The 244611-nt window shown below is 34.4% G+C and overlaps 13 protein-coding genes and 1 non-coding gene across 18 annotated transcripts; 8 read left to right on the top strand and 6 right to left on the bottom strand.

Annotated features, from left to right (window-relative positions):
• Window positions 1–36296: 36296 nt before the first annotated feature.
• Window positions 36297–70861, bottom strand: LOC109613166 (uncharacterized). 3 transcript variants are annotated; one of them, XR_002194832.2, is made up of 4 exons: window positions 70709–70861; window positions 67569–67646; window positions 36503–36811; window positions 36297–36420 (listed from the first exon to the last, which is right to left on the bottom strand). XR_002194832.2 is itself a non-coding variant. In XM_059122195.1 (4 exons), the coding sequence occupies exons 3-4, from the start codon at window positions 48855–48857 to the stop codon at window positions 47962–47964; spliced, it is 825 nt and encodes a 274-aa protein (XP_058978178.1). In that variant the 5' UTR covers window positions 48858–49045; window positions 67569–67646; window positions 70709–70861; the 3' UTR covers window positions 47596–47961. The 3 variants fall into 3 exon arrangements, 2 of the variants coding, with proteins under 2 accessions (XP_058978178.1, XP_058978177.1); XM_059122195.1 differs by lacking the exons at window positions 36297–36420; window positions 36503–36811 and adding exons at window positions 47596–48501; window positions 48573–49045; XM_059122194.1 differs by lacking the exons at window positions 36297–36420; window positions 36503–36811; window positions 67569–67646; window positions 70709–70861 and adding exons at window positions 47596–48501; window positions 48573–49277.
• On the top strand, window positions 68633–73741 carry LOC101894276 (small ribosomal subunit protein mS25). Its single transcript, XM_020037718.2, has 3 exons — window positions 68633–68854; window positions 68917–69111; window positions 73541–73741. Exons 1-3 carry the CDS (start codon window positions 68718–68720, stop codon window positions 73710–73712), a joined length of 504 nt encoding a protein of 167 aa, XP_019893277.2. The 5' UTR covers window positions 68633–68717; the 3' UTR covers window positions 73713–73741.
• Window positions 73742–73790: 49 nt separating this feature from the next.
• On the bottom strand, window positions 73791–74926 carry LOC101894441 (probable RNA-binding protein 18). Of its 2 annotated transcripts, none has more exons than XM_005186173.4 (5): window positions 74833–74926; window positions 74696–74769; window positions 74489–74609; window positions 74313–74405; window positions 73791–74242 (listed from the first exon to the last, which is right to left on the bottom strand). In XM_005186173.4, the coding sequence occupies exons 1-5, from the start codon at window positions 74833–74835 to the stop codon at window positions 73940–73942; spliced, it is 594 nt and encodes a 197-aa protein (XP_005186230.2). In that variant the 5' UTR covers window positions 74836–74926; the 3' UTR covers window positions 73791–73939. The 2 variants fall into 2 exon arrangements, with proteins under 2 accessions (XP_005186230.2, XP_058978179.1); XM_059122196.1 differs by having other exon boundaries at window positions 74489–74592; window positions 74833–74903.
• Window positions 74927–76998: 2072 nt separating this feature from the next.
• LOC101894717 (nucleoside diphosphate kinase 6) lies at window positions 76999–77724 on the top strand. The gene is made up of 2 exons (XM_005186175.4): window positions 76999–77325; window positions 77402–77724. Exons 1-2 carry the CDS (start codon window positions 77126–77128, stop codon window positions 77652–77654), a joined length of 453 nt encoding a protein of 150 aa, XP_005186232.2. The 5' UTR covers window positions 76999–77125; the 3' UTR covers window positions 77655–77724.
• A 6931-nt stretch (window positions 77725–84655) lies between these two features.
• Window positions 84656–181835, bottom strand: LOC101894878 (b(0,+)-type amino acid transporter 1). 2 transcript variants are annotated; one of them, XM_011295349.3, is made up of 8 exons: window positions 181562–181835; window positions 102686–102907; window positions 98807–98908; window positions 89684–89926; window positions 88954–89452; window positions 88792–88888; window positions 88405–88723; window positions 84656–86583 (listed from the first exon to the last, which is right to left on the bottom strand). In XM_011295349.3, the coding sequence occupies exons 1-8, from the start codon at window positions 181605–181607 to the stop codon at window positions 86513–86515; spliced, it is 1599 nt and encodes a 532-aa protein (XP_011293651.1). In that variant the 5' UTR covers window positions 181608–181835; the 3' UTR covers window positions 84656–86512. The 2 variants fall into 2 exon arrangements, with proteins under 2 accessions (XP_011293651.1, XP_005186233.1); XM_005186176.4 differs by lacking the exon at window positions 181562–181835 and adding an exon at window positions 106954–108228.
• A 2861-nt stretch (window positions 181836–184696) lies between these two features.
• Window positions 184697–188692, top strand: LOC101895041 (vacuolar protein sorting-associated protein 18 homolog). Its single transcript, XM_005186177.4, has 6 exons — window positions 184697–185147; window positions 185207–185520; window positions 185755–186072; window positions 186133–187534; window positions 187605–187756; window positions 187819–188692. The coding sequence occupies exons 1-6, from the start codon at window positions 184820–184822 to the stop codon at window positions 188281–188283; spliced, it is 2979 nt and encodes a 992-aa protein (XP_005186234.2). The 5' UTR covers window positions 184697–184819; the 3' UTR covers window positions 188284–188692.
• A 388-nt stretch (window positions 188693–189080) lies between these two features.
• Window positions 189081–190124, bottom strand: LOC101895211 (protein C19orf12 homolog). Its single transcript, XM_005186178.4, has 2 exons — window positions 189583–190124; window positions 189081–189426 (listed from the first exon to the last, which is right to left on the bottom strand). Exons 1-2 carry the CDS (start codon window positions 189782–189784, stop codon window positions 189206–189208), a joined length of 423 nt encoding a protein of 140 aa, XP_005186235.2. The 5' UTR covers window positions 189785–190124; the 3' UTR covers window positions 189081–189205.
• Window positions 190125–191809: 1685 nt separating this feature from the next.
• On the top strand, window positions 191810–215322 carry LOC101890995 (protein halfway). Its single transcript, XM_059122192.1, has 7 exons — window positions 191810–192220; window positions 210970–211703; window positions 211775–212009; window positions 212066–212182; window positions 212242–212403; window positions 214774–214881; window positions 214948–215322. The coding sequence occupies exons 1-7, from the start codon at window positions 192209–192211 to the stop codon at window positions 215227–215229; spliced, it is 1650 nt and encodes a 549-aa protein (XP_058978175.1). The 5' UTR covers window positions 191810–192208; the 3' UTR covers window positions 215230–215322.
• On the top strand, window positions 208200–208321 carry LOC131802265 (U5 spliceosomal RNA). Its single transcript, XR_009342126.1, has one exon. It is a non-coding gene; the product is annotated as a U5 spliceosomal RNA (small nuclear RNA).
• Window positions 215323–215433: 111 nt separating the features above from the next.
• Window positions 215434–217636, bottom strand: LOC101892382 (DEAD box protein 52 homolog). The gene is made up of 3 exons (XM_020035458.2): window positions 217496–217636; window positions 216002–217425; window positions 215434–215936 (listed from the first exon to the last, which is right to left on the bottom strand). The coding sequence occupies exons 1-3, from the start codon at window positions 217571–217573 to the stop codon at window positions 215564–215566; spliced, it is 1875 nt and encodes a 624-aa protein (XP_019891017.2). The 5' UTR covers window positions 217574–217636; the 3' UTR covers window positions 215434–215563.
• A 151-nt stretch (window positions 217637–217787) lies between these two features.
• LOC101892554 (uncharacterized) lies at window positions 217788–219486 on the top strand. The gene is made up of 2 exons (XM_005179761.4): window positions 217788–218333; window positions 218399–219486. Exons 1-2 carry the CDS (start codon window positions 217875–217877, stop codon window positions 219290–219292), a joined length of 1353 nt encoding a protein of 450 aa, XP_005179818.2. The 5' UTR covers window positions 217788–217874; the 3' UTR covers window positions 219293–219486.
• Window positions 219487–219954: 468 nt separating this feature from the next.
• Window positions 219955–222679, top strand: LOC101891170 (negative elongation factor D). The gene is made up of 5 exons (XM_005179754.4): window positions 219955–220160; window positions 220223–220935; window positions 221001–221447; window positions 221940–222421; window positions 222493–222679. The coding sequence occupies exons 1-5, from the start codon at window positions 220101–220103 to the stop codon at window positions 222522–222524; spliced, it is 1734 nt and encodes a 577-aa protein (XP_005179811.1). The 5' UTR covers window positions 219955–220100; the 3' UTR covers window positions 222525–222679.
• A 709-nt stretch (window positions 222680–223388) lies between these two features.
• LOC131802224 (uncharacterized) lies at window positions 223389–232005 on the bottom strand. Its single transcript, XM_059122003.1, has 2 exons — window positions 225385–232005; window positions 223389–223406 (listed from the first exon to the last, which is right to left on the bottom strand). Exons 1-2 carry the CDS (start codon window positions 232003–232005, stop codon window positions 223389–223391), a joined length of 6639 nt encoding a protein of 2212 aa, XP_058977986.1.
• Window positions 232006–234216: 2211 nt separating this feature from the next.
• Window positions 234217–242765, top strand: LOC101892723 (phospholipid-transporting ATPase IF). Its single transcript, XM_059122191.1, has 8 exons — window positions 234217–234342; window positions 234403–234610; window positions 234682–235360; window positions 238326–238740; window positions 238795–239365; window positions 239430–240243; window positions 242119–242445; window positions 242524–242765. The coding sequence occupies exons 1-8, from the start codon at window positions 234340–234342 to the stop codon at window positions 242702–242704; spliced, it is 3198 nt and encodes a 1065-aa protein (XP_058978174.1). The 5' UTR covers window positions 234217–234339; the 3' UTR covers window positions 242705–242765.
• The last annotated feature ends 1846 nt before the right edge of the window (window positions 242766–244611 follow it).

Genomic DNA, 244611 nt, shown 5'->3' with positions numbered 1-244611 from the left:
ATTTAGAATGTTTATATCTCCAGAATGCCTGGAGCGATTTTGACAAATTTTGTCAATTTAGAATTCCCTCTTGGCATAAAAGTATAAACTCTAAAAAAAAATTCCATAAAAAGATGCTAAAAATGATGTTAATATAGATTTTGTAGTATTTTGTGACCTATTTTTTATTTTTTCATATTTTTATCGCATGGGATTTTTTCAATTTGACTTATAATATTGAAGTGTAAATTTTGTAATATTTTTCCACTTTACAACACAGGTTAGGGTTATTATATACAGATTGCAATTATCGTCCAATCTTCAGGAAAATTTTCACAAGGGTAGGGTTAGGCTCAGAAGGGCTAGGCCTATATTTTTCAAAGTTGAAGGGTTGAAATGGATCAACAACTAAACATGTTTCTGATTTTGCAGCCGTTATAAAGTCACAAATAGAAAACAAAGGACACGAAATCTCGCATGAAGTTAAAATTTAGGACAGAGCTTCAAAAGCGGATTTGGACATAAAGAGAATTCTAACATATTGTAGGGTTGTAGGGTATCACATGGTCGGCCCCGCACGGCTATAGCCTTTGCTTACTTTTTTATTTTTTGTGTATTTATAAAACTAACATTTAATCAATAATTGAAGCAAACAGATAGAGTTAAAATTCTCAAATTCGGAATGAAGGATTCTGATGGAGGATAGTAAAGATGTACAAATGGATTTTTGGCATTGAGATATGAAGTTGGACTTGGAAATGTGTACTTTATAGTGTACGAAAGATACTAAATAGTACGAATTTTGGAATATATGTAACGTGACAGAAACGATGGCGTACATAACAAGAAGAACCCAAACAATGTCAATAATAGCCACCCACCTCAAACACCTCATGATGATCCCTCGATAAGCAGGCCACTCATTTATCGTCATCATTAAAAGAACACATGTTAAATAATTCGCATTTACATGAGTATGGTGTTGACATAAAGAGAATTCGTTTTGGGGGACAGATCTGGTTAACAGGAGGCTTGCCTAAAGGCTACGTAGTGATTTTGAAATCCTCCTTTATAACCCTAGCGTCATTATCGTGTTCCCTGAGAATAATCCGTACAGCTAAATCGTCTACACCCTTGTAGGGTGTAGAATATATTTTCTGACTGCCTCTCATTAACTTGAGTGGCCAGTAATTCATTGACACAGCAGCTTCGGATTACTATCCCAACTGGAACTCCGGACTCGTATCTCCAACCATAATATAGTAAGTAGAGGTATTCGTAGATCGTAGAATGGCCGGATTAAAGTATCCTCCAAGCACCCACACGAGTTCCTGGCCGTCTACACCTCGTACATGACCCAAACACGTGTGAGCCGAACGCTTTGAACCTGTGAGCCCAACGCTTTTCATCTGAGCTCTTGATTACAATCCGAGCACAATCATCGTGGTTTCCGATCAGGGTTCCCAATTACGCTGTGCTACAAAATCCAAATTTTTCAATAATTACGGAAAAATCCAGCAAATTATTAAAGTGTTGAAATGTTGCTCTCCGGTATTTTGGCCCATTCATGCGCTTGCTTGAGGTGATCGACACTTTGGTTTTTCTTTAGTGCCAACCTTGCTTTCCAAAATACTCCAGACACAATAGTCCAACGGATTGGTATACGGAGATTTTGGTGGCCAAATGAAGCGAGGAACCCAATTTTGTAACCATTCTCGGGTGGCGCGTGCTGCGTGCGATGGTGCTAAATCCTGTTGGAATGTCCAAGGTCTGCGGCCAAAATGTTTGCGTGCCCAAGGCTTTAATTCACCCTCCAGAATATTTTCGCGACAATATTCGGCATTTATTCTATTTATTCTGATGCCACGGTCGATTAATACGAGAGGAGAGCAACCATCGGCTGTTATGGCGACCCACACCATCACCATGGCCGGCGCTTGAGTTCTGGTGGCCAACCGAAGATGCACATTTTCAGCTGTCCTCTTTGTCAAGTAAACACGATCATTTTGTTTGTTTACAAACTGCTAGATCACGAATATTTTCTCATCGGAGAAAACCAAATTCGGCAGTTCACCACTTTCAGCCAAGCGAAGCAACTCTTTAGCTGTTTTGAGTCTATTTTCTTTCTGTTGCGGTGTTAGTTCTGGAACTTTTTGGAATTTCAATGGCTTTACCCCGAGCTTATTTTTCAATATTTGCCGAATAGAATATTGCGACATGTTCAGCTCACGAGCAATTTTTCGGCCACTGAGAAGCGGGTTTCGGACAAGTTGCTTCTTTACTTTTCAAACCATTTCTGCTGATGTTGCTATTTTTTTCGTCCACTTCCTTGACGTCGAGCTACGCTACCAGTATCACGGTAACGAGCGATGGTACGAGACACAAAAGATTTTTTCACATTTAAATGCTGGAGTTCTCTAACGATAGCCACTCGTGATTTTCCAGCCAAATATAAAGAAATCACACTATCACGCTTGAATTCCATCACAAATAAGTTTTTTTCTGGAAAATTCTCACCAAAATGCTTTTGTACGCTTGTAAACAATATAATGAGCTATCACTGGAATAATTTTAACAGCTGTCGGACGAGTGGTTTAGAAATAACAGCAGTCTGAAGTTGGTTGCAATTTTTTGCACTCACCCTGTATATGATTAGAACATCCTACAGGATCCTTGACCTCGTTATTTCAACAAAAATAGTACCAGAGTAGTAACATAGAGGTAGTCGTAGGCATTAGCAAAGCACGACTTACTAAATTGCGAGCACCGATATGATCGATCACCTACTCTTCGTAAATGACCCGATTACCTGCGAGCTCAATGTTTTCCGTCACACTTTCCAATTATAACCCAAGCCCTGTTAGTCTCCCCTCTGAAAACTAATTTATCTACTCCTAGGAGACCTCGTGCTCTCCTAAGAAAAACACAAATGACTCATTCATTGAAGACATCTATGTTTTGCTGGTCTTCTTTCAGAAGACCTGTTGGTCTTCTCTTAGAAAACCTGTTGTTTTTTGTTAGAAAACCTGTTAGGCTTACCTCAATCTCTTAGTAGACTAGTTAAGTTTTTTCCCAGAGTTCCATATTATAGCCCGAGTGGCGAAATCATCCACAGCTTACTAAATCATAGGCTTAACTTAGTCTCTTAGAAGACTAGTTAGTCTATTTCCCAGAGTTCCCTATTATAGCCCGAGTAGCGAAATCATCTACAGCCCGAACAGCAAAATCACTTATAACCCAAAAGCCATCATCGTATTCCCAAGACACCCTACGTACGTTGATCAGAGTTTCCGATTATCTTCAAATCGCCTGCCGCCCGAAGATCATCATCATAATTCGCATTTACCCGACGTCCATTTAGCAGTGTTCCAGATAATCTTCAATGACTTAGAAGCCCTTAACAAAATGTAAGCTTCAAATGCCAGAAACTTTTAGCAAATATTGACCTTAGACACAAGGAAATTTTCTTCCTTAAAGAACTATAAAAATGTAAAAAATATATATATATTCCATACCACCCCAATACACACACTCTCCGCCATATGTGACGCCATGTCTTTATGAGTTACGGTATTTGTCGTTTAAAGGCAGAGACTTGCGATGAAAGTTGAAACATAAAAAAAAAACATAGTGTGACAAATTTACTAATTTCCGTTTTAACAAGTTGTTATCAGCAGCTAGAATAACAATGGCAACAACAAGAACAACCGCACCCTCAGAAAACCTCCCAACATAATAACGATAACAATAACAATGCGGTTACCGAAATTGTATTAAGAAAGTTATGAGAGAAACCAACCACTCACTAACCCCGAACTTTGTTAGGATGTTGTCGATGTTGTCGATGTCGTCGATGTGATGACAGCAAAGTCATAACATCATAAATATGTCAGTGTGTCTGTCTATCTGTCTGCCAGTAGAACAAATGAATGAACGTACCCTTTTTGAAGATTCTAGTGGAAAGATAGACACGTTAGGATACTTTATGGCTTATAAAATATAAGCGTAAAAGAACAACAACAAGGGTTGGGTAACAAGCTTCCGAAGTCTGGAGAGGAAAATATAGTGTACGTATTTGTAAATGGCGACATAGGATTTTTAACCCCGCAAAAAATGTGAGTATTGATAAAACTACTTTAATGTAAATTGAATTAATGTATTTAATTCCAATTATATATTTACTTTTTATACCCTCCACCATAGTATGGAGGGTATATTAAGTTTGTTATTCCGTTTGTAACACCTCGAAATATACATTTTAGACCCCACAAAGTATATATATTCTTGATCAGCATAAAATTCTATGTCGATTTATCAATGTGCGGACTTTTTTTTTTGACTTTTGGTATTGAAAATGGGCCATGTAGGTCCACGTCTTCGTATAGCCCCCATATAACGGTACGGTATTTTGATGATTCTAGCAACATTTTTACCGGAATTGTTTCAAAATAATATTTAAGGTTCGTAATAGATGCTACGGCTTATGACATATAACAGTACCTCCCGATATGCGGTATTTTGACGATTTTAGCGACATTATTTACCGGAATGGTTTTAAAACTGGTATTTGAAGTTCCACAGCCTGACACAGAAAATGAGCCATGTAGGTCCACGTCTTCGTATAGCCCCCATATACGTCCCGATATTGGGTACGTCCCACTGTACGTCCCGATTTAGGGTATTATGATGAATTTAGAGACTTTATTTGCCTGAACTATTTCAAATTTGGTATTTGAAATTCGTAATGAATACTACAGCCTATGATAGAAAATTGTCTGTGCAGGTACACGTCTTCGTATAGCCACCATATAACGGTACCCCCGATATTCGGTATTTTGATAATTTTAGCGACATTATCTACCGGAATTGTTTTAAATTTCGCATTTAAAGTTCGTAATGAATACTACAGCCTATGACAGAAAATTGTCTATCCAGGCCCAAGTCTTCGTATAGCCCACATATAACGGTACCCCCGATATTCGGTATTTTGATAATTTTAGAGACATTATTCACCGGAATTATTTCAAATGTTGCATCTGAAGTTCGTAATGGATACTACAGCATATGACAGCAAATTGTCTGTGCAGGTTCATGTCTTCGTATAGCCCCATATAACGGTACCCCCGATATTCGGCATTTGGATAATTTTAGCGACATTGTTTACCGGAATTACTTTAAATTTTGTATTTGAAGTTCGTAATGGATACTACATCCTATGCCAGAAAATTGTCTGTGCAGGTTTATGACAAAAGTTGCGTATGCAGGTCCACGTCGTCATATAGACCCTAATATACGGCTACATTCAGTATTTTTAAGATTTTAACAGAATTTTTAATGGATTTTAATTTTTTGAAAATTGTCAAATTTGTACCGAATTGTGGAGGGTATTCAAAGTTCAGCCTGGCCGAACATACAACTGTTTACTAGTTTTTTATTTATTTATTTATTTTTTTTTTTTTTGTAAACTGCGAATAACTCAAATTTCCAGATCGTAAAGTTTACAAGAAACATGAAAGTTATGCAAGAATTGAAAAACTAACACTCTGACCATCAAAAAAGGTCGACATATGTCCTATTTTCTCCATATTTTACCCATTGAATGAATCGAATTGAACCTCCACACTCAGGTTGAACATTTAAATAACTGACAACACCTCGTTCATATTGACCCATTTAACTTTTGCTCATTAACGCAATCCATACTAATTTTAACTATTACATTTAATTCAATGGAAAACAGGTAATAACATTTTTTTTTTCTCCAAACCAAGATAAGATGTTGGCCAAAAAAAGTAGTTAAAAATAAAAAAAGAGGAAATCAAATTAAACGAAGACTGGTTGCACTCACAAACCCCCAAAATTTATACAGGAAGCCAGCCGGAGCAGTGAGACGTACAAAAAGAAAAACAACATCGTACATTTTCACACATTTAACAAAGAATCGCAGTTAATTTCCGTTTTCAGCTCACGTAATTTAAGAGTAATTGAGAAATAGAAAACAAGATGCGATAATGACTATGCACACAGAGTGCAAACAGTGGTATCGAATCGAATATCGATTGGGATTTGGAAATAAAAAGCCGTAACAAATTAAGTAATTAAGTAAATTGTAATTCGAATTAAAAAAGTCGCATGCCATTAGAAAATATGACAGAAAAAAAAACTTAACAAAAAATATTCACTTTTTAACTATCATACTTTTATGCAATTTTCTTAGATTTTATCCTTTTCCGGCAAGAGAAAATTCCAAACTGATGAGACATTTTGAAAGTCAGCCCAGCGGTTCTTGGCTTATAAGCGAAATAATATAATATAATATATATATAATAAGATCAGTTTCTTTTACAAATAGAATGTACTTAATTTCCTATATATCCGATATCTTGACTATCAGTATCAATACAGGGTGAGAGAAAAAAACTGCAACCAACTTCAGACTGTTGTAATTTTTGAGCTACTCGTTCGACAGCTGTTAAAATTATTCCAATGACAACTCATTATATTGTTTACAAGCGTACAAAAGCATTTTGGTGAGAATTTTTCAGAAAAATGTTATTCGTGATGGAATTCAAGCGTGATAGTGCGTTTTCTTTCTATTTGGCTGGAAAACCACAAGTGGCTATCGTTAGAGCACTCCAGCATTTAAATGTGAATAAATCTTTTGTGTTTCGTACTATCGCTCGTTACCGTGATACTGGTAGCTAAGCCCGACGTCAAGGAAATGGACGGAAGAAAACAGCAACATCACCAGAATTGGTTCGAAAAGTAAAGAAGCGACTTGATCGAAACACGCGTCGCAGTTGCCGAAAGAATGGCTCCTGAGCTGAACATATCGCAATATTCCATTCGGCAAATATTGAAAAATGAGCTCGGGGTAAAGCCATTGAAATTCCAAAAAGTGCAAGAACTTACACCGCAAGAGAAAGAAAATAGACTCAAAAGAGAAGACCTTCGGGTCATCTATGAGAAGACCTTTGGGTCTTCTATGAGAAGACCTATTGGCCTTCTATGAGAAGATCTTCGGGTCTTCTATGACAAGACCTTTTGGTCTTCTATGAGAAGACCTTTTGGTCTTCTATGAGAAGACATTCGGGCCTTCTATGAGAAGACATTCGGGCCTTCTATGAGAAGATCTACTGGTCTTCTATGAGAAGATCTACTGGTCTTCTATGAGAAGATCTTCTGGTCTTCTATGAGAAGATCTTCTGGTCTTCTATGAGAAGATCTTCTGGTCTTCTATGAGAAGACCTTCTGGTCTTCTATGAGAAGATCTTCTGGTCTTCTATGAGAAGATCTTCTGGTCTTCTATGAGAAGATCTTCTGGTCTTCTATGAGAAGATCTTCTGGTCTTCTATGAGAAGATCTTCTGGTCTTCTATGAGAAGACCTTCGGGTCTTCTATGAAAAGACCTTCGGGTCTTCTATGAAAAGACCTTCGGGTCTTCTATGAGAAGACCTTCAAGTCTTCTATGAGAAGACCTTCGGGTCTTCTATGAGAAGACCTTCGGGTCTTCTATGAGAAGACCTTCGGGTTTCTATGACAAGCCCTTCGGGTCTTCTATGAGAAGACCTTCGCTTAGACGAAAGTGGTGAACTGCCGAATTTGGTTTTCTCCGAGAAGAAAACATTCGTGATGTTGTGGGCCGCCCTAACAGCCAATGGTCGCTCTCCGCTCGTATTAATTGACCGTGGCACCAGAATAAATGCCGATTTTTATCGCGAAATTATTCTGGATTTTGTATCAAAGCCTTGGGCACGCAATCATTTTAGCCGCAGACCTTGGACATTCCAACCGGACTCAGCACGCGCCACCCAAGAATGGTTACAAAATGAGGTTCCTCGCCTCATTTCCAGCGCACAATGGCCACCAAAATCTCATCAACCGAATTCCTGAACACCATCTCATCGTCGTTCCCGATCATCACCGTATCGTCGCTTCTCGCTTCATCAGCCGAATTCCCGAAACCATTCGTTTCCTGATCGTCGGCCGAGTTCGCCAATCATATCATCGTCGTCGTTCCGACCATCGCAGAACCCGAACCTCAACACACCCCTTTTACCGACTGCTGTCATTAGCAAATCAGAGAATACTGGGAAATCATTTAGATATCATTACGCTGACAACGAACAGAACGACTACAACAGCCCAAGTATGTTAAGCCTACCACTCCTTAGCGAAATCATCGATGGACATTTAGCGAACTACCTTAGCTCGAATATGTCGAGATAATACCAATCAGAATACATTGTCACATTGCTAATGGGTCCTTTTTTTGTTTTGTAACAGGTTCTTGTTTTCCTATAGCCCTTATACAACGGTAACTTCCGATATTCCGTTTAATTATAGCCTCAGCCATATGGCCTTAGAGGGTATATAACATTTGATATGCCAAAACGTGTCTAATTGAAATAACGGTTTTAAATCCTAGGTCTCTTTGAACTAAATCCGTTTCTGGACATTTGGAGTATATCCAGGAAATTAAATTTGTAGCGAAGGAATGGTTTTCGTATATCCCCAAATAACGACGATAGCTTTGTTTCAATGATCGTATTCTTTGTTTCAATGATCGCAGTTAGAGTTCTAAATAGAATTGCCTAATTTATGATATATGAGGTTAGCGATGGGTTCTAGTGTTTCTAAGTTGGTAGCTTATATTCCCCATATTTGCCATTTTGTTAATTTTAAGCAAACAAAAAAATCTGTCTTCCATAATGGATCTTCTGGAGACATATTTTCTAAATCTCGAGATTGAATAGTGTTTTACTCCTCAGAAACTGGAAACTTTTTATAATGGTGGAGATCATCAAAATTGGGCTACACTGAGTTCATACTGGTTTCTTTTATATATATAAATGTGCGGTTCGGAATTTTGATATACCCAGTTCTGCATCGAAACTATACTAATACATTTCGACCAATACTAATACATTTTTATGCCCAAAAGTTTTGATTGCTATGTGAAATTTTGATATTTTTAAAATTTCCTTTAGAGAGAACGTTATTCTCGATTCATAACAGTCTTATCTAGGGCTTTTATTTCTCAGTGATCATACCTTCAGCTGCATTTTTATATGAAGTATTATCCTTCCTACGACGAAGCCTTAAAATATATCCAAAATAACAAAATTATTTCCAAAATTGCTGCTTTCTCCTAACCACATTGCAATGCCAGTAATGAAGATGAAAAAACACGATGGTGCCAAAGACGAAATCAACCGAAAAAATTATAATGATGCAGTATTCTTATATAACTTCCACTGGCACTTCAAACAAAAACAACAGCCGGGCAAAGAAAAAAAAAACATGGCACACAAATCCTCTGGAGATGGTCAAAAACAACATGGACAACAACAACAACAACGAAAGGTGTCGAAAAAACATGTAACAGCACTCAAGCACGAAACTCCCACCTTCGAAGAAGCTCTACGGTGATTTTCAGCCATGAAGAAACAAAAAGTTTCACTGCAAAGGTGGCAGACAAAAAAAACAAAGTTTGATAGTTTGATTTGTTTTCGATTTGAAGCAACGCCATTCAACCAATGAACCACTTCCGTTGCAGGGAATTACAAACACCACAAACCTTCTTAGCATGGCATCCCATCCGCCTCACTGGTACCCCAAAACCTGTTTGTAACACCAATACCCTGACCTAACCTGTTAGCATTTTATGGCCCCTCCGCCCAACCACCTTGATAATGAAGAAGGGGAGATTTCCAATAATGTTGCTTGTCTTCCTGAACAAAAACTTCAATTACTCAAGCGTTAAGTCTCAATTGTTATGCTTTTGGCCTGTTTTTCATGTTCTGGGTCTTGTCAAGTGTTCCAACACTCAGCGACAGGAGCGGCAGCGGCAACAGCAGGTTGATGGCACCATTTTGGTCACTTTGGCCAAGTTAATAGAAGCGGGATTTGGCTATTTGGGTTAGGTTGCCACGCTTTCATGGTCTATATTTACTTATAATTGTAAGGATATCAAGTATGTCCTGCGTATAAATCTAGAATATAACCCCGAAAATATTCGCTTGAGGTTCGTCAAGGGAATAGACAAAGTTTGTTGATCTCCTTTTTTTGAGTTTAGCTGTTGTTGTTGTTTTTCTCTGTCTTCTGGTAGCCAGTATTCGTTGTCCTTGTTTTTCTGTTCATTTCTTTTCTAGCTCAGTTTCGTTTAAGTTTTTAGTTAAGTATTTGTTTTCCATATACCTTGAGGCAAAGCATTTTCAGTTGTTCGTTAACTTCCTCTGTGGGAGAGGAGTGGTGGGGGCATTGGCTGCATCGGCATTGGTACAGAGGCAGGAATTGCCTTCATTGCCTTTGCCGTCTTGGATTTTTATTATTTAAGTATTCACAGTTCGTAATAACGCCTGAGTGCTAAAATAACAAGAATATAGTATGGAATCAAGGGAAAAAACACGAGCCGAAGAAGAGCAACTTCAGAACTATTCATCAACAAAACTCAAAGATACAAGGTGAGACAAAATGTAATGAGCGATTCAATTGCCTAGATTTACTTAAAACGAGGAAAAATGTTTTAAGGGATAGTAAATAGGCAGGAAATATAAGAATTGAAAAACATTCAAAGGTTCGTCCTGGAGGTAAAAAAATATTTTTTTTACAGAAAATTTAAATTAGAAAAAAAGTTAAAAAGTATCCGTCTGTACTTTCAGCCTAAAATATATTTCGACTTATGGATGGTCCATCTTTAAAAAAATCAGACTTCATTACAAATTTTGTGGAAATAATTGTAAACCATAATTTGAACCTTTCGTGTGTGAGGTATAAGAAGGAATGAGCCAATAAATACCATATTCACATAAGATCTCTGGTTGATTGGAAAAAATATGTAAATATACCAAGTTTGAAAAAAATTGATGACTGAGATATAAGTATTGAAAATTGTGGTCCATTGTGGGAGAGGTACCAGATGTGGTGGTCCGACATATTCTATATTCATACCAGGTCTTGGGTTGATAGAAATATTGAGATGTACAAAATTTGAAAGATATCGGATGCTCATTTCACTTCTTACGAACCTAATGGCTATTCAATATTTCGACCCTTCGTGGGGGAGGTACAAGAGAGAGTGGTCAGATATATTTGGAATCTAATTTCGCATACCAAAGGAGGTACCAGAGAGAGTGGATATATTTGGACTCTAATTTCGCATTTTATCAGAGTTGTAATTATTATTATTGAGAGTTCCCAAAGGAGTGGAACGATGTATCCCATTTTCACACCAGATCTTGATTTTCACACCAGATCTTGTGTTGGTAGACTCTTACTTGACTTTTTATAAGAGGTATAATTATTCCAAATTTTGACCAATTGTGGGGAAGATACTTAATGGAGTTGGCCAATATTCTCCTTTTTGGCTGACAAAAATAGTCCATAAGATTGGATGCAAAGTTTGCATAAGATTGGATGATCCTTTCGTGTTCTATGAGGTAAATTATTTTCTGTGAAAAATATTGACTTTTTGTGGGGGAGGTACCAGAAGAAGTGAACCGGTATAATCCATTTCCGAACTCGAACACTCGTGTATTCCCTCCGAGAGTTATCGGGCGCACCAGCTAGACAGACAGACAGAAGGACGGGTGGACACCCCTAGATTGACAACAAATGTCCTGAAACGGATTTGGCCAAAGAAACCTAAGGATCTAAAACCGTTATTTCAATTATGCATATATACCCTCTGTAGCCATATGGCTAAGGTTATAAAAATATGTACCACAGCTTTAGTTATATAAGAACCAGATTCCCCAATGCTTGCAGAATGCGAAAAAAATCTACCAATTTGGTCTAATATTAACCATTTGGTAACCAATTGACATGAAATCGGCTGAAGACATATAAGTAAGACATATCCAAATCTGAACCTATCTCGATAAAAATCAAGCAGATGCATTTCTGAGCTTTATCTGCTTTATAATGACAAATATCGTTGCTGTGGAGTGCTTATTTCTAAAGTGCGGGACTTAAACATCAAATCGGATGAAATATATATGTATATATAGCTATATGCGCTATAGCTATATCTGCACCGATTTTCACTAAATTTAAAGTTCTTGCTTCTTGGCTAATTCTAGTTAGACATGCGGAAATCCATTCCATTTGAACGAAATTTACACACATGGCACGCAACAGAAATGAAATCGGACGAAGTTATATATGGACACTATATCTACATTTGGACCAATTTTCACCTATTTCATTAGGTTTATTCCTTGAGCCAAAGAAGTGATTTGTAGAAATTTCAACTCATGGGCAGACATATAGACAGGCATAAATCGACTCAGAATGTAATTCAATGAAGATTATCAAAAGGAACTATGGGTCTATCCCGCTTCCTTCTGCATGTTACAAACAAATGTACAAAGACATAATATCCTGTACCACAATGTGGGCCCGACACTATACAGGGAATATTAACTTTGTTCTTCTGTTTGTAACTCCTTAAATACTGTTGTTAGACCAAACATGTGTATTTTTTCAGCAGGCGGATTAAGTTCGTAAATGGGTCATGTCGGTCCACGTTCCGTATAGCTCCCTTTTATATTCGGTATTTTTAGTATAGAACACATTTTCTAACAGAATTGTTTAAAATGCGATATTTAGAGTTTGTAACGGAATCTAGCTCCAGTGGTAATACACTCTTTGTATAGGTTACTCTTTCTAATAGGCCCCATGTAACGGTATCTTCTGATATTCTGATAAATTTAAACTAATTTTCTAACAGAGTAGTTTAATATTCGGTACATAGGCTTCGTATTGTGTTCTAACTCTTATGGCAGATCATTCGCTATATAGGTTCGTTACTTCTCTATTGGTATCCTGAAGATTATAGCCACATTATTTTGAATGATCGTTTAAAATTCGGTATGTGGAGTTTGTAAAGGATCCTGTCTTCTACGACAGAGAACTTCTGGAATAGGCTCATTATTTCTTTTGTCACTCATAAGGCAGTTTGGTATTTTGGTGATTTTAGCTACGTATTTGAACAGATTTTTTATTTGGAATTTGAAATTCGCAATAAATTACAACAACTTAGTAGGAAAACGGTACCAACGATTTTACGGCATTTTCAAGACGTTTTACCAACCGATTTCGCCGGCAGAAATGGAAGTGGTTTCGATATACAATCCCGATTATTATCCACAATAATACGGAGGGTATATTAAGTTTGTCATTCCGTTTGTAACACCTCGAAATATACATTTTATAAGATTGCTACTACAAGATTTCGAAATCTCTAAATATTGTGTATCGCCATCTGAAGACTACTACACGCAATGAGATAACGGTCCATTATGTGGGAAGAGTTCTAGTCACCAAAAAATTGTCCACTTGAGGGATCGTCATCAGTTTTAATATTTTTACTAGTTTTTTGTTCCCTACATTCTTTTTACTTACCTCTTATTTTTCCAATGGCTTTAAATCTGCAAAAAAAAAAAAACAAAAGATGCGAAAGTTATCAACACTTTCAAAAAGAATATTAAAATAAGTAAGGCGAAATAAAAGCACATGCATATGGTCTCACCCTGTATTCCAAATGTGTGTATTAGAGAATATTTCTTTCAACTTTATTTATGCAGTCAGTTTGAAGAAAAACATTTTCAAAGTGAACAGTTTTTGTTTTTATTTTTCTATTTCTTCTTCTTCTTTCAAGAGTTCACTTTTCTATTCCCTTTGCGCTGACACCAACACCATGTAGATGTGGATGGGTGAGTGTTACATCCTCACATTGCCTCTCTAATAAATACTATGAGAAACTAAGACAAATACAAGTAAACATGTGAGAATCTAAAGAAATGCTAGTTCGTCTTTTATTCGTAAGTTTTTTTTGGGTGGGTTGGCTGTTCGTAAATTTTATTTGTAGTTCAAGTCAAAGTTTATTACCGTCATCATCAGTGTTGGCATTAACACCAGGTGAATTCTATCATTTACTATTGCTTCGTTGTTGGGGTTTAGTCTCCGTTTCTCCCACGCTGTATATATAGATGTTTCCGTATAGATCTGAATGTCTTCTCATTGAATCCGTGGAGACCTCCTCACATAAATCCGGAAATCTTCTCACAGAAGAGCTGTAGATTTTCTCACAAAGGATTTGAAGGTCTTCTCACAAAAGTTCTGGAAATCTTCCCACAAAAGTTTTGAAGTTTTTTTCACAAAAGATTTGGAGAATCACGAAGTTCTGGAAATCTATTCACAGATGTAGTGAAGATATTCTTTCAGAAAATCTTTAGATCTTCTCGTAAAAGATCTATAGATCAATTCTTAAGATCTAAAGATCAATTCTTAAGATCTATAGATCAATTCTTCTCATAGAAGATGTGGAGATCTTCTAATAGAAGATGTAGAGATCTTCTCATGGAAGATCTGAAGATCTTCTCATGGAAGATCTGGAGATATTTTCATAGAAGATTTGGAGATCTTTTCATAGAAGTTCTGGAGATCTTCTCATTAAAGATCTGGAGATCTTATCATTGAAGATCTGGAGATCTTTTCATTATAGATCTAGAGATCTTCTCCTAGAAGATCTAGATATCTTCTCATAAAAGATCTGGAGATCTTCTCATAGCAGATCTGGAGATCTTCTCATAGAAGATCTGGAGATTTTCTCATTGAAGATCTGGGGATCTTCCCATAGAGATCTTCTAGTAGAAGTTCTGGTGATATTCCCATAGAAGATCTAGTGATCTTCCCATAGAAGATCTGAAGATCTTCTCATAGAAAAACTGGAGATCTTCTCATAGAATATTTTCTCAAAAAATATCTGGAGATTTTCTCATAAAAGATTTGGAGATCTTCTCACAGTAGATCTGGAGATCTTCATATAGAAGATCTGGAAATCTTCTGATAGTAATTCTGGAGATCTTCTAATAGAAGCTCCGGAGATCTTCTCATAGAAGATCTGGAGATCGTTTGGTAGAAGATCTGGAGATCTTCTCATAGAAGTTCTGTAGATCTTCTCAAAGAAGATCTAGAGGCCTTCTCATAGAGAATCTAGAGATCTTCTCATAGAAGATCTGGAGATCTTCTCATAGAAGATCTGGATATCTTCTCATAGAAAATCTGAAGATCTTCTCATAGAAGAACTGGAGATCTTCTCATAGAAGATCTGTAGACATTCTCATATAATATCAGGAGATCTTCTAAAAGAAGGTGTTGAGATCTTCTCATAGAAGATCTAGAGGCTTGGAGATCTTCGGGTAGTCTAGCAGCAACTTCCTCAAAAATGACATGCTTTAAAGCCAAGTTGATTTTTTGTTGTTCATTCCCTAAACCACTGTCCCCATTCCACTGTCACAGCCTACCAATTATTCAGTTCATCATTGGCTCATCTCGGGCACATTGTCTAGGTCTCGACACGTTTTAATTTCGCCAACAAAAACTCTAACCTAAAGACGTTGAAGACGAACAAAAACATCAACTTTGCCATGAACAATAGGAAGAACTCTGGAAGACTTGAAGGCGTCATGATAGTTCACAGTTGTCTTCTCATTCCATCTGCCTCCCCGCCCCCACCTTCCATTCATGTAACTTAAGATGATAATTGTAACAGTTGCTATTCTTCTCTTCGTGTTGTGCAAACCCAAATGTATGGCGGTAGCTTGGTATGTGGGGAATCCTATATCGGCGTACATAGTCTTTACTTGCCCCGCGTGTAATTAGCAGCAATAGTAGAAGTCAGTCATAATGGTTGTGCCGACCTGCCACAGAATGCCTTGTCATGAGTTTTCAATAGTTTAGTTGGTAAAGTATATAAAGATGATGGTGCCGTTGATTACAATTGTTTGATGCAACATGTTAAGGTACCCGATACGACAAAGGGAGAGCAATAAGTTTCCCAACACACACACCCATGCACACACGCACCGGTTGCTAGCGAATAAGTTTCCAACATATACACTTACACAATTGTGAAGGTTTTCTTACTCTCCACGGGAAGTGTGAAATTTGTTGGCTCGCATGAGTCTTTTGTTAGTTATCATCATCGGCGTGTGTCAGTCAGTCAGTCAGTCAGTCAGTCGGTGTGGCTGCAGCCAACCGTTTTCCAACTTCCGCTTTTAGTTTAATTGCTTTTCATAGCATAAGTAGTTATGAGACTAAATGAACACGCCCTGCCACGTTCATTTTGTTCGATGTTCTAGGAATTATTTTCACAATTAGAGAGGGGAAAGGGGATCTAATTTTTTATATATTTTAAATTTATATATAATAATAATTATTTCCACAATTAAGAGGGAGCATATATTTTTATATTTCAATTAACAAGGAATTATTCACACAATTCAAGGGTCTGGGAACCAAAATAACCCAATCAAGTTCAAAGCTTTAATTCTAGAAGGCGAAGCTATCGGAATTCAACTAAATTATATGGAAAACCAGTTAAAAAGTATCAGTCGCTTTTGCCGACAGATGTATACCCTCGGCCAATGTTCAACTATATAAATATATTTTCTGTTATGATGATTCACATTTTGGACCCTCTATGGAGTAGGATAAAGGATGAACCTAAATAAATACGATATAAATAGTGCGACGTGCCAGGTCTGGACTATATCGGTTACTCCTCATGGACAGAATACTTTTTACAGCCCAAAGTCCTGCAAAGTCCTTTTGCAGGTCTTCTATAGCAAGAAGAACTTTTACAGGTCTTCTATGGCCAGAAGACCTCTTTAAGGTCTTCTTTAGCAAGAAGACTTTTAAAGGTCTTCTTTAGCAAGAAGATCATTTACAGGTCTTCTATAGCCAGAAGACCTTTCACAGGTCTTCTATGACCAGAAGTCTTTTTACAAATCTTCTATAGCCAGAAGACCTTTTAGAGCCTTCTATAGACAAAAGACCTTTAACAGCTCCATTCTCTCTATGTTTGATATGTGATACTTTTTAGAAAATATTAAACTATGCGTGAGGTACCAGATATAGTCGAGAGAAGAATTCCATTTTCATGCTTTCTCTAATACAGTAAAAATATTGGAATGGGAAAATTTACAAGAAAATAGAACAATTATATCCAATTGTATACGAATTCATAAATTCTATATTCCTCTCAAGTTTCTGGTTGAGAGAAATACTGAGATATTGCAGGACATAAAGAATCGCTGACATGTTTCGCAAGTTATGACAGATAAAAGTATTAAAAATTGCGACCCTTTGTGGGTAAGGTACCAGAAGGAGTGGACCGATACGTCTCATCTTCTCAACAGACCTAGGGTAAGCAAAAATGCTTGTATGTGTGAAATTTGAAGAGACTTGGATGCTTATTTCGGATTTTATGATCGTTTTGATTATTCAAAAATTTTACCCTTTGTGGAGGGAGAGGAACCAGAAGAAGGGGAAAGGGGATCCAGATTCATTCATTCAAAATTTTGTCCCTTTTTGGGGGAGGCACCATAAAGAATGGATCGATATATCTCATCTTCACACCAGATCGCAACCCTGCAGGATTTTTTGCGGCTCTGTAATCTCTTTATGAAATATCACAAAATATGCCTAGCCATGACTTCAAGCTTCTTATGTACTTGCACCCTTACCTCTTCGCACTAACTGTCACCTACATTCCCGATACTTGATAGAATATTTAGCAGGTTTCTATCGACCACATTAACATTACACAAAATTTAAGTTTTAGTTTCAGGGGTTTCACCTGTAGGTTACCGCTATGCTCTTTGATATACACACATATATTAATATGCATGGAATCTACAGATTTTTTATATCTTAAGCTTTGGAGGATATTGTAAGGTTTTCATTTTATTCGGCCAAAATGTACATCATCAAAATAACGGTTTCCGATCATATCTTTCTCTCCATCTTTTCATTTTGAGACGATATTCTGCCTGGCGCAAAAGCTAACGTAGTTTACTCTAAACTGGGATATCGTGAACTTTCTTTACCAAAGTTAGAAAAATTATACACAATCTATATCTCATACTTGCAAGTGCCCAATACTATATCAGCGAAAAGATCTCCTTAAAATTTTAGATTCGTTCCAGCTGCCCTTTTTATACCCTACACCACATAGTAGTAAGGGTATTGTGTCCTTGTGTATTTGCTTTTAACAGGGAGAAGGAAGCGAGTGACTTTTGATGATCTTAATAAAATCACTTTCTGAATCCATTTATGCAAGCCAGTCCGTCCATATTCTTATAAACAAAATGCAAGTCGCATGAAAATCGGTTCATATATAGGTATAGCTCTCATATATATGTTTCAACCGATTTGCACTCCACAAGAATGATATTTGATACCAGGTAACTAATCGAGCTCAAAATTATCTCTGTTAAATTTTATCGAGATCCCATTAATAGTTCTTTATCCAATTTCAGTTTTTTTGTGCACCAAATGTCCAATGTTAGCACAAATTGACTAAATTTTAGAAGTTCCGATAGAAATCAGCCTAAAAGCAAGTGCTTCATATTTTGTTGAAAATCGGTTCAGATAAAGCTATAGCTTCCATATATATGTTTCATCCGATTTGCTGTTTAAGTCCCTTACATTCGTAATATGCATTCGACAAAAATGATATTTGGTACCAGATATCTTATAGAGCTCGGAAATCCCTTTGCCAAATTTTATCGAGATCGGCTAAGACTTGTATATGGTCTCAAATATCCTTAATCCGATTTCATGTTTATTGTGCAAATAATAGCTAATATCAGCCCAAATGGAGTGAATTTAGGAACGTGCTCTTTCATTTTGTGCAACTCGGCTCCGATATATATTTTTTAATATAATCCTTCTCCAAGTGTAGCAAAATATAACTGCTCTAAAGCCAAATGCTGATAGGTGGGTGGTATGATCTACTTTAAATAAATTATTTTGTTACGGGAGTTCTACTAACTATGCATAGTGATGTAGGGTATCATATGGTCGGCCCCGACCGACTTTTAACATTTCCTTACTGGTTTTAATAATAAACAAGTAAAAAAGCTGTAAGTTCGACTGGGCCTAACTTTGGATACCCTCCACCATTTGGAACGAATTTGCCAAACAAAATAAAATCCGTTAAAAATTCTGTCAACTTTCAAAAAAATAAAATCCGTTAAAAATTCTGTAAAAGTCTTAAAAATACTGAATGTCGCCGTTATATTAGGGTCTATACGATGACGTGGACATGCATAGGCAACGTTTGTCATAAGCAACAATATTACAATATTCAAATGCGAAACTTGGAAAAAATCGGTGAATAAATAAATAAAATCATCAAAATACCGAATATAGGGAGGTACCATTATATGGGGGCTATACCAAGACGTGGATCTGCACAGAAAATTTTCCATAATAGGATGTAGTATCCATTGCGAACTTCAAATACCAAATTTGAAATAATTCCGGTGAATAATGTCGCTAAAATCATGAAAATACCGAATATCGGGAGGTGCTGTTGTATTGGGCCTATGCGAAGACGTGAACCTCCAGAGACAATTTTCAATCTTAGGCTATAGTATCCATTACGAACTTTAAATACCAAATATTCCGATGAATAAAGACGCTAAAATCACAAAATACCGAATATCGGGAGGTGCCGTTATATGGGGGCTATACGAAGGCGTGGACCTGTACAGACAATTTTCTATTATAGGCTGTAGTATCCATTTCGAACTTCAAATACCAAATTTGAAACATTTCCGGTGAATAATGTCGCTTAATTCACCAAAATACCAAAAATAGGTAGATACCATTATATGGGGGTATACCAAAACGTGACCTCCTACATGGCCCATTTTCAATACCAAAAGTCCTGCAGACATAATATACATTTAAGTAAAATGTTATCAACCTACTTCATTTCGTTCAGAAGACGGATAGTCCGTCTGTGGAAATCATTCTACGGACGGAAATCGCTAAATCGACATAGAATGTTATGCTGATCAAGAATATATATACTTTGTGGGGTCTAAAATGTATATTGTGAGGTGTTACCAACGAAATGACAAACTTAATATACCCTCCATACTATGGTGGAGAGTATAAAAAATATTCACGGCCGAACGGAATTATTGGTATTTTTCACTCACCATCCAAAATGGTGCAAAATTCCGCGTTGATTGGTCTATAACAGTTACCTGCAAAATCAGGAAAAATTTTCGTTTTTGGTACATTTCATCTGCTAAATATTTTTCCTAACCCTAACTTCATGCACAATTTCTTTAGGATCGGACTATAGCGGCCTCCGGTATAGTGATTATAAATTAAGATGAACAAACTATGTTGTGTGTTAAAGTGAATGTATAAAGCCATCGATTTTAAAAGAGTCTTTAACTTTTAAAAATATATATATAAAAATTTAAGAAGTAATCTTAAGCCTACAACAAATTATTCAATGTCATCTTTTTACTTTGTGCATATAGATTTAAATTTATTGTTGTTGTTTTTGTTCGTTTTTAACTTTCAAAAGAATTTTCCACGAAAATACAAAAAAAATCTCAAACAAATGAAAAGAGAAACAAGTAAGCAAAGGCTACAGTCGACCGGGGCCGACTGTTGAATACCCTACAACACTATAATAAACGATACAGTTTATATAGGCGAGATACTCGAAAGAATTCCACAAGATATTGTGACAAATAATAAAAGAAAACCATCAGGTTCCGGTCTCTAATTTTCGAATAATAGCAACATAAACTAATTTGCTCATTTCCAATTTATTGGAAGATGTTGCACTTAAATAGTCTTCCTAGATCTGGAACCAATATTTCCCAAAGACCTATAATCTCTCAGAAGTGGCAAAAGATTAACATTTATAATTGGTTTTGACTGAAACGCATCTATATGAGATACAGACATTTGACTATATTCTTCAACGAAATCAGCGTTAACGAAATAGTCAGAAGTGCGTCTTTCCTGTATTTGTGAATTCTCCAAAAAGTCACTGGAATGGACATTTTCGTATTTTGTCTACAAAAGTTGGCAAACTTTTTCCCACATTGAATATTTTTGGATAGCCATCCAAAACTTCTTGGCTTTTGTAATGTCCGGTAACCCCCATTCAAATGTGCGTGAGGATCGGGCGATAATTACGACCTGCTGACAATTTTGCAGTTTTTTGGTCCATTTCAACCCCTAAATATATGGCGATCATCTCCAAAAAGAGTATGCTTCTATTCTGACCCTCATCTTATCTCCATGCAAAATTTCGTAAGGATCGGGCCATAAATGCGATCTGTATATGATATCCTAACTACTTAGTTTTGTTAGCTGTAGAAATATTACCAAATGTTTAATTCAGAATGAAAATATGCCAAAAATATGACAAAATTGAAAAAAATATGAGAAAATTTTACAAAATCAATATTTTCATCTTTAGAGAGATATTTTTATGCCATTTTTTAGGCGTTTTTTCTTTCCTACGAAGAGGCCATTCTGAATTAATGAGAACTGTCGAAATCAGTTCAGCCGTTCTCGACATATAGAGATCTTTCAAGCATATCTTCTTTGATAGACATATATATCGCACATATTTTGCTATATATCCGTTTTGTTGGATGTTAACATCAATGTAAATATCAGAAGTAACCTTGTCATGGCTTTATGATTTCGCCGGAATTTAAAATATTCGCGGTTTAATGAAAAATTTTGAATTTTTTCAACACAAAAGATATGGTCTATTTTACCCGCTAAATATTATCCGATGACCACCCAAATTGGTAGGCTTCTTCCCCGTCCTAAACTCTAGCTACTTGCGAAATTCCGCGTCGATTGGTTTATAATTGCGACCTGTATAGCTACTTCAAAATCCGACATTTTTTCAGTATTTGGTCCATTTCGACCCCTAAACATTTGGCGATCATCTCCAAAAGAAATAGGCTTCTATTCTGACCTTAACCCCAACTTCATGCAAAATTTCGTGAGGATCGGGCCATAATTGCGACCTGTAGCGTGATTACAAATTAACATGGACAGACGGACAGACGGACAGACGGACGGACGGACATACATAGCTAGATCGACTCAGCTCGGCGAGCTAGGAAGATCCATATATACTTTCCTATATGGGAAACCAATATTTCGAGGTGTTACATAAATTCTGGCCCAATCAAACTTATAATACCCCCAACACATAGTGTTGTAGGGTATAAAAAAATCTCTTCAAATAAATAAAATACATTAATTAATGGAAGCCTCAGAAACCGCTCTTAATTTAAATACAAATGAATGTAAAGACCACGATGAAACTTTTCCTCCCGCAAGAAACTTTTTCATACCACCACCGACAGCGACCCATACCCGTGAAAATCAATTTGATTTGGTAATGAGACCACAGCTGTAATTACCATCAACAAATAAAGTAGGTGGATGGTAGGGTAGGTGGTTCGGGAAAGTAGCAAAACAACAAGGACGAATTTACCAATACACAACCGCATGTACACCTACTACCCCAGCCCTGAGCGCTTCATTGTGTAAATACTGGCGAATACCGGAAGCCAAGTGAAAAAAAAATTCCTCCTCCAAAAAATACAAAGAGCCATTTCAATATGCGGTCAGTTAAAAATACTCAGGGCAATGTTCACGATTTCACTAAAATTGCCTCAATGAGTGGAAATAAGTATTTTAAATCAACACCACCAACAACAGCAGGAATAACAACAAACCCTCGAAACGAAGTAATGAAAAGAAATGAATTTGATTAATATTTTATCGAGGAAGTAGGTTTTGTTTGCGTGTTTAAAGTCCCAGGCCCGGCAATACTCTTTTGAAGTCAGTATTTTGGCAACACTTTAATGTATTTTAATTTAATACTTTGTAGTTCGCCCCGGGACACGCCATGTGCTGTGAGATTGTGTTTGGAAATATTTTCCACATTAAATATTTATTTGTTTGGCATTATGTCCGAATAATGAAGTTATTATCGTTACTTTTGTTGAGAAAACACTTCTGGGGTTTGGGTGGTTATGGAAATCAATCAAATTAGCACGAAATATTGTTTGGACATTGGTAGCTGAAGGGTGATGGCTGACTTTGTTTAATTAACCCCTCCTTCAATTTTATGTCAACAGGGAAGTGGATGAGGAATAATTAAAAAATGGAAAAGTTATAGGCGAAATAAGAAATTTATTCTGCATTTCTTAAACAAAGAAGCAAATGGCACTAAAAATTCAAAAAGTCAATAACACAATACAAGCCAAGTCAATAATACAATACAAAATATATTTATACCCTACACCACATAGTGGAAAGGCTATTATGTCTTTGTGCATTTGTTTGTAACATGAAAAAGGAAGCGGCATAGACCCATAGTTAATTTTGAGGATCTTCATAGGACATCTTTCTGAGACGATTTATGCATGTCAGTCCGCCTGTCCGTACGTCCGTCCGTCCATGTATTCTTGTGACAAAAATGCAGGTCGCATTTATTATCCGATTGAGATGAAATGTTGCTAACAATATTTGTTTTTTCCAAGGACGAACCCTATTGAAATTGGAGATAATCGTATCAGATTTAGATTTAGCTCCCAAATATCTTCAACCGATGTCGGGTTAACTGTGGGCCAAATGGCTATTATCAGTCCAAATGTCCTGAATTTTCGCACATCCGACTGAAATCAGTCTAGAAGCAAGTACATCAAATTTAGTGAAAATCGGATCAGATATAACTATAGCTCCCATATATATGTTTCATCCGATTTGGGGTTTCAAGTCCCTCACATGCGTAATATGCACTCCACAAAAATGATTTTTGGTGCCAGATATGAGATAAAGCTCGAAAATGCCTCTGTCAAATTTTATCGAGATCGGTTCAGATTAGGATGTAGCTCCCATATATATCTTTATCCGATATCAGATTTATTGTGTATCAAATTTGGTTTAAATCGCCTTTATCCGATTTGGGATTTAAGGGCCCTCACATACGTAATATGCATTCCACAACAATGATCTTCGATACCAGATATCAGATACAGCTCTGAAATAATTGTATCAAATTTTATCAAGATCGGTTTAGATTTGGATACAGCTCACATATATATCCTCGACCGATTTCAGGTTAATTGTACACCAAATACCCAATATCAGTCCAAATGATTTAAATTTTGGCATATCCGAACAAATTCAGACCAGAAGCAAGTACTTTTAATTGGGGAAAATTAAATAGCACAGAAATGCGTCTGCCAAATTTTATCAAGATCGGATCAGATTTAGATATAGGTCCCATATATATTCAACCGATTTCGGGTTAATAGTGCACTAAATGGCCAATACCTATCAAAAACTTCTGAATTTTGGTACATCCGACCGAATTATGGCCTTCAAACGTCCAATGAAACCGTCACACGCTGTCCGAATGTTGTTCTGCGGTATTTTGGCCCATTCCCGGCGTAGCGCTTGCTTGAGGTGATCGACCCTTTGGTATTTTTAGTGCCAACCTTGCTTGTCAAAATACTCCAGACACAATAGTCCAACGGATAGGTATCCGGAGATTTTGGTGGCCATTGTGCGCTGGAAACGAAGCGAGGAACCTAGTTTTGTAACCATTCTTGGGTGGCGCTTTCAGAGTGCGATGGTACTGAGTCCTGTTGGAATGTCCAAAGTCTGCGGCCAAAATGTTTGCGTGCCCAAGGCTTTAATACACCCTCCACAATATATTCGCGATAATATTTGGCATTTATTCTGATGCCACGGTCGATTAATACGAGCGGAGAGCGACCATTGGCTGTTATGGCAGCCCACACCATCACCATGGCCGGCGCTTGGGTTCTGGTGGCCAACAGAAGGTGCACATTCTCAGCTGACCTCTTTGACAAGTAAACACGATCATTTTGTTTGTTTACAAACCGCTGGACAACGAATGTTTTCTCATCGGAGCGGAAAAAACAAATTCGGCAGTTCATCACTTTCACACATGCGAAGCAACTCTTTAGCTCTTTTGAGTCTATTTTCTTTCTGTTACGGTGTAAGTTCTTGCACTTTTTGAAATTTCAATGGCCTTACCCCGAGCTCATTTTTCAATATTTGCCGAATGGAATATTGCGATATGTTCAGCTCACGAGCCATTTTCGGCCACTGCGATGTGGATTTCGATCAAGTCACATCTTTACTTTTCGAACCATTTCTGTTGACGTTGCAGTTTTCTTCTGTCCACTTCCTTGACGTTGGGCTACGCTACTAGTATCACGGTAACGAGCGATGGTACGAGACACAAAAGATTTATTCACATTTAAATGCTGGAGTGTTCTAACGATAGCCACTTGTGGTTTTCCAGCCGAACATAAAGAAATCACACTATCATGCTTGAATTCCACCATGAATAACTTTTTTGTGGAAAATTCTCATCAAAATGCTTTTGTACGCTTGTAAACTTTATAATGAGCTGTCACTGGAATAATTTTAACAACTGTCGGACGAGTGCCTTAGAAATGACAGCAGTCTGAAGTTGGTTGCAGTTTTTATATCCTCCACCATACTATGGAGGGTATATTAACATTGTCATTCCGTTTGTAACTCCTCGAAATACTCTTGTCACACCCAACAAAGTATATATATTCTTCATCAGCGTAAAATTCTAATTCGATTTAGCGATGTCCGTCTGTCTATCCGTTTGCCTGTCTGTCTGTAGTAATCACGCTATCTTTCGAATGAATTGAGATAGATGCCTAAAATTTTGCACACATGTTTTTTTCCAGTAGGCAGGTTAAGTTCGTAAATGGGCCATGTAGGTCCACGTTTTCATATAGCCCCCATATAATGGTACCTCCCGATATTCGGTATTTTGATGATTTTAGCGACATTATTCACCGGAATTGTTTCAAATTTGGTATTTGAAGTTCGAAATGGATACTACACCCTAGGACAGAAAAATGTCTGTGCAGGTCCACGTCTTCGTATAGTCCCCATATAACCGTACCTCCCTATATTCGGTATTTTCATGACTTTAGCGACATTATTTAACGGTATTTTTTTCAAATTTGGTATTTGAAGTTCGAAATGAATGCTTCACCTTAAGACAGAAGATTGTTTGTGCAGGTCCACGTCTTCCTATAGCCCCCATATAAGGGTACCTCCCAATATTCGGTATTTTGAGGATTTTATCGGCATTATTCACCAGAGTTGTTTCAAATTACGTATTTGGAGTTCGTTATGAGAACTACAATCTGTGACAGAAAATTGTCTATGTAGGTCCAGGTCTTCTTATAGGCCCCATATATCAGTACCTCCCTATATTCGGTATTTTGACGATTTTAGGTACAATACCCATCGAAATTGTTTGAGATGTGGTATTTGAAGTTCGTAATGGATGCTACAGCCTGTGACAGATAATTGTCTATGCAGGTGCACAGCTCCAATATAACGGTACCTCACTATATACGATATTTTGATAATTTTAGCGACATAATCACCGTTTATTCAAGTTTCGAATTTTATTATGGTAATGGCTTATGACAAACAATGCCTATGTAGGTCCACGTCGTATAGACCCCAATATAACGGCTATATTCGGTACTTTTAAAATTTTAACAGAATTTTTTAGGATTTTATTTTTTTTTTAAATTTTCAAATTCGTTCCAAATGGTGGAGGGTATTCAAAGTTCGGTCCGGCCGAACTTACTGCTTTTTAACTTATTTTATCTTCCACTGTATGGCAGGCATATTCAATTCTGAATCGATTTTCACTAAATTTGACGGACAAATTTTAATTTTTAGCCGTTCTCGATAAAATTTGTCAAAGGTATTTCCGAGCTCTATAAGATATCTGGTACCAAGTACCGTTGTTATCGAATGCCAATTACGATTGTGAGAGACCTAAACAGGTCATTTGGACTTATATTGTCCATTTGGTGCCCAGTTAAGCCCAAATCGGTTGAAGAAATATATGGGAGCTATGTATATCTAAATTTGAACCGATTCTCACCAATTTCAATAGAATTCGTCCTTGGGGCAAACAATTGGATAATGAGTGTGACCTGCATTTTGTTCACAATAATACATGGCGGACGATAAAGTGATTCTATGAAGATCCTCAAAAGTAAATATCTCCCTTCCTTCTCATGTTACAAACAAATGCACAATGACATAATACCCTTACCATGAAGTGGTGTCGGGTATAAAAATCACATTTGCCCCGACCCCGTCCAATAAACATTCACAGCATGTGCTGGAATCGCCCAAAGTGAATTGCCCAAAATTTTCATTTCCTTCCTTGTTTGTCCAATTACAAACAAAAAATATAATTTACTGCAATTATAAACACCAAAAAATGATATGCATATTTATGCCAAATAAAACTTTGTCGGTATCAAATCAGGACATTTTGGCTGTTTTATTTTTCTGGGCTTTATTTTTGTAACTTTGCGGGTAATTGATGTTGCTGTTCGTGTTGTTGTCACTTGTATTTAGGCAAAGGACTCGTTAAATATTTCGCTTCGTTTCCAAAGCACAACAATACCAACAATGCCAACAACAATGAATCGCCAATGTTGTGGAGGTGGAAATTTTTGGTTTGCAGAAAGAAGCGAAACCAAAGGACTGGCGAATTTCGTTAGCATTGTTTAGAGGTACTTTAAGTTGTTCTTTTCCATGGAAAATGTTTCCATCATTTTCTCTCACGGAAAGTAAACATCAGCAGAGAGTAGTAATGTCAACAACAACAATTGTAACAACAAGAGCAGCAGCAACTGTATTTAGAGTAGCATCAACATCAGCGGCGAAGGCAAAGGCAAGGACGATGACGACGACGACAACAACACCATTGTCATCAAGAACTTCGGTAAACTTTTGTTTGATAAGCGCAATGACTGTCAGTGTTTTGTACAACGTCCTTGCCGTTTCACGCTCCGCTTCTTCTTCATTGCCATGTCGTCGTCATCATCATCGCTGGTGCCAGTTTTTAATTGTTTTCAGTTACAGTTCTGCTTAGATTCCCTGTTTTGCATCTTTGCCTAGCTTCAGCTGCCGCTGCTGCATGGAGAGTGTGCACGCTGCGCATTTTGGCCATAAAACGTGATCCTTTTCTACAATTTCGAACATTTTCTAAAATTATACAATACAAGGCTGCAAGCGGACAAACAGTAGCTGCATTTAGCCGCACCGCATTCACCATGGCTGTGGCTGTGGCCAGGCACCGAAGAAAGAACCTTCACGGCAAAGTTACTTTCACAATTGGGGAAATAAACAAAAACTTCAAATAATTGCATTACATCCCTGGGCGCATATAACTTGAATGCTTATTTACAGTAAAAGAAGCGAAATAAAGCAGAGTTAAACGTGCTGACAATGTTGACAATGTAAATCCCGCGGCGAAAAAATCTCCTTTGATGTCCTCCTATAATTAACATGTTTTTGAGTAAATTTGGAGTTTTGAAATAGTTTCATTTCCGTTGAAATGTTGTTTGAAAAGAAGTTTTGGGGGAGGAATAGTGTTGATACGAATGGAGACAGGAGACCAGTTTGTTGACATCGGAGTTTGTAAGGTATCCCGGCTGTGATTTGTTGACCACAGAAATTTCCTTAAGGGATCCATTCTTTGTACATTGTAACATTTACATCAAACTTAGATGAAGCTCGAGGATGACACCTTTTGTTATCTCCCACAAATAGCCAATTTTACCAAGAAGAAAGGTGGCAATTATCAGTTGCTTGGCCCACGGATATATACCGTTTTTGTATGAACGCATATATACCTAGCACCAATTTGGGAGCTACTTAAGTCGAATAACCAGTAAACAAGTTAATAAGCCAATGTTAGATTATTCAGAAATATATTTCGACTATACTTCTATGATTCACCCTCTATGGAGTAGGATTCCTTCGGAGCCAGTATTGTCCATTTCATATTGGACTTATAACAGATCATGATGGAAATATTGAGATGTACCAAGTCTGAATGGAATCGGATGTTAATTTAGCGTTTTTTGAGCTTCGTGGATATTGAAAAATTTGAAACTTTGTGGGGGAGGTACCGGAAGGAGTAAACTGTTGTATCCCATCTTCACAGCAGGTCTTGTGTTAGTAGAAATAATAGCATGTGTGAAATATGAAGACAACCGGATGGTTATTTCGTATTAATAACCGTTTTGGTTATTCAAAAATCTGACCTTTTGTAGGGGGCTACCAAAAGAAATGGTCCGATCTCTACCATCTTTATAACAGATCTTGTGTTGATAGAAATATTGAGATGTGCTATGTCTAAATGGAATAGGATGTTGATTTCTCGTTTTATGAGCTTCATGGTTATTGAAGTTGACCCTTTTGTTGGGGAGGTAGCAGAAAGAGTGGGCCGATCTTGGGTTAATAAAAATATTGTGATGTGTGTAATTTGAAGACATTTTAATCTTCTAATTATTCAAAATTGTTTACCCTTTGTGGGGAAGGTACTTGATGAAGTGGACCGATATTGTCCATTTTCGCACCGGACCTAGCACTGATGCAAATATTAAGATTTTCAAAGTTGGAGCAAAATCGGATTATTTTTCTTTCTCTGTGCAGAAAAATATTTTCTTTGAAGATGTCGACTTTTGTTGGAGAGGACCGATTTTGCCCATCTCCGAACTTGATCTAAGTTTGACAATAATATTACTATGTACCAAGTTTAGACCAAATCGGATCCTCCCTACGAGAGTTATCGTGCGCACCAGCCAGCCAGACAGACGGACGGACATCGGTAGATTGACTCCAACTGTCCTGAAACGGATTTGGTCTAAAGATATCTAGATCTAAAACCGTTATTTCGATGAGACACGTTTTGGCCGTATCAAATGATATATTCCCTCTGTAGCCATATGGCTGAGGACCGGGCCTATTTTTGAATACCACCACCAATTGGAACGAAATTGGAAATTTTCAAAAAATAAAATCGGTTAAAAATTCTGTCAAAATGTTAAAAAACACCGGATAAAGCAGTTAAATTGGGGTCTATACGAAGACGTGGGCCTGCATAGGCAACTTTTGTTATAAGCCATTACAATATACAAATACGAAGCTTGAAAAAAAATCCTGTGAATAATATAGCTAAAATCATTAAAATAGCGAATTTAGGAAGCTACCGTTATATCGGGGTTATGCGAAGACCTGGACCTGCACAGGCAAATTTCTGTCACAGGCTGTAGTACCTATTAGGAACTTCAAATGGGAAATTTAAAACAATTTCGGTGAATATTGTATCTAAAATCGTCAAATTAAAAATCGTGATATATGGTGCCTATTCGAAGATATGAACCATTTTCTGTCACACCATTTTCTGTCACAGGCTGTAGTACTCATTCTAAATACGAAATTTTAAAGAATGAATGATGTCCCTAAAATCGTCAAAATATCGAATATCGGTGGGTACCGTCATATGGGGGTTATACGATATCGTGGACTTATACAGACATTTCTCTTCCAGTGGTAAAGTGCTTTGAAAGAACTTCTAGTATGGATTTTTAGACAATTCTGTTAAAAAATGTAGCTAAAGTCATCAAAATGTCGAATATGGGGAGGTACCGTTATATGGGGATATACGATATCGTGGACCTGTTTGGACAATATTCGTCCAGAGGGTAAAGTACTCACCAGGAACTACTTTTGTGGGTTTTCAGACAATTTCATTGGAAAATTTGGCTACAGTTATCAAAATACCGAATGTCGTGGGACACCATTGTATGGGGGTAATACGATATCGTGTCTATATACATAACGAACTTCAAATACGAAATTTGACGCAATTCCGTTGAATAATGTCGTAAAAATCCTGGAAATACCGAATATTTGGGGGTAGGGTTATGCGGGTGCTATACTAAAACGTAGATCTATATAGACAATTCTCTTGCATGGGGTAAAATACTCAGAGGGAATACCTTGTGCGGATTTTCAGACTATTCCATTAAAAAATGTGGTTAAAATGGGGGCTATACGACATTGTGTGGTTAAAATGGGGGCTATACGGCCATCGTCGAACTTGACTTGCCTGCAGACAAAAGACAGATCGGTGCCAAATTTTATCTTCCTATCTTTATTCGTTTCGACACTAGCTTGAATATAACGGACAGGGCTGATCAAGAATATATATACTTTGTTGGGTCTAAAATTATTATTTCGATGAGTTACAAACGGAATGACGAATTTAATATACCCTCCACATACTATGTATGGTGGACGGTATAAAAACCAATAAAACATCTAATTAACACCCTACGGAAAGGGAGAAATCTACTATTCTTATTTCATAAGGTTTGGTGGGTCCTTATGAGCATCCCGGTTAAAGCCTAGCTTACCTTGGCTGACGAGAAAACCACATGTCCTCGACTTTATAGCTGCAGATTATATCAGTTGTTATTGGCAAAATGTTCCTGATCTAAATTAGGATTTTAGCCCATAGGGATCTTCAGGCAAAATCCATTTCAGGACATTTGGAGTCCTGTCTTTCTGGTTGGCTGGCACACCCGACAACGCTCGAAGGGGGTATTCGATTTCGTCCAAACTCTGGAACATCGCAATATTTAAAATGAAATCTAGTTCGAATATGGATGATATTGGTTCACTTTTTCTGCCAAAAATAATAGCTTATATTAAGCAAATGGAGCAATCGATATAGTTTGACGTTAGCAACTACTGAATCGAATTTTATAGTTTTGAATTAATAAAGAATTATCTGTTAAAAAGTTACAAATATTTTACCACAAAAACAATTTGTGCGTTCCCCAAAACCTTTTGGTGGTTAACTACTAAGGGTATATACTTTTATATCAGTCGGCAAACCAAATCTTACAGTATTTAAACTTCACCACTAAGATTGGGGATGACTTTTTTTCCAATAAAAAATTTTTGGAAACATTACATTTCACTGTACAAAATGTGTCACACAATATACACTGAGTGAAATTTTCTTCATTAATTTTGTTGATCACATTTTTCCCAAGAATTATCCAATAATCTCTTTCCAGGGAATTAAAACTATCTGCTTATTCCAAATTCAAAAATTAAACGATATAAACATTCCTTCTTTTCTTCTTCGTGATATATCTATGGAAGTTTCCGTTCCATTTTTAATTGCAATACTAAAGACTATTTACATAGATATCTATTAAAAGTTTCGAAAACAAAATAAAACTTTAGTCAAAATACTCCCAGAACTCTGTTGGTACGTTCGTTTTAATTACTTGGTCTTGGTCGGTAGCATTTGTATTCTTTAAGTCCAGTCTGGACTTCTGGAGGACGGACCATAACCCAGTTAGTATTATTTTCTTTGCACAAGAATAATTGTACGAACAGTTATGCATTACATTCTTATGCACTTGAGTGCATTTTATTTAATTACTTTCACTTCTGGTATTCTTGGCCAAATTACCAACTTAAATACAGGGTGTGGCCAAGTGATGGGTAATTTATTTATAAAGATAATAATTGAAAGAAAAATATATTATTCCTCAAGCTTTTTTATACCCTCCACCATGCCATAGTTCGTCATTCCGTTTGTAACTCATCGACATAATAACTTTAGGCCTAACAATGTATATTTATTCTTGATCAGCGTAAAATTCTAAGACGATCTAGCCATGTCAGTCTGTAATCATACTAGAGTCAAAACGAGTTAACCTAGGAAGTTAACATTTTGCAGAGATCAGTCTTTTGTGTGCAGGGAGGTCAAATTCGAAGATGGGCTAAACAGGTCCACTATATCGTATAGCCCGCATATAACGGTACCTCCGATATTCGGTGTTTTGATAATTTTAGAGACACTATTCACTAGAATTGCTTCAAATTTCGTATTTAAAGTTCGAAATAAGTACTTCAACCTATGACGGAAAATTGTCTATGCAGGTCCACGTCTTCGTATAACCCCCATATAACTGTAGCTCTAGATATTCAGTATTTTGATGATTTTAGCGACATTATTTGCCGGAAGGTTTCAAAATTCGTATTTTAGCTTCGTAATAAGTGCTACAGCCTGTGACAGAAAATTACATATCCAGACCCAGGTCTTCGGATGGCCCCCAATATTCGATATTTTTATGATTTTAGAGACATTATAGAACGGAATGTTTTTAATTCGGTATTTAAGATTTGTAGTAGGTGCTACAGCCTGTGACAGAAAATTACATATGCATGCCCATGTCTTCGGATGTCCCCCATATAACGCTACCCCCAATATTCGATATTTTTATAATTGTAGAGACGTTACAGACCGGAATGTTTTCAAATTTGGTACTTAAGATTTGTAGTGGGTGCTTCAGCCCGTCTTCGTTTAGCCCGCATATATCGATATCTTCCAATATTCGGTTTTTGATAATTGTAGTCAAATTTTTCGATAGAAATCCGCACAAGGATTTCCTGAAAATCCACACAAGCGGTTCTTTCTGAGTAGTTTGCCTCTTGGAAGAGAATTGTTTATATATGTCCACGATATCCTATATCCCCCATATAATGGTACTCCCCGATATTCGGTATTTTGATCATTGCAGCCAAATTTTTTAATGGAATTGTCTGAAAATCCACACCAGGAGTTCCTTCTGAGTATTTCACCCCCTGGAAGAATATTGTCTATATTGGTCCACGATATCGTATATTCCCCATATAAAGGTACCTTCCGATATTCGGTATTTTAATAAGTTAAGCCACATTTCTTAATGTAATTGTCCACACATGGATTTCCTTCAGCGTACTTTACGCCCTGGAAGAGAATTGTCAACACTGGTGCACGATATCGTATATCCCCCATATTACTCTACCTCCTGATATTCGGTATTTTGATGATTATACAGAAACTTGTAAATATAATTTTCTGAAAATCCACCAAGGAGTTCCTTCTGAGTAGTTTGGCCCATGGAAGAGAATTGTGAGATAAAAAAAACTGCAAAAAAGTCAAACACCATAATTTTTACATTTCTTTTAAATTTTATTGAATGAAAGCCAAAATGTCTGAAATAGCATCAAATTTTAGGATAAGTTTAGATTTGTTTGAATTGGTCACCTTTGGCACGAATTATGGCCTTCAAACGGCCAATGAAACTGTCACACGCTGGCCGAATGTTGCTCTGCGGTATTTTGGCCCATTCCCGGCGAAGCGCTTGCTTGAGGTGATCGACACTTTGGTATTTTTTAGTGTCAACATTGCTTTCCAAAATACTCCAGCACAATAGCCCAACGGATTGGTATCAGAGATTGGTATCCGGATATTTTGGTGGCCATTGTGTGCTGGAAATGAATCAAGGAACCTCATTTTGTAACCATTCTTGGGTGGTGCGTTCTGAGTGCGATGGTGCTGAGTCCTCTTGGAATGTCCAAGGTCTGCGTCCAAAATGTTTGCATGACCAAGGCTTTATTACACTCTCCAGAATATTTTCGCGATAATATTCGGCAATTATTCTGATGCCATGGTGGATCAATAAAAGCGGAGAGCGACCATCGGCTGTTATGGCGCCCCACATCATCACCATTGCCTGCGCTTGAGTTCTGGCGGCCAACCGAAGGTGCACATTTTCAGCTGACCTCTTTGGCAAGTAAACACGATCATTTTGTTTGTTTGCAAACTACTGGACAACGAATGTTTTCTCATCGGAGCGGAGAAACCCAAATTCGGCAGTTCACCACTTTCGGCCAAGCGAAGCAACTCTTTAACTCGTTTGAGTCTATTTTCTTTCGGTTGCGGTGGAAGTTCTTGCCCTATTTGGAATTTCGATGGCTTTACCCCGAGCTCATTTTTCAATATTTGCCGAGCCATTTTTCGATGTTGCAGTTTTCTTCCGTCCACTTCCTTGATGTCGGGCTACACTGCCAGTATCACGGTAACGAATGATGGTAGGAGACACAAAGGATTTAGTCACATTTAAATGATGGAGTGCTCTAACGATAGGCACTTTCGGTTTTCCGGCCAAATATAAAGAAATCACACTATCACGCTTGAATTCCATCACGAATAACTATTTTTTTTTTGGACATTTCTCACCAAAATGCTTTTGCACGCTTATAAACAATTTAATGAGCTGTCACTGGAATAATTTTAACAGCTGTCGTACGGGTGGCTTGGCAATGACAACCGTCTGAAGTTGATTGCAGTTTTTTCATCTCACCCTGTATAGACAATTCTCTTCCAGGGGTCCCCGATATCGTATATCCCCCGTATAACAGTACCCCACGATATTCGATATTTTTATGACAAACATATGACAGAAAAGAAGTAAGCAAAGGCTATAGTCGTGCGGGACCGACTATGTAATACCCTACAACACTACAATATGTTAGAAGCCCCCTTATGTCCAAACTTATTTTGGAAGATTTCGTTTTGAAATTATGTCATGGAGCACTGCCCAGATACTACCTTTAGCTTTTTGACCAGGGACATTTGCCCAATATTTACGCACTCCGTCGTGCTGCTAGTTGTTAGGTCCAATTTACAGCTAAATATAATCCGATGGTCATCCAAAATGATAGACTCCTTCCCTACCCTTTACTTTCTTCTCATGCTAAATTCCGTGTCGATTGGTTCCAATTGTGTGATCAGGAAATTTTTTCATTCTTGAGATATAAGCATTCTAACTAACATCATTGTATATATTTCGCTATATATATCCGGTTTATTTACCATCGTAACGGTCAGAATTTTCCTTTTCGTCCATTTGTGATTTCGCCGGGATTAAAAATATACGCGATTTAATGGAAATTTTAACTTTTATTTAACACAAATATTAGGGTCTATTTCACCCACTATATATTAGCCGATGTCAATCAAAATTGGACGGCTTCTGCCCAGCCTTAAGATCTAGTCCCATAGTAACTTAAGCGTCGATTGTTCTATAATTGCAACCTGTAGAGCAGGAAAATGTTCAGTTTTCGGCCCATTTCAACTAAACCTAAATATTATGCAATCATCTCCAAACCCACCATAATTGCGACCTGTAGAATGATTACAAATGAACATGGACAGACGGACATACAGAGATAGATCGACTCAGCTCGGCGAGAAAGGAAGATCCATATATACTTCCCTATGTGGGAAACCAATATTTCGATGTGTTACATAATTGTTGGTCCAATTGAACTTATAATACCCCAACACATAGCGTTGCAGGGTATAATTACTTATGAAGATCCACGTCTGGTATTTTTTGGTAGTGGCATTTTTCGACGGATTTTTTTTTTTTTTTTTTTTTGAATTTTTCAAGATCCTTTAAAATGGTGGAGGGTATTTAAACTTCAACCCGGCCGAACTTAACTGCTTTTTTACTTGTTATAAATTTAAATATCTTCGAAATAAAAATATCACACTTAAACCTACAATGTCTGCACACTCTGTAATTTAGACATCATTATTATTATAGTGCACCAAGACGATGTCCTTTTTTGGAGATTTCCAAAGTTATTTCTCACTTCGTTTCTTTCAAGAAAAAATAAAACAAAACAAAAAATGATTTTGCATACAAAGTTTTCTCTGCTGCATTTAATGGTATCAAAGCACGAATGACAGAAGGAAGTTTGTTTTCATTTATGCTCTCATTTTCTCCTTGCACGCATTTTGTTTTTTCTCCCTCTCTGCCTTGAAAAAGACAAAAAGAAAACTTTAATTAAATACAAAATACATAACAAAAAACTTTTCGTCCAGGCAAAACTTAACTCAATCTTTTATGGAGTTTCAATGTTCAACTCGTCCATTTACGGCTGATGTCCGTTCAATTTTGCATTCTCTCGGATATTTTACCAGAGAAAGTTTCGAAATAATTTCTGCAAAGATATTTACATATCCTTCAGAAGAATTTCGTCGTTTTTCTTCTTTTTTCCGGAAATTGTTTTGAGTTGGCCCTTAACGTTTTCGGTCCAGTTTAAGTGATGTGTAAAAAAGTTGCATGTCTATTTGACTTTCTTCCACTTTTTCTTTCTTTTTTCTTTTTCGCAAATGACAATGATGACAAAGTTCAGTTGATGGCTTTCCGTTCCGTATCGTTTGATTTTAATGAAACAACAAACAATAAAATATTACTACAGACCATCAAACGTTTAATTCGTTGTGAACAAATTTCTCTTTGTCCAAATAATCGTGCAATGATAATAGCTTCTGTTATTTATCTAGATGGAATTGGCTTAAAACTGTGTAATGTAAAATTGAAAATAAGGTAAAATATACGCTTTAGAACGACTGTTTAAAAAATGCTCGAATTCTTTGTACAAAAACAGGGACAGTGGCAACACTATGGAACGAATGTTTCGTTTACAGGTTGAGATGAAAAAACTGCAACCAACTTCAGACTGCTGTCATTTCTAAGCCACTCCAACGACAACTGTTAAAATTATTCCAGAGACAGATCAATATATTGTTTACAAGCGTACAAAAGCATTTTTGTGAGAATTTTGCAGAAAAAAAGTTATTCGTGATGGAATTTAAGCGTGATATTGTAATTTCTTTATATTTGGCTGGAAAACCACAAGTGGCTGTCGTTAGAGCACTTCAGCATTTAAATGTGAATAAATCTTTTTTATCTCGTAACATCGCTCGTCACCGTGATACTGGTAGCGTAGCCCGACGTCAAGGAAGTGGACGGAAGAAAACAGCAACATCAGCAGAAATGGTTCGAAAAGTAAATAAGCGACTTGATCGAAACCTGCGTCGCATTGACCGAAAAATGGCTCGTAAGCTGAACCTATCACAGTATTCCATTGGGCAAATATTGAAAAAAGAGCTCGGAGTGAAGCCATTGAAATTGCAAAAGGTGCAAGATCATACACCGTAACAGAAAGAAAATAGACTCAAAAGAGCAAAGAGTTGCTTCGCTTGGCCGAAAGTGGTGAACTGCCGAATTTGTTTTTCTACGATGAGAAAGCGTTCGTTGTCCAGCAGTTTGTAAACAAGCAGAATGATCGTGTTTACTTGCCTAAGAGGTCAGCTGAAAATGTGCACCTTCGGTTGACCACCAGAACTCAAGCGCCGGCCATGGTATGGACCGCCATAACAGCCGATGGTCGTTCTCTGCTCGTATTATTGGACGTAGCATCAGAATAAATACCGAAAGCCTTTGGCACGCAAACATTTTGGTTGCAGACCTTGGACATTTTAACAGGACCATCGCACTCAGCACGCGCCACCCAAGAATGGTTACAAAATCAGGTTCCTCGCTTCATTTCCAGCGCACAATGGCCACTAAAATCTCTGGATACCAATCCGTTGGACTTCTGTGCCTGGAGTATTTTGGAAAGCAAGGTTGGTACTTAAAAATACCAAAGTGTCGATCACCTCAAGCAAGCGCTTCGCCGGGAATGGGTCAAAATACTGCAAAGCAATATTTGTGCAGCCTGTGACGGTTTCATTGGCCATTTGAAGGCCATAATTCGTGCCAAAGGTGACCAATTCGAACAAATCTAAACTTATTCTAAAATTTGATGCTATTTCCGATATTTTTTACATTCATTCGATAAAATTTAAAAAAAAAATTAAAAATTATGACTTTTCACTTTGTTACAGTTTGCTTATATCACCCTGTATATGAGACCTGTATTCAGATCTGAGTCGGTCCCGATAAAATTTGGCAAAGGTATTTCTGAGCTGTATATGGAAGATAAATGTGGAAGCTCTATGTATATTTTCTCCAATTTTAATAGGGTTTGCCTCAGGGTTTGATTTGTGCAAAATTTCATCTCGATCGGGCAAAGAAGACGACCTGGATTTTGTTTACAAAAACACATGGACAGACTGACGGGCATGCATAAATCTGCACAGAATGTGATTGAGCTATAATCGCAAATATTCTTTTAAAATGTCCCCGATGGCTTTAATAATTTTTAAAAGACCTTCTAAATTAAATTCGCGGTTTTTTTGAAAAAATAAAATCGCAGATTCTTTCAAATATTTTATAATCGTGGATTTATTATTATAATGATTATTATAATATATAATAATAATTAATAATAATAATAATAATAATATAATATATATATTATTATTATTATTATATATTATTATTATTATATTATATTATTATTATTATTATTATTATTATTATTATATTATTATTATTCTTATTATTATTATATTATTATTATTATATTATTATTATTATTATTATTATTATTATTATTATTATTATTATTATTATTATTATTATTATTATTATTATTATTATTATTATATTAGTATATTATTAGTATTATTATTATATTATTATTATTATTATTATTATTTATTATATTTATATTATTATTTATTATTATTATTATATTATTATATTATTATATTATTATATATTATTATTATTATTATATTATTATTATTATTATTATTATATATTATTATTATTATATTATTATATATATTATTATTATTATATTATTATTATTATTATTATTATATTATATTATTATTATTATATTATTATTATTATTATTATTATTATTATTATTATTATTATTAGTATATTATTATTATTATTATTATATTATTATTATTATTATTATTAGTATTATTATTATTATTATAGATTATTATTATTATTATTATTATTATTATTATTATTATTATTATTATTATTATTATTAATTTATTAATATTTTATTATTATTATTATTATTATTATTATTATTATTTTATTATATATTATTATTATTATTATTATTATATATTATTATTATATTATTATTATTATATTATTATTATTATTATTATTATTATTATTATTATTATTATTATTATATTATTTATATATTATTATTATATTAATTATTATTATTATTATTATTATATTATTTATTATTATTATTATTATTATTATTATTATTATTATTATTATTATTATTATTATTATTATTATTATTATTCTTATTATTATTATTATTTTCATTATTATTATATTGTTCATTTTCGAACTCGATGTTTGTTTGATGATAATAATAATTTCATTGAGTGTATCAACCTGACATATAGGCGAAAAGACATATGGACAGAGGGACATACCTAAATCCACTGTAATAGCCTTGAATTGGATTTCGATTAAGGAGACATAGAATCTAAAACAGTTTTTTTTTTTTTTTTGAAAACCCGTTTCATCGTATCAAATAGTTTATAACATCTTATACCTAGACTGCAGGTGTACATTATTTTATGGACTAACATTTCTTCACTGCAATAAATATTCCGACCCCACCTCAACGGTAACTCATTTAACCCCTCTGACATTTTCTTGCCTCATCGCCCATAATCAGTATCCCATTTAAATGAGTGCAATATTTTCTTAGCTGGATAATTTTATTAGTTATTAAAAATTCAATGGAGCAACTCATAAATCCTGTCACACGTCACTTATCGAGAAACTTTGCTCAATTTAATGACAAAACCACTCACCCAGATAACAACGAAACATTAAAAGGAGCGTTCAACATATATATATTCCCACCTCTGTCGCTCTCTCACACTCAGTCCCTATCTCCCTCTCTCTTAATAATATTTGCACTGAAATATATGCACTTTAAATGCAAATAACGCTTCGCTTTCACCCACTTCGGAAACATATCGTTGCCATTATGCATATTAGAAGATATAAAATAACTTTTCTTTTGTTCTTGTACATACTGCTCGGTATTCTTGCTCTGCTGCGAAGCCACATCAGCCATATTCGACTTCTTCTTTTGTCCGTGGCCACCCGAGAATATAAAGAAATGAAGTACAAGGAATGTCCATAATTTTCATATTCATTTCCATTTAACGCATAAAAATGTTTAAACATCATGCGATCCAATTATGGGATAAAGAAAACATTTGCTTGACACGAGCGAATAAAAAATTGCTCCGGCACCCAGAGTTGGCGTAGAGTTGTCGCTGTGGTGGCTTTTGATATAAAAAGGTAGGATTGCAGTTTAATTCGTATGTGACAGATAAATACTTTCAAAAACGGCAGTTTCAAAGCAGGGAATATATCCATAGATGACCTCTATCTATAGAATGCTGTCAAATTTTCCAAAAAAAAATTCAATGACGCAGATAAAACAGGTCATTATAGAACATTTTTTGTGTTGATGTGCCATGAAGTTGTACTTATATAAAATCAGAGAATAGAGGTAGAAAAAGTACAAAGTTGTACGAGAAATTATACTTTAAAGGTACGAAATATTTTGTATCATTACTATTGATTAAAATCTGGGGATTTTTTGTGGTTGATGTAACAAAAGCTGTGGACCGATATATTAACGCTGTTGGATTGAGATGGGCAGAATTTGATGAGATGATACGTACAAAATGAATCTAATTGATCTTTTCTATTTTCATACCTTATGCATACAATCGTCAATTGAGCGCTGTTCGCGCCGATTACGGATAATCAATTGAAAATGGATTGATATTGAAAATGGGTTAAAGAGGTCCACAGCAGGTTTAGGAACGTCATCGTATTGTCCCCATATAACAGTACCTCCTGATATTCGGATATGATATGATTTTAACGACATTCACCGGGATTGTTTCAAATTTGGTATTTGAAGTTCGAAATCGATACTACAGACTAAGACAGAAAATTGTCTGTGCAGGTCCACGTCTTCGTATAGCCCCCATATAAGGCTACCTCCCGACATTCGGTATTTTGATGATTTTGGCAACATTATTTACCGGAATTGTTTCAAATTTGGTATTTGAAGTTCGAAATGGATATTACATCCTATGACATAAAAGTGTCTGTGCAGGTCCACATTTGGGTATAGCCTCTATATAATAGTACCTCTCCATATTGTGATTTTAGCTACATTATTCACCGTTTTTTTTGTTTTTCAAGTTTCGCATTTGAATATTGTAATGGCTCATGACAATAGTTGCCCATTCAAGTCCACGTTGTCGTTTAGACCCTAGTATGACGGATATATTTTTTAAGATTTTAATATAATTTTTAACGGATTTTATTTTTTGAAAATTGCCAAATTTGTTCCATGCGGTGGAGGGTATTAAAAGTTCGGCCCGGCCGAACTTACAGCTTTTTTAAGTTTAAGATAATTATCTTACAATCGGTACTTGGAGTTCGTAATAGGCGATGCCTTCTCTGGCAGATAATTTGGAATGTAAAGGCAGATAATTTGGAATCTAAAATACAGATCCACGTCTTCATATAGAAGACGTATCTATTGTGAGCCCGAACAATCAACATGTTGAACTTTTGTGGTGAGGTGCCCGAAGAAGTTGGCCGATAAATTTCGTATTCACATCAGATCTTCGGTTGAGAAAAATATAGAGACATATCAAGTTTGAAAAAATTAGCTGACTTGTTTCGAAAGTATTGAAAATTGTGACCAATTGCGGGGTAGGCACTAGAACGGGTAAGCCATAAATATCGGTTTTTTCATTTCATTTCATTTCTCCACCAGATCTTTATCAATATTAATATAGGAATGTGCCAAGCTAAGAAGGACTCAGATGTTTATTCCGCATTTTATGAGGGTTTTGATTACTTAAAATGTTAGCACCGTTGTGGGGGAGGTATCAGAAGGAGTTACCGATGTATATCATCTTTATGACAGATCCTATGAAATATTGGGATATGCCTAGTGCCCAAAGAATTGGTTGCCCATTTCGCGTTTTATGAGCTTCATGGCTATTCGAAATTTTGACCCGTTGTGGGCGATATCCTAGAAGATGTACACCAATATATGCCATCTTCACAGCAGATCTTGTGTTAGTAGAAATATTGAGATGTGTGAAATTTGAACAAAATCGGACTCATATTTAATATTTTAAAAGAGTTAACTATTCCAAATGTAGACCCTTTGTGGGGGAGGTACCAGAAGGTGTGAACCAATATTGCCCATCTCCGAACTCGATCAAAGTCAAGCAAGCACTTCACCGGGAATGGGCCAAAATACCGCACGTGTGACGGTTTCATTGGCTGTTTGGAGGTCATAATTCGTGCCAAAGGTGACCAATTCGAACCAATCTATACTTATTCTAAAATTTGATGCTATTTCCGACATTATTTGCTTTAATTCAATAAAATTTAAAAATTATGTCATTTGACTTTGTTGTAGTTTTTTATCTCACCCTGTATACCCTCCATAGCCATATGATTGAGAATATAAGAATTTTATAAACATTAAACATATTTTATGTTTATATTACCAACCTACTTCATTTTGTTCAGAATCCTGAAAAATGTCCACAGAACCATCATAGAATGTTAGATGGCACTAAAATATGACCATATGAGAGGATCTGCCATCGCACAGTTTTGGTTCTATGAAATTGCAATGTGGAAATGTTCGGTCAAAACGAAATTACACATTGTTCTAAAATAAACGTTACATTCTACTCTGTTTTAACAACATCGGAACAGTTGAAGAAGAGAAGTTGGAGGGTTTTTTAAAAAAACGACTCCGTCAAATTTTAGTGAAAATCGAGGTTGATATTGCTCTCATTTATTAATTCTCACAATTTCAAAGTTCAAACGCTTTAACGCCGAATTACGCATTAAAAAATGATCATTGTATGATTTACTTGACATAAATCTCTATATTAAAAAGAGTAGTAAATAGTAAATAACTGACTGACTGAGATTCAACGCCCAGACGAAGAAGCTGATGTTAAAATCTTGAAATTTTGAATGAGGGTCAGTCTTGGTACGTAGGAAACTGATAAAACTGGGTTTTTGGAATCTCGTACTAAAAGGATACGAAAAGTAATAAAAATTGAAATGAGAGTCACTGATGGAGAGCAGGATAGATGTACCAACGGATTTTTGGAAATTCAAACTTCAAGGTTAAGAAATGTTCTAAAATAGTATCACTTGGTATTATGTGAATCATAGTTTTTGTGCAATTCAGCATTTTCCATGCAGTTTCCCCACCGCCAACCCCACTGAAGTTGTTCGTCCTCGTCGGGAAATTGTTTAATTTTTTCTGTTAAATTAATTTAGAAGAATTGTTTTTATCATAAGTTCTACATTTATTCAAAAACTAGTAAAAAAATTAATATTAAAAAAAAACTATTTTTCAGTTAACCCTTTGTGCACCAACACAAAATACGATTGGTTTGTGCCTTTGCTATTATATTTTAAAATTTATCTTCACGGGCATTATTTTATCTCGAGTACATTTTGCATCATGCGCTGGCAACCCTGTGTAGGTGACAGGCAATGAACCACTATCACATACATATAAAAATAAACGTAGCTGGAGACTGGGGAGCTATGAGCAACAAAAGAAAATTTGCATTTTTATATAACATCGTTTGTTCATTCTTTCGTTCAGTTCGCTCGGTGGTTCGTTTCTTTTAGTTTTTTTTTTTTTTTTTCATCATCCACTGTTGCCTTCTGTAATAATTCAAATAAAAAATGGCCACTCCTGATGCAATTTGCCGCATTGTCGCTGCAGTGCCATGCATCGTATTTATCACTGTTGTTTTGATAAAGATTCCAAAATAAATAAATGACTAACTGGAGGCATTTACGCCCCCCTCCTTCCCACGCCTCAATACTGCATGGTGTGCAATGCAATTTATTTTAAAATAAAATATTGTATCATTGTCAAAGGTAGGAGAGCGACCACAAACGAAATGTGTTAACAACAGCAAAAAATATAATTCAATAAATAATTGGTTATCCAAGAATATTTTTTCGCAATTGTTGTTAAAATGAAATAATTCATATATGGATGAATCAGCAACTGGAAGATGCCTTTGATAGGGATTTAAATAAAAATTATTAAATGTTTGAAAAAATTATGTAATAAAAGATTGTAGCATAAAAATGGGTTTGCATTTTACTCAGGCTGACCATAGAAGATGGGCTCAACTTAATATCCATCGAAGTGTGCTTTCTCTTATTAAAGGATTTGAAATGGCAATAATATCAGGCTTAAGAAGCCCAATGAGATGAAAAAACTGTAACCAACTTCAGACTGCCGCCATTTCTAAGCCACTCGTCAGACAGCTGTTAAAATTATTCCAGTGACAGCTCATGATATTGTTTACAAGCGAACAAAAGCATTTTGGTGAGAATTTTCCATTAAAAATGTTTTTCGTGATGGAATTCAAGCGCGATGGTGTGATTTCTTTATATTTGGTTGGAAAACCACAAGTGGCTATCGTTAGAGCACTCCAGCATTTAAATGTAAATATTTCTTTTGTGTCTCGTACCATCGCTCCTTACCGTGATAATGGTAGCGTAGCCCGATGTGAAGGAAGTGGATGGAAGAAACAGTAACATCAGCAGAAATGGTTTGAGAAGTAAATAAACGACTTGATCGAAACCCGCGTGGCCGAAAAATGGTTCGTGAGCTGAACATATCGCAATATTCCATTCGGCAAATATTGAAAAATGAGCTCGGGGTAAAGTCATTGAAATTCCAAAAAGTCCAAGAACTTACATCACAACAGAAAGAAAATAGACTCAAAAGAGCTAGACTTAAAAGAGCTAAAAGTTCTGAACTGCCGAATTTGGGTTTCTCCGATGAGAAAAAATTCATTGTCCAGCAGTTTGTAAACAAACAAAATGATCGTATCTACTTGCCAAAGAGGTCAGCTGAAAATGTGCACCTTCGGTTGGCCACCAGAACTCAAGCGCCGGCCATGGTGATGGTGTGGGCCGCCATAACAGCCGATGGTCGCTCTCCGCTCGCATTAATCGACCGTGGCATCAGAATAAATGCCGAATATTATCGCGAAAATATTCTGGAGGGTGTATTAAAGCCTTGGGCACGCAAACATTTTGGCCACATACCTTGGATATCCCAACAGAACTCAGCAATATCGCATTCAGCACGCGCCACCAAAGAATGGTTACAAAATGAGGTTCCTCGCTTTATTTCCAGCGCACAATGGCCACCAAAATCTCCGGATACCAATCCGTGGGACTATTGTGCCTGGAGTATTTTGAAAAGCAAGGTTGGCACTAAAAAATACTAAAGTGTCGATCATCTCAAGCAAGCGCCTCGCCGAGAATGGACCTTTTCATTGGCCGTTTCAGACCATAATTCGTGCCAAAGGTGGCCAATTCGAACAAATCTAAACTTATTCTAAAATTTAATGCTATTTCCGATATTTCGGAAAGGGATTAAGGATGTATATGGGAGTTATATCCAAATCGATCTCCATAAAATTTGGCCAAGGTATTTCTGGGCTGTATTTGATATCGGATGACTGAAATACCAAATCGGATGAAACATATATATTTGGGTGCTATAGTTATATCTGAACCGATTTTCTCCAAATTTGATGTACTTGCCTTTAGATTGAATTCGGTCGGATGAGCCAAAATGAAGGTCATATTGGGCATTTGGGGCACAATTTTAATGAGGTTCTTCCTTGGGCCAAACAAACATTGTTTGGAAAATTTCATCTCAATTTGATAGTAAATGCGATCTGCTTTTTCTTCACAAGAATACATGGACGGACGGACAAATGGACTGACATGCATAAATCGACTCAGAAAGTGTCTTTATAAAGATCCTCAAAAGTAACTATGAGTCTATCTCGCTTCCTTCTACATGTTACAAACAAATGCACAAAGACATAATACCTTACCACCATGTGGTGCAGGGTATAAAAAAAGCCATTTTAAAATTTAAATTTAAATATCTTCTTTTCCAATTTCCAAATAATTTTTCCTCTGGAATCTAATAAACACATTCAAAAGTTTTAAGTGCAAAGACTTCGCCAAATATGTTTTTCTAACCTATTTTCCCAATTTCTTTTTTCTTAATTTCACGCATAGCTATTTTAAAGTTTAAACTCAAACAAAAAAAAATACTTAAAAACATTCTCTCCAAAAACCCACTTCTTCTTCAGTCTGTTGCTGCATCTTTGGTTGCAATCACGGTTGCAGCCACCAATACCATTACAATGAGATTCGCACATACATATATAAACATATTACCCTAAAGGAGATAAGAATGAAAAAAGAACAAAGAAAAAACGAGCTATAAAATTATGAATGCAATTGCAGTAATTCAAAGAGGAAGCGAAGCATTACCCATGAAAGTGGAATAAGAAAAATTAACTTTGCATACTTTCACTTCCTTCCACTGGCTTACGAAATTCACGGTTGAACTTCATAAAGTGCAAACAAAGATATAAATCACAACAATAATGGGAAACAGCAAGTGGGAACTGCAATGGGAATGGTATTGACGAAGATTGTACGCCCTTCGCAGTGAAGAGATATAAATCTTTTGATAATTATTTAATAAATACTATTAATCGATTTGTCGACTGATACATTATTTCAGCGTATGGTTTGACCTTAGTTGACAATGTTTGGATTTTTCAATATTTAAACAATTTTTCGGGGGGTACCAAGTGGAGAATATATTCGAAGTTCAAAGTAAATAGTACACTTAATGTACTTTTTATTATAAGTAAAAGTGACCCCACCAGATTAAGCGTTAATCGAATGTAACAATGTATGAAGTTTGGACTATATTATTACCTCTGCTTAAAGGGCAACAAAACAAAATTTTTACCGAACCAAAATTTCTCTCCTAAATTCGATTCCCTCAGTATTTTACTACATATACCCTTGGCGAAATTGGACCTACATATCCCAAATTTACATTAGAACCAACAAATTTAAATTTGCAAAGTTTTAAGAAAACTGGAGATATATTGTTACTGTTATATTCCTGCGAAATCAGAGTTATTATTCCCCTTTTGGGGATGTACCACAAGCAGTGGACCAATTGTTTAGATTGAGAGAGATATTAGTATTCAAAATTTAGACCTTTACTTCCCTGGAGTAAGTGCACCAATATTGTCTATATTCGATTGTTACCTCTGTCTTAAGCTGGCCATAGACGAAAGATAAATTCGAGCAATTTGTTGGGTTTGTGGTCGCGTTTTTACGTCTGTGGGGTAGTTTGCGAACAAATTGCAAGTGTTTGAAAATTTTCAAAAACTTGCAATTTGTTGGCAAACAAATCATACGTGTGTGGGCTACTGCGCAAATTTCAAGCCATTTTGCCATTTCAGTTGCTCTTCAACCATTGTAACGAAAGGTCGTGTAGTGCACACAAAAAATGGCAAGCAAAGACTTTATGATAGAATTTTTTGAAGTGTTAAAAAATGGAAATGCCATTTGGCAAACAAAAAGTGAAAAATATAAAGACAAATTAGAAAAACAAAAATCATGGGAAAAACTCGTAACAAAATGGAAAGAGGTTGACAAAAATGCTTCGGTGGACGTAGTAAAAAAAAAAATATAATTGCCTACGAACAACGTACAGAAGGGAGCTGCAGAAGATGCGCAAAAGCGAAAGGTCAGGTGCATGTGCTGAGGATATATACGTGCCGTCGCTGTGGTATTTTGACCATCTTAACTTAACATATGGAACCACATCTTCGGTTAACGGTAACATTTCCGGGGCTGGCAAATTCAATCCATAATCGTCGTACATTTGCTTTAACTTCGACTGAGCAAAAACACCAGCATCTGAACATCTTCCATTTATTCCAACCTCGACCATTAAAAACTCATAATTTGCGCCCACCAGTGCCATCATCACAATACTGAAGTTTTTCTTGTAATTGTAGAAGTACGAGCCAGATTTAGACGGTTTCACTATATTCACATGCTTTCCGTCGATGGCTCCCACGCAGTGATTAAAATTCCATCTATTTTCGAAGTCATTGGCAATTGTTTTCCATTGATCAGGGTTGCGTGGCATCTAAAAATAAAATATTTATAAAAAAATAAAATAAACTGCAACCAGAATTTGATATTAACATTTTCACTTACCTTAATAAATGGTTTTAGTGCTGCAATAATAGCTTTCGACGTCTCCAATATGATTCCACCAAGACTTTGGGCCGATATTTTGGTTAGAAATTTAAGGTCCTCATAGCTTTGCCCAGAAGCAAGGAAGCGTAACGTCGCTGAAAGTCTTTCATTTGGCGTAATAGCGTCACGCATCACTGTGTCCTCCTTTTTTATTGCTGGCGTTACCCACCTTAATAGTTCTTCATAGGTATCTACATCCATGCGTAAAAAATTTTTATAATCCCTTGGAGTAAGCATTTCCATATTTTTGAGCGTTGCTACATGGGAATGCTTTTTTCTTTCGAGCAGCCACTCTTCACTCCATTTTCTTTTTCTTTTTTTTCGATTTTTTTCTTTTCTTGTTTTTTATTTTCCATGTCGAAACATGTATATATAATTAAAAGCGCAGCTGCACCAGCCGCTGCATCGTCGCACATGTTTTTTTAAGTTTCCTATCAACAGAAAAAACCAATTGTTAAATAAAAAATTTTCTGCCACAAAATTCAAACAGAAGCACAAACCGAAGTTCAAACACAAAATGAACATCATCCGCTTCGTAGCATATGCTTACTCTTCAACGTCGGCCGAATTATGATTTGTTCGAGCGTGTGTGGAGAAACGATATGCAATAAATCGCAGCAATAAATTTGCAAATCACACCAACAAATCGTTCGTCTATGGCCAGCTTTATCCAGACCTTTGAAAAACGCACTCGAATTTATACAAAGAGTAAAAATTACTTCAATTCAAGCGGGAACGCCCCCGGGAGCAGAAAAAGACATCATGCAAATGTTCAATATTGCTCGAATTGGAATCGGCATATTTGCCTCGTTTTCAAGTGGGAGCAAAATTCATTCAAAATTGAGCAGATTGTACTCTTGGCGAGCACTCTTAATATTTTTGCCATACCGTTGTTTTTCTGTGTATGTGTATTTTTTATACACTCCCCCCTCCCCACTCATAGAGAAAGCTCTTGGTCTCCCACTCTAACTTTCAACACTTTTTCACAAAAGTGTGAAGAGTAGACTTCGTATAAAATACCCACTCTTCAAGCAATACTGCTCGCGAGCAAGTTTCGCAGCCGAGTGAATTTTTGGTAAATGGTAGAATTTTGGTAGGAGTTAAAAGATCAATACTCGATAAAGTCTGTTAGAAATATTATAATGTACCAAGTTTAGATAAAACCACATACTCTCTACGAGAGTTATAGTGTGCACCTACAAGAAAAATGTCTTACAACGAATCTCGTCCAAAGATACCTAGAACCTAAATCCTTTATTTCGATAAGGCATGAGGTATGAAGCCATAAGAGAGATGGTACAAACATATTGATTTTTTTGTACTAAAAATGCTGAAAATTTACTTAATGCGAACAAGTTGAACTTGATCCTTGAATTTTGCACCGAAGTCAAGTCTGATATCAAGGTATGACAACCTGCATGACGTTCTATAGGTCTCTCTCGCTTCCTTCTGCATGTTACGAACAAATGCACCAGAACGTAATGCTGTGTCCCACAGTGTGGTGTGGGGTATAAAAAGATAAATGTCGGTAGGGCATCCTATACATTATTTTCAAACTTACTTCAGTTGAGAAAATCGACAACATCGACTCATTCCTTTTAATACTTTTGTTAGATTGGGTCTAACCCAAAAAAAAGAATTAATTTCCTCCCTGCCAAACTTTTCACTTCATGTAAAAATATTCTGTTTATGCGTTATATGGGGACTATAGAAAAACGTGGTCCTATTTAGACAATTTTCTGTCACTGGAAATAGAATTCATTTTGAACTCCAAATACCGAACTTTAAGCTATTCCACTAGAAACTGTTGCAAAAATCGTTAAAATACCGAATATGTAAATATACAATTTTTTATCGAGTGTGTATTGAATTTTAAGCTACTTCGCAAATAACTAAGGCTAAAATCAAAAAATCAAATTACCGAATATCGGGACACACAATTATACGGGGGTTATATGACAACGTTGACCGATATAGCTCATCTTTGAACCTGATCTGCCTTCAGACAAAAGTCAACTCTATGGAAATTATTAGCTTTCTGTCACATGCCGTGTCTGATTTCTGGTACCATATATCACTCTTGTGGAGTGCATATTACGAAGGTGAGGGACTTAAACTCCAAATCGGATGAAACATATAAAGGGTGTTTTTTAAGCCCGATAGAACTTGAAATTTTAAAAAATAACACAACATTAACACGTGACATTAACATTTGAAAATGATTTCGGTCATATGGGCACCGCGACTGTTCTTGCTGAAGTGCATTCTGGACGTCCAATTTTTGGCCACCTTTTCGAGCACTGCTGGCCGTATGTCACGAATAACACGAACAATGCTGGCCTCCAAGGCGTCAATTGTTGCTGGTTTATCATCATAAACCAGTGACTTCACGTAGCCCCACAGGAAATATCGAGAGATGTCAAATCGCACGACCTTGGAGGCCAATAGACAGGCCCACTTCTCGAAATCAACTTATAGCCAAATTTTGATTTCAATAAGTCGGTGGTTACGTTCGCCGTATGGCACGTAACGCCATTCTGTTAAAACCATCCATTTTTTTTAAAAGAAAAGTATTGATCATGGTGCGGTAACGATCTCCATTGACCGTAACGCGAGCTCCGGCCTCATTTTTGAAGAAATAAGGTCCGATGATGCCACTAGCGTGAAAACCGCACCATACGGTGCATTTTCTGGATGTAATGGAGTCTGTAGAGACTCTTGTGAATTGGTCCCGTTAAGCCAAAAATGCGCTTCATCGCTGAACACAATTTTGAAACAGGTATTGCTGGGCCGTATTTGATATCTAGTACCAAACATCATTCTCGTGGAGTTCATATTAAGAATGTTAGGGACTTAAACACCAAATCGAATGAAACATATATATGGGAGCTATAGGTATATCTGAACCGATTTTCATCAAACGTGATGTACTTGCTTCTAGACTGATATCGGTCGCATGTGTCAAAATTCAGGTCATTTGGACTGATATTGTCCATTTGGTGCACAATTAGCCCGAAATCGGTCGAAGATATATATGGGAGCTATTCTCACAATTTCAATAGGGTTCGTCCTTGGGCCAAACAAATATTGTTGGGAAAATTTCATCTCAATCGACCTTAATTTTCTTCACAAAAATACATGGACAGACGGACGGACTGACATGTATAAATTGACTCAGTAAATGATTCTATGAAGATCCTCAAAAGTAACTAATGATCTATCTCGCTTTATTCCCCATGTTACAACCAAATACCCAAAGACATAATACCTTATCACTATGTGGTGTAGGCAGATTTACGCACCTTCAGGATCGGATCTGTTGTAATCTTAGCATTTTAACTTCTTTGCGCATATTGTAAGACATTATCTAGCAAATTTTGACACAGCCCATATATTATGACTTTGCATGTTCTATGTACATATTTTGGCGACTGTGATCCAATTTTATTTTTATGGTTCTAATATAATGCTATGCTAGCTTATATTTGCTAGCCACCAAATGTGCCCAGATACTTATAGAATTAACATAAAAAATATAGAACTGTAGGGTATAACAACTGAATTTGTAGTTGAAAATTGGGATGCATAAAATGATAAATGATTTTATTGCACAACTTTAAAATCATCATTAACTATCGCACTCCACAACTCACACGCACACATATACATACATATACACACAATTCATGAATAAATTTCTCCACTTAACCATATTTTGACAAGGAAAATTTTCAACAAACCTCCAGAATTTATTTAAGGAACATTACAATGCAATGCAAACATCACGAATGAATGTCGGGATTTAGTTTCGTTAAATGGTAAAACCTCATTGCCATTGTTATGAGCATTCGAAGAATACCCGTACGTTCATGGCAAGAAGTCTGTAATGACAGAGGATGCTGTTGTAAATGTTCAAATTCAAAATGCTTTGGATAAACGTATGGACAACGATGTTCGAGTTGAATGGATATGAACTACAAGTGGCACGTCCAAACAATGCGTTTGGAGTGAATTTTATAAAACATATTGTTTTTGTAACTAAATTGACTAAAGTTAATTTAAATATTAAATTGTAAGGCTTTCATTTCATTTTGCAAACATTAATTTACAATCCATTTATCGCCTTTTGTATGAAATCAACCAACATTAACTCATTCACCAATGCTTGACTGACTTCGGACGGAATGAATCTCATTAATGAGTGTATTCGGTGATTAATGTTTAGCCATTTAAAAAGACAACAACGACAACAATCGAAGGTCAAAAGTGTCCTCGATTCATGCGAAGAAGCGTTGATGTGGAAAATTAATTAATTGGACTAAAACGATAAATTTGTGTGCATTAACATAAAAAGAGGAAATCGAAAGAATATACTGAAGCTATTGGCAGCAATGATATAAGAGCTTACATTAATAACTTATCTATCAAATAATTGGAAGAAAGATTTCTCCTCCCCACAAAAGTTGAAAATTTTGCAATACATCACATCTGCCCACTGGATCTAATTATGGCTAAAATATTCGAATATATTTAAAGTCCTTTAATTGGAGACCTACATTTGTACGATGTATGATTGAAATCATGTGAAATAGTTTAAAAACACATGTTAACAATAAAAGCCAGATAATCACCTTCTAAAGTCTGCTTTAGCATGTGCATTACAATTTGTAAGAAAATAAACATTGTCCAAAAAAATCTTAGTTATGAAACAATTTGTACAGCTCTGTTTCAAACCAACATCATCTATCCACACAATGCAACATTTTATTTATAAAAACCCGAAAAAAAAGAAATTCTCTTTTAACATTTTATATGAAAAATTGCATTTAAAGTAAATGTAATATGGTATTTCTCTTTAACACGCGAAATTGTAAACTCTAAAGAATTGGAACTTTCAACAGCAACCAACGGCCAACCGACCCACACATTGGTTGTGTGCAAAAGTGTACAGTCAAATGAGTAAATGCACAGCTGTGCACAATGGGATGGTAAAGGCTATATCCAATAATTCAAAATTTGTTTTAATATCCTCAGTCTGAAATTGATCCAAACTTAGTTCATCGTAATATTTATACCCAGAGTCATATGGCGACAGAGGGCATATATCATTTTATACAGTCAAACCGCACCTCATCGAAATAACGGTTTTAGACCAAATCCGTTTCAGGACATTTGGGTTCGATCTAGAGGTGTCCGTCCGTCTGTCTGGCTGGCTGGTGCGCAAGATAATTCTCGAAAATAGCATCCGATATGATTCAATACATGGTACATCGTAATGTTGTTGTCAAACTTAGAACGAGTTCAGAGTTGGGCAATATAGGTTCACTCCTTCCAAAACCTCCCCCACAAAAGGCCAAAATTTTCACAGAAAATAATTTTCCGTATACAACAAGAACGGATCATCCAATTTTGATCAAATTGTGCAAATCCCAATACTTGTAGCAGTGTCTGGTGCGAAAATGGACAATATCGACCCTTTGGAACTTCAAATGCCAAATTTGAAACAATTCCGATGAATAATGTCGCAAAAACCATCAAAATACCAAATATCGGGAGGTACCGTTGTTGAAACGTTGAAAACGTGGACCTACATGGTCCATTTACGAACTTAACCTGCCTACTGGCAAAATAAACATGTGTGCAAAATTTGAGCCTTCTATCTCAATTCTCAAAAATCTTAGTCCTTAAGGGAAGAAGAAAGTCCCTATAGGAAGAGCATATCAGCTCAGATATTTATGATTCCTTTCTGGATAGAAAATTTTTAAAATACCTACCTAATATCGACCCACTACGACTCTATTATTTCGTCCAATTTTGAGCATCTTAATATGTTTGTGATACTTTGGTCTGGTGTATATTTTTAAAAAATGTGCTAAGATTTGTAAGCATTTTTTTCAAATATTTAAGAAAGACTTTTAGAGACTTTCCGGCACTTCATGAACCTTTAATTTTTTAGGGACCTTTTGATAAAAAATATTAATTTTTACTCCACATAGTGGTAAGGGTATTATGTCTTTGTGAATTTGTTTGTAGCATGGAGAAGGAAGCGAGATGCACCAAATGATCTGAAATTTAGTTCTTCATCATTCACTCTAGAAGCAAGTAAATCAAATTTGGAGAAAATCGATTCAGGTATAACTATATATGTTTCATCTGATACACTCCACAAAAATAGTATTTGCTACCAGATATCAAATGCAGCCCAGAAATACCTCGGCCAAATTTTATCAAGATCGGAACAGATTTGAATGTAGCTCCCATATATATTTATCCCATTTCAGGTTTATTGTGCACGAGAGCTCTTCTAAATACGCATAGTGGTGTAGGTTTAAAAAAACCTTTCCTTTCCGTAAAGCATCTTGATTTTTTGAGCACAGCGAGTATTTTTAAGAATTTTTCTTTCCATTCCAAAAAAAATCCACTATTTTTAAGGACCTTCAGGGCATTCTTGGGAAAACAGGACATTCTAAGAATAAATATCAATGAATTTGAAAGATGGTAAAAAAAATCCTAATTTTTAAAAAAATCTTTCAACGACCTGTAGACAAAAAATCTTAGATATGTATCAAGGTCTTCCTGGTAAAAAAAACATTGGATATTTTGAGAACTTCCTAGTAAAAAATAACCTATTAAAATATGTTGGATTTTTAGGGATATTTTTTAAGGTTCTACGAATAGCTACGTCCTGGTAAATGACGTCTGGACTGGTTGAAAGATCCCAAGAACTTCCTTTGAATAATAAAAAATAATACTTTTTCAGAGCAATATTAATAACAACAAGTTAAAAAGCAGTAAGTTCGGTCGGATCGAATTTTCAAAAAAATAAAGTCCTTAAAAAATTCTGTTAAAATTACCGAATATAGCCGTTATATTGGGGTCTATACGACGAGGACCTACATAGGCATTATTTTTCATAAGTCATTACCATAATCAAATTCGAAACTTGAAATAAACGGTGAATACTGTAGCTAAAATCATCAAAATATCGTATATAGTGTGGAATCGTTATATCGGAGCTGTGCGAAGACCTATACCGGCATAGACAATGTTCTGTCACAGGCTGTAGCATTCATTACAAAGTTCAAATACGAAATCTCAAACAATTTCGGTGGGTATTGTACCTAAAATCGTCAAAATACCGAATAGGCAGGTACTGATATTGGGGCCTATACGAAGACCTGGATCTGCATAGATAATTTTCTGTCACAGACTGTAGTTCCCATTACGAACTCAAATACGTAATTTGATTTCCGGTGAATAATGACTCCAAAATCATCAAAATACCGAATATAACGATACCTATATGGGGGCTATACGAAAACGTAGACCTACACAGACAATTTTCTGTCATAGGCTGTAGTATCCCTTTGGAACTTCAAATGCCGAATTTGGCACCGTTGTATGGGGGCTATATGAAAACGTTTACGAACCTGCCCACTGGCAAAATAAACATGCGTGCAAATTTTGAGCCTTCTATCTCTATTTGTTCGAAAGATAGCGTGATTACAACAGACGGACAGACGGACATAGCTAGACATGAGTATTTCGAGGAGTTACAAATGGAATGACAAAGTTAATATACCCTCCATAGGGTCTTATCTTATCTTATCTTATCCTTAGTAGGGAAGACATATTGTAAGTCCTTAAGGGAAGAAGAAAGTCTTTAAAGGACGAGCATATCAGCTCAGATATTTGTCATTCCTTTCTGGATAGAAAATGTTCAAATTACCTACGTCTTAGATTATTCAATAAGCTGTCTATATGCTAGTAACTTAATTAATTATAAGCAATTAATGAAAATTTGCAGAAATAAAATCTGAACTTCCTCCCATTATTATGCGCTGCGGATTTGCTCCCATCTCCAACAATCCCACTGTTCACGGAAATACAATTCTCAAAATAACCACAAACCAAATAAAAGGGATCAAGTGAAAAACGAAACTTACCAATAAAAACAACAGCAAGAGCAGCAACGAGAACCAAAAATAAAACAAAGCTAAAGAAAACCCAAAGAACACCAAGGACCAAAGAAAGACGGAACTTTGTCTTCTTGCCACCAGCATGTAAGGAAAATATACCTTAACAAAGGAAGACTCCTCCAAACAGCAACAGGACTTTTGGGAATAATGCAAGAAGCAAGAAAAAAACACAAACGAACGAAAAGAATGGAGAATGCACTCACACATGCACATATATGCTATTCATTTCAAACATAAAATGAAATGCAGGAGGGCACGCCGGCGATAGCAAAGAGATGAAAATATGTTTTTAACTAAATGCGGTTGCTGTGTTCACCGCCTTCGTCCGTAAATCTCCAAGAAAAGGAAAACAAAGAAACACACATGTGAGTATGTATGTGTGCACGCCAAGAAGAATATTCCCCAAAGTATCCTTAATGGTTGCCACCGAAAATTTTGCAACTCAAATCGCGTACCTTTTGCCAAGAAACACTGACTGACATAATCCCGTTTGCGGTGCCAGCACTTCACTCTTTCTTCTGCTACTCTTTTGCAGCGCACGATATTCGGTGGCAAGGGTGATATTGCAATGGGAATGAAATGGTGATTGCTTAAAGATGTAATGGAGCAACGGGTACAGCGACCAACAACCAACTTTCCAGGATTCGAAATATGTTATGTAAATCGTATAGAACACACGAGCAGTCACCCACACACACGCACACTCACACTTCTTGTAAGCACGCTTACACATGTATTTATGTATGTAGAATACGAATATGTAATTGTGCAACAACATATCGTGTTTGTTTTTTGTTACCGCTGCTTATTTTCACCGCTTTCGTTGTCTCAGCTTACACTCAGTTTTATTTCATTTTGCATTGGTTTATTTGAATGGAAATGTGATTGTATTTGTTTTGCATTAACCTGTATGGGGGAGAGTGGGGTTTGGGGTGGAGGGAGGTGGTGCGTATCAGCAAAATGCAATGGAATGCGTGTTCCACGCTTTCCCAGCGAAAAGTATTGCTGGGCATCGGCCATAAAAATGACAAGGGAGGAATAGTTCTATGAAGATGCTAGGCTTAAATACCTTACTATGTATAGAATCTCTTCTACCACGCACAGTGATTAATTCAGGGAAGCATTCAATCGCTTTAAAATGTTGCTCAGACATATATATTACCCCTAGATTGTTTGGTATTAAAAATGAGACAAATCGGTTCACGTGTCTGTATGACCGCCATTATAGGGTTACTTCCTGATTTTCGATATTTTGAATGTTTTTTCCACAATTTTACAATAAATCATGTGTAACTCGGCACTAAGAGTTCTGAATAGATATAATCTCTTCATACTAAATATTTTCAAAAATTTTCCAGTATTTTTTATATAGGCCTCATATTACTGTACCTCCCAATTTTCGGCATTTTGACGGTTTCGACTAAAATTTCAAATCCAATCAGAAGTAACTTGACATTTAGAGTTCTGAGCTGACAGAACTCTCCCTCATAAATTTCGCGAGTATGGGTCCACTATTATATATAGCCCCTATATAATGGCACTTTCTAATTTTAGATATTTTAAAAAATATAAAATTTCGAGAAAATAAAGCCATTATAAAATGGTATTCCCTAAATTTAGGTATATGAAGGTTTTTAAAAACTTTTAATTTGGAATTTGGTTTCTCAGTGGAAAAAAATTACAAAAATTCCCAATATAGAGCCACAGTGTAACGTAGGTCTCTGTAGAGCCAAATTGGACTAGATTCCCAAAAACAGAGATAAATTCGAAGGAAGCATTTCTCTTCAATGTTCATATCTTAGTCAGGAAAAAGAACAACATTTGAACTAGGCCAAAAAAAATAAAAGTCCTTTGAAAAACCTGCATAAAGCTGAAGACTTAAAAAAAGACTAAAGACTGCATATTTTTATGAGAGGAAGAATAATAAATAAAAAAATATATAATAAAAGACCTGCATTAGTAATTTTTTGCCATACTCTGTGGTACCGATTCCGAACTTCAAATACAAAAAAAAAACAATTCTGGTGAATAATGTCGCTAATATCATCAAAATACCGAATAAAATAATATGAAGTCGTGGACCTGCCAATTTTCTGTCTTAGGTTGTAGTATCTATTACGAACTTCAAATACGAAATTTGACACAATTCCGGTAAATAATGTATCTAAAATCATCAAAACATCAAATCGGGAGGCATCTTTATATCGGGAGGCCATCCGAAGACCTGAATATGAAACTTTTTGTCATAGGCTGTAGTACCCATTTCGAAGTTAAAATACAAAATTCGAACTAATTCCGGTAGTTAATGTCGCTAAAATCATCAAAATACCGAATATCTGAAGCTACAGTTATATGGGGGCTATACGAAGACTTAGACCTGCATATGCAATTTTCGGTCACAGGCTGTAGCACCTATTACAAATCTCGAATACCGAATTTAAAACCATTCTGGTCTATAGTGCCTCTAAAATTATCAAAATACCGAACATTTGGAGGTAGTGTTATATGGGGTCCATCCGAAGACATGGGCCTGCATATGCAACTTTCCGTCACAGGCTATAGCACCTATTATGAAGCCAAACTACGAAATTTGATAAAGGAAAGCCTGTAAAATGTCGCTAATATCACCAAAATACCGAATATCTGGAGCTACAGTTATATAGGGGGCTATACGAAGACGTAGACCTGCATAGACAATTTTCCGTTATAGATTGAAGTACCCATTACGAACTTCCAATACGAAATTTCAAGCAACTCCGATGAAATATCTCGCTAAAATCATGAATACCGAATATTTGGGGTACCGTTATATGGTTGCTATACTAAAACTTTCACCTGTAGACAAATCTCCTACAAGGATTAAAGTACTCCCACAGAACTCCCTGTGTAGAATTTTAGATAATTTCATCGAAAAATATAGCTACAATCATAAAAATACCGAATATTGGGGGATACCGTTATACGGGGGATATGCGATATGGTGGGCTTGCATAGACAATTCTCTTTCAGGGGGTAAAGTATTCACAAAGAACTCCTTGTGCAGAATTTCAGACAATTTTATTGCAAAAAGTGGCCATCCTAATAGCTTCTATTTTCTGAGGCAGGTTTTTGTTTTCCTATAGTCCCTGTATAACGGCAACCCCTGATATTCCGTTTTTTATCATTTGATACGGCCAAAACGTGCCTCATGGAAATAACGGTTTTAGACCCAAGGTCTCTTTGGATCAAATGCGTTTCAGGACATTTGGAGTCGATCTAGGGGTTTCCGTCCGTCCGTCTGTCTGTATGTCTGACTGGGGCACGATAACTCTCGAAGTGAATATCCGAATTGGCTCAAACTGGTACATCCACGAAATTTTTACAGAAAATATTTTACTGCACAGAAAAAGAAAAAAAGTCCAATTTTGCTCCCACTTTGCAAATTCTAATATTTTTATCGGTGCTAGGTCTGGTATCTCCCCCCCAAGCGTCAAACTGTTAAATATTCACGAAGCTCATAAAACGCCAAATTAACATCTGATTCCCTTTAGACTTGCTACATCTCATCTCACATTTCTGAAAAACGAAACGCTCATAAAATATGAAAGAAAAATCCAAATCTTTTCAAATTTCACACACACGCAAAAATTATTGCTAACGCAAGATCTGTTGTGAAGTTGGTAGATATCTGCCAAGCCTTTCTGGTACCACACCCGCAAAGGGTCACAATTTTCTCTCACAATTGCAATGCTTCACAACTTGCTATATCTAAATATTTCCTCAATCAAAACCCTGATATGAATATTGAATTTATGATTTTGCATAAAATTGTTCGATTTTCTTGAAATTTTGCCCATACCAATATTTGTATCTGAAGTAAAAAAGAAATACTTTTTTGGTACTGAAGTAGAATTTTTGTGCCCTATAATAGTGCAAAAACTTTTATTCCGAAAGACGCATTTCATGTTTCCAATTAATGGTCGATTTTTTTTTTTCAGTAATTTCTCAAATGAATCATAGCTTAAAATATATATACCTCAATTCAGCTCCTTGAGATCTGCAATGTATTACCGACAATATATCTGTCGCTTAGGAAAGCTTGCATTGTAATTCAGTCTCATAATACATACAACTCGCTACAATTATTCACTTATTATGTCTGTAATAAAACTTCAACTCAATGTAGCATCACCAAAAAATTTCCCTGGGTTATAAATAAAACCCCAAAAGCTAGAATCGCCCCACAAACATTTGTACATATGTATCAGTGTATTTCAACAGCATCCGTATCCGGCTAGAAAATCATATGACTACGACGACGATGACTGCGATGATTCGCCCTGGTGGTACTAGTCGAATATTTATATATTCGTTTAGCTTTGCAAGCATTGCATCCTCCCCAACCCCCTGCAAAACGGTTGATGGCGCATAAAATACAATAAATGGTTATGCACGGATTTCACGTATTTTGTTTTAAAAATTTAACATTTCTACGTGCATCTGTAAATTAAATTGGTGTTATCTGCATGTGTTATTGCCAACTGCCACTACCGCTTGCTGCATAGATTTGGGGCGAACGGATGGTGAACGGAACGGAAATAAAACATTTACGTATCACACCTTCACACGCTCGCTAACATCAACTCTATTAAAAGCAAGCGAGCGAGCAACGACTACAATTGCAAATGCAACAACAGGAGCAGCATCAGTTCAACAGCGAAAAAAAAACAAGCAACGGAAACATTATTGATGACACATTCAAATATCTTTTAATGCACTTAAAAGCTTTGCACCAAAACACCGTTCTCATATATTTTCGGTTGTTTTTTTTTTAATGGCATAGATGGATGCAGCGATAAGGGGCCAAAACTATTAATAACAATTATTCTAAATATCTGTGAATTATTTTCGCAGTTTTCTGTTTTTTTTTTTTTTCAAGGTGCAAATTGAATTGATTTTTTGCGGGGAGTCACTACCAGCAGAAAAAATATCAGTACAAACCGAAGGTCTTTGCTGAAAAGTAAAGAGGGGATTTTCATCGAAGTTGAATTAAATTTTGGTTTAAAAAGAAAATGTTTAAGAGATTGCTGAATTGTGGCTTATCTAGGTGATATGGTTGATATAGACAGTTTTGAAAATCGATTTTTCAATTCAAGTCAAACGAAACGAATTTACATTGAAAATCCGATGGACACAAAGCGAGTCATTGTTTGGTGCAAATTTTGGTTCAAAGAGATAATTGTGTCATTTTTCTTCGCAAGGAGTGGCCGTTACTTTATCGGGCAAATTTTAACGAATTTTTATATTCACAAAAATTGAAGTGGAGGATATTGGCAACACTCGATGAGATGATGTCGATTGAAACTACGGTTTGATACCGTTGAACTACTATTTGTGGGGTGACGTCAAAGATAAGTATTACGTCGACAAGTCAAAGACAATTGACGTCTTTAAGGACAATATACTACTGAATGACAAGCCAAGACAGCCATTTGAATGATATTATTTTCCATAATTAACCGGAAGAATTGCACTTTTGAAAAAAATATAATCCGTTAAAAATTCTGTTAAAATCTTAAAAATACCGAATATATGTAGCTAACGTTATTTTGGGGTCTATATGAATGCGTGGACCTGCATAGGCAGGCAATTCCCTACAATAATGTAGCTAAAATCGTCAAAATACCGAATAAAAGGAGGTTCCGTTATATGGGGGCTATACGAAACGTGGACTTGGATACGAAAATTGAAATATTTCCGATAAATAATGTCTCTAGAGGATGAGATTAAAAAACTAGAAAAAGGTCAAGCGCCATAATTTTTATTCTTTTTTAAATGTTATTGAATGAAAGCAAAAAGGTCGGAAATAGCATCAAATTTTAGAATAAGGTTAGATTTATGGCCTTCAAACGGCCAATAAAACCGTCACACGCTGCCCGAATGTTGTTCTGCGGTATTTTGGCCCATTTCAGGCGAACCGCTTGCTTGAGGTGATCGACATTTTGATATTTTTTAGTTCCAATTTTGCTTTTCAAAATACTACAGACACAATAGTCCAACGGATTGGTATCGGGAGATTTTGTTGGCCATTGTGCCCTGGAAATGAATCGAGGAACCTCATTTTGTAACCATTCTTGGGTAGCGCGTGCTGAGTGCGATGGTGCTGAGTCCTGTTTGCTGTTGGAATGTCCAAGGTCTGCGGCCAAAATGTTTGCATGCCTCCACAATATTTTCGCGATAATATTCGAGATTTATTCTGATGCCACGGTCGATCACATCGGCTGTTATGGCGACCCACACCATCACCATGACATGAAGGTGCACATTTTCAGCCAACCTCTTTGGCAAGTAAACACGATACTTTGTTTGTTTACACTGCTGGAGAACTGCTGGACAACGAATGTTTTCTCATCGGAGAAAACCAAATTCGGCAGTTCACCACTTTCGGCCAAGCGAAGCAATTCTTAAGAACTTTTGAGTCTATTTTCTTTCGGTTGCAGTGTAAGTTCTTGCACATTTTGGAAATTCAATTGCTTTACCCCGAGCTCATTTTTCAATATTTTCCGAATGGATTATTGCGATATGTTCAGCTAACAATCTATTTTTCGGCCACTGCGACAGGGGTTTCGATCAAGTTGCTTCTTTACTTTTCGAACCTTTTCTGCTGATGTTGCTGTTTTCTTCCGTCCACATCCTTGACGTCGGGCTACGCTACCAGCATCGATCGATTGTACAAGACACAAATGATTTATTTACATTTAAATGCTGGAGTGCTCCAACGATAGCCACTTGTGGTTTCCAGCCAAATATATAGGAATCACAATATCACGCTTGAATTCCATCGCGAGTAACTTTTTTTTCTGGAAAATTCTCACCAAAATGCTTTGGTACGCTTGTAAACAATATAATGAGCTGTTACTGGAATCATTTTAACAGCTGTCGGACGAGTGGCTTAGAAATGACAGCAGCCTGAAGCTGATTGCAGTTTTTTCATCTCACCCTGCATAGTACACATATCCAAGATCACCTCTAAATATCAATTCCAGATCAATATCAAATTTAGGGATTTTAGTCATTTACCCAATACCAAATCCAGCCTAATTTAGTACTTTTTCAGGCTACACATGAACAGCGACCCTAATACCAAAATTCAACTACTATCTGTTCACCCAAATCCAAATTGTACCAAATGTAGTACTATCTAGTACTTTTCGAACAATTATAGAACACTTTTCCAAACCACATCAAACCAAATTAAGTACTATTTCGTACTTTTCGTACAATTACAGTAAATATTTCCAAAACCACTTCCATATATCAAATACCAACAGAGACCTCAATATTATACAGTACTTTTCGTGTATTGTAAAACACATTTCCAAAGCTCTCTTTTAATCACAAACCTACCACCAACAGGGATCCAAGTACAAAATTAAGTTTCATCCGTTCACCCTTAACCAAACTGTTGCGAATTTAGTACCATTCAGTACAGTTCGCACACTTAGTATACTTTTCCAAAACCACCTTCACATATCAAACTTATTTTCCAACCTTGATTCTCATACTTAATTTAACTCTATCCGTTCAAATAATACCAAAAGGTATCATTTTAGAAGTTTAGTACAATTTTAGAACATTTCATAAAAATTTAGATTTAAAAAAAAAAAACACTTTGGTGTCTTTTTCCTGCACTCCATTAATGGCTCCATTCATTCAATTTCGAGCATTGTGAAGGCTTGAAAGCAGATTCAAGGGTTTTCGGAATCCAAAAATACGAACTGCGGTAAAGTCAATAATAACTTTAGCAATGGTAAATGTTTCTAAGATTTCTAAAATATAACTATGACATTTGGACCTTCAAAGTAACCAAACTATAGTCTAACAATATTTGCAAACATAGTTTATAATACCAAACTATAGCCCATATGCTGGTATATTATGGCTAAAACTCACGTATAAAAAATCGTAAAATATTCAAAATTTTCCATTTTATATAGGACATTTATTTTATACATTTGCCATGACTGCATATTTGTGTCACATTTCTCTTTTGCCATTCAAAAATGTCAAGACCTTACAATTGATCAATCAATTAAAGATAACCTATTGAATGATTCATGCAATATTCATATTTAAATTATGCCCACATACATACATTCTATTATTCACAATGTAGCATTGAACCAATATATTTTTACCTTTCAACCGCAATTGGTGTTTTTTTTTTCCTTTGAACGAATTCAATCTTATTATCCTCTATAATACAAATACAAACATACAATCAAACTTCAGTTAACATCCATTATATGAGATAGATACACGCAACCACCGATAAGTTCAAACGAAGATAATGTAGACATCGAGAATAACATTCGGACATTTTCCTATGCAAATACAAAACCACAAAGACAAGCGACCGAACGAACGAAGAGAAGAAGAGTTCAGCTGGTCAAGCAGCAACTAAAAAACAACCAACCCATCAAACATGACAGTTAAAAAAAATTGCTTTGGTCATCACAAGGAATCTTCCTTCTGCTGAAGGTATGAGAGGCATGGCAGCAGAATAGTAAATATGCAAGTGCGTGTGTTTGACAATATCAAGGAAGAATTCACACACAAATACATATGCATGTGAGTGTATGGGTGTGAGCCACACAGTTTTTTTATAAATAATGATAGAATGCTGAACACAAAATGCATTTACCACATGTCAAGTGCATCTCATAATAATAATGGCCAACTTTGACTATGAGTTGACCAAGTAGCCAAACACATCTACACTACCCACTACAAAAATACATATGTATCTGAACAGTACCCACTTAGGTGCAATCTTCGTTTCCATACAGACACCCACCAACCACTGAAACTTGAAAAAATGTATTTTCTCGGCAATCGAGACATGAAAGTTTTAGTCCAGGACAGAGGCAGAGAGATCGTTAGCAGAATGTATGTGGGAAAATGTTATAAATAAACTAAATTACCTTATTTTTGATGCTTAGAGTTTTTGGTTTTCTTTTGCTTGGGTATAACACACCGTATACTATGAGGGTGGGTAAGGAAGTTTGCAAAATTAAAACCGGTAAAAAAAGTCTAAAAGTCGGGCGGGGCCGACTTTATGATACCCCACACCCCTTTTCATATTTAGTAGAGCTTCATATAAAAATACAAAATACAAATATAACAAATCGAAAGAACAATATATATGGGAGCTATGGCTATATCTGAACCGATTTTCACCAAATTTGACTTACTTATTATACCCTTCACCATAGTATGGAGGGTATATTTAGTTTGTCATTCCGTTTGTAACACCTCAAAATATACATTTTAGACCCCACAAAGTATATATATTCCAGATCAGCATAAAATTCTATCTCGATTTAGAGATGTCCGTCCGTCTGTGGAAATTACTCTAGCTTCTGAACGAATTTAAGTCGGTTGATAAAATGTTTCTCAAATATATTATGTCTGCGGAGCTTATGGTATTGAAAATGGTAGATCCACCTTTTTGGTATAGCCCCCATATAATGGCACCTCCTGATATTCGGTATTTTGATGATTTTAGCGACATTATTCACCGGGATTTTTTCAAATCTGGTATTTGAAGTTCGTAATGGATACTACAGCCTAATGCAGAAAATTATCTGTGCAGTCCACGTTTTGGTATGGCCCCCATATAATAGTACCTCTCTATATTTGGTATTTTGATAATTTTAGCTACATCATTCACCTATTTTTTTTTTTTCAAGTTTCGCATTTGAATATTGTAATGGCTTATGACAAAAGTTGCCTATGCAGGTCCATGTCGTCGTATAGACCCTAATATAATTGCTACAATCGGCATTTTTAAGATTTTAACAAAATTTTTAACGAATTTTATATTTTTGAAAATTTCCAAATTCGTTCCAAGTGGTGGAGGGTATTCAAAATTCGGTCCGGCCGAGCTTACAGCTTTTTAACTTGTTGCTCTGCTCAATTTGGTGTAAGTACCAAATTCCATCCCATTTGGACTAATATTACACGTTTTGAGTACAATAAAAGAAAAATCGGACGAAGATATGTATGGGAGCTATATCCAAATCTGAACCAATCTCTATAAAAATAGTGAATGGTATTTCTATGCTGTATTTGATACATTTCCTCAAATATCGTTGTGACAGAGTGCATATTACGGCTGCGGAGGACAAAAATATCAAATCGGATGAAAAATATATATGGGATCTATAGCTATATCTGGACCGATTTTGATAAAATTTGACATACTTATTTCCAGGCTTAATTTAGTCGTATATGCAGAATTCCATACTATTTGGGCCTATATAACACGTTTGGTGCACAATGAATGCAAATCGGACGAAGATATATATGGGAGCCTTGAGTTATGATTATTCTAACTTTTGACCCTTGATCTTGTGTTAATAGAAATATTGATATCTGTAAAATCTGATTGGAATCTGATAGTAATTTCGCCTTTTATTAGCTTCATTGATATAGGAAATTTTGACCCTTTGTGGAGGAGGTACCATAAGGAGTAGACCGAAACATTCCATCTTCACAGCAGATCTTGTGTTAGTAAGTAATGGGATATGTGAAATATGAAGATAACTGGGAGGTACCAGAAGAAATGTTCCTATCTCTTATATCTTTATAGCAGATCTTGTGTTGATAGAAATATTGAGATCTGTAAAATCTGATTGGAATCGGATGTTAATTTCGCGTTTTATGAGTTTCATGGACAATTAAAATGTTTACCCTTTGTGGAGGAGATACCAGAAGGAATGGACCGATATATTCCATCTTCACTCCAGACTCCAAATGTCCAAAAACGGATTTGATCCCAAAAGACCTAGGGTCTGAGAGTGTGAAATATAATTTATATGAAATAATGAGTTAAATGGAAAATTGTCTGGAAAGAGGATTTATGTCCTTTCGTAAACATAGTACCCAGATGAGATTCAATCAAAATAAATGTCAGTCAATAAATAATAAATACCTTGTTACTTAATTGGTAGAGCTTGGTATCCTTTGCAATTACCAAGTGGATGGTGAATGGAGGAAGACAAATATAAACCTGGAAAGAAATACAAAAAATAGTGAAGTTGAAAACCAGTCAAGTAAATCGAGTATTTAATACCACACTCCATTTTTAGCAAAGCTTTAAAAGCTGCATTATGTATATATTATTAGCACAGATCTTAAACATTTGGTACACGATATTTGAAATCTGAATATATAATTTCAAATCTGATACCAAAATCTCAAATTTCAATACGATTATTCCGTGGGCACATATCGAACAAAAAATTCTCCCAGCAATTTTCTTACAACGATTCAAGAACAACTAGAGAGACATGACATCCAAATCGGATGAAACATATATATGGGAGCTATCGAATCGATTTTCACCAAACTTGATGTACCTGCTTCTAGACTGAATTCTGTCGGATGTACCAAAATTCTGGTCATTTAGACTTATACTGGCCATTTGGTACACAATTAACCCGAAATCGGTTTGATATATATTGCATCTATATCAAAATCTGATTAAATTTTGCAGAGGTATTATGGGCTGTATTTGATATCTGGTACCAAATATCATTGTTGTCGAATGCATATTACTTTAAATCCCAAATCGGATAAAACATATATAAGGGAGCAATAGCTATATCTGAACCGATTTTCACCAAATTTGTAGAAAATGCATCTACATGTATTCTTCTATCATGGAAAACATGAAAAATATGTGATGTCATTGTTTATTTACAGTGAAAAAAGTTTCCGCACCATCGGCGTTGACGTTTTGTGAAATATAATAGCGATGTATTATTTTCGCAAACAAATCTCCACTGCGAAATTACGCATTAATAAAAGTTTCCCTCAATGTTAAGATAAAAAATTGCAATCTACTCCAAATAAATTATAATAACGGTAACTCAAGCAGAAAATAACCACATGGCATTGCCATACTCAAACTATCGAATGCAACAGCTGTTTTTAAATGTCAGTGTTTGACATTCTTCCATTCTCTCTTTCTACATTTTCACATTTTTCCATATGTTAGCATAATACCAAGCATTCGGGAATTCATTCAGTTTGTTCTTTAGTTTATCAATTAAAATCTTTATAAAACACCAAAGACAAAATGTCCTTTATGAAAGGTAGAGCTCCCGTACGCCGTACACTGGAGTACTTGAATGCTGGACGTTTGGTTCTGAAGGATAAAGTGAAAATCTTCAGTGTTAACTATAATACCTACGGTGAGCATCATGATGGTGCCCGGTAAGTTGATACGTAACAATGCTGCTGAGGGGACATGAATTAAAACAATTTTATTTTTGCAGTGATTTTGTTTTTTGGAATATACCCCAGGTTCAGTATAAAAACCCTGCAGTCCAAGTTGTTACCTTTAAGAATATGACACCCTCACCATTTGTTCGTTGTTATTTTGAGGATGGTCGTGATATTCTAATAGATATCGATAGCAAGAATCGCCATGAAATTATGGACCATTTGATGAAGGTTGTCGGCAAAACGAAGTAAGTATGAGTCTGTAGTGTGCAGCGGAACAATAATGGAAGATTTTTTTAAAATTATTTTGATAATTTGGTTTTTCCACAATTATATTGTTCGTATAGAGGTTATAACATTGTGGTCCGTCTTTATCGGCTATTAGCTAGAACAGGAACATGCAAAAAATAGATGGCAGTACATTTCGGAGGAATCAGTGCTAAGACAATATTTAGGAATCACAACATAGAACTAAAACCCTTATCCTTAAACACCACCAATTAGTAAATCCTTACAACGGGCTGATTTCAAAAATCTTTACTAATATCGTCCTTTAACGATAATATAAAGTGTATATCTGGACTTACTATATACTTTTCTGATACAAAACCAGGCTCTAGATGCGGTTAAATTTATTTTTTAAATTGTTTTCATGAAAGCTGACGCCGGTTTCAAGCCCACATTTGTGAGGGTCCTGTACTATATGTATAACCAGGATGGTTTTGGTGCAATAGAGTTCATGATGGTGCAGTCGACGCAATTCCTATTGGGCACGAATTGACAAAGGTGTGCCTCTGGTTACAGCCCATAAAAGTAGCCGAATTTTTGAATCTGGAGTTAAAATCATATTAACAGAAACCGAACGAAACACTCTGACGCGGTCGCAGAATTGATGGAGCAATACAGTTTGTACATCACCCTCGGATATCAACCACCTCCCATAGCAAGTGAACAATGAGAGCCACAAGAGAACAATGAGAGCAACGTGACACGTGTGACACAATTTGAGTTAGACCCGAATTGATAGCATTGCGTAGAACACTTTCCCATGACACGCTGCACCTATTTAACAGGGCACACAACCTACTCAGCTAAATCATGTTTGGCAAAACCATACAGCTTTCTCCTTTTTTAACTTGGAGTTAGAAGCAGAGACAGATTAAAGTTGAATCAGTACGGCAGTACGAGCGGCTACAACAACAACACCTTTTAACTGACAAGCCAAGGTTTCAAACTTGGCTCGAAGATTGTGCTGTGGACATTCTGGAACAGAAATCCTTCGGACAAGTGCTACGAACTTTTTTTTTAGCAACGACGTTGTCTGCTTCTTTGATTTCAAGAATAATATGTGCCATCTTTGTAGCAAGCTTTATAAGACTTGACTGTTTGGTCTGCATTTGCAACGTCACCTACAGTAAACTCTGAGGGAAGATGTCTGATACGACGCAGTACACCTCGCCTTTCGTTCTTGTAGTGTTCAAATAACCGATGCACTTCATGGCTGCAGTCACCATTAAATATGTCTTGTAATACGATGGTAGCAACATTTTAAAACTAACTGCCTTAAATTTTGCGAGATCAGTAAAAACAAAACCAAATTCCAAGCGTTTCCAAAATTCAACAATTTTTGTATTAACCCCTCGATTTAGACTTTTTTTAACGTTTGAAATTTTCCTATCAAATGCTCTGAATATTTTATTTTGGGACTCCTGGAACGATTGCATCCCACGTTCTTATTTGTAGTATAAGTCTGGCTGATAAGAATGTTGCAGACTTTTTCCAATGTCAAAGTAAAGTATTATCTGTGAATTGCCGGCTTAAAAGATTTTTTAGTATTTTACTCACTGTTAGGAAATATCTCAATTTCGTAGCTTCTATTTTTAAAGACAATCTTCTAGCTTCTATTTTTAAAGACCTCACACATTGAAAATTTTGGACTGAAACTAGTTTCGACAGTTGTAAAAAAATTCTGATATTATACTCAAGGAAATATTTCAATCATGGTAGAATTACAAGGTAACCCTTTCAGGCCAGCTGGTATCAATTTGATATGTCAAAAAATTGTTGTAATTTGAATTCGCCTTCATTTACACATAAGAAAATTGTTGCATGATTTCAAAATTTAACAATGCTATTGATAGAAAATAGAGATTTTACGATTTTATAGAGTATGAGGGAAAAACTGTATATTCAGCATATGGTAGGCATAGGTAATACGGAGATCTAAAATTCGTGGATATTTGAAAGAAGTGAAGCAGGGAATTTCATATAGAAGATAAAATTTCATATAGAAGGTAAACCGATACATGGAATTTCATCATCTTATTTGTACGGATTTTCAACTATGTTATACACTATAGGGCTTCAACAGTGAAAGGTGAATGATTCCAAAGCATATTGGATTGGTTTGGGGAACAAAACATTGGCAATTTTTGGGGTGTGATTAAATATTGAGATAATTTTTTTATTTCAAATTGTTCGAATGTATTAAAGTTATCTATACATAAAAGACTTCCTATCTGCTATACATTTCATAGCTAAGCAAATAATATGCGTGGACTCACAGTAGACTCAGCCCCTGTATCTTCTGCAATCTTTGATCCAAATCTTAAGTAAGCCTGAGGAGTAAATATACCCTAAAGTACCTTTTAGGTAGCATGACACTACAGCGAGAAAGCTGACGATGTAGCATGTACCAGAACCACCACAAAACCTAATTGTAAAGCATCAAAACTAATTTTCCCGATATTTACTATATTACTTGTAAAGAACATTATCGCTGTTGAATATGAAATCAACGTTGCCAACGTTACCAAGACTGCATGCTGTGTAAGGATGATGAAGAGATAACAACGATTGGACATCTATTATCGCAAATGTCCTTCGTTGGCGCGCTGGAGACTACGAACACTGCATTTCCAGTCTCAGTGATTTTCAAAAATGCTATAATCAAACCAAGATGCAGAGGCTTCAGCATTACTTTCAATCGATGTTGGAAGTTTTGAATATTTGCTTTTGTAATAGAAAAAACAAAAATTTTGAAAATTTTTAATTCAATATTTTGATTGGAAAAATAATTTGCCCCAAATTTTGTACTTCAAATCAATTCGCCCTGACTACAACTTTGACATATCAAGTTTCCAAAAAAGTTGCTTTGTTGTAATTTTCGCCTATGTTGTTACCTGGTATTTCTACCATGATTTCAATACTTTAATCATGGTAGAAATACCAGGTAGCAACATAGGCGAAAATTACAACAAAGCGAATTTTCTGGAAACTTGATATGTCAAATTTATAAGCAAAGCGAATTTACTTGACATATAAAATTTGAGGCAAATTGATTTGCACCAATCAGAAAATTACATTTTGAAATACAAACAATTTTGTTTTCTTTTATTGAAATTGTAAACATTTTAGTTTTGCATAGAACTTGTGAGATTTTGCGAATTGTCATAGAAGATTTTAGTTAACTCTATCAACGTTGTTCGTATCATTTTTTTATCATAGTAAGCAATCTCCAAATCGGATATAAATGTGGGAAAAATGTTCTTCGACTTCCCCAGGTACTAATGTGCATGGATATCTTAAGCTCATTGTAAACTTATTTTACATATCTCTCTTGTAGATCAGTTATCAATGGTCGTTGTGATGTGTGTTGTGAAATTTGGTTTCGGCTTTGTGACAAAATTCTGGCCGCCCGGACAAAAAACAAATCTAATTGCGGCTAGTTACCCTCCAAATAAGGCATATTTGGTGCAATCACAATTTTGGCAAACTACTCAACTCGATTTGTGCGATTCACATAAACATTCAAAGAAAGTCTTTGGAGATTGTTGAATTCTATCCGGGATTCTAAGGTCTTTGTATTGGTAGAAACTGGCAATGTCTTAAAATGTGGTGTATACATTGATGCTTGTGTGTGGCTAATGGATATGGAATCCTAAATAAAATCGTACTTCGATTTCACTCTGGTCATTTGTTTAAAATATTCAAGCCACATAATGTTAATTGTTTTATGAGGACATCTAGGAGTTCGATTCTTATGTCTTAAAATAATGTCAACTAAGGATCATTTTGGTGTAGCTACGTTTCAGCTAACGTTTCAGTCGTATTTTCAGCAGAATCATGGAAAATGTTTAACAATATCCGTGCTCTGATCTCATAGAGCGTAAAAACGTAGACTTACACCAATTTTCTCGATTAACTCTCAGTTGCCTTATCTAAATTTTCAAATCGCTCAAAAATTTCTTTATGTGCATATTTGTGGCGAATTTAAATTACAACAATTTGTTTGGCATATCAAGTTGCCACCAGCTGGCCTGATAGGGTTACCTTGTAATTCTACCATGACTTTAATAGAGCAGTATGAAACAATGTGTCCTAATTCTGCATCATGATATGGATATTAAGTTTACAATGAAGGTTGTTGGGTAGTTTGGATATTAAGATTGCGATTAGTTTACAATGATTTGGCTCGACAGTATATTACTTTATTTAGAGTTGTAAAAAAATGACTCTTAAATATATCTGCGGCTTGAGACCTAAAAATCGTATAAAAACTCAAATTTTAAGGATCGGTAATGTTCAAAATTTCTTTCTATATTGCCCTCAACATCTTTCCTATTTCTGTATTCATTTGAGTCAATTATTTATTCATTTGTTTCTTTTTCCTTACAGAGAACAATTGGATGCCGAGGCACGTTTGGCCGAGAGTAAAGATAATCCTGCCAACTTTGGTCACGGCTGTAATCGCCACTGCATTTGTGAAATACCCGGCCAAGTACCATGTCCAGCATTAGTTAAATTACCCGATCATATGCGTGGCAAACACATATTTGCTCCTAAATAAACTGTGCTACGTTTTTCAAAACATTTAAATTGCTGTTTTGTTTTTTCCTTTGTTTTATTAACTTTACGAGATTAGCGCTATGTTGTGAGTTTCTTTCTTTAAGGTAGTCTGTGAATGAGGTGAATGAGAATACACAAATAAATGGATGGAACTAATATTTATAAAACGATACATCTTTTTTATTTTGAACTATAAGTACGGCTACTGGGGTGGTGCAACAATCACTTCTATCTCCGTTTTGGTCTCTGATGCCGGCTGTATGGACCCGAACTAGTTTTGTGATATGGACGTCGTTGCGTTGTGGTTGCAGTCTTGGCATCGCGATCTTTATTGAATTGGTATTTTTGTATTAGCGGTATGACTGGTCCCGCCGTTGGTTGACTAAAATCAATATCATCACCTTGTGATTCAATGGCTTTGAGTTTCTGCTCGATGGCTTTTATGGCTTCTTCGCGTGTTATTTTGCCTTCACGTTTGCCAGTGCCCAAGGCGGGTATTTCAATTTTGGGCTTCGGTCGTTCAAACTCATCCTACAAATTCAGGGTCAGATTTTTAGGACAAATTTCTCATTTTAACTAAATTTTTATGGTTTATACTTACATAATTTATATTTTTGGCTAATCTAACTGCAATGGGACGATTTAAGATCACATGGCCATTTAATTTTTCCAAGGCCACCATGGCGGAACTAGACTAAAAATGTGCAACAACAAAAGAAATTTCCAGATTAGTTATGCCCCAGTTTCACAAAACATATGTTGCCGTGGTCTACTTACCTTAGTGAAGGTAACAAACGCATAACCCCTAGATTGTCCCTGCAGGGGACCACCCTTATGGAAAAGCATATCAAATTTTTCTATCTCGCCACATTTTTGCATAACTTTCAGGAGGTGAAACCCATATTTCGAAAAAGAAAAGATTGAAACATTTGCAATTAGCTTTTGACGGATGGAAAGCAAACCAAATTTAGTGCTTCAACTTACTCGCTTAATCTGGGGTCTAAATTACCAACCCATATACGTCGGTCATCGGTTGTTGATGCAGTACTTGTAGAGGCCTTAAAATGTTAAAAATAATTGTTAAATTTTATTAAATAAATGGAATAAAATTTTATATTTACCATAGTCGCGTAAATGCTATAAATAAAGGCAACGAATACACACACACTGCTACAAAGCTAAATGACACTTCAGGCAACGTTGCCAGATGAAAATACATGTTCTTTTGACAACACAAGGATAGCTCACATAGCAACAATTATGACACACAACGTTGACTTACAATAGGAGTATTCAATGTTTGAATTCGTTAAGGGTGAGAGTACATAAAATGCTTATTTGACTGGCTTAAGTTATTGGCGGGCTTCTTTGGAAAAAAACAAAGGAGCGTACGGCAGAAAAAAAATGCGTTTTAGTTATTTTCACCTTAAGTCTCGGTCTACACACAATGCGTTTTAGGCGAAGGAGTAAATTACTCCCACGTCGCTATTTTACGTAATAATTTTTTTGATTGAAAAATGAATATATATTGGAGCTATACCCAAATATTAGATGATCTCGATAAAATTTTGCAAGTGTATTTCCGAGCTCTATAAAATATCTGGTACCAAATATCATTGTTGTCGAATGCGTATTACGAATGTGAGGGACCTAAAGACCAAATCGAATGAAATGCATATATGGGAGCTAAAGCTATATCTGAACAGATCTCCAAATTTGATGTACAGGTCAATGGGACTGATATCGATATATATGGGAGCTTTAACTTAATTTGAAGCGATCTTGATAAAATTTGGTAGAGGTATTTCTGGACTGTACCTGATATCTGGTACCAAATATCAAATCGGATAAAACATATATATATCAGAGCTATATCTTTATCTGAACCAAATTTAGTGTACTTGCTTCTAGACTTAATTCAGTTGAATGTGACAAAATTCAGAAAATTTGGGCTGATATTGGCCATTTATTGCACAATTAAACCGAAATCGGCTGAAGATTTATATGGGAGCTATATCAATATTTGAACCGATCTTGATCAAATTTTGCAGTGGTATTTCTGGGCTGTATCTGACATCTGGTACCAAATATCATTGTTGTCGAATGCATATTAGGAATGTGAGAAACTTAAACTCAAAATTTGGGCTTATATCAGCAATTAGGTGCACAATTAACCCGAAATCTGTTGAAGATATATGGGAGTTATATCTAAATATGATCCGATTATCACCAAATTCAATATTGTTCATCTTTGGGCCAAACAAATATTGTTTTAATTTCATCTCAATCGGATAATAAATGCGACCTGCATATTGTTCACAAGAATACATGGACAGCCGGACTGACACGCATAAATCGACTCAGAAAGTGATTCTATGAAGATCCTCAAAAGTAACTATGGGTCTATCTCGCTTCCTCCTCCATGTTACAAACAAATGCACAAATACATAATACCCTTACAACTATATGGTGTAGGATATAAAAATCATTGCTTGTCTATACTTGGTACTGGTGACAAAGTCAATAATAGCCTGCAGTGATTGAATGTGTACATTTCCTACAGCACAAAATACATGAATCGACGCAAAAATGATGAGTTCCTTAATTCAAAAACAGTTTCAACTGTTTGCGCCACAAACTTATTAACAAATTCAAAAAACACCGGCTTCAATACATCAGCATCTTATTTAGATGGATGTAGTCGGTACCATGGTACAATGAAGAGAAGGTAGGTCAACTTTGAAAAAATTGCAAGTATAGAGGTCTACCTGTTTGGCTTGTAATGTCAGAATTACTATCAAAACAATAAAAAAGCAAACAACTTGTTGCATTGATTTTGCATAAATAATTTAAAACCGCGAAAACTGAATGAATGGTCAAAATTTCTTTTCAATATCATGTTCTATATATCTCTTATGGTTTATTTCGCGACAAAAACTGTAGATTTTGTCGATGCATTCGTTGCAATAAGCATTTTGAAAACACCCGAATTTGAATATTTTCTGAACAATTTTTTACTATTGAAAAGAAGACTCACACATAAGCAAATGAAGTTGACATATTAAGCCAGATAAATAAAAAAATTTAAATCATATGGTAGTTCTGCCCTACCTTGAATTCATTGTACCATGGTCGGTACATTATTTTCTTTATACAAAGTTTCATTACACATTTCCACAGATCAAGAATTGAGCTGTATTAAATTTGCTGACACTTGTCGTACGATCTAAAATAAGATGCCCCTAACAAAATATAAATATGCTTTGCAACTGAATGGCAGCTATCAGCTGTTACTAATCACAACAAATACAAAATCATAACAAATAAGAGAACAATAACAAATATTTCCCCAATTTTGGGTTAAAAACATTAATTAAATGTTTTAAGTGTAGAAGTACAAAATATTGGACAAAAATGGAAATTACATTGGCTTTAATAAAACCCCATGTTGTACGTAACACGGTAGCTTTACGCCATTTACTCGATTTGATCAAGGACAACTTCCAAGTGCTGGAATCCAAAGAAGTTCACATTACGAAACAATTGTCGGAGAAATTTTATGCTGAGCATAAAGGAAAATTCTTTTACAATCGACTGACAACTTTTATGGGAAGGTAACAATTGAAAGAATGTTTGTAAGATAACTTGATTGTATTAATGGATAGCTCTTCCTCTTGGTGTCTTTTGCAGTGGTCCATCATATGCCTTGATTCTACAATCGGCAGACAGCATTGCCAAATGGCGTTCTTTGATGGGACCAACTAAGGTGTATAAAGCAATTTACTCGAATCCCGATTGTATTCGCGCCCTTTATGGACTGTCGGATACACGTAATGCTTGCCATGGTTCGGATAGTACAGAATCAGCAATGAAAGAAATATCAATATTATTCCCAGAATTTAATATGACCGAAGCATTGAATGCTGAAGATCAAAAAAGATGAAATATTGTTTATGTTATGTTATAAGTTATATTGTTAATGGTTATTAAAGTGTTAAGTGCCACAAAAATGTCGTACCATTTTCAAATGTTAAATGGGAACCTGTCAAATATCTTTTTATACCCTACACCACAAGGTGGTCAGGGTATTATGTCTTTGTGCATTTGTTTGTAACAGGCAGAAGGAAACGAGATAGACCCATAGTTCCTTTTGATGATCTGCATAGAATCACATTCTGAGTCGATTTATCCGTTCGTCCGTCTGTCCGTCCGTCCGTCCGTCTGTCCATGTATTTTTGTAAACAAAGTACAGGTCGCATTTATTGCCCGATCCAGATGAAATTTTGCAAAGATCTTTTGTTTGGCCTAAGGACGAACCCTATTGAAATTGGAGATAATCGGTAAAAATTTAGATATAGCTCCCATATATATCTTCGTCCGATTTGCCTTTTATTGTGCACCAAGCGTGTAATATCAACCCGAATTGTATGGAATTTTGCATATACATCCAAATTAGGCCTGAAAATATGTATGATCGAAATCGGTTCAGATATAGCCATAGCTCCCATATATATTGTTCATCCGATTTGTTATTTTTGTCCACCGCCGCCGTAATATGCACTATGCAACAACAATATTTGGGGAAATATATCAAATACAGCTCAGAAATATCTTTGCCAAATTTTATCGAGATCTGTTCAGATTTGGATAAAGCTCCCATATAAATCTTTATCCGATTTCAAATTAATTGTGCACCAAATGGGCAATACAAGTCCGAATTTAAAAGATACAAATGCTTCGTCATATTTAGTCCTTTGAACTTTAAATTATAATTATAATCATAGCGTGTATGATTGAATTCTCCCATAAAAACTTTTAATTGTTATGTGGAGCTCTACTTAATTAGCAAAATGGTGTAGGGTATCATAAAGTCGGCCTCGCTCGACTTTAAGACTTTCTTTACTGGTTTTTAATTGGTGATTAACTACTTCTATGAATGAAAAAGCATTCGTGCTTTGCTAGTGGAAGAGTGTGTCCTTCGCAATATGGATGAAGGCACCGGTGATGCAGTATTCTGCCCTAACCCAATCATTAACACTCATATAAGTTTGAGTTGGAGGTCGGAGAAGGCAGCAGACTGATATCTGCCTCAAGATGGGACAACAGTGATCCTGACTGCATTACCAGATATCTGCCCTCAAGATGGGACAACAGTGATCCTGACTACTCTAGACTATTCCCAAAATTTTTATTTGAACGCAATGGACCAAATGGAAAGTAGTTGACGAGAGAAGCAGTTACCGAATAAATGATTTGTGTAATTTATCGAAACAATAATTATATCCCATAATATTAGTTGTGTTCCAGTACTTTTTTAGCAGTAAAACTAGCAGAAGAGAGAACAGTTCGAAATGTCATTCTCATTTAGGTTTGCTCAAAAAATAAGGGAACGGAAAATTTGCAGAAATGCGATAAAATGTCAACATTCAAAATTCCAAAAGTAAACAGCCTAAATCGGACTGGTGAAACCTTACTGAAAAGAGCGCCAACATTTGAAAATGAGTATTGAAGACGATAAGTTAAAATTAATAATTTATAATAATAATTAATAATCTGATTCCTCATTCAGCTAGTCCTCTTCACTGCTGGAATCATCCAAAAGTGAATACATCAGTTGCTCCATATTTTCTCTTTTTGTTTTTTGCACGACAAATATTAGTTTTTCCTTTAGTTTTCAAGTTGATCATTTTCTTTATTGAAATGTATCAATACATTTTTCAACCTTGTTAGCCCTGCCAATTAAATGTCAAATTTACAATATGCACATTTCTGCTCGGCCAAATTCATGTAGCTAAAACAAGCAGAAATGTGCACCACTCAGCGCCATTTTTTTCTCGAGAGAGCGGCAAGTTTTGCTAGATTTTGGAGTATGGGAACGCGTTGTAGCAGAATTAGTGCTAATTAGTACTAATTTGCAGGTTCTGGAACACAACTATTATATATACATGATAAGCACATATCGGTTTTATTATATAAATCGGCAGGCTAGCCCAAATGTTTTAATGAAATTGACCACCATTCACGAAAAAGCGGTTTACGGAATGGATTATAGTTTTGGGTCGGTGATTACGTTTGTAACATGGAAGTGGAAACGAGATAGACCCATAGTTACATTTGAGGATCTTCATAGAATCAATTTCTGAATAGTGGACCTACAATACCAAAGGTCCTACAGACATAACACATATTTGAGTAAAATTTTGTCAACCGACTTCATTTCCTTCAAAAGCTAGAGTGATTTCCACTGACGGACAGACGGATAGACGAGCGGACATCCCTAAATCGACATAGAAATTTATGCTGATTAAGAATATATATACTTTGTGGGGTCTAAAATATATCTTTCGAGGAATGACTAACTTAATATATAAAAAATATATAAAAAATAATAATATAAAAAAAATATATTATAAAAAGAAAATTAACTCAAAAATTAATACTATGTTATATCAAGATATTGTGACCAGTGACATCTATTGTCAAATTGTTGCAATTCAATATGTTACAATATGTTGTCTTTGCTAACAATCTAGTAGATAATTAAACCATTCGCTATGGTACAAATTTGTTATTCAACTCTACAATATGGTTTACATGGAGAGATCCATATAAAGAGAAAAATTGCTGGTGGTGAATAGAAAATTATTTACCTTATTTCGTTTTTAAACTAAGATACAATCCATAGTGAAATACTGCCCACAAAAGTCTCCACAGCTTTTATGTTCCACACAAAGTTAGACTTACTTTGCTCAAGCTTTTCACGAGAATTTATCGCTGTACCGAACTTTAAATATTTTTTTTCATTAGAGACACACACACACGCGACATTTCAGATACACAGAACACAACATCACACAATATAAGCGAAAAATGGTATTTTGCAACCAACAATTTTAAGGAATATTTTTAAGAAATTAAATAATTTAATTAAATTAGAAGTTTATTTAACCGAACGAAAAATTCTTATTGCACCCGATCACATTTTCCGAAACCGCACCGATTTATTTAAATATTCCTTTTAATATTTTTGCATAACTTATAAATTTACGAAAAAACCAACATCTGAACACATTGATCTTCAAACAAAACAGTAGTTATGAATATATTATTTGATAACACTTTTCGAAACCGTACCGAGTCATTTTACTTTTGCATTTATTTCACACTTTAAATCCGTTTATGAAATTCCCGAGAAAACACGTCCGTCCATTTTAATCGCCGCCGCTGAACTGATTTCGTTTGTTTCATTTTCTAATTTGCCTACCATCAATCTTAAGGAAGTGAAAAAGAAACAGCAATATAGTCAACAATGTTGCTCGAAAATAAAAATGCGCCAATTTTGCGAATTTTGGCGCGAACTCATTTCCCCTGCATAAGCATAAGATCATTGCCCATTAAAAGGTAATGGAGTTTATGTTGTGCAAGCAGGACCTACTTAAAATGAGAAAAGAGTAAGCTATATAGTTGCTGTAACTCGAGATCTCATTCTTAGCTTAAAAACTGGAAGAGGAAACTATACATAAAGCTTACTCATACACACACACTTGTCGCGAACATGTTTGATGCATGAAACAACAAAGCATTTTTTCTGATTAGAGACGGAAAAGGATATAAACGCCTTTTTATTTGACTCACGACACACTACGCATGGCATACAAGTTGTTGGTTGCAACACGTTGGAAACTTAATGTTGCAGAACTGTTGTGAATGTGTATTGTATTAAAATTAAGAGAGTGGGGGTTTTCTGCAAAAACTTAAAACAATTTACTTTATTTCTTAATGCTCCACCTCATTCAGTATTGCCAACTCTATTTAATTCATAATAAGAAAGCGATTTTAAAATTTTGTGCGTTTTTATAAATCACATATCGTCGTGTGCAAAAAGAGGCTCACATCTCAATCTCAATGAAGGTCCAGAATCTGGAATTTCTTATATAATTCAAAGCTCTCTATTAATAAAATCTACTTGGAGTGTTCCACAACCCAAACTGAATAGTAGACAGACATTCCTAGCTATGTCGGAGAGTGAAATTATGAGGAAATTTTCCGCGAATTCAGAATTAAAACTTTTTTGAACTAAAATAGGAGATATATGGTACATAAGGTATAAAATTTCTTTGCTTACAGACTAATGACGAAATTTGATGTAGAATAATTCTTCCATTGACACTATCATCAAAAAAAGTATTAAGGGAGATAATTTTTTAAATTATCAGCAAAAAACGTAACTTATATATATGCTTTGTTTAAGATATATTGAAATTCTACACAAGGACTTCTTTGTGGGTGCTTTACCCCCTCGATATCGTATATCCCCCATGCAACGGTACCCCTATTATTCGCTATTTTCATGATTTTAGCGACAGTTTTAGTGAAATAGTTTCAAATTCCTTATTTATTATTCGAAATGGAAAAAAATGCGCATGTCGGGCCACGTCTTCATATAGCCGCCATATAACGATACCTCCCGATATTCTGCATTTTCTAAAACCTGAAACACAAAATTGTCTATGTAGGTTACTGTCTTCAAGGAGCCCACATATAACTGCGCCTCCCTTTATTATGTGTTTTAATGATACTAGCGACATTATTTACCGGAATCGTTTCAAATTTCGAATTTTAAGTATGTAATGGGACAACAAATTACTTATGCAGAACCACGTCTTCATATTGTCCCCATATAACGGTTTTCCTTTGAGCGGTATTTGTTGACGGAATTTTTTGGGAATTTTTCAAGTTCCTTTAAAATGGTACAGGGTTTTAAAAGTTCGGCCCGAAATTAGCTGCTTTTTTACTTGTTAGCTGTACTTTCATATTCAATTTCAATTTTGTCGCACATTGTAATTGACCAATCACAATAAATTTTACTATGGAAAACATAAGTTAAATTCATCTCACTACACCTCCCGATATTCCTTATTTTAAATCCCCTGTAGCACAAAAATTGACAATGTATGATAGCGCCCATTTCCCGCTACTGTCAGCTTTATGGTATTTTTAAGACTTGGCTGAGGGATTCAGTAATATCATTGTCTTCTGTACAAATTTTGATATTATATAAAATATGTAAAGCAGATTTCAAATCAAAAATGAATCAATCATTCTCAAAGACAAATAAATTACCACACCAATAATACTTCGCACGCATTGGAAAAAAATTATTTTATTTTTCCTTTTTCTTTCGCTTCACACATTTTCGATGTTACCATAACAAAAAAAGCAACGAATGTAAGTCAAATCAGTAGAATAGCAAACATTTTTGTGTGATTCGTCAATTATAAATTATTGGTGAAGAAATCGTTAAAATGACAATAAATCGAAAAATCTGGCAACACTGATCGTGACATAAACTGAAATATTCTATGAGAAATTATCAAGTTTATGCGCAAAAAGAGAGAGGAAAGAGCAACTTTATCTCCGCTCTCTTACCAAAACCAATAAATTAGAGATGAAACTCATAAGTTTTTGAAACATGATTTATGGTTGTCTCGTTCTGTTTTAGCAGGGGTGCTCAAGAAGAAATATCTCTTTTCAGTCAAATTTCTCTTTGCTTATTTAAATCAAGAACAAAACAGTGTTAAGTCATTATTTATACAAATATTTTTTATCCATTTGCTTTATAAATTATTTTGGAAAACATTCCTATTTAAAAACAATTAAATAGAACCGTAAAATATAAAGAACAAGTTAAAAAGCAGTAATAATACCCTCCACCATTTGCAACGAATTTGGAAATTTTCAAAAAATAAAATCCTTAAAAAATTCTGTTAAAATTTTAAAAATACCGAATATAGCCGTTATTTTGGGGTCTATACGACGTGGACATACATAGGCATTGTTTGTCATAAGCCGCTACCATATTCAAATTCGAAACTTGAAATAAACGGTGAATAATGTAGCTAAAATCATCAAAATACCGAATATAGGGAGGTACCGTTATATGGGGGCTATACGAAGACCTGGACCTGCACAGACAATTTTCTGCCACTGAATGTAGTTCCCATAACGAACTTCAAATACCAATTTTAAAACAATTCCGGTGAATAATGTCGCTAAAATCATCAAAATACCGAATATAGGGAGGTACCGTTATATGGGGGCTATATGAAGACGTGGACCTGCACAGACAATTTTCTGTCTTAGGGTGTAGTATCCATTTTGAACTTCAAATACCAAATTTGAAACAATTCCCCTGAATAATGTCGCTAAAATCATCAAAATACCGAATATAGGGAGGTACCGTTATATGGGGGCTATATGAAAACGTGGACCTTCATGGCCCATTTACGAACTTAACCTGCCTACTAGAAAAATAAACATGTGTGCAAAATTTTAGCCACCTATCTCAATTCATTCGAAAGATAGCGTGATTAGAACAGACAGACAGACAGACGGACAGACAGACAGACGGACATAGCTAAATCGACTTAGAATTTTACGCTGATCAAGAATATATATACTTTGTTGGGTCTGATATGAGTATTTCGAGGAGTTACAAACGGAATGACAAAGTTAATATACCCTCCATAGTATGGTGGAGGGTATAAAAATGCAACAAAGTCAAACGCTATAATGTTTACATTTTTTTTTTAATTTTATTGAATGAAAGCTAAAAAATGTCGAAAATAGCACCAAATTTTAGAATAAGTTTAGATTTGTTCGACTTGGTCACTTTTGGTATGAATTATTATCTCACCCTGTATATACTTTGTGAGGTCTAAAATGTATATTTCGATGTGTTACAAGGACAAACTAGATATAGCCTACATACTATGGTGGAGGATATAAAATATAAGAAATAAAACACACATAATTAAGTTTTTGTAAAACTTTATTTATGAAAAGTTCTTCAATTAGTAATACATTCTTCTTTCTTAAAAAAAAAATCAGACTTAAACTAAAATTTATATAATTATATTCCAAAAATATATACGTGTGTGTGTATTGGTTTCTATACATATTCTGTATATACTCAACAAAATACTTAATAAAAATATAATAATAATTAGTATATTCCAAGAGAAAATGGTTATAAAAAAGATTTCAATAAAACGAGAAAAAAATGCATAAAACCGAAAATCTGTGTGTGTGTTGGTTTGTTTGGGCAATTTCAATTTTCATTTAGTATTTTGTCTTTTAGGTTTGGTTTCCTATGTATGTATATAATATGTATATTTAAACTTAATGCTTAACTAAATTGTAATATATTGCTTAAGAAGCTTAAAAATTATTTAATTGATAACAACATTTAGTGTTTGGTATTAATTTTTGGCGGGTTTTCTCTTTTCTTTTTCTTACTAATGCAAATAAATTTTGTTGCTGCATTTTTTTTTCCACAAAATACATCTATTCAATACATATCTAGCGATTTTGTTTTTTGTTCAATTAATGCCTAAAGCAGTCCTACGAATTCTTGGATTTTCACAACAATAGAAAACAAATAGTTGAGTTTTATTTTTTCTTTAAAAAAAAAATATTAGAGGTCTGTTCACTCTGAAGGTATTGAAATTAAATTCGATGGAATTGCCATAAACTTGGGACCTGTAGGAATATTCTGTAGCTTTTTTAACAACTTTACTCATTGCTTAAATTATAAAAAAAACATTTGTTTGTTTTGTTGACACGAGTAGCTAATAGTTACAGAATACACCTTCTGTTCCAGAACTTGCAAGAATTTATTAGTTATGCAACTTCTTCCTTTGTCATAAAAGAAAAATCGGATATCGTATTAAAATTTTTAAATTCTTGTAGGATCTGGAACAAGGTCTTTATGTTTCTTAATACAGTATTTGTATAATTCCAACAATACATGACTGAATTAAAATTTAAAACACAGTGATTTATAGCAATTCGACAAAATTTGATTTCAAATCTATTCAGAGAAACAGGATGTTGGTAACATTTTCCAATTCTTTTTTAAGGTCACTACAGAAACATAATATTATTTTTTAAAATAGTTTCAAAACTCAATTTTTATGTACTCAATTAGGGCCCAAGGCCGATAATGAATGATACATTAGGTCACTTCTCGTGGCATTATTGACACATTTAAAAAGTCTACCAAATTTTAATCAAATCAAAATTAAATAAACCTTTTAAATATTTCAATGATGCCACTTGGGACCCCCAGTCAGCCTCAGATCTTTTGCGAAATCCAGTTTACGTTTGTTATCCTTACACTAAAATTACATTGTCAGACCAGTGTTTCAATTCGTTTCATATAGCAAATCCTTTACTTTGCGTTTGTTTTTATTGTTTCCTTTCATTACAAAAAAAAAAAAACATTTCTATAAATAAAGTTGTATAAAAACATTTTGAATATCTGGTGTTGACAACAAAGCCTAAAAATATTTTTCAAAAAATTATGTGTATAGTATATATATTTGCTGTTTTCTGTTTTTTTTTTTTTTGAATACCAGCTACTTTTTTAAAAGCAACAATAGTTTTTTTTTGTTTTCAAAATATTTTGCACTTTTTTTGATATTTTTCTGTAGTATTTTCTTTTTTGTTTCTTAAAATCTACAAAATATATAATTTTAATTAAATATGTTTACATAGTTGTTTTTTTCTTTCTTTTGTAATTTGTTGTAATATGAATGTTTGGTTTTCAAGTATATCTTAATATTTTTTGACTTTTTCTTTTTGTTTGTTTCCTTCAAAGAATATTTGTGTCAAAAACTATTTTATAGTTTTCTCAGTAACATTTTCTTTTCTTTCAACTAACTATCCATAGCGTTTCGTTTGGTTGTTTTTTGATTGGGCATCAACTTGAGCAGATTGAGAAGCCATCGTTACCGGTTCTCAATCGAACAATGCCATGCTGGAGGTGGGCACAACTTCCAATAACAATTGCAGGAACAAAGTTACTTTGTCTGGAAAGAAAAGAAAATTTTTTATTAAAATGTTTTAAAGCAAAAAGGGGCTTACAACATTATTATAAAATTGTCAGGTCAAATCATAATTGTTAACGAATATTTTTATAAAGTATTTCTTGTTTGGGAATCAACGATGAGACGAAACTGTGGAAGTTATAATCTTGAAATTTTGTACTTGGCATTTAGGAAAATTTTACAGAAAGGGTACAACAAGTACTAAAATGTAGTTAAAATTATAGAATTTATATTGGACAAACGGAATGAGCTAGAATTGTGGATTTTAGAACGAGCGTCACTGATGGAGTGCAGGATAGATGTACCAAAGGAAATTTGGAAATTCGAACTTTAAGATTACAAAAAGTTCTAAAATGTGACCAAACTTCTAGAATGAAACAATTTGGTGTTATGTGAATGGATAGAAAATTTTGGTATGAGAGCCAGGGTTAGCAAGTAAGTTTGATATATAAAGTTGGTTTGGGAAATGTGTACTAAGTGTGCGAACTGTACTAAATGACACTTAATTTGGAACAATTGGGTTAAGGGTGAACGGATGAAGCTGAAATCTGAAATTTGGTATTAGAGTCGCTCTTCATATGTAGCCTGTACATATGAAGGTGTTTTCGGAAATATGTTCTATAATTGTACGAAAAGTATAGAATGGTACTATATTTAGTATTGGATGAAGGGATAAAGATAAAATTCTGAAATTTCATATTTAAATTACTGATGGTTTCTGTGTTTAAGAGTTTTCGATTATTTGGAAATGCATCCTTTATTTGTACGAAGACTACTAAATGGTACTAAATTTGATATTGGACGAAAAAAGTACTTAACAGTACTAAGTTTGGTATTGGCTGATGGAATAAAGCTGAAATCCTGAAATTTGATTTAGATGTTAATATTGGTGTCTGTGGTAATGTATACCATAATTGTCCGAATAGTACTATGTTTTTGGCTATTGGATGTAGGGATAGAGCTGAAATCATCAAATTTGATATTTAGGGTCTGTTGGTATCAGGAATTGAGATATGGAGGTGGTTTTGCAAATATGTACTATAATTGTACGAAATGTACTAAATGGATCAGTGTTGGTATCTGGGATGGAGGGATGTAAATTGCTTATAAAATTTGATATTTTCTAAGAGCGTAATGTATTTCAAAGTGCCTTAGATTTTTCTGTCCTTCCGTTGATATTTTAAATGGTCTAGAATACGTTTTTCTTTTCGAAAAATATTTTAAAGGACTTGAAGCTTATGGATTTATTTGATATGTTTTAAAAACCCATCAACCCCGAGTATGGACATTAAGAAATTGGACAGCATATGGCTTTTAGTTTCCACAATTCAGTATTTGAAAAATATTCTATTTTTGTAAAAGCTATAAGGGTTTTTGACTTGACAAAGGCTTAAATTTTAAATTTTTTCGAGATCGGTTTAGAATTAGATGTAGCTCATATAAATATATCTTTATCCGATTTCAAGTTGAATGTGACCAAATGGTTAATACAACTTTTTTTGCAAAGGGGAGTAGGGTATCATAAAGTCGGCCCTGCCCGACTTTAAGACTTTCTTTACTGGTTTATAGAATACTTTTAAGGATAATTTAAGAATACTTTAAAGGGCCATGAGAGGTAAAACATTTGAATATTTAAGGATATTTTTATGACAATCAGAGCTAAACCCTTTGACTATTTTGGAATTTTTGGCAGTAAAACAGACAAATTTCGTGAATTTTTTAAGAATATTTTTAAGAACTTTTATGGCTTCAGCCGTATATTTCTTGGTTCTGTCCGTTTACTTCTCCCAATTTTCAACTTACTCATAAATCTTGGTGTCATGCCCAGCTTTACGAATGGTATGTAAAATATCAAACCGGCAAATATGAACAGCAACGCATACAAATATTCAATACGTGGCGAATCGATAATGGGTGCCACCACCAGATACATGGAGATCACCAGAACCACAACGGGAATGATAATAGGCACTTTATATGGCCTTGGATAGTTGGGTTTGGTGAAACGCATCACAATAAGAGCCATCATGGAGCCGCCATAGAATATCCATGCAGTGAAACTGAAGAAATCAATCAAGGAGTCAATGGTGCCGTAGAGGACCATAGCAGCGGCAATGAGAGACTACAAAGGGAGGGAAGAAAATAATTAATTTAATTTATAAATAAAATTTATAAAATCTCAAGACTTACATGGAAAATTAGGCCGGGTGCTGGTGTCAGACGGCGTACATGGACATATGAGAGAATGTCCAGTAAATGGCCCTCACGGGATGCAGCAAAGCATAATCTGAAAAGAAAATTGAATTTTATTAATTCCGAAATGAAAACATTTTTTTACAAATTCCTTCCTACCTTCCAGCAGCAAACAATGTTCCATTGGCACTGCCAAATGTGCTAATTGTTACACTCAGGGGCATCAACCAGGCCATTACGCCCAATATACGATTGCCAAAGGTGACAGCCACAGCCTCGGACTGGACCATTTCGGTGGGTGACATTGCCGCCAAATATGAGATATTGATCAAGGCATAGCACAGTGTTACCAATGGTATACCAATCACAATGGACCTGGGCAAATTCTTGCTCGGATTCTTGATTTCTTCGGTGACATAGTTGAGATTATTCCAACCATCGTAGGCCCACAGACCGGTGTAGAAAGCCGTTGCCACAGCTCCAATGTTCGGTGTGGGTCCACTAAATGCATTTGCTAGATGTTGAGTGTTGCCCTGGAACAGCTTCCAGGCACCTCCACATATAACAATGAGTACAGCTACCAGTTTAGCGGCCGTAAATATATTTTGTACAGCCATGCCCAAATTAACGCTATAACAGTTAACAAACAAAATCATCACTGTTGAGGAGGGTGGTGTGGTGGTGGTGATTTTTTTTTATTATCGAGAGAGAGAGAGAGAGGGGGAGAAGAAAAGGAGAACAGAGATTAATGGATTGACTTTTTTCTTGTTGTTTTGGGATTTTTTTTACATTTTTTTGAAAAATAAATGGGGATTCTTTTTGCAGTTAAGTTATTTATTTTTTTAGGGGAGTTTCGGCGGGTATTTCTTTTGACATATACTATACTTACCTATTGCTACTAATGCAACCATTTTAACAACCGACATTGGTGGATCACATTCGGAGACAAATGCCTCGACGGCGTATTGTGCAAATGATAGACAAATAATTGCCATTTGCGATGGCTTTAGGACTAACGTTGATACCCATGAGAATAAGAACGCAGGTGCTGGTCCATATGCGTCCATAAAATATGCCCATTCAGCACCAGACGATGTATTCATTGTACCCAATTCAGCGTATGCCAGGGCACCTGTAAATAAAGAAAAGAGAAAGAGAGGTGTTATTATTTTTTTGGTTCGTTTGAAGAGAAAAAGAGAGAATGTGAAAGAGGAGAGTGGAAATGTTATGAAAAAGATGGAGATGACACAAAAATTCATTGTTTGTTCTATGAAGACAATAAATTCTGGATGTCCGATTAAAAATGTGGATTTTTACAAAATATTTCGGAGGTCCGTATATGTAACCATTGGTTTTAAAGAATAATGTTCGATGCCTACCTAATATGTATAAAAGATTAGTGAAATCACTGACTGACTGAGAATCAATACCCAGACGAAACTGTTGAAGCTAAAATCTTGAAATTATGCATGTGGGTCAATATTGGTAGGTAGGAGTAAGATAAGACTGGATTTTTTGGAAATTTGGGGTAAAAGTGTACTACAAGTAATAAAAATTTACCAAAAATTAAATTCATTGTATTGGATAAACGGAATGAGGTAGAATTCTAAAATTTGTAAATAGTACTATATTTGATACAGTTTGTCATTGGGTGAACAGATAGTGCTTGAAATCTGTAATTTGGTATTACGGTCACTGGCCTTGACATATGAAGGTGTCTTCGAAAATTAGTATTATAATTGTACCAAAAGTACTGAATGGTATTATATTTGTTATTGGCGGAAGGGATAGAGATAAAATTCTGAAATTTGATATTTAGATTATTGATGACAACTGTTTTGAGATTTGGCGGTGGCTTGGAAATGCATTCCTATATTAGCACGAAAAGTACTACTGCCTGAAATCCTCAAATTTGATACTGAGGCCTCTGTTGCTATTTGAAATAGAGATATGTAGTTGGTTTGGAAATGTGTACAATTGTAAGAAAAGTACTAAATTGTACAAAATTTGGTATTGGTGAAGAGGTGTGCCTGAAATCCTCAAATTTGATACTGAAGTCCCTATTGATATTTAAGATTGAGCTAAGGAGATGGCTTTGGAAATGTGTACTATAATTGTACGAAAAGTACTAAATAGTTCTAAATATGGTATTAGGTGAAAAGATAGAGCTAAAGGCGTGAAATGTTATATCGATATAAGATTTTCTCAAACATTTTGCATTTTGAGTACTAAAAAGGTCTTACATGAATTGTTGAAACAAATCTAACATGTTCAGGTGGACTTTTCGCCCGCGAAGTGGTGGGCACTTACTAGTCAGAACTACAATGAAGTTTCAAGGAATATTTTCCTAGGGTTATCCGATCTAACAGCGTTGATTATTTTAAAATATTTTTGATTGATTAAAAAAAAACGTGTATATCTTCAGCCAATAATCTGCAAGAGAAGGTGGTAGCTATATCGAATACCAAACACAAATTTGAGATAATTCTGTTAAAATATCTAGCTAAAATGTTCAAAATACCGAATATAGGGAGGTACCGTTTTATAGGGCCCTATACGAAAACATGGACTCATATATCCACTTATCTGCCAAAGAAGTTGGCACCTGTTACGAGCTCCAAATATCAACTTTGAGATAATTCTGTTGAAAAATGTAACTAAAATCGTAAAAATACCTGTATAGCTAATTTTCTGTCATTGGAGATGGGTACACCAAAAACTAAATTTGAAACAATGTAACACAAATCATCAAAATACCTAATATCTGGAGGTATATGGGGATTATTCCTAAACTTGGATCTATGTGGACAGATCTTTGCAAGTATGTTTTCAACATACTGGGAACATAATTGACAACAAATTCGGGTTTAAATTGTGACTAAAATAATCAAAAGAACTTAAATCTGCCGGTACAGTTATATGGGGCCTATACCAAAACGTGGACCTATATTTTCCATTTACATTTTCAATTCAAAAGTCCTGCAGATCTTAAACATATCTGAGTAACATAGAATTGTAAAGTCTTAAGGTGGGGGCGGGACCGACTTTATGATACCCTTCACCACTTTGCTAATTTAGTAGAGCTCCGCATAACAATTAAAAGTTTTTATGGGAGAATTCAATAATACACGCTATGATTATAATTATAATTTTATGTTCAAAAGACCAAACATGCCGAAGCATTCGTATCTTTTAAATTCGGGCTTGTATTGCCCATTTGGTGCACAATTAATTTGAAATCGGTTAAAGATACATATGGGAGCTATATCCAAAGGTATTTCTGAGCTGTATTTGATATATTTCCCCAAATATTGTTGTTACAGAGTGCATATTACTGCTGCGGAGGACAAAAATAGCAAATCGGATGAACAATATATATGAGAGCTATAGCTATATCTGAACCGATCTCGATCAAACTTGGCATACTCATGTTCAGGACTAATTTGGTTGTATGTGTAAAATTTCATACTTTTCGGGCTAATATTACACGTTTGGTGCACAATAAAATGCAAATCGGACGAAGATATAAATGGGAGCTATATCTAAATTTTGACCGATTATTTCCAATTTCAATAGGGTTCGTCCTTGGGCCAAACAAATGATATGTGCAAAATCTCATCTGGATAGGGCAATAAATGCGAACTGTACTTTGTTTACAAAAATACATGGATAGACGGACATGCATAAATCGACTCAGAATGTGATTCCATGCAGATCATCAAAAGGAACTATGGGTCTATCTCGTTTCCTTTTGCCTGTTACAAACAAATGCACAAAGACATAATACCCTAACCACCTTGTGGTGTAGGGTATAATTAACGCATTTCCGCAAGAGGTATTACATATCTCACATTCCATAGCATTCCCCCCAAATTTTACCCATTAAACATGAACTTGACAACAAGAGAGAGGTGAAATAATAAGAAAACAAAATTAAAACTATAATGAAACTGCATACATACACAAAATAAAATAATATGTGATTACAAACATACACACATTCATACATTTAAATAAGTATAAGTATTTATAATTACACATAGGATAAAGCATCTGACAAATTGTTCATTACATTACTACATGATTGTAGCCGTCACAGAGAGCGAAAAAGAAAGCAAAAAAAATTATACGTTTCGTTTTTTCATTATAATTCCTCACGTTCCCTGTTTTTCTTACCACTACCAAACCAACATCAATTAGTATTCTTTGTTCCATTGTCAACGATTTAGCATTAAGAAATATACACGTACATACATAAATACTATACACATGTACATGTGCGATTTTCTTTTAATTAACTTTCAATTTCTTTTCAATTTGCAAAGACACATGATTTCAACGAAAAACAAAACAACGAAACATTTATTTTGATATTCTATTTATCGCAAAGTACATTTGCCACCATCTTTTTAACCTTTCAATGTTCAATACAATGTCAAGTTGTACAAAGCAACAACAACAACCAGCATCCTTATTAACAGGCAGGCAGACAGACAAACAAACACCCAGTCCATTAAAATATTTGCGGTTTTTTTTACGTTGTAGTTTTATTCGATCTGTGACCAACAATTTTGGGTATTGATCTATCCCAAAATGAGGTGGAGCTCACTTAGCATCTCAAATTAATTGATTTCTACGTAAATTTGGTCATCATATCGCGGTGACATATTTTTGGCTTGCAGCAGTTTTTTTTTGGTGACATATATTATAACATTGTTATAAATAGCCAAATTATGTATTAAATGGGTGTTATTAAAATAGATTTGCATATTTTGAAAAATGGATGTTAAAAATAAAATTTATTTATATTTTTTAAGGTAAATGATGATTGAAAAAAATTGAATGCAATATATTTGTTACAATTTGGATAAAATGAGGCGAAAATTTTGCTAAAAAGTTTAGGAAAATTAATTACCAAAATAGGAAAATGAATGGTTCAATAAAGACGTGACAGTGCAATTGATATTGGAAGAAATTTGCAAAGTATCTCCTTGGTGACTCACTTTACGTGATGGCCGAAAGCCTAACATGGAAATACCTAAAGTTGTATGTTGTTTTGTACTTTTCAAAAAATTGTGTTTTTTTTTTGGAAAAATTTATTTTAAAAGAAAAACTCTATCTAAATACGTCTAAGAAAACATTTTTAATAAAATAATCACAATTTTTTGGCCAGGATGTTCTTTAACAAAAAAGGGTTAATTTTTATTTGTAGTTTACCAATGTTCATGAAATATTTCAGATTTTTAGCAAAAGTTTTTGTTTGGGAATGTTAATGCTCAGCAAGGAAGAAGTCCTTGAAAAATATTTTAAAAAAATAGCACCTAGTTCAAATTTCAGAAAATATGCGAGGAAATTGGAAGAATTTGAAGACCTAAACCGCATTATATTCGATTTATGATTTTTCAACAATTTGATAGAGATTCACGATTTTTATACCCTCCACCATGGTATGGAGTGTGTATTAAGTCCGTCTGTGGAAATTACTGTAGCTTCTAAACGAAATGAAGTAGGTTGAAAAAATTTCACTCAAATATATATTATGTCTGCAGGACTTTTGGTATTGAAAATGGGCCATGTATTTGAAGTTAGTGGATACTGGATACTACAGCATATGACAGACAATTGTTTCTGCTCCCATATAACAGTACCTCCCCATATTCGGTATTTTGATGATTTTAGCAATATTATTTATCGGAATTGTTTCAAATTTGGTATTTGAAGTTCGTAGCCTATGACAGAAAATTATCTGTGCAGGTCCACGTTTTGGTATAGCCCCCATATAATGGTATTCTGTAGTTTGATGATTTTAGCAACATTATTCACCGAATTTTTTTCAAGTTTTGCATTTGAATATTGTAATAGCTTATGACAAAAGGTCCACTTCGTCGTATAGCCACCATATAACCCTACTTCCCGATACTCGGTATTTTGATGATTTTAGCGATATTATTCACCGGAATTATTTCAAATTTGATATTTGAAGTTCGTAATGGGTACTACAGTCTAAGACAGAAAATTTCTGTTCAGGAATAAAGATTATTTATTTATTTAAGATCCTTATTCCGTGAGGTCCTTGAATGCAACATTTTAACAAATTTCCGATTTATAATTTGTTTTCGAATCAATGCTTAAATTTTTCAGAATCATGGTTTTTGGTCCTGAAACTTTATTTAAAAAATTATATTTTTTATACCCTACATCTTAGTATGAAGGGTATATGAAATTCGTCATTCAGTTTGTAACACCTCGAAGTATACATTTTATACCCCACAAAGAACATATACTTTTGATAAGCTTAAAATTTTATATCGATTTCGCGATGTCTGTTTTAATATGCAGGACTTTTTAAAGGCCCCCATATAACTGTACCGGCAGATTGAAGTTTTTGTTTTAATTGTGTTTTAGCCACAAAACCGAATTTGTTGTATGTATGTATGAGTATGTGTTTACAGAATGTTGGAAACATCCTTGCAGTCCATGTTTTGGTATTGATCCCATGCTTTAGTATAGATATCCAGATATTCGGTATTTTGATGATTTGTGTCACACTTTTCGCCGGAATTGCTTCAAATTTGGTGTTTAGAGTACTTCCCATGATAAAAAAAAAAAATTTCTATTTTAATGATATTAGATACATTTTCAACAGAATTATCTCAAACTTGGTATTTGGAGTTCGTAATAGGTTCCATCTTCTCTTTAGAGGTTCACGGTTTAGTGTAGGACCCATATAACTTGTGTCACACTTTTTATGGGAATTGTTTCAAATTTTGAAATGGGTACTAAATTACCCATACAGATCCACATTTTCGTATACCTCACATACCTATATTCGGAATATAGGTTCCACATAGAACCTATATTCGTATTTTGATGATTTTAAATGCATATTTTCAGAAGAATTATCATAAACTTAGTGTTTGGAGTTCGTAAATGGCACCTCCTCTGGCACATACTTGGTTGTAAAGGTTCGCGTCTTCGTATAGTCCCATATAACCATAACATCTGATATTTCCAATTTTAAAAATTATTGAGACATTTTCCGTCCTTTTTTTAATGGAGGGTTCGATCCGGCCAAGTTTAGCTACTTTTTTACTTGTTTTAACAGAGTTCTTGTAAAAATCTTCAAATATTGGTTAGGATTTTTAGTCAGGGAAGATCTGCTAAAATGTATGTATATACATAAACATCCACGAATATTATTAAAAAAATTTTAGCAAACATATTCTGATCAGAAATAAAATTAAAATGGAGATGTCGATGGAGTAAATGTTTGAAGTAAAAAAGATGGATTATTTTTGAATAAAAAAATACCTTTCACCGGAATGTTAGGAGTAGAAATTAGCCCTATTCATAATTTTCAATTAAACTTGATAATCGTCATTTTCATATCTTATGTGGATTCAGGATTTTTGAAAAATATTTGGACATTGGGAGTGAACCGATATATTCCCTTATTTTTAAAAATTTTGGCAATCACTTATATAAATTGAAACCTCTAAAGCTTTGACCATTTACAGGGGAGGTACCAGAAAGGGAGATGTTTCCTACATACATAGTAGATATGCAAGTTGCAGAAATATTGGGATGTGTGAAAACAATTTCTTATTTTTTCAGAAAGATGTTTTTATCCAAGATTTGAGAGTGATGTGTTCTTTTTCATCATATAGAAATATTTAATTGTACATAATTTGCACAATATGGAACGCTCCATATATGGTCATAATGTTAAGGTTGTAATAATGCATTGAGCAGTAATCTTGATCAATTCAATCTTAAAATCCAAACAGATTGGCTGCGACTTGGCGCTGATATTTCTCAAATGATATATGCACTTTCTGGAATATCTCTACGAAATACACAGTGGAATTCTGGCATTTAATGTACATTTTACATGAAAAAGTCATTTCTTGGTACATCGCTTTTCTACTAGTTGAGCAGAATAGCGGTGATCTTAATACATCTTAAAAATATGTAACTTCAATTCCCAAACCAAAAAAGTTTCAGTCTATCTTTCCTGATAAATCATTTATTCATATAGCGTTTCGTCAACACCACATATATATTGTCAAATGACAAGTGTTGTTTATACACAAATATTTCGTATCCCTGCAAGCATTTGGATGTGAGTTTTTAACTCCATCACCTAATATTACACTACTTTGTCGCTTCCTGCTTGTGAAACGTCGATAGTTGGTCGATTTGCAATAACAATTCTATTGCCCCACTACAGTCAACTAATTTTCATCTCCAATATTAACTTTTTTGGCACTTCCCGTAGATTAAAGAGCGATTGTTTTGTTTTACTCCCAAAACGGAGAACAAAATTAAACGAGTTCAGTTTGTCGGAGATCAGCATTGGTGCACGAGTGAAAAAAAAAACTATTAAATGAAAAAATATATTTAAATTATTTAGTAAAAATTAATTGTGACTTTTTTCAGTATTTTTTATTATATGTGTTCAAATAATTTTTTAAAAATTAAAAACGAAGTGATATACAAAAAAAAAAATAATTAATATTATTTAGTGAAAAAATAAAATTAAATTTTGTGTTAATAACTGTGTTTTGCTCATGCTTTTTGTATGCGTTTTACCTATTGTTTAATTACGCTTATTTATTTGAAATTATATTAATAAAGTTAAACAAATAATAATTTTAATTTAAAGACTTCCAGCTCTTTTTTACTTTCTGAAGGCATTGCATATCGCATACAAATCAATAAAGTCACCAACAGTCGATGAAAACCGACGCCTTCAATCTCGAATCTTTAACCAAAAAGGTAAACCGTTCGGGAAGAAATGAACCACGTTCTCGTTACTTCCTTAAATTGCCTTTATTGTAACGACTGAACGTTACTTAGTCGTCAATTTCATCTGCCACTAAAAAGTCAATGTTAAGAAGTAACGAGTGCGTGGTTCATTTCTTCCCGAACGGTTTAACTTTTTGGTTAAAGATTCGAGATCGCCGGCGAGGGTTTTCATCGCCTGTTGGTGACTTTTTAGTTATGTCAGCGACAAAAAATGCTTGCTGGGATATAATAACTGCATGTATACATATACATACGTAGGCATGTGTATGTGTGTGTGTTCATGCACAGTTCGTAGTATAAGACACTTTGAACGACACGATTGGCATTTGGCCAATTTTGTATTTTTCAGAAAGTAAAAAAAAAACAACAGAAAAAAATACATTCACAAATGCGAGTACAAAACGACCATGTACGAGTACATGGACAGGGTGGCGTTTATCATTTTATCAGCAACAGGTTATAGCCAAATAGTTTACAAGGTATTTGTCTGAGAGTATTTCTGTTTCTGTAACTGATTGTTGTGGTAGTTTTGCTTGATTCGCTGTTTATTGTGTTTTTTGTTGTTGTTGAGAGTCACATTTATTTGTAAGCATTTCGAATTAGGACAAGTAAACAAATGACATGATGCAGTAAATAAAAAAGGCTGATAAATAGGGTTGCCGTTATTGATACTAATTTTGTATTATTAACAAGGAAGGAAATACGTTTTTGAAGGAAGGAAATACGTTTAGTGGTTAATGACCTGCTCGTGAAACTGCAAGAATCTATTTTTGAAATGTTTTTTTTTCGTATGGAAAAATATATAAATTAAATTTATAATTCAAATCCTTGCCCAGCATTGGCATCCCTACGCCTTTAATACATGTGCGAGTGTGTGTGTGTTTTGTAAATATCTACAAGTACACTTGTTTGAATGCAAAACTCAAAAGATTCGACGCCTGACATGACCTCCATTGGGGGTTATTTACAATTCCATTTAGACACAAAACCCAATTGGCCCATTAACAGACGGCAATACCTGTTGATTATACGCTTCTAGTTTGTTGATTATTGTACTCTTGCCAACGACTGCAAATGAGTCAAGGATTATGCGGCGGGTGACGTTGCATTTGCAGGAATGTGATGGGGATTGCATGAGAGTGCAATGTTGTATGAGTTTCGGTTTCAGTTTGAGTTTGTTTGTTTTGCATGAATATCGACTTACCCATCAGCGAGAGCACACCACAGGCTAGCCATATTATAAAGCTTACACCAACGGAACCAGTTCTAGCTAGTAGACCAGAAGGTGACACAAATATTCCAGACCCTGGGAAAAGAAGAAAAAATATTAATACATTTTTAATTTCAATATTTCATTGGCGGTATTAATAGTATTAATTATAACAATTAATAATAATTTTTGTAATAATGATAATTATATAAACCGAATAATCTATATATATCAAGTGGAGAGAAATAATTGACTGATTGTGAATCAACGACCAGACGAAACGGCTGAAGCTGGAATCTTGAAATTGGGCACGGGAGTCAGTCTTGGTGCGTAGGTGTGTGTACTTTAAGGTAAGAAAAGTTCTAAAATGGTACTAAACTTCTAAAATGGCACAATTAAAATGGTACCATGGCACGAGAATCAAGGTTGAAAAGTAAGTGTACGAAATGTACTAAATGGTACTTAATTTTTAACAGTTTGCTTTAGGGAGAAGGTATGAAGCTAAAATTTTGAAATTTTGTGTTGGGGTCCCTGTTGGTTGTAGGTTTGTGATAAAGAAGAGGTTTCGGAAATATGTACTGCAGGTGATAGAAAATTACTAAATAGTACTATGTTTGGTACAATTTGGTATTGGGTGAACAGATAGGACTTGAAATTTAAAATTTGGTATTATGATCGCTGATCATGTATAGCCTGGAAAAGTACTGTACCATTCAGTTTGTTATTTGATATTGGGTGAAGGGATATAAATAAAATGATTAAATTTGATATGTCGATCAATTATGCCATCTGTCGATCAATGATAAGGCTATAGTCCTGAAATTTGATATATATGTCATTGTTGATGTCTGTGGTTAAGATATGGATTTGGTTTCAGAAAAGTGTACTATAGTTGTACGAAAAACGCTAAATAGTACTATATTTGGTACAATTTGATAATGGGTGAACAGATAGTGTTTGAAGTCTGAAATTTGGTATGAAGGGCGTTGTCCATTTGTAGGCTGGAGATATCGAGGTGGCTTTGGATATGTGTACTATAATTGAACGAAAAATATGGAATGGTACTATATTTGATATTGGGTGAAGCGATAGAGATAAAAATCTGATATTTGATGTTTGGATAACTGATGATATTTGTGTTTGAGATTTAATGGTGGTTTTTGGAAATTTGTACTATAAATAGTAAGAAAAGAACAAAATGGTACTTAATTGGGTATTGGGTGAAGTGATAGGGCTGGATTTCTCAAATTTGATATTGAGATCACTTTTGAGATATGGATGTGGGTTTTGAAATGTGTACTATAATTGCACGAAAAGTATTGGGTGTTGGTATTGGGGGAAATAATAGGACTGAACTTTGGTGCAGATGTCACTATGGTTATGATAAGGAGGTGGTTTTGAAAATTGTTCGAAAAGTAGTAAGTGGTGCGAAAATGGTTATTGTGTAAAGGGATAGAGCGAGAATCCAGAAAATTGACATGGATGTCACTGTTGGTGTCTGTAGCTGAGAGAAGCAGCAAGATTTGAATATGCGTACTATAATTGTTCTAATGGTTTGGTAATAAAAAAATTGCAGAAATTTGATATTTGATATTATCAGAAATTTTGATATCAGAAATTTTGATATTTGATATTAAGGTCAATATTGGTATCTAAAGTCGAGATTGGGAGATTGTTTTGCCTGAGTGTTCATTTAAAAATATAAGTTTCTGTTACACAATTTTTGCGAGGATATATTTAACCTGGTTAAATTTCAAAATAGCAAACTGTACCTTCTTTGTTTAAAAATATGGTCTGAACCTAGAAAATATCTTAAAACGGACGTTACCACTTTAGGGGGTTATTTAAATTTTCGTAGGACTATTTTTTGTTTAATGAGAACCTAAATTAGTAAATAATAGACAATTCCGTTGACCTTATTTAACCTTTTTGGCAGAGTGAACATATCAAATGATAGATCATTCTGTTGGAACTTGTGTTTGGACAATTCAAAATTCTGAAATCTACAAGGTATTCTAATACGGGGATTATGCCGAAACCTTGTTGAGCTATCCAGTCGTGGATACAAATTCCTTCCATTCAGACAAATTTTTGATTATCACCCTCTATGCCATATTATATTTCAGGGTGGTAAAAAGTATCACTTGAATTATGATTAAAAGTTTCAATCACCTCCTCAAAATATGAATATTTAAATTTTTTTTTAATCCCATAGTGCTAATGCCTTAATGCTAAATTTTGGCCTTGACAACTGACTAATATTTACGCATTTTTCTCGCGTCGTTCAACTTTGTGTCGTACAATAAACTTGATTCCTAATACCCAACAACTATTTTGAATTATGTCGGTTTAATAATTTTCACGATGACACATTTTTGGCGAACGCATATTGCGTATTTCGAGATCTCGTCACAATAATAATAAAAATATATATAGCTCATACGCCCCCTATACCTTGCATCAATGCTACGTATGATTGCTCCCATATCATTTCCATTATGAGTCTATTCGATCTCTTTATCGCTCTTTGTCTCCTACGTAAAATGTGAGAGATCATTATGTTAAGTAATATACCTGCCATTGAATTCTCTGTTCTCTTGCGTACGCTCTCTCTCAAAAGAAATGTGTTTTATTTTTATTGTGATAAACATAAATCACATTGTCGTATATATATCTGTGTGTGTGTACGTGAAAAATTGGGCCATAACATTAGCATGGGAAAATATTCATCCTCGTGATTTTTTCATTTAGACAAATTCATACATATATATTTATGTACATATAGACATTGTATACGTAAAGTATAGTTTATGTACGATGGCAATATTATTTATATGTATTCTTTTTAATATATATTTTTTTATTTTGTATACTGATTAAAAAACAACAACTGGAAAATGTGTGCGTGGGAAATCGACAAGAATTCGTTTTGTGTGCGTCCAAAGTCAAGTCATGTGAGAAAATGCGAAAATATGTGTATATATGTATATATTTTTTGGATTATAAACTGAACGTATGGATTTTCCAAAAAAAAAATCAACCTTGATAGGCTCGAACCTTGATTTCAAGAAATTATATATGTTTTTTTTTTAATTGTTCTTATATATTTTCTATCACCTATTAATATGTTTTTATATTTTTATATTTTGAAAATAATTTTATTTTGGCGTTGCGTTTTTTTTTGGCAACAAATGTCATGACATGTCACTAGTATTAGATTTGTTTCCTTAATTGTCGGAAATAGTTATTTAGTATATCACAGACTAAAACGAACATGCAATTTGCTTGATAAAGAAATGTGTGTCATTTATAGAATTTAGGTTTAGCCGACAGATGTGTACCCTCAGTCAATGTTCGATTTTCATGATTATTCAAATTTTTGACCTCTACGGAGTAGGTTCCGAAGGAATGGGCTAATATTGTCCATTTCGTATCGTATCCAAAGAGACCTCGGGTCTAAAACCGTTATTTCAATGAGGCACGTTTTGGCCGTATCAAATAATACATGTATGCCCTCTCTAGCCATATGGCTGAGGGTATAATGACGTTTTCAGAAAACCAAAAATTTTGGCTCAAAATTGTATACTATGAACTTTTTCAGTTAAATGAATTTTGATTTCTTGTTAAAATTGCTTTAAGGTGTATCACTGTTTTTATTATGTAGTATCAAAAGGAGTAAATCACCCTGGTGTTAATATTTTGACTTTATAATGTCCTATAATACCAGGGCTGCGACCACTCTGCAACCCCTCGAAATATTTGACTTAGTTTTATTGGTTGCTGATAGCATAAACGTCAAAATAGCCTAGATCTATCGCTTGTCTTAATATTTAATTTGTATCTTTTTAAAATGTATGATCAATCATTACTTACCTATCATAGTTCCGACAATTAAAGCCACCCCACTGAAGAGTCCCACCCGTCTCTGGAGGTGAACAGCGTCGTTCGGCGCTGAGCCCTTCCTCTCCAACGACTTCCGCATCCCCCCGGTCCCTGATGAGTCGGTCTCTGTCGCTTCGGGCCCTTCTGGCCCAATAGAACCGTTGGTACACGCTGTCCCCCCATTGAGCGCTGCTTTATTTGGCACACTTTGTCCTGTAAAAGAAATGAATAAAAAATCAAATATTAGTGGGTATAAATTAAATATATAAGTATTGCACAAATAAATGTGTACAACATTATCAATGACATATTCTATAAATTATTTATTTTATTTTTATTTTATTTAAATAGGTGTATTTATATTTATAATGCTTCTTCAATCAAATAATAATAAGAATGTTAAAGTTTTGAATGGTATTTCTACTGTATGGGTAAATTAATAGTTGATTATTATGACAAATATTTATCATTATTATTATTGTTATAATTATTATAATATTATTATTTTAATTAATTATTCTTTTGGTTTTGCGTTTGCTTTGAAATTGAATTGAAAACCGGAAGATTGGGATTTTTTAAATACTTCAAATTATTTTTCATATATTTCAATTAATATTGTTTTTATTTGATATTGTTATTATGCTGAAAAAGCCTATTGACCATTCCCCTAGCCGGGATGAAATCATGATTTTGATAGCGATCAGCAAATATTGTAATCAATTACGTTTTGAAAAACATTACTCTCTATAGATCAATATAAAGTCACGTCAATGGGGGGAATACCCCAAACTTAAACAAACTATTAATTTTAACGGTTCTGCTAATTTTAACGGTTTTTTAATATATTTTTTTCGGCAGGACTTCGCAGTAGGTATAAATCACTGAGGCTTTACCCTAGACAAAGAAAGCTATGGGCAAAAAAATTGTCTCATCTTTTATCTTCGAAAAATGTGCATCAATAGATGTCGTTAATGCAGTGAGAGTACTTAAGTCTATTCACTGAATTCTCTCAATACTTAAATATTAAATATTTTTGTGATTTAATAAAATTTATCGAGTAAAATAGTTCAACGACTTATTTCATGATTAAATCTTCCAGCTATGTCTTGAAATATAAAATTATATAACTCAAATAGCAAAAAACTTTATAAATTGTTTTCGAAGTTGAGTGAATTTATTAGCCCAGAGTAACTAAACTAGTCCCATGATCAACCATGGTCCATGGTGACATCTGCCGAGGGGGGGTAAACATTAAAACTTTATTTGTCAAGGAATATACCGATAAAGAGGATAAATCATTTGTCTCTGCTCCTAGTCAAAAATTTCTCTTTTTTATTTAAAATTTTAAACGGGTGGCTTCATTGAAAGTTTTGCCTCGAAATGATTTATAATCAAATTTAAAGATGGAGTAAACGGGAATCCCGTTGATATTACTTTTACTTTATTTCTTAATATAAAAGGTTATATATAAGGTTATTTTAGAATTTAAACAATAATATGATATTTTAAGAGTCGAATATCGATATCTCGCCTAAACGACTTTCTCTCACAATGTACCTTTAAATGATTGGATGTTGGTATACCTACATGAAAACTTTTCAAAACGTCATTGATATAAAACGTTAAATATTTAAATTCTCTTATTTTATCAGAATGGTGAGAAAAAACGAAGAAAAATTCCGGGATATCCACAAATAAAAATATCGGGACTTCTAGATCATCTTGTTTAACAAGTACCTCTCTATCTCTTTTCTCCTTCGATATTATTTGTCGTAACTTAATTATTATGTGAGTAAAAATTGTCCCAATAAATTCATTGAAAAGTCATATCACTGAAATTATTGAAAGAATAAGAGGTTGAGAATTAAACCACACACAACTCATGCATAACCCACCTTAAATAAGGAGGTATATGGGGTTACCTCAAAAAAAGTGACCCTGTAATGTCAATGTTGAATTTGGTCATTGTGATTAAAATTTTGATGAAAACCTAGAGATGCTCTAAAGAGTAGACTTAAATGAAACAATTTAAACACCAGCCATTATAGCAAAGCCGAAGTATTTGAGAAACACGGAGTAAGCCTTTATAAAATGTTTATATTTCTGTGAACTCCAAGTCATTTGGAGATATTTTCATATTCAAAATTTTAGGTTTTCTGAAGTCTATAAAATACAGCAAAGGGTGTATCATTACTGTTTACTCTCAATACAAAAGAGATCGATTTGAGAGAGACATTTTCACAGTTATTTTACTGAGCGCATAAATTTCTCTCCATTTTCTTCGGAGAGACATTTTTTAACAAAATTGTAGAATGGGGAAATTCTCCCTTTTTGGCTAATTTTCTACTTTATTTTTATGAAAACAAAGTTTTTTGTTCTGCTTGGCTTGTTTTCATGGCGGAAAAATTATTTTTTTTATAGATAAAAAATAAAACATTAGAAGCTGTCTATTCACTTTTTACAGTTTTGATTCAAAAGAAATAAAAATCCGAAAAAAATTAAGTTGCTGGACAATTCTTACAGGAGTTATAACAAGGCAGACATAATATTGGAAACTTCAAGTCTTTTGTTAAGGCTATCTAAAATTGAAAAAAGAAAACAAAATTTGGTTCTGACATCATCTGAAATTTTTTGGGACTTTAAAACTTCATCTAGATATAAGCGGTGAGATTAAAATTCTGCTCGATGCCCTTAGAGCTTTATTTTTAACGTTTATGAAGAAGCCCATATCCAAAAATAACTCTTATATTTTTATTACTCTACTTTCAAAAATGTTGAGCCGTTGCGGCATTTAGTTGAGGACCATAAAGAAATCGCTCTCGGGAATATCATTTCAAAAGCTCCAAATCTACGTTTAATAAGTTCTCGTTCCCCATTAGAAAATTATATCTGTAAAATATTTAAAAACATTTTTGTTCCTCATTTTGTCAAAAATAAAGTTCAGATTTCTATTCTGTAAATGTTTAGCTACAATACAAAGACAATTTCATCAAAAATCAACCATAAAGTGTGGATTGTTCATTCCTTCGAAGGGCTTTGATTTTCGCTGTCGGAGATGTTTAAAGGGAGATATTTGGGAGAAAACTCTTTATACATTTCCGAAAGAATACATAGAGGTAGTATGGAAAAACTCAATAATATCCAGTCATTGTTATATGCTTATTAACGTTCTTAAGTGTGGTCATGTCTTTTAAGGATGCGGAGCCATTAAATGTGATGTTTTTGTCAAAATCCAAGGAGAACGAGTAATTAAAACAAAAAATGTTTACAAACTTATTATTGGTATTTTAACACTTATTTCTCAATAATTGTTTTTGAAAAAATCTGTTTTTTCTATGCCGATCCATTTTGGCAAATTACAGTAGACTCCATATGTTTCCTAATTTTCCAAGGTCTAAATTCAAAATAAATTCAGTATATTTATAATAATGTCGACATATATCAATCGGCATCTTATAGCAGTTCAGCCTATTACAAAATTTTGAATTTGATTTTTTCACGACTTCTTTTCTGACACCCCTGTTTTGTTTGAACTTTAAATTTGAAACAAAAGTATTATAAACAAAAATATTCACTGATAATTTTTTTGCCACTTTTTTAAATATTTTTATAAAAAAATGTTACACTGCATTTTTTAAAGTATTAAATTTGTTTATTTTTAAATATTCTCACTTATTTAAAACCACACATTTTCTTTGAAAATATTTGGTATTATTTTATATTTTTTCCTTTTTAAAACTTTTTTTCTTCTAAAATTTTTATTTATTTTTTTATATTAAGTATTTTTCATTAATTTATTCGTTTTTTATATTTTGTTTCTATTTTAAATTAACTTTTTTATGTTTAATATTTATTTTAATTAAGTCATTTTTTTATTTTTTTTATTTAATTTTTGTTAAATTTTCTATTTGAGAATATATTTTTGAAACATATCACCTACGAGAATTTGTTTTTTTAATTTTTCTAAATATTTCACATAATTTATTTAGCAAAGAAATTTTGTTTTGTATTTATGTTGAATGAAATTATAATTTATTTTCCATATTTTTTTTTAAATTTTCTTAAATTACTAAAATATTTTTTATATCCATCCAAAACTTTTTTTTAACAATTTTTTTTTATTCTTTAGATTTTTTCAAGATATGATTGAAGAAGCATTTTTGATATTTTTTTCAATTTTTGTTTTTATTTCCAAATAAATGATTTTTCTATTTTTTTTTTTTAATTTTTAAAACCCTAGTAATGAATAATTTTCACACCTCTATTATCTGTTGAATTATGTTTGCATGCGTTTTTTGGCAAGCAAAATAGTTGGGAAATTTTATCGCGCATGGCATGGACGGATTACAAATTTTACAAATTATTTCGCCGCAAATATTCACGAAAATATTAGGCGAGCAACGAACAATGGTCTCTGAAAGCTATGAATAAACTGTTTTCCAACTTTTCACACGCCAATGACTGAGCCACCGGACGGATCTACTATGCTGCCAGGCGACAACACTTGGCGTTTCTCTTATCTCTGTAGATGACGCTTCTGCAAGGGATGTGGAGCAGCAGTAGAGTTTTTCTTTTCAATTTTTCCCTGAGAATTTTCACAACAACACTGTGGCGGCGAACACTGTTTGTATTGTGGGTGAGAGAGATTTTCTCTATTTTCCGCCTATTTATCTATCTATCAATTTTGTTGGCGTTCCACCCTCTCACACTTGTGTTTTTTGTTCTTTACAGACAATTGTCAATGTATTTGGTAGAAGGAAAACTTGGCCTATTCACACAACACGACGGCCAAAAACATGTAAGAAATGTAGCAACAAAAACACATGTAAAGCACTTTTGGTTCGTTCTACGACGACGACGATGATGATGACGACAATGACGTTGCCTCAGACAAAATGAAAATTCTTTTGACTATTTCCTTTGGCTTTCTTTTTGCTTTATTGGTTTCGGGGCGTCAGTCTGTATTTTCGCGCTGCGGGGGAATAGAAGGGTGATGCCATCACATAAATAAGTTAGTCAGTAAAAGAAAAAACTGTGTGTTTGAAAATTTTTCTTCTTTTTTTTTTCTTGGGGGCAAAGAGAGATTGCTTAAATTTTCAAAAATATTCAAGTATTTTTTTTTCAAAATCACATTCACAAAAATTCGTTTTTTTTTTCGAAATTTCCTTTTTTTGTATTCTTTAACACTTTTTTTAAAGAATTTTGTTTTTGCAAAGGCGCGTGTTATAAAATATATTTTTTAATGAGTTTCTTGTCTATTTTTAGGGAAGAGAGAAATTTTTGTCTAAATTCCGTTTAAATTCGCTGCTTTGGAATCATTTAAATATCTGGTGGAAACATATGGAAATGTTTTATCATCAAATGTTACAAATAATTTTGCCATTTATATTCAATTATTATGGCTGGTTGAATCCGAGTTTTCAAATTGTTTACTTTAATTTATTTTTTAAATTTAAATTATTTTAATTTTTTATTTCTTTGACTCTCGAATATTTCAAATGTAAAACTTGTTCCGACACCAAGAATCCGCTTCAATATCTGTTCGACAACTGAATGTGTTAATTTATAATAATTGCCTTCAAATACTCAACTGAAGAAATTCCTTCATTTAGTTTTCTTTATTTATTTTTTTCTCATCGTCTTCTTCATTTATTTTGTGTTTAACGTTGGTTCTTGTTGTTTTTGTTATTTGCAATTTATTTATTATTCTTTATTTTTTTATTATTGTTTTCTGTTGTCTTTGCAAGATTCTCATGTGCTGTGGTGGTCCACCACGTCTGTCTCAATGAATTGTTAACCAATATTCACTCAATTTACCCGAATGTGGTTTTTTTTTTGAGTGAAAATTCTGCAATGTATTCAATGAGTTTTGCGTACATGATTTTCATGCCGTACACCACATGAGTCGGTATATGCCAATAAGACGTTGTCTCTGGGTGAATGGTAAAATTTCAGTTTTTTAGAATGTAGTCTATTTGATTGCCGGGTACTTAACAGTTTTGACAGTCATCAACAAAATTTGGAACAATTCAATTCGTCTGAATGCACTTTGATATTTGTATCAATCACAACTTCCAAACATTTGGTATCGTATCTCTTAAAAAATGAAACGGCAAATAATTTTAAATTGATTTTCAGTACAGCAGACCTGAGTCGTTCAGTATTGGTAGTTTTTTTTTTTTTTTGTAATATTTTATATTGAGTTGATTGTATTGAACTTTTTCAATGAATTTGCCTTCTTCTTCTTTATATACAATTTAATTGAGTTGGAATTTCCTCCGTTTTCTAAGACATTAATTTGCGTTTGATAAGTCATCCGGAAAAAATACATACAGATAAAATTCAAATTTGTGTTATACAGACACAGAAATTATTCAAAAATGGATTGAAATGATCTAAAACAAGTTAAAAAGTATCAGTTGACAGATGTATAATCTCAGCCAATGTTCGTTTTGGTCTATCAAATGAAATATACCCTATATACCCATATGACTGAGGGTATAAGTATTTTAATAAAAACTTGATATATCGTACTTAATTTTCACACTTTCAAGGTTTTATATATTATTCAAATTTTTCCTTTTCCGGAAAGAATTATGGGAAAGTGTTTTCCTTTTTTTCCACCAAAAAGTCTTAATCTTATTTTACCAAGGAATGAGAGACAGAGACACAGTCCGTCTGCAAATCTTAACGATTATTCAAATTGTTAACCCTCTACGAAGTGGGTTCTGAAGGAATGGACCAATATTGTCCATTTCATATCGGACCTAAATAAATACGATATAAATATTGCGACGTGCCTGGTTTGATCTATATTGGTGACTTCATCATAAAATGCATATTCATCCTATGTTTTTGGTTGAGAGAAATATTTAGATTTAGCAAATCGAAAGAATCGCTGACTTGTTTCGTAAGTTATGGCAGATAAAAGCGTTGACAGTTGCGACCCTTTGTGGGTGAGGTTCCAGAAGGTGTTCGCACCTATATATCATCTCCACAACAGATCTTGTGTTAGCAAAAATGTTTGTATGAGCGAAATTTGAAGATAGTTGAATGCTTATTTCGCTTACTTTGAGCGTTTGGTTTCTTAAAATCATGAACCCTGTGTGGGGGAGGTACCAGAAGAAATTGTCCAATCTCTTCTTTGTGTTGATGGAAATATTGAGATGTACCAAATCTGAATGGAATCTGATGTTAATTTCTTGGTCTTCTCTATGGATAATGAAAATATTGATCCTTTGTGGGGGAGGTAGCAGAAGGAGAGAACAGATTTTGTGTTAGTAGAGATAATGGAATGTGTAAAATATAAAGAGAACCTAATGTATATTTCGGACTTTATAAACGTTTTGGTTATTCAAAACTGACCCTTTGTGGGGGAGGTACCAGAAGGAATGGTCTGATCTCCATCGCCATTATAACAGATCCTGTGTTGATAGGATTATTCAGATGTGGCAAGTCTAAATGAAATCGGATGTTTATTTCGCGTTTTATGAGCTTAATAATATGTATTCAAAATTGCAATAATTTGTGGGGGAGGTACCAGAAGGAGTGGACCGATATATTCCATCTTAACACCAGACCTTGGGTTAATAAAATTATTGGAATGTGTGAAATTTGAGGACAATTGGACTCTTACACCACATTTTATAAGAGTTGTAATTATTCAAAATTTTGACCCTTTGTGGGGAGGTACTTGATAGAGTTGACCATTATCGCACCTGACCTAGCACTGACGCAAATATTTGGATTTGCAAGATTGGAGCAAAATCGAATTATCGTTTCTGTTCCTGTGCAGAAAATATATTTTTGAAAATTTTGACCTTTTGTGGGGGAGGTACCTTATGGAGTGAACCGATATATTCCTTCTTAACACCAGACCTTTGGTTATTAAATTATTGGGACGTGTGAAATTCGAAGAAAATCAGACTCTTATATCACATTTTAGTTGTAATTATTCAAAATGTTGACCCTTTGTGGGGAAGGTATCAGAAGGAGTGGACCATCTTAACACCAGATTAATAACCCAATTAAATTATTGAGATTTGAGAAATTTGAAGACAATCGGACTCTTACATCAAATTTTATAAGAGTTGTAAGTATTAAAACTACTGACCCTTCTGTGGGAGAGGTACTTAATGGAGTGGGCCTACATTGTCCATTTTCGCACCTGACCTAGCACTGACGCAAATATTAAGATTTGCAAAGTTGGAGCGAAATTGGGTTATTCTTCCTTTTTCCGTGCAGAAAATATATTTTTTGAAAATTTCTACCTTTTGTGGGGGAGGTACGAGAAGGAATTGACCGATATTGCCCATCTCCGAACTCGATCTAAGTTTGGCAAACATATTACGATATACCAAATTTGGACCAAATCGGATACTCCCTTTGAGAGTTATCGTGCGCAGCAGCCAGACAGAAAGGCGGACGGACGGACATCGCTAGATCAACTCCAAATGTTCTGAAACGGATTTGATCCAAAGAGACCTAGGGTCAAAAATCGTTATTTCAACTAGGCACATTTTGACCACAGCAAATGATATGTGCCCTCTCTAGCCATATGGTTGAGGGTATAATAATGAACATTTTATGGAGCGGCGTTTTGGAACGCGATGCTTGTTTAGTATATATATTGAAAGCCTGCCAGTCATATTGACTACAAACTTCCTTACTGTTTTATATTAACATATGCGTATGCTAACATATTATATTTACTTAGGTGACAATTAATACAAATTAACATAAATTAATTAATAATACAAAAAATAAAATCTGATGAAATTTTAACACCATTTTACTTCATTCATCCCAGGCAAACAACCTTTCCATCATCAAAGACTTAAAAAACAATACAAAGCCAAATATCACATTTTTTGTTTATTTTCCTTTCTTTTCTTTTGTTCTACTACATATTCTAAAAATAGTCGCTTTGTGTGAAAGGAGAAATTCTATTTCTCACATCCAAAATATTGAATAAACATAAATATGCAAATGAAGAAACTAGAGCTTGAATAAATGTTGTTCTTCCAAAAATGTCTGCATGGAAAACATATCCCAGATATGCTATGAATGATGGAATTTGAAATCAATATTTCGTGTCACAAATTCACACACCCACACCTCGGTGCGAATACTAGAGCCATGCCAAAAGACTCTCGTACATACTCACATCTCATAGAGACAAATATGTATCCATTGATGTTGTTGTGGTTCATTATGCCTGTCATTTTTGATGACGTATGAGTACATACTTTAAGATTTAATTTCGTGGAAATGGGTTAAGGCGAAATGACGAAGATATTTTGACTGACAGTTTATTTAGGGGTTTAGATTTGGGACGGTATTTGATGTAATAGGAAACTTGAAACCATTGAGGTAGGCAAATCAATTATTCTGATGATGAACCAAAAGTGTGCCGAGTGTTATGATACAATATTGTTATATGCATACATACAGTCATGCAAACATATGTTTATTGTGATAACTATTAAAAAAATATCCAATTTCAAGCTTAAATTTCATAGACGTTTTAGTTGGTCTGAAAAAGTAAATATATTTTGATCAGCATGAAGTTTAGAATTTATGCTACAATGTCCAGACACACGTTGTCAAGAGAGAGGGAGTGCATATATTGCTTTATGTAATATTCCAAAATTTGGAAATAAAATTATTTTTAGGACGTTTGATATCGAAACCAGTAAAGAAAGTCCTAAAGTCGGGCGGGCCGAATTATGATACCCTACACCACTTTGCTAATTTACTAGAGCTCCACATAACAATTAAAAGTTTTTATGGGAGAATTCAATCATGATTATAATTATTATTTAAAGTTCAAAGGACTAAATATGCCGAAGCATTTGCATCTTTTAAATTCGGACTTATATTGCCCATTTGGTGCAAAATTAAATTGAAATCAGATAAAGATATATATGGAAAATATATACAAATCTGAACCGATCTCGATAAAATTTGGCAAAGATATTTCTGAGCTGTATTTGATATATTTCCCTGAATATCGTTGTTACGGAGTGCATATTACGGCTGTGGGGAACAAATACAACAAATCGGATGAACAATATATATGGTAGCTATATCTGAACCGATCTTCACCAAATTTGGCATACTAGCTTCTAGACTCAATTTGGTCGCATGTGCCAAATTCCATCCCATTTGCGCAAATATTAGACGTTTGGGGTACAATAAAAGGAAAATCGGACGAAGTTATATATGCGAGCTATATCCAAATTTGAACCGATCTCGATAAAATTAAGCTAATGTATTTCTGAGCTGTATTTGCTATATTTCCCCAAATATTGTTGTTACAGAGTGCATATTACGGCTGCGGAGGACAAAAATAACAAATCGGATGAACAATAAATATGGGAGCTATAGCTATATCTAAACCGATTTCGATCAAATTTGGCATACTTATTTTCAGGCCTAATTTGGTTGTATGTGCAAAATTCCATACTATTCGGGCTGATATTACACGTTTGGTGCACAATAAAAGGCAAATCGGACGAAGATATGTATGGGAGCTATATCTAAATTAAAATTAAATTTCAATAGGGTTCGTCGTTGGGCCAAACAAATGTTGTTTGGAAAATTTCATCTCAATCGGATAATAAATGCGACCTGCATTTTGTTCACAAGAATACATGGACAGACGGACGGATGCACAAATTCGTAATATCCATTCGACAACAATGATATTTGTTACCAGATATCTAATAGAGCCTGGAAATATCTTTACCAGAAGACATGTCTGATTTCTCCATCTTTATAACAGGTCTTGTGTTGACAGAAATATTGAGATGTGCCAAGTCTAAATAGAATCAGTGTTAATTTCGGGTTTTATGAACATCATGGATATTCCAAATTTTGACCCTTTGTGAGGGAGGTACCAGAAGTAGTGGACCGATATATCCCATCTTCACAGCAGATCTTGTGTTGGTAGAAATAATAGGATGTGTAAAATATGAAAAAAAACCTGATGCTTATTTCGGACTTTTAATCGTTTTTGTTATTCGAAACATTGACCCTTTGTGGGTGAAGTAGCAGAAGGAATGGTCCGATCTCTACCATCTTTATAACAGATCTTTTTTTGATGGAAATATTGAGCGGCGCCAAGTCTGATAGAATCGGATTTTAATTTCGCGTTTTATGAACTTCATGGATATTCAAAATGTTGACCCTTTGTGGGGAAGGTACTTGATGAAGTGGTCCAATATTTTCTGTTTTCGCACCTGACCTAACACTGATGCAATTATTAGGATTTGCAAAATTGGAGCAAAATCGAATTATTGCTTCTCTTTATGTGCAAACAATTTTTAATATTGCGGTCTTTTGTGGGGGAGGTATCAGAAGGAGTGCACCGATATATTCTATCTTCACACCAGATCTTGGGTTACTGAAAATATTGTAATGTGTGTAATTTAAAGACAATCGAACTATTACATTTTACATTTTATAAAAGTGTGGGGGAGATACCAGAAGGAATGAACCGATATTGTCCATTTTTGCACCTGATCTAGCAATGATGCAAATATTAGGATTTGCAAAGTTGGAGCAAAATCGGATTATCGTGTTTCGATCTTTGAAGAAAGTATAAGTTTTGAAAATTTCGAATATGGGACTATACAAAAACGTGGACATATACATACAATGATTCGCCACCGAAGCTAGAACCCATTAACACGAACTCTTAGAACGAATCTAAAATTTTAAGGTGGGATTTTAGCTGAGGAAGTAGCGGGCACTTGATAGCTATTACATATTTGTGTAACATATATACAATTCAAATGAAATTATTTTCATTCAAATCTGATGTTGAGGAGTACTTTTATTTAATTATATATTTACCTATTCGCCTAATCGGTCATAGACTATTGTAGAGGATAAATATAAATTCTGACATTTTTATTTACGATATAATTAAATAAAGAATTATTTTAATTTGAGGCGTGTCTTAAAATCCTCCCTTATACCCATTATACAATATTTATATTTGAGACGGTTAATATTTTATTGTGTAGAAATATAACTTGAAATAAGAATTCAAAGAAATTTTCCTTAAAAGCAATGAATTCTCTTGCGTGTTACGTGCATTATTCCCAAAACAGCTCTTAAATATTTAAAAAGTATTACGTATAACAGATCCTTTTTTCCCAGCACATACTTCAGCCGTGCAGGTCACGCACCTGAATTAATTTTTAAGTAGCCTCAAATTTAAACAACTTCATTTCGTATTCATTGTGAGAAATTTACTGCGGGCGTGAGAACATATACATATATGCATTTTTAATTATATACAACCGAACTTTTATTAAATCAATTTTCTTTGTATTTATTTTGGATGCATGCATTATTAAATAATATTTTATTTTTACGTCGATTAATTTTTGACGTCAACTATTTAATCATGTGAGAAAATTGCCGTTGTGATTCACACGGTGTGAAAGTAGAACGAGTTGTGTTTACCCTTGAACGTAGGAAAGTACATGTGTCTGTGAATAGATATTTCTTCATCTTTTCGGCCGGTAATGCACTTGATAATGAAAATATTGTCTATCATGTGGAGCATGATATAAATATAAACTACTAATTGTATTGTCAATTAACACTGTTCGAAAGTTGAAGAGATAAGACAAACGCGTGCAACATAAATTTTAAAATGTTTGCTAGTCTTTCAAAATTTATCATCTGATCAAACATAGAGTTATCAGATACCAATTGTTTTATTACCGTACACCTGATTCGAGTAACATGTATAAATATTACCATGACTTATATTTTCCAGGTTATTTAGGATTCTATTTTTACGACCCATAATCGCTAAAAGTTTCAAATTTATTCTTTCAAACAAATTATTATTTTTGAGAAACAATTCAAGCATAATTTCCAATGTTAATTTTTATGCCCTCACCCATATGGCTAGTCAAAATGTGCCCCACCGAGATAACGGTTCTAGATCCTAGGTCTCTTTAGACTAAATCCGTTTCAGGACATTTATAGTCGATCTAGCAATATTCGTCTGTCCGTCCGTCTGTCTGGTGCGCACTTTAACACTCTAAGGGGGTATCCGATTTGATCCAAACTTGGTACATCGTAATGTTATTATCAAACTTAGGCCGGATGGGCAATATCAGTCCACTTCTTCTTGAACCTCCCCCACAAAAGACAGAAATTTTCTCAAAAAAAAAAAAATATTTTACTGCACCAACTTTGCAAATCCTAATATTTGCACCAGTGCTAGGTCTGATGTTAAAAAGGACAATATAGGTCTACTCCATAAAGAACCTCCCCTACAAAGGATACAATTTTTGAATAATTATAACTTTTATAAAATTGTGATGTACACCCATCACAATATTTTTATTAACCCAAGGTCTGGTGTGAAGATGGAATATATCTGTCCACTCCTTCTGGTACCTCCACCACAAAGGGTCAACATTTTGAATGTCCATGGAGCTCATAAAACACGAAATTAAAATCCGATTCCAATTAGACGTGGCAAATCTCAATATTTCCATAAACACAAGATTTGTTATGAAGATGGTAGAGATCGGACTATTCCGTCTAGAACCTCCGCCACAAAGCGTCAACATTTTGAATAACCAAAACGATTATAAAATCCGAAATAAGCTTCCGCTTCTATTTATATTTCACACATCCCATTATTTCTACTAACACAAGATCTGATGTGAAGATGGGATATATCGGTCCATTACTTCTGCTACCGCCCCACAACGGATCAAAGTTTTGAATATCATTGGAGCTCATAAAACGCACATTGGAACATCTCAATATTTCCATCAACACAAGATGTGTTTTAAAGATGGTAGAGATCGGGCCATTTCCTTTTTTACCTGTGAGGGAGTTACCAAGGCTTCAAGATTTTGAAAAACAAAACGCCCAAAGAAAGCGAAATAAGCATCCAACTCTCATCAAATTTCACACACACAAACAGTTTTGCTAACCCAAGATCTGTTTTTAAGATTACATATGTCTGCGGACCTCTTCTGGTACCTCACTCACAAAGGGTCACAATATTCAATACTTTTATCTGTCATAACTTGCGAAACAAATCTGCGATTTTTTACGACTTGCTATGTCTAAATATTTCTCTCAACCAGAAAATTGAGATGAATATAGAATTTATGATTTCGCATAAAATTGGATATAAATACTCGATTTTCTTCTTATTTTGACTTTACCTGTATTAGATTAAGTATGAAAATGGGATGCATCGGTCGACTATATCTGGTACCTCCCGCACATTTTAACATTTTCAAAAAATTATCAAATATCTCATATAAAGTGGAACAAGTAACCAATATAGTCCAAGCCTGGCACGTCGCATTTTTTATATCATATTTATTTAGGTCCGATACGAAATGGACAATATTGGTCCATTCTTTCGGAATCTACTCTATAGAGGGTCAACAATTCTAATAATCACAATAGAAGCCAAAATATATTTTAATAATCGAACATTGGCTGAGGATACACATCTGTCGGCTGATACTTTTTAAGTTGTTGGTATTTTCATTTAACCCTTCAAAGTCAAGTTACATAAGTTAATATAAATTTTGTCGAGAACTAAATATAATCACATCTCAAATTTAACCACACAGTATTCCAATATTCAAATTGTAATTAAGATTGTTTTGTGGTTATTGCTGAAATTACACAATTTCATATCTTTGAAATAATATATTTTCATTCATCGCTCAATTACATGTCGATCGATCATGTGAATTTCATGAACACAGCATTTCTGTTGTCTGTGGTTTTGTGAATATGGGGGCAGACCTACAATTAAAATGCCTCGTTTGCCACCGAATAAATCTAAAGAGAAATGCATTCAAATTTACTGCTGACTGGTGGCGTTGGTGTCATCTGTCTGGCAAAAGTAATTCAACACCAATTTAAATTAATTGTGGTTACATATCTGAGAGGGAGACTGTATTAGATTTTGGAGAGATTGAAATTGGGGGCGAGTTATAAAAGGTTTAAAAATGTTTTCCATAAAGGAAAATGAGTTTATGCGTAAATATCATTTTCTTCTTCCAAATTTGGGATATTTTATGAATTTTGTCTCAATGTCAATAATTATTATTATACCCTACATTGATATATGCAAAATTTGAAGGAAATCGAACATTTATATTCAATTTTATGTGAAATCATAAATTTTGATAAACACACATTCATACCAGATTCTGGTTAAAAGAAATATATAGATATAGCAAGTTGTAAAGAATCGCCGACTTGTTTTGTAAGTTATGGCAGATAAAAGTTTTTCAAAACCTTGAACCCTATGTAGCCCAGGTAGCAAAATACATTTTCCAATCTCTACCTTCTTTATAACAGATCTTATGTTGATGGAAATATTGAGATGTACCAAATCTGCAATGAAATCGGATCTTAATTTCACTTTTTATGAGCTTCATGCATATTTAAAATGTTGACCCTATATGGGAAGGTACTTGAAGGAGTGGGCCGATATATCAACAGATCTTATGGTAGTAGAAATAATAGGATGTGTGATATGTAAAGAGAACCTGATTCTTATTTTTGATTTTATAAACGTTTTGGTTTTTCATAACATTGACCCTTTGAGGGGGAGGTAGCAGAAGAAATGGTCTGATCTCGACCGTTTTTATAAATTATCCTGTGTTGATGGAAATATTCAGAAGTGTCAAGTCTAAATTAAAATGGATGTTAACTTCGCGTTTAATAAGCTTAATGGATATTCAAAATTTCGACCTTTTGTGGGTGAGGTACCAGAAGGAGTGGACCGATATATTCCATCTTAACACCAGATCTTCAGTTTATAGAAATATTGGTATTTGTAAATTTTAAGACAATCTGATGCTTACATCACAATTTTATAAGAGTTTAAATTGTTCAAAATTTTGACCTTTGTGGGGGAGGTACTTGATGGAGTGGACCGATATTTTGCCCATCTCCGAACTCGATCTAAGTTTGACAAAAATATTACGATGTACCAAGTTTGCACCAAGTCGGATACTCCCTTCGAGAGTTATCGTGCGCACCAGCCAGACAGACAGGCGGACGGACGGACGGACATCTCTAGATCGACTCCAACTGTCTTGAAACGGATTTGGTCCAAACAGACATAGGGTCTAAAACCGTTATTTCGATGTGGCACATTTTGACTGTATCAAATGGTATATACCCTCTCTAGCCATATGGCTGAAGGTATAATAACATTACTTCCTCTGATAAAAAAAGCTGTAAGTTAGGCCAGGCAGAACTTTGAATACCCGCCACCATTTGGAACAAATTTGGCAATTCTCAAAAACAATAAAATCCGTTAAAAATTGTATTGAAAAAATACCAAATGTAGCTGTTATATTAGGGTATATACGACGATATGGACCTGCATAGGTAATAGCTAAAATCATCAAAATACCGAATATCGGGAGGTACCGTTATATGGGGGCTATACCAAAACGTGGACCTGCACAGACAATTTTCTGTTTTAGGCTGTAGTATCCATTTCGAACTTCAAATACCAATTTTGAAATAATTTCGGTGAATAATGTCGCTAAAATTATCAAAATGCCGAATATCGGATGGTACGTTTTCAATACCAAAAGTCCTGGAGACATAATATACATTTGAGTAAAATTTTATTAATCTACTTCATTTCTTTCGTATCGATAGAGTGATTTCCACAGACGGACGGACATCGCTAAATCGACGTAGAATTTTATGCTGATCAAGAATACATATACTTTGTGGGGCATTTTAGACCCCGAGGTGTTACAAACGAATGATAAGCTTAATTTACCCTCCATACTATGATGGAGGGTATAAAAAAACTGAGGGTTCAAAGACTTAAGACACCAAAAGTTGATGAAAGCTCCAAATACCATGAGTTGTAGATTCGTTGTTGCCTAACACCAAAATTGATCAAATGATCAATTTTAATCACTCCAAAATTAATATGAAGCACCTAATATCAAAAATAAAACGATGCCCATGCATATTCTTATATTTCTTCTAATTACTACGTATAATACATACGATTATAGTATGTTTGTATGCACATCAATATGATGGTATTTATTTTGTAACAGAAGCCAGCATCTCGACGACCACAAAGGGGTTAGATGTACACATACAACTATTGTTGTTCTTGTTGTTGTTGTGCCTTTACACTTGTTCAATGTCAATGTCAAGTAAATAATCGCCCCTCTTCAAACGATGCCTATGCAACAAAGGCGTACTACATACATCTCTATACGTACAGTCGAACCGAAACAAATGTACACTTTTTCTTAATTATTGCTATTGTTTTTGTTTTACTTCGGCGGGCTGTTGAATTCAGTACGTTACTTAAGAGGATCATAAATTTCAATTTAAGATTTTGTTTTGAAAGGCTTTTATTTCATTGTTACTTTTGTCTTTTCTAATACCTTGCTAGTGGGAATTGCGCATTTGTCTGATATTTTTAATATTTTCTTGTAGAATTAATTACAGGTGCTTAGAGGGACTTTGAAGGTCAAGAATTGAGCTTTTATTTCAGTTTTTTTTTAAGATTTCGGAATTCATATATTGGATGTAGCTATAATGCATTGACAAGTACAACCTAAACGAAATGTACTTATTGAATCCAACTATGAACGTTGTGAGACGATTTTTATACCCTACAACACTATGTGTTGGGGGTATTATAAGTTTGATTGGGCCAGAAATTATGTATCACCTCGAAATATTGGTTTCCCACATAGGAAAGTATATATGGATCTTCCTATCTCGCCGAGCTGAGTCGTTCTAGCTATGTATGTCCGTCTGTCCCTCTGTCCATGTTAATTTGTAATCACTCTCGCAATTATGGGTAGGGTCAGAATAGAACCCTATTGCTCTGGGAGATGATCGCATAATATTTCGGGGTTGAAATGGAGCAAAAACTGAAAAATTTCCTGATTTTGCAGTTGTTCTACAGATCACAATTATAGACCAATCGAAGCGGAAGTTAGCATGGGGCTAGAGCTTATGGCTGGGCAGAAGCCTTTCAAATTTTGATGGTCATCGGGTAATATTTAGTGGGTGAAATAGACCATAACATTTGTGTTAAATAAAAGTAAAATTCTCCTTTAAACCGCTCCTTGTGTTAAATAAAAGTAAAATTCTCCTTTAAACCGCGAATAGACGAACAGGTCAATTCTGACTGTTACGTAGATGCCGATAGTAAATATATCGGATATATATAGCGAAATATATACAATGTATATATACAAAGGAAGGGATGTGAGCTAGAATGCTTACATCTCTAGAATGGCTGGACCGATTTTGACAATTCAGATAAAAGCATAAAAAAAATCAGCATAAAAGCATAAAATCTAAAAAAATCGCATAAAAAGATGCCAGTAGTGATGTATATGGATTTTGAATTTTTTCATATTTTTTATCGCATGTGATTTTTTCAATTTGACTTATTGGAATGTATATTTTGTAATATTTTTTCACTTTACAACACAGGTTGGAGTTATTACATACAGATTGCAATTATCGTACGATCCTCACGAAAATTTTCAAAAGGGTAGGATTAGGCTCAGAAGGGCTAGGCCTATTGTTTTCAAAGATGTCCGCAATACATTTAGGGGTTGAAATTGACCAACAAAAAATGTTCCTGATTTCGCAGGCGTTATAAAGGTCACAAATAGAAACCAAAGGACACGAAATCTCGCATGACGTTAGAGTTTGGGACAGCGGGTAGAATGGACCACTACTTTTGTGTAAAAAATACCAGCGTTACTTACAGGCGATATCCGAAATACACAAAACGCGAACTTCTGAATTTTGTATGCTGATTTGGTTGACGAATACAGCCAAATATAGTAGACAAGCAAATCATATAGATGAATCTAAATTTGGAGATACAGACGGGCTTCTTACTGTTGGAGATGATCGCAAAATATTTAGGGGTGCAAATGAACCAAAAACAAAAAAATTATCTTGATCACATAATTGAAGACAATCGATACGCCTGATGAGAGAGCACGATGGAGTGCGTAAATATTGGGCAAATGTCCCTGGTCAAAATGCTAAGAGTAATATCTAGGCAGTGCTCCGTGACATAATTTCAAAACAGAAATCTTCCAAAATAGATTTGGACATAAGGGGGCTTCTAACATATTGTAGTGTTGTAGGGTATCACGTGGTCGTCCCCGCACGACTATAGCCTTTGCTTACTTGTTAAATCTATAACTTGCTTTTGAAAATTTTTTCTTTGTCAGGGAGATTCAAGTTTTTATTTTTTCATTTGAAATTTTGATCCTTTGTGGGGAAGTATCTGACTGACTGACCGACTGACCAGAATTTGATATTATGTGAACGGATAGAGCTAAACGGATAGAGTTGGAATCAAGGTTGAATGTGGTTTTAAAAATGTGAACTAGGTGTGCGAACTGTACAAATGGTACTCAATTTAGAACAGTTTAGCTTAGGGTGAAAGTGTGAATTGATGTATGGAAGTTCCAATTTGTAAGGTTTGTAATAAAGAGGTTTTTTTTTTTGAAATGTGAACTACAAGTGAACGAAAAGTACTAAGCAGTACTATATTTGGTACAATTTGGTATTGGGTTAGCAGATAGTGCTTGAAATCAGAAATTTGGTATTAGGGCCACTGTTCATGTGTAGCCTGGACATATGGAGGTGATTTAAAAAAGGTGTACTATAATAGTACGAGATGTTCTGGATGGTACTAAAATTTGGTATTGAAAGAAGGGGCTGGGATTCTCAAATTTTATATTGATATTTCTCTTGGTAATTGTACGGAAAGACTGAAATTTGATATTTAGATTACCGATGGTATCTGTGTTAAAGATTTGACAGAGGGTTGGAAATGCGTCCTATATTTGAACAAAAAGTACTAAAAGGTAATAAATTTGGTATTGGGTGATGTGATAGGACTGGAATCCTCAAATTTGATCTCTGTTAGTATCTGGGATTGGGATATGGAAGTTATTTGAAAATGTGTACTATTGGGTGAAGAAATGGGACTTTAATCCTCAAATTTGATATTGAGGTCTGCGTTGGTATCCGAAATTGAGACATGGAGGAGGTTTTGGAAATGCGTCCTACATTTGTATAAAAAGTACTAAATAGTACTAAATAAGGTATAGGATGAAGAATAAAGCTGTACTCCTGAAATTTGATATGGATGTAAATGTTGATGTCTGTGGTTAAGCTATGGAGGAAGTTTTAGAAATGTGTAATATAATTTTCAGAAAAGTACTAATTGATACTAAATTGAGTATTGGGTGAAGTGATGGAACTGGAATCATGAAATTTTATTTTAAGGTCTCTGTTGGTATCTCGAATTGGATATGGAGGTGGTTTTGGAAATGTGGGAGAAGGAAAAACTAGAATAATATTTGAAACCTTGAAAGTCTGAAAAGTAGTACGTTGTATAACGTTTTGTTTAAAAATTTTGTCAAACTGTTCATTTTGAGTACTGAAAAAGCCAATAATGAACTGTTGAAACGAATTTAAAATTTAAGGAGGAATTTTCGCGGACGAAGTAGCTGACACTTGCTAGAGGCAATAAATCGGATACTGCACAGGTCTCAAAGCTTAGATTTCCTCTATCTCGCTATGTTATGTTGATTTCTTAAATTAACTTCGAATTCAATTCTAACCTTATGGAGAAAGCTACAAAAATGTATCAATAAAAGCACAATTGATTTTTTTAATAAATTTGTACAATACATTTTTTAGGCCCTTAGACCCTTTATCTTCTTGCTTCTACAAATTCCCATTTTTGACATATAAATCTACCTCTCTCTGCATATGTGAAAATGACCTCCCTTTACCTAAATATAAAATCTTAGAGTATGTTTTCATTATTCACGTGTACTGACTGAAAACAATTCCTTTAATCTTTTTCTTATTCTTTTGTTTCTTTTATATATATATATATATATATATATATATATATATATATATATATATATATATAGTTTTATAATTACATTTTTCTATTGTTTCTATTGTTTCGTTTGATATTGTACAAATATATGTACATATATTTGTATGCAAAACAAATTCACTATTTTAAATACAATCCCCCTTTCGCTAAAGTATTCAAATTTTCATATGTCAAATGCATTGAGAAAATCTTTTTGTTTTTTTTTTTTTCTTTGCTGGTTTTTGTTTCTTTTTCTATTCACATTCATTTTAGATGAATGAAGGCGCCATTATGTCGTGCATTTGTCAATAAAAATGTTCAGCGTGAAATCATTCACAGAAATGTTTTAGCCACAAGACCACTGCAGACAATGAATGGGGGGAGGAGGAGCCTTAAATATTCAGAGTGGGAGTAATTATAAGAAAATGTTAAGTGTTTCAACAAGTAACCAATATTGGAATTTTATTTTTACTATTTTGGGAATTTTGGGAAGAGGATAGAACACAATTGAACAAGGGTTATATAGGGACTTCAAATTTGATGTAAAAATATTTTATATTAGAGGTATTTAAATAATTTTTCAAGGATATACATTTGAAAGACAACTTGTTTAGTGCACCAAATTAAATTCTGTAAAGCAGTAATTCGTCTCTAATACAGGGTGAGATGAAAAAACTGCAACCAACTTTAGACTGCTGGCATTTCGAAGCCACTCGTTCGACAGTTGTTAAAATTTTTCCAATGACAGCTCATTATATTGTTTACAAGCGCAGAAAAGCATTTTGGTGAGAACTTTCCAGAAAAAAAGTTATTCGTGATGGAATTCAAGCGTGATATTGTGATTTCTTTATATTTGGCTGGAATACAACAAGTGGCTATCGTTAGAGCACTCCAGCATTTAAATGTGAATAAATGTTTTGTGTCTTGTACCATCGCTCGTTACCGTGATACTGGTAGCGTAGCCCGGCGTCAAGGAAGTGGACGGAAGAAAACAGCAACATCTGCAGAAATGGTACGAAATGTAAAGAAGCGATTTGATCGAAACCCGCGTTACAGTGGCCGAAAAATGGCTCGTGAGCTGAACATATCGCAATATTCCATTCGGCAAATATTGAAAAATGAGCTTGGGATAAGGCCATTGAAATTCCAAAAAGTGCAAAAACTTACACCGCAACGGAAAGAAAATAGACTCAAAAGAGCTAATGAATTGCTTCGCCTGCCGAAAGTGGTGAACTGCCGAATTTGGGTTTCTCCGATGAGAAAACATTCGTTGTCTAGCAGTTTGTAAACAAACAAAATTATCGTGTTTTCTTCCAAAGAGGTCAGCTGAAAATGTTCACCTTCGGTTGGTCACCAGAACTCAAGCGGCGGCCATGGTGATGGTGTTGGCCTTACACGAATCTCCGCTCGTATTAATCGACCGTGGCATCAGAATAAATGCCGAATATTATCGTGAAATTATCCTGGAGGGTTTATAAAAGCCTTTGGCACTCAACATTTTGACCGCAGACCTTGGACATTCCAACAGGACTCAGCACCATCGCACTCAGCACGAGCCAGCCAAGTAAGGTTATAAAATGAGGTTCCTCGCTTTATTTCCAGCGTACAATAGCCACCAGAATCTCCGGATACCAATCCGTTGGGCTATTATGTCTGGAGTATTTTTGAAAGCAAGGTTGGCACTAAAAAATACCAAAGTGTCGATCACCTCAACCAAGCGCATCGCCGGAAATGGGCCACAATACCTCAGAGCAACATTCGTGTAGCGTGTGACGGTTTCATTGGTAATTCGATGATTTGATGCTATTTCCGACATTTTTTGCTTTCATTCAATAAAATTAAAAAAAGTAAAAATTATGGCGTTTGAGTTTGTTGCAGTTTTTTTTATCTCACCCTGTAGGTACTAATAGGGCCTTCATATAAAAATATTTTATATTATAGGTAGTTAAAGAATTTTATATGGATACTAGCTGAACCCGGTGCGCTTCGCTACCCCTTTTGATTTTATATGCATTCAAAATTTTATTTACGAATATATGTTGGTTAAAAAAAAAAAAAAAAAAAAAATTAAAAAAAATATTGCACCATTTTAATGCGTAAATAACCAAAACCATTCGAAAAGCAGTAACATGACATACATACACGAAGGGTTTGTCTTTCGGATTTATTTATTTCATAGCAAATACCAAGCGTGCAGTAAACTGCAATCTTTTGAATTTGAGTGTCATTTCTATTGCAATTAGTGAATTCGAGATAGCAACATACTTCGCCGTAATAAGCGTATTTCAAATCAATTTTTGTGTTGTTTTTTAGTGTTAGCCTTAGGCGTTGTGGGTCAATGGTTCTTATTAAAATCATGTCCCAATCTGATCCGATTTAAATATAATTTAAAAAAAATACTTTTACACCAAACTCCGCCACACCTTTCATATTTCATTGAAATTGGTGCGTCCAATATGTGAAATCATAACTAATTTCCAATTAATTTAATTTTAACCAAATTCCGCCACACATTCTGAATTTCATTGGTATCGGTCATATATATCATGTTTGGTGCATAAAATGTATGAAATCGGCCGAAATATATGTGCTAACTATATTCAAACCTCAACTGATCAATATAATTTGGCAATTTTTTCTGGTGCCAAATTTTGTCTCTCTCGCTTTGGGTGCATCAAATATGTGAAATCGGCTGAGTATATATATGGGAGCTATAATCAAATCTGAGCGTATTTGAATATAATTAGTCAAATTTATTTTTGTACCAAATTTAGCCACTCATGCCGAATTTCATTGGAATCGGAAATACGTATCGTGTTTTGTGCATCAAATATGTGAAATCGGCGGAAAATATATATGGGAGCTATATCCAAATCTGAATCGATTTTAATATAATTTGACTAATGTATTTTCTAATCAAAATCCCGTTACATATTCCAAATTTCTTTGGAATCGAACATACATATCGTGTAAGGTGCATAGAATACATGAAATCGGCCGAAAATATATATGAGAGCTATATCCAAATCTGAACCGATTTCAATTTAATTTGACAAATTAATTTTGGCTCCCAATTCCGTTACTTATTTTAAATTTCATTACAATTGGAAATACATATCGTGTTTGGTCCACCAAATACATGAAATCGGCCGAAAATGTATATGGGAGCTATATCCAAATCTGAACCGATTTCAATATAATTTGGGAAATCAATTTTTTAGATAAAATCTATCACACGTTTCAAATTTCATTGAAATTGGGGATACATAGCGTGTTTGGTGCATCAAATGCTTGAAATCGGCCGAAAATATATCTGGGAGCTATATCCAAATCTGAACCGATTTCAATATAATTTGACAAATTTATTTTCGGATTAAATCCACACACATTCCAAATTTCATTGGAATCGAACATTCATATTGTGTTTGAGGCATCAAATGAAAAAAATCGGTCGAAAATATATATGGGAGCTATATCCAAATCTGAACCGATTACAATATAATTTGGCAAACTTATTTTTGTTCCAAATTCCGTTACGTATTCCAAATTTGGAGACTGTATCTTCAACAAATCAGTAGATATGTGCATATGAAATCTAAATTTTTGGGAGGAACCTCCGATTCTGATGCTATATCTCCAGTTCCAAGTGGGAATTCAAGAATGTATATAGCCTATGTTACTTTCAGGCGATGTTGCAGTATACATGGAAATTTTCAGGAAAATCTATTCAGCGGTTTTCGAGTCCATAAATTACAAACAAACAAACAAACAAACATACAAACATTTTCCTCTTTTATAGATATAGAAGATAAAATGAAAGACAACCTTTTTTAGTGCATCAAAGTTCAATTATCAAATATATTAATTCGTCTCTAATGTAGTAGTTTAACTGTGGAGTCCTACTCCCAAATATTCTGATTTTTGTCTTTCTTTCTTGTGTGGTCAAACACTTTAAGTTCCACTTTTTCGTGGATTTTCATCAAAAAAGGTCTCGTATTAATATCGAAAACCGTGTTAAATTTTTTCACATAAAAAATCTGCAAATCAGTGTTATTGATTTTAAAGTGAACAACCTAATTGGGTGTTGAACATTTATAATTAAATGACATTGATTTCCTCAAATTAACCATATCATAACTATCCTACTGAATTTACATATATGTATGTATCGTGTGTATGTATGCAAATCAGAAATGACTGCATGCAAATGTAATTTATTTAATTACAAATGTGAAACGAATCTCTTTTTTTTTTGCACAAATGACATTTTTATTCGAGTGAGAAAGTGTGCGTTCCCGTTTTTCACAAATATTCCGAGAAAAGGCACGTAAATGTTGTCGTTAGCACATATATACATATGCAGGTTAGGGATTTAATGTCAGATTTTTTAAGGGAATACTTGTGTTCATGAATGTTGAATTTAGGGTAAAATAGCCAATGTTTTCTACTGAGGCACACATGTCGTTATCAATTATTGGAAACCAAACCTAAATGTAACGACTTGAAAAAGGAAAAAAATATAAAAGATTAGGCCTGTACAACTTTTGAAATTAGGAAATATTTTACAGTATTTATACAAATAATTTCTAAACATATATTGATGTATTATTTCTGTCGGAAATTGTAACCTACAAGAGAGTCAAGTCACTAAAAAGTTCACCTTTATATTTTAGATTCCTTCTAAGAGTTTGTGTTAGGTCTTTTTAGAACTTAAAATTCAAAATTGCTTCAGTTTAACAAAATTTTTCAATGAAAACTTCATACATCTAAACTTTTAAACTTTCTAAAGTTTACTAAATTTTTAGAGTTTCAAGGTGTTGTTCACCTTTTACACCAAAAAGTATTCAGAATCTACAATTTTGAAATTTACCAGGGAAGATATTAGTAAAACCATTGTACAATGGATCCACATCCAATTATTAGTTCCAAAACTATTTTAACGTATGCATATGGAAACCCTAGAATCTAACAGTAAACTTAATATCAGATTTCAGAAATTCACCCCTATCCCTTCACATAATAATAATGTAATATTTAGTACGCATATCAAGAACAATGTACATCTCCTCATCGTAGATACCAGCAATGATCCAAAATTTGCAACATTTACCACTTTTCGGAACACTACAGTGTGTATTTGCAAAACCACCACCACATCTCAACACCTGATAATAACAGAGACCTCAATATCGAATTTCGGGATTCCAGCTCTATACATTCACTCAATACCAAATTCAATAACATTTAGTACTTTTCGTGAAATTTAGTACTGATTTGCAAATCCGTTTCATATCTTAACCCTGGAAACCAACAATACTCGCAATAGAAAAAAAAAATCGTTACTGCTTCAACTCTATTTATTTTCTATTTCTTCTTTGTACCATTTTGTACAATTATAGTTCACATTTTCAAAAAACCTCCATATCTCAATCTCAGATACCAACAGAGACCTCAATATAAAATTTTGGGATTCCAGCTGTATCCCTTCACCAATACCAAATTTTGTACATTTCGTACATATATAGGATGTATTTCCTAATCACCACCAAATCGCAAACACACTTATCGTCAGTAATCTAAATATCAAATTTCAGAACTTTATCTCTATTCCTTTATCTAATACCAATTTTTACTTTTCGAACACTTATTTGTACTTTTCGAACACTTATAGCACACAATTCCCAAACTACCTCCATATCTCAATACTAGGTGCCAAAAGAGACCTCAATATAAATGTTCGGGATTCCAGTTCTATCCCTTTAACCAATATCCAATTTAGTACTACTTCTTCACCGAATACCAAATTAGGACCACTTAGTACTTTCCTAAAAATTATAGTACACATTTCCAAAACCACCTCCATATCCCAATCTCAAATTTGGGGATTCCAGCCGTATCCCAATACCAAATTTTAGCGTCCTATTAGTTCCAAACACCCGTCAAATCTCGGACACAAACACCAACAGCGACATCAATGATAATTTCAGCTCTATTCCTTCACCCAATACCAAATTAAGTACATTTGTACAATTACATTTGTACAATTATTATTTGTATACACTTCTGATACCATCGCCCAGGCTACACATGAACACCCTAATACCTAATTTCAGATTTCAAGTACCATCTAGTACACATTTTCAAAATCACCTTTTTATAACAAACCCACCACCAATAGGGACCTCAATAAAAAAAATTTTAGAAATTTCAGTTTCATCCGTTCATCCTGAACCAAACTGTTGCAGATTTAGTTCCATTTAGTGCAGTTCGCACACTTCGTACACATTTCCAAAACCACCTTTATACATCAAACTTACTTTCCAACCTAGATTCTCATACCAAATTTCAAGAATTTAGCTCCATAGCACATTATACCCAATTGTACCATATAGTATATAAAAGTTTAGTACTATTGTCTTACTCTTCGTAGCCTAAATGTTGAAACTACATCTATCCTGTACTCCGTCAATGACTCTCATTTAAAATTTTAGAATTTTACCTGAATCCGTTTATGCAGTACCAAGTATTAAATTTTTAATACTTTAGTACTTTTCGTACCTTTCCCAAAGCTACAACATATTTCACTAGTGCTCTCAAATAATTAGGATATAAATATTTAAATGTTCTGACTTGAGCGGCTTCATCTAAGCGTTGATGCATTGTTCAACAGTACATTAGTCCCTTTGCTTTATATAGGATTTAGGGTATTAAAAATAATCATGCTATTTGATGAGGGTCCCAGAAGAAGTGGGCCGATTGTAGTCATTTGGAAAAATAATATCGATGGGTAATTTAATACAAACTTAGGAAACACTTTTAAGCGTTACTAGGCTGGCAGGATGGATATGACCATTGACCTAAGAGATTACACATTTTGACGATATTTCTTCTCTAATCTTGAATTTGGGGTTTAAAAATGTTTCTCCACCATAGTATGGAGGGTATATTAAGTTTGTCATTCCGTTTGTAACGCCTCGAAATATACATTTCAGACTCCACAAAGTATATATATATATATATATATATATATACATATATATATATATATATATATATATATATATATATATATATATATATATATATATATATATATATATATATATATATATATATATATATATATTCTTGATCAGCATAAAATTCTATATCGTCCGTCTGTCCGGCTGTGGAAATCCCTCTAGCTTCCGAACAAATTGAAAGAGATTGATAAAATTTTACTCAAATGTATACTATGTCTGCAGAACTTTCCACATCCTTGTTTTGTAATATATCCCGATATTGGGTATTTTGATGATTTTAGCGACATTATTCACCTGATTTATTTACAATTTGGTACCTCCCGATATTCGGTATTTTCATAATTTTAGCGACATTGTATTTGAAATTCGAAATGGATACTACAGTCTAAGACAGAAAATTGTCTGTGTTGATTTTAGCGACATTATTCACCGGAATTTTTTCAAATTTGGTCGGCCGAACTTACAACTTTTTACTTGTTTTTATTTATTTACTAGCTGGCCCGGTCCGCGTTGCCGGCCCGTAGTTTTTGTCTATTATGCATATATTCCCAAGCATAATTATTCACAGATATGACTGATATAAGTGTTCACGTACAGGTCGATTTAAAGTGTTTTAAAATACCTGTACCCATTTTTAACCAGTGGGCTTCAATATTTAAACCGTGTGCTTCAACTGTGTGGATGTGCTATACAAATCTATTAAAAAGTATATATCAATCTTATCGCCATATAAGGGATCAAATTAATTTTTAGTATGATAAAAATCGTAGCAAAATCTTCCAGTCAAATGAGCAGTAATTTGTAATTTTTTCTGTATTTTGTATACTACATAATTGAGGGCTGAATGATTTAAGAATATCCAAAGTTAATTACTTTTTTAAACCCATTAGCAACTTAGATTGTGCATTAGAGTCCTCATAAGTCCCCCTAACCATGTCAGTCTGTTTGTCCGCCAAAAGGTGGACTTGAGAGGGTATTATAACATGGATAAAAATTCTAAAATTTGTAGATATGTTGAAATTTTAGTGTAAGATTTTCACCCCCCTAATACGCATTATTAGCCAAATTCTTTGAAATGTGGTTAAATTAGGAGGTACCTTCTTTATATGGGCACTACTCCGAAACATCGACCTACATTGAAAACTTTCTTCTACCCCTTATAATCCAAGATGACAAATAGAGGCCAAATCAAAAATATAGCAGAACAATAAGGCATGTCATAGCATTTCGCGTGATTTAAATAAGTAAAAATAGTTTTATCCACCTCATAATTGAGGGCAGAATGATAAGATGGGAATTAATTTTATTTGCCATTTAAATTGTAAGTTGGAGACCCCTTAAAGTCCATATTTTCATCATAGGATAATTCAATGATGATTAAACAAATATTCGGTCCCGTGCTACTTTCTTATATTTGTAATTTGTTCATGTTTCCACAATTTATTTCATATGGATGCACATTCCAAATCTACGTTCCCAACCAATATTCTCTTGGGGGTTAAAAATTCAATAGAATACAAAATTTTCTTTTCTGACCACACATTAGATGTGAAAGTGGACTTGGGGATACTCCAATGTGGGGACTTTACTTAAATAAATTCCTATGTGGCAATTATCTGTATGATGGTTCCCTACCCCAGGGTGGCATAAATAAAATTTTTTAGCCAAATCAATTGATGAATGTGGTCAATACCAATATGGGCCCTACTCTGAAAATTTCAAATTTTATGCGAAGAGGTTATCTACCCCCTTAGAAACAAAAATGTCAAATAAGGGCCAAAAAATGAAAAAAGTGGCCGGCCAAGACCCCAAAAATAACTTAAATCATAGATGGTTATATAAATATGAAATCGGGTTGTTCCCTTATCCATGAGTTATGATCGATATAAAGACCTGCAAAAGTGATTTTAGGTATTTTGAATGTTTGGGAAGAATTTCTGGAAGGATATAAAACCGTTTCTTACTAAAAGTCCCATTCGCTCTACTATTTTGCACCTTTTATTTCAATATTGGTATATTACTTATTATTCTCCCAAAGAATTTTGCATTTTGAGCTCTCATTGGACGGATCATTGTCACGCTTTGAAATGAGCCCCATTAAGCTTTTTCGGTCATTTTTGTTTGTTTAAATGTGTTCGCATCTTCCAGCATCTTCCACGATGTAGGCCCTGGAGTTGAAAAGTAGATGTCACTTAACATCCTATTTCGCACTTATTTAATTTTTTTAGTGAAAAATTATTCTTTATTTTGTTCACAAAAAATCCACTGAATTCAATATGATAATACAAATTGAAAAAAAAAAATTGACAAAAAAAAGAATAACAAATTGAAAAAGTCTTCAACTTTTTCGCTGATTTTTTACAGCAAATGTTTTAAGATCCTTCCTTACAAAGTTTGTCAATAGAATGTACTATTACTTTAAAATTCGATTCCATTGAAAATGTTTTTTTGATTTTTGCAATGAGATCTCTTTTTCATGATTTTTCAGCGATTTAGAAAAAGTAATTATCTTTTAACTTTGGTGTGACCGCGTTAAATTATTTCGATATCATCTATTCCGTTTCGCCACCACATAATTCGCTACTACACTTCCATGTAACCCGCCATCAATTTCAGTTCTCAAGAAATCAAGTCAATTAAATAAATTGGTATAAATATTCGAATTCAAAAATAAAATATAAAAAAACACTACAAATGTACATTAGAAAAAAGTAAGTCAAAATGGAAAAAATCATGCAAAATAAAACATTACTATTGTACATTTGAAAAGTCAAAATGAAAATGTTAATATATCACATTTTTACGCGATTTTTTTGGATATTATCCTTTTCGGAGAGTAGACAACTCCGAATTTGTGTGAATCGTTAAAATTAATCCAGCGGTTCTTAAGTTATAAGCGTAGTAACTAACACAACTTACATTTATATATATAGATTTTTTTATTTTTTTTTTGAAAGGTTAATATTTTATTATCAATTGCATACTCACAAAGAGAAAATGTATTTAGAAACATACCTGCAAAGAAATAAAATAATATGTTGTAAATTAGAATAACGGCACCTTTTTTAATGGATATGTATATAGAAAGTGTATTATTTTTAAAATTATAAATAATTATTTAATATATATTCATATTTGTTTTTAATTTGTAAATATTATAGAAGCAATTTATTTTGAACCTAAATTATATAATTAATTTTTTAAAATATTAAAAAAAACAGCTGCATTTTCTCATAATTCTACATATTGACTTTACTCTTGTTCGTTAATATTTGAAAAAAAAATGTTTACCATCTGGATAAATTATAAAACGACAACCCTTGATTATTGTACTCAATGTTTATCGTATCGCAAATTAAAATTGGTCTAAGCAAATCTAAATATTAGAAGGTCATGTAACACAGATTGGCGCCCAAATGGCCGAGTAGATAAGAACCACCCACTCACTCACATGCTATCATTTTCACAACAAAACACAAACATTTCATTCATAAATACACTATAACATCTCCATATCTACTGACATACATTTGTCCTTAATAGTAATCTAATGGACATATTTTTGTTTTGTTAAAAAGATATTACAAAAAAACAAAAATCGAAAACGAAAACAAATTGGTGTCCCCCCAATTTGGAAGCCCAAAACAGACACCAAATGGGAGAGTAAATTCGTAAACAAATTGTTCTGCGTTAGCTGTATTGTTGTTGTGTTCGTTGATTTTGCTTAGCGTGTTGTTTTTCCCAATGACATGCAGAGGAGACGTTGAAAGCGTCAAATAATGGTGATTAGAATGTATTGTTGGCCTTATTTCATTAAGTCACGCGGTCGGTCAGTTTATTAGATTTATTTTATTGAGTTTTTTGTCAGTTCAGTTTTTTTTAATAAAAAAAAAAAAAATAATTTCAGCTGGCTTGTGTTGCATATTATTCGCCAAAGACAACCGAAAATTAATAACTAAATGTTTTGAGTCTTTATTTTATGACGTAAACAAAAGTGCCACTCACACAAATATATTAACAACCAATTTTTGGACTTGGGTTCGTCCATTGATATGACTGTCCTATTTTAAATTTCTGCCATTTTCGTCACTAGCACGAAATTAAATTATTTCGAGTGTCATTGAACTTGAAAATTGACTCGTGTAACCCACAATTTTTGGGCTAGACATTGCAGAGTTCTCGACAACCCAATTAAAAAAATGTGACCAATATTGAAAAATGTTTCGAATTCGAACATGCAATTTATCACGTCGTCGTCATCATTTATTAAATTAATAAATTTGCCAAAAACAATTCTTAATTGGTTTCCATTGTTATTGTTCTTGGCAATTTGATGGCGTTGCTTATTGATCGAAGAAAAAACGTGCAACATTTTGACAAACAAATAAAATTGTGGAGTATGAAAGTTAGGAGATGAAATGATGATAAGCAATGTTACTGATGTCTTTGAAAGATGAAAAAAAAATTATATCGAAAAATATAAATTTCTGAGACTGTAATATGGAGGATATACAAAAAAGGAGGAGGACCCATTCATGTGCCAAACAAAAGATAAGTCAGTAGACAGACTTGGTCAGAACAAAACTGGACCTATATATACTATTTCCGCAAAATGTCTTAACTTCCTGTCTGAGTTGAGTAAATCTCACTATGTGGGTCCGCTCGACTATCCATCTGTCCATGTTAATTTATAATCACTTACAAGCCGTAGTTGTGGTCCGATCCTCGGGAATTTTTTTATGAAGTCAGATTTAGAGTCAGTATTGAAGCCAATTGTTGTTATTGAATTTGTTCGAAAAATATTTAGGTCACAATTGTAGACCAATCGACGAGGGTATATTAAGTTCGTCATTTCGTTTTTAACTCATAGAAATTATGATTTTAGACCCAACAAAGAATATATATTCTAGTTCAGCGTAAAATTCTAGGACGATTTAGCCCTGTACCTCCGTCAGTATTTTGTCTGCCGGCAGGTCAAGTTCGAAGATGGGCCATATCGGTCCACGATATAATATAGCTCCCATATAACGGTACCATCGATCTTTGGCATTTTGACGATTTTAACCAATTTTTTCAATGGAATTTTTTGAAATTCTACACAAGGATGTCCTTCTAAGTACTTAACCCTCTTAAAGAAAATTGTCTATATAGGTCCACGATATCGGATAACCCCCATTTAATGGCGCCCCCCAATATTCGGTATTTTGAAAATTTTTTCCACATTTTTCAATGGAATAGTCTGAATATCCAAGGAGTTCTCCCTGAGTACCTAGGTCTACGTTTTAGCATAGCACACATATAATGCTACCCTGAGATATTCGGTATTTCCAGGATTTTCTATTACCTATTGCACTATTTATACTATTTACCGGAATTGCATCAAATTTCGTATTTGAAGTTCGTAATGAGTACTACAACCAACAGAAAATTTTCAATGCAGGTCTATGGCTTAGTAAAGTCCTCATACAACGGTTCCTCCCTTCATTCGGTATTTTGATGATATTAGTCACATTATTCACCGGAATTGCGTCAAATTTTGTCTATCCAGCACCACCTCTTAGGATAGCCCTCATATAAAGGTTTTCATTTGAACGACGGAATTTTTTTCGAAATTTTTCAAACTCCTTGCGAATTGTTAAGGGTATTAACAGTTCAGCCTGGCCGAATTTAGCTGCTCCTGTACTTGTTTTTGTACACAAAATCGAGCAGCCTCTATTTCCTACTAAGCACTTTTACTCCGATGCAAATGTGGTGCCTGGACATATGGAAGTGGTTTTGGAAATGTGTACTATAATTGTACGAAAAGTACAGAATAGTACTATATTCTGTATTGAGTGAAGTTGGTATTTGAAATCGAACCCTGGATGTGATTTGTGCTTTTCAGCTGATATAGGTGCCACTGTTGGTTAAAGTGTGTACTATAATTGTTCGAAAAGTACTAAGTGGTACTAAATTTGGTAGTGGATAAAGGGATAGAGCTGGAATTCCGAAATATGGTATTGAGGTCTCTGTTGGTGCCTGTGGTCGAGAGAAGGAGCTAGTTTTGGATATGCGTACTATAATTGTACTACATGGAACTAAATTCGGTAATGAGGGAAATTAAAGAGGTGAAATCATGAAATTTAATATTGAGGTTACTGTTGGTATCTTAGGTTGAGATTTAGAGGTGGGTTTGGAAATGCTACTAAAATTGTTCGAAAAATACTAAATCGAACTAATTTTAGATCAATCTTGGTGTGTAGGATGGAGAGCCGCAGATTGTTTTGGATATGCGTACTAAATATTATTAAATTTGGTATTGTGTCTTCTCCCATATAGCTGAAATTCTGAAATTTGATCTTGAGGTCTTTATTGGTATCTGGTTTTGAGATCTGGTGGTGGTTTTGCAAATGCTACTATAGTAGTATAGTTCGAGAAGTACTAGATTGTATTAAATTTGTTATTAGGTGAAGAGATAGAACCGAAATTTTAAAATTTTACATTGAGGTCATTGCTGGTGTGTAGGGTTTACATATGGAGACTTTGAAATATTTTTGGACAGCACAATTGAATGTGGGTCCATTGTGCAATGCTTTTACTAATATCTTTCTCGGTGAAAAACTTGAATAATCCTCGCAAAACAATGTTTGGTCATTTGGCTTCCGGATACTCTTTCCAAATGAAGCGATGTTCATGTATACTTCTTTAATTTTACAGACCCCCTTCCAACACATAATTCAATCTTTTGCAGTCTGTTTATATCTTGTTTTCTTTCGACAATAAAATACCAAAACGCCATTTAAAATTTGCTATGCAAAATATTATATAACAGGATTAAATGAACAAAAGGAAAATCTTGTTTAACCAATTGTGAGCGTTAACAGAACAGACATATGACAAGATATAAGATTAAATATTTATTAAATGTTATTTTTCATATTTTTCGAAAAGAAAAAACGGGAACAATAAACCAGAAGATTACAAACCGTCTGGTAAATGGTATACGGGCATTAGACTTGTCACCTAATTTTATCACATGTATTTTTCACCAATAAACTCTGAAAAATATCAAAATATTTCATGACATACATAACCTTGCTTTTATGAAAATTAGATCGCCTTAAAATGATGTCAATGTCAAGGTCGTCTGATATCAACTTATTTCGCCACAGAGCTTTGACACGCTGTTTTTTATGCCTGTAACACTGTCATAAAATGAAATGATGGCGCCTTTGTGTTTCGCCTCAACGCGTCAACACAACATTTTTAATAAGAAACACACAAATTAAAAATCCGCTTTGTCATGGAAAAACCATAAAATGTTTCCAGGGAATTGTTGGCCGCATGTTAACAAAAAGGAAATTATGGAAAGTGTTTATTTTAGAATTTTCATTTCGGTTTTAAAAGGTCAAAATGGAGAACATTTTCGCTTGGATCTAAAAAGGATATTTATTTGACTTATATCTTCTGATTTTTATTATCCCAAACTGACCAAAATTATGCAAACTTTTTCTTTGCTAATTTTAATGAGATCAAATAAATAAGCGAATTATCCCAATGAACCCCAAAACAAATATCCCTCAGATAAAAAAGAAGAAAAACAAGTATGTGAACAACAAGAAAAATTACAAAACCAAAGGACATAACCCTAATAAATTATTGAACAAAAAAGGCACAACAAAAAGAAATATTTTCATAATAAAAATATTAGCCTCGAAAGTTCATTGGTTGTCAGGCGCCTATTGTGGATGTCCTTAAATCGTCCTTTCCCAAAAAAGTTTTTTTTTCCAAATGTTCATTAGAATATTCTATGTCATTGATGCGAACAGAGGAAGTAAACAACAAAAGTCACCATAAAATTTATATTAATTTTGTCTAAATAAACATCCTTTTTCTTCTTCTTCTTCTGACAGGAACTGCTGTCAAATGTGATTTTCCTAATGAAATGTTGGCAAATATAAGGAAAAGCAACAGAAAAACTAAGATGCTAAACAAACATGTGAAACGTGCTTAACTTACATGACAAGCTTGATAATTTGAATAGTTTGTATCCTTGTCTAGTGGGAAAGGTGCGTTGTACACACAGATGTGACAATATTAAGTCCTAACAATCAGGGTAACATTGATTAAGATTGTCAATTGATGGCAAATGACATTTTATAGATTGTTATTAAATTGATGAGGAAGAAGAATGATAGAGGATGTATGTCTGTTTTATACAGCATTCAATTCGAACCATATTATTTTTTAGAAAATTCAATTACAGAAGAAAATATGTTATTTTAACTAATTTAAAATTGGGGACAAATTCATTCAAGAAATCTTCATTTATATTTGTGCATATAAACTCACACGATATTTTTTTAACAATTGAAATTGCCGAATGTGTTCCCAGAAAGTAGTGCTGTTAATCAGCAAGACAAAGTCAAAATTCGGTCAAGGCCGACTAAATGATAACCCTCAAAACTATGCATATTGAGCAGAGCAGAATAAATACAAAAAAATATATATATATATCGGAATTAAATGTGTATTACGGCTTTAGATAGGGTTCAAATAGAACTAATAGATCGGATAGAACTAATATGTGGAAGATAAAACTTCATAAGAATTGATCTCCACTAAATTAGCTGGGTGTATTTTTTTTTTTTTTTTTTTTTTTTTTTTTTTTTTGCTGCATATTACCTCTTCAACTAAATATCACTGCTATAGAGCATATATTATAACTTAAGTGAGGCTTAAATACTCAATTAATTGCGGAACATATATTGGTTCTGTAGCTATATCGATTCTATCCTATATTGGCATATTTTCACACAACACCTATTTCACATACAATTCGAAACATTGTATGTGTAATTTGAGAATTCAATTTGGAATATATTAATACTTATACTAAATACCTTCTGTCGGACGAGTTTCCACTCTCAAGGCAACCAAAGCAAAATTAACATAAATACAATATGTCTGTATGTACCCCTAATAATTCATATAATTCCTTTGGCTTGGCCTTTATAAAATTCTAGAGACCTAAAATCAGAGCACATACATATTTGCCCACCTACGAACCAAACTTGCTTGCAAGAGGGACTGATCTAAGAGTGGGAGTTTTTATTACTGACCTAACTCTTCACTCTTTTGAGTGCAGTCACATTATGATACTGTTATGGACAGTCGGGGAGGAGGTGATCTCGTACAAAATCAAACACGGAAAATCGACGCCCTGATGAAGTTTTGGGAAACTCGATCTAAAAATTTAATACTTTGTGCTGTACAAACAGAATGAGCTAGAATTCTGAAATTTGGAATGTCAGTCACCGATGGAGTGCAAGATAGATTTCCCAAATGGTTTTGGAAATCCTAACATTAAAGTTATGAAAAGTTCAAAAATTGTACTAAGCTTCTAAAATGGTACCATTTGGTGTTATGTGAATGGATAAGCCTACATGGTGAAATGAAAAAATTGCTACCAATTTCAGACTACTGTCATTCGTCCGACATATGTTAAAATTATTCCAGTGACAGCTCATCAGATTGTTTACAAGCGTAAAAAAACATTTTGGTGAGAATTTTCCAGAAAAAAAGTTATTCGTGATGGAATTCAAGCGTGATAGTGTGATTTCTTTATATTTGGCTGAAAACCACAAGTGGATATCGTTAGAGCACTCCAGCATTTAAATGTAAATAAATCTTTTGTGTCTCATACCATCGCGCGTTACCGTGATACTGGTAGCAAGGAAACGGACGGAAGAAAACAGCAACCTCAGCAGAAATGATTCGAAAAGTAAAGAAGCGACTTGATCGAAACCGCAATACCGCGACTTGAACATATCGCAATATTCCATTCGGCAAATATTGAAAAATGAGCTCAGAGTAAAGCCATTGAAATTCCAAAAAGTGCAAGAACTTACACCGCAAGACAAAATAAAGACTTAAAATAGCTTGGCCGAATTTGGTGTTCTCCGATGAGAAAACATTCGTTATCCTGCAGTTTGTTAACAAGCGCTTCGCCGGGAAAGGGCCAAAATTCCGCAGAGCAATATTCGGGCAGCGTGTGACATTTTCATTGGCCATTTGAAGGCCATAATTCGTGCCAAAGATTGTCAATTCGAACAAATCTAAATTTATTCTAAAATTTGATGCTATTACCGACATGTTTTGCTTTCATTCAATAAAAAAAGTAAAAATTATGCCGTTTAATTTTGTTACAGTTTTTTTTTATCTCACCCTCTTGATCAGCATAAAATTCTATGTCGATTTAGAGATGTCAGTCCTCCTGTGCGTCTGTGGAACTCATTTTAGCTTCCGATCGAAATGAAGTAGATTGATAAAAATTCTACTCAAATATATTATGTCTGCAGAACTTTTGGTATTGAAAATAGGCCATGTAGGTCCACGTTTTGATATAGCCCCTACATTTTGGTACCTTCCGATATTCGGTATTTTAGCGACATCATTCATCGGAATTGTGTCAAATTTGGTATTTTAAGTTCGTAATGGATACTACAGCATACGACAGAAAATGGGCCACGTAGGTCCAAGACTTCGTATAGCCCCCATATAATGGTTCCGCCCGATATTTGGTATTTTGATGATTTTAGCGACTTTATTTACCGGAATTGTTTCAAATTTGGTATTTGACGTTCGTAATGGATACTACAGCCTAAGACAGAAAATAGTCTGTGCAGGTCCACGTGTTCGTATAGCCCCCATATAACGGTACCTCCATATATTCTGTATTTTAAGGATTTTAGCTACATTATTTGCCGGAATTGTTTTAAATTTCGCATTTGAAGTTCGTAATGGATACTGCAGCCTAACGCAGAAAATTGTCTGTGCAGGTCCACATTTTGGTATACCCCCCATATTACGGTACCTCCTTATATTCGGTATTTTGTTGATTTTAGCGAATTTGTATTCATTCATTTTTATTCATCGGAATTTTTAAATTTGGTATTTGAAGTTCGTCGTGGATACTGCAGCATAAGGCAGAAAATTGTACGTGCAAGTCCACATTTTTGTATAGCCCTCATATAATAGTACCTCCCTATATTGATGATTTTAGCTACATTAATCACCGAATTTTCGCATTTGATTTGGTCCACGTCGTCGTTTAGACCCTAATATGACGGCTACATTTGGTATTTTTAAGATTTAAACAGAATTTTTAAGGGATTTTATTTTTCTGAAAATTGCCAAATTCTTTCCAAATGGTTGAGGGTATTCAAAGTTCGGCCCGGCTGAACTTACAGCTTTTTTAATTGTTAATTTCACAAATCATAGAAATCTTTTAAGTCTTATTTTATTAACCTTCTTTATTTCGTGAAACTATTGTTTATTACAGAAATTTAAAAAAAAAATGCTTGACATAATTTACTTGTTGTATTTCTCTAAGTAATGTATTTATCATATATTACTTAAAAAGATACTAGAAAATCCTTCTTTTGTTTTCCTACCCAAAATCTGATACAATGTTGTCAAGTAAAATACCAAAAAAAATATTTCAATGTATACTAATGCGAAACAAAATTCAATTATAAATTTATTCTAATCAACATGACAAATTGTTTGCATTAAAGAGAAAAAAGATACAAAAACACATTTTCATTTCTGTTTATATGCCATCGAATACAAGGAGATTTAAACGAACAATAATCGCCTCAGAGATACCATTGATTTGCAGCCGTGTGTATGTGTGGAATTGGTATTCGTTTAGTTTATTATTTAATCTACTCCAAAAAAAAAGAGAAAAAATAAATGATCAAAATCACAAACACACAACATACATTGGGTATGTATGAAAGTAGCAAAGTTGAAAAAATTGAAAATTTAAACAACGTCAGCAAAGAAATTGTATACATTTTATGGACGGATTGTATTGTCCCCCGCCACTTGAGTTTAGAATAAATAATACTGTTTTTTTTTTCTTCTACACACAAAAAGAAATTAAGAAAATAATTTATATTTTTTTTTATTGGTTATTTGCCAAAAACAAAGCTCAATATTTATGTTAAATTATTATGGTTAATATAAGTATACGTTTTTGCATTTAAAAGATTGAATGTTTTTTTTTTTTTTTTGCTTTGTTTATTTGTATTTTAGAATAGGCGTTTATTTGTGTTTTTGTATATGTTATGGCATTTTCATACGTTTTTGCGGATTATTATAATTTACTACAAAGTGGTTGTGTGTATATTCTTCGGAAAAAAATACGCTAAGACTTCATTTAACATTTTATGGCAGTGAGCGCTAAAAGTTTTCATCACTGATGGTTTATTTTGTTATCCTACCGAATATAAAATCGATTTTAATTGGCAGTAAAGATTTTGGAAAGGATTTGTGATGAGCAAGTGATTGATGGACGTATTAACGCCTAGAAGAAAATATGGAGAATTTAAGTTTGGGCGTGATGTTCTTTTTTTTTTGAAAATTGGCACTGTCGATGTGCGAAGAACTGATTCAAGGTACTAAAACTGGCTGGGCAAGAAGAGCTGAAATTCTGAAAATTTTTTATTTATATTTGAAATTGATTGTGTGGAATAATCAATTTAAAATTCGATTGAGCTTCGCAGAAGTAAGAATGTTAAATAATAACTTTATGTGCCAACTCACAAGTGTCCCCTACTTCGTTTGCGAAAACTCCACCTTCAAAAATTGAGATTCGTTTCAAAAATTCCTGTTGGGCCAAATATGTCATTCCATTTGTAACTCCATGAATAGTCATGTCAGACCTAACAAAGTATATATATTCTTCATCAGCGCAAAATTCTAAGTCGATTTAGCGATGTCCTTCTGTCTGTTGTAATCTCCTTATCTTTGGAACGAATTTTGCACACATGTGTATTTTTATACCCTACACCACAAGGTGGTCAGGGTATTATGTCATTGTGCATTTGTTTGTAACAGGCAAAAGGAAACGAGATAGTCCCATAGTTCCTTTTGATGATCTGCATAGAATCACATTCTGAGTCGATTTATGCATGTCCGTCCGTCCGTCCGTCTGTCCATGTATTTTTGAAACAAAGTACAGTTCGCATTTACTGTCCTATCCAGATGAATTTTTGCACAAATCATTTGTTTGGCCCAAGGCTGAACCCTATAGAAATTGGAGATAATCGGTAAAAATTTAGATATAGCTCCCATATATATCTTCGTCCGATTTGCCTTTTGTTGTGCACCAAACGTGTAATATCAGCCCGAATAGTATTTGCACATACAGCCAGATTAGGCCTGAAAATGAGTATGCTAAATTTGATCGAAATCGGTTCAGATATAGCTATAGCTGCAATATATATTGTTCAACCGATTTGTCATTTTTGTCCTCCGCAGCTGTAATATGCACTCTGTAACAACAATATTTGGGGAAATATATCAAATACAGCTCAAAATACCTTTGCTAAATTTTATTGAGATCGGTTCGGATTCGGATATATCTCCCATATATAACTTCGTCCGATTTCCCTTTAATTGTGCACCAAACGTCTAATATATGCCCAAATAAGATGAAATTTTGCACTTACGACTGAATTGAGTCTAGAAGCTAGTAGGTCAAATTTGGTGAAGATCGGTTCAGAAATGGCTATAGCTCCCATATATATTGTTCATCCGATTTGTTATATTTGTTACCCACAGCCGTAATATGCACTCCGTAACAATGATATTTAGGGAAATATATCAAATACCACTCAGAAATATCTTTGCAAATTTTATCAAGATCGGTTCAGATTTGGATATAGCTCCCATCAAATGGGTAATACAAGTCCCAATTTAAAAGATACAAATGCTTCGGCATTTTTTGTCTTTTGAACTTTAAATTATAATTATAATCATAGCGTGTATGATTGAATTCTCCCATAAAAACTTGTAATTGTTATGTGGAGCTCCACTAAATTAGCAAATTGGTGTAGGGTATCATAAAGTCGGCCCCGCCCAACTTTAAGACTTTCTTTACTAGTTTTTATATTAATTCTTAAATACAATAAATTGTTAAAAATTATGTCCGCAACTGTCTTTCTGCCAAGAAATGAAAAATAAATGGCGAGATATATTAACATATATGTATGTACAATCATACGTATAATTTTCATTTATGCATATTCGTCTAAAGACATCAATAAGACCAACAACAAGACCACAGAGATGGCAGGCATCAAATCTCAACAACAACAAAAACGAAAAAAGAATAATAGCCACAGCAGCCTGCCGCACATTAAGAGCATCATCATGAGAATAAACCTCGTGATTATTACTCATACTCGAGCGCTGAACACTGATTGACGCTGACGATTGAATGGCTGAATTTCAGTTTATGATGCAAAAAAAAATATTCAAAACAAACAGACACCCAAATGACAACAAAAACAAATAAAACAAAATTTGTACAGATACATATCGGCACATAAATACATATTCATAGATGAATGTTTGTTTGTATTTTTAATGTTTTTTTTCTCATTTCTCTCCACACCTTCGTTATTAACTCGTTAGGATGTCTGTTTTGATACGCTGCTATTCGATGTGATTGCCGATGATTTATTAACCTGTCGGAAAATTGCATGCATTTCATTTTCAATTTCGGAATAATCATTTAAGGAGGACGAGGTTTAAGTTGTTGGGAGGTGTTTATGTGAAAAAGCTTCTTTCATTTTTCACTGTAATTATAAGCAATTTCAAATAACAGCAATTTATTTAGTTGAGGATAAAAATAATTTGAATTAATATTTAATAATTTCCCATCGATTAATTTATTTGTTTTTACCGTAAATATTGTGCATTTATTTTCTAATGAAAAAATGTAGGTGGATTACAAAGTTGGGTTGGTTGGAACGCAAAATCTTTGGAATTTGCATTTAAAACGTATGAAAAGCATTTTCAAGAATCTAATAAGTGTGGATTTTTAAGATTTTTTTCTTAAGGATCAAAAGTCTAAAAAGCGTTGATTTTTAGGAATATATTCTTAAGGACCAAAAAGCCAACAAGAGTAAGAATTTTAACAATACATTTTCAAGGACGAAAGCGAGTGAGAATATTTTTATAGACCAGATGGCCAATCAGCATTGAGTTTAAGACTTTTTTTTAAAAAATGACCTAAAGTGTCATGTGTGCGGATTTTTTAAGAATATATTTTCAAGGACCAAAATTCCAATAAGCTTGGATTTTTAACAATATTCAAGGACCAATGAGCGTGGCATTTTTAGGAATATGTTTCTAAACGACCAAAATGCAAATATTCCAGGATTCTTTAAGAATATTTAAATAACAAATAAGGGTTGATTTTAAAAAATATTTTTTCAATCTTGGATTTTTGATGATAAGCGTGAATTTTTAAAAATATATTTTCAAGGACTAAATAGCGTGGATTTTTAAAAATATATTTTCAAGGACTAAATAGCGTGGATTTTTTAAAATATATTTTCAAGGACTAAATAGCGTGGATTTTTTAAAATATATTTTCAAGGACTAAATAACGTGGATTTTTATATTTTTTTTAAAATAAAATAATTTTTAAGAAAATATTTTCAACTACCAAATAGCTAAGAAACGTGGATTTTTATATTTTTTTTAAAATAAAATAATTTTTAAGAAAATATTTTCAACTACCAAATAGCTAAGAAACGTGGATTTTTATATTTTTTTTAAAATAAAATAATTTTTAAGAAAATATTTTCAACTACCAAATAGCTAAGAAACGTGGATTTTTATATTTTTTTTAAAATAAAATAATTTTTAAGAAAATATTTTCAACTACCAAATAGCTAAGAAACGTGGATTTTTATATTTTTTTTAAAATAATATAATTTTTAAGAAAATATTTTCAACTACCAAATAGCTAAGAAACGTGGATTTTTATATTTTTTTTAAAATAAAATAATTTTTAAGAAAATATTTTCAACTACCAAATAGCTAAGAAACGTGGATTTTATATTTTTTTTAAAATAAAATAATTTTTAAGAAAATATTTTCAACTACCAAATAGCTAAGAAACGTGGATTTTTATATTTTTTTTTAAATTCACATTACGCGGGCTTGTATATGTGAAATGTTTCGATACCGATGAAGCCATACGTATAGAATCATTTGACAAATTGAACAGCCTTTTTCCCTTTCGTTCATCTTCGTCAACAATTGCCAATACTGACAATGGAATGTCATGATTTACATTATTTCTTTAATGCAGAGTTGCCACTACAGTATTGCCAACCACAGTACCCATCGATGTTGCCGTTCAATATGCATATCACCAATGCTACACTGAAAAAAATGTTTTCCATCTTTTTAAAATGTATTAATATTATTTCTTCACTTTTTAATTTGCTACATTTTAATTTATTGTCCATTTCAATCAATTATAATTTTTTAATATTATTGTCTAAACTTTCCATATTAAAAGTATATTCATTGATAATAACCACGCAGGTACCAGTTGCTATTAATTCTGCTATATATGTTCTGGGATGATGTTATTAATTCCAAAGACGAACTTTTCAACATGATAAGAATTCTTGTTAGACAAAGGATTGGACTAAAGTTGGTACACATTAACGCACAGAGCCTCAATAATAAAATGGATGAATTTCGTCGACTTTTTGTTTCTTCAGGGGTTGATATTATTTGTGTTTCCGAAACATGGTTTCACTCTGATATTCTTGATGATGTGTATAATATACCTGGGTATAAACTATTTCGTGCTGACCGGAAAGGACACGCTGGGGGCGCTTGCATTTATGTAAGACATGGAATTACATGCAAAATTAAAATTAAGTCAGGTTACGACAACCCAAGTGAGTACATATTTCTGGAGCTAATAATGAAAAGTTCTCTGAAAATTCTTGTTGGATGCGTATACAGACCAAATAAAAATATTGATATCGCCAATTTACTGTCTGATCTACAAAATGAATCAATGCCTTATAATGATATTATTGTTGTTGGTGACTTCAATTGTAATCTCCTTATGGAATCTTTTGTACCAGACCACTTTCGCATGCTCGACTTGTATCCAGTAAACACCACATTACCAACACACTTTCATACCACCACAAACAGTCTTATTGACATAATTTTTACTAATCAATTGCAAAAAATCCTTTTGTATGACCAACTCTCTGCTCCTGTGTTTTCTAAACATGATCTTCTGTTTATGGCTTACAATGTTGAAGTTGCCACCTTTGAAGAAACAATTACCTTTCGAGACTTCAAGAGGCTTAATTATGATCTATTGTATAGACAACTATGCTCAATACACTGGGATGAAATTTACAACAAAGTAAATGTTAATGATCAAGTTGCTTTTTTCCAAGATAAATGTAATGATATCTTGAATGAAGTTGTTCCGCTGAGATCGATCGTACCAAAGAATAAAGAAAAGCCATGGTTCTCTTATAAGATCAAACAATTAATTCATCGGAGAGACTGCGTATATAAAAGATGGAAAAAGTACAAAACACCTGAGATACATTCGCAATTTAAATCCTTAAGGCAAGAAGTCACTAAATCTATTCAAAAAGCCAAATTTTCATACTTCAAAAATAAGTTTTCTACAGCGGTGGATAGCAGAAGCAAGTGGAAGCAAATTCGTGAAATTGGCATTGGCCAAAAACAGCAATCCCTTAAAAATATTGATATTGATGTTGAGGACCTTAACAAAAAGTTTGTTTGTTCTAACTCTATAAATAACAATGAAAATGTCTACTTGAACTTAAGTGTTGCAAGAAATGATAATGAGTTCTCGTTTAGATGTACTGATCGTGAAGAAATTTTGTCTATTTTCAAAGAAATTAAATCAAATGCTGTCGGAATGGATTGTATACATCCCAAACTTCTGAGAATAATACTGCCAATACTTTTGCCTTTCATCACATACATGTTCAACACCATTCTCACGAAATCCGTTTTCCCCGATGCATGGAAAAAAGCAAAGATTGTACCACTACCTAAATCAAATAATGATTTTCGTCCTATATCGATATTACCCCTGTTATCTAAAGTTATGGAAAACCTTATATATAAACAGATAAACCAATATCTTACTTTCAACAAGTTATTGACTGAGCGGCAATCTGGCTTTAGGAAAAATAGAAGCTGTGTTACTGCCCTAATCGATGTCACCGAGGAACTCAGAAGCAATATGGACAATATGAGAGACTCATTCTTAATACTTCTAGACCATAGTAAAGCATTTGATACCGTGAACCATTCAATACTTTTGACAAAACTTGAAAAGATATTTAATTTCTCCTCACCGGCCTGTCGTCTCATTAATTCCTACCTCAGTAACCGCACACAATCCGTTTTTCATTGCAATAAATTTTCAACACCTTTACCAATAAACAATGGTGTCCCACAAGGTTCAGTATTGGGGCCTTTGCTGTTCTGCATTTATATTAATGATCTTCCTGAAGCTCTAGAACACTGTCAGCTACATATATATGCAGATGATGTCCAATTGTATATGGGATTCAATTCACAAGATTGTCAAAACAGTATTCGGAGAACCAACTATGATTTAAATAGAGTCAATAACTGGGCTTCAAACAACAAATTAACTATAAATCCAGCTAAATCAAAATGCATTTACATTTCTAAGAATAAGCAAAACATTAAATACCTTGAAAATTTGAAAATAAATGGATCTACTATTGATTACGTTTCTTCTGCCTCTAACCTTGGAGTTATCTTTAATGATAGACTTTCATGGTCTAACCACGTCAGTTCTGCTGTTGGAAAAGTGCACGGAATGCTACGTAACCTATGGGCCGTTCAATCCTCTACACCATTGGAAATTCGTATGCTTCTGGCCAAAACCTACTTAATTCCTACTCTTTTTTATGGCCTTGAAGTGTTTTACAACTGCGACGCTTCCGACCAATCAAAACTAAAAATTGCTTTTAATAACATTGCAAGATATGTTTTTAACAAAGGACGCAATGATCGCATATCGGCACATGCCTTTCACGTTTTCAAAATGAGGTTTGAGGACTATCTTAAATACAGAAGCCTTGTATTCTTGCATAAAATTTTAACAAACAACGAACCATCATACTTGAAAGATCGTATTAAATTTGCCAACTCGAATAGAGGAAAGAAAATAATTCAGTTCAAATTCAAAACCACCAAGTCGGAAAAACAGTTTTATATACCAACTATTCGTCTTTGGAATAGCCTTCCATCATATATACAGATAATATGCAACAACCTGCGATTTAAACTTGAATTAAAAAAATTCTACAGTGTAAATACTCCATAAATATTGTTATTGTTCATTTTTAATAAGCTAATGTCATTATAATCTTCCAATCTAATGTACTTACGATATACCACTAGCACTAGTTTATAAGAATTTAATCATTCTCATTGTGCTAGACTTGATCAAAATAAATAAATAAATAAAATAAAAAAAAATAAATAAATAAAATAAAATAATTTTTAAGAAAATATTTTCAACTACCAAATAGCTAAGAAACGTGGATTTTTATATTTTTTTTAAAATAAAATAATTTTTAAGAAAATATTTTCAACTACCAAATAGCTAAGAAACGTGGATTTTTATATTTTTTTTAAAATAAAATAATAAAAATAATTTGAATTAATATTTAATAATTTCCCATCGATTAATTTATTTGTTTTTACCGTAAATATTGTGCATTTATTTTCTAATGAAAAAATGTAGGTGGATTACAAAGTTGGGTTGGTTGGAACGCAAAATCTTTGGAATTTGCATTTAAAACGTATGAAAAGCATTTTCAAGAATCTAATAAGTGTGGATTTTTAAGATTTTTTTCTTAAGGATCAAAAGTCTAAAAAGCGTTGATTTTTAGGAATATATTCTTAAGGACCAAAAAGCCAACAAGAGTAAGAATTTTAACAATACATTTTCAAGGACGAAAGCGAGTGAGAATATTTTTATAGACCAGATGGCCAATCAGCATTGAGTTTAAGACTTTTTTTTAAAAAATGACCTAAAGTGTCATGTGTGCGGATTTTTTAAGAATATATTTTCAAGGACCAAAATTCCAATAAGCTTGGATTTTTAACAATATTCAAGGACCAATGAGCGTGGCATTTTTAGGAATATGTTTCTAAACGACCAAAATGCAAATATTCCAGGATTCTTTAAGAATATTTAAATAACAAATAAGGGTTGATTTTAAAAAATATTTTTTCAATCTTGGATTTTTGATGATAAGCGTGAATTTTTAAAAATATATTTTCAAGGACTAAATAGCGTGGATTTTTAAAAATATATTTTCAAGGACTAAATAGCGTGGATTTTTTAAAATATATTTTCAAGGACTAAATAGCGTGGATTTTTTAAAATATATTTTCAAGGACTAAATAACGTGGATTTTTATATTTTTTTTAAAATAAAATAATTTTTAAGAAAATATTTTCAACTACCAAATAGCTAAGAAACGTGGATTTTTATATTTTTTTTAAAATAAAATAATTTTTAAGAAAATATTTTCAACTACCAAATAGCTAAGAAACGTGGATTTTTATATTTTTTTTAAAATAAAATAATTTTTAAGAAAATATTTTCAACTACCAAATAGCTAAGAAACGTGGATTTTTATATTTTTTTTAAAATAAAATAATTTTTAAGAAAATATTTTCAACTACCAAATAACTAAGAAACGTGGATTTTTATATTTTTTTTAAAATAATATAATTTTTAAGAAAATATTTTCAACTACCAAATAGCTAAGAAACGTGGATTTTTATATTTTTTTTAAAATAAAATAATTTTTAAGAAAATATTTTCAACTACCAAATAGCTAAGAAACGTGGATTTTTATATTTTTTTTAAAATAAAATAATTTTTAAGAAAATATTTTCAACTACCAAATAGCTAAGAAACGTGGATTTTTATATTTTTTTTAAAATAAAATAATTTTTAAGAAAATATTTTCAACTACCAAATAGCTAAGAAACGTGGATTTTTATATTTTTTTTAAAATAAAATAATTTTTAAGAAAATATTTTCAACTACCAAATAGCTAAGAAACGTGGATTTTTTAAGAAAATATTTTCAACTACCAAATAGCTAAGAAACGTGGATTTGTTAAAAAAACATTTTTCAAGGACTAAATAACCAACAAGAGTTGATGTCTCAAGAATATTTTTAAGGACTAAATAACCCACAAGAGTTGATGTCTCAAGAATATTTTTTCAAGGACAAAAAAACAATAAATTTGGATTTTTAAGAATATTTTTTCCACCACCGAAAGGCCAAAAAGCTGGATTTTAGAAAAATTTTCAAGGGGCAAACCTTGACTTTTTAGGAATATTTTTTGAAGTCCAAAGCGTGTCTTTTTAAGAACATTTCTGAAAAGTGGATACTTAAGGATGTTTTTGAGTGAAATTTTAAGATTATTGTTTCAGGACCAAAGCTTGTAGATTTTGAGAACGTATTTTCTAGGACCAAGTTGTGGATTTCTTAGGAATATTTTTTAAAGAGAAAAGCGTTGATGTTTAAGGACATTTTTTAAGAGGTCCTAAACTTTGATTTTTCAAATTTAAATGTATCAATACGATCTTTCAGGGTTTTTAGGTAACCCTTAGATTTGCAATCTGATTACTACGTAAAATTAAACAAGCTAAAAAAGCAGCTAAGTTCGACCGAACTTGATAGGAAGGAATTTAAAAAAAAATCCTTTAAAAACGCTGCTAAAATTTTAAAAATCCCGCATATCAGTTTTGCAGTAATATAGAGCTATACGAAAATGTAGACCTAAGTTGCCAATTATAAGCCAGAGAGAAAAAATTGTTAAAAAAAAACGTCAAAATACCGAATATTGAAATGTATATGGAGGGCTATTATTTGGGGACTAAAAGAAGACGTGTATCTACAAGGAATGTTCTGTCATGAGAATTTGTGCCCACTGCAAACCTCAAAATTCAATTTGAAATATTTTTGGTGGAAAGTGTGGCTAAAATCATCAAAATGCTGAATATAAGGAGGTACTGTTATATGGAGGTTATACGAAAACATAGACCTCTACATCGAATTATCTGTCAAAGAAGGCAGTGCTTATCCGAATTATGGGAGGTTCCGTCATAAGAAGTAGTACTCATTACAAGCCCCAACTAAAACACAGCTTGCCAAGCTATTGATAGAATACAGCTCAATTCGATGGTATTAAAATAATTACATCTTATCGCTCCATGAGCCTATACCTTTGAAGAGACGGTAGGAATTATAATTTTATATTAAAACTCTTTAATGTGCTAATAATACGTTAGTTTTTCAAAAAGAAAAAAAAACCTTAAATATATTTCCTCTACATTGCATGTTTGTACAAAATCGAATTCGAAGGCGTCACAAATTTTATTGCCTTTTCCTTTAAGCCATATAATAAGGATATTTTGCACTGATGTAGCAAAACACAATTTTTCTATTTCCTGGCAAATTATTAGTAATAAATTATTTTTAAAAGGAATTGCCATTGGCGATATCTTGGGCGACAGTAATAGTATTAAAGGAATAACAAGGCACACCAAATAAATACTACACAAATACAAACACATATTCGACACATACATTCCAAGTATTTTGTTTATAAAAACCCCCCAATTGTTTTCATTCATGAAAATCGAATTTATTTTTAGTTTAAGTGCTTGAATATAAAGCTTTAGTCAATGTCGACGACTAAGCATACAAACATTGAATTGTAGTTGTAGTTTAAAGTAAATATCATCTATGTATTTTATTATTATATTTTAAGAGAAAGTTGTTGTGTGTGTGTGTTTTACTTGTTGTGGCGAGAGGTAATAGATGAACATACATTTTTCATTAAATGAAAAACATTTGTTTTTTATTGTCAAACAATTGTTATTAAAACACACACTCGTGTTTTTGTACATCATCTAAACGTAATATGTCGGGAATAGGATTGAGTGCATGTTTGTATGTCAGTTTGAAGAATGATGGGTGTCTGAATGCTACATGTGTCCATCATGTTTATTTATTTTATGTTTTATATTGTGGCCACAGGGAACATATCGTTGAAGCAAACATCGGTATTATGTATGAGTTCAGAAAAGCATAAAACATGTACCTCACACTTTTTTCAATTTTGTTGAATGAAAGTAAAAATGTCGGAAATAGCATCAACATTTATAATAAGTTTAGATTTGTTCGAATTGGTGACCTTTGGCACGAATTATGGCCATCAAACGGCCAATGAAACCGTCACACGCTGCCCAAATGTTGCTCTGCGGTGTTTTGGCCCATTCCCGGCGAAGCGCTTGCTTGAGGTGATCGACACTTTCGTATTTTTTAGCGCCAACCTTGCTTTCCAAAATACTCCAGACACAATAGTCCAACGGATTGGTATCCGGAGATTTTGGTGGCCATTGTGCGCTGAAAATGAAGCGAGGAACCTCATTAACCATTATTTGGTGGCGTGTGCTGAGTGCGATGGTGCTGCGGCCAAAATGTTTGCGTGCCCAAGGCTTTTACACCCAACAGAATATTTTCGCGATAATATTCTGCATTTATTGTGATGTCACTTTCGATTAATACGAGCGGAGAGCGACCATCGGCTGTTATGGCGGCCCACACCATCACCATGGCCGGCGCTTGAGTTCTGGTGGCCAACCGAAGGTGCACATTTTCTGCTGACCTCTTTAGTAAGCAAATACGATCATTTTGTTTGTTTACAAACTGCCGAACAACGAATGTTTTCTTATCGGAGAAAACCAAATTCGGAAGTTCACCACTTTCGGCCAAGCGAAGCAACTCTTTAGCTCGTTTGAGTCTATTTTCTTTCTGTTGCGGTGTAAATTCTTGCACTTTTCTGAATTTCAATGGACAAAGCCGAGCTCATTTTTCAATATTTGCCGAATGGAATATTGCGATATATTCAGCTAATGAGCCATTTTTCATCCATTGCGACGCGGGTTTCGATCAAGTCGCTTCTGTACTTTTCGAATCATGCCACTTGTGGTTTTCCAGCCAAATATATAGAAATCACACTATCACGCTTGAATTCCATCACCAATTACTTTTCTTTTCTGGAAACAATATAATGACATGTCACTGGAATAATTTTAACAGCTGTCGGACATAGGGTTAGAAATGACTGCAGTCTGAAGTTTGTTGCAGTTTTTTTCATCTCACCCTGTATATTTTCGTCCGATTTGCGGTTTATTGTGCCCAAATGACCAAATGGGATGGAATTTGACACTTACGACCAAATTGAGTCTAGAAAAAAGAATTTCAAATTTGATGTAAATCGGTTCAGATATTGCCATAGCTATATTGTTCATCCGATTGTTATATTTGTTCTCCACAGGCGTAATATGCACTCCGTAACATTGATATTCGGAGAAATATATCAAATACAGCTCAGAAATACCTTTGCCACATTTCATCGAGATCTGTTCAGCTTTGGATATATATATATATATCTTTATGCGATTCCAAGTTAATTGTGCACCAAATGGCTAATACATGCCAGAATTGAGAAGACACAAATACCTCGGCAAATTTAGTAGAAATCGCTTAAGAGGAGGATATTCTTCTCATATATTAGTACCTTTTGAGCTTTAAATTATAACTTTCATCATAGGTGGTGTGATTTAATTCTCACAAATTCCTCATAAAAACTTTTACTTGTTACGTGAAGCTCCATTTGATATAAAGTCGGCTCGCCCGACTTTAAGACTTTCTTTACTGGTTTTCTTCGTTTCCCTACACTCAACTTTCGGTATTCATTACTTGGTACAGAATACCTAGTTCACTTTGCGCTTTAATGGTCTATAGAGCTCATACAGCTTCCATATTTTTGCTGGGAAGTGCTATCTGTTTTGCATCCAGGACGGACAACAAGACATAGTAAATAAACCCGTTATTTCAGTACGACATAAAATCGAGGCAATACAGGAGTTACATCCTTGCACACATTCTTTACATAATCAAAACCTATAAATGTGGTCTTTAGCTATGTCTTTGCCTCCAAGACATAACACGTTTTGAAGGCAGATAGAAATATATCCTTACATTCTTTATTAACTGTCTACAATGGTATTTCTTTCTGTATTATACTTTGTACAAATCATAAAAGAACAAACGACCCGCAAAGCACCGCATACCTATACATAAACAACAACAACTAAATGTACTTTAATCAACATCATGAGGAAGCAAAAGAAAAAAAGAAACGAACAAACAAAACTAAATTACAGCAAAAAAGGCCAAAGCAAAAACAATGAAGCCCATGTGGTTGGTTGCTTGGTCATAAACATGAATTCCAAATTAAAACAAATGAAGGTGGCAAGCAGGCACGCACATTAACCGGGAAAATGTGGAGAGTGAGAGAGAGAATTGAGGTTAACAGTATCAACGTCATCGGGTTTCCAAACCAGTGTTGCCGTTTTGGGCGTTTCCGTCCAAATTTGGGCGGAAAAAAGATAAATTTTGTGGTTTGGGCGGATTTTTTCCATATTGGGTACAAATTTATTTTTCATTGTTTATTTTTACGTAATTTAATTTTTTCTATTACTAACTGACTTTTATATTTTTGTATTGAGATGAATCGTTATGAATTCTTCCCCGTTCTGTGTCTCCAAATTTAGACTCATCTATATGATTTGCTTGTCTGCGATATTTGGCTATATTCATCAACGAAATCAGCATAAAAAAGCCAGAAGTTCGCCTATTGTGTATCGCCTGTAAGTAATGTTGATATTTTTTACACAAAAGTAGTGGTCCATTCTACCCGCTGTCCTAAGCTCTAACTTCATGCGAGATTTCGTGTCCTTAGGTTTATATTTGGGACCTTTATAACGGCTGCAAAATCAGGAACATTTTGAGTTGCTGGTCCATTTAAACCCCTAAATATATTGCGGACATCTTTGAAAACAATAGGCTAAACCCTACCTTTCGTGAGGATCGAACGATAATTGCAATCTGTATATAAATAATAACCCTAACCTGTGTTGTAAAGTGAAAAAATATTACAAAACAAATACTTCAATATTATAAGTCAATTTGAAAAAAATCGCATGCGATAAAAAATATGAAAAAATAAAAAAAATGTCACAAAATACTACAAAATCTATATGAACATCATTATTGGTATCTTTTTATGCGATTTTTTAGTATTTATGCTTTAATGCCACAAGGGCATTCTAAATTGACAAAATTTTTCAAAATCGCTCCAGCCATTCTGAAGATATAAGCATTCTAGCTGACATCCCCTTCCTTTGTATATATACATTTTATATATTTCTCTATATATACCCGATATTTTTACTATCGGCATCTACGTAACGGTCAGAATTGACCTGTTCGTCTATTTGTGATTTCGCAGGCAGTAAAAATATTCGCGGATTAATGGAAAAATTGACTTTTATTTATCACAAATGCTATGGTCTACTAAACCACTAAATATTACCCGATGACCATCAAAATTGGAAGGCTTCTGCCCAGTCCAATGCTCTAGCCCCATGCTAAATTTCGCTTCGATTGGTCTATAATTGTGACCTGTAGAGCAACTGCAAAATCAGAAAATTTTTCAGTTTTTGGTCCATTTCAACCCCTAAATATTATGCGATCATCTCCAAAAGAAATAGGGTTCTATTCTGACCCCAGCTACATTCTCAATTTCGTGAAGATCGGGCCATAATTGCGACCTGTAGAGTGATTACAAATTAACATGGACAGACGGACATGCATAGCTAGATCGACTCAGCTCGGCGAGATAGGAAGATCCATATATACTTTCCTATGTGGGAAACCAATATTTCGTGGTGTTACATAATTGTTGGCCCAATCAAACTTATAATACCCCCAACACATAGTGTTGTAGGGTATAAAGACCTGATTAATAATAATGACTTTAATGTATTTAATACACTGAATTCTTGTATTATGTTACTTTTTCATATATATATATATATATATATATATATATATAATATATATAAAATTTACTTGAATACAAACTACATATAAATTATTCAACTTTTTACAGTTTGGGCGGATATGGTCGATTTTGGGCGGTTTTTAGAAAAAATTTGGGCCGAAATAAAAATTTCAAACGGCAACACTGTTTCAAACCCCCAATGTTAACAAAGAGAAGAATAAGCGAGAGAAAGAGAGAGAGTGAGAGAGGTGAGATGAGTAAGGGAGTAATTGAATTTGAGGGAGTTTGTTGACTTTAGGCATGTTGTTGGCATGCGGTACGTGTGTCCTCTCAAGGACATTGACCAAAGCGCAGACTCACACTAAGGGTACAGTGGTGTTAAAAAAAACAACTGTAACTTTAACAGCTCAACAAAATAAGGATAAGCAGATGGGAGCACGACCACGACACAATCAAAAACGGATACCAACAGTTACTACGTCATTACTTTTCAATCGCACACAATGTTATTTATTAACCCCACACTTTATGATAAACATTTCAGTACCCACGCACACTAACACGCACACACACACACCAATATTGCTAAGTTTTGTAGTAGAACAACGGCCGGCATATTGGCCCCCAAAAATATTCTGCACAAATGAAACACAATAAAATTATACATATATTTTTCCGAGCTATTCTCGTGATGGCCATCTATACTGGTCCACTTGTGTGTGTGTGTGTGCGTAACTCAACTGAGGTTGGTTATTCGCTGTGTAATAGAAAATTCATCGTCATCCCGTGTACATATAGCGCGCAAAAGTCACGTACATCCCAAGTAGCGTTTTTAGTGAAATTATTATGAAAAGCAGAAAGAAACAGGGGCAGGTTGTGGATAAAATAATGTCTAGTCTGGCGGCATCTGTTTACGCGCCGCAGCGCCATGAAATGAAATCAAACTTTCCTTCATCTCGCAAAACATACAAACATTCATTGTCAAAATGCCAGGAGATCAGCATTTCGGTGTAGGCCAACGGTAAGGCCCAATGAATTTCAGTATCCCTCGATGGCTTTTTCAGTTTATTCTCTGTAGATATATACATATATGTGTGTAGGTATGTAGGTACATGAAATATATACGCATTAGTTGTGTGGTAGGTATACCTTCAATTCAATTTTTGCCGAATATTCACAATAATGCTGAGCTGTGTATCAAACCACTTCACTTCAAATTTAAATCCAAACAGTACATGGTGGCGCTTGTGGAAATCGAATTTTCGCTTTTCTCTTATTTATGCTTTTCGGGGTTTGTTAATAAAATTTTACGAGTTTTTACACATTTTCAATTTAGCAGAATTTGATTCGGGATATGAAGATATGCTGATGTAACAAATGTAATGCAAATGAAGAGACGGAAAAAAATATTCTGATAACCCATTGGCCCAGTTATTATTTTTTGGGTTTGGGTGACATTCTAAAGAACAGAAAGTCTTTTACAGAGAATAGCTAAGGAAAGCCAATACATTTTGTCATAAATGTTCGTTGCCATTGGAAAATTTTTAAAAATAGGTTAATGTGTGGCTTGAGCCAAAAAAATTGAGAACTGTATCAGCCGAATAACCCATTACAAGGTAGGGTAAACAAACTAAATTTTAATTTTGCCAGTTGGTTCGTAAAAAAGGAGTTATTAAGTTGTGACCCAGGAAAATATGCTATTTCCCAGATAATCAAGTGATGAGTAATTCTGTAAATTTGATTACTGAAGTCATCGACAATCGACGGATATCACGACCAATATTGGATATTACGACTTATATTCCCTTTTATCTGGATTTCTTATTTACATTTCAATTATATATTATAAAAACTATTAAAATCAAGTACAATAATTCTTCTGAACGAGTTTGTGTTAAAACCCGATCAATTTGACATTTTGTGTTTGCAATGAAACGGGAAATCTGATTAAAAATTCTAAAATATGGTCCAAAACTATAAACAAAAGTAGGTATGTTAGGGATGCTATATGGATCTCTTTTGCATTGTCCTGTCCATAAAATGTGTACTACTTCATCAGCGAAAAGGCCACCTTAAAATTTAAGATTCATTTCAACAGTTCGTGTTAGGCCCTTTTAATGCTCAAAATGCCCAACTTGTTCAGAGTAACACAATTTTTTAATCAAAACTTCATACACCATTCTAAATCTATATATGATTCCAGTTTTTCCTTTTTCGGAAAAAATAATAGGAAGATGTTCAGCTTTTTCACCAAAAAGTCTTCTAAATCTTGTAATCTGAAATTTGCAGGGGAGGATGTTATTAAAATCATTGCACAATGGACCCACATCCAATATTTGTGTCCAAAACCATTTCACCGTCTCCATATGTAACCCCGTAAAACCAACAGTCGTCCCAATATCAAATTTCATAATTTCAGCGCTATCCCTTCACCCGATTTCATATTTAGTACGCATATCCAAATCACTCCTAGACACCAATAGGGGCTCAAAATTATTACATTTAAATAATTTTTGAAAATTTTTAGTGTGCCTTTGCAAAATCCCCTCCATACCTCAACACCATATACCAACAGTGACATCTAAATCAAATATAGGGACTCTAGCTCCATGAGCTCAATACCTCAATACCAATACCAAATGTAGTAACATTTAGTACTTTTCGTATAATTTTAGTACTTATTTCCAAAATCACATCCATATCACTAATCCAGATACCAATAGAGACCTCAATATTTAATCCTTTACCCAATACTCAATTTAGTTCCACCTAGCACTTTTCGAGCAATAATAGTACACAAATCGAAAACCATCTCCAAAGCTGAATCAAAAAAACCACAAATACCAATTTTATCTCTATCCCTTCACCCAATACCAACTTTGGTACCATTTTGTAGTTTTCGCAAAACTATAGTACAAATTTCCGAAATCACCTCCGTACGACCAGGCTACTTATGAACTCACACTGAATTCAGATTTCAAGCAAAATCTGTTCATTTAATACCAAATTGTACCAAACATAGTACTATTTAGTACTTTTCGTGCACTTGTTGTACACATTTCCAAAACCACATCTTTATCACAAACCTTTGCTTCATCAGTTCACCCTAAAATAAAATGATCCAAATTTAGTACCATTTAGTATAGTTCACACACTTAGTACACATATCCAAAATCACCTTCATATATCAAACTTACTTTCCAACCTAGATCCTCATACAAAATCTTCAAATTGTACCAGTTTGGAAATGTAGTTCAATTTTAAAACTTTTTGTAAACTTCAAGCTCGAATCGTCCATCCCTCGATTTTGTTACTTTTGGAAGTCCTCCAAGTAGAAGCCATTTGAAAAATTCTAGTTCAGATTAGGAAATTCTAAAGGGGTTTTGGTCGAAAGACGACTGAAGTAGTAGTCTAAAAAATACTAAAAAGTGAAATCTGAGTAGAATAGCTTCGAAATGTCTTTCATATAAAGAGAAACTGCAAAAGATCTTTCCTTATTTTTTATTATATTTGCCAGGTTTGGACTATGCTGGTTACTTCCTTCACTTTAAATGAAATATTTGATAATTTTTCCGATCTTTACCATCCTTATAAGATATCTTATTTTATTAGAAATATTGAGATGTACCATGTCTGAATGGAATCTTATGTTAATTTCGCTTTTTATGAGCTTAATGAATATTCAAAATTTTGACCCTTTGCGTGGGAGGTGCCAGAAGGTGTGCATCGATGTATATATATATATATATATATATATATATATATATATATATATGTTAATTTCGCGTTTTATGACCTTCATGGATATTCAAAATGTTGACCCATCTTCAGGCCAGACCTTGGATGTGTGTAATTTATAAGAGTTATAATTATTCCAAATTTTGACCCTTTGTAGGGGAAGTACTTGATGAAGTGCAAGTATTAGGAGTTGTAAAGTTGGAGCAAAATCTGATTATCCTTTCTCTTTTTATGCAATAAAATATTTTGTTTGAAATTTTAGACCTTTTTTGGGGGAGATACTAGCAGGAGGAGTGGACCGATATTGCCCACCTCCGAACTCGATCTAAGTTTGGCAACAATATTACGGTGTACCAAGCTTGGACCAAATCGGATACACCCTTCGAGAGTTATCGTGCGCACCAGCCAGACAGACGGACGGACATCGCTAAATCGACTCCAAATGTCCTTAAATTGATTAAGTCTAAAGAGACCTAGGATCTAAAAGCGTCATTTCGATGAGGCACATTTTGGCCGTATCAATGATATATAACCTCTCTAGCCATATGGCTGAGGTTATAAAAAGTTCTCAGTCTATGACAAAATCAGGTAAGAACAACCCCATATATCCTTACAAAAAATTGTTTGCCCAAGGCATCTAGCGTATATTCTAAATACATTATTACTTTTTTAAGATTCCCATTTCGAATTACTTTTATGCCTCTGGAAATATAATACCTACTTATGGCAAAAGTATTTGCTTTGTAACTTCATAACCTATTAAAATGTCATTCTTTGTTAGTTTATGACAATAGTCATAATACCAATAGTTTTATGAGTCCAAAAACGTGTCATACCAACCCACCAACAAATGAATGAAATTTTATGTTTACCCGCCAAAATTGAGGATTGTGGCATTTGCCTCCCCATTTACCTACGTCAATCGTTTATGCTGCTCTCGTATGGATGAACATATTTTTGCGTAAATATGTCTGACGGTTGGATTTGCAAAACTTTAATATGAAATGCACGTGGGTATTAACACAAACATGCGTATATACAGCGGACATATGTCACGAGGGCTATAATCATAAATATACGTATGTATGCTATATGATTCTTATGATGCTGTGTTATATTTTGTGGAATTAAACACATATATATATATTTTTGAATGCTTTATTGTCAAGTCAACGTCAATATCAAGCTTTTGTTAAGAGACGAGCCTTTTTCGCAGAAAGAAAAATTACCGGCACGATCCGCAACGTAACAGCATCATCATCATCGTGTCAGTAATTTGTACATTTCCCCGACAGCGTATTTCATTTAAATTGATTTCGCTTTTTCTCGCATAATGGCTTTATAAGAGACGTAGTGTTTTCACCTTCTTTATGGTGTGTGAGTGTGCGTTTATGTGTGTGTGTGTATTCGCGATTAATTTTGTGTAATGGCTGCCTGTTTTTTTATAATCATATTTTTATATTCCGCTAGGTGTTTCGATTTAATTAAATTTTGTGTGTTCGTACACAATTGCGTATACTTTATGGTGAATGTTATAGCCGAATATTGAAAAATGTTAGTCATACGCCGTTGGGGTCGTCGTTTTAGTAAAGAAGGACGAAAATAAAATTGTGAAATAAAATAATGACGTTAGTGGAAAATTAAGTATTACAATGGGATGGTTTGATTCAATTCCGATTTCATTGAAAAAATGTGCTAAGTGATAACATAAGTCTTAGGACATTCTAATCTTCTAAATATATAAAAGAGTAGTGAAATAACTGACTGAATCTATGCCCAGACAAAACGGCTGAGGCTTGAATCTTGAAATTTTGCACGAGGTTCAGACTTGATGCGAAGACGTGTGATCAGGCTGGAATGACGTAGAATTCTGACATTTGGAGTGAGAGTCATTGATAGAGTGCACGAATTTCGATCTTTAAGGTTTCAAAAAGTTCTAAAATGGCACAAAACTTCTAAAATGGTACCCTTTGGTATTATGTGAACGGATAGAGCTAAAATAAATTTGATAAGACGGTTGAAATTTGGTATGATAATTAAGGCTGGAAAATAAATTTCATATATGAATGTGGGTTTGAAATGTGTACTAAGTGTACGAGATAGACCCATAGTAACTTTTGAGGATCCTAATACAGTCACTTTCTGAGTCGATTAATGCATGTTCGCCCGTCTGTCCATGTATTTTTGTGAATAAAATGCAGGTCGCATTTATTATCCGATTAAGATGAAATTTTCCAAACAATATTTGTTTGGCCCAAGAACAAACCCCATTGGTGAGAATTGGTTCAAATTTAGATATAGCTCCCATATATATCTTCAACCGATTTTGGGTAAATTGTGCACCGAATGGCCAATATCAGTTCAAATGTCCAGATTTTTGGCAATTCCGACTGAATTCATCCTAGAACCAAGAACTTCGAATTTGGTGAAAATCGGTTCAGATATAGCTTTAATTTCCATATATATGTTTTATCCGATTTGGTGTTCAAGTCCCACACATGCGTAATATGCACTCCACAACAATAATCCTTGGTACCAGATATCAGACACAGCTCAGAAATAAGTGTTTAAAATGTTGTCAAGATCGGCTCAGATTTGGATATAATGTCGTTAAAATCATCAAAATACTGAATATCGGGATGTGCCGCTATATGGGGGTTATTCGAATACGTAGACCTGCACAGTCAGTTTTCTGTCTTAGGCTGTAATATCCGTTACGAACTTCAAATACTAAATTGGCAACCATTCCGGTGAATAATGTCGCTTACATCACCAAAATACCGAAAACAGGGAGGTACGGTTTTATGGGGGCTATATGAAGATCATTTACTGTCTTAGGCTGTACTATCCATTAAGAACTTCAAATACCACATTTGAAACAATTACGGTGAATTCTTCCTAGAAACTAGTGCTTCGATTTTGGTGAAAATCGGTTCAGATATAGCTTTAGCTCCCATATATACAGGGTGAGATGAAAAAACTGCAACAAACTTCAGACGGCTGTCATTTCTAAGCCACACACTGTATTTGGCTGGAAAACCGCAAGTGTCTATCGTTAGAGCACTCCAGCATTTAAATTTGAATACATTATTGTGTCTCTTACCATCGCTCGTTACCGTGATACTGGTAGCGTAGACCGACGTCAAGGAAGTGGACGGAATAAAACAGCAACATCAGCAGAAATGGTTCGAAAAGTAAAGAAAAGAATTGATCGAAAGCCGCGTCACAGAGGCCGAAAAATGGCTCGTGAGCTGAACATATCGCAATATTCCATTCGGCAAATATTAAAAAATGAGCTAGAGGTAAAGCCATTGAACTTCCAAAAAGTGCAAAACTTACACCGCTACAGAAAGAAAATAGATTCAAAAGAGCAAAAAAGAGTTAGTTTTCTCCACTCAGATGAGAAAGCATTCGTTGTCCAGCAGTTTGTAAACATACGAAATGATCGTGTTTACTTGCCAAAGAGGTCAGCTGAAAATGTGCACCTTCGGTTGGCCATCAGAACTGAAGCGCCGGCCACAGTGATGGTGTGGGCCGCCATAACAGCCGATGGTCGCTCTCCGCTCGTATTAATCGACCGTGGCATCAGAATAAATGCCGAACATTATCGCGAAAATATTCTGGAGGGTGTATTAAAGGCTTGTGTACGCAAACATTTTGGCCGCAGACCTTGGACATTCCAACAGGACTCAGCACCATCACACACAAAAAATATTTAAAAAAATTGCGATAAAAGATCTAACATTTCTTCAAAAAATATTTTTTAACACATAATAATAATTGTGTCTGTAATTTTTAATGAAAAATACTTTTAAGAAATCTACGATACTGATGCTACTTCAATTGTCTGTTCTTCAAAAATATTGCTAAAAAAATCTTAAAGAAAAAAATATAATATATGATTAAAGCCCCGACGAATTTAAAAAATAAACTTAAAATGGTATGGAAATAGTTTATTTCATTTACAATTGCATGTCGCCAAATTAACTCATTCACCCGGAAGAGTAAAGGCACTCTTCGTAATTGCACCAAAGCCATTCATTCCCCTGAACTTAGGGACGGACACAATATGGTGTTAAACACGATTGGTATCAGGCGTACAGAAATTTCCACCATACAATGAAGAGACACAATGCAATTTGTAAATGGTTAGGAAAATCGATTTCCATACAATCCACTGTAATGTAAAGCATTTCAATCGATTTTCAAATAATTCCTACATACACCACTAGCTTTAAAAGCCTAATAACTATAATTACAAAAGCAATACAATTTATTAAAATTGTTGCTATCCGACACAATAACAACTTGTAGCTAAGCAGCTAAATAGACTCTATTGTGAAAAATGTGGCCATTTCACAATATACATAAGCTTTTCTCTCTCATTTGGGGAATATACCCCTAATGACTTGGTGTAATTGTTGTTGGTTTTGTTCTTGTACTGCATTGGGAATTCTGTGTGCCACTTTCGAAAATAATCTTATTATGAGTATTACTCTTTGAAAGTCAACGAAAGGAAAAGTGCAAAAGTAATAACCATAAAAAGATTTGTCCGATATTGTAGAAGTGGCAATAGAGATACATAAAAGAAAGGTTAATTGTTGAAGGTAACTTCGGCAATTATACCAAGCCTAGTTTTTCAGTGCTTTAAATAACATAATAAAGTGAAAACTTTAAGTGAGAAAATTCAAGAATATTCGTAATTTAAAATGTTATAAAAAATAAAAGCAAAAAATTTTACTCTTTATTTTAAAACTGAAAATAAGTTTTCATTACTTTCATCCGGAAATATTTATATCCCAGAAATTGGCCTAAGCATTTGTGATGAGACATTTTATACCATCCTCCTTTTGTAAATCTTCGAAATATGTATAATAGCTCCTACAAAGTATATTTTCTGGATCAGCATAAAATTCTAGCGATGTACGTCTGTCTGTCTGTTCTAATCACGCTACCTTTCGAACGAATTGAGGTAGAAGGCTAAAATTTTGTATGCATGCATAGTTTACCAGTAGGCTGGTTAAGTTCGTAAATGGGCCATGTCGGTCCACGTTCTCGTATAGCCCCCATATAACGGTACCTCCCAATATTCCATATTTTCATGATTTTAGCGACATTATTTGCCGGAATTATTTAAAATTTCGTATTTGAAGTTCGTGATGGGTACTACAGCTTATGACAAAAAAAAACTGTATGCCGGTCTAAGTCCTTGTATAGTCCCCAAATAATGGTTCCTCCCGATATTCGGTATTTTGATTTTTTCAGCAACATTATTCACCGGAATCGTTTCAAATTTCGTACTGGAAGATCCTAATGGGTACTGCAGCCTATGTCAAAAATTTTTGTATGCAGGTCCAAGTCTTCGTTTAGCCCCGATATTCGGCGTTTTGATGATTTTAGACATTATTAAAAGGAATTGTTTCAAATTTCGTATTTTAAGTTTCTAATAGCTACTACAGCCTGTGATAGCAAATTGTCTCGATATTCCATATTTTCATGATTTTAGCGACATTATTTGCCGGAATTATTTAAAATTCGTATTTGAAGTTCGTAATGGGTACTACAGCCTATGACAAAAATTTTTGTATTCAGGTCCTTGTATAGCCCCCATATAATGGTACCTCCTGATATTCGGTATTTTGATTTTTTCAGTAATATTATTCACCGGAATCGTTTCAAATTTCGTACTGGAAGATCCTAATGGGTACTACTGCCTATGCCAAAAATTTTTGTATGCAGGTCCAAGTCTTCGCATAGCCCTCATATATTCGGTATTTTAATGATTTTTAGCTATATTTTTCACCGAAATTGTTGCAAGTTTCTGTTTGAATACTGTAATGGCTATGACGCGAATTGCCTGTGCACATCCACGTTTTCATATGGACCCCAATATAACGGTGACTCTCTATATTCTGCGTTCTTAAGATTTTAAGATAATTATTGTTAACGGATTGTTTTTTTGTGGAAATTTTCAAATTCGTTCCATTTGGTGCAGAATATTCGGTTCGGTTGAACTTACTGTTTTTTTTAACTTGTTTTTAGTAAATTAGCTGTGTTCAACTTAATGTTGACCTTAAATCGCTATTATTTTATTAATAATATAACATATTATCTTTTTAGCAACTTATAAATCATTGAAATTTCACGGCAAATAAAGAACATTTAAAATGTGGGTACAATCATTTATAACGCCCTTATATAGAAAAGCGAATATATTTTTCAAATTTAATGATGATGATGGAATTATACAAAATTCCCTTACATTTTTTATATAATCACTGGTGATAAAAAATATTTTTATTGGTTTTAATTAGAAATAATTATATTGTATTATCTGTATGCCAATTCCTTTTTTACATTTAGTTCATTTAAATACACACCATAAACTTTGTTTTTCATTACAACTTATTTCCGAATTCCGTATTGCAATATAATATATAACTGTAAATTCTGCAATACTATTCACTTGTGCAATTAAAATAAATCAACTTAGCCGTTGGGCTGAATAACGTTAACTGACAGCACACAAAATATAGGTGCTTTGAAGTCAATGAGCAGAAAAAAAGATAATGCAGGAAAGAATCAAAGTCCTACCGGCCGATCATGATAACTTTGAAGCAATTGCAAATAAAAATGCATTTTCATAGTATACAATGAATAAAAGCTGGATTAATTACGATACAAATACGAACCATATCTGAATCTGAGCCTATAGCAACTTAATTAAACTAATAAAATCGTATAAAACAATACAAGGGAATCTCAACTTTGGTTTGGCTCAAACTAAATATCGGAAGTATTTGTTAAGCATGGGCCATGCTGATATAATGTAAATATAGATAATATGTCTTTGGCGTATTTATTAAAACTAAACTAATTTATTTAATTCCTAACATGGTGTTTAATGGAACTACTTTGCATACATTCAGATATAATGTCACGTTAGCCCCGAAACGTATTTTTTACCATTTATTGATTATACGGACGTTTTGGTGAATTTTGAGATCTATAGCAAAATGTTATGACGAGCATATTTATTTTTATTTTGACCTGATATGATAATATCTCGATGAAATTTTTGGACGTTTTGGAAGAAACGGAACTAAAAGACCCCTTTAATAACACTTCTAAGGGTGGATTTGCTTTACAAAAAAATTCTCCAGATTTTTGCCAATAATGTTGCTGAAGGGACTATAAAGATAAAATGTATGGAATACAAAGAATATTTCCACTCGAATATTTTCATTTCCCCGCCGTATTTTGCTTACCACTCTATATAAGCATTTAAAACATCGATAAATATGTCTAAAATTTTAGCTCTACTTTTATTATTTACTCAGTTTACGTTGTTATAGTTGTAATTGTTTTTTTGTTATAGTTGTAATGTACCAGAAGTATTTTAGAGAGAGAGAGAGTTATTTTGCATTTTTTGAGAGTGTTAAGTTTTCTACATTATTTTGTCAGGGAGGTACCAGTTGGCCTATTCTGTACATTTTTAACAGCTTTGCTTATTATTCATTTTGCTTATTATTTCATTTTACAAAAAATTATGAGTTTTACAAAAAATCCTTTTTACAAAAAAAATCAACGACGTCATGGATTTTTAAGATTTTTTTATGGATTTTGAGAAAAAAATATTAAGGACATCCTTAATTCTTCGATAATTTTTCGGAACGTTGGGGATTTAAAAAAAAATCCTCTTGACAAATGTGGCGAAATAAAAAAGTGAATATTATTAAGGAAATCGTCAATTCTTCGATAATTTTCGGAACGTTAAATTAAAGATTTAAAATTATATTTTTGATTAAAAATAGCTTATTTTAAAGCCTCCTGACCAACATTTTATATTTTTTTAGAAAAAGCTCATTTCAAGGATTTTTGAATTCTTTTTAAATTATTTTCCTCTTGAAATAGTGGATTTTAAAAGAAATTCCAAATAAAATAAAGAACTTCTGTGTAGATTTGAAAGGAAGCTTCCGAAAATTTGTTGAAGCGTTTTTAACAAATAGAAAATAAAAAATCTTCACAACTTAAAATTTAAAGAATCATATTTGCTGGTTTGCTATACCCCGACTGATAATCATGGAAATTCTTCAAAATATTTGGAATCAATAATCTAAAAATATTTTATAGGACCTTTAAAAGAAAGTTGGCAAGGGCTTTCTCGATTTTTAACAAAATTCCTCAAAAGAAGAAGTGGATCTTATTACAAATATTTGTCCAACACCGTTTTACTTGAGTATTTTTTTAAAAATATTTGTAAAAACGTTCATGAATATATTTTAATATTCTGCCCAAAATATTTCATTTTGAATAACTTGTTATTTTATTAAAAAATATATGCATTGTTGTGGCAAAATATTTAGGTTTAATCCCATTATTGTTGTCTTTATAAAAACAACGTTTGTTCATTAGTGGAAAAAGATGGTAATGTTTACCAAGTGGTAAGGAAGGGAATACCTAGGTTTCAGAAAGAACCACCAATCCTCATCAGTTCCCTTGGTTTTTGTATGGGGATATTATCCCCAGGAGTTATTTTAAAATAACCCATTTGAGAAAAAAAAAACTTGTTTTAACCAAGTGATGAGAGAAAAACTAAATTATTGTTAAGATCCCGTTGTTATGGCTTGTCATTTATTTTCCAGCAGGTTTTAACAATTTCTTAAACAAAAATGTAAAAAAGTAAAGTAAATATCGTAAATCTTAACCCCTAAACTGTAATATTTCCTAATAATTATCACCCGTTTCGAAAATGATCTAGTATTTAAATGAATACTTTTAACGGGAAAGAATATTGTCTCTATACTGTCTTTTTTACATTTTACTTCCCATCGATCAATTAAATGGGCATAAAAAAACCCAACAGCATTTGTTGTGACGACATCTCCAAATAGTGTTTACAAACAAAACAAAAAGCGAAAAAAACTCAAATAAACAATAACCACAGTATCTCACATTTCACTCAAATATTCTAATTGATAATGTCCACATGTACCACGAGCGACAGCGCTCGATGTCTGTCGAAATATTTGCTTGATTTGATACTCGTACAAATGCAATAAATTATTAATATTTTTTCTTCATTTGTAGTGTTTTGTAAACATTTTACCCGAATGTGTGTTTGTGTGTGCCCAATATATCAATTTAACCAATTAACATCCCATTCCACCGAAATAAAAAAATGAAAACCAAAAAAATACGGTTACTATACGGATGGCTGGTGATGGAATACTAAATTCTATTACCGCAAAAAAAAAACACTTTCTGTTTTCACACACAATGTCAATCGAAAATAGCATTTCGTTTAACTTTGTTTTCCGAATTTCAGAAAGTTGATAAAGTTAACAGATTGTGATGACAGCGTCTCAATTTTAGTTAAAACAATGAACAAAAAATATATAAAACTTTATGTGGCGTACGTGATAGGACGTATGACATTTACGTCTGCTCGCAAGCGACGATACCTAGAAAACAATATTGAAACACCTCTCCCCAAAAAATAATACATTTCATCTATCTACCGGCAATATAATTTTATTTTGAAAAGTGGAAATTTTGCGAGAAATCCTTACAGGAATATTAATAAAAATGTCTAACGTACACCTTTGAACCTTAAATGTGATATCAATTTGGATGACTTTGAAGTGTTTCATTTTAAGTGACACGTAAAAATATATATCCCACGAAATTGATATAATAGAATGAGATGAGATGAGGAACAGTAAGAAAAGAAGAAGTAAAAAACAAACAAAAACTGCTTCAAGTCCGGCCGGGTTCTTAAATATACCAATGGTTCGAAAAATGTGGCTAGGGGCTTCAAAGTACCCAAAGTCTAGGCTAATCGTCTTATAATGGACAATAAATATGGACTAGTAAAATGGGGAATCTTTTTGGCCAGTTACAAACCACAAATTCCAAATTAGCAGGATTCCTATTAGAGAGACATCAAAACATTGAGTTTGCTTGCGTTTTTTTTTTTTTGCTCTCAGGAGCGGTCCCTCTCGAAGTCGAGTGAATTTCTGGGGTGTGAAACAATATGTATATTTTTTGGGAGGGCGAGGGAATAGCGTATCATAAAATTAGCAAGTAATAAAGCAGTAAATTTGAAAAGCAAGTCTTTTGAAAATATGTCTACATGTACTCAGGTCCAGTGTTCGAGTGGTATAGAAAATATTTTATACCCTCAGCCATATGGCTAGAGAGGGTATATATCATTTGATATGGCCAAAATGTGGCTCATCGAGCTAACAGAGCCTTTAAATTTTTCTCACTTCATCAAGTACCTCTCCCATAAAGGGTCAAATTTTTGAATAATTATAACTCTTATAAAGTGTGATGTAAGAGTCCAATTGTCTTCAAATTACACACATAACAATAGTTTTATTAACCCAAGGTCTGGTGTGAAGATGGAATATATCGGTCCACTCCTTCTGGTACCTCCCCCACAAAGGGTCAACATGTTGAATATCCATGAAGCTCATCGAACGCTATTCCATTCAAACTTGGCTCATCTCAATATTTCTATCAACAAAAGATCTGTTATAAAGATGGTTGTACCTCCCCCACAAAGGTTTAAAGGTAAAAAAAAATGTGAACTCCAAGTACAAACCACCATTTCGATAAAAAAAAAATGTGGCTAAAATCATTAAAATAACGAATGGACAAAATGGACCTATATAGGCAAGCTTTTATCATATGTAGTACTTCCTATTACGAACTCTAAATTCCACATTTGAAACATTTCTGGTGAAAAATGTGACGAACACCTCCCGATATATAGGAAGTATTATACAAAAATTTGGAACTAGACAATTCTTGTAGTTTAGCTTAATAACACCACCTGTACCAGGTGAGAAGGAAACTTTACCTAAATACAAATTTGCAGAAAAATCGATTTATCAGGCGGTGCCTTCATATGTAGCCTACTCCAAAATGTTGACTTAATTTTAATTTCTTCTGTGTTGTACTCCCTGACAACCCAAAATACCATTTGAGGGCCGAAAAAATTGGAATGTGTGGCTATCATCTTCAAATTAGCGGAAATCCGACTGATATGGGAGCTTTGCAAAAAAATTGCTACATGGAATCCAATCTCTGTCAAATTTCTCAATTGATCTATTTCAAATGTTGCGAAGTATAGACCAAAATGTTGGAAACCTTTTATTTTTTGACCCAAACGAAACTCCAGATGGGAAGTTAGACAGTGATATTTTCAGAAGACCTGCAGTCTCTTCTATTTAGGTTACATTGCGATGAACATATCAAAACGCCGATACTCGTCTCATCTATTTTTATAGAGCATTAGTTTTTTCATGAATTTATTTATAAACAAGTAAAAAACGGAGCAAACCACCACCACCACCATAAGCTAAAGAAAACATTTTTTATAAAAGTATCTGGATTCAAACGTGCGACCATAATACCAAATTTAAGATTTCAAGCACTATAAGTTCACCCAACATCAAATTATATCAAATATAATACTATTTTGAGCTTTTCGTACAATTATAGCATACTTTTTCAAAACCAAATCCATATCTTAACCACAGACGTCAAGAGTGACTTCTATATCAAATTTCAGGATTACAGCTCTTCACCCAATTCGAAATTTAGTACTATTAAGTACTTTTCGTACAAATATTGGAATTATTTCCAAACCACTGCCAAATCTCAAATACAGATAGTATCAGTTATCTAAAGATCAAATTGCAGAATCGTATCCCTAATACCAAATACAAGTATAGTACACATTTTCTGAAACCATCTCCATATGACCAGGCTACACATGAATTGCGACCCTAATAAAAATTTCAGATTTCAAGCATTATATGTTAACCCAATGCCAAATTGTAGCAAATATAGTACCATTTAGTACTTTTCGTGCACGCGTAGTACACATTTCCAAAACCAAATATTGGTATTTTAGAACTTTTCTTAACCTCAAAATTTCGAATTCTCAACAACGCTTCATACATATATCTTGCACTCCATCATTGACACTCATTCCAAATTTCAGAATTCCAGCACACTCCGTTTGTCGAATAGAAAGTATTCAACTTTTTAGAACATTTTAGTACTTTCCGTAAACTTTTAGTACGAATTTCCAACATCCCAGCCTTATACACACCTAAGCTTCAGCCGTTTAATCTTGACGTTAATTCTCAGTCAGTATGTTATTTCACTACTGTTTTCATAGCCTTCACCATTCTATGGAGGGTATATTATCTTTGTCTTTTCGTTTGTAACTCCTCGAAATGTGCATGATATATTTTGCCAGTAGGAGGTTAAGTTCATAAATGCCCTCGTATAGCCCTCACGGAACCTCCCGATATTCGGTATTTTAATGATTTTAGCGACATTTTCACCGAATTGTTTCAAATTGTTAATTCGAAGTTTATAATGGGTACTACAGCCTTTGCCTAAAAATTTTGTATACAGGTCCTAGTCTTTGTATAGCCCCCATATTACGGTACCTCCCTTAATTTGATATGTTTATGATTTAGGAGACATTATCCCCCGGAATTATCTAAAATTTCGTATTTGAAGATCTTAATGGGTACAACAGAATATTATACAAAATTTCCAATGCAGGTCCACCTCTCCACGTAGCCCCCGTATAAAAGTCATCATTTAAACGACGTTTTTCGGAATTTTTTGAAAATTTTCAAGTTCCTTCCAAATGGTAGATGGTATGAAAAGTTCGGCACGGCCGATTTTTTACTCGTGTATATATGGAAAATGGATCGTACCATCAGTTCAAATAAAAATTTTAAGCATCTCTTCTGAATGTTTTTTTTTTTTTGAAAGCTTGTCTTTAGTTCTTAAAAATTCGCCTTTTATAATAACTTGTGTATAATATGAATAGATAATAAACGAACGAAAGCATAACAAGTGGAGAAAGATGTAAATGTTTATAAGTGCGGTTGTAAGATTTAGAAAATTTTCCAAAAGAATTTTAGTTTTATGTAATTCTTTTGTTCCTCTTCTATTGAGCTTACGATCTCGTCACTTGGGTAAAAAAATGTTTTTTGTCATAGAAGTTATTTTTTAAAATAACTTCTGGGGAGAATATCCCAGACAAGAAACAAGGGAACTGATGAGGATTGGTGGCTCTTTGCGAAACCTAGGTATTCCCTGCCTTACCCCCTGGTAAACATTACCATCGTTCTCCACTCATAAACAAACGTTGTTTTTATAAAAACAACAATAATGGGATTTTGCCTGACGATTTTGCAACAACTAAATTATATTTTTATGAAATTTATCCAACAATTTCCAATATTGCGTTTAACTTTTCCGTTTTCAGCGCTAACTATTAAAAATAAATATAATTTATCCATTCCTTTTTAATTTTACATTAATCTCTTCTTAAATAGTATGCCATAAAACTTTTCGAAAACAAAACTTTCTTTTTTTTCAAAGAGCATTTAAAGGTTAAAGATAACAATATTATGGGAACATTAATACTCTTGTTATTACTTATGTAAATTACAGTTGACATAAGTTTGTAGATTAGTGTTAATATAACACCCTACCACGGAGAAAGGCTGCAGGACTCTCCTAACTAAATTTCAACCCACTAACCGAACTTCTAACTATAGAATTCAAGCCAATTATTTGATTTTTTTTATTTCACACTCCTACGTGCCAACGGCTTTCACTCTCATGCCCCATGAAAGAGTTAATGGAACCTACTGGAGCACGCATATTCGGCACGTAGCACGTACGCACACACAAAGTCATTAAAAGGACACGACTTTTTTCTGCCATTAGCTCGTGTATCGTCTTCTGTTATAGCTACAACAAGTCGGTGCTGTTGTTACTGTTCATCTGAATGGTGTTTTTCTTTTGATTAACACCACTTACTCGCCTCTGTTGTACAGCTCAGCTTATCTGTTCGCCAAATAAGTTATTGTAATTTCATAACATTTAGTTGCCTTTTTTATGGCAAATCTTGTCTCTAGAGCTTTCCCAGAAATTACAACAATAAATATTGTGGCCGCCTTGATCGTGGGTTCAACTAAATACTGTGATTAACTTGGTCCTCTTGAAAATATCTTAAGCCTTGTATCCTTTTAAGAGTATCTGGTGTGTCGCAGAACGCTTAAGGCTTGTAATACAGATGTTGGTAATTCAAATACAAATCATGCTCATTTTATATTTATACACAGCGAACAACAGCTGCGAGGCGGTTTGTTTCTAATTTTGTATTCCAATTTGATATCTTATTTCGATATAAAAATATATCAATTCCAAATTGTTTGAATTTAGGCCAGCATGTAAGTCCTACCATTTCAATGATATCCTGACATTTGAAGTGTACGTGAAATAAATTGAATAATTTATGACTATTTTTCAAATTTAATTTCATGTAAGTGAAATCGGTTGCGTTAGAGGTCAATGGGGGCAAATTTGTGTGTTCTCTAATTTTAAGTTGGATTTGTGTTCTTTTAAAATTAAATTTCGAGAGAGAAGGTAAAAGAGTCCAGCATTTAATAACGAGCCTCTGAAATAGTAAAAGATTGCGTCATCATCTCTCAGAATAAAAATTAGGGCGATACTCTTTAAATTTTTGTAGGTAGGCCGTCTATTAGTGATTGGGTGGGCGATAAAGCGGGGTTTTTGGAAATTAGTTGAAAAGTACTAAAAACAAAATTTTTTGGCCAACCTGGTATGGGTTTAGGACTATAAGCTTCGAAATTGGTATTAAGGTAAAAGGTACTAAGAAGTACCACATGTGTGAGGCTACAGATAAATTATTGTTTTTGAAAACCGGTACAAAAAAGGTAAAATAACTGGCTTAGATTCCACGCCTAGACAGAACGGTGCTAGAACTGATGCTAGAATCTCAACATTTTGCAGACTTGGTGCGTGGTATGATATGGCTTGGTTTTTGGAAATCCGTACCAAAACGATACGAAAGGTACTAAAATGTACTAAAAATTGAAATTTGAAAAGAAAATCACCGATTGAGTGCAAGATAGAATTCCAAAGGGTTTAAAGAAAATCGAAGTTTAAGGTTACACAAAGTTCTTAAATGGTACAAAACTTCTAAAATTGTACCTCTGAATGGTATGTGAACGAATAGAGCTAAAAACATGAAACTTGGTATGAGAATCAGGGTTGGAAAGAAAGTTTGATATATGAAGATGACTTTGGAAATATGTACTAAGTGTGCGAACTGTACTAAATGGTACTAAAATTGAAAAAGTTTAGTTCGGGCGAAACGATGAAACATTTTAAATTTTGTATTGGGGTCCCTGTTGGTATTAGGCTTGTGATAAAGAGGTTGTTTGGAAAATGTGTACTACAAGTGCACGAAAAGTACTAAATAGTACTATATTTTGTATAATTTGGTATTGGGTTAAAATATTGTGATCGAAATCTGTTCATGTGTATACTAGACATATCAACTCCATATATCTGGGTGACACATGAACAGTTTCGGAAAGATGTACAATAATTGTACGAAAAGTACTGAATGGTACTATATTTGGTATTGGGTGAAGTGACAGAACTACAATTTAAAAATTCGATATTTATATTTGTACTAAAAGTACTAAATGGTACTGAAAAAGGAACAAGTAAAAAGCAGCTTAGTTCGGCGGGGGCGACCTTTAAATACCCTCTACCATTTGGAAGGAAAAATTTAAAAAAAAAATGCCGAAAACACCCCTCAAATGAAACCCATTATACGAAATTTGAAACAATTCCGTTGGAAAATGACAAATTTTTGTCTTAGGCTGTAATTCCCGTTACGAACTTTGAATACAAAATTTGAAATAATTCCGATGAGTAATGTCGCTAAAATTATCAAAATACCGAATAAAGGGAGGTACCGTTATATGTAGGGTATACGAAGGCGTGAACCCCATTAAGACCTTTAAATATGAAATTTGAGACAATTCTGGTGGATAATGTCTCCTAAATCATAAAAAACCCAAATTAAGGGAGGTAACATTATATGGGGGCTATACGAAGACTAAGACCTGCATTACAAAATTTTTTGTCAAAGGCTATATTACCCATTAAGACCCTAAAATACGAAATTTTAAACTGAAGACCTTATGAATATATTGGACTGTTTTGAAATACTTGATCTGATTATCTTATATGGACGATTTATAAAGTTAGAACATTTGAAGCCTATCATAAACATTGAGTTGGTTACAACAAAGTTTGTAAAAATGCAAATTTGTTTTATTAATTTTTCATATGGATGACACTTTTGTTACAGTTCTCCAAAACAACCATTATGTTTTCCTATTTTCTTAATTGCTTGATTTTTTTAACATATATTGCTTCTAAAATCCTTTCACTCAACCTAACCTTACATACATTCAACTATTCTTAACATTTCTATTTAAAGCTAAACAAGTCTTAAAGTCATTATTTTTTTTAAATCCTTAACCCTTCACTTTCTCAATGTCATATCTATTATTTTTCTTAACACACTCTCGGCAAATAATCCTGAAGGCTTAATAAAGTCCTACCATGTACATTTTAAAAGAAATTCCTATCTTCTGTATTTACACGTTGGTGGGATTTCCTTTCGAGGCACTTTAGTGTTAGAAAAAGCAAACATTGGAAGAAAAGTTTCCTTCCTGCCTCCCCCTTTTGGCATTGTACGTAAATTTCAACTTGTAGGTGTAAAGAAGGCTCGTCTTTTGTAGAAGACAACATGAAAACAGCTGTTCATTTGGATGATGAAAGTACATAAGTACGCGCGTATACATTTAGCTGGATAAACAAAAGCGGCAAAAAGTCGATGTATTTGTGTCGTCTCCAAAGACCCATATAACATACACATTTACCTACATAAGAGACAATGTGACCAAGTCTATATGTACGTATGTACATATATATGTATGAATATGTACGTGCGTTTCCATTGTTTCGTTCTTAAATACTTATATTCCAAAAACAACCTGGTAGCATAGTTCTTTTTTTTCTTTGTTGTTGTTCAAAGTTTATGTTAAACTTGCCGGAGCACATCTCTCTCACACTCTCCGACTGGGAGTATGCTCCTCATATAATTACAGCCATTAAAACCACCCACACATTTCGTATTTCACAGATATGTTTCATCATCTCAAGAATTTCCCGCTGTTTTTCTTTCTCTTCTCTTTGCTCATGCTCGAGAAAAGTGTTGGGAGATTTTTTTTACTCACAAAAGAAAATGATTCTCATTGAATTGAGAGTAGACATTTTTGGATGAGAAATGAGAGCTATGCGGCTTTTGTTATTGTTGTAGTTTTCAACATTTGTTGTTTCACACAGATAGGCAGGTATTTTTTTATTAATAAAATATATTTTTGGATATATTAATATATGTATTCAACCAGAAGAGAACATATCACACATTTTTTGAAGTTGCAAGGGCTTTCTATTGTTATTTTGACTCGCCGGCATTTTGATAAGTAGACGCTTCAATCAGACATTGGGATTATTTAAACCCTACCGGAAGGTTTCATGAATCTCAGAAATTGGTGGAAAATTCGAGCGTTTGGTACAAGTTAGTGATGTAAAAAATAAAACCTGTGAATCTCATCATATCTCAACAAGCTGCATTGATCTAGCTATGTATGTCCGTCCGTCTTTCCATGTTAAATTGTAACCACTCTACAAGATTAAAAATCAACGAAACGTTACTATTATTTTTCATGTTATTTTTTTCTAAATATTTTATATTTATTTTTAATTTCTTATCAGCAGTGCTTGGGGATTTTTTCGTATCGTTTTTCTTTTTCAAAATTATTTTTACTTTTTTTTATAATTTTAGTGAAGCTTGTTGATTGTAGAAAAAAAAAAAAACAAGTAAAAAAGCCTGACCGAATTTTTAATACCATCCACAATTTGGAGGACACTTGAAAAATTTCAATAAATTCTGAAAAATACCATTTAAATGATGAGCTTTCTACGGAGGCTATACTAAGACGCGTACCTGCATAAGTAATTTTTGTCATAGGCTGTGGTACCTATTAAAATCTTCAAATACGGGTTAATAATGTAGCTAAAATCATCAAAATGCCGAACATCGGGAGGTACATTTATATGGGGGTTATAAGAAGACGTGGACCAAAATGCCCATTTGCGAACTTAACCTACCTACTGGCAAAATACAAATTTTAGCCTTCTATCTCAATTCGCTCCTACAGAAATTTTATCGCAAATTATGGTCCCGTGGGACTTGTAAGGGACTTTAACACCAAATCGGACGAAACATATATATGGTAGCTATAGCTATATCTGAACGGATTTTGACGAAAATTTAAAGCAATTCCTTTAGGCTGAATTCCGCCGGAAATATCAAATGATGATATTGGTCATTTGGTGCACAAAAACCCTGTAATCGTATAAAGATATATATGGGAGCTATATACAACTCTGGACCGATCTTGACAAAATTTTACACACTTTATTCTGAGCTGTATCTAATATCTGGCACCACATTGCTGTGGAGTGCCTATTATGCATGTGAGGGACTTAAAACCCCAAATCGGATAAAACATATATGAATATGGGAGCTATAGCTATATCTGAACCGATTTTCACCAAATTTGAAGTACTCGTTTCCAGGATGAATTGCCAAAATTCAGTCCATTTGGGCTGGTATTAGTCATTTGGCGCACAATAAACCTGATATTAGATAAATATATATACAGAGTGAGATGAAAAACTGCAACCTACTTTATACTGCTGTCATTTCTAAGCCCGCCTGCTTCTGTCATCCGCCTAAGCCACTAGAACTCAAGCGCCGGCCATGGGGATAGTGTGGGCCGGCGTAACAGCCGATTATTATTAATCGACCGTGGCATCATAATAAATGCCAAATATTATCGCGAAAATATTCTGAAGGGTTAATTAAAGCCTAGACATTCCAACAGGACTCAGCACCATCGCACACAGCACGCGCCACCCAAGAATGGTTACAAAATGAGGTTCCTCGCTTCAGTTCCAGCGCACAATGGCCACCAAAATCTCCAGATACCAATCCGTTAGACTATTGTGTCTGGAGTATTTTGGAAAGCAAGGTTGGCACTAAAATATACAAAAGTGTCGATCACCTCAAACAAGCCCTTCGCCGGGAATGGGCCAAAATACCGCAGAGCAACATTCGAGCAGCGTGTGACAGTTTCAGTTTGAAGGCCATAATTCGTGCCAAAGGTGGCCAATTCGAACAAACCTAAAGTTTTTCTAAAATTTGATGCTATTTCCGACAATTTTTGCTTTCATTCAATAATATTTTAAAAAAAATTTAAAAATTATGGCGGTTTAATTTATTGCAGTGTTTGTTATCTCTGTATATGGGAGCTCTATCTAAATTTGAACCGATTCTCACCAATTTCAATAGGGTTCGTCCTAGGGCCAAACAGTTATTTTAAAATTTTTATCTCAATCGGGTAAGAAATGCAACTTGCATTTTGTTCAAAAAAAAATAAATATACATGGACGGATATGCATAAATCGGCACAGAAAGTGATTATATGAAGATCCTCAAAAAATATATTAAACTTTGGCATATAAACTATATACCTTATAAGGTATATAGCCGTATAAGGCATTCAAGTTAATATCAACGCTTCTAAGAACCAACTACCCGGTTTTTGTGAACACAAAACATTGAAAAAACACACTGCCTTTAAAATTTATTTAATAAAAAACTAAGAATATTCTCACGTAGATATTTGGCTCGATTCCTACGGCTTTTATGTAGGTATTTATTCCATTTCGTGTAGTAAGACACAGAGTCATTTCATTGGCACATATGACTATATTCAGACTTCAAACTGAACTAGAGATAGTATGTTATTTATTCATACTTATTTGGGTATGACTCAAAATGTTGTGAAAAAAATTGACTTTTTAAACACTTGTTACCATTTGTAATGTTACTTGGCCGATGTTATTGAATTTAAAACAAAGTTAACAGACTTGGCATGCAGTTTCTTGTACACATTTGATTTCAACATTTGCTTATTTTCACATGACCCAACAAAAAAATATTCAATTATTTTTGTTGTTAATATTAAACTTATTTCATTTTTCATTCATTTTATTTTATTTAATTTTTTTACCAAAGCCACACACAAAATTTTCATGCACTGTGAAATGAAAAAGTGTATCTGTTAATCCGCACCCATATTTTTTGTTAAGGCATTTTTCTTCCATGTGGTCTGAAGAATATTTTTTATTGCAGAATATTTTAATATTTTTCTTGTTTAACAATTATTTTTTTTATTTCACTTTCTTTGGTATAATTAATATTATTTATTTAGTTTATTTTCTCTAAATATTTTTTTTGTTAGCTTACCATTGCTAGAAATATTTGTTGTGTTTGGAAGGACATGCTGATACATGACTTGCTACAGTACAGCAATCTACTCACTATCATGTCACTTTAACCACTGCAAGAGAATGAAAGTCGGAGAGCCTTGCTCAACGTATTTATAACCAAAATATTTCTGTGTAATCCCGAAACCCTCAATACACGGCACCAACAACAATGATAAAAGGAAGGGATAGTAGAGTATTAACGGCCGCAACAGCGAAATGACAACAACAACGCAATGTTAAATAACGATTCTCTTGCTCACACACACATACATACGTATATATCCAGAGAAAGTTAAAAGCACCAACAATGTTAGCAGCACTTTCTAACTGTTACAAGTTCTTGAGTGGGGGAGGTAGGTGAAGTAGTTTAAAGGCATGAATGAATTGCACTCTCGACCCTTCTCTCACGTGTATGTCAACTCATCAATTACCGGTGTGTTGAAGCTTTTTTATCTCTTTTTTTTTTTCTTAGAAATTATTTCCCACTATTTATTTTCCTGATTTGTTTACATATGTCATTCAAAGCAAAAAAAAAAAGAGTTCAATTGTTGCAGTTATAATGACAACAATTCTCACTGCAATTTTTAGTGGCATAGGGTTTCGAGTTAGTTGCGAACTTTTTCTAAATAAATGCAATGTTTGTTATTATTGTAGGTATTATTGATTTTTTGTGGAGCTCAATTAGTCCGTATACTTGTTGCAATGCCTGTTAATTGCTAACTGAATTGCTCGATAAATAATTTTTGCATTCATTTTCGTTGCAACTTTTTATCAACTTTGAAGGCATGTGGTTTACACCTGTACGCTACATAACATTTGTTGGCAAAGCTGTTTCTGGGACTGACCTAATACAACATTCAATGAAAAATGTCATTGAATAAAAGCTGTGCCCATGAAAATGTTTCAATATAGGTCTGAATCTTGTCATACAGCGGCAACGACCGATTTTAATTTTGAAGGCCCATTCTTATAGCTTTTGAAAACTCCGTTTTACCCTATATTAAACTGACTCCAACACGATGTTTATTTCTGGAATGTGCGTTTTATTAAAAAGACCTATAAAAATTTTAATGGTTGACATAGATTTTCTTTTCTGACCAATTTATTTTTTTTTTTAATTAGTTTATCGAAAACCATTTTTTTATATTGTAGAGAAATATTTAGTCGCATAATATGTTTAATCTGTCTAAAGAATGTAATGGCGTTGTATTTTATTTATTTTTTATATATTTAAAGAAAGTCTAGCGGAACGTGCATTTTCAGCAAAAAACCATGTTTGTAAGACGTTCACACATTAATATATTGTACAATTTTTTTGTTCGAAAATACGTTGTAAAAAAAAGAAAATTGTTAAATTCTCCAAAAAAAATGCTGTATTACATATTTAATATGATAATCAACTAATAACAAAAATATAAATTATTTCCAATAGCACAATATGCGAATCTTCCACCATTAATTTTTATTGTCAAATAAACATATGCTGATTAATAGTTGAACTAGTTCTATTAACATTAACGAAAAGTCCACCTTAAAATTTTAGATTCGTTCCAACAGTTCATGTAAGGCCTTTTTATGCCCTCCACCTTGGAAAGTAGGGTATATTAACTTTGTCATTCCGTTTGTAACATTCCTAAATATTCATCGTAGACCTCATATAACGGTACCTCCCGATATTCGGTGTTCTGATGATTTTTGCCACATTTTTTCACGGATTTGTGTAAAAATTAGAATTTGTTAGCAATGATGGGTTCTAGCTCCAGTGGCGAAACATTTTATGTATAGGCCCACGTTTTGGTAAAGCCCCCATTTTAACGGATTATTCTAAAAGTTGGAATTTGTGGGTCATAATGGGTTATAGCTCTGGTGTTAAAGTATTGTATGTATAGGTCCATGTTTTTGTATAGCTCCATATAACGGTACCTCCCGATATTCGGTATTTTTATGATTTTTGTCACATTTTCCCACGAATTTGTCTAAAAATTGGTATTTGTGGGTCATAATGGGTTCTAGCTCGTATGGCGAAGCATTGTATTTATAGATCCACTTTTCGGTATAGCACCAATATATCGTAACTCTCTTTGATAAGTTTAACTGCATTATGCAAAAGTTTAAAGTGAAACACGCTTGAATTCAGATACTTTTATATGAAACATTTCCAATCAAAACTTTATACATCGTACATTACCGAATTTAGTATCATTTAGCAAAATTTCCCTCAAAGACAGACACCATCTGTGACATCCATCAAATATCAGGATTTCAGCTCTATTCATTCACCCAATACCAACAGAGATCGAAATATCAAATTTCGGGATTCCAGCTCAATCGCTTGACCAAATATCCAATTTGGTACCACTTAGATCTTTTCAAACAGTTATAGTACTCAAACATTTTACCACAGACACTAACTGTGACATATATATCAAATTTGAGCATTTCAGCCATATCCCTTTACCCATTACAAATTTAGTTCAATTTAGTAATTTTCGTACAAATGTGGAACTCATTTCCAAACCAGCGCACATTTTTACAATTTCTGATACCATTAGTAATCTCAATATCAAATTTCTAAATTTTATCTATATTTTTCACCAAATACCCAATAAGAACCATTTAGTAATTTTCGTTCAAATATAAGAAGCATATGCGAAACCACCTCCATATGCCCATACAAAATTTCAAAATTTCAGCTGCAAACCAAACTGTTCCAAATTTAGTACCAATTAGTTTACTTTCCAACCTTTATTTCTATCGTAACCTTAAACTTCAAATTATTGAAAACCCTTTGGTACATCTATTATGCACTTTATCCAAATTTCATTCTAGCTCATTTGTCCAATAGGAAGTATTCAAATTTTATTACATTTAGCTAAAATGTGTATTTTTGGGGGATTGTCATCTAGTTTTCCTTTTCGTTTTTTTTCATATTGAAAATCTTTTCACACAGTATTTCCCACAATTATTTCTAATATTATTTTTTATTACCATTAAAAAAGTACTGGATCTCAACAATAAATGTTTGCCTTAAACGATCCGACTAAATAACCGAATACTTTAAAACACTCAGCACTAGATTCTTCAATCAGCTGTTGTGTCAAAACACAAAGAAATTGTGACATCTACACACATACACACACCACCAACACCGAAGAGGAAGAGACTTGTTTGTAGCGTAGAAAAAATTAAAAAAATTACTATCAGTTTCCCAAATTAATTAAATCCCATATTAAATATGGCCTCCAACGATGATGATCTGGACATAGCGGATAGAATGTTATTGGCCAAGCCGAAATTCCTAGCTTCCATTGGAGGCGACAGTGCAAGTGTATCATCGATGCCCACAACGGTGACTGCAATTGCTGGCGGAGGAGATAAAGGCGATGATACGCCCATTTTCAGTAAACGAAAAATGACACTACGTCTACCCAAGGATTATAGTGGGGATTTACTGCATTTGACGGTGTGCAAAAATTGGCTGGTCTGTCTAATGGCAGCACCGCAGCCGTCATCACAAGTGACACTATTTCGTTTTTTCCTACTCAGAACTTTGCCACCATTGGGTAATGTAACTTAGTGAAAAATATTCCTTTATTAATGCTTTGATATGTTTCTCTTTTAGAAATATCATTGGAAAAGTATTTGGCTGGCTATAAAATTGGTAAACTATTCCTGGACTATACCGGTCATCATATACTTATCAGTTTAATACCCAAATCACCCGGTTTATCGGCTGATTTCCTTTATGTACATGGCAGTGGTAATAAAGTTCGTCGCATCGAGAAATTTAAGGATCATGAAATTACTTCGGTGGCATTTAATTATGAATTGGGTACAGAGTCTACTACAGGACCAATTTTACTGGGCACCAGCAAGGGCTTGATATTTGAAACAGAATTAACACTGGAAGCTGATAAGCCACTTTATCGAAAGCAGGTAAGATATTTGGAAATCTATTATTCTAAATGAAGTTTATAATTCTATTACAATAATTCATTATTGGAGTGTTGCATCTGCTTAAATGAAACGCAATCCTCTAACAAAAACATGGACAGATAATTGGAAGTTCCTTCTTTTTTCAAAACCTCCAAAGTCCTTTATATGCTTTCTAATCTTTAATTCCTTAGAATTGAAATGTTTATATTAAAATGTATTTCTCTTTTTTGCCAGGTCTATGATTTGGGTTTGGGTCGACCAAAATACGCCATAACCGGTTTAGAGTTTCGTCATGTGCCCCATACAGCGGGTCAATACATTGTTGTGGCCACAGCAACTGATTGCATTTTTACTTTCCAAGGTCATTTACGAATGGAGGAGCGAACACTACAGCCTATCTTCAATGCCTATTTGGGCGGCACTCAGTCACATGGTTATGAAGTGGCAAAAACCGATATGAAGTATTCCGTATTACAATTCTATGCTCAACCCAATGAAAAGTATCCAGCGCAATGGGGCTGGCTGTGTGGTTCTGGCTTAAGGCATGGAGAAGTTAGTGAAGAATTTTTTCAAATACTAATTTTTTCAGTAACTAATCTCTTTTTATTCTAGGTTGTTCAAAGCTCCATTAAAGATGAGAAATTTCTACTTGGCGAAAATTTGGTTCCGCTTGACAAGGATTTGGAACAACGCCGACATTTGTCGTATGAAGAGAAACGCTTAAATGTCCCCCGAGCATTTGTACTCACCGAATACCATGTTCTGCTTATGTATCACGATCACATTACTGGAATTTGTCTTTTGGATCAGTCGGTGGTTTATGAGGAGTATTTCCATGAACAAATGGGAAAACTTTTAAATATTTTCCAAGATCCTTTTACGGGAAATATTTATGTTTACACCGAAAAAATGGTTTTCAATTTCAAGGTTAGCGAAGAGCAACGCAACATTTGGAAAATTTATTTGAATATGGGTTCATATGAAATGGCTGAAATTCATGCTGCCGGAAATGGAGAGCATCTCAATGCGGTTTTACTAACCAAAGCCCATGCAGCATTTGATCAAAAGAAATATATAGAGGCCGCCAAGATATATGCCGAAACGCAAATGCCTTTCGAAGAAGTTTGTTTGAAATTTATTGATTTAAAAGAAAAGCGTCCCATAATAACGTATGTGAAAAAGCGCATGGAGACGATGCCTCCGGAGGCTGATGAACAACTCTTTGTATTGGTGGCTTGGCTCATAGATCTCTATTTAACGGAAATCAATTATCCTGGACGCACGCCAGAGGAGAAAAAACAATGGCAAATGGAATACGATGAGTTTATGCTGAATTTCTCTGTTATCAAATGTTATCGAGCAAATCGTACAGCCATACAAGATTTAATAACACAACATGCAGATGATCACAATCTGGCTCAGTTCGCCATTGCCAATGAAGATTATGATGAGGTACTGCAGCAGCATATTGGAGCTGAAAAATATCTCGAAGCATTACATATACTACAGAAACAAAAGAATATTGAATTATATTACAAATACTGTCCTACTCTTATCGAATATTTACCCAAGGAGACGATTGAACTAATGATGTTGCAGGGCCGAAAACTGAATGTTCAAAAACTAATTCCTACCATTACCACCATTGATTCGCCCTTACATATTTCGGAAATTATCAAATATTTGGAATATTGTATTTACAATTTGGGTGAAACCTATCAGGCAATACATAATTTCCTAATACGTTTATATGCTGAACATCAACCGGCCAAAGTAATGAAATATTTGGAAAACGAGGGTCAAGATATCACCTTAGTACATTATGATGTCAACTATGCCCTGCTGGTGTGCATGGATTTCAATATTCAAGTGGCATGTGTATTTCTATATTCCTTGCGTAAACTTTGGCCAGCAGCTGTAGATTTGGCTCTTACATTCGATATTAAATTGGCCAAGGAGACAGCTTCGAAGCCGAAAGATGAGAAAGTCAAAACAATGTTGTGGCTCAAGATTGGTAAGAGTAAATATGGAAGAGTTACTCGTTTGAACTCTTTTAATATTATAACCTTTTGTTTCTTTTCCAGCCTATCACGAAATAAAAGACACCAACGATGTCAAGAAGGCCTTGGATCTGCTGAAGGAGTGTGAATTACTGCACATAGAAGATTTGCTGCCATTCTTTTCGGATTTTGAAAAAATTGATGATTTCAAAGAACCCATTTGTCAGGCCTTAAAGGTATCCAAAAATGAATTTTTATTAATTTTTCCGTCTTTCATCCTAATGAAATGTTTCCTTAGGAATATAACCACAAACTTCAAGAACTCCAGCACGACATGGAAGATGTTAGCAAACAAGCTGAACGGGTACAAAGTGATTTACAAAATATCCGAGAGAATTGCATACGCATTGAGGCCCACGAACAATGCAACGGTTGTGATACATTCCTGCTTGTGAAACCATTTTTCATATTTTCTTGTGGTCATAAATTCCATGCTGATTGTTTGGAGAAATTAGTCATACCACATTTGACCTCCGATCAAGCGCGTCGGTTAACAATGTTAAAACAACAATTGGAAAATATGTTAACGCAATCTGTTGCCATGGCGGATAAATCCAATGAATCGAAATATAAAAGGGAAAAAGTTAAGCAGGAAATTGAGGAAATCCTTGCCGCCGATTGTGTCTATTGTGGTCTAATGATTGAAACAATTGATCAGCCATTTGTTGAAGACTGGGATCAAGTTAATGTCGATTGGGAATAAATTCAGTTTAAGAACTTTGACTTGAATTGCAGAAAGAAATTATTCGATATGCTAAATAAAATATGATACATTTTTATATGTCCTTTTGTGAATGAAAGGAAAGTAAATCATCAAAAGAAAAAGCCTATTTTAAATCAAACTTTTGTTTAGCACACACAAAAATTCCTTGGCCGTAAAAAACTACTATATCGTTATTAATTTAGTTTAAATATTGTTTAGTTTAAGTTTAATTATATTATTTCTTGTACTCGTAGTTATTTTTTAAATATATCAGAACGGTGTATTATTCTGTGTAACTTTTAGTTTTAAACTAGATTTCATTATTAAGTTTTCAATTTCTAAAAAAATAAATTATTAAATTATTTTGAAATTGTAATAAATATACATGCATATATAATACGAAACATTACATTTTTTACCGAAGCTGTAATTTGAATCTAATATTGGTGTTCGGGGATTTACATGAAACTGTCGTCATTGTTGAAAGGGTTAATTAAGTATTTCAAACCCCAAGGATCAATATTTCTTCAACACAATTAATTTACTATTAAATCTCAATGTTGATCATTTGACATACAAAAATATCGCATTTTATTGGTAATTTGAGTTAAACATTAGCCTCAAATTTATCTTGATATGTAAATGATATAAATTTATCACTCGAAGCAATTTTCAAAACCGGTTGCATGAGTCACCGAACTTGCCAAATTTATATGATAAAATCTTTGTGTTACAAAATCTTCTAGAATAATGTTAATAGTGTCTACTCCTCTCTCGCCAAAGGAAAACAAAGGCAATTTCACAATTTATAAGTTACTTATTATTAGAAAAACAAAAAAAGGAGGTATAAAACGATAAACGAGATATATACTACATTAACAATTACTGACCGCCCCTCTTCTATCTCTTATATAGCATCGGATCAGTCAATGATTTGCAAACGTAATTCACTCGATACAAAACTAACAACTGTCTTTAAGACGGCAGTTTGAATAGATTGATTATTCATTATCAGTGGCAGCAGCAAGGCCAAATCGGTGGGATGAATATCTTTGACGGCATTCGTCACATGTTGTACCAATTGTTCCTTTTGTGTGTCATTCAGATCGTTAATTATCACATCACCCAAAGGACGGAATGTGCCTGCAAAAGAACAATAGCATAATTATTGTTCATAATCAAATTATAAAATAAATTAGTCATTTTTTATCAATCTTTGCAATCGCCACGTAATCCAAAGTCCATCTACCAACTTTTCTTTAATGGAGTTTCACATTTAGATCATGGCAACACATTTACCTTTGGTCATTTTATAGGCCGTAATACCACCAGCAGCTCCACCTATCGCTAGGCCTGCTGGTCCCAATAGAACTCCACCAGCAAAGCAGCAAGCTGCGCAAATTATGGCTCCCTTTCCAGATTGTTTAACTGTAACACGCACATTATGTTCATCGGCCAATATTGAAATAGCCTCAATTAGTTCTCTACCATCCACAGGCATTTTGTAAAATTTGTATATTTATATAATATCACGGATATATACTAGTTATTATAAATATTTTTTGGTGAATAATCCCAGAGTAAGCTCCCCGTCCGTTGTGTTATTGTTCTTGGATGTTATTTGTGTTTTGTATTATTGCATCATGATTGCCACTTCGCTGTAAAATGTTCAATTTGTAGATATAATTATTTTAAATAACTTTGTCCGTAGTACTTTGTTGCGTTTGTTTTTTTAATTATTTTGCTTGTATATCACACGATTTTATTGTGTCTTTTTGTTTTTTATCATAACTTTAATTCAATATTGCAATAATTTCCTTTATTCGGGTGAAGGTAAACAAGTAGGAAATATGCGACTTGGCAACCCTACGTAATGACAACGAATTCAACAAGTATTGTTCGACTAGTTAATTGAACGTAATGCCAACGTACACATTACGTACGGTGTATTCTCGTTATGGCTGCAAGAAGGAATACGGACATTGAGTATTTTGTTCATTTGACTGTACAACGGACCATAATTTAGTGAAAAAGGCAAGTATTTTTGTATGCAACCATGGTAAAATGATACAGGTAGGCGCATCAACACAGCTGCTGGAACAATGACCTGTCAAACCAATTTTGAAATTGAAATTTTTGAATGAAAAAAAAGTTATTTATTTAGATTTTGTATGCTAATGTATTATTCTCTTAACTCATGGTTAAAGTTCAAATGTAGTGCGAGTCGAGCACATAAAGAGCAATGATTCCTAAGTTCGTCAGTGGAAACAACGTATTGTAAATAAGTTTTACGAGCCTTGTTCCTTTTTAAACATGGAAATTGAAATTTGACAAAAGTAAATTACCGAAAATGCAGAGATGGATATTATTTTTTGAAATGACTTTATCATTCAATCATTTTACCATGTTATTTTCTATGGAGTGAAATTTTACAAAGTAAATCACAGCCCAAAAGATATGAATTTTGGCACATCCAAATGTTAAAATCCGTTCAGATATAGCTAATGCTCCCATATATATGTTTCATCCGATTTGGTTTCTAAGTCCCTCACATTCGTAATATTCACTTCACAACAATGATATTTGGTACCAGATATCTTATAGAGCTCGGAAATACCTTTGCCAAATTATATCGAGATCGGCTAAGATTTGGATATAGGTCTCATATATATCCTTAAACCGATTTTAGGTTTATTGTGCAAATAATAGCTAGTATCAGCCTAAATAGAGTGAATTTCGGGACGTTCTGTTCCACAACTGCGAGAATGTAGAAGTTTCTACTACGATAACCGATTTTCCCATTATGATATCAAAGAAAATCGTAAAAACAGATTCTTGAAGATACTGGAACATATCATATATTGGTGAAACCCTCAAAACATGAATGGAATATTGGGGTTTCGCCACCAAATTGAATCCAAAATAGAGGGAAAATATTGTTTTATTCCAAAATTATGAATTTTGTTCCTTGTTATCGTAAAAAATATAAATTTCTCTTGTCTCTAAATTATTTTCTCTTTTATCCATGCCCACAGAAGATGCTGTTACCTGTAGCATCAACACAGCTGCTGGGACAATGAACTGTCAAACTGATTTTGAAATTGAAAATGTTGAATGAAAAATTATTAAAATTTGTAAAAATTGTTGAAAAATGCATATTTGCTTCGTATAAAAAACAACATTTAAATATGTACTTATTTTTGATAAAACATTTTCAAAATTTTGACATATCAATGTTCCCAAGCGTTAATGCATCTACCTATATTCTTTAACCATGCCAGTGCATTAATCTTCAAAAGTACAAATGCGCTTTGAAATATGAAGCATATCCCAATCCATTAAACTGCTCAATGTCAAAGTAGCATAAGGTTACCAGAAATCGATCAATCGATTAGTCAAAAGTCGACTTCTACATCCCTAAGCGAACTGTAGGGACGGCAACCCTGAGAGATGTTGATTAAGAGAAAGAGAGTGACTATTTCAAAACTCTCTGATTGTTGTTATTTATTTAATTCAGTTGCGTTTATTTGGTTATCGGTGGTTTTGTATCTCAGTATCTGAAATATTCACAACAAGTCGGGTGGTTTGGTGCCTTGCGGTGTTTTAGGTTTTTCTTTCTCATATTTCTTGATTGCTTCTTGTGTCTCGCGCGGATAGTTACAAGTGTTTTAAAATAACTATTGGGGCCTCCTCCAAACAATCAACTGGTGGTCGTTGACTCTAAACAACAATACAAAATGCGTTGTGTGGTGCATTAACAGAAGTGCAATATCGAAAAAATATTCTTAAAATAATATTAGTTACTAAAAAAATGGAAACAAAACCAAAATAAATTACACTATTTTGAGCTGTGGATTATTTAATAGTTTTGTGACAAATGTAACAGTAAAATTATTAATATTTTCCCCCCAGAAAAACACACAAAATGTCTTCGAAGGTGAGTCGGAAATTCCATAAATTCCACAGATTCAATGGGGAAATAAAAAGATTCAATTGTCCATTGTTATATATTATATTAAGTGCTCATTTATTGTTGTTATTTGTTGCCATTGTTGTTGTTTCTTCTTAATTAGTATCGCGTTTTGAGTTGTTGGCGCATTGGTTTTGGTTCGTTCGTTGGTTGGTTGGTTATTGGTTTGTTCGTTCTTCCTTGATATTCTATTTTTAGCACGGGGCGCATATTTATTTTTATTTGTATTGTTTGTTTTGATATATCATTTCGCGTTTTTTAACTCTACCAACCACAGAAGTGTAAATATGTATACATGTGTATGGGTGCCGACAATTGTATTTAACAATTATTGAGATCGCTCAAGTTGTTGTTGTCGTTGCTGCAATAATATTTGTTTTGCGTTTCCCATTGATGTGATCCTCTTATCTGTCAAAAAATAATGTTAATCCACTGTTTACATCATTGTGGCATTGAGGGGGAAGTGAAGTGAGTGTCCGAATAGTTTTCTTTGTGGCATACCAACGCGTAGATGCATATGTTAATATTTTCTTTGTGATTTAGGTATGATTAAAAAAATTATAGGGAATTGTGTCCTAGGCATGAATTGGCAAAAATAGTGTAAAAAATCTGCATGGGATCATGAATGAAAAAATACTAAAAATTTTCAATAACTTAATTTTAATTTTTTCTCATTTTAAAATGTATCTATATATGAAAGAGGGGTGAAATAACTGATTGAGCTAGAATCTTGAAATTATACACGAAGTTCAGTCTTGGTGCGAAGGCGTGTGATAAGCCTGGATTTTTGGAAATTCCTTCTAAAAGGGTACGAAAGTACTAAAATATGCTAAAAATTTATACTTTGTATTGGACAAACGGAACGGAGCTAGAATTTAGAATTAACGTGAAATTTAGATTAGAGTCACTGATGGCGTGCGGTATAGATGTACTAAAGGGTTTTTGAAAATTCAAACTTTGGGTTGACGAAAAGTTCTAAAATGGTGCCATTCGGTATTATGTGAACGGATAGAGCTCAAAACATTAAATTTGGTATGAGAATCAAGGTTGGAAGGTTTATATATGAAGGCGGTTTTGGAAATGTGTACTAAGTCTGCGAACTTTACTAAATGGTACTTAATTTGAAACAGTTCGCTTTAAGGTGAACGGATGGAGTTGAAATTTGGAAATTTTTGTATTGGGGTCTTTGTTGGTGGTAGATTTGTGATGAAAGAGGTGGTTTTGGAAATTTGTACCGCAAGTGCACAAAAAGTCCTAAATAGTACTATTTTTGGTACAATTTGGTATAGGGCGAACAGATAGTGCTTGGAATCGGAAATTTGCCATTAAAGTCGCTGTTCATATATAGCATGTGCAGCCTGGGCATATGAAGGTGGTTTCGAAAATGTGTACTATAATTGTACAAAAAGTACTGAGTGTACTATATTCGGTATTGGGTGAAGGAATAGAGCTAAAATCCTGAAATTTGGAATTGAGATTACTCATCGTATCTGTGTTTGAGACTTGTCGGTGGTTTGGAAATACGTTCTATATTTGTATCAAAAGTACTAAATTTTGCATTGGATAAAATAAATTTGATATTGATGAGGAATTGAGATGTAGAGGTGGTTTTGGAAGTATATACTACAATTGTTCGAAAAGTACTAAATGGTACTAAATTGGCTATCTTCACCCAATACCATATAGAGCTGGAATACCGAGATTATATATGGTATCTGAGATTGGAATATTGAGGTGATTTTGGAAATGTGTACCAAGTTTGTACGAAAAGTAATAAATAGGGCTTAACTCTAGTCTAGTAAAAAATCTCGGATTTTTTTAATTTTTTTTGCCTGAGGTAGGTATTTGTGCCCTAATTTCGGGGAAGTGTTTTTTTCTTGGGGGACGGATTTGAATACCCGAATATTTGACCCGAAAAGTCCAAGACCCGGGTTAGACCCGGACCTACTGAACCGATACAATATAGGAATCATCTGAAAGATAATTAAAATACTTATCCCACAAGCAGTTACATTCGGTTCGGAAATTGTATCAAAATAATCGATTTTATGGACTCGGTTTAAAAAAAAATACCCAAAAGTCGAAAAAGGCCCCATTATGGATGTCCACAAGATAAATACTAAATTTTAGCATTCTAATCTTTCCAAAATGTGCTGTTCCTAGATCCAGAGATATGGTTCTTCAAGCCCGACATGGGTCTTTACATTTGATCCTTTGTTTTAGATTTTCTCCTATGGCTATGTCCAACCCGGCTACGCGAACTAAAGTTTTCCTGAATTTGATACGTCTGCCTTCGCGGTCCAAAGCCTTTCCAAATTTGATTAGTCGGCCTTTTTCTGCGGCTTGAGATTTTTACCTCTGGGTATGTCCAACGCCTGCTACACAAACAAGTTTTTCTAATATTTTTTTCTAATTTTTTTCGTTCGGCCAGGTCTTGAGATTTTCTCCTTGAGAAATTCCCCGATTTCATCGCTATTAAACTTTCAAAAATATTCGAAAAAAACACGATTATAGCCTTGATATACTTTCAAATAAATCCTCAAAAATATTTAAAAACAAGTAAGCAAAGGCTACAGTCGAGCGGGCCGACCGTTGAATACCCTACAACACTACAATAAGCGATACAGTGTATATAGGCGAGATACTCGAAAGAATTCCACAAGATATTGTGACAAATAATAAAAAAAACCATCAGGTTTCGTTCTCTAATTTTCGAATAATAGCAACTTAAACTAATTTGCTCATTTCCAATTTATGTGTAGATGTTGCACGTAAATGGTCTTCCTAGATCTGAAACCAATATTTCCCAAAGACCTATAATCTCTCAGAAGTGGCAAAATATTAACATTTATTATTGGTTTTTGACTGAAACGCATCTATATGAGATACAGACATTTGACTAAATTCTTCAACGAAATCGGCGTTAACGAAATAGTCAGAAGTGCGTCTTTCCAGTATTTGTGAATTCTCCAAAAAGTCACTGGAATGGACATTTTCTTATTTTGTCTACAAAAGTTGGCAAACTATTTCACACATTGAATATTTTTGGATGGCGATCCAAAACTGCTTGGCTTTTGCAATGACCGGTAACACCCATTCAAATGTGCGTGAGGATCGGGCGATAATTACGACCTGCTGACAATTTTGAAGTTTTGTTGGTCCATTTCAACCGCTAAATATATGGCGATCATCTCCAAAAAGAGTAGGCTTCTATTCTGACCCTCATTTTATCCCCATGCAAAATTTCGTAAGGATCGGGCCATAAATGCGATCTGTATATGATATCTTGTTATCCTAACTACTTAGTTTTGTTAGCTGTAGAAATATTACCAAATGTTTAATTCAAAATGAAAATATGCCAAAAATATGACAAAAATTGAAAAAATATGAGAAAATTTTACAAAATCAATATTTTCATCTTTAGAGAGATATTTTTATGCGATTTTTTTAGACGTTTTTTCTTTCCTGCCAAGAGGCCATTCTGAATTAGTGAGAACTGTCGAAATCAGTTCAGCCGTTCTCGACATATAAGAGATCTTTCAAGCATATCTCCTTTGATAGACATATATATCGCACATATTTTGCTATATATTCGATTTGTTGGATCTTAACATCAATGTAAAGATCAGAAGTAACCTTGTCATGGCTTTGTGATTTCGCCGGGATTTAAAATATTCGCGGTTTAATGAAAAAATTTGATTTTTTTCAACAAAAAAGATATGGTCTATTTTAGACGCTAAATATTATCCGATGACCACCCAAATTGGTAGGCTTCTTCCCCGCCCTAAACTCTAGCTGCATGCGAAATTCCGCGTCGATTGATCTATAATTGCGGTCTGTATAGCTACTGCAAAATCCGACATTTTTCAGTATTTTGTCCATTTCAACCCCTAAACATTTGGCGATCATCTCCAAAGGAAATAGGGTTCTATTCTGACATTAACCCCACCTACATTTTAAATTTCGTGAAGATCGGGCCATAATTGCGACCTGTAGAGTGATTACAAATTACATGGACAGACGGACAGACGGACGGACGGACATACATAGCTAGATCGACTCAGCTCGGCGAGCTAGGAAGATCCATATATACTTTCCTATATGGGAAACCAATATTTCGAGGTGTTAGATAAATTCTGGCCCAATCAAACTTATAATACCCCCAACACATAGTGTTGTAGGGTATAAAAATAACAGACCTTGAAATATATTTTTAAAAAAAATCTATTATTACGATTTCAGCCCTAATAGATTTCTATAAAATACGATTTTGGACCTTCAAAATTATTCTTTTTAAATTTACGATTTATGTCTAGTTAAACTTTAAAAAATATTCTTTAAAAATCACGATTCAGTCTTGATATGTCGTTAGTCTTGATAAAGATGGTTGATATCAGACCATTCCTTCTGGTACCTCCCCCACAATGATTTGAATAAACAAAACGATTATATAAATCCGAAATAATATTTCAATATTAGGCTATTTCTACTAACTCAAGATCTGCTGTGAAGATGGGATATAATGGTCCACTCCTTCTGGTATCTCCCCTACAAAGAGTCAAAATATTAAATATCCATGAAGCGAAATTAACATCTACATCCATCAATACTTGGTACATTCAATAGTTCTATCAGCACAAGATCTGTTATAAATATGGTAGAGATTGAACCATTTCTTCTGGTACCTCCCCCTCAAAGAGTCAAAATTGTAAATACCATGAAGGCCATAAAATGCAAAATTAACATCCGTTTTAACCAGACTTGGTACATCTCAATATTTTTGGTAGCACAAGATCTGTTGTAAAGATGATATATATCTGCTAACCCCTTCTGATACCTCACCCACAAAGAATCCCAATATTTAATAATTTTGTTTGTCATAGCTTGCGAAACAAGTCAGCGATTCTTTACAACTTGCTATATCTAAATATTTTTAGATAACACAAAGTATATCTATTCTAAATCAGCATCGATTTAGCGATGTCCGTCCGTCTGTGGAAATCACTCTAGCTTCTGAACGAAATGAAGTAGGTTGATCAAATTTTACTCAAATGTATATTATGTCTGCAAAACTTTTGGTATTGAAAATTGGCCAGGTAGGTCAACGTTTTAGTGTAGCCTCCATATAATGATACCTCCCTATTTTCGGTATTTTGGTGATTTAAGCGAACTTATTCACCGGAATTGTTTCAAATTTGGTATTTGAAGTTCGTAATGAATACTACAGCCTATGACAGAAAATTGTCTGTGCAGGTCCACGTTTTGGCATAGCCCCCTATATTCGGTATTTTGATGATATTAGCTGCATGGTTCACACAATTTTTTTTCATGCTTCGTATTTGAACATAGTCATGGCTTATGACAAAAGTGGCCCATGTAGGTCCACGTCGTCTTATAGACCCTAATACCACATATTTTTAAGATTTTAACAGAATTTTAACGGATTTTATTTTTTTTGAAAATTCCAAAATTCGTTCCAAATTGTCGAGGGTATTCCAAGTTCGACCTTAGCCTTGTTGCAGGTTTAATCCCATTATTGTTGTTTTTATAAAAACAACATATGTTTATTAGCAAAAATTTCTTTTAAAAATTTCCACCTAAAAATTTTTAAGCTATTTATTTCATTTCAACTGTTCATATTTTGTAACTTTGTCTTTGTTGGTGCTATTGTTATCGCATTGTTCGTTTATAGCATACATGACTACACAAACAAATAACCGAATTTGCTGTTTGTCTTATGAGGAGAAATGACTGTTATTAGAGGGATTTTATTTGGCGAAATGAATGTGTTTATCCACTTGAACGTGAATCTCTTAAAATCTAGCATGACTCTGGAACAAAAAGAAGATGAAAAACAAATAGTAAATAATATTTTTTCGGTTTCGGTCGAGCTCTGCAGCTGGTACGGTAGCGAGAATGTTAACAATTGGTTATTTTTGTTAAATAATCTCGGCTAGGTACCGACGATGGTGTTTTTTTTATCTATGACAAAATATTTGTACCAGGGGTGGTATTTTTAGAAATAATTTATATGTTTATTATGCCTTAATCTTGATGTTGGAAAATTTTACTAGAAATATCTTGTTTTGTACTGCTCTATTTGCGAAAATTTTATATTTAATATTAGCTACTTTTTCGAGGCCTCTAGATAACATGTTCGCATTATTTTCATAATTTTGACATTTCTTATCATTTTTATTGAATAACTTAATCGATATCGATTTAAAATAAAATAAATGTTAACTTTCTTTTGCGAACATCAATAACACCACTTGCCACACTTTCCACCATTATCTGTGTAATTATCACGATTTATGGCTGTATTTGAAGTTTTAGATAACCTTGTTTTGTTGTCAGGCGACTTTTTCGGGTATTATTTTTTTTTCATTTGGTGTTTAAAAACGTTTTATTTAATAACCAAAAAATACATATATAAAACATTTATCACACTTGGGTGTTAATTGTATTATTAATTAACAATTGTAAAATGAATGAATACTTAAACAGTTGTCAAATCGAAAAGTAAACAACATAAATATTGACTATTACAAAGACGATTGTCAAACATGAACATTTAACACCTGTGGTAGATTTCGAATGGAACATTTTTTTTTGGGGGAAAACATTGGTCATTACTGTGGTTATAAATAGACAATAGATTAAATGGTACAATGGGGTGTTTTGGACAAAATTATATTAAACGTTACTATATGAAAAAAAAAATGGAAATGATAAAAAATATCACAAAATACTACAAAATCTATATTAACATCATTATTGGCTTCTTTCTTATCCCATTTTTTTAGATTTTATTTTTTATATTAAGAGGGCATTCTGAATTGACAAAATTTGTCAAAATCGATCCAGCCATTCTTGAGATATAAGCATACTAGCTAACATCCCTTTCCATTGTATACACACATTGTATATATTTCGCTATATATATCCGATATATTTACTATCGGCATCTACGTAACGGTCAGAAATGACCTGTTGAAATATTTGGGGTTTAATGGAAAATTTGACTTTTATTTAACACAACTGTTATGGTCTATTTCACCCACTAAATATTACCCGATAACCATCAAAATTAGGAGGCTTCTGCCCAGCCCTAAAATCTAGCTCCAAGCTATCTTCCGCTATTATTGTGACCTGTAGAGAAACTGCAAAATCAGGAAAATTTTCAGTTTTTGGTCCATTTCAACCCCTAAATATTATGCGATCATCTCCAAAAGCAATAGGCTTCTATTCTGGCTCTAGCCCCACTTCCATTCGTGGAAATAGGGCCATAATTGCGACCTATAGCGTGATTACAAGTTAACATGGACAGACGGACGGACGGTCATACATAGCTAGATCGACTCAGTTCAGCGAGATAGGAAGATCCAAACATACTTTCCTATGTGGAAAACCAATATTTCAAGGTGTTACATAATTTTTGGCCCAATCAAACTTAAAATACCCCCAACACATAGGGTTGTAGGGTATAAAATAGAATTAAAAAACAGCTATATTCGGACGGCCGAACTTTTTATACTCTCCAACATTTGGAACGAATTTGGCAATTTTCAAAAACAATAAAATCCGTTAAAAATTATGTTAAAATCTTAAAAATAGTAATGTAGCTGCTATATTTGGGTCTATACGACGACATGGACCTGCATAGGTAAGTTTTGTCATAAGCAATTACAATATTCAAATTCGAAACTTAACAAAAATCGGTGAATAATGTAGCTAAAATCCTCAAAATACCGAATATAGGAAGGTATCATTATATGGGGCTACGCCAAAAGATGGACCTGGACAGACATTACGAACTTGGTGAATAATGTCGCTAAAATCATCAAAATACCAAATATCGGGAGGTACTGTTATATGGGGGCTATACGAAGACGTTGACCTGCACACACAATTTTCTTTCATAAGATGTACTATCCATTACGAACTTCAAATACCAAATTTGAAACAATTCCGGTGAATAATTAGTTAAAATCATCAAAATACTGAATATAGGGAGGTACCATATTATGGGGGCTATACCTAAAGGTCCACGACCTGCACAGACAATTTTCTGTCTTAGACTGTAGTATCCATTACGAACTTCAAATACCGGATTTGAAAAAATTCCGTTGAATAATGTCACTAAAATCATCAAAATACCGAATATCGGGAGGTATATGGGAGCTATACTAAAACGTGGACCGACATGGCTCATATTCATGCAGACATAATATACATTTCAGTAAAATTTGATCAACCTACTTCATTTCGTTCGGAAGCTAGAGTGATTTCCACAGACGGACGCACATCACTAAATCGACATAGAATTTTATGCTGATCAAGAATATATATACTTTTTGGGGTCTAAAATGTATATTTCGAAGTCTTACAAACGGAATGACAAACTTAATATACCCTTCATACTATTGTGGAGGTTATTAAAAGTTAATACGTATAAGTCGATTTTGCCGACAGATGTCTACGTACAGTCAATGTTCGATTATTAAAATATATTTCTGCTTCTGTTATGATTATTCCATTTTTTACCCATTTCGTATCGGACCTAAATAAATATGATATAAATATTGCGACGTACCAGTTTAGGACTATATTGGTTACTTCCTTCACTTTATATGAGATATGTGATAATTTTAAAATATTAAAATCTGCGTGAGGTATCAGATATAGTCGACCGAAGTATTCCATTTTCATACTTGATATAATACAGATAAAAATATTGGTAATTTGATCATTTTTGGAGAGGTACCAGAAGGAATGGTCCGATCTCCACTGTCTTTATAACAGATTTTGTTTTGAAAGAAATATTGAGATGTTCCAAGTCTGTATGAAATCGAATGTTAATTTCGCATTTTATGAGCTTCATGGATATTGAAAATGTTGATCTTTTTGTAGGGGAAGTTACCAGAAGGAGTGGACCAAAGTTACCCATCTCTGAACTCGATTTAAGTTTGACAATAATATTACGATGTATCAAGTTGCGACCGAATACAATGCTTCCTTCGAAAGTTATCGTGCGCACCAACCAGCCAAACAGACAGACGGAGACCCCTAAATCGACTCCAAATGTCCTGAAATGAGGAACGCTTTGGCCGTATCAAATGATGTAGCAATACGAATGAGGGCTTTGTTGAACTACCCGTAACGAATAAACTTTTATATTGGGAACTTATGTTAAGGAGATCCTACCAACCTTTTTTTAAAGCGTATTACGGATTTAGAGCAGAGCAATAACCGTCAAGAATGTGAGGGCCTATTGCCGGAAGTTTTGGTCAAGGTGATAGAAAATTCCATAAAAAGGGCTCCAATGACAATAAACTGTGGCGGCGGCCATTTACATGACTTAATGTAAAAAAAACTAAAAGACCAAATAAAAATAATCCACAAGTAGAATGAAAGTTTTCATTTTTTAATTTATAGCAAAAAAAAAAACAAACATCGGAAATTTACTTTTGCGCCCCTTGTAGGAGTTTTGGCCATTTTAAAGTTTTAATTCATTCATGCTTAAAAACTTATCACAAAACATGTCTAAAAACCCCGTAGACTCAATATTTAAGGAGTTATGGTCACTTTAAAACATTGAATAATTCATGCTTATATTTCAATAGATGCCAAATATTACATTTATTTACATTTTGACTTCTAGCAAAAATTTTCCAATATTAGACGCAAAGCTGCATTTTAGACGTTCAATTGAACTTCATTAGACTCGAGGATGTGTAAACACAGTTTGGCGTCTCTCGAACACGGAATTATACCAACAGATGTTTAGTAGCTAAAATATGATTATTTTATTATCAAAATATTTTGTACAGCTAAAAAACTTCCGTGCAGATCAGGGCACAGTGGTACCAACCAGACAAAAAAAAAACTACAATTTATAGCTGAAAATCTTCTTGTTAATACATCAAATAAGGACGGAACAAAGTGAGCAGATTTTTTAAAAGAAACTCACTTCTCCACAGGTGGTGGACCCTTACTTGCCACTTTGGCATGATTTATAAAGTTTAGAGCCTGTTGGCTGTCTATTATGTTCGAGGAAAAAAAATTTATTTAAATTAGTATAATTTAAAATCTGGGCTTTTTTGATAAAAAGAGGGTTAGATGAAAAAACTGCAACCAACTTTAGGCTACTGTAATTTCTAAGCCACTCGTCCGACAGCTGTTAAAATTATTCCAGTGACAGCTCATTATATTGTTTACAAACGTACAAAAGCATTTTGGTGAGAATTTTGCAGATTTCCTTATATTTGGCTGGAAAACCACAAGTGGCTACCGTTAGAGCACTCCAACATTTAAACGTGAATAAATCTTTTGTGTCTCGTACCATCGCTCGTCACCGTGATGCTGGTAGCGTAGCCCGACGTCAAGGAAGTGGACGGAAGAAGACAGCAACATCAGAAGAAATGGATCGAAAAGTAAAGAAGCGACTTGATCGAAACCCGTGTCGCAATGGCCGAAAAATGGCTCGTGAGCTGAACATATCGCAATATTCCATTCGGCAAATATTCAAAAATGACCTCGGGGTAAAGCCATTGAAATTCCAAAAAGTGCAAGGACTTACACCACAACGGAAAGAAAATATACTCAAAAGAGCTAAAAAGTTGCTACGCTTGGCCGAAAGTGGTGAACTGTCGAATTTGGTTTTCTCCGATGAGAAAACATTCGTTGTCCAGCAGTTTGTAAACAAACAAAATGATCGTGTTTACTTGCCAAGAGGTCAGCTGAAAATGTGCACCTTGAATTGGTCACCAAAATTCAAGTGCCGGCCATGGTGATGGTGTGGGCCGCCATAACAGCCGATGGTCGCTCTCCGCTCTTATTAATCGAGAATAAATGCCGAATATTATCGCGAAAATATTCTGGAGGGTGTATTGAAGCCTTGGCCACACAAACATTTTGGCCGCAGACCTTGGACCTTCCAACAGGACTCAGCACCATCGCACTCAGCACGCGCCACCCAAGAATGGTTACAAAATGAGGTTCCTCGCTTCATTTCCAGTGCACAATGCCCACCAAAATTTCCAGATACCAATCCGTTGTCTGGAGTATTTTGGAAAGCAAGGTTGGCACTAAAAAATACCAAAGTGTCGATCACCTCAAGCAAGCGCTTCGCCGGGAATGGGCCAAAATACCGAAGAGCAATATTCGGGCAGCGTGTGACGGTTCCATTGGCCGTTTGAAGACAATAATTCGTGCCAAAGGGGGCCGATTCGAACAAATCTAAACTTATTCTAAAATTTGATGCTATTTCCAACGTTTTTTGCTTTTATTCAATAAAATTAAAAAAAAATGTAAAAATTATGACGTTTGACTTTGTTGCAGTTTTTTTATCTCAGCCTGTATTTCGCAATGCTGGAAGTTTGAACCGATTCAGATACTTTCCTCGATTTGTACAAGCTATTTTTTTTATTTTGACTATTTTCTTCATTTGTGGCGAGGTACTAGAAGGAATGTACCGATGATTTTCGATTTGATGATTTACAAACGGAATGTCAAACTGAATATACCCTTCTATGAATATACCCCTCTTAGTTTGGTAAAGGGTATACAATTCTTAAAAACAATATACAAACATTATACCGTTCACCGTTATAAAAATACACTCACTTTAAATGCCACAATGAGATGCGTTCATGAACAAGGTACATATAAGATTGGTTCCAATATTCGAACAATAGCACAATTGTCGAAATATTTGCACCTTCAATTACCAATACCATTATCTTTGTGTTTACCCCGTAAACCATTAACAAAAGATTCATAATTAATAAAAATTAACACATTTCCACATATTTGCAATGGGAGTGCTTTAATAAGCAAATTGTTAATATATCCACGAGGGCTTGGCTTTAAAAAAAAAAAAACAAACAAACACATACACGCACATATTTGGGCAATAACATTTATCTTTCAATTGGATTTTCTCTAATTGAGGTACACGGGACTGCATTGTTCGAGGTGTGAGTTAATGAAAAGGCGCACGTCGGCCGACGTTCAGGTGATTTTCATGGTTTATTTTTTCTTAAGATTAATAGTTTGCCTAAAATTAAATTTATTTAGACAATTAATATCTTTGCAAGAGATATGCGGAAACACATATTTTTCACAGCCCCAAGACATGGAATCAACTAGTAAAAACTGAATAATGTTGAAAAAAATCTCCATTTGATTTCACACATCTATGTTAGTGAAATGCAGAATAAATTATTTGGTAAAATTCAAGAAATGGTTATTACTAGGGAAAAAAAGATTTAAGTGAATGTACGGATTTGACCATGTGATGGCAAATATCATTTAGATTTTTGTTTTTAATTTCAACAAATTATGTAAATTAAGTACAACATGAAAGAAACGGTGGAAATGACCATGTGATAATGGTACCACACTGTCGTTAAAACATGCGTGATGAGCAAACAGGAAACATGGTGTTTTTAGAAGAGCAAGGGTTATTGACATTCTGGGTGAGAGAAAATCAAAGGTGATGTTAAGTAGACATTACTCAAAATTGTCTAAATGCTTAAAATTATTATATCATACTACAATTAATACAAAATGTATGGCAACAAAGAATTTAGTTAAAAGAGACTGTACACCTCAATTACGGATCTTGTACAAATTCTCAACAAAAATTTATTTAGCACATGTGTTGCTTTAAGTACCACAAGTACTAATAACACAGACCCTCTGCATTACATTGCCAATTAGTTAAAAAATGCTAAGTCATTCTTATAAAATGTACAAACCATCATAACTTAATTTTATCAAAAATAAAACAAAGAATAAGAAAGTACGAATTCGAATACGATTCTTTACGCAACAGGCTCCGACTACGCACACCGATTCAGAGTTAAGTTATTCTGAGACATTTTTTATCCCTCCACCATACCATGGAGGGTACATAAACTATGTCATTCCGTTTGTAACTTCTCGGAATACTCATGTCAGACCCAACAAAGTATATAGGGTGAGATTAAAAAACTACAACCAACTTCAGACTGCTGTCATTTCTAAGCCACTCGTCCGACAGCTGTTAAAATTATTCCAGTGACAGCTCTTTATATTGTTTATAAGCGTACAAAAGCATTTCGGTGAGAATTTTCCAGAAAAAAAGTTATTCGTGATGGGACTCAAGCGTGATAGTGTGGTTTCTTTATATTTGGCTGGAAAACCACAAGTGGCTATCGTTAGAGCACTCCAGCATTTAAATGTGAATAAATCTTTTATGTCTCGTCCCTTTGCTCGTTGCCGTGATACTGGTAGCGTAGCCCGACGTTAAGGAAGTGGACGGAAGAAAACAGCAACATCAGCAGAAATGGTACGAAAAGTAAAAAAGCGACTTGATCGAAACCCGCGTCGCAGTGGCCGAAAAATGGCTCGTGAGCTGAACATATCGCAATATTCCATTCGGCAAATATTGAAAAATGAGCTCGGGGTAAAGCCATTGATATTCCAAAAAGTGCAAGAACTTACACCGCAACAGAAAGAAAGTATACTCAAAAGAGCTAAAGAGTGGTTTCGCTTGGCCGAAAGTGGTGAACTGCCGTATTAGGTTTTCATCAGCGAAAAGTAATGAAGCGACTTGGACGAAACCCGCATCGCAGTGGCCGAAAAATGGCTCGTGATATCGCAATATTCCATTCGCCAAACATTGAAAAATGAGCTCGGGGTAAAACCATTGAAAGTCCAAAAAGTGCAAGAACTTACACCGCAACGGAAAAAAATAGACTCAAAAGAGGTAAAGAGTTAATTTGCTTGGCCGAAAGTGGTGAACTGCCGAATTCGGGTTACTCCAATGAGGAAACATTCGTTGTCCAGCAGTTTGTAAACAAACAAAATGATCGTGTTTACTTGCCAAAGAGGTCAGCTGAAAATGTGCACCTTCGGTTGGCCTGCAGAACTCAAGCGCCGGCCATGGTGATTTTGGGGGCTGCCCTAACAGCCGATGGTCGCTCTCTGCTCGTATTAATCTACCGTGGCATCAGAATAGATGCCGAAAATTATCTCGAAAGTACTCTAGAGGGTCTATTAAAGCCTTGGGCACGCAAACATTTTGGCCGCAGACCTTGGACATTCCAACAGGACTCAACACCATCGCACTCAGCACGCGCCATCCAATAATGGTTACAAAATGAGGATCCTCGCTTCATTTCCAGCGCACAATGGCCACCGGATACCAATACCAATCCATTGGACTATTGTGTCTGGAGTATTTTGAAAAACAAGGTTGGCACTAAAAAATACCAAAGTGTCGATCACCTCAAGCAAACGCTTTGCCGGGAATGGGCCAAAATATCGCAGAGCAACATTCGGGCAGCGTGTGTCGATTTCGTTGGCCGTTTGAAGGCCATAATTCGTGCAAAAGGTAACCAATTCGAACAAATCTAAACCTATTCTAAAATTTGATGCTATATCCGACATTTTTTGCTTTCATTTACTAAAATTTAAAAAAAATATGTACAACTTATGGCGTTTGCAGTTTTTTATCTAACTCTGTTTCATCCGATTTGATATTTAAGTCCCTCACATTCTTAATATGTACTCCACAAGAATGATATTTGGCACCAGATGTCATCAAGAACGGTTAAGATTTGGCTATAGCTCCCATATATATCCTTAATCCGATTTCAAGTTGATTGTGCAAATAATGCCTATTATCATCTTAAGTGGAGTGAATTTCAGGACATACGTTTCCATTTGGTGGAACTCGGTTCCGATATAAATGTTTTAATATAATCATTCTCTAAGTGATATCATGCACTCTATAACAATGTTATTTGGTATAAATGAAAAAAGGATTCCGTCAAATTTAGTGAAAATCGAATCAGAATTGCAAATGCCTCCCATATATTACTCCATCTCTGAAATCAAATTATAACTGCTCTAAAATAAATTATTTTGTTACGGCAGCTCTACTAAATATATAGGGTATCATAGTGGTGTAGGGTATCATATAGTCGGCTCAGCCCGACTTTTGACTTTTCCTTACTGGTTCTTTTTAATTTGGAAATTGGGTCGTATAACTTTCTGAGCTCCCATAAATATGCACTGTATTAGATATTTCCCAAATATTTGACCAAATTTTCCAACTGAATTTCAGCAACATTTTCGAATCAAATTGGCTTCAACTGACAGTTCATAATTAGGTAAAAAAAAGTTTCGTATACCAAAATGGTCCTAAAAATTTCACTATTTAAGAAAGCCCACATAACCTGTACCTTCAAACATAAAACATCTTTTATCATTTTTTATTTAAAATATATCAGATGACATTGCGAGGCTGCAGTTGTTGCCACATGGGAACATTCGAAAAACATCGTAAAACCTTGGTTATTTTACAGCACCCAATATTTCGAATAGTTTATACAAAGTAGTCACTTACAAGCAGCATCTCAACTACTTTCAATTTTATTTAACTTTTATGATAGGCTGACAGTAGTTTTCACCTGAAGTGCCATTGCAAGCATTTGATAGGCAGCACAGGCGATAAAAAGAAGTCAACAACAAATCGCAAGTTGATAAGAACTTTAAATAAATACCCATAAACTAACAAAATGCAGTGATCTTTGACAAATTGCACACCATCTCTGTTGTTTGTTCTTCTTTAACTACCCTAGCCTACCTACCGAGCTATCATCATTCATCACAATGCACACAGAGCGCAATAAACACACAAACATTGTTACTTACTTAAACATTGGCTAAATATGAATACCACCTCAGGTACACAGACCTCATGCAGTTGTTGTTGTATTTCACTGCATTACTTTGAAATGAGTTGTCGTAGCTCACTCAACCCCTGATGTTAATACGGTTCTGTTGATTTCAGTGTCAAAAATTTTGGCTAAATTTTACTTTCGCATCAAAATAATTCTCATTTAGTTAATTTTTCGTTGCATAGTTAACATCAGACCATCGACTTTAAAAATCACTCTGGCTTCTCTTCAGTTGTCGAATAAATCTTTCGCCTTTTACTAAAGATTTCCGTGGAGAGGAGCACTCTAATGAGTCTAAAATAATTTTTCTTTAGGCCTTCCCTTACGGGGAGGGCCATAAATAATCAATTTAATTATTGGAAGATAATAAACGATTTACAAATTTTTAAAGATCAGAAAAAAATGTACATCATCATAAACAAATGTAATTTATTTCAATGATTTATTATCGTTTCCCATTCGCCGCACGCTTGTTACTCAAAAATTGATTAAACTTTTGTTTGTAAATAAACGCGAAGTAGTAAAGGTAAACAAATAGCTTTGGCGTAACATTCGCGCCCAACCTATCCTATTTGTAGTTTCTTTTAAATTATAAACACACCTTTGGAAATATTCTTGTTATTTAGAAATATATTAACTCAGGAATGCTCCTAAAATATGTTTTTCTTGCTTCTAGACGAATACGAGTGGGGTTATAGAAGTTCGGAGAAATATGTATGTATGTACGTAAATTTTTTTTATAGAGATATTAGAAAAAAAATATAATTTGCTTAAATTAGTTTATAAAAATAAAATGTTGCAAAATAAAATAGAAAGATAAATACCATGGTCTAGATGAGGGCGGGCAGGAAGCCAATCTGACAACTAATTTTGCTGTCAAAGGACAAAATTGTGATTTAAAATTTAAAGAGAGGCGAATCACAATAGCATAAAAACTACTTAGTTTATTGCCAAAAGTAGTCTTCTTGTCCGACTTTATATTGGCCATGATATATACCCGGAAGCTAGAATCTTTAAATTTTGCCTTATCACATGCCAATGCTGAGCCTCGAGTTGGAAATTCGTACTAAAAGGGTACGAAAAGTACTAAAAATTGAATAGTTTGTATTGGACAAACGGATTGAGCTGGAGCATTTGGAATGAGAGTCACTGACGGAGTGCAGGAGAGATGTATTAAAAGGTTTTTGGAGATTCGTACTTTAAGGTTACGAAAAATTCAAAAATAGTACTAAACTTCTATAATGGTACTATTTGGTACTATGTGAAAGGATAGAGCTAAAAACTTGAAATTTAATATTTATTTAGAATCAAGGTTGGAAAGTAAGTTTGATATATAACGTTGGTTTTGGAAATATATTTTAAGTGTGTGAACTGTACTAAATGGTACTAAATTTCGAACAATTTGGTTTAGGATGAACGGATGAAGCTGGAATTTTAAATTTTTTTATTCGAGACCCTGTTGGTGGTAGACTTGTAATAAAGGTTTGTTTTTGGAAATGTGTACTACAATTGTACGAAAAGTGCCAAATAGTACGATATTTGGTACAATTTGGTATTGGGTGAACATATAGTGCTTGTAATGTGAAATTTGGTATTAGGGTCGCTGTTCGTATATAGCATGAGTAGCCTGGATATATGGAGGTGGTTTCGAAAATGTGTAAATTGTACGAAATGGTACTAAATTTGATATGAGATGAAGGGAAATTGTGAAACTTGATATTTAGATTACAGGCGGTGTATGTATTTGACATTTGGCGGTGCTTTGAAAATGCGTCCTATATTTGTACGAAAATTACTAAAAAGTACTAAATTTGGTATTGGATGAAGGGATAGGGTTGGAATCCTCATATTTGATGTTGAGCTGAGTTGATTTCTGGAATTGAGATATGGAGGTGGTGCTAAAGTACTAAATTTGGTTTTGGGTGAAGGAATAGAACTGAAATTTGATACAGAGGTCACTGCTGGTCTCTGCGGTAAAGATATGAAGGTGGTTTTGAAAATGCGTACCATAATTGCTCGAAAAGTACTAGCAGTATTGGGTGAAGGGATAGAGCTGAAATCCTGAAATTTAATATAGATGTCGCTGTTTGTCTCTGTGATTAAGATTTGTAGGTGGTTTTGGAAATGTGTACTATAATTGTTCGAAAAGTACTAAGAGGTACTAAATTGTGTACTGGGTGAAAGGATAGTACTGCAATTCCGAAATTTGATATTAATTCATGAAATGAATCCACAAATGTTCCAAATGTTCTTACGGAAATCAAGATTTAAATCAGGAAGTCATTGGAGTGGCTTAGAAATGACAGCAGCCTGAAGTTGGTTGCAGTTTTTTTCATCTCACCCTGTAATCTCTGAATCCATGGTTTTTAGTCAATGGGTCGTTACGATTTTTGGTCAGCATTTTTTCAGAAAAAAAAACTAATCTCTGAATCCATGGTTTTTAGTAAATACGTCGTTACGATTTTTTATCAGCATTTCGTTGAAAAATTTCTTTCCACTTTTTTTTAAATAAACAAAAAAAGCTTTAGTAGGTCGTTGAAAATCAAAAATTTTACCTCGAGGGAATTTTCGAATTTGTCGAATTTTATTTATGAATCCTCAAAAAACAAGATTAAGTCAGGACGTCGCTAATTTCTGGTCAGTGACAATATTCCTAAAGAGGAGGTTCTTAAGTAGGAGGCTCCTAATAACCACTTTTTATCAGAAGTTCTTAAAAAATATATATGATTGGTCAGAAGGTCGTTGATAAATATTTCCTACGTTGTGCGTCGAAAAAAAATTAATGCGGAGGAAAAACACTAAATTCATTTGTTTTTATTTTATTTAAAAAACTTTCCAACCTGCCCTCATACTTGCCTATGCAAATACAACAATACCGTTGTACGCCAATATTTATCCATGCAATTATAAGACAATTATAATTTTGTTTACACGGCTTCTTGCTAAACTATGCACCCCTTTCTTTCCTACTTTTATTCTTAGCACTGTGGAAAGCTGCAGCGCCTGCTACTGGCGGTATTTTTCTTTTATGGCATGGCAATTACAAGTGGTCGGAGAATGGAAGAGGAAAACTTCGGAGGTGGTGGTGGTGGTGGACAACAAGAAATCCCAATGGTTTTGCCCAATATCAATGTCGTAGATGGTAGCAGCAATAACAACAATGGCGGCCTGACCACGACAACAGAAGCTGCCAACTCAACATATACTGTAAACAATGTGGAAACAACACCAGACTATTGTTTTACCATGGAAGAGAATATGTGCCTTAACTTTTTCAGCAACAATCAAACGGATAAACCCAATCAACAGGTCACCGCCAACACGTGTATGTGTCGACAATATCCGAATTCTTTGAATACATCGCAAAACAATTGGTATTGTTGCAATATTACTCACTTGACAATGATCTCAACGTGTCCGAACTATAATAATTGGACCAATCTGCATATTTACAATATGACAATGCCAGAAATTGATTTGTCATCGCCCATATTTCAAACGCTACAATCCTTGGCCATCACGGATGGTAATATAACGAATATTGTAAAGAAATTTTCGCGAATGTGCAAAGTGAAATGTTTGAATTTATCCAATAATAATTTGTCGAATGTCACAATGAAGGCATCGGTCATGTTGAAATTCCTCAATCTCTCGAACAATAATCTCACCGAGATACCGCAAATAACACCAAATCATAATATTACATTGGACATAAGGTTGGTGGTTCTTAGGTTTTTTTTCGTAGAACAAAAATGATATTAATTTTGCAAATCATCCCTTGTTTTAGACAAAACAAACGCATGCTGTGCAATAATTTGATGGCCACCATTTTTCGAGGATCCTTTAAATTTGTCTCGCCCAATAGTACATATTGCCTGTTGGATTCGGCCTTTAATTGGTTCAATTCAACGGATTACATAGCCATAAGTCAGTTGGATATAATCAGAAGATTCTATACAGATTGTCCTGTGATACCGGGTAAGGGTAATTGTACCTGTAATCCAGAGCACATGTTATCGGCGGTAAGTAATTTTTTAATTAGTTTTTTCTTTCAATTTTAATTTTTTTCTTCTTCAAGGGTGATCCATCCAAAAATAAAATATTCTGTCGTGTAGACTGTTCCAATTTGGGTCTTACAGAATTGCCGCCGAAATTGCCGGAAAATACATTTCAATTGAATATTACGAATAATAATGTAAGTATAAAGAAATGTGGGTATAAGGGGTCGAATATTAATTTCTTTTTTTATTATAGATAACCGTTATTGGTGACCATTTCCACAATAATCCCACCTATCAAAGCATTGTGAAATTATTTGCCGATAATAATCGTATTGAGTCCATGCATGACCTGGAAGGTACACAGTTTATGGATCATTTTCAAAAGTTATACCTTCGAAATAATCAGCTGAAAAGGGTAAGTCGGCGTAAAAAATGGTTGGTAAGGAGAAATATTATTTAAGTTCATATGAGGTACCCGAGGTCTACACAGCCAAGGACTATCAACTCAGTTCGGCTGCTATAACAATTTCTATACAATTTTTGAACTTTATTAAAAAAAGACTACTTGAAAGAGAGAACATAAGCAGTTAAAAAGATGCATTTAAAAACACCCCTAATAGGATGATGCCTATGATAGCTATCTCTGCGAATTCGGTTTATAAAAATGGATTTGGAAAAAAACCGATTAACAAATGCTTTCGTTTTGTAATGTAAAGTAAAATACCCCTTAATAGGTTGATGTCTATAATAACTATCTCTTCGTATTTGGGAAGAAAACGATTAACAAAGTTATATTATATTATATTTGGAGTGAAAAGTTCTTGTCATATTTGGTGCATATTGAAGTGATCACACTACAGTTAAGTTCTATCAGCCATAGACTGTTAGAAGATAATGTTCTAATTCGAAAATGGACAAATTTCTCAACTTCTTTGTTACTCCAAAGCATGAACGTCGAATAAAACTATCCTTGACTCCTGAAGCAGAGAGCTCTCGAAAGAGCTGGAATAAATGGAACTACTTTTTTATAAAATAGATTTGTTGGTGATATTTTATACTTCTAAAAATGCCAAATTCTAAGAGTCAAAGCACAAGAAGGACTCTAGGAAATTGCGATAATTATCATCCTTCCTCAAATATCACTGACTAGCAAGTGTCCAGTTCCAGCCCAGTCCAAATAATTGTAGTACACATTTGGAACAATTATAGTACACATTTCCAAAACCACCTCCATATTTTAACCACAGACATCAGCAGTAACATCTATTTTAAATTTCAGGATTTCAGCTTTATTCCATCACCCAATACCAAATTTAGTGTTTTTCGAACAATTGCAGTACACATTTCCAAACCGCTTCATTTTTTAATTACACAAGCCATCAGAGACCTCAATATCAAATTCGAGAATACCAGCCCTAGTCTTCACCTAATACCAAATTTAGTGCTTTTCGTGCACTTGTAGAACTCACTTCCAAAACCACCTCTTTATCAAAAACCAAGAACCAACAGGGTACAACACAAAATTTCTAGCTTCATTTTTACCATAAACGAAACTATTTCAAATTTAGTACCATTGAGTACAGGTGGTACACATTTCCATAACCATCTCCATATCTCAGTTCCAGATTCCAACAGTGACCTCAATATGAAATTTGAGCTCTAACCCTTCACTCAATATTGAATTTAATACCATTTAGTAGTTCTCGTACAAATATAGGATGCGTTTCCAAAAATAATCTAAATATTAAACTTCAGAATGTTATCTCTATCCCTTTACCAAATATAGTACCATTCAGTACTTTTCGTACAATTATAGTACACATTTCCGAAACAACCTCCATATGTCCAGGATACATATGAATAACGATCCTAATACTAAATTTCAGATTTCAAGCACTGTCTGTTCACCTAATACCAAATTGTACCAGGTATAGTACTATTTAGTACTTTTCGTGTACTTGCAGTACACGTTTCCAAAAACACCCCTTTATTATAAGCCTACCACCAACATGGTCCCTAATACAAAATTTCCAAATTTCAGCTCATCCGTTTACCCGAAATCAAACTGTCCCAAATTTAGTACCATTTAGTACAGTTTGCACACATAGTATACATTTCCAAAACCACCTCCATATCTCAATTCGGAGACCTCTATATCAATTTTGCGGACTGTAGTCCTATCCCACCACCCAATATCTAACATAGTACCATTTAGTACCTTTCGCAGAAATAAAGAACGCATTTCCAAATCACCGCCAAATCTCAAACACAGATACCATTCATAATCTAAATATCGAATTTCAGGTTCTTATCTCTATCCCTTTACCCAATACCAAATTTAATACTATTCAGTACTTTTCGTACTATTATAGTACAAATTTTCGAAAACCACCTCCATATATAAACCTAGCTTTCCAATCTTCGTTCGCATGCCGAATTTCGAGTTTTTAGCTCTATCCGTTCTCATTATACCAAGTGGTAACATTTTAGAACTTTTCGTAACAATAAAGTTCGAGTCTCTAAAAACCCTTTGTTATATCTATCCAAATTTCGGAATTCCTGCTCATTCCCTTTGTCCAATACAAAGTATTCAATTTGTAGTACATTTTAGTACTTTTCGTACCCTATAAGTGCGAATTTCCAAAAACAGTCTTATCACGCGCACAAGATTCTAAATTCAGTTTAGGATCTTGCTGGTCTTTGATTCTCAATCTATCAATTTTTTCACTAATCTTTAACATTTTATAATTAAAACTAAAACTTAAAAATCTTTTCTTAATTACAGCTCCCGGAGTATCTCCTAACAAATGTGTTGGACAGCAATGTTGGACGAGTCATCTTTTTGGGTGGCAACAAACTAATGTGTGATTGTAATTCGGCCAAAGTGTTAAAGGTAATTGGAAATATTCCACCATATTTTCTCCACAAACTTAACATTTGCATCATTTATTTTTTACAGCTATGGCTATTGAAAAGAAGTCGTGATATTCCCGATTACAATGAAATCTTATGCCGTAATATGCCACAACGTATTATGGAATTACAGGAATTAAAAGTGTGTCAATCGCCACACGATTGGACTGATTATGTTTACTATTTAATTGCCACCGAGGTTATTTTATTGGTGGCCTTGATAACGAAAGTTTCCTATGATTATTGGGTGTTCAAAACAGCTGGATATTTGCCATGGCCAGCGAGTAAAATGCCAAAATTACCGTGTGATTGGCTTTGTGAGTCATAATTTTAAATTATTTTTTAGGCTCTTTAAGATAAAAAAAATATATTTTTTAGAATTTATAAGCTTTAAATGTTAAACTAAGTGTAAAACATAAAATGAAAACAATGTGCCTAAATATTTTACATTTACATACATCCTTTTTTTTTTTGTAAACGACTACATACAAAACTCATCATATCAAGACAAGTGCAATTAAAATTGTTTAAGTTAATAAAAAAAAATATTTTATTTTATAAAAATAATAACACTAAATATACAACATTTGTTATACATTATTATTGGCTTAAGCTATAGTAAAATAAAGTGATTTTTTTAATTATTTACTATAAATAGTGATTTATTTGTTGGGTCTCGATTTTTTATTTTTCCCCGATTTTTGTTGGGGTTGATTTTTATGTTTATTGGCTGGCTTTTTGTTGTTTTGAAATTCAGTCTTGGAATTTTTCAATTTTTGTATTTTCTTCAATTTTTGATTATTTTTCTGTTTAGTTTCATCATCAACATTGGGAGATTTCTGTTTCTTTTTTAACGATTTCTCAACCTTTGTTAGTTTCTCCTGTCTTTCTTGCTCCGGTTTGATTTTGGTGGAAATATCTTCACGCTTGGGTGCAAAGTTGGCCAATTTCTTTTTATCCGACTTTTTGGGCTTTTTCATGTTCAACATAAATTCAGGAACTTTACCGCCAGAATTTCTTATGATTTCAGCAATGCTAGGAAAATAAAAATACGTTTAATCATTATTTTAGTCTTGAAAATATAACATGTTCTAACTCACCTCCGCAATGTTGGTGTATCATCTTGTGTAAAGAATGTTATGGCTTTACCAGGCCTTCCAGCACGACCCGTTCTACCAATACGATGAATGTAGGAAATGGTCGATGGTGGAAAATCGTAGTTAATCACCAAATTGACACCCTTAAAATCAATACCACGACCCATAAGTTCTGTACAAATTAATACCCAAATATGACCTTCACGGAATGCCCGCACACAATTGTCACGCTGTTGCTGCGTACGATCAGCATGTATTACATCGACATTGATGCCATCATACAGCAGCTCTTCGAAAAGTTGTTTTGCACGATCCTTACTTTGTACAAATACCAAAACAGGTGGCTTGAGACCGGTTCGCACTAAATCACGCATTGCAAAAAGTTTGCCACTTTCCGAGCCAACAAACAGTAATTCTTGTTCAACTGTCTCGGTGGCAGAATTTTGTGCACCCACAGTTACGCGGGCAAGATTCTTTAAATTCTTTAGAGCCCATTTGGCCACCGGCACCGTGTATGTTGCACTGAATAAGGCCAATTTCTTTTTGGGATTTGTACAGGCGGCAAGAATATCATCCAATTGTTCTTTGAAATTGTTTTGGCCCTCTTCCATCAATCGATCAGCTTCATCCAAAATAAACCATTCAATTGCCTTCAAATCCAGTAATGGTGGTTCTTGTTGCAATAGGAATCTTACACGATTTGGGGTTGAAATCAGGATATCATATTTTTTATCCAATTTTTGTTTAGCCTGATTCACTTTGCTGATAATGTGTATCTTTAGTGCTGTCTTCTCACAAACTCGAACACATTCCCGATAGATTTGTTGGGCCAATTCACGTGTGGGTGCCAAAATTATTGCTCGAAAGCCCACTTTCTTTGGAGCTTTCAAATCATTTATGATGGGTGCCAAAAATGCAATGGTTTTACCCGAACCAGTTGGAGCACAGGCCATCAGCGGCCGTCCTTGCAACATTATGGGTATGGCTTGCATTTGAATGGCTGTGGGCTGCGCATAGTTGCAATTCACCAAATTCTCTACTAATCTTTCATTCATTTTGTAGGTGGTGTGCAATTCTTGAAAAGACGTTATTGGAGGTGGGATATTTTTGCCCAGCACATTTATACGATTTTCCTTGCGTATTGTTGTGACCATTTCTTCTTCGAGTAGTTTTTGTTTCTCCTCTTCTGTTAGGGCCGGCTTGTTTTTCTTTTTAGACTTTTTCGGTGCGCTTGTAACACCGGAAAGGAATTCAAATGATTGTGGTTCTTCTTCGTCATCTTCTGCTTCGTTGCAGGAGTTTTCCATAGTTTCTTCATATTCCATTTGGTCATCATCTTCCTCTTCTTCCGTGGCAATACCTTCATCTTTTATCTTCAATTCTTCTTCATGTTTAGGAGACTTTTCGGGGAAATTTAACGAGGGATTCTGCAAGAAATTTAGTGGCAAAACATGTAATGAATCTTGACCATCCAATAATAGTGGCAATAGAACTTACCTTTGGATTTGATTCATTGCGTTTCTTAGTAAATCTTACTCCTCTCGTCAGCTGATGAAACAAATCGTGGGCATCCATTTTCCTTTAGATTTTTTAATATTTTTTTTTAAGTTTCTTTTTTTACTAATTTCACAAAACAACTTCTGTTGGGCCTCTGCACGTGCTAATCGATAAATCAAAGCGATAAATGATAAATCGAAATGGTTTGTTTTGCTCAGCTGTTGAATAGTGTAGGAAAACGTAATAAAGTTGAATAGAACAAGTTGTACCGGTAAATCGATAATTTTTCTTACTAAAATCGTGATATCGAAAAGGATTCCATTAGTTTGGTCCTTTATGGGGTAGTTTACATATTCGTGGCCAGGATTTGGTAGACATCATGGAGGAAAGTGCTTTATTGACAAACATAACCATGATTATCACCAAGGATATACTCATCGATGAGGCCAATAGCCAAAAGAAACCCAAACACTTCTTGTGGCATGGTGATCAAAGTAATGACGAGGATGATAAAATGAAATTTCCATTATTAGCACCTATGGATGACGAAGATGAAGAGTTTTTTGTAAAGCAACAATTCTTCTCAAGCAATACAACAAAAGAAAAGGAGGATACTGAAACCTCAAATCCCAGTACAAGTGGACACATACTAAGGAACAGATTAACGAGCGTTGGCAGAAAATCCAATAAATTCTATGATCCACAGCAGAGGAGGGATAGGGCAAGACATTCAGAAACCAAACCTACAAGCAAAAAGCCCAAGGAACTAAACTTGCTCAACAAATTTGAAAATGTTGAGTTTGAAGGATTCTTACACATGAGTAAAATGAGCTTTCTGGTAGGTATCCCATAACTATTAACATAAAATACCTATCTTCAATTGGTTCTACGTCTGATTTTCAGAAAACCTTCCAATTTATCAAACATTTGCTACAGCAATCCACCTTTCCTGCCGGCATACCAGCACAAACTGTATTCTCGCTGGCCCTTTGGAAACTAACCACCGATGAACATTTTGAAGAAATATCACGACGTTTTCATATTCCACAGCCAGACTGTGAGCTTATAGTCAGCCAGTTTTGGCACATCATTTCCGATAAATATGAGTCCTACATCAAATGGCCTAATTCTCATTTATTTCAACAATTGCAGTTGCAAGGCTTTCAAAAACACCCCCAGTTGAAAATATTTCCAAATCTCTTTGGTATATTGGCCCTCAAACGTTTGGATATATTTCTCGCCTCAGAAGATGCTGAAATATCCATTGTATTGCAAATAGTTTGTAATGTTGATCAAAAAGTTATTGACTGTTTTGTGGAATTGGAACAGGAGTATAGCTTTGATGAAACGCCCATGGGACAAATATTGGCCTTGAATGAAAACACAATGCCCAAAGGTTGTTATTTGCTGGGTAACAAAAGTTTCCCCTTGAAGCCGTATCTAATGAAACCCGTCACCAATCCATGTTTTCGTAAGGAACATGAATTTAATCGTCTGTTGGAACCAGCACTGCGTCTGGGTCAGGATACTTTGGATATTATGGCCAAGCGATTTAATGCCCTGTATGCATTGGAAGCTAGAGACTTGGCAGAGGTTCGAAAAATCCTAGAAACTGTGTGTGCTTTGCATAATTTAAGTGTGGCCATTGAAGATGATTATGTTGAGCGAAAACGTGAAGTTGTTAAATTCAATTGGGCCAGCGATACAAATATTAATGGCAGTTCTGTGGGCAGTGAACAAAATGTCCAGGGTTTGCAACGGAGGAATGATCTCATCGATAGGATTGTGAGCAATTGAGGAAGATGTTTTGAAAACAAATAGGGAACATTAAAAAATTAACTTAATAAGAATACTCAATACAAAAAATAAGTTAGAAATATTTTCTAACCTACAAGAATCTACTACTTTTGCATTTTTTCTCGATGTCATAAAGGAAAACATTTTTAGTCTTTGATTAATAAAATTAAAGTTACTAAATACTGTACACTAAATATTTTTGTATTATTCAAATACAATTAAAGAACCTTATTTTTAATCTTCTCCATGAAGAAAAAGAAGCATATTTTTGTTTCTTTTTTTTCAAACCCGCCACATTTAAAAGACTCACCTCAGAAAAACTCCTTTTTTTAAGTCTTTTGATTTCATGTATCACTGAAGAAAGCAACCCCTCTTTCTAAATTGACTTTGATATTTTAATGGACGTCACTGAATACTGTGACATTTTCTCTTATGACTATCTCTCATTCATGATAAAACATCCAAATTAATTTAAAAATCTTAGGACTCTTGGTGTATTTAAGTGTGGCCAGCCACCATAAATAAATTTTACAATAAAGTTCATTTCGTAGTCCATCTTTGGCTGAACTAGTTCCTTGTTCACCATTAAGTTCAATCGTTGATAACTAGAATGTGGCAAAACAAAACAAATCGATAACTTCTATCGATATTGCCACCGATTGTTTGTCACCTCTAGGCAAAACACAACAAATCAGAGAAAAAGCCAAAAGGAAAAATCTTTGATCTTCCATAAATGAATTAAAATTGATATAAAATCATTAAATATTCAAAGATATAATTAAAACAAAGCAAAAACTGCATTTAAACGATGGAAATGGAATACGATGAAAGTGGTTGGCAGCAAGGCAGGCCAAAGGGAGAAGATGAGGTGAGTGCTATTGGTTTGTTATGATTGCCACAAAAACAAAAACTATATTTTCCCTGTTTTAGGAAATGCCCGAAGATAATCCGCAGGAAACTATACAAGAATGTTTGGAAAAGTTTCTCACACCCGATTACATTATGGAACCGGGTATATTTACGCAGCTGAAAAGATATTTCCAGTCCGGTGGTTCTCCGGAGGAGGTAATTATGATGCTGTCGGAAAACTATAAAGCCGTGGCACAAATGGCCAATTTATTGGCGGAATGGCTTATTTTGGCCGGCGTTAAGGTAACCGATGTCCAGGCAATGGTGGAAAATCATTTGAAAGATATGATTTTGAAAACATTCGATCCCAAAAAGGCTGATACCATTTTCACCGAGGAGGGTGAAACTCCGGATTGGCTGACGGAAATGATAGATCATCCCACCTGGAGATCTCTAATATATCGTCTAGCCGAAGAATATCCAGATTGTTTGATGTTAAATTTTACCATTAAATTAATATCTGATGCTGGATTTCAAAGTGAAATTACCTCTATATCCACGGCGGCCCAACAGATTGAAGTGTTTTCAAGGGTTCTTAAAACTTCCATTACGAAATTTCTCAGCAACCCCGAAGACATACAGGGAGCCATACAGGAATGTGCACGCATGGTTTGTCATGGTCAGCACACCTATGTTTATTCACAGGTTTTGATACAAGTTCTGAGTCAGGAGACAAAGGGAGGTTTCAATATGAAACGTTTGTCCCAAGAAATCACTAAATATGCGTTACAGAAGTGAGTATAGAATCTTGTATTTAAAAGTATATACAGTAATTTTTGTTTGAATCTGTTTCTTGCAGCAATCAAAACGTAACACCCATTACAATGGCTCTAAATGGTTCAGCTGCCTATCCCCAAGCTTGTCAGGCATTGTCTTCCATGTTGTCGCGCAACACCCTGAATCCAGCAGACATAACTGTACTTTATCGCAATTATTCCGGAGCAGATCCGCCGCCAATTGACTTAATAAGAAATCCACAATTTCTGGAATTACTCGTGGATTCTCTTTTTAAGGCAGGAGTGAAAATCAATCCAGAACATAAATCCAAATATATATTCTTGTTGGCCTATGCCGCCTCAGTTGTGGATACACCGGCAAAGAAGAGACCCCTAACCGATAGAGTTCTTAATAAAGACGAACTGAAAAGTACAATACAAGCTATAGAAAAAGTTCATGCTATCTGCAATGTTAACAAGGGATCAACGGAACTAATAGCTGAACTGCAGACTCTATACAATTGCATTAAGTAAGTAAGATGATTGTGGAACACTTAATAGATGGGAGAAAAGGACAACCAGAAGTAGAGGCTAGAAATATTGTATTTCGCACCAAATGCTTTTGGAAAAATGTGTTTGGTCCTTAAATATATTCCACAGCGGTTTAAGGGTTGTCCCTTAGCCTTTGTAACATTCGATCCCGGGACAAACATTTCTTAAAATTACCATCAAATATGACTTGGAACACTTGTCTTCTATAGTATTCCTTACTCCTTAAAATCATTTAATTATAATAGGAATACATTTTTTACTGTTAAAAAATTCAAGGGATTGTTTCTAATCTTGTATTTTTTAACAATTAAAAATCCAAATTATTATTTCAAAATCATTTTCCTTACATTTCATCAAAACGTTCAACAGCCAGTCTCTCCACTTATTTTTCATGCTATTTATAAAATTTTATTTGTTTTTATCATTCCTGCTATTATTAATCTCCACTTTCTCTTCTATATCGTTTTCAGATTCCCCGTAGTAGGTGTTGGCGTCATACGCTGGATTGAAAACACTGTCACCGAACCGTCATACTTTAAACTTTCCACCGACAGTTGTCCCACACATCTGGCCATTCTAGATGAAGTGGCCGCTGTGCACCCAACGCTACATCAACAAATTCTCACGCTACTAATACGTCTATTCGAATCCAAACAAGATGAATTGGAAATTCTAGTACAACTGGAAATGAAGAAAATGTTACTTGATCGTATGGTAAATCTACTGACACGAGGATGTGTTGTACCTGTTGTCAAATACATTAAACAATGTTGGGGTAAAGGTGACACAGATATATCGTTGATACGATACTTTGTTACAGAAGTCTTGGAAACCATAACACATCCATATTCATCTGAATTTGTACAACTATTTCTGCCCATGGTGGAGAATGAAGAAATCACCGGCACCATGAGAGGTGAAGGTGACAATGATCCAGTTTCGGAATTTATAGGTAAATATTTGATATTATATATTAATTTTAAAATGTATTAATTGAAAATTTTTAATTCCTTTTCATTTCAGTACACTGCAAAGCTCATTATACCACTGTGTAAAAAATTGCATTAATTTTTCGTTTAGTTTTAATTTTTTTTTTGAAATAATATTTTTTTATATATACGCCTACAAATTTTATTCATTAGTATTTTGGAATATTTCCTCTATTGTATAAATGATAAAAATATATATTTTATTACTTTGTAATAAATGAAGAAAAAACATGAATATTCAATAAATGAATATAAAGTGGAAATAATATTTATTTTTATTAATTTGATATTATTAAAGCGATGATGGAGAAAATTGCGTTAGGCTATTACATTCACAATAACCTCCAAAACTCATCGTACAAGTAAATGGTATATTCTAGCATACATTTAGGCTGAGCGTTTAAAATAAAGAGACAAAGTGTCGATTACCTCAAGCAAGCGCTTCGCCGGGGAAAGACTGACTGAAAATCAATACCCAGACGAAACGGCTCAAACTTGAATCTTTAAATTTTCCACAAGGGTCCATCTTGGTGCGAAGGGGTGTGTTAAGGCTGGGTTTTTGAAAATTCGTACGTAAAAAATTCGAAAATTCGTACGTAAAAAGTACTAACCTTTACTAAACATTTAAAAATTTGTACAGGACAAACGGAATTAGCTGGAATTCTGAACTTTGGAATGAGAGTCACTGATGGAGTACAGGAGAGATCTTTTAGGTTACGAAAAGTTCTAAAATGGGGGCATTATGTGCACGATTAGATCTAAAAATATTGAAATTTGGTATGAGAAGATATAAGGTTGAAAATGTATTTTAAGTGACATAACCACAATTCCGTTTTGGTTGAACGAATTGATTTGGAAATTTAAAAACTTGGTATAGGGGTTTCTGCTAGTGCGTAAGGTTAAGATAAAGAGTAGGGTTTGGAAATAAATTCAACAAGCGGTTTGATACTAAATTTGGTATGGAAATACGTAAAATTAAATGCTAAATTTGGTAAGGTATTTAGTTGGAAGTCAAAAATTTGGCATTAAGATCACCTTTTGTGCGGTTTGGTTAAGACATGGCGTGGAATGAATTTGGTATTTGTGGAATGAATTGAGCTGGACACTTGAAATTTGGAGTGAGAGCCGTTTTGTTGTCAGGAAAGAAAAACTAAAAGGTTTTTCGAAATTCTAACAATGTGGGTAGGAAAACGGAAAAATCACTAAAATTGGTACCACTTGGAATTATGTTAACGGATAGTTGTAACATCTTGAAATTTGGATCAGAATCTAATTTAATAAAATGGAATTCATGTAAGGTGGCGGTTTTGGAAATATATACTAAGAACAAATATGTACTGAGAACTGTACTAAATGGTACGAAATTGTGAACAGTTTGGTTTAGGTTGAAGAAATTAAGCGGCGATTTTGAAATTTTATATTGGGGTCCCTATTGCGGTTGGTTTGTGACAAAGATATGGTTTTGGAGATGTGTACTATAAATGTACTAAATGTATTGGGTGTAGGGACAGGGCTGAAAATCTCAAATTTAATATTGAGGTCTCCGTTGGAGGTGGTTTTTTAAAATGTGTACTATAGTTGTACGAAAAATATTAACTGGTACTTAATTGGTTATTTGGTGAAGAGGTAGAGCTGGAATCTCGAAATTTGATATCGAGGTCTCTGCTTGTATCTGGGATTCAAATATGAGGTGGGTTTGGAAATTTGTACTATAACTATACGAAAGTGCTAAATAGTACTAAATTTGGTATTGTGTGAAGGAATAGAGCTTGAATCCCGAAATTTGATATGAATGTCAATGTTTGTATCTGAGATGAGATATGGGAAGGTGTACCATAATAGTACTAAAAAAGTACTAAATGGTACTAAATTTGGTAATGGGGGAAATTACAGAGCAGAAACCTTGAAATTTGATATGGATGTGGAGGTGGTTTTGGAAATGTGTACTATTGTTTATTAATATTTAATTAAAGCAGATATACACAACACTTAAATTGTGTAACCTTGGTATGTTTACAATTTCTTGTAATCTACCAAGAATATTTATTTTTGCTTTCTATTTATACATTTTTGAATTCATTAAAACTAGCATTTAAAGTTAACTAAGCAATAAATTACTTCAGCCAATAACCCATGCAATGTGAAACCAATCGAGGTGTTTCTTTATTTAGGCTATTGACCTGCATAAGGCAAACAATAATTATATAGGTCAGTTATATGCTGACATAGAATAAAATAATAATAAAAACAAAATTAAAAAATGTGTTAGTAAAATATGTTCTTTTGAACATTCTCCCCCACGTTGAACGAGGAACGTTCAAGAAACTGTCTGGTCAATGACGTATGATGATGAGACTGACTGCCGAGGGGTAGGTGTTGGGTTCATGTTATTGTTGGAAGTTCTGTGGTGGCGAAACTTGACAATGACGTATATGGCTACTCCAATTCCAATGCAAAGAGCTAGATAGCTGATGGTATGATGGTGAATGGCCGTCGATTTCATTAATTGTGGAAGGCGTCCGATTTCAATAGTTTTTAGCTGTTGGTGTAAGGTGACGAGTTCAGCAGCATGTGTTTCATAGGTGCTGTTTAATGTTTTGTTGAGCAAGACAAGCTTACTGCTTGAGATTATGGAATCCAGTGGCTTAAGTCTCAGATATGATGTGTGCACTGTTGTTTTGTTTTCGTAGTGACCGTATATTGTAAATGTGTTGTCTTTGAAAATGCAGCCTGGCCCAATTTCTAAAGTTCCAGCTCCTTGCACCTCCAGGTGTGTCATTTTTGTACCACAAACAAAGGACAATTCTGTTAAATTGGCTAGAGTAAACATCCATTTATTCTTTTGTTCCATTTGTCTCCAAGTTTGGTGGTGCATGGTTGATTGCAAGTCGCACGCTTCTGACGATTTGTTCAATAAGAAAATCACCTCGCATAAATGTGATCGATCGCCTTTGCTAAATTTCGCTTGGTTGTCGCAAATAAAAACGTCATTTGTGGTATGTATGCAGCTGTTCATGTCTTCTGCGGTTAGTGATATGAACTCATCCCGATGGACGTTAGCTGCCAATAATGTTGATTTCAAAGCTATTGAAATAAATCGACCGGATCGTAGCATAGGTACGGGGATCATTTTGAATAAATCATACTGCTGGAGATCCACTAATGGAAGGCGAATCTCGAATATGATATGGTTCTTAATAACCCTTCCCTTACTCTTCATTAATTTGAAGAAATCCGAAACATTATCTTCGCGAACGGGTAGAGCACGAGATGGAGGAATGTGAGCCTTGATGGTTTGGAGCTCTTGTAGCAATTGATGTGGCGTAAGTAGCAACGGACTTATCCGACCATGATGAGCATCCGTTAAAACGTCGATTAAGTTATCTTCTATATGTTTCAACCTTGATGAAAGTAGCATGAGCTGTGAAGTGAGAAACATAATTGATTGTGTTGTCTTTACAACATCTTCTTCTTTCTTCACCTTATTTGCCAAAAGGTTCATCTCCACTTGCATGTTGCCGAAGTTCCTTTGGCTCGTATCTTCGTCCTTTCTAATTATGTTGATTGTTGAATCAATAATAGATGTCTGATTTTTTAGAAGATCCAACAAATGTTGCTTGTCTTCATTTGCCTTCTCAATTGTCACAGTCATTTGCTCCGCATATTCCGAATCCAAGACACCAAATAACGAGTGTGCGAGGTTCCCGACTATGTTTAGAGCTCCTCTCCTGATGCGCCTGGGGAATATGTTCAGTGTATTTGATTCCAACTGCCTTTGTACTTGAATAAGATTTTCTGAAAGTATCTCACAGCTTCTGTTCTCAACTGCTATCTTACACAACTTCTGAAGGGTTCCTATCCCGGTAGAAAAGCCATCCATATCTGCCCAAAATGGGGAAAGATCATAATAAGTGATCAGTTTCCACTCTGCTGTTACTACTTTTGTGATTCCAATTCCTTCAAAATAGATGCCGGGCTTATTCTCAAACTTGTGTATGTTGAACGAATGACACAAGCATAGAGGTAAAAATAGTAAAGCCACAAGCATCATCGATACTAGCATGCTGCTTGACGTCTTCAATCGCTTTGGAGATGGCTCTTCACTCCTACTCTTGGTCTCTATAGGCGGAAGAGGTTCCTTTTCCTTTTTCCATAAAGGATCTAATCTGGTTATAGCTCTTTTAATTTCGCCGTTTTGTGTCTTTACGTCGACTACACGAACGGCTCCATCGTTGCCCTTATATGTTCGGGTTATTCTGCCTAGCGGCCACTGCATTACAGGCATGTTATCTTCCTTAATAATGACCAATTGACCAGGTTCCACGTTTGGAGATGGTGTACTCCATTTCCTTCTTTCTTGCAGAGTATTTAAGTACTCCGTGGACCAACGTTTCCAAAACTCATGCCTAATTTGAGATACGACCTTCCATCTGCTTGTCAATGATGTTGACGATTGGTTCGCTGATGGGTCAACCTGTGCCGTTAACGGTTCTCCCACAAGAAAATGACCAGGTGTTAATGCAGCTAGATCATTTGGATCGTCAGAAATAGGAGTCAACGGTCGGGAATTCAGGATTGCTTCTATTTCAATAACAACTGTTTCCAACTCTTCGTGGGTTAATGATGCACTATTAGTGGTGCGAAGCAACAGTTGCTTGGCTGACTTCACCGCGGCTTCCCATAAGCCACCAAAATGTGGTGCTCTTGGGGGAATAAACTGGAAATCGATCCCTTCTCTTGAGCACCTCTCCGCTATTATTTCTTTGCCTTTCTCCCCAAAGACAGCCTTATTGAATTCATCGAGCTGATTTTTAGCACCTACAAAGTTAGTCGCGTTGTCTGAATATAGGGTTTGACATTTTCCTCGCCGAGAGATAAATCTCTTCAATGCTCCAATGAATGCTTCCGTTGTTAGGTCTGTAACTACTTCCAAATGTACAGCCTTTGTTGCGAAGCAGACAAAGACAGCGATGTAAACCTTGTGTGGTCTCTTGCCTCGTATTTTGTAGTGGACCCATAACGGTCCGCAATAGTCAACGCCGGAGACAATAAACGGCCTTGCTGGTGTGACTCTGCTCGGTGGGAGATTTCCCATGATTTGGTTGTATAACTTTGGCTTCGCCCGGGTGCACCTTACGCAATTTTGCACAATGTTGCGAGCCATAGCCTTCCCCTTGATTATCCAATATTTTTGTCTTGATGTTGCCAGTAATAGTTGTGAGCCACAGTGGCTATTCTCTAAATGGATCATGCTAAGAGTGAGTTTCACAATTGGATCGTTGTATGGTAACAACATCGGGTGTTTTGTGTCGTATGCTAAGGTTGCCTCTTCCAACCTGCCACCGACTCTAAGTATTCCTCTGTCATCAAGAAACGGAGTTAAACTATGTATGGAGCTTGATTTGTCCAATGCTCCATGTTTCCTCAATTGCTGAATTTCTTTCGCAAAATCTGCCACCTGTACGGTCTTGACTATTAGTTGCATCGCCTGATTCAACTCCATAGGTGTCAATACATCTGTCGAACTTCCATGCTTGCGTCCCTTTATCCTTTCTGAAAATCGCAGGACATAACCGACAATACGTTGTAATCGTCTAAATGAACCCTTGTGGTTGATTCCATAGATCATATCCTGTAACCCACTCTGTGAGGCAATTGCTGATACTGTAGATTTTGTCTTGAATTCAAGATCGGATTGATTTTCTCTATTCTTTGAGAAGGGCCCCGGCCAGAGAGATTCATTTCCATGTAGATACGTGGGTCCATAAAACCACATCAGACATCCCGACAGACGATCTGGTTTCATACCTCTGGATATATAATCGGCAGGATTATCCTTCGTCCCCACATGTCGCCATTGAGTGTTTATCGATCTGCCTTGTATATTTTTTACTTTGTTGGCAACGAACGTCTTTAGAGCTGATGGTTCTGAATTGATCCAGTACAATGTAATCTCTGAGTCTGACCAATAAATAGTCCTTAGATCTTCGTAACCCAATTCGGCTTTGACCTTAGCAGTAAGTTTTGTTCCCAATTCAGCGGCACAAAGCTCTAACCGTGGCAGCGTGATCTCCTTTATTGGTGCTATTTTTGATTTTGAACAAAGAAGTCTGACTATATGCCTGCCGTCTGGCAGCATAGCTCGAAGATACACCACAGCACCATATGCCTTTTCTGACGCGTCCACGAAAGTATGTATCTCAATTTTTGTTGGTTTCTCTCCATCAAACATGTGTCTGGGTAGCCTGAAATCATTTAACATCTTCAGACCTTCTCGGAACGATAGCCAATATGCTGCCCTTTCTGCTGGCAGTTCCTCGTCCCAGCCAAGTTTATTCTTCCACAGTTGCTGAATAAAGATCTTAGCTGCTGACACCACAGGACCCGCAATTCCTAAGGGGTCAAACAATCTTGCCAAATCAGATGTGACCTTCCGCTTGGTGACCTTGGTGCATTCGTTCACATCACTCTTCAAACAAAATCGGTCTGCTTGAGGAATCCATGTTAATCCCAAAACCTTGGTTGATGATTTGTCAAAATTGAGATCTACTTCTCTATCTTCTGGAGGAATTCCATGCAGCAGTTTTAAGTGGTTAGCACACCATTTTCGTAGTCTAAATCCAGCTTCCAGTAGTAACATATTAACTTGTTTCTGCATCTCAATTGCCGTTGTTAAACTGTCAGACCCGCACATGCAATCGTCAACGTAAAAATTCTTTTGCAATACCATCGCCCCCAATGGATATCTTTGTATGTTCGTATCTGCTAGCCTTTTCAGACATCTTGTAGCAAGATATGGGGCACACGTCGTACCGTATGTTAACGTATTCAACATGTAATGTTCGAGTTCCTTGTCTGGAGTGTTTCTCCATACGATTAGTTGATATTTGCGATCTCTTTTGTCGACTAGCACTTGTCTGTACATCTTTTCAATGTCTGTTGTAAACACAAATCTCGGCAGTCTAAACCGCAACAGCATTCCAAACAGATCTCCTTGAACCCTGGGACCTGAATGCAAAATATCATTGAGTGACCATCCAGATGATGACTTGCAAGACGCATCGAACACAACCCTCAGTTTTGTTGTGCTGCTATTTGGGCGTAGGACACAATGATGCGGGATATAGTAATGATTACCACGCACCTCTCTTGATTGTATTTTCGTCATATGTCCCAGATCCTCATACTCCTTCATAAATTTAGCATACTGCTCGTGAAGACTTGCATCCTTAGATAAGCGACGTTCCAACGCAAAGAATCTTGATGCTGCAATATTCAAGGATTCAGAAATTTTCTCAGGGCCGTCTGCAAACGGTAATCGCACCACAAACCGACCATTCTCATTCACTGTTGTATTTTGGTTGAAGTGATTTTCACACTGTTCCTCTGCTATTGTCAACTTCTGGTCTTCACAAACATCGTCTTGTTCCCAGAACATCTTTAATAAATCTTCTAAAGCATGTTCATCTTCTCCGAAAACGGCGCATGTCACAGTTTCTGATTCAGCCTGAACTCTTCCACTAGCAATCCATCCTAGTTTTGAGTTCTTCAATATAGGAAGCTCTTTGGACATTCGAAGTTCTTGTGAGAGAATCAGGTTGAAGTAGAACTCTGCTCCAAGTAGTACGTCAATCCTGGTCGTTTGATAAAAATAGGGATCTGCTAGTTTTATGTTTTCTGGAATAGGCCATGATGTGATGTCGATCTCAGTGCTTGGTTGGGGTGGCACTATATTTGGTAACACAAAGGCTTCTAGGCGTGTTCTGAATTTGCTGGTGAGTGACTTAAGCTCCACGTTGACCCTGTGGTTTGCGGTTCTTGATCTACCTCCAACACCTTCGATACAGAGAGATGTTTGAATGGGTTCGATACCCAACCTCTGCACTAGTCGCTCTGACACCAGATTAATTTGTGAACCGGAATCCAGAATCGCCTTAAACTCATAGCTTCTTCCATTATTTGCCTTGATCGCAACACGTGCGGTTGCAAGAAGTACGTATGATTGGGATCTATTCGCCGATGCTACTGTTGGCGGCTGTTGAACCGACAAATCTGCTGACTTGTTCTCTACTTGTGGCCTCGTTGAAAAATGCAAAAGTGTATTGTGTTTTTGTTGACACTTCCTGCACTTCCCACTTGTACACGTTTTTGCCTGATGGTCATCCTTGAAGCAATTTAGACACATCTTGTGTCTAGCAACCCATTTCTGTCTTTCGGGCACTGTCATTGCCAAGAACTGTTTGCAGTAATATAGGGGGTGGTCACCTTTGCACATGTGACATCTACGGATCGTGGTGGAAGTAGTCGTTGCTGACGGTTTGCTCTTCTGAATCCCATTGACAGCTTCTAATGATTCGAAACGACTCCTCAAACATTTCATGAAATGATCCATCGTTTGGAGTTCTTTCGAATCTACAATCGACTGCTCATACAACACATGAGTAGTCTTGTCCATCCTCTTTGTTAGGATGTGGATTAAGAGTGGATCCCATTCCTTTGGCCTTACTCCAAGACCCTCCAATGCCAATAACGATTCATGAAGACTATCATGAAAGTCCTTCACTGATCTGCTATCGCCAGACATGTTGGGCAGGTTTAGCATTCTCTCAAGTATAGTTGACACTTGAGCTCTCTTGTTATTGTACCTGTCTTGGAGTGTCTTCCAGGCAATGTCGTAATTCGCCTCGGTCAACTCGAGGTGCCTTATGAGTTTCTCGGCTTCCCCAGTCACGTTGGCCTTGAGATACCACATTTTTTGCACTTGTGGCAAGGCTTGCTCGTTGATCATTTTCCCAAAAATGTCAGCAAACGTCTGCCACTTCGAATAATCCCCATTAAATTGAGGGATTGTAATTTTTGGCAGATTAACTTGATTTGCCAAGTTTCCGCCTGATCTCTGCTGAGACGACGAATGATCGACCTGTGTTAGCGTCGATATTTTTTCTTTGAACTTTAACGTCTCTTCCTCTAAGAGAACGTAGGCTGATGCATCGTACCCCACCAACGTTGGGTCATCAAAGTCCTCGAACATTTTGAAGTGGATATCTTCCACGTGTGTCCACAGTTTTTCAATTGCAGCCACTGTCTGACAGGGAGCAGCTTGGCCTGAATTGCCCCTTATTAATGTTTGTATGGACTGCATTAGAGCCCTCTGACGTCTCACTAATGCAGTCACGCTGCTGGTTGCAGTAAACTGGCCTGATTGTTTTTGCACCCCCTCCCTTGTTGCGGGAAGCGGTTTCTGAGGCATTTGTTCTTTGCCCCTTTTGATGTCTGCCTCGATGTTGTCGATTGCAGCTCTGTACTCTTCACCAATGACTTGGTATTCGTTATTGGTGATATGGAGATGTGACTCTGCCGCAGGATCTGCACGAATTTTGTTTTCATTGCGATCGATCTCTGCCCAGAGTGCTTCCATTTCCTTGAGCTTTTTGCTGTAGAACTCCACCGTTCTTCTTTCCAATGGAGCCTTTTTTACGTTCGCAATTGCCTTCCTCAACTCGGCAATTGCTGCTTGTTGTTGCTCGATTACTGTAGCTAGATCCATCCTGTATCCGCCTTACGGTGATTAGCTATCAGTTGATTCAGATTCTTGATGTAGGTACTGGCTTCTTCTCCAGATGTTTCTGGCTCTTAGATGGTGCTACTAGTTGTACGTAACTAGCTCCTTTCACAAATAAATATTTCAAATTCCTTACCACTGGTGGGGGGAAATTCGAAATTTATGAGTGAATCAAGTAATCCTTGTCAGGATCACGTCGGGGTCACCAAAAAATGTTTATTAATATTTAATTAAAGCAGATATACACAACACTTAAATTGTGTAACCTTGGTATGTTTACAATTTCTTGTAATCTACCAAGAATATTTATTTTTGCTTTCTATTTATACATTTTTGAATTCATTAAAACTAGCATTTAAAGTTAACTAAGCAATAAATTACTTCAGCCAATAACCCATGCAATGTGAAACCAATCGAGGTGTTTCTTTATTTAGGCTATTGACCTGCATAAGGCAAACAATAATTATATAGGTCAGTTATATGCTGACATAGAATAAAATAATAATAAAAACAAAATTAAAAAATGTGTTAGTAAAATATGTTCTTTTGAACAACTATAATTGTAAAAAAAATTCCAAATTGTACTACAGGGTGAGATAAAAAACACTGCAACAAAGTCAAACGCCATAATTTTTACATTTTTAAATTTAATTGAATGAAACCAAAAAATTTCGGAAATAGCATCAACTTTTAGAATAAGTTTAGATTTGTTCGAATTGGTCACCTTTGGCATGAATTATGGCCTTCAAAACGGCCAATGAAACCATCACACGCTGTCCGAATGTTGCTCTATGGTATTTTGGGGCATTCCCGGCGAAGCGTTTGCTTAAGGTGATCGCAACTTTGGTATTTTTTAGTGCCAACTAGCTTTCAAAAATACTCCAGACACAATAGTCCAACGGATTGGTATCCAGAGATTTTTGTGGCCATTGTGCGCTGGAAATGAAGCGAAGAACCTCATTTTGTAACCATTCTTGGGTGACGCGTGCTGAGTGTGATGGTGCTGTTGGAATGTCAAAGGTCTGTGGCTAAAATGTTTGCGTGCCCAAGGCTTTAATACACCCTCCAGAATATTTTCGCTATAACATTCGGCATTTATTCTGATGCCACGGTCGATTAATAAGAGCTGCAGTTATGGCGGGCCACACCATCAACATGGCCTGCGCTTGAGTTCTGGCGGCCAACCGATTTTCAGCTGCCCTCTTTGGCAAGTAAACACGATCATTTTGTTTGTTTGCGGTGTAAGTTCTTGCACTTTTTAGAACGTCAATGTCTTTACCCCGAGTTCATTTTTCAATATTTGCCGATATGTAAAGCTCACGAGCCATTTTTGGCCACTGCGACGCGGGTTTCGATCAAGTCGCTTCTTTACTTTTCGAACCATTTCTGCAGATATCGCTGTTTTCTTTCGTCCACTTCCTTGAAGTCGGGTTACGCCACCAGTATCACAGTAACGAGCGATGGTACGAGACACAAAAGATTTATTCCTAATTTAAATGCTGGAGTGCTCTGATGATAGCCACTTGTGGTTTTCCAGCCAAATATAAAGAAATCACACTATCACGCTTCAATAACATCACGAATAACTTTGTTTCTGGAAAATTCTCACCAAAGTGCTTTTGTACGCTTGTAAACAATATAATGAGCTGTCACTGGAATTATTTTAACAGCTGTCGGACGAGTGGATTAGAAATGACAGTAGTCTAAAGTTGGTTACAGTTTTTTCATCTTACCCTGTAAATGTGATATAAGTTGAAGAAGCACGAATCCTTTATAAGTTCTATCAGTGAAGAAATATTTTATGTATACTTGGGAGAAGGAAATGCATTCTTATCCTTCTGGTATCCTTACGAAAATATTTAATAAGGTCACTCACACTTGTTCGCTTACGTTTTCCCCAAATGATGACTAACTGATAATTGCTCATACAAAAACTCCTTCCCGTATAAACATATCATTACTTGTACCTAAATACACATGAAATAGTGTATTTCTTTTATTTATAGGGGCGTCGTGCAGAATTAGCATATCTCAATCTTAAAGCAGTAATTACCGAAATACTCATGTCCATGATAATGTATTTAACCCTATCCTTATCGTTAAACAGTGAGAATTTTTAAATACTCATACAATTCAATACTTTTTTTGAATGCATATCAAATAGAATGTGAACCCATCGACTGATTAGCGGCTATAGTCAGTATGAAAGTTAATACTGACCGTTGAAGATCGCCGATTAGTCCAAACAATGAAATAAATTTAACAAGAAGCGGAAAAAAGAAAATATTGGACACATTTCAAACAAATTTTAAATTAAAAATGGTGAGTTTGAGAAACATTAAATTAAAATATATAACATTTTCAATTGTTTACTTTGAATAGGGTTCGAGTAGCAGTAAAACGGCGGAAAATCTTCGCATTAAGGTGGGTGGTGATGTCGCGAATGGTGGCAAGAAATCTCCCCAGCTCAATTGTATTAAAACCACCAAATATACTTTGCTAACATTTTTGCCCATCAATTTTTACGAACAATTTCGGAGAGCGGTGTATTTTTATTTTTTGGTTGTGACGATCATATCGTTTTTCGTGAGTGAGTAAAGACTAGCTCATTTAAGCAAATATAACTGAAATTCAATATCTCTCTTTCTCGCTCTCTTCCAGATAGTACACTTTCACCCATGGTCTCTCTGATCCCCCTATTATTTGTTATGATTGTTACCGGCATTAAGGAGGCCCTTGAAGATTATCAACGTTATAAAAACGATAATTTGGTCAATTATTCAAAGGTAACAATTCTGCGCGATGGTCAGGAGGTCGAAATCGAATCGCGTTATGTATGCCCGGGAGATCTGGTGGTGGTGCGGTCCGATTGCGATGTACCCTGTGATGTTGTATTGTTGCATAGCAGCGATAAAAATGGCAAATGCTTTGTGACGACCGCCAATTTGGATGGTGAAACTAATTTGAAAACGCTAACAATTCCACGGGGACTTCCAAAGATTGGCGATTCTCATTTAGAGGATTTAAATAAATTGGGCACCATTGAATGTGAAAGTCCTCGAACGGATTTATATACGTTTAATGGAAAAATTGAAGTGCAGGACACTTCAATGATATTGCCACTGACAAGTGATAATCTTCTGTTGCGTGGTTCGAAGTTAAAAAATACCGAAATGGTAATCGGCTGTGCTGTTTATACGGGAATGTCAACAAAGCTGCAGTTGAATAGTCGTTACACAGGCAACAAATCTGCATCGAGTGAAATCTATATAAATAAGTTTTTGATATTTTTGGTGATTCTAATGATTGTGGCCTGCATTATCCTGTATATGTTGGGAAGGTAAGATGAAATTATATGGTATGAAATAATATTAATTTGATTACAACGATCAAATGTTGTTAATTTGGAGGAAAATAGACTTTAACTAATCAGGAATATATATATATATACATATGCTTGATAAAAATTATATTTTCAAGTCAGACAAGTGAGAACGTCGGTAAGTTCGACTGAACCATACTTTTTTTACCCTTCACCATAAACTGCTTGAATAATGATCATTATCGATGTTCTATTATAAGGCCTCTGATGATTATTTTGTAAGACGACCCACAGAAAACCTAAAAACTCAGTATTACAAATTAAAGCAGATCCGATTCGAATTTGAGTACGTAACCTCCAAAGTACCAAGAAAAAGGAGGCAAAGAACTATGAGAGCAATATCTAAAAATGGACAGATATATTCCATTTTCTACACCAAACATCCATATCTCCCAGAAATGGCGGTGCCTATTACGAACTCCAAATGCCTAGTTTGATATAAATCTATAGAAAAATTTACCAAAATCATCAAAGTACCAAAAATGGAGACGTACAGTTGAATGGGGGCCTTGCAAAGACGTAAACTTGCAAAGGCAAATTTTCTGCCATAGGAAGAAGGAAATTGAGTTAATTCTGGTGGAAATACCGAAGAATCAAACTTCAGGATTTCTGCTCTATTTTTTTTCGCAAAATACCAAAATTAGTACTATTTAGTACACACTTCAAAAACCAACTACATATCTCAATTCCAGATACCAACAGAGATTTCAATATCAAATTTGAGGATTCCAGCCTTACTCCTTTACCCTATACTAAATTTAGTACCAATCAGTTCTTGTCGAACAATAGTTCTTGTCGAACAAAGCACCTCCATATCTTAACCACAGGCACCAACATTGATATCTAAATCGAATATCAGAATTTCAATTTATTCCCTCACTCAATACCAAATTTAGTACTATTTAGTACTTTTCGTACAATTATAGTAAACATTTCAAAAAAAAAACTCCGTATCTGAACCACATACACCAAAAGTAATAACTATATCAAATTTCAGGATTTCATGGATTTCTTGGACCCAATACCAAATTTAGTATTATTTAGTACAATTATAATACGCATATCCAACACCAGCTCCTTCTCTCAACCACAGACACCAACAGTGAACTCAATATCAAAATTTCGAGATTGCAGCTCTATCCCTTCACTCAATATCAAATATAGACCACTTAGTATTTTTCGGACAATTATAGTACACATTTCTAAAACCAAGTCTGTATCTTAATCACAGACACCAATAGCGACATCTACATCAAATTTCAAGATTTTTGCTCTATTTCTTCAGCCAATACCAAATTTAGTACCATGTACTACCATTCAAAAAATTATAGACCATATTTCCAAAACCACCTCCATATCATCATTTCAGATTCCAAAAGACACCTCAATATGAAGTTTGCGGATTCCAGCTCTACTTCTTTACCCAATATCAAATATAGTACCACTTAGTACTTTTCGGACAATTATAGTACACATTTCTAAAACCACCTCTATATCTTAATCACTGGAACCAATAGTGGTAACAGGTCTCTCCCCTCACCCCATGCCCAATTTAGTACCATTTAGTACTTTTCGAACAATTACAGTACACATTCCCAAAACCATCTCCATATCTGAACCACAAACATCAACAGTGATAACTACATCAAATATCAGGATTTCAATTCTATACATTCATTCAATACCAAATTTAGTACAATTCGTATAATTTTAATACACATTTCCAAAACCAAACCATTGAGACTTCAGGATCAAATTTGAGGATTCCAGTTCTACTCCTTTACCCAATATCAAATTTAGTACCATTTGGTACTTTTCGAGTACACATTTCCAAAACCACCTCCATATCTGATTCAGGATTTCAGCTCTATTCTTTGACCCAATAGAAAATTTAGTACTATTAAGTCCTTTTCGTACAACTACATATTTCCAGAGCTACATATTTCCAGAGCTACATATTTGAAGAGCTACCTCCATATCTCAATTCTAAGTACCCACAGGGACCTCAATATCAAATTTGAGAATTCCAGCCCTATCCCTTCACTCAATACCAAATATGGTACCATTCAGTACTTTTCGTACAATTACAGTAGCCATTTCCGAAAACACCTTCATATGTCCAGGCTACACATGAACAGCGGCCCTAATATCAAATTTAAGATTTTAAGCACATTGTGTTCACCCAATACCAAATTGTACCAAATATAGTACTATTTAGTACTTTTCGAGCACAGGTATTACAAATTTCCTCTTTTTTACAAATCTATTACCAACAGGGATCCTAATACAAAATTTCAGCATCATCCGTTAACTCTAAACCAAACGATTCCAAATGTAGTACCCTTTAGTACAGTTCGCACACTTAGTACACATTTATAAAACCACCTTCATATACCAAAGTTACTTTCCAACCTTGGTTTTCATACCTAATTTCTAGTTTTCTCTATCCGTTCACATAATACCGAATGGTACCATTTTAGAAGTTTAGTACAATTTTAAAAACTTTTCGTAACTGAAAAGTTCGAATTGCAAAAACCCTTCGGTACATCTCTTCTTCACTCTATCAGTGACTCTCATTCCAAATTTTGGAATTCTAGCTTATTCCGTTTGTGCAAAACAAAGTATTTAGTTTTTAGAACTATTCGTATTCTTTTAGTTCGAATTTTCAAAAACCTGCGCCTACGAACGTAGACTGAACCTCATGCCGAATTTCAAAATTCTAACTTAAGTCGTTTCGTCTCGGCATTGATTCTCAGTCAGTCACTACAAAATATGTATAGATAACCCTCGATTTAAATAATTTCGGGAGCCTTGGCCACATGTTCCAAACAACTTCGTTGAAAATTTTTATTTTTTTTTTTCAATTTTTTTATTTCCCTTTTTCAAAGTAAAATTTTGTAACCATCCTTTTTTTCAATTACAGATACGAAGAAGTCAATACCGTACCATTTATGGACTATTTGGGACCACCGATTCAGGTCAATGCCATTGCCAATATTATTGAAGATTTTCTGGCTTTCCTGATCCTCTTCAATTATATGATTCCGATTTCGATGTATATGAATATTGAAATATATCGAGTATTGAATGCCTTCTTTTTACAACAAGATCAGAAATTATATGACTCCGAGACGGATCAAAGAGCTGTTGTGAATTCATCAAATTTAAATGAAGATTTGGGACAAGTTAATATTTTATTTTCCGACAAAACTGGAACTCTGACCAAGAATGAAATGATATTCCAGCAGTGTTCGATTGCGGGAAAGAAATATGTGTATCGCAATTATTTTTTGGAGGATTTGGAGTCGAAGCAAATGTTGAGTGTCAAGGAGTTTGAGGTGAGGATAAAGACATATGATGATGCGAAAAAAAATTAAAAATAATTATTTCAGGATAAGCAACTGGAGTTCTTTAAAGCCTTGACGTTGTGCCACACAGTACAGGTTGCCCAGACTCAAGGGGATGACACGGCCGATGACCAGTTGCAATATCAGGCATCTAGTCCAGATGAAAAGGCCCTGCTGGAAGCTTGCCGCCAATTGGGTTTTATTTATCTGAGAGATGATAATGATATTTTGAAAGTTAAAATCCTGTCCAATTCTAAAGACGTCAATGCATCAAAAATTGAAAATCATAAACGTCTACATATTTTGGAATTCACTTCGGAGCGTAAACGTATGAGTGTAATTGTGGCCGATAAGGACGGTCGTAAATGGCTATATACCAAGGGTGCAGAAAGTGCAGTCTTTGAATTGTGTTCAGAACAATCCAAGGATATGATAAGGCAAACCGATCCTCACATCACCGAATTTGCCAAAGAAGGTCTGAGAACTCTGGCTGTGGGAAGGAGGCTAATTCCCGAAGATGAATATGAAGAATTTTGTAATGATCTCATGGTAGCCCATAATACTTTGGATCGAAGGCAGGATTTAATGAATGAGTGCTATAAACATATTGAGTGTGGTAAGAGAAAATTCGGTGATAATTTTCAGAAATCAAAAAATTAGAAGAAAAACTTTTCTTTTAGAGTTGGAACTATTGGGCGCCACTGCTGTGGAGGACTCATTGCAGGAAAATGTCAGCGAAACGTTGACAGCTCTACAGAAAGCTGGCATAAAAATATGGGTTTTGACTGGTGATAAAGTGGAGACGGCCGTCAATATAGCCTTGGCCTGTGGTCACATATCTGCAGATTCCAAACAACATTTTATTGTGGACTGTCATTCAAAGGAGAATTTACTGGAATCTTTACAAAAAATGCACAATCAGTGTGAAAATGAGGCGGAAATCTCACAATGGTCTCTTATTATGGACGGCATTAGCTTGACTGTAGCCTCGAAGGAAGCTCCCGAAGAATTCCGCACGGCTGCTCTGAAATGTTCAGCAGTTTTATGCTGCCGCCTAAATCCTTTGCAAAAATCAGAAGTGGTTACCTTGATTAAAAAACAAAAAGGCTTTCTAACGGCCGCCATTGGGGATGGAGCCAATGATGTTTCGATGATTCAAGAGGCCGATGTTGGCATAGGGATTATGGGCAAAGAAGGTTTACAGGCTGCCCGCTGTTCAGATTTTTCTATAGCGAAATTTTTCATGCTCCAACGTTTGCTTTTGGTCCATGGCCACTATAATACGGCAAGGTTGTCGTTTTTGGTCCTCTTTTATTGTTACAAGAATATTTTGATTACGGGCATCATGGTTTTGTTCCAGCTGTATGATTTATATTCGTCGACATCGGTCTATCATTCGCTGTATATGTGGCTTTTCGATGTGATTTATATTTCGTTTAGTTTTACCTTTTTGGCCATCAGCGAGAAACCCTATTCGGAGGAGGTTTTAATGAAGTAAGTACATTCGATTTTTTGATGATTTTATTATTAGACCCGATTTTTATGCTATGTCCGTCCGTGTGTATGTCGTCTGTGGAAATCACTCAAGCTCCCGAACGAATAAAAGTAGGTTACAAAAAAAATTACTTAGATGTGTTTTAGGTCTGCAGGACTCTTGGTATTGAAAATGGGTTATATAGAATTTAAAATGGGTTATATAGGTCCACGTTTTGGTATAGGACCCATATAGCTCCACCGACTGATTTAAAGTTTTTTTTTGGGTGCCTTAATCACCATTTGAACACAAATTTGCTGCAAATTTGGAATACATCCTTGTATAGAATGTTCTATACAGGGTAAGGAAAAAAACTGCAACAAAGGCAAACTCCATAATTTTTACATTTTTTTTTTAATTTTATTGAATGAAAGCAGAAAATGTCGGAAATAGCATCAAATTTTAGAATAAGTTTAGATTTGTTTTGGTCACCTTTGGCACGAATTATGACCTTCAAACGGCCAATGAAACCGTCACACGCAGCCCGAATGTTGCTCTGCGGTATTTTTGCCCATTCCTGGCGAAGCGCTTGCTTGAGGTAATCGACACTTTGGTATTTTTTAATGCCAACTTTGCTTTCCAACTTACTCCAGACACAATGGTCCAACGGATTGGTATCAGGAGATTTTGGTGACCATTGTGCGCTGGAAATGAGGAACCTAATTTTGTAACCATTCTTGGGTGGCGCGTGCTGAGTGCGATTGTGTTGAGTCCTGTTGGAATGTCCAAGGTCTGCGACCAAAATATTTGCGTGCCCAAGGCTTTAAAATACCCTCCAGAATATTGTCGCGATAATATTCGGAATTTATTCCGATGCCACGCTCGATTAATACGAGAGGAGAGCGACCATCACCTGTTATGGCGCCCACACCATAACCTTGGTTGGCGCTTGAGTTCTGGTGGTCAACCGAAGGTGCACATTTTCAGCTGACCTCTTTGGCAAGTAAACACGATCAATTTGTTTGTTTACAAACTGCTGGACAACGAATGTTTTCTCATCGGAGCGGAGAAAACCAAATTCGGCAGTTCACCACTTTCGACCAAACCAAGCAACTCTTTAGCTCTTTTGAGTCTATTTTCTTTCTGTTGCGCTGTAAGTTCTTGCACTTTTTGGAATTTCCATGGCTTTACGCCGAGCTCATTTTTCAATATTTGCCGAATGGAATATTGCGATATGTTCAGCTCACGAGCCATTTTTCGGCCACTGCGACGCGGCTTTCGATCAAGTCTCTTCTGTACTTTTTGAACCATTTCTGCTAATGTTGCTGTTTTCTTCCGCCCACATCCTTGACGTCGGACTACGCTATCAGTATCATGGTAATGAGCGATGGTACGAGACACAAAAACTTTATTCACATTTAAATGCTGGAATGCTTTAACGATAGCTACTTGTGGTTTTCCAGCCAAATATAAAGAAATCAGACTATCACGCTTCAATTCCATCACGAATAACTTTTTTTCTGGAAAATTCTCTCCAAAATGCTTTTGTACTCTTGTAAACAATATAATGAGCTGTCACTGGAATAATTTCCACAGCTGTCGGACGAGTGGCGTAGTAATGATAGGAGTTTGAAAATGGTTTCAGTTTTTTTACATCACCCTGAATATTTATCACATTTATTTAGGTCCGATACGAAATGGACAATATTGGCCCATTCCTTCGGAACCTACTCCATAGACGATCAAAAATTTGCATAATCATAACAGAAGTCAAAATATATTTAAATAATCGAACATTGGCTGAGGGTAAACATTTGTTGGCTAAACCGACTGATCATTTATAACTCGTTAAATGGCAAATTAAAAAAATTGTAAATAATTAACGTTCGTTTCAGAAATCCACATTTATATCAAAACAACTCGCAAAATCGTCAAGTACGCTGGTCCGTATTCCTAAGCTGGATATTAAATGGAGCATTCCATTCGATTGTCGTCTTTTTCTTTGCCTATTTCTTCTTTACGCTCAACAATGTCATACTCAACGATGGACAAACTGCTGAATATTATATTTTCGGTTCGATTCTAATACAAATGGTGGTGGTGGTTGGCAATTTGAAATTAATGCTGGAGTCGCATTACCTCAGCTATGTTTATATTGCCATTATAATTGCCTCATTCTTTGGCTTTGTACTGAGTACGGTTATATATAATTTTATTGATTTGTAAGTATTACTTTGTTATTGAATTGAAATTCGCATGAAGTGGATAATGTATGTTTTGCAATTTTTGTTTTTTTACAGCCCGAATAACCCTGGTCTATATCATGCCTATAATCGTGTCTTTTGTTCCCTTCCCTCGTGGCTTTTTACAATTGTAACGGCTGTGGCATGTCTCATACCCGACTACACTATGAAGGTGGTACGCAGTTTATTTAGCAAAACATCAAAGCTGGAGCAGTGTCATCGCAGAGGAGGTGTTTAGTTGACAATTTTTTCCTTTAGAATGGTGCGATTATTTGTCTGAAAATAAATACGAACAAACGAAGTAATTTATCTATTTTTGTTTAACTTATTTGCTATCTAAGTACCGGCAGAGGTCTGGTAATAAAACATTTGTGAAATGTTTAAAGGTTGTCATTCTCTGATTCATTCATAAATTCCCAGTATTTCCGCAAATTTGAAATAATAAAGGTTTTGGTTAGAGAACACATAAAATTTAGAAGTACGACCATAGACAAATTAAGGTATAGACTAAAAAGTTTTAAAATTTACCCCTTCCGGCAGATGTCACTATTGTTGATCTTGGGCCAGTCAAGTCACTCAGGGCTAGTGAAGTCACTCGACTTCGAAAACAATTTATTCATTTTTCTGCTATTTAAGTTCTATATTTTTATATTTCACGTCATATTTGAATGATGTAAAAATAAACAAAGTCACTGTTTCGTTTTTAATTGATAAATAATAAAGAATCATAAAAATATTCAATATTTTGTATTTTGAGAGAATTGAGTGAATAGACTTTTGCTCTCTCACAGCATGAACGACATCTATTGAAGCACTTTTTTCGAAGATAACAGATGAGACAACTTTTTAGTCTATACTTTAATTTGTCTATGGTACGACATTGTAAATATTGTAATATACGGGTAGCTCTCCTAAATATGCATAGTGGTGTATTTTTTGTATTTTCTGTCGAGTATTAAATCCACAACCCCGATTGGCTATTGCACGATGTAATATTTTTTTTTTCAATTCATAAAAAGAGCCGAATTTGCACTTTTATACTGGGATATGGAATCTGATTTGAACAAAAATTAGGGCTATTGAAATGTTTCTATTGGAATTTTGTCGAGGTCTGATATGTGTATATATAAAATAGTAGACTGAATGAGAATCAACGCCCAGAAGAAACGGCTGCAGCTAGAATCTTGAAATTTTGCACGCAGGTCAGTCTTGGTATGTAGGTATGCGATAAGACTGGAAATTAGAAGGGTTTATTGTTACGAAAAGCTCTAAAATGGTACATAATTTCTAAAATGGTTTAATATACAGGGTGAGATAGAAAAACTGCAACAAAGTCAAACGCCATAATTTTTATATATTTTTAAATTTTATTGCTGAGTCCTGTTGGAATGTCCAAGTTCTGCGGCCAAAATATTTGCTTGCCCAAGGCTCCAAGGCATATTTTCGTGATAATATTCGGAATTATTCTGATGTCACGGTCGATTAATGCGAGCGGAGAGCGACCATCGGCTGTTATGGCGGTCCACATCATCGCCATGGCCGGCGCTTGAGTTCTGGTGGCCAACCGAAAGTGCACATTTTCAGCTTTGTTTTTTTTAGAAACTGCTGGACAACGAATGTTTTCTCATCAGAGAAAACCACATTCGGCAGTTCATCACTTTCGGCCAAGCTATGCAGGTGAGTCTATTTTCTTTCTTTTGCGGTTTAAGTTCTTGCATTTTAAGGAATTTCAATGGCTTTACCCCGAGTTCATTTTTCAATATTTGCCGAATGGAATATTGCGATATGTTCAGCTCACGAGCCTGCGACGCGGGTTTCGACCAAGTCGCTTCTTTACTTTTCTTCCGTCCATTTCCTTGACGTCGGGCTAAGCTACCAGTATCACGGTAACGAACGATGGTACGAGATACAAAAGATTTATTTACATTTTAATGCTGGAGTGCTCTAACTATAGCCACTTGGAGGTGGTTTCGGAAATGTTTACTATAATTGCAAGAAAAGTACTATAATTCTACTATGTGTGGTGTTGGGTGAAGGTATATATAAAACTCAGAAATTTGATATTTACATTACCGATGATATCTGAGTTTGAGATTTGGAGGTGGTTTGGAAATGCCTCCTAAATTTGTACTAAAAATACTAAAT

This window comes from Musca domestica, unplaced genomic scaffold, assembly GCF_030504385.1.
Source record: "Musca domestica strain aabys unplaced genomic scaffold, Musca_domestica.polishedcontigs.V.1.1 2, whole genome shotgun sequence".
NCBI classification, from domain to species: Eukaryota; Metazoa; Arthropoda; class Insecta; order Diptera; family Muscidae; genus Musca; species Musca domestica.
Note: the sequence above shows the minus strand (reverse complement) of the source record. Positions and strands in the feature narration are given on the sequence as shown.

Bases quoted from the DNA above. Each gene is read 5' to 3' on its own strand.
- LOC109613166 (XM_059122195.1), bottom strand. From the start codon at position 48,857: ATGGAAATGCTTACTCCAAGGGATTATAAAAATTTTTTACGCATGGAT. The intron at 48,502-48,572 runs GTAAGTGAAAAT...TTTTATTTTTAG, and splicing joins CACTAAAACCATTTATTAAG to ATGCCACGCAACCCTGATCA.
- LOC101894276 (XM_020037718.2), top strand. From the start codon at position 68,718: ATGTCCTTTATGAAAGGTAGAGCTCCCGTACGCCGTACACTGGAGTAC. The intron at 68,855-68,916 runs GTAAGTTGATAC...TTATTTTTGCAG, and splicing joins GAGCATCATGATGGTGCCCG to TGATTTTGTTTTTTGGAATA. The intron at 69,112-73,540 runs GTAAGTATGAGT...TTTTCCTTACAG, and splicing joins AAGGTTGTCGGCAAAACGAA to AGAACAATTGGATGCCGAGG.
- LOC101894441 (XM_005186173.4), bottom strand. The intron at 74,406-74,488 runs GTAAGTAGACCA...GCACATTTTTAG, and splicing joins CGTTTGTTACCTTCACTAAG to TCTAGTTCCGCCATGGTGGC. The intron at 74,243-74,312 runs GTAAGTATAAAC...CTGAATTTGTAG, and splicing joins TAGCCAAAAATATAAATTAT to GATGAGTTTGAACGACCGAA.
- LOC101894717 (XM_005186175.4), top strand. From the start codon at position 77,126: ATGGAAATTACATTGGCTTTAATAAAACCCCATGTTGTACGTAACACG. The intron at 77,326-77,401 runs GTAACAATTGAA...TGTCTTTTGCAG, and splicing joins CTGACAACTTTTATGGGAAG to TGGTCCATCATATGCCTTGA.
- LOC101894878 (XM_005186176.4), bottom strand. From the start codon at position 107,026: ATGCGCGATAAAATTTCCCAACTATTTTGCTTGCCAAAAAACGCATGC. The intron at 102,908-106,953 runs GTGTGAAAATTA...TTTCTTTTACAG, and splicing joins TAATTCAACAGATAATAGAG to GACAAAGTGTGCCAAATAAA. The intron at 88,889-88,953 runs GTAGGAAGGAAT...TTTTCTTTTCAG, and splicing joins ACATTGTTTGCTGCTGGAAG to ATTATGCTTTGCTGCATCCC.
- LOC101895041 (XM_005186177.4), top strand. From the start codon at position 184,820: ATGGCCTCCAACGATGATGATCTGGACATAGCGGATAGAATGTTATTG. The intron at 185,521-185,754 runs GTAAGATATTTG...CTTTTTTGCCAG, and splicing joins AGCCACTTTATCGAAAGCAG to GTCTATGATTTGGGTTTGGG. The intron at 187,535-187,604 runs GTAAGAGTAAAT...TTTCTTTTCCAG, and splicing joins AATGTTGTGGCTCAAGATTG to CCTATCACGAAATAAAAGAC.
- LOC101895211 (XM_005186178.4), bottom strand. From the start codon at position 189,784: ATGCCTGTGGATGGTAGAGAACTAATTGAGGCTATTTCAATATTGGCC. The intron at 189,427-189,582 runs GTAAATGTGTTG...GTTCTTTTGCAG, and splicing joins GGCCTATAAAATGACCAAAG to GCACATTCCGTCCTTTGGGT.
- LOC101890995 (XM_059122192.1), top strand. The intron at 211,704-211,774 runs GTTGGTGGTTCT...CCCTTGTTTTAG, and splicing joins AATATTACATTGGACATAAG to ACAAAACAAACGCATGCTGT. The intron at 214,882-214,947 runs GTAATTGGAAAT...TATTTTTTACAG, and splicing joins ATTCGGCCAAAGTGTTAAAG to CTATGGCTATTGAAAAGAAG.
- LOC101892382 (XM_020035458.2), bottom strand. From the start codon at position 217,573: ATGGATGCCCACGATTTGTTTCATCAGCTGACGAGAGGAGTAAGATTT. The intron at 217,426-217,495 runs GTAAGTTCTATT...AATTTCTTGCAG, and splicing joins GCAATGAATCAAATCCAAAG to AATCCCTCGTTAAATTTCCC. The intron at 215,937-216,001 runs GTGAGTTAGAAC...TTATTTTCCTAG, and splicing joins GATACACCAACATTGCGGAG to CATTGCTGAAATCATAAGAA.
- LOC101892554 (XM_005179761.4), top strand. From the start codon at position 217,875: ATGGAGGAAAGTGCTTTATTGACAAACATAACCATGATTATCACCAAG. The intron at 218,334-218,398 runs GTAGGTATCCCA...TCTGATTTTCAG, and splicing joins TGAGTAAAATGAGCTTTCTG to AAAACCTTCCAATTTATCAA.
- LOC101891170 (XM_005179754.4), top strand. From the start codon at position 220,101: ATGGAAATGGAATACGATGAAAGTGGTTGGCAGCAAGGCAGGCCAAAG. The intron at 220,161-220,222 runs GTGAGTGCTATT...TCCCTGTTTTAG, and splicing joins GGCCAAAGGGAGAAGATGAG to GAAATGCCCGAAGATAATCC. The intron at 221,448-221,939 runs GTAAGTAAGATG...TATCGTTTTCAG, and splicing joins ACTCTATACAATTGCATTAA to ATTCCCCGTAGTAGGTGTTG.
- LOC131802224 (XM_059122003.1), bottom strand. From the start codon at position 232,005: ATGGATCTAGCTACAGTAATCGAGCAACAACAAGCAGCAATTGCCGAG.
- LOC101892723 (XM_059122191.1), top strand. The intron at 235,361-238,325 runs GTAAGATGAAAT...TTTCAATTACAG, and splicing joins ATCCTGTATATGTTGGGAAG to ATACGAAGAAGTCAATACCG. The intron at 239,366-239,429 runs GTAAGAGAAAAT...CTTTTCTTTTAG, and splicing joins CTATAAACATATTGAGTGTG to AGTTGGAACTATTGGGCGCC.